The 258,487-nt window shown below is 43.2% G+C and overlaps 8 protein-coding genes across 11 annotated transcripts; 3 read left to right on the forward strand and 5 right to left on the reverse strand.

Annotated features, from left to right (window-relative positions):
- The first annotated feature begins 24,207 nt into the window (after positions 1-24,207).
- KRR1 (KRR1 small subunit processome component homolog) lies at positions 24,208-33,156 on the forward strand. Of its 3 annotated transcripts, none has more exons than XM_054989024.1 (10): positions 24,208-24,292; positions 25,745-25,920; positions 26,430-26,564; positions 27,434-27,559; positions 27,644-27,727; positions 28,663-28,719; positions 29,156-29,326; positions 30,480-30,557; positions 30,657-30,750; positions 32,493-33,156. In XM_054989024.1, exons 1-10 carry the CDS (start codon positions 24,223-24,225, stop codon positions 32,624-32,626), a joined length of 1,125 nt encoding a protein of 374 aa, XP_054844999.1. In that variant the 5' UTR covers positions 24,208-24,222; the 3' UTR covers positions 32,627-33,156. The 3 variants fall into 3 exon arrangements, with proteins under 3 accessions (XP_054844999.1, XP_054845000.1, XP_054845001.1); XM_054989025.1 differs by having other exon boundaries at positions 25,748-25,920; XM_054989026.1 differs by lacking the exon at positions 27,644-27,727.
- A 68-nt stretch (positions 33,157-33,224) lies between these two features.
- LOC129336056 (glioma pathogenesis-related protein 1-like) lies at positions 33,225-39,836 on the reverse strand. The gene is made up of 5 exons (XM_054989027.1): positions 39,577-39,836; positions 36,449-36,694; positions 34,780-34,889; positions 34,052-34,134; positions 33,225-33,690 (listed from the first exon to the last, which is right to left on the reverse strand). The coding sequence occupies exons 1-5, from the start codon at positions 39,757-39,759 to the stop codon at positions 33,554-33,556; spliced, it is 759 nt and encodes a 252-aa protein (XP_054845002.1). The 5' UTR covers positions 39,760-39,836; the 3' UTR covers positions 33,225-33,553.
- Positions 39,837-47,450: 7,614 nt separating this feature from the next.
- Positions 47,451-62,103, reverse strand: LOC129336145 (glioma pathogenesis-related protein 1-like). Its single transcript, XM_054989163.1, has 6 exons — positions 61,924-62,103; positions 60,333-60,578; positions 58,268-58,380; positions 49,335-49,417; positions 47,840-47,866; positions 47,451-47,743 (listed from the first exon to the last, which is right to left on the reverse strand). Exons 1-6 carry the CDS (start codon positions 62,101-62,103, stop codon positions 47,451-47,453), a joined length of 942 nt encoding a protein of 313 aa, XP_054845138.1.
- Positions 62,104-63,320: 1,217 nt separating this feature from the next.
- On the reverse strand, positions 63,321-94,937 carry LOC129335327 (GLIPR1-like protein 1). Its single transcript, XM_054987761.1, has 7 exons — positions 94,776-94,937; positions 81,325-81,582; positions 69,682-69,785; positions 67,604-67,689; positions 66,619-66,717; positions 66,241-66,342; positions 63,321-63,565 (listed from the first exon to the last, which is right to left on the reverse strand). The coding sequence occupies exons 1-7, from the start codon at positions 94,935-94,937 to the stop codon at positions 63,321-63,323; spliced, it is 1,056 nt and encodes a 351-aa protein (XP_054843736.1).
- Positions 94,938-104,038: 9,101 nt separating this feature from the next.
- Positions 104,039-129,557, reverse strand: LOC129335328 (glioma pathogenesis-related protein 1-like). The gene is made up of 6 exons (XM_054987762.1): positions 129,369-129,557; positions 128,622-128,867; positions 126,740-126,843; positions 119,583-119,668; positions 104,293-104,319; positions 104,039-104,201 (listed from the first exon to the last, which is right to left on the reverse strand). Exons 1-6 carry the CDS (start codon positions 129,555-129,557, stop codon positions 104,047-104,049), a joined length of 807 nt encoding a protein of 268 aa, XP_054843737.1. The 3' UTR covers positions 104,039-104,046.
- Positions 129,558-139,910: 10,353 nt separating this feature from the next.
- LOC129335330 (glioma pathogenesis-related protein 1-like) lies at positions 139,911-171,210 on the reverse strand. Its single transcript, XM_054987763.1, has 5 exons — positions 171,022-171,210; positions 163,465-163,710; positions 160,723-160,826; positions 143,119-143,225; positions 139,911-140,065 (listed from the first exon to the last, which is right to left on the reverse strand). Exons 1-5 carry the CDS (start codon positions 171,208-171,210, stop codon positions 139,911-139,913), a joined length of 801 nt encoding a protein of 266 aa, XP_054843738.1.
- A 516-nt stretch (positions 171,211-171,726) lies between these two features.
- CCDC107 (coiled-coil domain containing 107) lies at positions 171,727-186,138 on the forward strand. Its single transcript, XM_054989060.1, has 6 exons — positions 171,727-172,025; positions 178,112-178,317; positions 181,545-181,611; positions 182,965-183,055; positions 183,890-183,999; positions 184,825-186,138. Exons 1-6 carry the CDS (start codon positions 171,863-171,865, stop codon positions 185,091-185,093), a joined length of 906 nt encoding a protein of 301 aa, XP_054845035.1. The 5' UTR covers positions 171,727-171,862; the 3' UTR covers positions 185,094-186,138.
- A 4,997-nt stretch (positions 186,139-191,135) lies between these two features.
- On the forward strand, positions 191,136-224,299 carry CAPS2 (calcyphosine 2). 2 transcript variants are annotated; one of them, XM_054989058.1, is made up of 19 exons: positions 191,140-191,277; positions 192,920-193,026; positions 195,777-195,823; positions 199,020-199,065; positions 200,345-200,470; positions 201,233-201,265; positions 201,945-202,130; positions 203,587-203,709; positions 204,715-204,782; positions 205,938-206,057; positions 211,475-211,549; positions 212,595-212,690; positions 212,775-212,868; positions 215,467-215,585; positions 217,639-217,712; positions 218,378-218,532; positions 219,494-219,610; positions 222,291-222,387; positions 223,083-224,299. In XM_054989058.1, the coding sequence occupies exons 2-19, from the start codon at positions 192,946-192,948 to the stop codon at positions 223,256-223,258; spliced, it is 1,833 nt and encodes a 610-aa protein (XP_054845033.1). In that variant the 5' UTR covers positions 191,140-191,277; positions 192,920-192,945; the 3' UTR covers positions 223,259-224,299. The 2 variants fall into 2 exon arrangements, with proteins under 2 accessions (XP_054845034.1, XP_054845033.1); XM_054989059.1 differs by lacking the exon at positions 223,083-224,299 and having other exon boundaries at positions 191,136-191,277; positions 222,256-222,378.
- The last annotated feature ends 34,188 nt before the right edge of the window (positions 224,300-258,487 follow it).

Below are 258,487 nucleotides of genomic sequence, written 5' to 3' on the forward strand. Positions count from 1 at the left end.
GTGCTTCATGCTGTGAGTGTGTGTGACCCTTGCCAGGACCTGCCACCTTTCTGGTCCCACTTTTCAGGGAGGGGGAACCTGTTTCTCACAGTGGTAGCGGCAGCGGGGGAGCATTTGCAGGCACATGGAGCTGCAGCCACCGACCTGGCCCTCATTGGAAATGGGAGTTGGACAGGTGAGAGGGTGGGTGCCCTATTCACATCTTCAGAGTTATCTTTGCCCCCCGGCAGAGATGCCTGCTCTCTGATGGGGTGTGTGTGTTGGTGAGCAGCAGTGATTGTGCCCTCCTCATTGACTGTGCCGCTGCTCACCCCTCGCCCACCTGTCAGGGGAGCAGTGCGGCCATTGGCTGGTGTGGGTGGGGTTGTGAGGGGAATGGCGGGTCCTCTTGGCGGTGGCTGCATCTCACCTTGCCGAGCTCTGGTGCCAGTGGGGGTCTCCTGTAAAAGTCCATAGGGGGTGATGGAGCAATGCCGCTTTTACATTGACCCATAGGTAGGGGCGCTGGGTCAGGCCTTAGGATTGGGCGGCCCAAGTTATTTATAACCTCACTTCCTGCCTCCAGCAGCAGCCATTTTGTGGTTGCTCCTTCCATTCTGTGTCCAAATTCCAAAGATGCCTGCAGGCTGGAAAATGTTGAGGATCTCTGTTTTGTAGTTATTTGGGCTTCCAAATTCTATCTTCCATAAATACAAGAAATGTCAATTCCTTGCTCTAGCTGCAAGGGGGACTAGAGATTCTTAATCTGTTATACTGCAAAATTACTTTGGTTATCAGAATGGTTTCATGGTCAATGAAATCCAGTAGTGACAAGTGACTAGGTGCTGTTAAAGAAAACTGAAAGACAGAAATATTATACTTTAAAAGATAATTATAGATACTATTTTATTAATCTGGGATATGCTGTATCATAAATTAGACCCCAAATCTCATCTCTGGCTTCAGCTGTAATGGAGCTTGGTCCCAAAATAGTCTGCTCTAGGTTTCAGTGTAAACTATGAATGGATGCTGGCTTAGATTATCAATATGATTTAATTAATGATAATACAATGTTGTCCTATGAAGTTATAAGTCAAGTCATAATTACAGCATCCCCTCCATTTCAATATATGCAAGTGTGAGGCTTCATTGTTCAAAAATTGTATATGAGGGAGTTGGGGAATGATCAGAATGACTCTGAATCTTTTCTCTCAGTGGGTACTCTGTCCCTTTTTATGCTTTTCTGTTAGAGAAAGGCCTTAAGAAGAACTCAAGTTATATTATAAAATGGAAGAAGTCTTTGGATTACAGTATAAATTCAAGGGTTTGGTCCTTTCTTTTTTCAGGTGGTTCCTCCTTTCCTGTATAGACTATTCTTAGAGAAAACATATGTAAAATGTTACATTTAACACTTGTTAAACTTGCTAGGATTTATAAACATTGTACCGGTCAATGTTGGTTTTGTGATAAGGTAAATGCTGAGTTTTTACACATGCGGTATTTGTACAAGATCCAAATCCTTCTGGGAAGTGATCATAAATTTGTTGTCTGTTGCCTTTGCAATCAGATTAAAAGCCTCAGTTGAGCTTGCTCCCATTAATTATGTCATCTCTGTACTACCAAGACAAAATCAGTATATTGCTCTGTATTTATTAACAGCAGCTAAGTTAATTTTTGCTATGCTTTGGAAGTCTATGTTGCAACCACAGAAAGCAGTGGTCCAGTGGGAACTTGCCCAGTCACTTACAGGGCCAGTCTGTCCTGACTAGCAGACTCATAGTGCAATCCTAAACAACTGGGCTTAGAAAGGAATAACTCTGCTTAGGGTTGCACTGTAACTTCTGCAGCTGCTTCCTGTATATGTATTTAGAGACCTGAATAGTCAATATAGGTCACATTCTGCTAACAGCGGAACTGTGAATGTGACCTTTTCTTTACTATTGCAGCACCATTGGACATCAGACTATGACTAATTCATGCATTTTTTGTGCACATTGCACAGCTACTGTTAATTTTTAATATGCATTATTTGTAAATAACAAGGTCAGTTTCATATTGTCCTATATGAGTTAGTTGGTGTTGTAGCAATTTCTCACACTTTCTTTGAAGATATAAGGGTATGCCACAACTGAGGCTGAATTGACACATCATTGATGTTGTCCTATGCCAGTCATTCACAACTGGATTTTCTTGCACACATAGGACAGTAGCAGATGCTACTATAGTACAATGGCATTACAATATCCAATGATGTGCAGATGCAGAGTATATCTTTCAGGGAGCAATCCTGTGCAGGCCTATGCAGAAGTAAGTCCCATTTTAATCAATGAGGCTTACTCCCTGAAAAAGGTTCTTAGGATTGCAGCCTCCCTTAGTGCCTTCTTGCTATGGCTGTGCTGTAGCCTTGCCTCCGAAGTGAATGACTGGAGACAGTGCCCTCACTTAAATGCAAGGACTTCCAATGGGATCTCTCACTCCCCTGCTGCTCCGTATCATCAGGGCAGGAAGCTAGCCATGGCTGTATAAGCTGTACATCTTCCTTTCCCCTTCCACAGAGTTGCTTCTTGTGTCACATACTTCAAGCATCCACAGATGTCAAGTATAAAGTGGCACGAGGCATCCAAGTTTTAGAGCTGGTAAACTTTCACTTCCTGAAGAAGATATGGTCCTTATGTTGTCTTGAAGGCTGGCCATCTAAATTTATCACTGCTTAGTTATTGAAATGGGGGGGGGGCAATGAGCTGGCATGCTGCCATTCAAACCTATCAGTCAACAATCCATTTTAGGAATATCAAGTGTGTCTGTCAAAGGATAAGAATCCCAGCCAGAAATATACAGAGGTTATGAGTTCCCGGCTGGAGTAAATTCCAAAGATAAAAATAGCTACAGTTAGTTGTTTGGGCTTGGCAGGATAGTCAGGAGTGCTGAGTTCCATAGAGTTGCCGTCTTTACCTTCTGCAGGTTACTTCTGGATAGGCTGTATTCCTGTTTTTTCCCTCCGATGTCACTTGAGCATGATATTTGCAGCCACCAAATCAGTTATGGGAAGAGCACTGCTGAATCAGAGGCCCATGTAAGTATACAAGCTTTCCCCAGTAATGGCCACACAGATACTTCCAAGAAGCTTGCAAGGAGGCAAGAAATCCCTCCCTACCCATATACCTCTAAATTACTAACCACTGAGAAATGTATCATCCATTATATGAGAGAGCCAGTTTGGTGTAGTGGTTAAGAGTGCGGGACTCTAATCTGGAGAACCCAATTTGATTCCCCATTCCTCCACTTGAAGCCAGCTGGGTGACCTTGGGTCAGTCACAGCTCTCCAGAGCTCTCTCACCCCACCTACTTTACAGAGTGTTTTGTTGTGGGGATAACAATAACATACTTTGTAAACTGCTTTGAGTGGGCATTAAGTTGTCCTGAAGGGCAGTATATAAATTGAATGTTATTATTATTATTATTTTAAAGCTATCCAAGGTAGTATACATCACTACATTATGAGGCAGTGGATTCCATAAATTAGTTAAGCATTGCGTGAAGAAGTACTTCCTTCTCTCCATTCCACGGCAACTGCCCTCCCTCCCATTTCCAGTACTGTGAGAGTGGTGGGGGAAAGGCTATCACATTCCTCTTTAGTTGCCTTCTCTAAGTTAAGTGATTTCAAATACTTGAGCTTTTCCTTGTAAGGAGGGGCACTTGAACTTCCAGACCACTGCAACTGCTTTTTAATGTATATTTTTCAATTCTATCCTAGTGCTAAAGACAGGACAAGCATATTTGTTTAGGGAGCATTCACGTCTTTATGGAGTACCAGTACCTCTTGGGCATTCAGGACTTGGGCTGAGAATGGAAAACATTATGAGTACTGGCACCTTGTTTGTTTGCTTTTAAGGGGGAAAGCACTGGACAGGGCCCAGTTGTTACTAATTTCTGTAGGTCTTTTCAGCGTAGAAAATGCTATACAACACTTAAAACATTTATTCTTTCTACTATTCTATGAAAAAGTCATTTTGTTGAAAAATAGTGAGGAGACCACGGCTGTCCAGTGCTGCCCACACATTACACAGTTCCTATGTGAAAGTTAGAGATCCTGCCATGTAGATTATAATGTCTGATGCATATAAATGGCTCATGTACTTGAACTGAGAAGCGGCCAATCATGGCTTCCCAGAATGTACACTCAATTTACATTCATGCAGGGTTGCTAACAGATCTGAAGAAAATATCCTGTTCATTTAAATGAGGCTTAATGTTTGGGAATGGGCATCTGAAGTCTCTATTAAAAGAACAGGACATTTCCCCCTGCAGGCAGTTGGCAACCCTATGCTCAGATAGGATTATCCCATGTTAAAACTTGCACGTGAGAACAGAGTTATTCATGCCAGTGTTTCTTTCCATGTAGGGACTTGGTACTGTGTGACATCACTGAGTTTCAGAGCTGAGCAGCAACATGAACTTGAATGGGCTGTATTCAAAGCCATTGCAGCTTTGGCCACCACACGGCACACAGTATATGATTACAATGCAACAAGTACTATCTTGTTTCTAAGGTTGAAGCAAAGAGGAAGCCCTGCTTCCACTTAGCAGGAAAGCTGGCCAGCATCAGAAAACACCTGCATGGAATCAAACACCTTCTGCCAAGTAAATGGCTGTAGAATTACAGCTCTACAACATTTATGAGCCCGTTGAGTTATCAAAGAGAAGGTGTTAAAAGAAATGGATTATGTTTTCACCAAAATATTGTAGGAATAAAGAAATGGCTTGACTAAAACATACTGAATGTCCATTTTTCCTATTTAAAACCCATATGAAAGGAAGTTCTGTCCTATAGAAGGAACAGTAGAAATTACATGATAAGCATATTTTAATGGGATGCATTGAAACAACATCTTGGATAATTACAGCAAATGACTGAAAGTGGGGGGGTGGAATCATTCGCTTTTCAGTTCACAGAAAGCACACTCCATAAAAAATGCAATGTAATGCTTGTTGATTTTTATTAAAATGCCATGGATTCCTTCCAAATCTCTTTAGAGAATCTTAGAACATTTCCTAAGATCATCTAAAGCGAACCCTTCATAGAAAGCGAACCCTTCTTATCCAAATACTTCTAACCATTCTGCACAGAGCACAAATGGGTAATTCAGTTGGCAAAGAAAATCACATTGCATTTGTCGTAACATTTTGAAATCTGTCTCTGATCATGCGAGCAAGAAGCCTACTAATTTTTTTAAAGCAGGTGCAAAGATTCTAACTACAGGTTAACAGTGCAATCCTATGGAGAGTTACTCCAGTCTAAGCCCATTGAAGTCAATGGCCTTAGACTGGAGTAACTCTCCATAGGATTGCACTGTAAGAGTCACAAAGACAGAAGTGCTTTGGGAGGAGAGTTGCTTTTTAGTTGTAGGCTGCCTATCCTGGTTATATTCCTCCACAAGCAAAGAGATACTCCTTACAGCCTATCAGCTGAGAGTTCTATATACACTGTATCAGCCCTTATTTTCTTACACACACAAAACACGGAGGACTAGTGTTTTAAACATCTAGATAACAGGGCTCCCAGAAAACAAAAACCATCACTTTTTGAAAGGAGGCTAAGGCTGCAATCCTAAAGACACTTTCTTGTGAGTAACCATCATTGAGTAATATCTGAGTAGACCCACTTAAGATTGCTCCCTAAAGGGCTCGAATAGCAAATTATTGTACTGGAAATCTCTTTATCTGCCAAGCATGTGGTTGGAAAACCAGGAGCCTTCGTTTAAACTGGAAAAGAGGATCTGGAAAGAAGCAGTCAGTTTGCACAGCAGGCTTCCCGACAGAGAGGGTTAAAAAACCATTCTGATGAACTGCCACACAGGAAGTGCTGTCTTTATTTATATCCCATCCAAAAATATATGAGGTGTTTCCTAAACTGATTAGCATTAGTTGCTCCTACGGAGCAGGCAGGAATGCGCAGCTGTGCTCAATAGCCTGATCCTTCAAGAACCATAATGTTGAGAGAAGGGAAGCCTAAAAGTGTACCCTTCCTGGCAGACTGGCAGATAAGAGGGCCAGTTCTGGCATAACATCACCTGCTTAAGTAATGCGTTTGGAAGAGATTTCTTGTGCACATTAGTCATAGGAAAATTATGCTACAGTGAGTTGTTGGCATAGCTTTTGAAATGTTACAGCCACTGGAAAAAAATATATCCACATTACAGTGTGGTGTAGTGGTTTGTACCACAGATGATGAGGACTAGGGTTTCCAGTTTCTCAAACTCTGTCTTTCTCAACAACAATAACAACAGCAGGTCCAGCCTCTACAGATTATGGAATACTTCTCTCAACTGAACTGCACTTAAACGGAACACTGAATTCCTCAGCCATTAAGGGTTATACTGGGGTGACAATAAAGAACAGGACTTTCTCTGTGGTGGCACCCTGTCTGTACAATTCTGTCCTCCAAGAAGCCCATCAAACCTGGTCTGTCTTTGCTTTTGGAAGTCTCATGAAAGCCTTATTTTAGCTACTGGGGGCAAGGGAGAGAAACACACTGTCTAGGAACTGGACACATTGTGACCATTTTATATGCAGTTTTGCTGCTGATACGTTTATGTGATAATACTCAATTCTAAACAGTTTGGATACCTTTGTTATTAGACTTGATCGTATTCTTTTAAATTTATTGTAATATTGAATTATGTTCTTAATAGCCCTGAGGACTCTGTGGAGCCATGTTTTGCTGGAATATCAATACAAAATTAATACATAGTGTCCGTGTCTCTTATTTCAAACCAGAATGTAAGAAACTGCCTCAGATAAAGTGAGAACAATGGTCCATCTGGCTCAATAATGGGTGCACTTGTTACAACTCTCCAGGATATTAGGAAAAGCTATTCCATAGCCCTCCTACTTTAAGGATCCCTCTATGACACTAACCTGAAACCCATTCTAAACACAATTATCTCCTTTCATGAAGTATGAGAAATATTCCATTGACTTAACAGGGAGTACTCTCCAGCTTAACTACAAGCGCTCACTTTAAATACTTTGCAGGCCTTGGATTTGAGATTGTAGGGGAACTTCATGGGTCTGAAAGGCAATAGAAGTCCAACTAATTATTCAACAAGCTGTAAATACCACCTGTTGATTATTCTCCATCCTTTGCTATCTCAGGTTACAGCTATGTTCACTGACAACAGCTGTGTTGTTGCGCATGTAGCTTTATTGGGACCGGATCTCCTATTCATAAGCTTGTGAAAATTCTAGACTGCATTCTGCAGAGTGTTTTGTAAGATGCCTTCTCTGTCTGGTAACTTAGCAGGAAGATCACTTATTTTAATGTCTGCCTCTGTGGATACCACTGTTCTGATCTTTTATAAACCATTGAATAAGCTGAAGCACAGTGCTGATTGAGCTCTGTTTTTCTCTTGCCAAGTACCCCAGATCAGAACTGGAATAATTCAGAGATAGTAAATCAAAGGCTTGGCTTAATTTTTTTAAAAAAACGAAGTTTTCCATTCAACTTACAGCACAAGGGCCATTGATGTGAAGAGAACCTGTACAAGAAAAAGGCTGTATACACTATAACTGGAGACAACAGCTTTTCAGAGATATCGTGTTGATAGAAACATAATGTCCAAAAGTGACCTGAAATTTTATTTAGCTACTTATTACTTGCATCAAGGAATTGCTTGAGATACTCTAGGCCAAATGATATGTCTGGATATAAAAAGATGAGATAGGGTCAAGGGAAGGTATTGGATCAAAATTATGAGAAAGCAGGGCCAGTTTATTACATTATGTATCATCTTTAACTTGAACAGGTAGCAGCTCATGTGAGCGTACATGTGTAGTGGAGTACAGGAGAGAGAAACTCACATATTTGCTGCTTCTGCTAAACTATGTTAAAACACAAGAATATCCTCTTACTCAAAGCAGCTGCTGCAGTTCTGCACCAGTGCTGCCTCCTACTGTCTACACTAGTAAACCCCTATGAGCTCAGTGCACAAGGTATTTATTTATTTAAATCATTTTAAAGACATTTTTCTACTCAATTTGGGCCCTCACACAATAGGTGTCTCTAAATTCCCAGCTTTCATTTTTAAATAAGTAAGTCTCTAGCCCCTTCCCTTGCAGAGATATAAGAGGAAAGGCATAGATCTGCAATGAAAGGGACTAAAGATTTACTTTTTAAAAAAGTAAAAAAGACACCCGGACAAATCCCCAGGAAATTGCCCGCCACTAGCAGGCAACTGGTAAGCCTAACTTCATTCTAAGGGATGAATTGCTCTGATTGTGAATGTGTCCCAGCTGCAGAGAGACATGGTCACATGTCCTAGTAACACCCCTGATTGTTCAAGCAGGATCAGGCCAAGCTGTGGGCAGTCTGGCATAAAGCAAGAGTCTTCATTCTATTCTGTGCATGCATTGTTTGCTGTTTATTTTTTATTTATTTATTTATTTATTTATTTAATTCAATTTATATTCCGCCCGCCCCGCAATAGCAGGCTCAGGACGGATTACATACAATATAAAACATGAAAATATATATATACACTTTGAAACAGAAATAAAATCACATAAGTATTATAAATATTTAAAACAATGTGGCAGCACTTCTCAAAAAAGGGATCCACCACCCAGTCCTCTCCACAGATGTTTAACAGAGAGGCTCGGCGGTGAATACATCTGATAGGGAGGGCAGATTTTTCCTCTATTTGGCCGGTGGGGAGGCCCTAGCCAGCATCAACCATATGCCTGGTGGAACAGCTCCATCTTACAGGCCTGGCTGAAAGATAACACATCTGGCCAGGCCCTAGTCTCTTGCGACAGAGTGTTCCACCAGGCTGGAGCCAGGATAGAGAAGGCCCTGCCTCTGGTTGACGCCAGGCGGGCCTCCTTCGGGCCAGGGACCATTAACAGCTGTTTATCGCTGGGTCAGAGTGTCCTCCAGGGCTCATATAGGAAGAGGCGGTCCCGCAGATATGTTGGTCCTAGTCCGCATAGGGCTTTATAGGTCAACACCAAAACCTTGAATCTGATTCAGTACTCCACCAGTAGCCAATGAAGCTGGCGCAGTACCGGTGTTATATGTGCATAAGAAGGCACTCCGGTGATGACACGCTCCACTGCATTTTGGACTAGTTGCAATCACCGGATCAGGTTCAAGGGAAGCCCTGCGTAGAGCATGTTACAGTAGTCTAGCCTAGAAATGACCATTGCTTGGACAACTGTAGTTAGGTCACGGGTCGAAAGATAGGGAGCAAGCTGCCTGGTCTGCCAAAGATGGAAGAAAGAAGACCTGGCAACCGCTGCCTCCATTTTTAAGGAGGCATCCAGGATCACCCCCAGGCTCTTAATCCTCAGCACTGGTATAAGCACCACCCCATCAAGAGTAGGGATCCAGGGTCCCAAATCCACGCCTCTACGACCCATGTACAGGATCTCCATCTTTGAGGGGTTCCACTTCAGGCGACTCTGCCTCAACCATCCAGCCACGGCTCTGAAAGCATGCTCCAGGGCAGCCGGGGCCAATCCAGGCTGGCCATCCATCAACAGATATAGCTGGGTGTCATCAGCATACTGATGACACCCAAGCCCGAAACTCCGCACCAACTGGGCGAGGGGGCGCATATAAATGTTAAACAGCAGTGGAGAGAGTATTGCCCCGTGGCACACCACATACCAGTGGATAGTGGGATGACAATTCTTCCCCAAGCACCACCCTCTGTCCCCAGCCATGGAGAAAAGAGGCAAGCCACTGTAGTGCCGTCCCTTGTATTCCCACGTCAGTGAGGCGGTGGGTCAAAAGATTGTAATAGACTGTATTGAACGCTGTCAAGAGATCTAACAAAATCAGCAGCTCCTATCCACCTCGAGCCAGGTATCTGTGGAGATCGTCCATGAGGGTGACCAGCAGTGTCTCGGTCCCGTGTCCTGGGCGGAAGCTGGACTGGAAGGAAGCCAGAGCCGAGGTCTCCTTCAGGAAATTCTGCAGCTGTTTCTCCACTGCCCGCTCAATCACCTTACCCAGAAATGGAAGATTTGAAACTGGGTGGTAGCTGAGTGGGTTGGCAGGGTCCAGTGATGGTTTCTTTAAAAGGGGCCTCACTACAGCCTCCTTCAGTGCCCCAGGAAAAAACCCGGAGCCCAGGGACATGTTAATAATAGCTTCCAAGGAATCCTGCAGTCCACTGACACTGGCCTTCACCAACCACGATGGACAACATGTGGTAGGCCTCACCACCTGCAGAATCCTGTCCACCTCCTCCCTGAAGAGAGGGCTGAAATGATCGAATACCAGCCCCGAAGATGGCCAAGGGGCCTCTAGTTCACATACCATATCAACTGTGGCTGGCAGGTCAGGGCGGAGAGACAAGACTTTTATCAGCAAAAAAGCTCACAAAAGCCTCACAGCTAATGGCCGAATTCAAATTTTAGTGGTCTCTGTCCAATTTGAAGATCAGTGAATGTACCACATTAAACAATTTAGTTGTGTGTGGGCTAGCTGACGCAATGGAAGCTGCGCAAAATTCCTTTTTCACAGCTTTCACTGCCACCTCATAGGATTTCATAAGCAACCTATAAGATGCTTTTACCTCTTTATCACGAGATCGCTGCCACACGCAGGGTCCTCTTATAGATACTAGCTGCTTATACACCATTTTGAGCTTTTGGACTTTGGACCTTTGAAGTTTTGTTGAACATTTTGGTTTGATGGTTATTGTGGATTTTCCAGGCTGTATAGCCGTGGTCTTGGCGTTGTAGTTCCTGACGTTTCGCTCAACCCCACCCCTCCTGAGTAGATATAAATGACCTGCCAACATCTTCTCCACACTGTGACACTGAGAGATCTCTGTCTTTTGGTGCTACACCTCTGAAGATGCCAGCCCCAGCTGCTGGCGAAACGTCAGGAACTTCAATGCCAAGACCACGGCTGTACAGCCCGGAAAACCCACAACAACCATCGTTCTCCGGCCGTGAAAGCCTTCGACAATATATTTTGGTTTGACCTGACAAGGTAAAATATGTGTTAGGCAACCAAAGCCTGTACAGTATTTTAGGGTAGATATTTAGTTTAATTGCCCTGACCTGGATAGCCCAGGCAAGCTTGATTTTGTCAGATCTCAGTTGCTAAGCATGGTTGGTCTTGGTTAGTAATTGGATTGGAAACGTCCAATGAAGATCAAGGTTGCAGAAAATACACAATATAAAATCTATCTGCTAAAAGCTGGTACTATATGAACTGAGGACTGGGGATTAGGGATAAGATATATCTCCTATGATTTTCTTGATCAAAATGGCTGTCCAGGGTGTTTTTGCCTCAAGCAGAGGGGAAAATATTTACAGTGCAATCCTAAACAGAGTTACTCCAGTCTACGCCCATTGAAACCAATGGGCTTAGATTGGAGAAACTCTGTTTAGGATTCCACTGTTAGATGCCTAACACTGCAGCTAAAATGGGGGGTGGGTCAATGGAGGGAAATGATGCAGTGAGAACACGGAAGCTGTTATCCATATCAGGTCTCCCTGTAGCAAAGTTTTGAGGGGAATCCAAGCATGGATCCCCAATGTCACATGTTCATTGGCCCTACTTCAAATTGACTCCCTCCATAGGTGCTAATATGCAATGCAATTTACCTAGCACTTATTGAAGTACAAAAGATGTAAAAGATATTTCCTTATCACCACTTTTTCTCTAAGATATGTTATTTTAAAATGTTATCTTCTATAGAGGCTATGTATATCTACAGAACAGTTGATAGTGCTGATGTAGCAGCAGACAGGGGAAGTGACAGAAAAAAAGGTCTAAAAAAACAACCTGGCAAATGTAATTTAGTTCCTTAACCCTTTGAAGAAATTACCCACTGGCGACTTAGAAGAACAGAATGCAGATACTTTGAAAATTTCCTCTGCTTATTGAACAGCTGCTATTTACTTGGCTCATTTAAGTTGGGGAATGAGCTCCAGCTGCCAAATATATTCAATCAGTGGTGAAGCTGGCAGTTTGAACACTGCAAAATATATTTTAAATTACAAATTATTTCCTGCCTTTTGCATTGGTTTAATTACAAGTGCACTGTGATCATGGCTTACGGGATCCTCCTTCACCAACAGCTTCAACTCTTTGTGACAAAGCCATGAACTTTTTAGGTAGATGAATCTGGGCCTCCAATGACAGGGTGACTGTGCATTTAATAGGTGCATGACATGCAGAAATCCAACAGGTGAAGTTTTGCATCATCGCATCTAAGCAATTTGCACTTGTTGAACTTCTGCCTGTCGTGCCTTTGATTCATAGACTTTTGAAGTCTATGAATCAAAGGTAATACTGTTGAGTGAATCCTCTGATGCTAATCAAGGTGCAGAATAGTGACTAGTGAATGATAACTATTTAGAAATTGTGAACAGTTTATCATTCAAGCTATTCACTCCAAACAGTCACAAATCTATACTTTAGTTTGGACGGCACGATTTGTTGCTGAAAATTGTTAGTGTTTGCTCTTTTTGAATTAGTTACTCCACACAAGATTTTATTTATTTAAAATACTTTTATTCCACATTCTTAGTAAGATTACTCCTGCAGCAGTGTCTTACAAAACATAAGGCAATAGCATAATCATTTAATAAACCATAGCAATTAAAACTATAAAACATCAATAAGAGAAATACCAATAACCATCAGCACAAATTATCATGAGAAAACTAGTAGTAATCTCTTTCAAAACTCATATATTACTAAAGTTCTTGAAACTGCTGGGGCTAGACTTCTGCCTGGAAGCATCACTGCTTTGCACGGCACCATTATAAAGGCCATCCAATCTCAGGGATTGCAAAAAACAAGACAGAAATTTCTATGAAACACTTCAGCCTAACCGAAGGTAGGGTTGCCAGGTCCCCTTACCCTCCCAGTGGGAGTGGAGGGCCTGGGGCTTACCTTCTACATGATCCTGGAGTGTTCCTTACCCTTCACTGGCATGATGATGTCACTTCCAGGAAGTGATATCATTGCACAATGCAGGACCATGCACGCACTTTACAGCGGCCCGATTTGGACCCCAAACAGGCCTGATTCAGCCCATTTGGGCCCAAATCGGCCCACTGTGAAGTGCAGGAGTGCTCTCAGGGTAGCACAATGATGTTAATGACATCATTGCACCGGCCCTGGAAGCATGCCTGGGAGGCCCTTTCTCCACCTTCCCCCCGCCAGCCAGGTAAGTGGTGGTAGGGGGCAAATGGTGGGAGTGGGGGATCCCTCACTCCCACCAGGGGAATGGGAACCCTATTTAATGGCCCTGGGAAGTTTACTGAGCTATGACAGTTTACTGGCAAGCCATTGCTTAACTTATTGAAAAAATAAGTTATTTTAAGGATTAAATAAAATAGCATATATTATTTTGAGAAGCACAGAAGCACCGCATGAGGGTGCAGCTGCAGTGTTTTGTATCCCGCTCCTCTTCTGGTCCCCTCAATCACCATCTTCCCCTAACTAGCTGCTGGTACCATTAGTGGCCTACCCTCTATGACCAGGTTACCAAACTCAAGCTGGGGCCTAGAGTTCTCCTGGCATTACAACTGATCACCTGACCACAAAGGTCAATCTCTGTGCAGGAAATGGGAGCTTGGGGGTGAGGGCAGAATTTATTGCATCATGTTCCCACAGAGCTTCCTCCCAGGGTCTGATTACAAATGTCTCTGGCAGTAAGGCAAACAGTCTGCTCCACACACCCCTCCCTTTATCTGCAAAAGTGAGTTGAGTGGAAAGCAGGGACCTAAATTCGCTTTTGCCTCTGGGCACGCTTAGTAGCCCGTCCCCACCACAACACACACACCATTTTGAAATTTTGACATTTGGCTACATCCCAAATGTCCAGGAATTTTCTAATCTGCACCAAGTCTGGAAGAAAAGGCCAGGAGAAGAACAGGGCAAAAGGAGCAGTGATTGCAGCCTCACTTGATGCATTTAGTAATGCGCAGAGACCATTTCAGGTTTAGGAGCTGGCAATCTAAGACATTTTGTCTCCCTGGGAACTACTGCAACAGAAGAGGTTCATATTACTCCAGTCCTCAAAAAAGATATTTGAGAGGCAAAAGTTCAAATATGAGGGAGGAAGTAATAAATGCATCAGTGATTTATTATACCTACTTTTAAAAGTATTATCTTTTAGACAGTGATTGTGTACGTGATTTGATCTTTAGCCTGTGATTGAAGGCACCTATTGTCTATCATCTTGTTCACCTAATGATTTGATCTTTAGCCTGAAACTGGATTTCATTTAAATTAATATACATTTTTATTGATCAGATTCTCCAATAATTGGGAAATTTAATTACTACCAAAGGAGAACAATGAAGCCAAAGGTTTAGTAGCTCTTAAAAGAGTCCCGGATTGTACTGTAGCTGGTTACTTTATTTAACTCTATTTTTGATTAGTAAGAGCCTTGAGTAGCAATGGATTTGTCCTCCTTTAAATCTAGCCTAACCATTTTGTTCTAGAAAACATTCCAGTTACCAAAAGATGGAATTAGAACAACGAATGCTAGCCTGGTCAGCGTCAATAAATGAAATTGAGCAGTGACTGCCACCTATTGGTAGAAAAAAGTCCTCTAACACAATCTTTTAAGTCGCGAGAGGATTCCTTCTTTTCCCTCTTTATCTTCCACTTCAGGCACTACCTGGTGGGTGACAGTTGGATCAGTTCCCGTTTGTACCACTTTTATGCTGTACCTTGGCTTCCCAAGGAAGAATTATTCTAAGCTTAGTTTTTTTTTACAACACATTAAAGGTTTGCCTTTAATATCTAATGCTGCAAATCCTAACCACACTTATGTCTAAGTAGATAGTCCTATGACTAGGCTTCATACTTGCCATGTCATTTTTATGGGGAGTACTGCTGGACCCAGGCGTTCTGTTGGATAAGCAGATGGCAGTGGTTGCCAAGGGCACCTTTCACCAACTTTAGCTGTGGGTCATGCTCTGATATATGTAGAGCTGCCCTTGAAGACTATTCGGAAGCTGCGGCCGTGTGTTGATTGGAGTGGGTTGTAGGGACTATACCACTTCAGTTTTGTTCCATCTATCCTGGCTCCCAATTTTCTTCTAGGCCCAAATCAAGCTGCTGGCATTGACCTTTAAAACCCTATACAGCTTTGGACCAGCATACCTTAAAGACTGTCTTCTTCCACATGAATCTACCCATCCAGTCCAGCCATCTTTGGAGGCCTTGCTTCAGGTGCCTCTGCCATCCAAGGCTAGACTTGCAGCTACCTGAGAAAGAGACTTCTCAGTCGTGGCATTGGGACTTTGGAGCTCCCTCCCCAGGGATATTCATCCCCAGGGAGATTCATCTGTCTTCCACTATCGTTCCACTATCATAAGCTTGTGGTATATATTACAATATCTTTATAAGGCTGTCCCTCAATCATTTATATGCAAATTTTCGATAAAATGTCCATACATTTCTGTAGTAACGACACGAGACAGGGTCTGGATGCAAAGTCTGTCCCTCCAACATGGAGGCGAGAGTTTTATTCACTTGTATTCAGGAACTCCCGGATGTCCAAATATGGTTATTACAACAGTTACAAGTTACACATTCCATTCTCAGCCAACTAAGCAAAATATTGCTGTGTTCAGACTTTTGTCTTATCTAGGAAGCATGACGGAAAGAAAGGTACATCATGAGCCTCTGAGCATAGGAGAATGTTACTTAGAGTGTATGGGAATATTGTGCCCTGTGAATGGTGAGAGACTTAATGTTACACATTTAAACTACTCCCTTAGTCTTCCCGTGTGGCATGCCAACTGACCAGGAGATCAGGAATGTAGAAATGTAAAGAGCAATTAATGGAGGCTGTGTGGCATGCCTACTCCAGCCTACAGATTTCCATGTATATAAAACAACTAGCAACAGAGCCCATTTTTTAAAAAATGGGCCCTAAAAACACACACAAATGTTGGATTTCCTGCGGTAGTTGCACCCTCCAGAGGGATAGACCTGCTCGCCTGGCCGTCCCACAGTGGTGCCCTCCGGAAGGATGGGCTGACTTGCCTGGCTGTCCCACTGCCGCAGTGCCCTCTAGAGGCCAAATTGGCCACAACTCAGTTTTTATCCTGGTGCTCCTGCACAGGCACACCAGGATCAAGTGTCATCGCCAATAGGACCTGCCTTTTATATAGAAAGATATGTCTGAAGGACAGAAGCATACTGTGTTTGTAAAATATACATTTGTTTGACTGCTGTTGCTGCTTTAGAAAAAGTATTTCCTCTTATGTGATAAAGGGGAAAGTCTCTCCTAAAAAAGTCCACCACTCTTTTTCAGAAATCTACTCAGTTAATTAGAAGCAGCTTTTTTGATCAATCAAAAGGTAGTTAATTACCTTAACTGATTAATCAACTATACTATTTTGAAAAACAAGAGAATTTAGTACTTTCCCCTCAGATTGATTGTTGAACATTTGTTTGCAGCATGCCTTGCCACAAAAGATACCAACCATTTCTAAGAGATGAATGTTCTTGATATGCTTTTCAACAGAGTTCAGGAACTCTTTCTATTTGCAAATAAAAGACTGAATACCTCTTTGGTATGCATAAAAGAACTAGCCACCAAACCATCAGCAAGATCAGCAGATTTTGTACTTCAGAGACTGAACTGAATATTCATATGTGTTTTTTTCAAAGCCCTCCAGGTTAGAGTTGAATCTAATATACTGGAGTTGTAACCTTTTCTCAGTTACAAGGATATGAAAGCTTCTATATGATTCATTGGGCACTAGGAAATTGTAATGGAGAAGATCATCTGTATAGCTCACATAACCGAATCATGCAAGAAAGGAGTCTCGTGGTGCCCCAAGTAATTGAATTTTAAAGGACAATATAACCTACAAAAGCAATATGATCATCTGGTACATTAAACAGCCCATTTTTAACAAACTGACTATGTGTGAAATAATCATAATGTTCATAGCAGGAAGAGAAATGTAAATTTCTCAGGGATATATAATAATCTGAACAGCAAAGTACCACACACAAGGGAAACACACTTGTAACAAGACACTGCTTTCTTTGTACAGTCACTGACTGATTAATCTTTCTACTACTGAGTTTCAAGGAAGGAAAAAGGTTACATTGGTCAACAATTGGTCAAAACCCCAGTTTTGATCAGGCATCTGATGAAGAGAACTTGATTCTCGAAAGCTTATGCTATAATAAAATTGGTTAGTCTTAAAGGTGCTACTGGACTCTTTTTGATTTTGCTACTACAGACTAACACGGCTAACTCCTCAGGATCATTGGTCAACTCTGTGATGCTTAGCCTGTAAAGTGCACTATGTGGGGCTGCCTTTCCTAACTGTTAACTTCAACTATGATTCTCAATTTCACAGTAGAATCTGGACTATTTCCAGAATTATAACTGATTTCCAGACTACAGAGATTGGCCCCCCTTCACGAAATGGCAGCTACCAAAAGTGGACTGTATGCTTGTAAAGACACTAAAGACCAAAGGCCAGTTGGAGACTGAGAGAAAGATAGGACTGCAGTTGACTTCTTACGTATCTTGGAGCTGAATTTTTCTTTTTAATACTGAGCAAAACCTGAAGAGGATTTTGAGAGGTTTATTAGATTGAGTGGACATAACTAGGGACAAACTAGTTACACCAGCACAGGTATTTAGAATCAAAGGGTTAGTCTGTGATGATCTCTCACTTTTACAGCAATAGTAGTGAATTCTGTGGTGCCTCACTATTTAGTGGATTTTATTTTTGCTTGCTAATGTTTTCTTTTTAAATTCTTGCCATTTAAATACAAGCCTCAGAGTAAAGAAGGAAGCGGACTGAATGGGTAAATGGAGTGTAATCTGATTAGATGGTAGCTGTACCGTAGGGGGTAGAGTGAGCTGCAGTTTAGTCTGAGAGCTGAGAGAAAAAGCATTCATTCCAGTTCAGTCAGATAATCTATATGGAACCTGAGCTGTCTGTGTATTTCTGAAAGTATTTATTGCCAATGAACTCTGTGTTCCTGAGAAAGTCTGTGTGTTTCTCAGAGAAAGGATTCTGGCTAAATCAGGCAAACTGTGTGTGTGCCTGGGGCAGCCTGTGTATATCTGAGGGCCAAGCTACACATAACGAATGACACTTGAACGGCAAGTGGATTGAGTGGAGGGCAAGTGAACAGGGAGAAATACACTTGCTGTTCAAGTGTCATTCGTCATGTGTAGCTTGGCCCACAGAGAGAAATTATTCTAATTAGGTCAGGCAAACTGGGTGGAAAGGCCTGAGTAGACATGGGCACGAACAAAAAAACCCCGAACATGGTGTTTGTTGTTCGTTGCCATCCACGAACAACAAACAACGAACATTGATGAACATGACTTGTTCACGAACATGTTTGTTGTTCATGGGGGCCAGCAGGCTCTCCTCCAGCCATCAAGATCCCTACCGCACCTCTCCCAGAAACCCTACCTGAACAAGCAGCAGGAAATGTACCAATAACAAATAATAGCTTGACTCCAGAGCCTGGCAGCAGCCCTGGAACCTGAAGGAGCAGATCCCAACCGCTCCACTCCCAGAAACCTTACCCGAGCAGGCAGCAGGAAAGGTACCAGTAATAAATAATAGCTTGGCCCAGAGCCTGGCAGCATCCCTGGAACTTGAAGAGGTAGATCCCTATCCCACCACACACAAAGAAAATTCAAGCTCCAATGCACTCTCCCTGTCTCTCTCTCAAAATGCCAACAGCAACTGTCTCTCCCTCACTGTCTGCAAAACCAGAGTTGGGAGCCCCCTCTCCCCTGCTCTTTGCTTCCTTGCAACAAATGTGGAGATCCACACTTGAAAGGAAGACCTGCCTATCAAGCTAAATTGGGATTAGATTGGGGTTTCCAGGGCAACAGCAGGAGTTCACACAGAGTTCAGGCAGTCCCTGCCTCCGGTTGCCAAGGGAATTGATTGCAGGTGCCAGATTGTCTGTCTTGACCAACAGCAACCAAGGAGGCTTGCAACGACCACCTGTTCTTTTAGAATGGGGCCTCACGAACAGCTTGTTCGCAAACAGCTGATTGGGCTGTTCGTGGCTTTTAGTTCGTATTGCTGTTCGTGCCCATCTCTAGGCCTGAGTGAATCTAAGGGCCAAGCTACAAGTGACGAATGACACTTGAACGGCAAGTGTATTTCTCCCTGTTCACTTGCCCTCCACTCAATCCACTTGCCGTTCAAGTGTCATTCGTCACTTGTAGCTTGGCCCTCAGTCTGTGTAGATAAGAGAAGAGTTTGTTTTGTTTATTATTTGTTTATACGCTTATTAAAATTCTGCAGTCATCATGCTTATGTACTTACAAATAAATTCTACTTTTGATTAAGGGAAAAAAGATTTTTTTCCCCTTACAACACCCTCATAAACTGAGTGTTCTATCAAGCTACCATCTATCTAAGCCTTCCTATATTACAAGTTACACCATGAAGGTCTAAGGTAAAAGCTTCTAGTGGCAATGAAAACCCTTTGAGGGAGTCAGAGAGGTAGCAATATACAGGTCACACAAACACAAAAGGGAAGATGTTCTCCAGGTAAAAGCTTGGGCAAAGTAGAGAACACCTGATGCTCTGTATGTGGAATTAAAAAGTGTGTTGGCTGTGAACAGAACCGTCATGAGGTCCAAGTTTAAGGTAATGTAAGGAGGATCCAAATTTAAGGTCCAAAGCCAAAAGGTTTAACAAAAGGTTTAAAACAGGGCAAATCATTAAAGGAAGGTTTAAATTTAAAGTTTGAATTTGGTAAGAGGAAGTGATAGGGTTGCCAACTCTAGATTGGGAAATCCTAGAAAATTTGGGGGTGGAGATTGGGAAAGTGAAGCTTGGAGAGCGGAGGGAGCTCAGCAGGAATGTGATGCCATAGAGCCTGCGCTCCAAAGCAGCCATTTTCTTCAGGGGAACTGATCTCTATCATCTGGTGATAAGCTGTAATTCCAGGAAATCTCCAGGCCCCACCTGGAGGATAGTAACTCTAGGAGGTGAGCTCACAGGAAAGGGGAGTTGGAGGAGCTGACCTTTGACCTGGACAGAGGCAAATGGTTCTTTTGAATTTGGAGACAATAAACACATGAGCGTGGAAGGAAAGCAGATTTATTAAATCCCTCCAATAATTTACAGGAAAGAAATGAATAATTACAAACTGGAAAACAGATACATACCAGTTAATGCTTACGTCCCTATACTGCTGTCGGGAACCCCGGAGACAACAATGGGTGATAAGCTGTGGAAGAAGTTTATAAGAATACAGCAGAACCTGTATAACTTAATGTAAATGGAACAATCATGAGACTTTAATTGAAATTTTTGTTTAGAAGATCTGAAGTATTGGTTGAAGTTTGAGAGCTATAGAATTAGGATTGTGAAATAATATATTTTCTTTTTTCTTAGCTGTATATCTTTTTTTCTTTTATCTGTTTATATTATTTTTTGGTAATTTGCAATATATGCTTTTCTTGTATTTTATATTGTTCAATAATAAAATTATTGTATATAAAAAAAGAGAAGAATGGGCGGACCCCTGGTTCTGTCTGGTTGCACGGCACTGTCTGCAGTTCAGCTCAAGCTGAGATTCTGCTGTGTAGGGGTTCTCTGAGATTTATATAGAAACTAAGGGCCAAGCTACACATGACGAATGACACTTGAACGGCAAGTGGATTTAGTGGAGGGCAAGTGAACAGGGAGAAATACACTTGCTGTTCAAGTGTCATTCGTCATGTGTAGCTTGGCCCTAAATTACATACATAGTTATACCTGGCACTTGTTTTGCCCTGTCTTTAGAGAGATACACTGTATTCAGGGCTAACTGATAAACAGTACATCTGGCAAGAGTCCAAGATGAAGAGTGTTTCCTGAAACCAGGGTCGGATCTTGGGTTCCCAGCACTCAGGACAACCCAATTCTGGCTGCCCCTGTGCACGCGAGCAGCGTGCACGCGCTCCCAGCACTCCATGACGATGTCACTTTGTGACATCATCACGCATGGCAGTGTGCTGCCAGTGGGACAGGCCTCCCTGCTCTCCGTGCCATTCACCTGCCCGGCTGAGGGGGCAGCCGGCTTGCTGTGCGCTCCTTGTCCTGCAGGGCAGGTGAATGGTGTGGGTGGCCTCCCAGCCCTCCGTACCACTCACTTGCCCAGCAGGACAGGGAGCGCGCGGCCGCCCCCTCAGCGAGACAGGCGAGTGGCGCAGGCAGCCTCCCAGCTCTCTGTGCCATTCACCTGCCCAGCTGAGGGGGCGGCCAGCTTGCCGCATGCTCCCTGTCCTGCTGGGCAGGCGAATGGCATGGGCAGCCTCTCAGCCGCTGGCACTGCCGCCGGCGCGCTCCCAGCAGCTGGCAGCTGCGCCCAGCGCTCCCTCTTTGGCTGCGCCGGGGGCAGACTACCCCCCCGCCCCCCTCGATCCGGCCCTGCCTGAAACTCTTGTACCAGGTGCTTAGTCTAAATGACCTCACTCTTAAATGTAATAACATGACACTATGATTAGATAAAAATAGAGGGAAAAGCCACACTTTGTGGCTTTGAAAGAGCAATAGTGGCTTCATGTCATTTCCAGACTGAACGCAAGTTATTCCAGATTTAATTCTAGTTGTTAGTAACTTTAAAATCATGGGCATTTTCACACGCCCAAAGCCTCCGGAAGATCGTGCGAAACTCATGGCATGAAGCATCTTCCTAGAGCGATTTCCTGTCATGTTCCTGTTTAATGGCACCATTTCTGATGTCATCGCACCATTAAAGGGAATCTTCCCAAGAAATCGTGCTAGGAAGATGCTTTTGCATCTACCTGGATGTTTACAGGTACTTGTGAAAACGGCTCATATATGCTCTAAGAAAAGGGTGTTTGAAGGATTGCTTACTCCTTCCTGAACCAGTTAATCTGCAAGGGAGGTCCTTAGATGCAGGACCTTCTCAGTTGTGGCAACTTGTGGGAAAATCCCTCCCTCTGGCAGCTTACCTAGCACCAGGTAAAAACTTTTTTGTCCAGATTTCAGGGCAATTGCTTTATGTCTTTTGCCCCAATCTTGTTAATTTTTTAAATTTATTTCATTTTGATTTGCTAATTGATTATTACATTCTGGATTTTACAGAGGTTTTTGTTAAGCTTCTGTTTTGAGATCTTAAGCTGTTGTCATTATTTTATTGTACAATCATATCTTTTAAACCATTTTAAATTAGCACTTTGTGGCTATTTATAATCTTTTAAGTGAATAAGTAAAACTCTACTATACGGTCAGCTCTGTGCATATAGTTGGGCAACTGACAATGAAGCCCTGATAGAAATCGACCACTGAGTCTATTGCACCCTTTCCCCAAAAATAGCTTCTCACAATTCAGGGAAACTTCAGAAGCAGAGCTCATTGCAGCAGGATCTTACACTTTGATCATGAAATTTTCGAAGTAGAATTATGACCTCTGAACATGCAATATGCAAAAGTATTTTTTCACCCCTTGACCAGCAAACAAAAGGACAAGACTTTTGGTACAGTGTTTTATAGTGGTGGGACTATGATCTGGGAGACCCAGTTTCAAATCCACACTCTGACATAGAAGCTTGCTGGGTGGCCTTAAGTCAGTCTCAGCCTAACCTACCTTGCAGGATAAAATGGAGTACAATGATGTAAGCCACTCTCCCCGTTAGGGAGAAAAGTGGAATGCAAAACAAATAAGTAACTATTACACCAGCAGTTTATCTTTCCTGTAGTGGACTAAGTCTGGTATACTGGGTTGTCCTACTTTACTCTCACCTGAGGAGTAAGGCTTGGATAAACATTATGAGTGGAAGGTATTTGGGATATTGTTTTCACAAGATGAAAATTACTTTAGAGCATTTAATGTTCCAGTGAATTTTTCCCCTAGGCTTGGAAAGATATCACTAGATTATTTTAAATTTGCTGACAAATGTATAGCTTGATGTGAAATAGGGTTGCCAGGTCCCCTTACCTCCTGGTGGGAGGGGGGATATGGCACTCACCTTGTCCAGGGAGGCATGATGACATCACCTCAGGGAAGTGATGTCATCACACAAGGTGCAGGAGACCTCCTGGGGCTGTGCAATTAAATCACTCCTAGGAGTGATGTTGTTGCCTCACTCTGCGAGCACTCCCAGGCCTGTTCCCCCACCTTTCCTCCCTGCTGGCCAGATGAGTGGTGATGGAGGGTGGAAGCAGAGAATCCCCATGGGATCCCTAATGTGAAATATGATTTGAAAAACCAAAATCAACTAGCAGTAAAGAAATGTGTGCATATGATTTCCAAATCAATATGAATCACAGATGGCAAACCATGAAAATACATTAGATGGATCTGCAACAGGTCCATTTCCTTTTTTTCTACAGCTGGTTTTCTACCTAGGCTTTGCAATTCTTTATACATGCACTGTGTAACTGGTAATGGTCAAACTTTACAAACCCTATGGATTTAGACTGGAATAATCCAGGAGACATATGCTGATCAAGATGGGCTTTAATTAATGTTTTCTTAGATATGGTAGCAGTTTACTATTTTGAAATACGTGCTTAAAACCGCAGTCTTAGCGCTGACTTCTCAATAAATATGCAAAGGATCTGCGAGGTGTATATTTTATTGTCATCAGGCGAGATTTTTAAAAGGTAGAACAACACACGTTACTGGACTGAATTTACTGTAGAGTATACACGATTCTGAATTAGGCAAAAATCTTTTTAGTCACTACGAAAATGTAAATAAAACGCACGTTCGTGACAAAACTGTTAAGGAGGAGGACTGAATTCCACTGAGCCGGAAAGAGCCAAACATCTCCATTTATAAAATTGGCCACTAGGTCCTACTTTAAATTAAAAACACTCGCCTAAAACGACTTGGCAACTTAAGTCAAGAACGTTTCTTGCCCACATCAGACCAACATGAGGCTGCGACCACAGCACCAATACATAGAGAGCCACGTGCCAAGGAGTTTCTTTCCTATGGGGGAAATACACGAGCCAGAGAGAGACAGAAAAATCCTGATCAAGGCTTCCGATCTAATCTGACCCAGTTTTCAGAGACTAAAGACCTACAGCAGCTTTCCGTTTCAACCGGAAGTCCGTGCTTCGCGTCGAACTTCTTCCCATCTCTAGCCCGTTGACACGCACAACAAATGTTTAAAGTAAACGGAAAACCTCATTTCCCAGAGCGCTTTGCGCGCCGCAGCGTAGCACCCGCGTTTCCGGGGCATCGCTTGGAGGGGAGGCTTTACGGCGGGGGGAGGGACGAGCGGCATGGCGGCCCCTGAGGAAGCTGCGCCCGGCAAGGGACCCAAGAGCCCCCAAAACAAGAAAGCGAGGAAAGGTAACGCGTGTTTCTGGCCTGCGATCTTTCCACGGGCAGCCCCGCAATGCTTTATTAGTGTCCGCCTGCCTGTATGGCTCGTTATTCTTCCATTCCTCTTAGGAGTTCAGGGTTGCACGCGTGGTTCCGCCTTCCCATTTTTATCCTTGCTATAGTCCCAAGGGTAAGATTGCCAGCTCCGGGTTCGGAAATGCGCGGATACGTGGGGGCGAAGACTGGGGAAGGTGGAATTTGGAGAGTGGAGGGGGCTTACAAGGGTATAATGCCATACTTTATATTTATTTTGTATTCTATATTTAGGCGTCTGTCTTTTATATTTTGGGTTTGTTTTATTTTTTCAGTATTTGTGTTTGTGTGTGTTATGTGCTATCAAGTTGCCTCCGACTTGTGGTGACCCTATGAATGAAAGACCTCCAAAACATCCTATCATTAACAGACTTGCTCAGATCTTGCAAACTTGAGGATGTCCCTTCTTTTATTGAGAAGCCATCTCATTTTACATCTTCCTCTTTTTCTGCTGCCTTCCACTTTTCCTAGCATTATTGACTTTTCCAGAGAAACTTGTCTTCTCATAATGTGACCAAAGTATGATAGCCTCAGTTTTGTTATTTTAGCTTCTAGGGAGAATTCAGGCTTGATTTGATCTAGTCCCCACTTATTTGTCTTTTTGGGAGCCCTTTAAACAGTGGGTTACAAGTTTTTAGAAGTGGAGAGTTGTTGAGTGAATGTAGTGTTGGGGAGGGAGCTGGGGAAATCATTGGCCAGCTTCTTACCTTGGCTAGCAATTGGCATTCTCGTGTGATGATAACACTCTGGAAAAGATTACCTTTAAAATATGCATTCAGTTTCTTGAGCAAAAAATTAATGATGCTGTGAAGCCATCTATGTAAATCCTATGTTTGAATATGCACTTGACTTGTTTGATAACTTGCAGGTGGAGATCTTTAAATGTGAGTCCAGTAGCACCTTTAAGACTAACCAACTTTACTGCGTCATAAGCTTTGGAGAATCACAGCTCTCTTCATCAGATGCATCTGATAAAGAGAGTTGTTGTTCTCCAAAGCTTATGCTACAGTAAAGTTAGTTAGTCTTAAAGGTGCTACTGGACTCTTTACTATTTTGCTACTACAGACTAACACAGCTAACTGTGATAAAGAAAGGTGGAAGATGAAGAAGAAAGAAGGGTAGATGACAGCAGCAGTTTGGGGAGATCTGTTTATGTGAAAGGATGCTTTAACTTTATCTCTGTCAAACAAGGATGTTAAATCTGATGATGATCCAGCATGATATCTCGCACTGCACTTGTGTTGATGTGTGCAGACCATTTTCCACACTGGATCTCGATAACAGTAGTGGTGGTACTTTTCTGTCTTTCCTACTCTCCACCCCCTCCCCCCTTTAAAAGTAGAGTATACAGTTGTCATATTCTTAAAAGTTGTGTGTTCATAACAGTAGATGAATCTGAACTTCTCACTGTTCCCGATGGATGGAAAGAGCCACCCTTCACAAGAGAAGATAATCCTAGAGGTCTTCTGGAGGAAAGTAGCTTTGCCACGCTCTTCCCAAAATACAGAGAAGCTTACTTAAAAGAATGCTGGCCATTGGTGCAGAAAACGTTGAGTGAACATGTAAGAATATCTTCTGGAGGGTCACAAAGTATAAGGTTAAAATTTCTAGATTGATGAGGGAAGGATAAAATGTAGTTGGTGTACAGTTGGGAAGAAAATACATTTCAGCTTCTGAAAATGGAAACCGACAGACAGGTTTATAATAATGCATTACTTAAATATCATTGTTTTCATGTTTATAGTGTTTCCTTCACTACTGAGGTAATTTTTTGAGCTTGATCAGCCTGTGTTGTTCAGCGAAAACATGACCCTGCACATTCAAACAAATGTAATGTCCATATAAAGTTAGTGACATTGTTGCAGGCAGAACGAGTATTTGGCAAGGATCCTGTTCATGTTAAAGTTATTTCAACTTCTTAAGTCATTGTCACAAATGTTATGGCACTTTTGTTGCTTCAGTGTTCAGGGTATATTCTGGTGGTAAAAAAATGTCCAGTGCATGATGTTTTGTAGCTGTTTAGAAGCTGTTCTAGTTTCTGTGTAAACCGCTAATAGCTTTTTTGTTGCAGCATATAAATGCAGATTTAGACTTAATTGAAGGAAGCATGACTGTCAACACAACAAAGAAGACCTTTGACCCATATATCATCATCAGAGCCAGAGACTTAATAAAGCTTTTAGCAAGAAGTGTTCCATTTGAGCAGGTTTGTGTAGAGGCAACTCAGTGTTTATGCTATGCTGTACCCTGTGGGTTTTTTCATCTTGTTTGAAGTCTTATCTGTACACTTAAGGCAATCCTACTATATAAAAGGCTAAGCGTATTCAAGGTAACTCACTTCCTATCCTGGTGCACCACCAGAGGGCGTTGCTGTGGAGGCAAGCCCAGATGAGGCAGCCAGACCTCCAGAGAGCATATTGCAGCAAGAAGCCCAGGCCGGAATCAGGAGCGGAGTAGGTGGCAATGTCCACTCTCTGCCTTCACCCAGCTGGGATCAGGAGTGGAGCACATGGCAATGCCCACCCCCCACCCTCACCTAGCTGGGATCAGGCACAGAGCAGGTGGCAATGCCCGCCCCTGCCTTTACCCAGCTGGTATCAGGAGTGGAGCAGGTTGCAGTGCCCACCCCCTTCACCTGGCCGAGATCAGGAACAGAGCAGGTGGCAATGTCCACCCCCCCTTCACCCGGCCAGGTTCAGGCGAGTAGCAGATGACAATGCCTGCCCCCTTCACCCAGCTGGGATCAGGAGCAGAGCATGAGGCAGTGCCCATCCCACTTCGCCCAGCTTGGATCAGGCACAGAGCAGGAGGCAATCCCCACCCCCAACTTCACCCGGCAGGGATCAGGAGTGGAGCAGGTAGAAATGCCTACCCTACCTTTACCCGGCTGGGATCAGGAGAGGAGAAGGTGACAATGCCCACTCCCTTCACCCAGCCAGGATCAGGTACAGTGGAGGTGGCAATGCCCACCCACCCCCATTCACCTGGCCAGGATTGCTAAGAAAATGATTTCAGTAATATTCCTGCCTGTACTTCCAGCTGCTTAACTTGACTCTGTCTGGTTTTTCCACTCAGGCTATACGTATTCTTGAAGATGACATTGCATGTGACATCATTAAAATCGGTAGCCTTGTGAGAAACAGAGATCGATTTGTTAAGAGAAGACAAAGGCTTATTGGTCCCAATGGATCTACTCTCAAGGTGGGCATCTAATAACTAGTAATCCTCACGTCCGCAGTATATAAGAATTAGCTGAAATATCTACTATATCTTGTTCTGATGTAGGCTCTAGAACTCTTAACAGACTGTTACATCATGGTTCAGGGGAACACTGTATCAGCTCTTGGACCTTTTCATGGCTTAAAAGAGGTAAGATATCTTTTCCAGAAAAGACAGCCTTTTAAGAAATTCAGCCAAGTTGTAATACCAGTTTGCCCTTTTTCTGTTTATTTTTCTTAAGCATTCAAGTGTCATCTGTCAGAAAGAACTATTAACCCTTTTTTAGTGAGGGTTTTTTTTCAGTTGTCACATCCTATTAACATCAAAGAATTTCATCTTATTGTTCAGCTTCTTTGGTTTGCTGTGTAAGACAAAGTAAAAGTGCATTGTGACAAATGTGATGAATTCTGCTGCAGTGCATACTCTGGTAGTGCCGCTGTACCATCCAAGACCTGACACAAATAACCCATGGCAAGCTAGGGAACATTACATGCAGTCCTATTCACATCCACCAGTAATAACATACCCTTACCCCATTCCCTTAACTCTTGCATCCAAAACAAAATACTAGATATTGGACTATTACCTGAGCCAGTAATCCCCACTAAGATGCTCATGGTGGCCATGATGCCCACCAGTGGGTTGCATGGTGGTCATTTGTTTCTTCCTGAAAGCCAGTCCTGGTTTTCCTCTGCTTCACTGGAATATGAGGCGCGTCAGAAAAACCCAGGAGATAGCAGCATCTTTGTCTATGTAGTAAGCGCCTTTTCCAAAGCAGCTGCCTTCCTTGGAGAGAGGATGCTGGGCTTGGTACCTCCGAACACTGTGTTTGATTGGTGCCATCCCGTGGTGCCATTTAGGAAGAGAGTGCCAGTCAATTGGCTTTGGCATAGATACTTATGCATAAGCAACTTGTTATATCAACTATGGGATCAGGTCTTGCTTGTTCCAAAATAATGGTTGATTCTTGTTGATTATTTTGGAACACCATCTTGTTCAGGAGGCTTTAAAATGAGGCTTAGAAATTGCCATTCAACTGTTATCAGGAGTAAATTTGCAGCGTAATTGTCTTGTGTTAATTTTAGGTTAGGAAAGTAGTTCTGGATACAATGAAGAATATTCACCCTATATATAACATCAAGGTGAGTCCAGTTTCTTTTTATGCTATAATTTTTCTTAAGACTTTATTTGGCATCTGTTTAATTTTAACATAATTTCATCATTTGAGCCACTGTTTACTCTTTCTACCCATTTTCTTATAATGATGTATTTTGAAAGAAGATTCATTTGGAAACAGAACTCAAATAACAGAAAAAATTAGTTTTCCCCACTTTGATTCTTGACACATTGCTAGTTGTATCAAAAAGCGATCAAAGCATCGTTATGCTTAATAATTTGTTGTTAAATCACTTTACAATGTTGTGATAACATCTGATATTACCTGCTGTAATGAAGTTATTTTATAAGTATTCCCCAAAGACCTCTAATTTCCCCATGTCTTGAGTAGATGAGGCAATAGGGTGGCTCAAGGAGATGTTGTGTTCTGACCAATTGTTTGGTATTTTCACTGGGCTGAAGACCCTGATGATTAAGAGGGAGTTGCTAAAAGATCCTGAATTAAGAAAGCAGAACTGGGACCGTTTTTTGCCTAAATTCAAACACAAGAATTTGAACAAGCGGAAGGAACCAAAGAAGAAGACTGTCAAGAAGGAATATACTCCCTTCCCACCTCCACAACCAGAGAGTCAGGTGTGTTAAAATATCTTAGTATTGCACAGGCTAAAGGAGGTTTGAAATAAGTCATAGTCCAATAGGGAGGTGTGTAAAGTGAATACCTTGAAGAATCCAGATTTTTTAAAAGTCAGTATATTTATTTAAAGGAAGACTTCATCATGACCAAAAAGATTACTGTCTTCCTAATTGTATGTGAAAATTAAAATCATGGTGCCATTAGCATGTTGTGATGTTTAACTAATGTGTCCATGTTTTAATTAGAATGCCATATGAAAAATACTGGAATACTGGGAGTCTGTTGTTTCCCAGTGTATCTTGTAGATCCTGATGTTGCATATACCCCACAATTTCTAACGCTGTAACATTTTCTAAGATGTAGATTGGGTACAGCCAAAATAATAATAATAATAAAAATAATAATAGCAACAACAACAACAACAACATTCGATTTATATACTGCCCTTCAGGACCACTTAATGCCCACTCAGAGCGGTTTACAAAGTATGTCGTTATTATCCCCACAACAAAACACCCTGTGAGGTGGGTGGGGCTGAGAGAGCCCCAGAGAGCCATGACTAGCCCAAGGTCACTCAGCTGACTTCAAGTGGAGGAGTGGGGAATCAAACCCGGCTCTCCAGATTAGAGTCCCGCGCTCTTAACCACTACACCAAATCATCTCATATTCATTATTATAAAAATGAGTATAATTTGAGATATATCTGGGCTATTTATCCTCTTTCTAGTTCATTAATAGCACTACTAATGATCTCTTTCTGATATTTCTTGGCTAGCTTATACTTCTGTATCACTGGCACTTATGAACCATATTGTTCTTGAGGAAGGAAAAGCTAATTCCAGGCATGTGTAAATGACTGGACAGCTCATTCCACATATTGTTAATATTTTCGACTTTAAAAATTAGGTGTCAAGTTTTTAAAATACTTCTTCACACAATGTATACTTTTTTATATTTGTTAAAAGTGAAATTTCCCAAGCAGGAGTTGAATACAAATGGTTTATTTAATTCACTCTGTTGATTGCTTTGTGTTGAATTGGTTCTGGCCAGTAGTATTTAATAACCTTTGAAGTCTAGTGTTTGCCTTCTAGTTGTTTTTGTGAAAAATCTTACTGTTTCTCAGCACAAAATATTTAATCACATCTTTTGCAGATTGATAAAGAGCTGGCAAGTGGTGAATATTTTTTGAAAGAAAGTCAGAAGAAGCGTAAGAGAGTAGAGGAGATAAAAGTAAGTTCCCTCTGATTTCTCTCAAAGTAACTTTAAAATTTGTATCTGCTATTTTTTGTGCTTGCTATACAAAATGCTGAGTTCTTTTTTTAAACTTAGGCAAAACAAGCAGAAGCGATTAGTAGGAGACAAGAAGAAAGAAACAAAGCTTTTATTCCACCTAAGGAAAAGTCCACCGTAAATCCCAAGAAGGGTAAGATTGATTTCCATTAAGTTTTCCAACCTTTGGTAATTGGTTTCCTTGATAGTTTTTTCTTCAAGGAAAAAACTGCTAGACAGAGGTGCTAGTGGAGGGAAAGCATTTCGGCTTGCTATTGCTGGACTGAATAAACGCTTTGGGTTCTTGCCTTGAGTGTTTGTGAATATTGGTTATTGCATTTCTTATCTCATCCTTCTTTCAGGGGGCTAAAGACAACATTCAAGACTCTCCCTTCCCTTGTTTCATCCTCACAACAACTTTGTGTGACTGGGTGACCCCATGTGATAGTATGACTGGCCCAGGGTCACTTAGTGAGTTTCATAGCAGTATGGGGCTTTGAACGCAGGTCTCTCAGATACTAGTCAGACACTCCTACCACTACACTTACTGGCTTTCCAATAATTTTTGGAAAAGACAGAGCAGAGAAAAGTGAAAGGAGTGATTTATGTATCTCATAATGAGTTATTATGTCATTCAAGAAGAAGTTCAGAATGACAAAACAAATAGTTCCAGGTGAATAACCATATTGGTCTGCAGTAGAACATCAATATTAGAGTCCAGTTGCATCTTAAAGACCAACAAGATTTTCAGGGCATAAGCTTTTGAGAGTATACTGAAAATCTTGTTAGTCTTTAAGGTGCTACTGGACTTGAATCTTACAAAACAAAAACCCTGTTTTGTTCTAATCCCAAAGAAATGGATTACTCTTTTTAAAAAATCTTTGAAATACTGAGATGTTCAGTTTCCTTGATTGAAACGTTTGTAAATTACATAAGAGCTTTCTAGTAGTATATTACATGCTGTGTCTTAGATTGCGGCTTTAACTTTTGTATTGAAATTATGAAATGGTGTATTTTATCTTTTATTGTGTATTGTTGTTCTGATTTATTGTACCATTATATACTGTTGTAACCTGCCCTGAGCCTGCTTGCGGGGAGGGTGGGCAAGAAATCTGATAACTTAAAAGTAAATCCTGCCTCACACAAAAGATGCAAGAACAGGAATTCAGACAATTTCACTAAGTTGGATTTTTATCCAGCCCTCTATCCAAGCACCTCAGGGTGGCATTCCTGATATTTCTCCCCTCATTTTATCTTCACAGCAACACTGAAAAGTGAGTGAGTCTGAGAGTGTGACTGGTCCATGATTGCACAGTGAGCTTTATGCCAGAAAGGGGATTTGAGTCTGGATCTTCCCTTCCTGATCTAACATTCTAACTATCACTTTATCTGATATCCTAAAACTGATAAATACTGCAGCAGCATATTGACACTAACGGATTCTGTGCTGTGAAGTGTTACATCTCTTGGTGTAGACAGTACATATGTAAAGCAGTTTGAGTGACTCCATGTGAGGGTGTTCTTCTTCCAGCAGGTGTCCTTTGCTAGCCTACTAATAAACTCTGTTCAAGTGCATATGTATTGTAGAAGATAATAAAAGTAGACAAAATACGAAAAGGCTGTGCTGCTTAGAATTTATCAAATTGAATTTTTAATTTTGACCAGCACAGAGCTGTTTCAAATGCCATGCCAAGTATGCTTGTAACATGAGTGCATCGAGCCTGAGAGGATGGCATGATAATATTGTACACACAGGCACCAGCCATATGTTGAAAAGTAACATCAAGCTGATTACTAGTATGCCTGCCATCTTGTTTAAGCTAGTTGGCCAAGCGTAACATTTGCATCTCTTGTGTCCTAGAAATTCAACCTGTGATTTTCCCTCCCTTTATGTAGCTTCTGCCGAAACTAAAATTGATGTTGAAGCTATTAAGGAAAAGGTGAAAAAGGCAAAGAAGAAGAAGTTGGGAGCACTTCCTGTTGAAGAAGTTAAGTTAAAGATTGCAGCAGATGAAAAGAAAAAGAAATGATTTTTAAAGTGCTAGAGTGTAGCCTTTTCTAAGATGAGAAGAATCCATGGTCTAGATTTGACTGTCTTTCCTTGCCAACTTCATACTGTCCGTGAACACAGGAAAGCATCAGAGTGTCCCCTTCTCTTACTGGGAAGATCTGGCAATTGAAGGATTACAGGAAGTGACTGACAGCATCTTCTGTTGCATACTGGAGATTATGGGGAAGCAAACATTTGCAGATTCACAATATCCATGAGAATATGTTCCAAGACAAGCTTTTGGATGAAGACCTCTGCTTGCCTGATGCTGTCAATACAAGGGTTTTATTCAGTTTGTGAATATTGTCTAGATAAACTCAGTACTATTTGTGATGTTGTCATTTCGACTCTTGCAAGCAGCATTTCTGTGAAACTGCAAAAAGGATAGTTTTATCTAGGGAAATGTTAAATCTTTTTTCCTCAAAGTACAAAAATAAATTGGTATGTATATATTTTTAGGATGCTAAACTATGTAACTTCTACTATCCTAGTAAATTATTTTGATATATATCTATTGGTATCTTGATATTTTGTATTGGTCTTGATTGAAAGTCACATACAAGAGAACCAGTCTCCAAATGCTGGTTTCAATCAGCACAAAATTATCTGGTGTTAAGCACACAGGTCCTATTTATTTTAAAAGGGTGTGAAATTGCAGAGTTGACGCTCCAGCACGTGCTTGAATTAAATATGACATTTCATGTTTTTTTGGATTTAAAAGGTTCCCAAATATCTCTGTAGCTGTTGAATGGTAAGTCATATCACCTAGGTTCCTTGGGAATGTTTCCAAGTTGTTCTTTTATTAATCAGTTATAGCCAAATCTCCTAACTGGATATACCTATTCCCTTGCCTCTATATGAGATTTTTATTCCATAGTGAAGTTACTTTTTCAGCCATGGTGCCAGCTCACTCAGATATATTCATTGTGGGATAATGCCTCTGAACAATGAAGACTACTCCCAAAGTCAGTACTGCTAGAGATGGTCTCAGTACTAGAATGCTGATACAGTATTGGTCGCAAACTGCTTCTTCCTCGAGTTTACCTATAAATAAAATAAGCATATGGTTTGCAGGTTTAAAGCCAAATCACTTCAATAATATCTTCCTTATCTCAGCTATGGAAGTGAGACAAACGTGGCTATCCAGGACTTTTAAAGGAAATTTGTATCTAAACAAGTGGGGGACCCACAAAGACATGCAGGGGGCATTGCATTTACCCTTCCCCTACAATTTCCTCTGTTCCTTCCCTGAAATCCCAATCAAGCTTGTGGGGGTTATGCTAGTGTTAACTGTGTGTAAATGCAAACTGAAGTATGGCATTTTATTTTCAATTCATTGCTGTATTTGAGACTAAGACAGCAGGGTGCTTCTGGCTGTTGCAAGACCAGTCTTTTTTAAACTTACCACAGAGCTTTTCTGTACATGGTTCCCCGAGACACTTGCTGCACACTGCTCCACTCATATATGGCCTGGTTGGATAATTCCCACTGTGCAAAAATTACAGCTTTGTCAGTAGAAAAAGGGAGGGCCCAGAGGGTGAATTAGATGTTCCTGTTTAGATTTTATTCAAATGACTTTAACCATGATTCTGTGGTCTAGATGCTTCTTAATATGCAGTGAAACATTACATAGGGAAGAGTTATAAGGTACTGCAACCCTGTCAAACTTCACAACGACACCAGTGATTTGGGTTCTTATACAGAGAGAGGACTAGAACACAAACATATTCGCCACCTTTAATTCCTAACTCTCTTAACTAATTGCACTGAATGATAGCTCCAATCTCATGGCTGTTTACTCAGTTAAAAGGCCACTGAGCTTTGGTACTATACTAAAGGAAAAGATCAGTGAAGGATGAAATGTGATTGCTGTTTGTATTTAGAGGATGGGGATAGCTTGCAGTCTTAAACAGAATTACACCCTTCTAAATCCATTGAATTTAGGATTGTACTGTCAGAATAAAGCATATGTCATTGTCAGTGCATTTCTGTCAAGCATTGAATTATGTGTTTGTTCAGTGTCTGTGTTTCTGGCAAACGGGTCTTGAACATAAATTTATTTTTGCCACTTTCTCTAAAGGTAGCATGCATGATCAATTACTAAAGATAAAATTTTAAAATAAAAAATCTTACCTGGGTCCATAGTTACAAATGAAGTGTGCAGCATTGGGTAGAGAAAAGCCATGTACTTTTTGGCAAAAGTGAACAGCGCAACCAATTTTGTAGCTTGTAGCCCAAACCATCTGTAATGAAATTGGCACATTCTATAACAATACATTTGATTTCGACTAAGGCTTAGAGCTTGTGCTATATTTTAAAGGTCTAGATTAGAGATTGTAGGAATTACCTTTATATAAAGAATAAACTTGGACGTTACCCTATTGTATACAGAACTAATGTTAGTATTCATAAGAGGTTAATTAAAGATTTTCTAAGGCAGGCAGAATCAGCAACAGTGGATGCATCTATGTAGCTTTAGTCTCTCTGTGTGATTACCTATAGTTGATTGTATTCATTCTACCAGAGTTCATAGTTGCTTTCTGTTTTATCAGACATGTTGTCCTTCCACTGGCATTAATATCCTGTACTTTGAGATTGTATGTTCAAGAATGACTATGAATTGAATTATAGGTGCACACCTGCTAACTCTGATGGTTGATTGGCAACTTTGCCTCTGAGAACCAGTCGTGTGCTAGAAACTAACACCTCTGTACCATCCATTACTGTGAACCAACGTGTGCTTGTCTATTTAAAAAATAGCAAGTAGCTCTTGGGCCATTTTTCTCCAAGAATCCATCAAGCTGTGTCTGATAATGAGTTTAAAAATCTATCTAAACGACATTCTAAGGAGGATTGTTTGCTAGAGCAGGTGGAGGCTATAAAGTGGTTGGCAACTATCAAACAGCCCACAATCAATTCAAACAACAGTTCTTACTTCGTGTGAGAACAGTATGTGAAGTCTGCTGGTGAGTCATAACTACTGACCATCCCTATATAATAAGTTGGTCATAAATACTGACCACCCCTATATAATAAGTTGTTTGTGCTTTCTAGGAATCACATGGAGCCAGCAGTATGAAAAGAAGCCTTCCACCACAGCTGCTTTTTGCTAGTGAAAGCATGGCGGGTGGAAGGGAGGAAATGATGATGCTCCCGTGTCTACACACACTCAGGAGCCAGTTTGCACCCCACCAAACTATTTTAAAGGGAAGTGTTGGGTTACATGTTAAATGCAAGTTGAGTTGGGATTTCCCACAACCCATCTAGTGTTTAACGTATTATGTAATCGGACCTCTAGAAATGTGTCTACAGCTACTCTTAACATAACCATAACAACCTTATTCCTCAAACACTGATCTCTTCAACTTTCACACAAAATGAGATTGAGCTAAAGTATTTCCATATCTTATTTTAACAAGTTAATATGGATCAAAATCATGACCAGTTGGCAATGTTTATTTAAGGACAAGAAAGAGGAGGGTAAAAAAACCCTGCAGAAGGATAACTAATGAGGTTGGAACTACTACAACAAAAAGATTTAAGTATAACTAAAAATGTGGAAGAATTAAAACATTACATAATTCAACAAATAAAAGTGCATAAGTTTGATTAAAAACGATCTATAGTGTTATTCTCCTGATGTTTCGGTAGAAAAAAATGCTGAGATTCAAATGAAGAAGAACCATTTCCATTGTGCTTCAGAATACTCCAACTTCTTTGTTAAGGCAAGATTCAAACCAGGGTTTTTCTGGGTATTAGATGCATCTCAACACCAGCTGTTAAGCCAAAACCAATGGCTTACCTGAGTATAATGGCCACACACATGACTGCACTTCTGGGTGGCATAATTGTAATATCTGATTTCATTGTACCAAGATACGAGAGCTGAAGTCACATTAAAATGGCCAAGTGAACCAGTCCAAATATTTTCACCAACAGCTGTAAAGTTGGGGTGGACCTTCCGTGGAATTTTGAGCTCAGCATTGTGTTCGAATTGGCACATCTTTGCCCAGGCATTAGCTGTCTTTGCTAGAGCGTAGTCCCAACTCTATAAAAATAAGTCAGAATAATCATGAGATTTTATTTTCTAGGGTTTTTTCAAAATAAGTGACTTGATATCAGAGAGGTGCGAAGACTTATAAATTCACTCTTCAAAAAGCATGGACCTTGTAAACTTGCATGCCAGGTAAGCAGTAGAGGCTCGCTCAGTCTCACATATCGCGCTCCACTTACATATACCCACACTTGGTATTTTAAGGCAATATCAGAACAAAGAGGGTTAGTATCTTTATTATTTTCTTGATCAGTTTCTCTTCAGATCTGCCACCAAATATGAATGGGCTCCTTGGGGGATGTGGGCAACCAGTTAACTTCATTCTCTGTCTATAATGGCTGGTAAATGCTTCTCAGAGGAAGACAGATCGCCTGTGAGCATCTGTATAGGCCTCAGCTGTCTAATAGGTCCTTACATTTAAAAGGCCAATGTTGGTATAGGTTCTCTAGGCAGTTACCAGCTCATTTCCACATTTCAAGCAGTTGGGAAACTGTGCTTTGGAGTAGCTCTGCCTGTCTCTGACATGGAGAAAAGAGGAAAGTGTTAAGCATCTCAGAGTTTTATTCTGTGCCCCAGTTCAATATTCGTGGGCTCATAACCTAAGAAAAGCGTGGAGCCATGCAAAACTGCTCCCCAAAGCAAGCATTTCCCAACATCAAGCAGCTACTACTCTATGAATTAATGGGGTTTTCCCCAGCCATTCAACCCGTACACCCACGCTCCAAGGTACAATCCACTTGTGCAGCAGGCCTGTACAAGATCACAGAGAGATGAATTCAGGTTACGGAGACATCATCCTAAGCTCCATTCTAGCAAACCTGTGCACATTTTCTTGCATAAGGAATTAATTTATCCTGTGTTTGGTTCTTTAAAGGTGATGAGGAACTTTCTGATGTTCAGTTAACTGACCACATTTGATAAAAGTTGGTCTGTATATCAGTACAAATTTGGGGTGTCAACTTCCAGGTAGGACATGGAGATCTCCCAGAGTTACAATTGATCTCCAGGCTACAGAGATCAGTTTCCCTAGAGAAAATGGCTGTTTTGGTGAGTGGACTGTATGGCACTGAGGTTCCTCCCCTCCCCAAACCTCTCCTCTCTACGCTGTACCTCCAAACCTCCAGGTATTTCCCAACCCAGAGTTAGCAACCCTAGCCAGGGTTGCCAGCACCCCAATTATGGTGGGGGATCCACTAGACTTTACCATTGACCCCTTCCACTGCTCACCTGGCCAGAGGTGCGGAAGGTGTCTAGAAAGGGGAGAGGTAGGCCAGCAGACATGTGTGTGAAGGCACCTGGTGCTTACATCATTCCCAGTGTGACCCAGAAGTGGTGAATTGTGCCATGGCCAATTTTTAAAGAATCAGCCCCTTCAGTGACCCATCACTTCTCCTAGCTGGTCACAGGTGCTTGTGGACAAGTATGTACTCTGTGACTGCCACACCTGTAACCTTGGGGGACCTGGCAACCCTATTTCCACTAGGCACTCTGTATTCTAATAGCTTCATAAATCACCATGTTAAGACTATACAGATGAGCTTCCATCATGGCCTTTACTGGCAACATCTTTCCCTCTGCCCTTTGTTTTCTTGTTTGTTTTTGTTTAGTGCATTTTTATCCTGTCAGAGTGGTGTACATGATACTCCCCTCCTCAGTTTTAACATCACAACAAGCCTGTGAAATAGGTTAGGCAGAGGGAGAATTATTGGCCTAAGCTAATTTAGTAAATTTCATGGTTTGCAGATTAATACTGGAGAGTGAGATTCTGACCTTTCACTCTACACATCTCTGATTTCAAAGCAGTAGCAAGTTGTTTGGCTTCTGTTTTGTCGGCACCTTTTTGGGGACCGCAGGAAAGTGTGTTCTCAGAAAATACGCCAAAAAAATAGAAGCCAAACAGCCTGCTACTGTTTTGAAGTCAGAGACATATGGAGTGAGGGGGGAAAGCCAGCAGCGTTCGGTAAGTGGGCCGTCCCTTTAAGGACGTGTGGAAATGGCTCTGTGACTTCTAAACAATAATAAATTATTGTAAACTTAAAACAGAAGAGTTTTCTCCTCTGTGTTCCTTCTCTGTGATGTTTCTGTTTTCCTCTGCACTATTAGGACTACAGAACTCCTCTCTTCTTTCTTGGGCCTAGCAAAGGATGGTTTTTCACTATAATGACAAACAAGGATTTGAATCCAGATCTTCATGGAAGTAGTCCAACACTCTAACTTCTTTCTCTCATTTAAGATTGAGAAGAAGTTATACAAAATTCAAAAGCAAGCTGAATGTTTTGTGATTGTTAGTTGGCCCTAATATTTATTTAATTTATTTAGAAAATTTACCTCTCTAGACTACACCTGCTCAAGGCAGCTCATAAGTAAAAACAGTAAAACAAAACTATGACAACATTGCCATTAAAAACAAGCCATTAAAAAGCTAGGAACATAATAAAAGTATTATGTTCCTGTTTTTATTTCAGTTCATTTATACCAGAATTAACAAATATCCACATGGGAGTTTTTCATGCTCATAACATCACCAGGATAAAAGGTTCCAAGTTGTACAGAGTTCAGCATGGGTATGAATCAGTGTATCTAAAGTTCTCCCCCCGCCCCGCCCACTCCAAACCCTTGTTCAGGCAAGCCTTGGTATGTACAGATATGGCTACAAATGTGTCATTAAGAAACAGCACACAATGGGGCTATATACTCTTATTCCCATACCACTGTAATTTCCAGAGTTTAGGTACTGATATCCCACTAATGGCTGGAGGTTTTTGGTTTTTTAAAAAAGAAAACCATCCCTAAACAGTTATAAACCTGCATGAAACGTAAGCAAATGCAATCATACTTTTCTTGTAGCAGCAAACAGAAAGTGAAGATTCCCTTACCATCCGCTTCATGTTGCTGGCAGGTGGATCTACATTGGACCGAAAATTGTTGTGCACTCTGACACATTCCTCAATGAACTCTTTATTTCCAATATCTGGCAAAGCATTTAGGGCATAAGAGCAGCAGCCTATGGCAAGATCTAGGAATACCAGGATACCAAAGCACAGTCTGAATCCTTTCATTCTTGAGTATCTCACTTTCTCTCTTGACTGCAGAGACTTGAAAGTCAAAATATTTTTCCTGATAAAATAAAGGTGCTCTTTGCTGCACATAGAATGTCTGGGTCTTACTTTCTATTTGACTTTTCTTACATTACAATAGACAACAGGAAATGAATTGGCTGAGGAGGAGGAAGCAACCCACTGAGTCATTTTGCCCTTGAGTGGTTCCTTTTCTTACACTTTTAGTAATTCTTCATACATTGTATGAAGAGCTGCTGTAGCATAGTAGTTAAGTAATTGGGTTGCGAGTCAGCCCTCTGCTGGTTTCACTCCCACTACTGCCATGAGCTCTGAAGGTAGCCTTCCGTTAAGCCACTCTTCTCAGCTCCTCAGCTGTATTATGGGGATAGCAACACTGACTGTTCACCACTCGGACTGTGCACTTATCTGTCTAGAAGGGTGGAACATAAGCAAACTGTTGTTGTTGTATGCATCTTCCTTTACTATCTATTGGACAGTGAAGATACTGGACAGTGTAAGCATCAAAAAGTAACTCGTGAGCAAGTACTGTAATTCTTAAAATCCCCTTATTGATTTTTCAGTTCTGTAATGAGTCTTATAGCTCATTCTAAACGTTCTCTGAGGGAAGTTTCGTAAACTGGTTTAGAAGAATTGCAAGTCTAGCCAGTAAGCAGAGTCAATAGATTAAAATACACACATACACACAGCTTCCTATTTTTTTATTTGGTTTACTATAAGAAGCATGGGCCAGCCTCTGTGGTGTTGAATGCCACCACCTGGAAAGAGGCAAATACACCTAAAATGGAAAAAAAATATTTTATTAAATTTATACTCTGCACAAGCAGGCTCAGAGCAAATAACATGATAAGATACATAAGAAAAAATAAAAAACAAAGGTAGTTATTATGTTATCTTAAAATTATTAATGCAGCTCACCCAATGCACATCCCATTCTCCAACATCAGGGCCTGTGGAGTAGGTTGGCTTGGCCAACTGTCTGATGAGCAACAGGAATCGGGACACAACCCCCCCTCCCTCCACTGGCAGGAGGCTGGTTGGATGACCTGCCCTCCACAACCCTTTAAAGCCTGGTGGAACATCTCTGTCTTACAAGTCCAGTGGAACACTGACAGTTCCCTCTGGGTTTGGGTCTTCATAGACAGAGTTCCACCAGGTGGGGGGCAGGGCCAAGAAAGTCCTGGCCCTGGTCGAGGCAAAGAAGACTGAGAAAGTCCAGTCCATTTTCCTGCATATTATAGGAAAGGAGGCTTTGGAAATTCACTTTGCAGAAGGATGAAACTTGAGGAGATCATAGATACATTTGAAGAGTATTGCATGCCTAAAAAGAATGAATCTTTTGAAAGGAACAAGTTTTTTTACATGCATGCAAAAAACAGACCAAACTATGGACCAGTTTACAACATAATTAGGGAGTCTCACAGTCTCTTTGCATGAAACATCTTACGTGAGGACACTCAAGTGTAGGAAGATACAACACTAGGCAGGAAGTGTAGTTTAAAAAGACAGAGCAGATGGAGATTGCTCCTCAGAGGGTTTGTTAATTTCATCTTCTCCTCCTCAAAGGCTCTGTCAATTTCACCTTCCCTTCGGGGAGGCAAAGATAAAATTAACAAACCCTCTGAAGAGCGATCTCATTGTAAAGTGTTTATTTGCATTGCAGGCATCTCCTAACCAGGGATACGGACTGCTCTTAGAACAGTATAAGGATTTGTTTGTAGGCCTAGGCTGTTTGCCAGGTGAACACTCCATTCAGATCAACGAGGCAGTGCCTCTTGTCTACCCATGCATAAAAGTGCCATTTGCTCTTCGAGACAAACTTAAATCTGATCTACGAAGGGTGATGGACTTAGAGGCAATTGCACTAGTTCAGGAACCAATGGATTGGGTAAGCTCCTTAGTGTTTGTGGAGAAACGTAATGATCAGATGCGTATATGCTTAGACCCAAGAGACCTCAATAAAGCAATCAAAACAGAGCATTTCAAACTGCCAACTAGGAAGGAGATAATGGCTCAGTTTGCAAATGCATCATGTTTTAGCCTCTGAATGCCTTTCATTTTCCGGAATCTGTCATTAGTAGGTGGTAGTACATTATCAGCTATGGTAAATTAGTCCTTAAGCATCTTCTTTTGATGCCCAGCAGGCAGGCTGGGGCAGATGGTGCCATCAGATGGCAGTCAGGTCATTCGATGCTTGGATCCATACCCTAAGCCATGCCAATGCTCCAATGCCTGAAATCAATAAAGTTGGGGCCAGTTTTACCCCAGCTATGTTTCTGTTTCTCCTTTTTCTTCAGCGCTCCTTGCCTCGCATCACCACCTTTGGGGCGGCAAAACATAGTTAACAAGTATATGAAGTGAAATCCTAAAATTCCACATTTAGGAATACTCCCTCAAGATAGGAATGAAATCAGGGCTTTTTTTCAACCTCTTAAAATACCCACGTTACTGGTGGCCCCATCCCTCTGATTTCCAGACAGAGATCAGTTCCCCTGGAGGAAAAAGCTGGGGGGATTCCAGGACACTTTTGGATGCTGGTAAGCCTGCCGGGGGGAGCACACACTGCGAGAAAGTGGGAGAATGGCATGCTGGCCCATGACAGGTGTCTCCCCCCCCCTCTGCTCCTTCGGGGAGGCAGGGATGGCTTCACCCCAAGCTGGGCCCATCAAGGCATCTCTGCAGGCCTGAAACGGCCAGGATCGAGCCGCTGCCAGGTGGGAGAGTGCTCTACCATGCGGCAGCACCCATTCCAGTCCGATTCAGGCCCAATCCTGGTCGTTTTGGGCCCAATTTGGCCCAATTTGGGCCCAAAATGACCAGGATTGGGCTGCTGCTGCCAGTTGGGGGAGTGCTCTCCCGCATGGCAGCGGCCAGTTCCAGGCCAGTTCGAGCCCAGTTTCAGGCCTGATTCAGCCCAATTTGGGCCTGAAATGGCCAGGATCGGGCCACTGCCAGGCAGGGGAGTGCTCTCCTGCGTGGCAGCGGTGCATTCCAGGCTGATTTGTGCATGAATCGGGCCCCCATGGAGTGCGGGAGTGCTACTAGGGCATCCACGGACTGCATGATGATGTCATTTCCTGGAAGTGACATCATCACATGGTCCCAGAGCGCGCACATATGGTACCCAGTGAGTTCCACAACCTCTTTTCCCAGAAAAAAAAAGCCCTGAGTGAAACTACTGCATCCCCCCAACTCCCACTCCCAACATTTATCCCAGAAGAACACCATGAAATGCTGAAAGCCACTGTTTATAGCTTAATAATGCAGGTAGTGAATTGGTAGGGTCAGAAGGTTCAAATCCAAATTTGTACAGTTGATAAACATGAGTTTATTCTTAGAAAAGCAGAACACTTGAAATTCAAACATAAAAGAATAGATATTTTCCCTCTATTCTGTAGACGTAGAAATCTAATCTTGCATTAGTTTGTATGAGTCAAAATCCATTTTCCAAGTTCATAAACAAGGTCTAAGAAACAGTCAGCTCCATTACTCTCATTCACAAGTTGTTAGAAAACACAGAAAGACAATCTGACTCACAGCAAAGAATCTCTAAAATAATTTCTAAGGAATTGGAGTCCCACTCTTTTAAACAGAGACAGATTGGGTAATGGTAGCCACATACCAGTATTAAATATCTTGTTTGTTTAAATCATTTATTAACCATCTTTCCTCCAAAGATACTCTTACAAGTCATAGAGACTGCATCAGGTAGGGCATTTGAAAGCCAATAAAGGAAGCTTATTTTTAGTTGAGGTTTCCATCTTCTATATTAATAATTGATTCAAATTAAGCATTCTCAAGATTAAACAGTGAGTTAGTCCAAGAAATTAATATCTCCTCTATGGTAGTCTTATCACTTCCCTCCATGGTAGCCATTGTTTCTTAAGGATGATTAAGCAACAGATGGAAAAGAGGAATTGAAGATTTGTTTTATGTAAGTGACAGCCAAAGATAATATAACAATAAAGTGTGACTGTTTTCTAATTGTCTCCCAAATGGAGTTCTGCCCTTTTAAAATGAAAATCTCCAACATAAAGCTGCCCAATTTTAGCATCAGGCTCTGTTGTATTAATTCTATTTATGTTATTCAGTAAAAGTATAATTAATTTATAAATTTCACTGCCAAAAAAATGTGTTAATGGTGTCTAGTTTAGGCCTGTTTCTTACATGCAACAGAATGAGAATGGAGTGAGGTGGGAGTGTGCCGATCTCTCTTGTGAGGAGCTATTGCCAAAATAATCACATGGACATGTAAGAAGTCCCTTTGGTTGAACTTTAGCATTGTGTTGTGTGCATTCAACACTTAACAAGACACTGACTACTCACTTTAAGGGAAAATCAGAAGTTGATTTGTTTATTACAGGTACAATATGAAAACCTTATTTTCCTAGTCGATAATCACTCAGTGTTTTAGTTAATTTTATTTAATAGTAATCTAATTAAATATGAGAATGTAAGATACAGGGATATTAGAGATACACAGGTCACATTGGTATATGTTAAAACTGTTAAAAATAAATGACATTCATATTCTACCTCAATTAAATCTAATGTAACAAAGTTCTACATCTCTTATCAAAGGCATAGGCAGAAAGGTATCCTTTCTGAATCCAGATCTGAGAAGTTCATATCACATTGTGCTGGGAGCTTATATAAGGTAAGTATGGAAAAATGTTTCTGATTAATTGTCTATTTAATTTTGTATATATTTTAAAAGCATCTATAAGCATCTATAAAGAGTTTTCAGATATCTAAAAATAAGTCCATACACAATTGTCGTCTACATGCCATATGTTCAAATATTGATAAGGTTGTACGGTCCATTGAATTACAGAACAATTATCTCTCCAGTATTGTAAATATTTCAGCTACAGTAAGGGCATGGTGAATCCATTTTCATTGACCAGCGGTTAGGCTCCAAGAAATGGACAAATATTTTAAAAGAATATGCGCCGTCAAGTCACCTCCAACCTATGTCAACCCTATGAATGAAAGACTCCAAAACATCTTATCATTAACAGACTTGCTCAGATTTATTGAGTCAAACCATCTCTTTTTAGGGCTTCCTCTTTTCCTACTGCCTTCCACTTATCCCAGCATTATTGACTTTTCCAGAGAGGTTTTCTCATGATGTGACCAAAGTATGATAGCCTCAGTTTTGTCATTTTAGCTTCTAGGGAGAATTCAGGCTTACTTTGATCTAGAACCCACTTATTTCTCTTTTGGGCTGTCCATGGTATCCGCAAAACTCCTTCCAGCGCCATATTTCAAATGAAACAATTTTCTTCTTGACAGCATTTTTCATTCTCCAACTTTTACATCTATACATAGTAATGGGGAATACCATAATTTGGATTATTTTATATTTATTTATTTATAATTTCAATTTATAAACCACCCAGCCCCGAGTACACATGGTCAGGGCAGTGAACAACATAATAATAAAAACATGCAAAAATAGTAAACAATTAAAATAATCCATGAGTAAAACATCCTTAGATGGCATTAATACTTTAGATTCTAAATTTATCACTGGCTCCCAAGAAGGCAGAAAGGGGACAGGAAAAACAGGAGAAGGGGGGCAGAGGAAAAAGGAGGGAGTACCAGTAGGATGGCTGTCCTCAGTCAAAAGCCTTAAAGAACATCTCTACTTTGCAAGTCCTGTTGAACTGCATTATCAGTGCAATCCTAAGTAGAGTTACTCCAGTCAAAGCCCACTGAAATCAATGGGCTTATACTGAAGTAACTCTGTTTAGGACTGCACTGTTAGTCATTAAATCTTGGCCCCCAGAAAGACATCCTTATCTTTAAGGATCTTTTCTAATTCCCTCTAGTTGCTTTTCCAAGTTGCAGTTTTCTGATTTTTTGGTTGCAATCCCCCTTTTGGTTGATGATTGAGCTAAGGAATAGAAAATCTTGAACAATTTCAATCTTCTCATTGTCAACTTAGTTGATATGAGTAATGACTTCCTCGAATTACTAACCATGAATCAGAGTAATGGGAATGAAAATGTCTGTTATTACTGGAACTCATAAGCAGATTCAATGAGCAATAATTAATTTCAGGCTACCTTTTGCTAACTAATAAAGCAAGAGCTATAGAAACACATATATTCTACATAGCATGAATGATTTACATTAAATTCTCTGACAGTAAAAAGGACTCTACATCTTCAAATGGAAGATGAACGATTTCATTTTGGAATGTTTTCCCATATTAAAAACTCCCTGCAAGCAGGAAACTAGGAAGCAAAGAAAAGGGGAAACATCTTTATCCCTGCTGGGCCAATTTTTCATTTGGATGGAGTTTTTGGTGCCAAGGACCATTCCTTGCTAGAATCTATCACCCACAGTTTGTAGGGGTACAATCCAGTCTACCACCTCTGGGTTCTTCCACCTGATTCTCTTGCATGTGAGAACCAGGCCAAAGATGGCTTTCAAGGTAGAGGATAATTTTATTGACAACTATTAGTCATCAGAGGCAAATGAATACCTGTTGCTGGATGGCAGCAGTAGGAGAGGGCTGTTGCTTTCATCTTCTACATATGAACTTCCCAGAGGCATTTTTTTGACCAGCATGGGATAGAGGATGGTAGACTAGATGGATCCATCATCTTCTTCAGCAGGCTCTTGCATTCCTTAATTCATATTATGACTCTATTAGGATATATAGGATATGAGAGCCAATTTGGTGTAGTGGTTAAGAGCTCAGGACTCTAATATGGAGAGCCAGGTTTGATTCCCCACTCCTCCACTTGAAGCCAGCTGGGTGACTTTGGGCTAGTCACAGCTCTCTCAGCCCCACCCACCTCACAGGGTGTTTTGTTGTGGGGATAATAATGACATACTTTGTAAACCGCTCTGAGTGGGCATTAAGTTGTCCTGAAGGGCGGTATATAAATCGAATGTTATTATTATGATGTTATTATTTTATAAAGGAAATGATTTCTAGTATTGTGGGCACTATGTTCCAGTAAAGTAATACTTCTGCAAAAACATACAGCTGCATCCTATATTGTCAGCCAAAGAGGCAATAAAACTGTTATTTACACTACTGATCAATACACAGAGGAAGAGGCCATGGCACAGTGACTGATGAGAGCCAAACTACAAGTGACGTCTTACACAGGTTGGACACTAGTCGGCTTCCCTCAAGTTTTGATGGGAAATGTAGGCATCCTGGTCTTGCAGCTGTAATGGAGAGCCAAGCTGTAAAACCAGGGCACCTACATTTCCCATCAAAACTTGAGGGAAGCTGACAAGTGTCCAACCTGTGTAAGGCGTCACTTGTAGTTTGGCTCTCAGGCCCAATGCTACTGTATCATTCAAAGACAAGCAAAAAGCAGGGTATGGAGGGAGAAGCAGCACTTAGCAGTTTTGAAACCACAGAAACACACACACTCAAAGTCATAACCACTATGGCCCACACAAAGTTACAGGGTTCATTCATTTGCAGTAGGACAAGTCCTCCTGCAACTGGCAGGCCAATTGGTCAGACAGGAGTCAATTATATTCAAGGTTCCTGCTATCCACCTTCTGTTCTTTTGGAAAGTACGGCTTTCGTGTTGGTGATATTTTGTATGCAACAAACAAAGGCTAGGAACTTACATTTTTAAAACAAAGTCTGAAAAGATTTGAAATATGCATTGGAAGACACATACAGGCTAGAGTGATTATTCATATATAAACATTTGGGGATATTTCTTGCATAACATGGCCACAGCTCCAAATGTCAACAGTATAAACAATAATCTTAGTACTATCACAGTAATACAGTATGAGTCACACGCAGAGCGAGATGGAATAGGAGCATTTGTGGGGGATGGAACAGAGTATGGTCGTTTCTCTGGTGGTGTAAAGTTGTTAGGGTGTGGAGGAATTGGTTGCAGTGGAATGGGAGGAGCTTTGGGTGGAGACTTTGTCCCCTGCTCAGGTATATCCCAATCTGGTGACCAATTGGAATAACCTAAAAAAAACGCACAAAACTGTCAGTCTTAGAAAAAGAGTACAGGTAATCCAAGCAGTAATGAAGGCACCCCAAATAATCATAGAGGATACATACTCAGCAACTGATTACGCTCTGGATTCTCTACGGAGTGAAAAGAAGGCAGTGTAAATATTGAAGCAAAGGCATTGCTTTCTGCATCAGTAATTTCAATAATATACTGCTTAGTATATTAAGCACTGAAAATTATTTCTATTATTTATAGCAATTTTGTAAAGAAATTAATACATCTCAATAGCACAGACCATTGCCTACATAGCTGAATATTTGGTTTAGGGATTATATTTACTACTTCCCTATTTTGACCCTGAAAATGACACTAATTAAATAAACATCTTGTAAAAATGAAATCAGGAATCAGCCAGGCTCCACTTCAAGTTGCTACCCTGTAGCAAGAGCGGCATGAGAATGGTATGTATACAGCCAATGTTTGTGTGTATGCTTTCTAACAACCAGTTAAATTTCCAAGCACAAGAGTTCACTTGTAGTATAGAATCTACATGCAGCTTTAGATACAGTGCATTTTTCCAGCATTCGAATCAAAACATATTTTCCTTCGGGGAAATTGCTGTCTTTTCCCCAGCTACTGAGAGGGTTGCATGAGTGTGACAGGCTCCTACTGTTTAGAGCCGGTTTCATCACTGAACTCAAGGGTCATAATTGCCCATTCTTTCCCCTCATGCCAGGGCCTTTTTTTTAACGGTAATATCAGCACCACAACTAAGAACAGAGAGCCTCTGATGGAAGCTGAAATACAGTTGTCCAAGAAGAAACAGTAGATCAGCCAGACTCCCCTGTTATACTTTAGCTGGACTCACTGCTGAAACTTGCAAGATAGTTGAAGATTGCTTTGCCAGTAATCTTTAATTTTTATTTGGAAGTAAATTGTATTCCTTTCAAAGGATCTGTATGGTTGCATAGGAATCTGGTCATAAACAAAATAAGAAACAGAAAATTTTGTGCAACTTTAAAGGTTTAGCTAGATAAGGTGCAGAAGTTCCATGTCTAGGTTTTCTGACATCTTCAGATTCCCTGGAAAGCCCCATTGAGGGTCAGAGCTGGAGCACCAGAGCAGCTTAACTCTTCCCACACACAATTATCCTGGGAGAAATAAGTGTCCCTAAGCTGTTTTAAGCCCAGCAAAGAGCTCTCAGAAACTAAGCAGGGTCTGCCTTGATTAGTAATTAGATGAGAAACTTCCAAAGAAGACCAGGGTTGCAGAGGAAGGCAATTGCAAACCCTCTCTGTTATCTATTGCCTTGAAAACCCCAGCAGGGGTTGTCTTAAATCAGCTATGATCTGACAGCACTTTCCACCACCGCCAAGGAAAAGAGATAAGCAAAGTGCACTGTTTTTATCTGCTGCTGGGGCTTCAAAACGGGGTGGCAAAGGATAAAGGTTTAAGCTAATCTCTGAAATGGATCATCACCAACTGCTTTTTGAGAAACCTGAAGATGTCAGGAGACCCAGTCACTGATTGCCAGTATATCATTTAGTTAAGCCTTATTTCCGGCATCACTTGCATCCCCAGTTCTGATAGAATCCTCCTTACCACAGAGATTATCTACACACTTTTCTCCATTACATTCACTGCATGGTCTTCCAGTTTCGTAAGGTTTCACTGGGTAATTGCCACTGCAATAGTAAAAGGTAATTATAATGTTGAATAGAAGAAACACTATTATATCCATTGTGAAAAAGTTGCAGCAGGCTATATAGTACATGGGGATATTTTGAAGATATTCCTGTACCCCAGTTATATGTGATGTGTTTTTAAAGGCAGAAAAGGACACACTATGTAATTATCTGAAGTTACAAATTTAAACTTTATCTTTTAAGCAGAAACTTCAGGCTCATTCACTAAACCATTCCAATTGTAATACATGTAAACAGAAATTCTTTTAAAGAAGCATTATTTATTAAAACTACTAAATAGTTTTAGTACTACTATAAACCTTTGTTTATATTTTAACAAATCTGAAACTATGTTATTGGTTTCAGGTGGGTAGAACAGCAAAATTCAAGTCCCGTAGCACCTTAAAGACTAAGAACCTTTTCAGGGTATAATCTTCTGAGAATCAAAGCTTCCTTTGTCAGATATGTTATTTGTTTAAATCATTGTTCAGCTAGAATCACACCAAAACAGAAGCAGACCTCTGAAATAAATTAAAATATTTGGATGAAAGTAAATTCCATTGATTTCAATGGTTCTTCCAAACCTAATTACTTAGGGACTTTCTAACACCTCAATTTAAATCATAATAGGCACAATCCAAGTAAGTGATCTATTGTGTATAAGTTAAATCGATGGAATTTGCATGCTTGCTTAACCATCTACTTAAATTCCATTCGCTCCATTATTTGGTCTGTATTAAGATAGACTAAAAAAATTGATACCTCTGTTAGTCCATAGTAAAATCTAAAATGAAAATCCAAAATGAAAACAACATGATTGTGCAATCTTTTCAAGTTCTGCAGAACACTTCATCAAGTTGGATATTATTGGGGGCGTGGCATGGACCCGGAGGAGGAAGGACGCTTAATGCAAGAGCTCCATTCCTTCCCACCCCAACATCACAACAAAACAAAATCCGTAGAATATGGATCATCACAACAAAATGAAATCCGTTTAAAATCATCACAACAAAACGAAATCCGTAGAATATGGGAAAGCAGATGCCAGAGAAAAGGAAGCATCAGGTAAAAGCGGCAAAAAACTTGCAGGAGTTCTTTTCGAACCAGGAAATAGCAAAGGCGTCAGGGAAGACACTGGGAGAGAAAAACAAAATGGCGGATGCAGTTAAAATCACCGAAATAAGCTCACTCTCCCAACAAGACAATCTTACTGATTTAATAAAGCAAATGGAACAAAACTTACTTGACAATATGACAAAGCTATCGCATCAATTTATAGCACAATTTGCTGAAATGAAAACTGAAATAAATAAGGCAACTCAAAATGCTAGTAAAGCTGTGGAAATCAGTAATGCAGTTCAGACGGAAGTCAGAAAGCTTCAAAGTACAAACACTCATTTTCAGGAAAGACTATTAAAATTGGAAATGGCTTTAAGGCAGAGAAATGTTAAATTTAGAGGATTTAAAGAAAATATGGATTTAAATGAAGAGTTGTCAAAATTTCTGGCTTCTTGGCTAACAAAGCAGCTGCAGTGGAAAGAGGATGAGGCTCCAAGAATAGAGTGGGTCCGTGGAAAGACGGAAAGAAAAAGTTCCCCAGAGATATTATAGCTACATTTCAGGATGGGAACATTAGAAAAAAGATTCTTGCAGCAGCCAGATCGAGGGGAGCATTGGATTATAACAGAACCCCAATATTGATCCTCACAGACTTACCATCAGAAGTACTGAACAAAAGGAGAGAACTGAAAGTTGCAACCGAAGCATTAAGGAATGCCCAAATAAGCTATAAATGGATCAACCTTGTTAACCTAGAGGTCTCCCATCAAGGCAAAATGTTTAGAGCAACAGACCAAGAATCTGGAGAAGCACTTCTTAGAGCTGTTGGAATTGAAACCACAACAAAAGTGGAGAAAAATACAGAGAAAAGAAGAATGTCAACTGCTTTATCTCACTTTAAAAACAGTAAAATACTAGTTCGGTAGAATTAACTGATTAATCCCAACATTTAGGACATAATAGCTACGTTGTGAAAAGAAAAAAGCATTTAATCAAGACTTCATAGGGAATTAGGGTGGTGGAGGGATAGGAGGGTATTGCATTTAGCCCCCATTGTCTATTTCTGTTCTCAGAATTGGTTATTATACCAATAACCTGTGAGATAAATACCTTCAGGTCACTGAGTTCAGAATTGTCTGTATGTTGGAGAATTAAAGGGGAGATAGAAACTTACTTAAGGTCAAAAAGGGGTATATTTCATTGTATCTTATTGGATTAGTATGGAGTTATAGTATTATAGTAATAGGTATTTAAGGAATAGTATGTTATACATATATATGTGGCTTTTTTTTTAGTTAGCATACTTAGTAGTACTTATAATATACTTATATAATCTTTATATTTTTAATTAAGATAAGTAATATAGTAAGTGTAGATAGTTAAGATAAGTAAAGAGATTTGATTAGTATGTATAATATAGATATATATTATAGACTTTAAGAATTTATATGATATACTTTTTAGATTAAGTTGGGTATGGAAAACTGCTGGGAGTCACTAGAAAAGGGGGGAAGGATGGGGAAATTATTATGGGGTAGAAAATGTTAATGATTTTTGTGTATGTTTGTGAACCCATCCAATAAATTTTTTTTAAAAAAAAACAGAATTGTCTGTATGTTGTGGGGGGAATTGTGGGAAACGGGGGGAAGGGGGAAGGGAGGGGATTGGAAGGACTTTAGAATTCATGATTGTAAACTAGCTTTAGGGGAGGAAGAGGGAAGGGGGAAGGGAAGGAGGGCTTATTCTAGCATAATTGATGTGTTTTAATAATAGTTACAAATTATTGTCTTTTCTTATTATCATCTCTAAGTATACTGCTAAAGTTTGACTAACAATTTATGAAACATTATTTTAATTATTCAATAGAAAGAAATCTTGTGTGATATGATAATAATATCTCTCTATGCATACTTATTTACTAATACTTATTTACTAATATTTGGAATTGTTATCACAAATATCTTTGTACATTTTTTTATTTGTTAAGCATTATTACAATAAAAATATATTTTTTAAAAAAGTTGGATATTATTCAAACAAAAAGGGAATAGGAATGGAGGAGTGACAGCTAGCCACTAGGGGTATACACAGGAAAAAATTTTTTTGGTAAATTTGAGTTCAGTAATACCAAACTGGAAAAAAATGGGTACTACCTGAATACCTAATTCATTCTCCAATTCAGTTTGGTAATACAGAGCAAATTTGGTAAAATTCAGCCATTGTTTTCAATCTAGTAATATCCAGGGGCCTGGGGGAGGGGTCATTTTTGACCAAATTTCACCAAATTTGCAGAGGTCCTACTCCCAACGGTCCTCTAAAGACCCCTCAAGTTTCAGATCGGACTATAGAGGTCCACTTTATAGCCCCCCAAGTAGGTGCCTCCAGCCACTTCCAATTTCCATTATTCCCTAAGGGAAAACTATTTGGGGGTTTAAAGGGGGCTAAGGGTGGCATTTTGAAAGCAAAATCACCAAATTTGCAGGGGACCTACTCCTGACTGTCCTCTAAAGATCCCTCTCTAAGGATCCCCCAAATCCAGTTCTGTGGGCACCTGAGTAAGATGCCCCCAGCAGCTCTATTGTTCCTATTGTGCAGAAAAAACTCCAAGCTGACTCCCACTGCAAAAACAAATGGACCAAGGCTGCCAAATATAAGCTCCACAACAGACAGTCCAACAGAACCAAACCAAGGCCCCCAAAACACCCCCATGCCCCCTAACCAGGCTGACTAGCCACTCTCCATTGTTCTCAAGGATGAGAACTTTTACAAGATATTTCCCAGGGACTCATATGCATAGGGCAAGGATGCTACCAAGGCATACTCTCAAATGCAAGCTCATCCCTGGGGGAGCCCAACAGAACCAAACTCATGCCCACCCAAACCCTAGCGCCCGCTGAGCAAGCTGACCAGCCACTCTCCATTGTTCCCTATGAAGACTAACATCACACCAGAGAATGGAAGATTTGTTTTTACTTACTGTGAAGATTCTTTTCTCAGTGGTACAGAAGTGGGGCGGTTCTTACTTCTGGAATATAGCTCCACCTCTCCAAAGGCAGAGTCAGTCAGCTGATTTTGATCCCAGAGAGGAGGGGCTTGTCCCAGGGATCTCCAATCTGTTCCCAAGCCTTGACTCCCCATAATGATACCAAGAGAGAATACAACTCCCCTCAACATTATTTTCTTAATAGTAAGATCCCTCCACTGACACTAGCAGGACAAAAGCTACCACTCTAACTTTCCACCCAATTGTAGAAGCCGCCCCCAAGAATCTCGGGTGGGTAGGACTGCCCCACTCCTGGATCACCAAGATAGGAAGCTTCATGGTAAGTGAAAACAAGTCTTTCATTCTCTGGTGGTCATAGGAGTGGGGCACTCCTTTCTTCTGGGACATAAAAAAGCAGTGTGCCCTAGGGTGGTTTGTCTGGCTCCCAGGCCTAGAGGGTGTGTTGTAGTACCCTCCTGCCAAAAACTGCCTCTGCAGAGGCCAACTTATGTATTCTGTAGTGCCTGGTGAGTGAGTGCACTGATTACCATGTGGCTGCCTTACAAATTGTCTCTAATGACTGAAAAGATCTATGGGCAGCACTATCTCTTTGTCCTATGAAATGAGCAGTTCACCTTTGTAATGAAGTCTCATTCAGTTTGTAATATTACTCTGTCATTTTGATAGTGCCTGCAGTTTCAATGCTCGTCTAGCTGATGTGATTCCCTCCAGAAAAGGTCAAGTCCTTTAGTGGACGTGAGGACATAGGCTCAAAGAGGTCTTTAGATAATGCTTTCAGTATCCAATTAAGATTCCACATGGGAAACCGGTGAACCCATGGAGGCTTCAACAATGAAGTCCCCTTTTAAAATCTCTTGATATGAGGGTGATGTACTATGGAATTTCCCTTCCTAGGAACCTATCCTAGAAACTTTTTTTTGAGGGAAGGACTTTCTTCTTTTCTTTGTCCTCCACCAGGTATTTGTTCAGAGCTTCTCCAAACAGGTTATTGCCTTTGAAGGGAACCGCTGTGAGTTGGCTTGGGCCGAATGGTCTAAGTCCCATTTCTAAGTCCAGTGTTGCAACTGGCTACCACACTGAAAACCATGGTTCTTGCTGACAATAGCAGAACATCTAAGAGCATGTTCATTGCAAAGGCTGTTGCCAGGTCTATTTCCTTGGTTCTGTCCTTCAGCTCATTGAGGACATTGCTGATCACTGCAGTCAGGTCTGAAAACCCAAGAGAATGTATCTCTAGCAAAGAGCAAAGTTGCTGCCAATGCTCTGAGAGGAAGCTTCAGATTTCTGCACAGAGCTAGTTTGATCCTCCTGACAAAGGAATCCTTGGGCAGACTGTCCATCTCAATGGGCAGCATGGGAATAGATGCTAGGCTGGTCACTGGATCATTCACCATTGACAGTTTGATCCTCTTAGTAGCCTCTGGAACCAGTGTATAAGACTTAGAAAAAGAAATAGGATGGTTAGCTTTGGGTTTTACTGAAGCTTCCCACTTAGCCTTCTCCAAGGCATAAAAGGCTGCTGGAAGGGGAAATTCTGAAGGAGTTAATCCCAATTTGGGAGGGGGGCTCTCCAACCCCTTTGAGAAATCTAGGCTTGGTTCCTCCTTCCCCTTGGCCTTATGGGAAATCTATAGGACCCTCAGCACCTTAAGGAGTATAGTATATGGCTCCTGGGGGAAAAGCCTTATTTGTAGCGGGGTGACTATGTTGTACTAGGGAATTTCCCCTCTTCTAATAGTTCTACTTCTTCTCTGGCTGAAGAATAATAATATAGCTCTGAGTCCTCAGGTTGGAGACATAACAGAGGGCTGTGCTATTTATGGCACTTGCCTCCTCTATGATCGGGGGAGGGGGAGAGATCCTGCTCCTTTTTTCCCCCTTGGAGTCAGATCCCCCACTGGGTTGCCTGTCTTGTTCTTCTGAGGGTCCTAGACTCCTTGTCTGTGCTCTTCAGGACCTCTTTGAATTCCTTCTTAGTTCTGTCCTGAGCCATGCCAGTAGGATTATTATAACAACTGTGCTTATATGCCACTCTTCTAGGCTGACTACTGCCAATCAGAGCTGTGAACAAGGTCAATATTATCACTATAACTCCAATACTATTGTATTGCTGCTCTACTTTCCCACCTCCTTCTTTTTGCAGCCTCCGTTCCCCATTGGATTAGTCTTACTGTGGTTCAGTAAGACTGGCCCTCCACCCCCCCGGGCCCCCCACCCCCACCCCCACTTACCTTGCAGTCCGCAGCAGCGGTGGCTCCAGCCTTCCCCACCGCCCTGCAGGATCAGGAGGCAGTGTGGCGGCAGAGGAGCCGACTGGCTCCAGGCTGTTGCAGCCTCATGCTGCCACCACCACCGCTGCAGCAGCGACCTGCCGCCCAGCTGATGACCCTCCCACTCTCCCTCTGGCCAGGTAAGTGGGTGGGGGTGGAGGGGTTGCCCCAGGGGGAGTTGGGGGGTGGAGGGGTTGCCCCACCACACTTCAGTATGCTCCGAATATTTATGGAGCATACTGAAATGAGTAAAACACTATAATTCCGAAGTGGCTTGCCGCTTCGGAATTATGGTATTTCCAATTCCCCCCCACCCCCGCTTCAGGCAAACTCAAAGCGGGAAACCCAAATCTTTTCAGGCTGCACACCCCTAAGCAGAAGTCCTCCAGGTGCAGGTCTCAGCAGACAGCAGCAGAAGTCCACTCACTGCAGGATCAAGTCTCAGACTCGCAGTCCAAAGCAGCCAGAGCACAGAGAGAGAGAGAGCCAGCAGCTAGCAATAAGCCAGGAAGTATCTCTCAATCTCCAGGACAGAGCAAAATAGAGCCTGACTGAGGCAAGCCCATTAATTTAACTCCTTGCTGCAGTTTTAAAAAGGCCTCCTATTGGCAACAGAAGAAAAGCTCCTGCAAAGACTGGCTACTCACTCCTCCTTCCTGTCCCCCTTCCCCGTCTCTTCTGCCTCTGCCTCACTCCCCCTCCTTTCTCCCTCCTCCCTTCTGGTTAAAAAAGGCAGAAACACTGTTTCTTTGCTGTTCCTTAGGAAAGGAACAGCCCCGCTGTGATTTCCTAAATTTATCGAATTTTACTGAATACATTTGGTAAACTTAAATTCGGAAATACCAAATTTGATTTAGTATTTCCTTTTAAGTTTGATATTTTTAATTGAACACCAAACCCGAATTGCACACCCCTACTACCCACATCCTATGAGCTATGCATTCCAGACACTATACAGAGACCTTCATAGCATGGCCTGAAAGATGTTTTTCTGCCACCCCCTATGTTTCTTTTACAGTGCAATCCTATGCAGAGTCTGCATAGGATTGCACTGTTAATCATCCTATCTGATGAAAAGTTATGAAGAATTCAAAAGCTTGCTCAGTCATGCTTGGTTCTTCTTAACAAAGGTATTGCATGAATGTTGGTTTTAGATTCTGCTCACTGTGTTTAGAAATGGAGTTTTAAGCACCAATTATGTGGAAATATTTGCATTTAGTCTGAAGAATGGCATGGGAAGCCTGATCTAACAGTTAACTAGAGCTGCTCTAACAGGTTTGTGTCACTGCAGTAAAAGAAGTGGAAAACAGAATGAAATATGTACCATTACAAGTGTACCATAAGTACCATTACAAGTGTCAACAAACCATTCATTGGTTTGTTGGAGAAGTGGGGGATGGGAGCACCAACCTTCTGCATAGTGCTGGGAATGATGTCATTCGCAGTGCAATGCGGAAGCAATGGGTCGCGCCAGAGGCTGATTTGATAAATGATGTTATTTCTAGCACAACACTTTCCAGAGTGTGCTCTGGGTTTTTTGGCCAGTTCCTGCACCTTTCCCTTTATGGCTATGTGAGAGGTGGCAGGGAGCAGAGTCTGGGATGGGGGATCCCCCGCTCCCACAAACTGTGGGCCTAAAGTGGGCCTATGTTTTGGGCCTAAAGTGCCACCTGGTGAGGAAAGGATATTTGAAAAAGAGAATGTTAATGTTCTTTAGTGACTATGGATGTTTCTTGAATGGAAACTGATTGTTAGGAAGTGGTATCTTGACAGCTCTTAGATGAGATACCTATCAGATCTTGGAAATAGCGTTGCCAATTTAGGGTTGGGAAATTCCTGAAGATTTAGAGGTGGAAGGGGCACAAAAAAGGAGGGCGAGTATGATGCTAGTTCATTTCTGGTCATGATTTTCCACCCCATCTTTGGTTGACCTGGCCAAAGGAAGCAAATGTTTTATATTTTATAATTCTAATTATAGTTCTGGAGAATTCAAAAGCTTTACCACTATTTTGCTGGACTTAATAAAGGATATGAAATGAATTTTTATTTTTGCCTCTTTCTTTGTGCTCCACCTGTAGATGAATCAAATATTGCAATTATCACCTATTCCCCTCCTATTCAAACTGGGAATAAATTCCAGAGAGGTGGTCCAGTTAATCTTTTGCAGCAACAACCAACAGGAGTTTCATGACACCTTGAAGACAATGACTGCAAGACTAACAAAACTTACCTAGGAGTAAACATGCATAGGATTACACAGTAACAAAACCCAAGGAGTGCTGCCATGGAACATCTCACTGCTATGGAAAGTGTGGGGTGGGTAACAATTCTGATAAGAAGTATAAATTGCACTATTCTGAATCACTGAGCACTAATACAGCATACAGATTAAAGCAGATTCTGGTCAATGATATATGGGTAGGACTCCCTTTACTTGTGTCAGTGATATAAGGAAATTTTTTTCTCATCATCATTATTCATATGACCAACTTTAAAAATATTAGGAAAAGAATATACGCTGGTCCGTAGTTGCACACAAAATGTGCTCCATTGTAGAGGCGTTGAAAACCCGAAACTCTCTGGCAGAACTGGACAGCACAGCCAACTTTATAACTAGTTGCCCAAACAACCTGAGAAAGAAAAAAGTACATCTTATATTAGCAAGGTTTTATCAAGTCTACATGAACACTGCTACAGTGAAGCTACAGTACCTTTAGCCCAAGCTATCATTTCATATGCATTTTTGCAAATCCCCATGACCGTATTACCTACTCCTAATCCTTATATTTAAAAGTTGTACTATTGGGATTGGAGAGAGCAATTTCTGTTTCCTCATGATATTTTTTCAAGCCATTTACAGCTTATTTCAGATCTTATCACAGGTCTCTGAAGTTAACCAGGAAAATATACAGGCCCATTGTAATTCTTTTGTGATATGTTATGGGCAGGGCTTTTTTCCAGAGGGAATGGAATTGCAGAACCTCTTGAAAATGGTCACATGGCTGGTGGCCCCGCCCCCTGATCTCCAGACAGAGGGGAGTTTAGATTGACCTCCGCGCCACTGAGCGGCGCGGAGGTCAATCTAAACTCCCCTCTGTCTGGAGATCAGGGGGCGGGGCCACCAGCCATGCGACCATTTTCTCTGAGGGCAACCAAATGAGTTCCACCACCTCTTTTCCCAGAAAAAAAGCCCTGTTATGGAGATAAAATTGCTACATCCTCTCCAACTTAGATGCCAATGCACGTTTGGATACTAACTAGTTCTATGTGGGAGAGGCAAGGGGAAGAGCAAAGGCAGTGAAAACAGCATTTATCAAGGAATCCCAGGATCTATGAGCCAAATTGGGTTTCACACATGAGACAAAATAAACCATACTTTTAACATTATGCCAGAACCAAGCATGATGGACTTTCCCCTTGTTTTATTTCATGGATACCTTCCATATCAGTAAATTATGCTTTTATATGTACATACATGCATATGAAATTGAGAAACTGTGTGTGAAAGAGAACATACATGCTTTACATGCCTCATTTGTACAGAGCATGCACACTTAATGACAAATTTCAAGGCTAATTAAAACAGCTCTTTTGACACTAGAAAAAATATTCCCTTACAGTGTGATTCTACAATCAAATAAGGTTTTTTTAAAAAGTATTAATTTATTATGAGTACACTAGGTGGAACTAGACATGGGCACGAACAGCATTATGAACAGAATAAAAACCCACAAACAGCCCAATCTGCTGTTTGCTAACAAGCTGTTTGTGAGGCCCCATCCTAAACGAACAGGTGGTCGTTTCAAGCCTCATTCAGCCCTTAGTCAAGCCAGACAGTCTGGCACCTGCTATCAATCCCCTTGGCAACGGGAGGCAGTGACTGAACTCTGTCTGAACTCCTTCTGGCTTTCCTTCTGGCTTTAAACCTTCAAAGTACTTCCAGCAGAGAGTCCTGTTTTTGCCACTGTGAAGAGAAAATGACAGCCAACAGGGAGACCCGTGGATCATGCCTTTCCCGGGGTGCAATCACTCTGAAACTTGGTGGGGAGTCTTCAGAGGACAGAGAGGACTATGTCCCCTGCAAATTTGGTGGGTATTGGACATTGGGAAGGTCAGTTTGTAACCCCTCAGTTAGCTGCCAGCAGACACTGCTGTTTTTGCCAGGACAGGGCCCTTTAAACTATCAGCTGGCAAGTGGCAGGGGGGAATCCCCCCTGCCGCCTGCCAGCTGATAGTTTAAAGGGATCTTTAAAGGGCCAGGTAAGTGAGTTTGAGGGGAGGGGGGGCTAAGTGGGGGGGTTTGGGTGGGGGTGGTTCTGGCCCCCATGAACAACAAACAGAGTGTTTGGTTTTTTTTTTCTCATTTGTGCCCATGTCTAGGTGGAACCCACTGGATTTGCCAGTGGGTTCCACCTAGATTATTGAACAGGCTAATTCCTGCTTAGCTTCAGAAATGCTGCGGTATCAGGTGCTATCAGGTGCTCTAGATCCCTGACTTTGTGATGAAAAGTCTAACATATCTTTCATATTAGCTATATTTAGTTTGTAGTTTCTGGCAATAAAAGAAGAATGAACAGATCACCTGTGTATAATGACCACAAACTTTAGTACATGCTCTGCTCTCAAAGCTGTAGTAACTGACTTCATCATGCCAGTTTTGGATGGCTGCTTTTACAGAGAACAAATTCAGCGAACCAGTCCAGATGTTCTCTCCAACTGGAGTAAATGTTGGGTGAACCTTTCCTGGAGTTTTGAGATAGATATTATGATCAAAGTGACACTTCTTTGCCCATGCTTTGGCGGTCTTTGCCAATGCAGGGTCCCAAGTCTGCAGAATTAAAAAGACAAGTTAATATTGTTTGTTATTTATGAGTTTTTAAAAATATTCTTACTTTACTACCAGATGACTATAGATAAAATGCAATACAGACATTAGCCCCTTCTGCACCAGGAATGTAACTCCTTACTATCCTAGAACTCAAGCCAAAAGACATGGAATCAGCTTGTCTGGGCCCTTTCACACCTCTCATGTTTGGTCAGGGTGGTGCCGTTCTTTTTAGTCTGCTACGTGTCAAAATGTTTCAGGATTCATGAGTGCTGGTGCTTTCATCACATCAGTGATGTCACAGCACCAACCCTTTCCTTTCCTTTTTTTCTTTTCTTTTTGTACACATGACGCATGGATGGATAGCTGGAATGCTGGATCAATCTATTTCCTGGATTTCTCCCTCTCAACCCATTGGTACATTGATCCTAGTCTGGATTAAAAAAAAAATGAGTGGGAGATGAAAGAGGGGAGGGGGGAAGAATGGGAAGGAGGGGAAGGGAGTGGCTGAATCACAATGAAGTGGGCTGGCAGAGGGTGTGAGGAGGGCACGAGAGAGTTGGACACTAAAAGACGGACTAAAGAGAGTACACAAGAAACAGCCAACTAGAAAATAGATTTTTTAAAAAAGGTGGGGTTTAAGTATACCCAGGAAAGCTGTGAAAAACCCATATAGTAGCCAGAGTGATTACTCATAGCAGCAAATCTAGTGCACATGGTCACAAAAAAAATGCTGCTGTATGAAAACTGAATCAATGAAACTGGTCCGTGCAGAAGGGGTTACTATCATATACAGCCACTATCAAAAGATGCATCCCAAGAAAATGTGTTTTCCAAAGTCTTCTTTGCTGCCTTCCTGTGTCATTAAACAAGTAACCTTTTCAGAGCAGAAAATGTGGCAGATTTGTTCCTGGGAGATGCAAAGAATGAACATTATAGGTTTTTTGTGGTGTTGATGATGGAAGACGTATATTTAATGGTGTTTCTTGGATAGTGACTACTCCAGATTATTGAGCTGTCAAAGTCATACCTGCCAGTCAGGGAGACCAGAGTGCTATGTATAATGTATGACAAAGAGAAGAAAGGAGAAATGCCGTGTATTTGGGGACAGAGAAGAGTGAGAAAAATTTTGCAGTTAACCAGTTGTAAAGACTGGTATAGTTCATTAAGGTGTCTATCTGGTTTCCCCCTACTCATCATTTGTTTGTAAATAAATATACATTATACAAACATAATCCTCCAGTTCTTTCATGTCACAAGGAAATGGTTATCCTAAAATTTTCCTACTTTCAAGGAAGTAAGAAGGGCAAAACCAATCTTTGTACAAAGACAAGGAAAACTTCCTTACCATACGCTGCATGTTGCTGGCTGAGGGATTCACCCTGGACCGAAAATAATTGTGAGTTTTCACACACTCCTGAATAAACTGCTGATCTTCTATATCAGGCAATGAAGTTTGGTCATAGGTGTAACAGCAAACAGAAAGCTCCAATATCAGCAAAAGTTGAGATAACAATCTGCATTTCATTTTTCCTCAAAATATTCTGTTTCTCACTATATTTTCAGAGAAAAACCTTCCTTTTCAAATATAATGCTGTTTGCTTCGTACATAGTACTCTGATGATATAATATTGAAGGTGGGGCTTATAATTAAACTCAAGTCACAGTAACGAGAACAAGTTGCTTCAGCAATCAGAATTAAGTAGAAAAAGACAGGAAGTGATTTCGTTAACACTTGTGTTGCTAAACCTATCTGTTTCAGAGAAATCCAAATAGAGCATTGTTGTGAATTTGCTTTATGATTACCTAGGAATGGACTGTACCTAAAATGACAAACCTGGTGGGAGCAGGGCCCATGGCAAAGGAATGTTAATGTTCCTCAGAGGTTGCTAATTGTTTGAAAATGGTCCACAGGGAGCTCTGTCAAATACCATCTGAGTCTGGAGTAGGTGACCCCCCCCTCCCCCGGCATATTTGAAAGGAAGAGACAAGTGTATGTTTTGAATGGACAAGAGTAACAGGCAGAGGCAGCTAAGAGCTGACTGAGGGCCACAGTACACATTTCAATGTACAAGAGTCTGCCATGGGGACACACATCCATATGGCAATTGCAAGTTCTTGGTGGCCATCTCATCCGGCCAATGAGCAACTGGTGAAAAAGACAGGAGGCTGAAGGCTGCTCCAGGGTGTGAGCACAACACACCAGCTCAGAGCTTGCCAGCTGAGAGCCAAGCTACAAGTGACTTTTTTCACATGGAGAACACTTGATTGTTTTCACAAGTTTTCCTGGGAACTGAAGTCTGATTGTCCTTCCCCTCTCTGTTAGAATTGGTCCCTGAAGAGCCAGGGAAAGCCGGCAGCAGCAGCAGTTTTTGCAAATTGTTCCTCCCGTCACAAGCCTGCTGGACAAGAGGGCTCTCAACGATCTTTGGGGGCGGGCAGCTGCTACTTTCTCTCTGGGCATCCTGCTCCCCGGGGAGCTGCTCTGGAGAAAGCCACCGTGTTGGTGAAGCCCCAGCTGCAGCGACAGCGGAAGAATCTGATGCTGCTCTAACATGCCCTTCCCCTGCTCCTGAGCTCCTTTCTCTGGCTCTTCAGGCAGCGATTCTAACAGAGAGGGGAAGGACACTTGGACTTCAGTTCCCAGGAAAACCTGCTAAAACAATCAAGTGTTCTCCATGTGAAAACAATCACTTGTAGCTTGGCTCTGAGACTCCTGGCTCCCAACTGTGCTCTGAAAAAGCATTAGGAGAAAACGCTGCTGTGCAACGGGAAAAAGATGAAGAAGGTGCCCTCCGCCTGAAGGGGAGGAAGGTAGCTGGGGCTCACCTCTGCAGCCTTGCTCACAGCAAATGCCTTAAGGTGGCTATCCCCCACAGTTAGCCAACCACTCCCAGCTGTGGGGATTCCCATGCTAGCTTGTCCAGGGGTGGTGGAAGAAGGAAGAATTGCCAGGCTGCATGGCTTGCTTGGCTGTGCAGCTTGCAGTCCTGAGCAAAAAGTCAGCAGGAAGGAGTGATAAACAGCAACTCTGATCATACTGCACTCATCTGCCGAGGAAGCCAACTCCAGGCACTCTGCACCGCCTGGAGAGCTAACGAGTCCATGTGCATCCAAGCCTTCCTTGCATGGAGCCCAGATTCAAGGAGCAACGCTGTTTGAAATGAGGTTACATAGTTCTGCCTTCTTTTATCTGCCATCTGCTATGCCAGCCAGCCAGCTAGCTCTCCTCTGGGACAGTTAGTAGGCAGCTCTCCTCCACCCCCATCCAAACAAACTTTCAAAGGCATGAAGGAAACCTTGGTGAGAAAGAAAGATGAAAGGAAACTCTTTTCTGTTGTTGTCTTGATAGTTGATTGACACTTTTAAAGACATAGGTCCCAAATGCTTGCGTGATACTTTCCTATTAGGATAAACTCAAAATATCACAAATTAGCAAGTGTATAAGCTTTCAGGATCTCTAGAATGCTTCATCAGGCTGGATGATAGAAGGAAAGGGGTTGGGGAGAGAAAAGCCTCTATGTCTGCTGGTTGCTAGAGTCTGCAAATAAACCAGAGGAAAGGCTATGCAAGCTTTAGTTAGATTAAGCCATTCAAGGTGAAAAAAAGATCTGAGGTAGCTCAAAGGCTGCTGGGATGAAGACACAATGGCTGCTGTCACATAGAAAATACAAAGGCTGGGTGCAATTTGGATCCTAGTCAAACACTAATCAGAACGTGGGCAAAGTGGACAGCAGAAGTAAAGAACGTATTAAGGTAGAGATTAATTTTTTCAGGGGAGGTGCATCTTAATTAATTAGTTATAGCAACTTTAGGAAGTATAAATGACTACAAATTCCTTAGAAGTAAATTCTTTGATCGGGGACCTTGCTGGTTCTGTACAGCAAATGCAGTAGGAACTGGAAAAATCTTTAACATGATTGAAACAAGGCAAAGTGACAAGTTATGGTGTTTTAAAAATTAGCACACTTTCAATCATACTTCAGAATCTGATTAAACATTTCAGATAAAATGTATGTTCTTATCTAGGTTTTTCACTTGAATTACTGGCTTGGGAACTGAAATAAAAACCTACTGAAGCAAAAAAAAAAACCCTAATGAAACATATACTAATCTTTCAGGAATATTGTGAATGATAATATTGCAAATTGCACAAGCATACTGGCTCACAAACACATCAGTCTTCATTCTGCCACTGTGTTATCTGAATAGTTATTCAGGATACCACAGCATGCTATATAAATGTCAAGCAGGGTACGTGCCAGGTACTGATCTGCTGCCCAGGTCAGCAGCAGGCTTTTGCAAATATAAGTCTCTCAAGAAACATGGCTGCAGTGATAATTTGTGCTTTGTCTGAGAATCTTAACAGGCAACTTACAGAAAAAGCTAGGTCCTTTATGGTATTTTCAATGACAACACATGACAGCGCAGATGTTACTGATTTAGCACAGCTTGCAATTTGATGAAAAGTTGATGAAAAGTTGCACATTACAGAAATTTTTCTAGAAATAGTTCCAATGAAAGGCACAAACACAGGTGATGACAACTTCAACAATATGGTAGGAGCTCTAGATAAAATAGGTGCTAGATGGGCAAAAGCGATGAATCTGGCTACAGATGGAGCACCTGAAAAACTCAGGGAAAAATTGGTAGTTGCAAACCCATATCATCAGTTTTTCCATTTTCATTGCATTTTGCACCAGGAAACGCTGCACAGTAAAAGACTTCCCCTCCATGAAATCTTTGTCTAATGATCATATATCCACAGAAAATTACAGGAGAAAAATGTCTGAACTCAAAAATGAATTCCAAGAAAGATTTTTCTACCTTCAGAAACCTACACAGAAATTCTGGATTTTTCCATAATCCATTTCCTGTGAACATCCATGAAGTTCCAGAGGAGCTCCAAACGGAAATAACTGATTTGTAGTGTGATGCTGTGCTCATGGATAATCTTTCTGAAGCTGGCATTAGCAAATTTTTACCAATTTTGGGGTCCAAATTACCCAAGTACATCCTCAGCTTAGAGAGACATCCCTGAAAAGCATACTCAAAATTGCTACAGCACAGACTTTAACTCCAGATTTTGATGCAGTAGTTCTGAGCAAGAAGTCAATTATGAAAGACTGTTAAAAAGAGGAAATACTGTGTTAATTTTTTATTTTGAGTAAAAATAATATCATTAATTGTGTTTGCCTGTATCCTGTATAAAGTTTATATCTCTGGTACCGGGCATTAAATTTGATGGTACTGGCCCAACAAGTGACATTTATGTCAGATCCAGCCCTTATAACAATTGAGTTCGACATCCCTGTCCTAAGAGCTTACACTATCATGGAGCTCAAAATTTTAGTCAGAGATGGAATTTCCCAAACATCCCCCCACACTGTCTGTCTGTCTAATATCACATAATGTAAGACATATATCCAATACTTTATATTAATATTTATTTGCTGTTTTTAAAAATGTATACAAATCATTTGTATGTAACAAGTCAGTTGTTACAAGTTTATCATATTCCCAGTATTATATAAAATAGGGAAACTGACAAACTCTAAGACAAGAAAATAACTTTAGTATTCATGCAAACTTCTTCTATACAATTAAATAAGTTAATTTTGCAAACATAAATCCGGATGACGTCTATGTAAAAAAAAGGCAACACCAAATGCTAGAAACATTAATGATGGCCTTAAAACTGCAACAGCAACACAGGATTTATCGCATACAATCCGACCTTCCCAGGGTGGAAACCATCGTGTATAGCCTATTAAAAATGCAAAGGAATTATTCATTATGAAATTTATTTTTGAAGTAAAATTAATTCATAGTGCAAAATAATACATACGCCTAATATTGTCACGTGCAGGATTTCCTAGAGAAGGAAAGAAATATTATATCAAGTTTTAAAAAATTGTTTATATATTATACAATTTTTTTCTTAAACACAGCATAGCAAGGAACTTGACAGCATTTCAATTGAATGCATCATCCAAACTGCAATTATGAATGTATAATAATTTAATAATGTATTTGGAATTACTTGCCCAAGAGAGATAACATTCAGCAACCAAGTATGGCACCTTTATGTTTACTCCTGCAGGGCATGTGACAACTCTCTCTCTCTCTCTCTTAGGGTTTCCTACTCCAGACTGGGAAATTCCTGGAGATTTGGGAAGTGGCGCCAGGGGGTACTGAATTTTGGCAAGGAGAGGGACCTCAACAGGGTATAATACCATGAAGTCCACCACCCCTCCCCCCCCCAAAAGCAGCCATTTGCTCCAGGGGAACTGATCTCTGTAGTGTGGAGATCTGTAGCTGGGAAATGTGGAGATTTCTTAAGTCAGGAGATTTCCAGCTACCACCTGGAGGTTGGCAATCCTGTATGTGCGCATGAGTGAATGAATGACAGAGAAAAAGAGAGTTGTACAAACACCACAAAATCCTTTTCAAAGGCCCCAATTTGAAAAATAAAAAATAGCAGGAAATTTATTCATGGATCTCTTGTATATAACTTGGGCCAGTAAGAAGCACTTTAGAAAATTTGGCATGTAACATCAGAAAGACTGAAGGACAATGGGTGATGTATGTATTAATCCACAGATATGAAGTAACGATATATAGCAATTGAAGTAGCATTGCAACACAGGTTGCACAAGATGTTGCATTTATTTTGCATAGGATGCCACTGTTACAACATGAGCCGTTCTGTGCTTGAAACTAGAGTACTCATTTTTTAAAACCTTCCAGTGAAATTAAAACTCAAGAGGTGAAAACACAAATTAGTGAATGTTTGTATGTGGTTTGCCAAATTCATGCAGAAATATCAATAAATGCAATAGAATTTTAGTTTCCCACGTGTCCTGTTGTTATTCTAGAGCCTTCTTGAAGGCAAACGATTTCTATTGCTCACTGAAAGTCATTGTGCATTCGCTGCAAGGAACCCTTCTCAGCAAAAGCTGGGTCACATAGGTTCAGGAATCAGAGGTTTTGTCTTAATGTAGTGTACCAAAGTGTTTTATACTTACTACAGAGATTATTTTCACAAGTGTCTCCTTCTGGGCATGCACTACATGGCTCTCCTGTTTTATAAGGATGTCTTGGGGCATTGCCTCTAAAGAATAACATTTTCAGAATATCAGAACACAAAGCTAAGCCAAAGATTGAAATGGAAGGAAGTTATTACAAATAAAGGAAAGATTCAGTTGTGGCATATTGACCTCAAGGTAGTTTTGACAATGGAAGGAAGTAGTGGAGTCTCTCAACTAGTGGACTTCCTCACTGGAACCAGTGATAATTAATTGATTCCAAAATTATTTGGAATCAGAGGTGAACAATAAAAACCAAACTTGGAAATGACAACAAATTCAGTATAGTGAAAGCCTGAAAAGACTAGGAAAAATTAATTCTAAAAAACATCCCAGTTGGGTGAATGAGCAACAAAATGTTAAGCTATACTAATTACTGGATAACAGAAGTTCTATATTTTGCATGTCTTTAGAGTACTTAATAATGAAAATGTTAAGTCAAAAGTTTCAGATGTCCTTATAATTTTTCACTAAAAAATTTTTTAATGCAGAAAGCTATTTAAGACTAAGACTGTGGAGATTAAAGTCCAAACCACCACGCAGGCATGAAGTGCCCTTGGATCAATAGCTCTTTTAACTTAACTCGGACACGTAGTTGTGAAAATAAAATAGAGGAGAGAAGAATCATGTATGCCACCCTGAGCTCTTTGAAGAAATGGCAAGATAAAATTGTAATATATTTCCATAGCATCTTTCAGGCATTTAAAACGGTCTAACCAACCTAGAGGTGAATTCACTCCCCCTGGTTGCACTTTGTTGGCAGAATGCAGAGAAAAATAGTTCTAGAATGTTTTCTTCCCCATCAGGACATTGTCACCTGTACAATGTTCCCAAAGTACAGCTAGTTGTCACTTACAGTTGGCTTTCTTCAAACAAAAAAGCACCCATGGTGAAAAACTGCCTCACAAATGTGGTAAAAAAATACTCCAAAGTCGCTGGTTTTAGAAATGGTTTTTTAGACGTTTTCCTTTAAAATTCATGAAAGTTTGTCAGTTGTCTAACTGCTTTTCAAACAAAGTTTTTGTTGTTTCAAAGTTTTTAAAAAAAATTATAGCTTTGTAAAGGAACTGTACTGGTGTGAAGTATTCAATACGCAAAAGGAGAGAAGTATATTTATGCTAAAGAAACATTCTGCCTCATGTCAAAGTGTGTTTTCAAGTCCTTGATGTTTTAGTACTGTGAAACACAATGATTGGTGACACCACAATATTTTTTTAAAGTGGAACATTTCTACTGCTAGATACATGAGAAGTCTGGCTTGTGATTGAAATATACCCCAAAATACAATACATGTACATTTTTCAGTGGTCAAGTAAAGGAGAAGAATGAACTTGCAGAGGCAGGGAGGATGGGATTTTGATGGTGAACTCTGCTCATTGAAAACTGTGTGTGTGTACAGTTTAAATATTTAAAAGTATATAGGAATCTCTCAGTAATTAGCAATGCCAGTTTGGTGTAGTGGTTAAGAGCACGGGACTCTAATCTGGAGAGCCAGGTCTGATCCCCCACTCCTCCACTTGAAACCAGCTGGGTGACCCTGGGCTAGTCACAGTTCTCTGGAGCTCTCTCAGCCCCACCCACCTCACAGGGTGTTTTGTTGTGGGGATAATAATGGCATACTTTGTAAACCGCTCTGAGTGGGCATTAAGTTGTCCTGAAGGGCAGAATATAAATCGAATGTTGTTGTTATTATTAAACAGAGTTAAACCCTAAGTCCATTGACATCCTAGACAGATGTAACTCTGCTTAGGATATTACTGTAAGAACCCTGAAAAAGCAGGGTTATTGACTGTGTGGAGAGATCTATACTCAAAATACATATGTACTCTCAATGACTCTCTGCCTATGTTCCAGCAGACACACGTATGCTGGGGATTGAGCTTGTCACTACAATACATCCCCTCCACACATGCACATTCACTGTGCTACATTAGAAGGTCTGGAAATGATATATGTGAACATGGAACATGAGTTCAGATCAATATATTAGAAACTCACTTTAACATATTTTAAGTTACCTTGGAGCATAATTACACACGAAATTTTCAATATTTCTGTGTCGACCCAGTTTACGGCAGAAAACAATAGCACAACCAATCTTATAAGAGGTGTCCCAAACAACCTGTGAAAAAGTTTTATTGGTTTTAGTGAATAAAATAAGGAGCAAGCTGTGCTAATAATCACCATTCTAAAATTAATTTTCACCCCAGATTTCTTCCTTGCACCTTAATTAGCATATTATCCAAAGGCATTATTTCACTTTATTAGTATTCAGTAGGAATTGCTTCATGTTAGATCTGCGTATGACCATATCTGCAATATTAAAATAGGCTTATTTAAATTCAATATTTACTTTTTGAATATAAATAAATATTTTTTAAAACCAAACTATACATATATAGCGGTTAGAGAGTTTGACTAAGATCTAGGATAACCAGGTTTGAATTCCTGCTCTTCTATGGAAATTTGCTGGGCTGGTTTCACACACTCACAAGATTGTTGTGGGAATAAAATGAAGGAGAATTATATAAGCCATCTTGGGTTCCCATTGGGGAGAAAAGTGGGGTATAAATGAAGTAAATAAAAAAACTGGGGCTTGATCTTTTGTGGGTTTTTTTAGATTGAAAATGTTATATCCATTTCCTTTGCAGGCTTGCAGCAACCTACACACAAACTGTATCCTCTCCCATTGTGTGTTTTTATTTATTTACAATAATTTTACCCCGCCTTTCTGCCTTCATTGGGTCATGGGCAGTGCAATCCTAAGGGGGGCAGGAAAAGTGAATAGGAACCAAACTAAGGCTTGCGACAGCGGAACTGGTTCCTACATGAGCGTAAATGCCCTTCCGTCAGCAGCGGCACAAGGCGCAGCACCGCTGGCGGGCTGGCGCCACCGTGAGCAAGAGGCAGCCGGGCGGAGGTGGGGAAGAGGTGTAGGGCCCTGCATCGGCGTAGGAGGAGGTGAGGCGGAGGGCGGGGCCAGAGTTAGGTCGCTCCCTAAGCCCTTCCAGAAGCGGGAATGCCCACAGCGGCGCAAAAGAGCTATGCCACGAAAGAACAAGGCGTAGCCCATAGGCGCCCATTGAATGGGAAAAACTCGGCCCCGTCTCCAAGCGCCCAGCCCTGTCCCCATGGCCTGAAGGAGCATAGGATGGGAACTATCATGGGGGCCAATCCATGTGCACTTCCGGCGTGGACAAGCCCCCCCTCCTCGCACCCAATCACCTGCAGGCACACTCTACAAAACATCCGGCCGTACTGCCCACGCCCTCACGTAAGTGAGCACACGGCTGAAAGCTCTGTCTGTTTGCAGTCTGCCGCAGGCACTTTGAACACGAGGTGGGAGAGAGGGTGCCCACAGTGGCAGGCACGGAGTGCACTTTGGGGACTTTGCAAGAAAAGCGGGAGAACTTTGCACTCGCTAAAGGGAAGAAGGGCAAAGTCCAGACTGTCTGGCTAACTAACAATAGCCACTCATGTTTCTTTGCAGGTTATCTGACTCTGAAGTTCCTTCTCAGTAAGGGGCAAGGTAGCACTTACTGGTAAGAAGGAGATGGGGCGGTGCTGGCCACCCCATCACCTGAACTCGCCTGACTGCTAGCCGCGGCAGGGGAGAGGACGGTGGCGACATTCCCTGCCTGCCCCGGAGGCAGTTGCCCAGAAAACTACTCTTGACCAGGTGTTTGTAACTACCTGCTCATTTTCTCCCTTAAAAGTAAAAGTACCACAAGGCAGAGCGCATTCTTGCCAGAGGGTCTCACATCAGCTGGTCACTGCCGCTGCCGCTCTCTCAACTATGTGCATCTTCTCAGATGTTGGAGTGCGGGCTTTGCCTCGGCCATGGACCAAGGCAAAGCCCACGTGTGTCTTTCTCTTGCAGGCACGTTGTGACCCATCTGGGAGATGACCGACCAAGCATGTCTGCTACCCCCTCCCCCGTAATCCTCTGTGAGTGACATTCAGATCCAGCCCAGGAAGCAATATCTCACAGCAGTCCGCATCTCAGCCTCGCCCCTGGGAGCAAGAAGGAGGGCTGTGCGAAATGCCTTGGCTCCTTTTCCAGCTGAGAGACATTGGCACTTTTTCCAGTTTAATAAAACAAGTTGAAAAACAACAAACTTCTGTGTTTGCATGCCTAACTGACATTGTCATTAGCTTCTCCCTCAACACCGTCACACATTTCCACTCATTCATCACCACAAATGTATCCAGCAGACCCCGTTCAGCCTCCCCGCCCCCTCCTCTTCAATGTTACATCAGGCAGAGGGGTGGGAATTGAACCATGGCCCATGAATGTCTGTGGGGAGGGGGGAGGCACTGAGGACTTTCATTCTCTGATAGGCTGAGCGGCTGGCATCTGATAAGCCAGGAAGAGGATGGTTGGTGCAGGTGGAAAGCTGCTGCCAGGAGGTGGGGGTTGTGTTTGCGGAAGCAGGGATGGGCTTGGCATGGGGAGGGTCTCTCAGTTCACTCGGGGGGGGGCATCTCCCCAGTACTGGGATGTGGCTGTCAAGGTCCAGCCCCCGCTCTCGCTTTGCAGAGATGCAGTGATGTGTTCACATTGCACGGCAGCAAGTCTGAGCGTGCTTTTCATTCCCCTCATTTCCAAATGGCCTCCAGGCCTCCCACATGGTTCCCAATGTGTGTTCCTGTCACTCATTGCCGGCCATGCCTCCCCCCACCTGCTTCTCCGGAACCTGGGGACTAATTAGGGTTGCCAGTTTCCAGGTGGTAGCTGGAGATCTCCCAAAATTACAACTGCTCTCCAGGCAACAGAGATCAGCTCCCTACTGTCTGGCCCTACTTTTCAGGGGGAGGGGGAACATTTTTTTTTGGTGGTGGCAAAGGAAGCGGGTATGTTCAGGTGCATCAAGCTGCAGCCACCAGCTTGGCCCTCATCATAAATGGGGGCTGGACGGGCGAGGGGGGGTGTTCGATCTGGACCTTCACTGTCACCTCTGCCCCCCTCCCTGGCAGGGATGCCTGCCCTCTGATGGGGGCCTATTGGTGGCAGTGGCCGCGGGGATCACGGCCTCCCCATTGGCTGCGCTGCTGCTGTTCCCTCGCCTGGATGTGAGGGGAGGGGTGTGGCCATTGGCTGGTGTGAGCTGGGTTGTCAGGGGAACAGTGGGCGGGACTTCCCAGGGGCCGCTGCATTTCACCTTGCCACGCTCGGGCGCCGGCGGGACTATCCTGCAAAAGTCAATAGGGTGCCATCCAGCGCAGCCCCATTTACATCGGCGCACGAGTGACGGCGCTGCCTGGGGGGTTAGGATTGCACTGTAAGATCTGTACTCTAGACCCAGATTCAGGATAATGAACAGATGAAGCCAAGTACAAGCTCCTTCTATACCGTCTTATACACAATGAATATTTTCTTTGACATTATAGGTTCTCCTAAAGGAAATGGAAAGAGGGGGAACTGAAAGTGGCAGTGCCTTGCTCTGACACTTCAGGCAAATTCACACTAGCTTATTTTCTGGGAAATACTCCAAATCAGTCATGCCATTTGCACATATTCCAGATGGAATCCAGTAGTGGGAGTTGAACCAGCAGAGTGTTGATTCACAATCCATCCACTTAACCACTATGATACAGCAGTGAATTCCTTGTCTGCTGGTGTGATGCCCAGAGGAGCACTTATTGGTTAGTTCCCATGCTGCCCTTTCCATGGTCAAACTGCACATTACATAGAGGGCATCCAGGGACATGATTTTTCCTTTCCTTCTCCTGCTACTATTGTGTACACATCCTACAAGGCTTCCTGAGGCCCTTTTTGTGGCTACCTTGAAGATTTCTAAAGGCTGTGTGAAAACTTGGATGCCATGGTTTGTTCAGTTAAATCTTACGATGTTATCAGAACAGTCTGGTTCTGGCTGCATGGATGAATTTCAATTAGTGAGACCTTATCAAGGGGAGAAAACAGGGTTGCACTTACCTGTAATTGTTGCGCAGGCACAAACTGGGAACTGTGCCTGCGCAGACCAGCCACTTGGAACAGGATTTCTTTAGCTTACAGGCTATTAAGGGGGAGCTACCTCCTCCGTGATCTGCTCTGAGCCATTTTTCCCGATGAAACGGTCATGTGGTTGGGGAGGTCACCCCCTCCTTTCCCCAGTTCTCCTGGGCCTCCACAACTCTCTTATTTTAACTATTTATTTATTTGTATTGTCGAAGGCTTTCATGGCCGGAGAACGATGGTTGTTGTGGGTTTTCCGGGTTGTATTGTGGAAAAGATGTTGGCAGGTCATTTGTATCTACTCAGGAGGGGTGGGGTTGAGCTGAGTCATCCTGTAAGAGTTTCCCAGGGTGTGGAATGCTAATGGCGGGAGGCTTCACTGTATCCTGAGGAGGTTCTTTTGCATATGGATTGGTGCTTGATGTGCTAATCTTCTCTGCAGGGCTATTGTCGAGTATAGAGTGTTTTGTTAGCCTGGTGTTTTTCAGAACTGGAAACCATGCTCTGTTCATTCATTTTCCACACTGTGACACTGAGAGATCTCTGTCTTTTGGTGCTACACCTCTGAAGATACCAGCCACAGCTGCTGGCGAAACGTCAGGAACTACAGTGCCAAGACCATGGCAATACAACCCGGAAAACCCACAACAACCATATTTATTTATTTATTTATTTGTTTGTTTGTTTGTTTATTATTTACTTCCCCCCCTTTTTTAAAAAAGAGTTCACAGTAGGGCAGGAGGAGGAGAAATGTGTGCCTGCATGAAGACCTAGATGAACAACAGTTACAGGTAAGTGTAACCCTGTTTTCAATGGTCTTCAGTACAGTTCCACATTGGGAGACTAGCAAGCTACTCACTCGGTGGCACGGTGAACTCTCAGGCAAAGAGATACTGCAGGACTGCCTGTCCTACTGCTGCTTCCTTCCAGGAGTTAATGTCCACCGCATAGTGCTTCACGAACGTCTTCTCCGATTGACCATGTAGCTGTACAACAGATGTCTGTAACCGTGACCCCTCGAAGGATTGCTGCTGAGGCTGCTTGTGCCCTTGTTGAGTGGGTTCTGAGAACAAAGGGGCAAGGAACATTGGCTGCCCTATAGTAGAGCCTAATTGCTAACACCACCCATCTTGAGATTGTGAGGATGCAGCTTTGCCCTTATTTGGGCCTGAATGGCAAACAAAAAATGTTGAATCCTTACGAGAGGAATGAGTCCTATCCTTATACATCTTTGGACCCCACCAACCCGTCCAGTTACTGCCCAGTGTCGAACCTCCCATTCCTGGGCAAGGTGATTGAGCGGGCGGTGGCGGTACAACTGCAGGAATTCCTGAATGATGCTCTAGTCCTGGACCCATTCCAGTCTGGCTTCCGTCCTGGCCATGGGACGGAGACAGCCTTGGTTGCCCTCACAGACGACCTTCGCAGGCATCTGGATCGAGGCGGGTCAGCGCTGCTTGTGTTACTTGATCTCACAGCAGCGTTTGACATGGTTGACTATGATTTGTTGGCCAGCCGCCTTGCCGACATGGGGATTAGGGGGACAGCCTTACAGTGGCTGGTCTCCTTTCTCCAGGGTCGGGGACAGAGGGTGGCGCTCGGGGGAGATCTATCGCCCCGTCACCCTTTGGTGTGCGGGGTTCCCCAAGGGGCGATACTCTCTCCGATGTTATTTAACATCTATATGCGCCCTCTCACCCAGTTGGTGCGGAGGTTTGGGCTGGGTTGTCATCAATACGCGGACGACACCCAACTTTTTCTGTTGATGGACGGACGGCCAGACACGGCCCCAGACAATCTGGCCAGAGCTTTGGAGGCTGTGATGGCATGGTTGAAACAGAGCAGGCTGAAATTGAACCCAGTGAAGACGGAGGTCCTGCAGCTGGGACGGGGGCTGCCAGATGTTGGGATCCAGCTCCCTGCCCTGGATGGGACACCACTGGCAACTTTGCCAGTGGTAAAGAGTCTGGGTGTGCTCCTGGATGCCTCCCTATCGATGGAGGCCCAGGTCACGGCAGTTGCCAAGTCTGCATTTTTCCATCTTCGTCAGATCAGGCAACTTGCCCCCTACCTGACGCCCCAGGACCTGGCTGCAGTGATCCATGCAACGGTCACCTCCAGGCTAGATTACTGTAACTCACTCTACGCTGGGCTACCCCTGGGCCTGATCCGGAAACTACAACTGGTCCAGAATGCGGCGGCACGGGTCCTGACTGGTATACCTTACCAGTCACACATCACACCTGTCCTGCGCCAGCTGCACTGGCTTCCGGTTGAATTCCGAATCAGATTCAAAGTGTTGGTTCTTACCTTTAAAGCCCTGAGCGGGTTGGGACCGGCATATCTTCGGGACCGCCTCTCCCTGTACATTCCCCGGAGATCGCTTCGATCAGCGAATAAATATTTACTTGTGGTCCCCGGCCCTAAGGAAGCCCGCCTCGCTTCAACCAGGGCCAGGGCCTTTTCAGTCCTGGCCCCAGCCTGGTGGAACGCTCTGTCAATGGAAACCCGGGCCCAGCGGGACATATTATCGTTCCGCCGGGCCTGTAAGACAGAGCTGTTCCGCCAGGCATTCGGTGATTGAAGGGGGCGGTGCCATGTCGGCCTCCCACCTTTGGGGTGGGGGAGGGTTCTCCCCACCACTGCACTTTGTTAATATGTTTTATTATTTGTATATTGATTATAGTTCTTGTTTTTATTGATTTTAACTGTTCACCGCCCAGAGCCCTTGGGGATGGACGGTATATAAATTGAAAAAATAAATAAAATAAATAAAATAAAATGGCTCTCCTAACATCTAACGCATGTAGTGTGCGTTCCTGAGGGGTGGCTGGGTTGGGAAAGAATACAAGGGCAATTATGGTCTGAGGCACATGAAACCTAGAGATTACTTTCAGTAATAATTGCAGACTCGTGTGCATCACTACCCTGTCAGGATAGATTTGAAGGAAAGGAGGGTCTATATTAATTGCCCTAAGTTCACCCACTCTTCTGGCTGATGTCACTGCCAGTAGAAAAGCCACTTTCACAGAAAGCAGAGATAAAAGGCAAGTAGCCATTGGCTCAAATGGCTTCAGCATTAGTTTAGCTAATACTAAAGATAGAGACCACTGGGGAACTCTAGGGGCCCTTGGTGGATATAGGTTGTACAGGCCTTTTAAAAACAATTTTGATAAATGGTGAGAAAAAGCTGTCTTTCCATTACTGCTCTTGTGGAAGGCTGAGATAGCTGCCAAATGAATTTTTATGGATGAAGATGCCAATCCTGAGGCCTGTAAAGATACTAGATTTTCAAAAATATTGGATAAAGGCCATGTATCTGGGTGTATCTGTCTGGTTTCTGCCCACAGGGAGAACCTGTTCCATTTAGCTGCATAGGATTTTCTAATGGACAGTCTACAGGTATTGAGTAAAATATTTGCCACCTCTTCTGAAAACTACCCCAGAAGCCACGCTGTCAGGTGCAGCCTGTCCAACTCGTGATGCTGTGTGCGGCCATATGTTAACAAATCCGGTGCTAGCGGCAGATGAACATAACACCCCTTGGCTAGGCATTTTAGTGTATGGAACCATTGCTGATGTGACCAAAAAGGGGCTATGAGTATGCAATTGGTCTGATCCACTCGTACCTTGCAAACTACCTTGTGGATCAGGGGGATGGAACGCGTAGAATAACTCCCCTGTCCACTGCATTTGAAAGGCATCCTCTATGGAGCATTTGCCCCGCCCTCCTTGGGAGCGAAATCTGGGGGCTTTTGTATTGACCTGTGTGGCAAAAAGGTCGACCTGAGGGAAACCCCACTAACTGAACACTTGGTGTGCATATCTGTCCGTGAGGACCCATTCGTGATGTGACTTCCCCAGTCTGCTGAGACGGTCTGCTTTGGTGTTGTCGATGCCTGCAATATGTAAGGCCAAAAGTCCAATACCATGGTCAATGGCCCATTCCCACAACTGGGTGGCTTCTTCGCAGAGCCTCTTTGAAGCAGTTCCACCTTGTTTGTTTATATAAAACACTATGGTTGTGCTTCAAATAAGACCTGGACCCTTTTGTTTGAAAGTATATCTGTGAGAGAGTTAAGTGTATAAAAAGCTGCTCGTCATAATTCAAAAAAATTAATATGATTCTTCTTTTCAGATTCCAACCAAACCCCATTGACTGACACATTCTCACAGTGACACCCCCCCCCCCGGCCATCCCTCTAGGGAGACATCTGTAGTGAGGGTAATTTCATGACACTGAATACCAAAAGCTACACCCTTAGATAAATTATCACGGTCCAGCCACCATATCAAGGACCGCAATACCTTCCTAGGTATTGAAAATTTGGTATGTGGGGATTGTACCCCTGACTGAAAACGCCTAATGAACCAAAGCTGTAATGGTCATATCTTTAGTTGTGCAAATGAGTCTACCACAGTGGCAGAAGCCATCAGCCCCAGAAAAACCTGTATGGATTGTGCTGATTGGAATCTGTTGGCTTGGAAGTGTTGCACCAAGGTAGTCAATCATGTGGTAAATATGCCCTGTTTGTTGTAGAGTCTAGCAATGCCCCTATGAACTTTATGGTGTGGTTAGGTGCCAATTCTTTTTCTTATTTATTACCAGACCCAGTGATTCACATGTATTCACAATGAGGCTTATATGGTCTTCCAACTCCCCTGGAGAACTAGTGGTAATCAGCCAGTTGTCCAGATAGGGATAAATGGAGCAACCTAATGACCTCAAGTGGGTGATCACTACACCTACGCATTTTGTAAAAGCTCATGGGGCTGTGGCCAAGCCAAAGGGCAGAGCCAAGTACTGGAACACCTCGCCATTAAACAGGAACTTGAGATACTTCCTATGTTCTGTACATATTGAGATATGAAAGTAAGCATCTTGAGGTCTAAGACTGCAAACCATGCGTCACGAGAAATCATATTTAAAACCCATGGGAGCATGACCATCCTGAACTTTGAGACTTTCAAATAACTATTTAAGCCTCTCAAATCCAATATAGATCCCACCCCCCATCCTTCTTGTCTACCAAGAAGAAGCATGAGAAAAAACCACACGGTGTGTCTGAATCAGAGACCTTTTGAAGTGCCCCTTTCTCTAGTAAAGTAGTGATCTCTTCCTGTAATTCAGGTAAAGTATTATTAGGGGCTCGAAAAGGAAAATAAGTTGAAGGCAAGGTATGGAATTCCAACCTATAACCTGTTTTAATAAAAGACAAAACCCAAACATAAGAGGAAATATCCTGGAATGCATGGAGGAACTTTGACAATCTGTTCTCAAAAAGCATTGAGGTCACAGATTTTTGCATTTCTAGTCAGAACTGGCCCTTCTGGTTCTGCATATGATCCTTATTGGGTTGGTTCTGATGGGACGATTTAGGGTGTCCTGATTGTTTCCTTCTAGCCTTTGTCTGGCCTGAATAAGGTGCTCTGTATGGATACTGCTGACAATATGGTTGGAACCTGTATGATCTATAGCCACGACTTTGCTGATAATCACGTCTTCCTGATAATCACATCTTCCTGAGTCCCACAGGAATCCATCTTGTCTCACATGTTGTTTAACATCTACCTGAAACTACTGGGAAAGATCATCCAGGGTGTGAGAGTGCATTGCCACCAATATATGGACAATACCCAACTCTACATCTCCTTAGCAGCTAAGGGTGGGTCTGTGAAAGTCTTGAACAGGTGCCTGGAGAATATAACGGTATGGATGAGGGCCAATAAACTGATAGTCCAGATAACACTGTGGTACTGTTGGTCAATGACAAAGCTGCCTGAGAACTGAGAGTCAGCCTGCCCTAGATGGAGCTTGCATTCTCCCTGAAGGTGCAGGTTGTGGATGGAGGTTGCTACTGGATCCTAACATACAACTTGAGGCTCAGGTTTCCTCTATAGCTACAACCCTGCCTTTAAAAGCATGATTTGGCCACAGTGATCCATGCTCTGATCACATCCAGATTAGATACTGTAATGCTTATTACAGGGGCTGCCTTTGAAACAGGTTTGGAAACTTCAGTTGGTCCAAAATACAGCAGCCAGGTTATTGTCGGGGACTGGATAGAGGAATTGTATCTGCCCTGGTTGCCCATCTGTTTCCGCACACAGTTCAAAGTGCTAGTTCTTATATACACCTAAATGGCTTGGAACCAGAGTACTTGAAGGACTGCCTCCATCAGTATTGCACAGCCTGCCACTTAAGATCCTCTTCTGATGTCCTACTCCCTGCATCCAGCAGTGAGGCTGGCGGTGACCAGAGACAGAGCACTCCCTTTTCAAATGCCATCCCCCATAAGGCTTACCTGAAAATAATCTTTTCTTTTACACATCTGCCTAAAACATTCCTTTTTAACCAGGCTTTTAACTTATCTTTTAAACAATTTAAGGTCTGGTCTCTGGTCCAAGGATCATTTAACATACATAATTTTAGGTTGCTCAGGGTACATTTTACACTGTTACGCCCTGGCTTGTTTCGATGGCATCATCTTTATTTCTAGTGACTTATTTAATGGCTTTTAAAATGATTATGTCTAATAGTTTTATTATCTTAGTTGTAAGCCACCTCAAGTAGGTCTTTGGAGAGGCAGTGTAATGATTTCAAGTAAATGTGTGCATATATCTTTAAATGCTTGGTGTGAGATAGGTGAAGAGTGGGGGTGAAAGAGAGGGAAGAGTGAGGGATATGATTGGTTGATGACTGAGAGTGTGGGCAGAGTGAATGCAGTTTAGACTGAGAGTGGGAGAAATACTGAGTCAGAAGAAAGCAGGCTAGCTGTATGCTACCTGAGTAATGTTGAAGTATTTATGAGAGAAACATAACCTGTGTGGAACCTGAACTGAGCATATTTGTGAAAGGACACTCAGTCAGGGAAAGAGAGGCCAGCTGTGTGCTGCCTGAGCAGGTTTAATATTTCTGTGAATTAGAGTTAGAGAAAGAGAGGCTGCCTGAGGAGTTTTAAGCATTTCTGTGAGAGAAATATTGAGTCAAGAGAAAGCAGGCAAGCTGTGTGCAGCCTGAGTAACTTTAAGTACGTCTGTGAGAGAAATATTGAGTCAGAGAAAGAGGCTAACTGTGTGTGAAGCCTTAGAAGAGATCTGTGTGAATGAGAGTAACTGAAGTAACTTTAAGAACTGAGAACTACTTTTATGAAACCGACACACTTCTTGACAAAATAAATGTTTATTTTGTTTTGTTATATCCCAGAGTAGCTGTCATTGCTATATCCCATTCCTATCCTCAGGGCCACATAGAACCACGAAGGAGCCTGACGCTTAGGCATGTTACCAAAGGGAAAATTTAAATAAAATATCTTGGAATATAATATTCCTGGTGGCAGCAATCTACCCAGAGGGTGTAAGGGAAAGATTAAAGGCAAAACCTACCCAAGAGAAGTAAAGGGTCATAACAGGCAGCTTACACATTTTCTATATAAATAATAAAATAAACTATCCTTTGAGGCATATGTAGCAGCAATTCATCTAAATCTATTAGATCTGGCACTGAAGTTAGGTTTTTTTCCCTTTCAAAAATTGGCCAGTTGTTAGTAAGTAAGCCACTATTATTGTGACAGCTTATGACAAAAATAGGATCACAGACCCACTATAATAACTGCTTTATATATTTGGTAACTAGAAGGATCTCATTTCTTGATTCTTTACTGTCAGATTTGAAAACTGAGTGGAGAAGAATAAATGTTACCTGAGTATAATGACTACATTTGCCTTTACATGAATTGTTGTGGTATTGGTAGAAAGCAACTTCTGAGTACCATAACGTGATGAAACCAGTAGGATCAAATGGTTTTCTTCCAGCATTTGCAATCCAGAGATTTTCTCCAGGAGGGTTAAATTTGGGATCAGGATGACCACCTTCATTGTGGAGTCCAAAATGATTTTGTAGAAAAACACATCTCCGACCCCATGCTCTAGCTGTCCGAGCTAAAGCTAGATCCCACGTCTGTAAAATATAATGTTTTAATCATAACATTTCTATTTTTCAGCTTCTAAATAATACTTATAGAAACATAGATGCAATGTTTGTACAAAATGCTATTGCTTTGGGTGCCATTGCCTTCAATTATCCATCTAAAGTCACTTCTTCCTAAAACTCTGGTACTGTCTAGTAATTATTCTGGAAGCAACCCAGGCACTTGCACATAGTTACTTAGAGGACAATCCCTGAAATGTGTAATCCTGAAGAAAGCTCCCTCCTCCCAAGAGTATAACCTTTTCAAATATGAAAGTGCAATATTTAATAAAATATTTCTGTCTTGCCTCAAAGCTGTTTATGTAGATTGTGTGCTTTAAAACTGTCTTCCTTAACAAGGAATTGGCATTTTCTAAAACAAGTAAGAGTGAAACAAAGTGAAAAACGCTATGCTTATATATTTATCTTCTCACATTTTTAACTATATCCATATATCCTCCATATATCATATTATTAAAGAAGATATGTGTGAACAAAAGCATAATCATTTTGTAGCACCTCTTCCAATTATATTTCAGACATGTACAGCTGTATCCTATTGTCCAGCTAGGAGTAAGATCAGCTGAAATATATTACTGAAAATGTACTGAGAAACAGAGCTTAGAAAGAGAGGTGGGCACAATAAAAAAAAAATTACCGATCAAGCTGATCGGGGATTGGCGCTGGCGCCAACACCAAATCACCGATCCACACCGGTCATCTCCCATTTCCAATCTGTGGATCGGGGATCAGGGAGGCCAAAGCGGAAGGGCGCCCTGCTGTTCACTGTCCGTCTTCTGTGCAGCCCCACATGGGACTGCGCCTGCGCAGGCCTGCCGACCGGATTTTTCTTTCTAGCAAACGTCCACTAGGGGGCGCACGTCCGACCCAATGCGCATGCGCGGCCGTTTCCCGCCCGAGCGACATTGGGCGACGTCGCCCCCTTTCCCCTCAGTTTCTTCTTTGCCGCCGACCGGTAAAGATCTAGCTGTCCGCTTGTGAGGAAATTTTTTCCTGTGAGGATCCTGCGAAGATGTCTGAGAAGTCGCTGTTCAAGCGCTGCTCCAACTGCTCCACTAAGATGACGAGGACGGACGGTCACGCCGTTTGCCTCGAGTGTCTCGGCGAGGGACACATCGTCAGGAAGTGTGAGCACTGCCAACGGTTCACCCCGAAGGCCAGGGCTGAGAGGGCTAATAGGCTGAACGCCTTACTGTGGAGACGGGCGATGCGGGTTTCGGGGGCTCCCGTTACCCCGGAGGGACCGCCACCGACTGGTGGGACGGGTAACACCCCCCCTGGGAAGGGGTCCCAGAAGGCCGCGTCCGCTTCGCGTTCCCGCTCCCCGGATCGTCGCCAAGCCCGGCAGTTAACCCCGGATCCGAAGGGGACTGCGAGTTCCGCGTCGGGTCGCAAGCCCTTGGCACCAACGTCGGATCCGACTCGGAAACATCACCGTTCCAGGTCCCCATCGAGGTCGGAACCGACCTTCACGCCGGCTCCGAAGGTGCCGAGAGCATCATCGGAACCGAACATCCCTGCTGGGTCGGTTCCCAAACCATCGGATCCGCCATCGGCTCCGACTCCATCGGTTCCGAAGCCTGCTGAGTCGACGCGCACCGACCTCGCTCCGAAGACGGGCGCTCGGTTGGATCCGAAGACATCGGATTCGGTTGGCAGGGACCGAAGCTCGGATCCGGCTCTGGCTGACAAGGGCGGCAAAAAGTCCAAGAAGAAGTCGAAGCACAGTCAATCGGCTTCGGTCCAAACAGATGAGGTCCTCTGGGAGAGGCCTTTGACTCCGTCGCCGCACCTGTCGCCTCCGCTGCACCACTTGTCTGATGATGATGGTGATCTGCCCGACGCGCCACCTTTGGCCCAGCAGTGGCATGCGGGTGATTATGCGGACCGTGTGGACCGGCGTTACCACCTGCCGCGGGCTGCATTTGACAGAGAGGGTTCCCTGTATGCCAGCTCTCCATCATTTGGCAGGGAGTGTTGGGGTGACACTCGAAGTGAGTTCTCCCACTATGGTTCTCCCACACACGGTTCACCTTACTATCCTGCTGAACCCTACCAGGGCCCGAGTCCCAGCCCTCCGTCGGACCCATCTCCAGATGACGTCATCATTGGGACCGGTCGTGTGTCGCCATCTGAGGACTACCGACTCTACTCTGAGCAGATGGTCAGGATGGCCCGTTCTCTCGACATCGAGATATCGGCCGTAGATCCTAAACCAAAGGACAAAATTCTTCAGTATGTCCAGTCCGGGAACCCTCCAACTATTGCCTTCCCATTCAATGAAGGCTTGGTGGAGATCATCCACGACATTTGTGAGAAGCCGGCCTCTGTGTACGCGACGTCCCGCAAACTGGAGGCCCTGTACAAGACACGGGATGATGTTTGTGCATACCTCTTTGCACATCCGCCTCCTTCTTCCCTCATTACGGAGGAAATGCAGACCCGCCAACGCCAGGGGTCCTATGCGGTGCCCATTGACAAGGAGAGCAGGAAGTTGGATTCCTTGGGCAAGAAGCTATACTCTTCTGCTGCCCTCACACTGAAAATCTCCAACTATTCAGCCATCATGGGGGCGTATCAGATATTCCTTTGGAACCGCATGGCGGCCTTCCTGGAAAAACTCCCAGCAGACCAGAGAGTATTGGCGAAGGTGATCCTCGATGAGGCCCTGAGGCTTTCCCGGCAACAAATAAATGCGGGCCGTGACACAGTTGACACCTCTGCGAGGGCATTGGCTTCTTCCATCGTCCTGCGCCGGCACTCGTGGCTCCGCACAACTGCGTTGCCAGTGGAGACACGCAATAAGGTGGAGAACCTGCCATTTGAGGGGCAATCCCTGTTTTCTACCAAAACAGATGACTACCTGTCGCAGAAGCGCAAGGATCGTATTACAGCCCGATCCTATGGCATTCTCCCGGCCAGACCACCCACCGAGAATCGTGGCCAGTATCGCCCTGCCCAGGGTTATCGTGGACGACAGCACCGGTACCAGCCGTATCCACGCTATGGTTCCTACTGGCCATTCCAACCACCAAGCTCTTACCAGCGCCGGAAGCCTACCTACCGCCCTCGTCGCGGCCCTCATGCCACCGATACCAAAGAGTCAGCTACGCAACCAAAGCAGTTCTGACTAGGGCTCGAACAGTCTGTCGTGTTTGGAAACAGATTGGCTCAGTTTGCCTCTGCATGTGCGGAGATTACGTCCGATAGTTGGGTTCTTAAAATCGTTACAGTTGGATATAAAATTCAGTTTGATGTTTACCCAGTGTTGTCTCTTCCTGACCACTCATTACAATCCTCTTCTGATAGCTTACAGGCTGAGGTTATAGCGCTATTGGAGAAAGGGGCTGTGAAGGAGGTACTCCCTCAGGACCCCCTCTTAGGTTTTTACTCCAGGATGTTCCTGGTAGACAAAAAGGATGGAGGTGTGCGACCCATCTTAGACCTCCGGGAACTGAATAAATTCGTTCTCGTCAAGCGGTTCAGGATGCTTACCTTGAACACAGTCCTCCGGTTAATGCCCGAGGACATGTGGTTCGTGGTCCTGGATCTCAAGGACGCGTATTTCCATATTGCCATCCATCCTAACCATAGGAAATACCTTAGGTTCCTGTGTAACAATAGGGCCTACCATTACCAGGTACTTCCCTTTGGCCTCTCAACAGCCCCACGAGTTTTTTCTAAATGTATGGCTGTGGTTGTGGCTTCTTTAAGACAACGGGGTTGTACCATCTACCCCTAGCTTGACGATTGGCTCTTTGCAGCACCCTCTGCTGATGCACTCCTGGCCCAGATTCATACCGTGATGCTCACCTGCTCCAGATTGGGACTTTTGGTTAACTTACAAAAGTCTAACCTTACCCCGTCCAGACGGATACTGTTTATCGGTATGGAACTGGACGGTGACGTAAACAGGGGTTTTCTGCCCAGGGAGCGTGCTTTAAGGATTGGCAGGATGGTGAACCTTCTTTCTAAGTGCAGGTTCCAATCCGTAACGGCTATCCAAAGGCTACTGGGCCTCATGGCCTCTTCTACGGCTGTCACCCCTATGGCCCGGTTGCACATGCGACCTCTCCAGCTGTGGTTCCTATCGGTTCATGATTTTGAGCACGATTCCCAGAATAAACGGTATTCCATCCCCAGGGGGATTATCCGGGCCTTACGATGGTGGCTTGATGAGGCTAACCTCCTTGGGGGTGTTGCTTTTGGGTCCATCCAGACCGAGATCACGATCTCGACTGATGCCTCCACGGTAGGATGGGGAGCCCAGTGTGGTGCCCTGAGGGCACATGGGGTTTGGTCAGAGCAGGAAAGGGAAGATCACATTAACCTGCTAGAATTGAGAGCTGTCCGTTATGCCCTTATCGCTTTCGCAGACACACTGCAGCAGAAGGCGGTTCAGGTGCTTACAGACAATTGCACCACGATGTTCTACCTGAACAAGCAAGGGGGCACTACATCCAAGGCCCTCTGCGACGAGGCCGTTCGGATCTGGAACTGGGCCATGGACAGAGGCGTGTTCATTCAGGCGGTCCATATTCCCGGCACCACCAATGTGATCGCAGACAAACTGAGTCGGATGCGATTCGACAGCTATGAATGGACCGTAGCAGACAATTACCTGAACTCCATCTTTTTGGACTGGGGGTTTCCAGACGTAGACCTCTTTGCGTCAGAAACCAACAGGAAGGCCCCACGGTTCTGCTCCAGGGGAGGGCTAGGTCACCGCTCCCTGGGGGACGCGTTCCAGATACGCTGGACAGGGCACCTGTTTTATGCCTTCCCTCCGTTCCCACTGCTGTCTCGGGTCGTCAGCAAAATCCAGAGGGATGGGCCACATTTAATTCTGGTGGCCCCCTTCTGGCCCAGACAAGCTTGGTTCCAACATGTCATGCAGCTTTCGCAGGGGTCATATTATCGGTTCGCTCTGAACCCGGACCTTCTGTCCGACAAAGGGGTTTGGTATCACGACCTACCCAAACTCAACCTCACTGCTTGGCACATTCGGGGACGGAGGGGATGTCTGACAGGGTAGCTGAAATTTTGCTGAATGCCCGTAGGGACACCACTCGCAGGTCATACGCAGCTAAATGGAAGCGTTTTGAGGCCTGGGCTGCTTACACCGCAGTTAATGTTTGGGATTGCCAGTTGTCTTCTGTGTTTGAGTTCCTCCTGTCCCTAAAGGATGGGGGACTCTCTAATTCCTCTATTAAAGTCTATTTGGCTGCCATTTCAGCCTTCCACCCTAAAATAGATGGGAAGACAGTGTTCTCTCACAGTTTGTCGAAGTCTTTTTTGAAGGGGTTGTATAATATGTTTCCACAAGTCAAGGAAATTGTTCCCCAATGGTCACTGCAGGTAGTACTGACAGGACTTATGAAATCACCCTTCGAACCACTGGCTACTTGTGATTTAAAATGGTTGTCCTGTAAAGTGGCCTTCCTGATTGCCATTACATCTGCCCGCAGGGTTAGCGAACTTGCTGCCCTGAGGTGGGATTCTCCCTTTTTGAAGGTCCATCAAAATAAGGTGGTTCTCAAGCCGGACCTTCGTTTTAGGCCCAAGGTGTCTACTCAATTTCACACCTCGCAGGACATTGTCCTACCTATCTTTTTTCCTGACCCTTCTGGTAACTCTGAAAGGGCTTTACATTCCTTGGATGTGAGAAGGGCTATTTTATTTTACCTCCAACGTACATCACAGTTTAGGAGTGCCAAGCAACTGTTTCTGTGCTATTATGGGCCCAGGAAGGGAAAGGCTGCTACAGCCCAGTCAATTTCCCGTTGGGTCACTCAAACTGTTAGGGCCTGCTACTCGCATGCTACGTTACCTTGCCCTTTGGAAGTAACAGCTCATTCCACCAGAGCGCAAGCTGCCTCTGCGGCCTTCCTTAGGGGCGTGCCCTTGCAAGACATCTGCAGGGCTGCAACGTGGTCGTCTTCTGACACGTTCGCTAAACATTACGCACTAGATGTGTGGGAAAGGAAAGAGGCTGCTGTTGGTAATGCTGTGCTTCAGTCTCTTTTTCGGTGAGAACACATGCCCGCCTCCTGGGTAAGTGGCTTGTGAGTCTCCCATGTGGGGCTGCACAGAAGACGGACAGTGAAAACAGAGTTGCGCTTACCATAACTACTGTTCATTGACGTCTTCTGTGCAGACACACAACCCTCCCTCCTACCCCGCTGTGTTCTTCCAGATAATGTGAAGGCATTCGGCGGCAAAGGAGAAACTGAGGGGAAAGGGGGCGACGTCGCCCAATGTCGCTCGGGCGGGAAACGGCCGCGCATGCGCATTGGGTCGGACGTGCGCCCCCCCTAGTGGACGTTTGCTAGAAAGAAAAATCCGGTCGGCAGGCCTGCGCAGGCGCAGTCCCATGTGTGTCTGCACAGAAGACGTCAATGAACAGTAGTTACGGTAAGCGCAACTCTGTTTTCCCAGCTATGTGGGAAGGTGGGTGGTGGGCACGGGGAGGTGGCGACGAGCTGCCTCCCCTCAGGGAGGGGACGTTCACACACACACACACACACACACAGAACAGAGGGGGGGGGAGTTTTTAACCCGTCTCTGCCTCTCCAAATAGAGAGAGAGACACACCCCGTCAACATGTTTCAGCCAGCTTTTTAAAAAAAGCAGGGACAGAATCCTCCATTCCTCCCCACCCAATTTTAAAAGCAAGCAGCCAGTCTTCCAAAAGCATATTTTAAGCACACACACAGAGCCGTGAATGAGGTTTTCCCACAAAATAGTGTTTTAAAAGCAGATTAAAAACAGAGAGTGACAGACAGAAAAACAGCCATTCCTCCTACAAAGCCCCATTTATTTAAAAAGCAAAAAACGTTTGGAGTGCCCATGGCTACAGAACACCCCCTTCCCCCTCCCTCCCTCCCCTGGCCGTCTTCTCCCAACTGGTGAGTGCGTTGCTGCTCCGTGGTTGGAAGGAAGCCCTGCTGATCAAGGCAAGCTGGGCTTCCATTCGGGTTTCCAGAGTGACAGAAGGAGGGCAAACTCAGCTCAGGCATTCCCTTGGCTCCATTGCCAGGGGAATAGATTACTGGCGCCAGAGTGACTGGATCTCCGATCAGATACCGATCGCTCCAATCAAGCCCCGATGAAGGCCCCCCCCCCAACGCTGGATCGGTCGCCGTGGACGGCACCAATCCGCCGGGTGCTGATCATGTGAACGCCATTAGCGTGGGTATTTTTCTATCGTAATGCCGATCGTGCCCATCTCTACTTAGAAATACCTAAGCAGACTCTGAAACAACATACCTCAATGACGACCTGACTGTGTATCAGTGGACTCATGTGTAAGGATCGCCACTAGAAGCTGTGCTCCAGGAGAATCCACTTCAAAAGGGTGCCATGCAACAACCAGGAGCAAGGACTTGTCGGGGTACCTAGGTTTCGGAATACCACCCCCAGAAAAGCCCCCCACTTTTATTTCAGGATGAGAAAAGAAAAAACGAAGTTTTGCTATAACTGATGCCCTGACCTAGATAGCCCAGGTGAGCTTGATCTTGTCAAATCTCAGAAGCTAAGTAGGGTCGGCCTTCGTTAGTAATTGGATGAGAGACCTCCAATGAAGACCAGGGCTGCAGAGGCAGGCAATGGCAAACCACCTCTGTTAGTCTTTTGCCATGAAAACCCCACCAGGTGTTGCCATAAGTCAACTAGGACTTGAGGGCATTGGCTTGTAGAAGAATGGATGCCTGAGGAGAATGCTCTGACCTTCTGTGTACCTAAAACCCTTAAAACAAGAGCTATACGTCCTTTGAAGCAGCTAAAAAATGTGCAAACACAAACTGAAACAAAGGAAGACAAACATAAAAGCAGCAAAAAATCTTCAAGACTTTTTTCCATTACAACACAGACAGAACCCTTGGGGCGAAGAGGAAAGTGACATGAAGAAAATGGCAGCTGAGGGAAACACGGTAACTCAACTGAGGACTTCCCCTCCCGACCCATCAGTCAGGAGGGGATTACTGATAGACATGGACACGATCTGAATTATGATTTCAAACCCCCCCACCCCCAATTTTGGCATTTGAACCATCGTGACTCAGTTAATCGGTTCTGTCCACTGCAACCGATCCAGCGGTTGGGAGTTTGCTTGTTCGGGACTTGATCGGATGGGTCAGTTTCTGTTTGGAATTGCAGACACTCTGGCACCAGTAATTTATCCCTGGGGCAACGGAGTCAGGGCGGGGAATGAGCTGTGTTTGCCCTCCTTCTGTCGCCCTCGAAACACGAATGGAAGCCCAGCTTTCCTTGATTAGCAGGCTTCCTTCCGACCACAGAGCAGCAACCCAGGGGAGGGAGGGGGAAGGGGGTGTTCTGAAGCCATGGGCACAAAGGAAAAGCAAAAGGCAGCGCGGGAGGCTGGGAGGCCGCCTGCGCCGTTCGCCTTTACCCAGGACAAGGGGCACGCAGGCAAGCCAACCGCCCCTTGTCCTGGGGAAGGGCAAAAGGCAGCGCGGGTGGGTGGCTGGGAGGCTGACCGCGCCGTTTGTCTTTCCCCAGGACAAGGGGCGCGCGGGCAAGCCGGCTGCCCCTTGTCCTGGGGAAAGGCAAAAGGCAGCGCGGGTGGCTGGGAGGCCGCACGCGCCGTTTGCCTTTCCCCAGGACAAGAGGCGTGCGGGCAAGCCAGCCACCCCTTGTCCTGGGGAAAGGCAAAAGGCAGCGCGGGAGGCTGGGAGGCTGCCTGCGCCGTTCGCCTTTCCCCAGGACAAGGGGCGCGTGGGCAACCTGGCCGCCCCTTGTCTTGCAGGGCAGGTGAACGGTGCGGGTAGCCTCCGAGCCACTCGCGCTGCCACCAGCTCCACAGCGCACCGGGACAGCCGGCTTGCTGCGTGGGCGGGGGCGACTCAGGAGCGCACGCGCGCGCGCAAGACCCTGACTACGGTTGCCCTGGGCGCTGGCCTCCCCGATTCCCGATTCCGGACCAGAAACAAGACTTGATTGGTTAGAATCGGTGACCTGCATTCGGCGGCAGCCCAGATCCACAAACGGCTTAATCGGAAATTTTTTTTGGATCGTGCCCATGTCTAATTACTGCTATCAACAGAAAATAGCATTTTAGAAAAAATGACACTGTTAATTAAACCCCAAGCGGACCAGCTCAAGGAGATTAACATTTCAATAAACAAAGCCTCTCAAAAGGCTGATTGTGCCCTGGAGCTAGAATTAACAGTGCAAGAGGAAACCCATTAGCTTCAACGGGAAAATAGCCATTTGCAAGAGAAAATACTTAATCTGGACATTTTATCTCAGCAAGCTCATTAAAAATTCAGGGATATTGATGAGCACTCAACATCCTCAGTAGACCTCCCTTCATTCTTAGCAAATTGGTTGGCAAATGTCATGCACTTAGAGGAAGGCATTGCACCCACAACAGTTAAAGCTTATTGAACTGGGTTAGAAAACAATTTGAAAAAGGTGAAACTTTAAACATTTTGTATTCAATATGTATTTGTATTCAATTATATTCAACTTCACGATATTTGATATATTAACTTATTTGTTTAACTATTTAGCTTAGCTGTTAGTCTATTTTGATATTAATTGTACTTGCTAAATTTAATATTAAATTTAATAAATTTTATCTACACTATTGTACATATAGAGAATTCATCCAGCCATACAAAGAGAACATAATAAAAAGAATAATATTGAAGGAAAGAGAAAATTGGTAATTTCTTTGACCTAGTTATATAAATAAACAATAATTATAAATGACAGAATATATAAGCTTCAAAATAAATTTTCCCCTCCATCACCACTGTAATACTTCTGAACAGCATATTTAATAACATATTTTTAGAATTCATCACAAGGTGAAACTTTAAACATTCTGCTTTCAACATTTTATTCAGCCTGATAATATTTAGTATCTTAATTTGTTAGTTTAACTATTTTGTTTAACTATTAGCCTATTTTAATATTAATTATATGTTCCAAATTTATTAAATTGCCTATTATAAATTTTAAAAGTTTATCCAATCATACAAAACATCTCCTACAGAAATAAGAATGGTATTGAAGAAGTGAGAAAGAAAATTCCGTATAAGTCAATGATAATTGTAAATAACAATGTATAAGTTTCAGAATAAATCTCCCCCTCACGCAGGATTATCCTGTGTGACAGTTAGAGTATTTAAAGGAAGAAAAGAGGTGGGAGGGACAAACTATTACATTAAATAGAATATAGCTACACAAAGTGGGAAAGGGGAACCCAAGTTAAAATATATATTTATTTATAGAGCATTGTCTTTGTATTTTTTTATTTGACAAACGCATTGCCAATATATAGATGTCTAGTTTTATCAAACCCAACAAGAACATTTTAGCATCGCTACTTAAAAGTTGTCTATTGTTATTTATGGCTTACTATTGTTAATCTCGCACCTAATCAACACTTCTTTTGTCAAGAAGCTACTATGAGGTAAAACTTCAGAATGCATTTAAAAATGAACAATCTCTCTCAATGTTTGAGGACTTAACAACCCAATTTTTTAAAAAAGAATACTAGCTAACCTTACCAAACTGAAACCTGATACTACACTACTCCAAGAAACTCCTATCTGCTCCGCCAATAACTTTGATCTAAAAGTTAATTGGATTCAAAAGCAGTATCATGCCAAAGGCTCAGCAAAATCCTGGGGAGTCTCAATCTTGATATCCAAAAATGTAAGATTCCTATATAAGGCAACTTTCATGGACAAGGTAGATATTTATTAATGCCAAATAAAAGATCAACCCTATACAGTGGCATAGCGTGGGTTGCCAGCGCCTGGGGCAAGGCAAGTATTGCACCCCCTAACCCATAGACCGTTCCACCAGTCCAGTATTGGACTCAGATGCCCTGAGACAACACAATGTAACAAGACTGAAAGACTGAAACACATTGCCACTGAGAAGGGATCTTAGACAAAACTGAAATAGAAACAAAAATCAATCAGAAAATCACTTGTTACACCTATTTACAACTTAAACAAAGACAAACCAGATAAAATTATCAGAGATAATGTGAAAACCCAAATCTGATTTTGAAAATATAATAGACAAATCAGTACTCCCACGTAAAGGATTAATTCCCAAAATCTACAATTCTTACCAACAAACCTAAAAAACTAAGCTACCAGGAAAAATGGCAACGAGACTGCAAGATTTCCCTAACAAATGATGACTGGAACTTAATTTGGACCTCAGACTTACTAAAATTGAAAGTAATTAACACCAAACTACAAACTTATAATAATTGTGAATTGATGGTACTGCACACCTCAGAAAATGGCACTAATAACATCAGTGAAATCTCCATTATGCTGGAGGGGGTGTGGAGAATTATGCTCCTATGCCCCCTGTTGGTGGAAATATAATCTCATTCAAAAAATTCTAGAAAGACGTTCTCAGACATATAATGCAAATAGCAAGCTATATCATTTCAATGAAACCTGAAATAATCTTCTTAGATCATTGGGGTAAAATTAAAATTCCACAAATCAGATGGGACCTTATAAGAACCTTATTAGTAGCTGCCAAAACAACAATAGCAGTGAAATGGAAATCACAAAAAAACACGTTAATAAACTGGTATAATGAAGTATGGGAACATTTCATAGCTGAAAAAGTAACAGATGGCCTCACTAAACCAACCCCAAACCAACCAACTTCACAGAGAAATGAATTCATCTTTGAATTCATCACCGCCAATGAGGTACAACCAGAAACATAAATATATCGTCACTTATTTATTAGAGTATACAGTCTATCAAATAACACTACTCAAGATGACAAAAGGTTTCACCAGCCAAAGTCTCCCTAACCAAGCAAATAAAATCCAACACAGTACAGCACAGAATTCTACCTCTCAAAAAGTTCTCGAAGAAACTAAAATCAAAAATCACATAAAATTCTTACAGTAAATGTTAGACTTGATGTTGAGAAAAAGTTATATGTGTTATATTAGTTATACATGTTGTTAAGAATGAAAAATAAAGTTTAAAATAAAACTAGGACTTGAGGGCACTCTCCACCACCACTATAACTGATGTTCATTGAGTTAGTGACACTGGCCCAAAGCAAAAGCCATGTAATACCTTTTATAATTTTTCTGAAAAATTTCTATACTGCTTCTACAGAGAAACTGCTTAAGGTGGCTTACAACTAAGTAAAACACAATAAAAACATAAAATGCCATTGAAGTTGTTAACAATATTAAAAAACAGCATTAGAAACAGCTAAAGAAAAAGGCAATCCTCCAAAACTACCGCACAAGAGAGGAAAACCTGACACACACAAATAATGAAAAATAATTTCAAATCTATTTGAAAATACACAACCATAGGCCAGAATATAAATAAAGTCAATGACTACTCTCAAGAATACATGAATGAATGTTATTCTTATCTTCACTGACAAAGCTGAAATTCACCAGTTACTCTCTCTTAGGTCCATGCAATGCAAGATCAAAGTAGTTTAAAATGATTCTCAAAATAGTTCAGACTAGAAGCAGACTATTAAAATGATGGTGATAGATCAACCCCTTAAGCCAAGGTTTAAAAAACATTTTGGTCTGGTGAGTAGAGAATAGAGTAGGGAAGGTGCTGGGATGGGGAGCCTCAAAGAGAATTGCATACCTCAGGTGAGGTGCCACTACTGAAAAAGCTCTGTCTCTGGTCACTATCCACTTTACTACTGAACTGGGTTTTGCTGGGCAATGGCCAATGTGGGCAGCTGCTCCAAGCCCTGTGCTGCCCCCCCCCCACCACCCCAAGGCAGAAAGAGCAAACTCCTGCTTCCATCACTTGCACTTGCCCCATTCAGAGCTTAGGCAGCAGTGTCTTTTGCCCACATTGCATGGGGCGAGGGCTGCCCCTTGTTTGAGGTTGGGATAGCTCCGGCAAGGGATGGGGTGGGTTCAGCTGTGGGGTAGCAGAGGGTGGCAATGAATCTGAAGTTCCATCCTGGCCTTTTGCCAAAGGTCCTGAAATTGCTACATGCTGCTCCTGCTTGTAGTTGAAAATAGGGTCCATTGAACACACAAGTTGACAGGCTTGTGGGTTAGACTGGCCCACTTTCTTTCACTGCAGTTCCCTCCCACCTCAAGCAAAATGTCACCCCCTCTGCTGCCTCTTAGTTTCATCCCTATATGCAGTGCACACCATGTATCGCATGCTGGAAGCTGTTGGGTTGACTTCAGAGCGGAGATTGTTGTGGGCATCCACATACTGCTTGATAAAGGTCTGATTCGTAATTTGGGGGTAGACTACTGGCCTGAACTTGGTCTTGCCACTCACATCCTTGAGAATAACCAGCCATAACATAGTCCACAGCCAGACATATCCTGACATGAACATGCCAGACTCTCATCTGTGCAAAACAGCACTTGTGTGCACCAACTGTCATCTTCCAACAGTCTGGCAAGAACCTGCCCCACCCCCACTCTGCTCTAGAATTCAGAGTTCTTAATCTGCCTCCCATCAGCATAGGCCTGAGTGGAGATTGTTTTCACATGGAGTATGATACTGTTGGGAAGTGGTAAAGTAGCAAGTTAGCATGCTTAGAATTGAGCAATAATGCTTTAATTCCTGCTACTTCAGTTGTGCTTATTCACAAGAGCACATGCATAATATTGCAAGTTTAATCATCTGCTTAAGTCTTTAATCATTGAAATCAGTAAGATATAAGGGTACTCAACTTTGCTTGGAGTGCGACCATTCAACTCTTCAACCATAGCTTTTGGCATTGAGGTACACTGTCATTGAATATGGATATCATTGCATATGGATGTTAAGCATCCATGAGATACCAGCCCTTCCCACAATGTTTTAGCATAGATAGATACATTGACTGTGAGTTCTCACAAAGCTAAGAGCCATTGACAAACCAAGCAAGTGGCCATTGCATCCATATAGGCAACTGAGAGGCTAGTGTCCTAGGCAATGATCACACAACAGACCAACTTTGGATTAAATAGGCCACAACTTTATTGATTACAGCCATTAGAGCATTGGCAAGGCATAGGTCAGCACATCTATGGCACTGAATGGCACCCTTGCTGCCCAATGGACACTCCCCAGTGTGCCTGCTGGGCACCATGGGATGGCAGGGGATGTAGTCATGCCCAGGCAAAGCCTGGGTGGTCCCTGCCACCCAAAGTGAAGCCTGTATGGCCAGCCCTTTCAGCTTCTCCCAGATCTCTTAAGGAGACCCTGAAAAGGGGAGTCAGCACAACTCACCCCATGGGAAGCAGCCCAATGCCTCCAAAAAATGCCACAAGAGGCTGGCACACCATCTGCCAGCACTCCAATGGCTGCAGCCAAGTTGCCACCTAGGCAGCCCCTGCCTGTGATCAGGAGGAGGAAAAATCTGGGGGCTGTGGCCAATTTGACCCCATAGGGAAAAATTCTTTCCTGGCTCCCCAAAGGGTGACTGGTATGCAAAAGCCCTGGGCAACCAGGCAGTGAGCACTCAGGTCACCAACACCCATAACCATTGTCTTTGATGTTGCACACTGACATGCCAACAGGTAGCCCCAGGTGTCGATACTGCACCTGTAACTAAAACAGAGAAGCATCAGTCCTGGACTGGTCCCAAATGTTTGCTTCATATGCCTTGGAGGTCCAACACTTGATGGATTTGATGTGGGGGCAACCCATGGTTGACCATGCCATCCAACAAAAAAATGGTGGTGCTGACCACAAGGGGCTGCTGGAAAGGAGCCAGATCCTACTTGCATTTCCCCTGCACTCCTCCCAGCAACCCCCTCCACCCAGGCATGTCACTTGCCTTTTCCCTTTATCTTGCCTCCCAGCTGCAATTTCACCTGCCAGTGAGTCTGCGAGCCCCTTTGTCACATCCAGTGACATTCAGATATACAAGTTTGGATACCATCTAAATTCTGTGCACAGAAGTGCAAATTCCTTACCTGGCCCTTCCCAAAGCAATCCAAAATGTTCCTTTAAATGCTGCTCATGGGGATGGGAGATCCCAGGAGTAACATGGATGGGAAATTGCGCCACCTCTTGCTTGTGCAGATTTTTCTGATGGGATCCAACCCAGAGTGTTTTTAAATGTATGAGATGAATCTCCTTGTGTCCACTTTCCAGTGTAGACATATTGCAAATCATTAGCTGAGGCTAAAAGACAGTGAACATATGATGCCACCTCACAGCAAGTCAGACCACTGGTATATCAAGGTCAGTATCATCTACTCGACTGACAGCAGCTCTCCAACGTCTCAGGCTGAGGTGTTTCATATCACCAATTACCTGGTCCTTTTAACTGGAGATGTTAAGGACTGAACCTGAAACCTTCTGCATATGAAGCAGATGCTCTACCACCAGTCCATGGCCCCTCCCACAGTTCTCTGTTGCAAAGGAAGATTGTGTTTTACATGGTGGGTATTGCTCTTAGTTGAGACTCTAGCACATCCTTTAAGGTGGACAGCTATTTAAAAAAAAAACGAGTGGTGGGCCGTGGAAAAAATCAACTAGTAAGAGAGGACAGTGGCACCTATGGAAACCTTCTTAAAAATAAGAGTCATCCTTCAGTGGCAAAGGTGAGTGTGTAGCAAACTCTAGGATTATTGCTAATGTGGTGGCCATTTTAAAAACACTGCATTTTGAAATAAAGGTTAAAAGGTCACAAGATAAAGGGAGGAGGAAGTACAGAAGTGACTAAATACTAGCTTAAACTGCTTCTGCCTGTTTGAGGGAAATGCTTATGTTTTCTGCCTGGAAACAGCTTTCCTTCCCTCAGTCAAACTTGATACATGTTGCAAATTTTCTGCTTAAAAGAGTGTGCTCTGCTGTTTTATTATTCTTCATGTAGCAGACACTCATGGGATACCCTGCATGAAGGCCTTATAGGTATAATAAATAAACTTTCAGTTTCTTAAATCTATTTATTTCTTTACGTTATTTATAGTCCACCTTTTTCACTGCGACGCGAGGCAGATTACACATTGTAGGTCAGTATAATCAATTTCAAAGACAGGCAATAGGGTATCTACATGCAAATTTGCAAAGATTTAAAACCAGCAGAAATCCAATACAAAGTTAAAGAAACGCTAAGAGCATATTAAACAACATAGGATCTATCTCTACCCAGTAGGATCATACTTACACCAATAGTAGTATACAGTTTATCATAGCTACAGTAATAGTAGTAAAATCTAGTCACTCTCTATCTGATGCGTCTCTTTGAGACAGTTTATATTGCAACCATCGTATCTGAGTAGGAAAGTGCTCTTGAATAATTCAGTTTTGCATGGTTTGCAGAAAGCCAGGAGAGTGGGAGCTTTCCTTTTTAATTTAAAAAAAAAATTATTTATGCAAAACAAAAAGAGCCAAAAAAGAGAGAGAGAAAAGATGTAGTATCTAAAGAAGAAGAAATATCTAAAAATAAGTCCATATGCAATTGCTGTAAATTTGCAATACATTAAAAGATTGATAATTTATAAGGTCCTCAAGCCAATGAGTTACAGGAAGTATCTTTTAATGACTCCAAGGGAATAGAGGTTCTATTTCTGTTGACCATCAGTTAGGTTTCAAACATCCTCAAAAATAAATAAGTACTCTAATACAAAATTAATATGAGTAATGACTTTCTCCCAAAAGTACTGGATAATTGAGCATGTCCAAAGCATATGCTTAAGTGACCCATCTTCTAAATTACAATTGGACACAGTACTTAATCCTTTACTAAAATGGCATGGTGGTGTCCAATGTACCCTAAACATAATTTTTTGCTAAATAATTCTCAGCTTGATCCATCGCAGTAACAGATAAAAGGTTCAAAGCCATATTCCATTGTTTTGGCAGAACTGGATGATCTAGCTGACTATTCCATTCATCTCCAAGACTCTCTGCATATCATGTTTATTGACTTACATGAAAACATCATTGCCATATTAGCAGATGTGGACCCAGAGACCTCATACAAGGTTGCTCTTTTTGCCCTTGCAGCAGGGAAAATTCGAGAGAAGGTCGTGATAACTCAGGGCTGTCAATAGGCTGCAACCACAATAGTGTAATTCTTATCATGTTTTATTCAGCTTGTATTGTATATTTTATCTGTATTGTTGCTTATATTTTTGCTACTGTTTTATTGTTTGCAATGGCCTTTGGCCCAATGCAATAAATCCTGAACTGGAACTGGACTTACATGAAATATTTATAAACAAATATGATAGGTGTCCTTTTCTGTGTTGATTCAATAAGAGTTTCCAAAATCGGGAGATTGTGAAGCACTCAAAGCAGAAGGGGAATATTTGAACACCAACAAATGTTGTATTTGCAAATACTGCCATTCATCAGAAGCTGACAAATCACATCTTGGCTGGGAAAATGACAAAAACTCATTGTAAGGATTTCAAGTAAATGTGTGCGTGTCTTTAAATGCTTGGTGTGAGCTAGGTGAAGAGTGGGGGTGAGAGAGGGATGAGTGAGTGATATGATTGGTTGATGACTGAGAGTGTGGGCGGAGTGATTGCAGTTTGAGACTGACAGGGCAGAGAGAAAACTTTCAGTCAGAAGAAAGCAGGCTAGCTGTGTGCTGCCTGAGTATAATGGAGGATTTATGAGAGAAATATAACCTGTGTGGAACCTGAACTGAGCATGTTTGTGAAAGGACATTCAGTCAGGGAAAGAGAGGCCAGCTGTGTGCTGCCTGAGCAGGTTTAATATTTCTGTGAATATTGAGTTAGAGAAAGAGGCTAACTGTGTGTGAAGCCTTAGAAGAGATCTGTGTGAATGAGTTTATAGGAAGCAACTTTAAGAACCGAGAACTACGTTTATGAAACCGATATGCTTCTTGACTAAATAAAAGTTTATTTTGTTTTGTTATATCCCAGAGTAGCTGTCATTGCTTTATCCCATTCCTATCCTCAGGGCCACATAGAACCACGAAGGAGTCTGACGCTTAGGAATATAATATATATATATATATATATATATATATATATATATATATATATATATATATATAATATATATTGGAATATAATATTCCTGGTGGCAGCAAATTACCCAGAGGGTGTTAAGGGAAAGATTAAAAGAAATATCTACTCAAAGAAAGTAAAGGTCATAACACTCATCATCACAGCCCATCCATTGATTTAAAGTAAAAATTCCCTTGTCTGTCCACACTTTCCCCCCCAAAAAAATTTCCTCCTGATTTTTAAATATGGATTGGATCATAATGTTAGTTTAGCATGTGAGAATGGGTCAAATTTATCCCGTCATGATATTATGTACCATACTTCTCTAACTGCAGAAATTGCAGGAGGAACAGAATCCATTTTAACATAAATAGATTCTCATACATTCCATTTAAAATGTGGCTCAGAACAAAAAGCCTCAAAGAGACCCCAAGATAAATAATCCAATTGAAAGGAGCAATCCCAATAATCTGTAGAAGTTAACAACTATGCCTGATGATAAAAATAAAGTTCAGGAAAACCAAGTCCTCCTCTATTAATTGAAAGTTGCATCCTCTTTAAAGAAATCTGAGTCAGTGATGAACCCCACATAAATTTCTGAAAGTATTGATTTTATGAATGTAGCTACAAGGTATATGGAAAGGGACTGCATGCAAAACATATATAATAAGAGGTACATATAATTTGAGTATATTTATTTTACTCCACAATGATGGGTTTAAAGTTGCCCATCGGTACAAAGCCAATGATATATCAGCAATCAACATTAAAATTCAACATAATTAGGTACTTAATATTATTGGAATCACTATTCTAAGATAAAGTAATAACATCTGGGAAGCATCAAAATTGTCCATCAGTTATTATACTCTGTGATATTGTCTCCTAGTGGCATCAACTCTGCTTTTGTCCAATTAATTGAATAACCAGAAAAACCACCAAAATTATTAATCAAACTCTTAATACAGGAATGAAGGCTGAAGTTCTAAAATAAATAATAAAAGCTCATCTGCATATAGGATAATTTTAAATTCTAAATAGTTATGAATAAAGTCATGTATATTATTATTTTGTCTAATAGAACAAGCCAGAGGTTCCAAATATAAATCACAAATAAGAGGACAAAGAGGACAACCGTATCTAGTTCCCCTTTCAAGAGGAAAAGGAACAGAAAAGATGCCATTAGTCTGTACCCTACATTTGGGGTATCTTATAGACTAATAGCCAAGTGGCCCTGATCTGTAGATACTTAGATCTGGAGGCTGCAGCCATGGACAGACAAAAACAGATCTTCCTACACACCTGAAAAATGCCCTAGGTTTGCAGAAAAATCTGGAATCTAAAAAAAATACACTGGAGGTTTAACCCCCCACCCCAGACAATTAAAAGAGCTCCTATAGCTTTTAACTAGACACCCTCAGAGCTGTTGCTAGACAAAGAAGTAACAAGTCAATATTCCAGGCTTGGTTTCTGTCAGGAAAAGGCAGGGGGAGGGGCAAGGACCTTTCCAGGGCTGTTTTGGCCTTTGAGGGAGGACTCACTGGGGCCAGGTCCAAATTTAACCAGTAAGTGGCTTGGTAGCACATGGCATGCATGACTCACCCAGGCCTGGCTGCTTGCTACTGGTCAGCAGCAGTCCCTCTTAAAGCTAGGGTAGTGTAGCAGTTAGAGTTTCAGTATAAAATGTGGGAGACTCAGGTTTGACTCTCCATTCTGCTGTGGAAGCTTACTGGGTGACTTTAATCCTGTTACATACTCTTAACCTAACCTACCTTTCAGGGCTGTTGTCAGAATAAGATTTGTTTTCACTTACCGTGACACTTCCTTTTTTGTTGGTTCAGGAGTGGGGCAGCCCTTATTTCTGAGATATAGCTCTTCTCCGAAGGCAGGGTCAGTCAGCTGATTTTGATCCTGGAGGGGAGGAGCTTGTCTGAGGGATCACCAGTCCATTCCTTGACTCCCCGTAACAATACCGAAACAACTCCTCTCAACTTTTTTTAAAATACTAAGATCCTTCCCCTGACACCAGTGGGAGGAAAGCTATTGTCCTAACTGTCCAGCCAATCCTAGAAGCCGCCTCTAAGAAACTCAGGTGGGTGGGACTGCCCCACTTCTGAATCTTCCCTTCTCTGGTGGTCCTAGGAGTGGGGCATTCCTTACTTCTGGGATGTAAAAAAGCTGTGTGCCCAGGGGCAAGTAGTCTGGCTTCCAGGCCTAGAGGGTGTGTTGTAGTATCCTCCTGCCAAAAACTGCCTCTGCAGAGGCTAACTTATGTGTTCTGTAGTGCCTGGTGAGTGCACTGATTTTCATGTGGCTGCCTTACAGATCTAGGACTGAACGGATCTATGGGCTGCCGTGTTGCTGCCCCCCTTATTATGCCACAATTATGTACCCCCTGATCCACCTAATTAGTGTGGAAATGGACACCCTCCAAAGGAGGACCTCCTGAAAGACACAAATAGTGTCTCAGACTTACAGAAACTGTTTAGTCCTGTCCAAGTAGAAGCTCACAGCTACTAGACTGCTCTTCCTGGAGGCAGGAACAGAACTGAAGAGAGGGTGTCTCACATACCAGACAGGAAGAGGAAGAAAATGAGTTCCTACCTCCCTGATTGGATGGTGTGAATCACCCAAGATGTCCTCTGCCTCAGAGGGCAGCAGTATCCTGTCCTATGAAAGATGGCAAAATCAAGAAGAGTCCAGTAGCACCTTTAAGACTAACCAATTTTATTATAGCATAAGCTTTCGAGAATCAAGTTCTCTTCATCAGATGAAAGATGGCATTCACCTTTGTAATGAAGGCTGGTTCAGTTCGTAATATTATTCTGTCATTTTGAAAAAATGCATAGCTCCCTATCTTCTGATAGTGTCTGCAGCTTTGACGCTCATCTACCTCATGTGATTCCCACAAGAAAAGATTGTCTTAAAGGTTAATTCCTTTAGAGGACATGAGCCTATAGGCAAAAAGGGGTCTTTGGACAATGCTCTCTGTACCCAATTAAGATTCCACATGGAAAACCAGTGAACCTAAGGAGGATTCAACAATGAGGTCCCTCTTTAGAATCTCTTGATATGAGGGTAATGTACTAGAGAATTTCCCTCCCTAGAATCCCCAATTGTTGAAATGGCCACCTCCCAGAGTGTGAGGTTTAGCACTGCTGGTTGAGGATGTAGTATTGTTCCCTGCATTAATAGGTCCTCCTTCAATGGGAGGCGCCAGGGATTCATGTTCAATAGCCTCTTCAGGTCATGAAACCATGTCTTTCTTGGCCAGAAGGGTGCTACGAGAACCACTTCTGTACGTTTATGATCTTCTGAATGATTCTATCCAATATCGGGGGGTGGGGGGAGAGCACACAGGAGTCGTGAAGGCAACTCACAACTCAAGGCATCTAACTCTATGACTTGAGAGTTTCTTCTTCTTGAAATTAATCTTGGGACCTGACACTTTTGATCATTTGTGAATAGAACCACCTCTGCCTTGCCAAGTCTCTGGCAGACCAGTGGTATAATCTCTCTGGATAGTATCCATTCTGATAGGTCCTTCACTCTCTGGCTTAACTAGTTTGCCAAGGAGTTGTCCTGGCTTGCTCTGTGTATTACTTTTAGAGATTGAAGGTGATTTTTCGCCCATTTCAGCATTATGCACGCTTCTTCATGTAATGACTTGCAACTGGTGCCTCCTTGCCTGTTCATATATTCCTTGGCTGTATTACCATGTGGTGACCTGTGAGAATTAGACTCCTCCTCACCAGAGGCACATCACAGTCACCTGGGCTCTGAGAGGGAGCAGGAAAGAAAGCTGCTGGAGTGGTGAGTCCAATTCCCACTTTCTAATTTTTCAAAAATAACACTGTCACAACATTTTTAATTTTTTTTAAAAAAAATCCACACTGATGAAAACACTAGTGTCATCTTCCCCCAGAAAGATTGCAACAGAAATTGGGCATTTTTTTAGGTGCAGAAATAAAAATCAGTTCAAATCCGTCAAGTGCGGAATTACAGAAGCCCAACAGGACCTGAACTTAGTGGGTTGAATACGCAAAAAACTTGCTGTGTGAGCATGCTGAAGAGTCCTAAAAACTACAATTCACTCTGCCCCCTAGGCTACAGTTACTATCTAATAATACAGCATACTTCATTCACCTATCCAGCCTCCCTCCTTTCTTCAAAGGCCTTCATTTAAACCCACAGTAATCAATAGTCAAAACCTCCAAATTAAGCAGCAGAAATAAAGTACAAAAATTATTTGTATGTAAAATGTTACAAGTAGCATTTATTTTTCGGGTTTAAAAATATCCACATTATTGGAATTGACCTTTTGACAATTTTATAAAATTCAATGTATCATAAAACAAGGAAATAAACCAAATCTACTTTTAAAAGTCAGATGTATAAAAATAATTTTATTTATCTGTAGTATCTATATAAACATATTTAGTTACCATAGATATTAAAGGAAACATTTTGTTATATGCATATTAAATATATTATTGTTTTATACTTAAATTTGGATAGCGTTGCTGTAAATAGTATACAGCTCCAAATGCTAGAAACATTAATAATGGTCTTAAAACTGCTAAAGCAATACAGGATTCATCACATACAATCCGGTGTTCGAAAGGTGGATACCATCGTGTATAGCCTATTAAAAAAAAATACAATAGAACTTTTTACTAAATAATCATTTTGTTTTTGAAACATTTAAACTAAAAAACATGAACCGTAATACATACGTTTGACTTTGTCACGTTCATGATTTCCTGGTAAAAGTAAAAGCATAAGAAGTGAGGAAAGATTTTTACATATATAGAGGTAATTTTACTCAGGATTTTTCTTCTCAGGAAAAACATGTAAAGGAACTTCAGAGTTTTGTTTGAATCCCACTATCCAAAACAAACAATACAATCACATAACACATTTTTGAGGTAAGTAAGCTAACATCCCCTTCCCTCCCGTTTTTTAGGCAATGAATAACAGTCCCTTGGACTGATAATTCTTATGAATACATTCCTTGATTTACCTCATTACTAAAAGAGAATTATATACTTTTGGAAGCGTTCCTAGAGGAAACAGAAAATGTTTTCCATTTCTTACTGTCTTTAGTTTTGGAAATGTAAAAGCTGTGTTTAGATTGTACAATTCTTTTCTGTTGGATGTGAGGGATTTGGATAAAAGGAGAAAATTATTAAAATCTTTTGATCCATGAGATTATTAATATTATGAACATATAATCTATTCTAAAACCACCATATTACTGCTGAAAATTCACAACTGATTGATCATGGATAGTGCATTTAGTTCAGAGATTCAAGGAGAGAAGACTAACAAAAAAGGCAGCCTTGACTGTTGTTTCCTTAAACAACTTGTGACCCTCTCACAATCCCATCCACCATAAACCTGCCTTCACAGGTCTGGGACTTCACAGGCAGTTAAGGGCAGTCACAACATACCACCTGTTTAACTTCTATTTATCAGGCAGAAAGCCCTGACCTAAATCCACACAGGGTCCCCTCTCTCCTTTCCAGAGGCTCCACCAGACAGGCAGCTGATTCCTTATATTTACTTCCCCTCACCCACTCGACTACTACTCAAAACTATTGGGGAAAGTGAACTCAGTGTTTACTTTCCCTATATGCTGTCACCATTTAATTAAATTTGGCTCATTTGTCATGACCAGGGTATTTGAAGTTTGTATGTGAGTTTGTGTCATTTCCCCTCAGCCAACCAACTGCAAGCCAGTCTGGGTTAATACAGATACAAGAACAACTTTTATTTACAAAACATATAATGCAGGAATAAATGATTTCACAAAATCATATATACTGTGGCTAAAGAGGGAATGTTTCAATATATCGCAATCGTAACAGGTGTCACCAGCCTGCTATATCTCTGCTGCCTTCTCTCAGCAGCTTCCCTCAGCCTTAATGTTCCAATGGACTTTCAACTGTCACTGGTCCAGCATTCCGCCAGCTCTCATTGGTTGTTTCCCAGGAGAGGTAGAATTGGAACCAGTATTGTCTAGTATTGTCAATCTCAGAGCTAGAGACTCAATGTGTATGTGGGTGTGGCTAGGTTAGGGTCAACAGAACAGTACTAAGATCCCAGGAAATGAATCTATAACCCATAGGCACTTTTCAGACCCACCCTCTTTAAGAACCACAGATGTTCGAGGTGTGCACTAAGAAAAAACTGTTCTATTTTTGTATCTGGGGGAGGGTCCATAATTGTCGCCAGAGGCAGAGCAGAAGCACCTGGGCTGAGGCAAGAGCACATGGTGGAGAGCTGCTGCTAGAAGGTAAGGAGTTGTTGTCTTTCTGCCTTTTGCCCTTTGCCTTTCCTAGCTACTGTGTGAGAAGCTGAGGGTGAGTGGGTTCTGTGTAGCTTGCTAGAGAGTGGTTCTGGTTAAGTTCTGTGTGGGGCTGTTGGGGGCTGAGTGAATTGCTGTTGTTTGCTGCTGGTTGCTGTTGCTCTTGGTTACAGCCCCGCCCCCTAGTGTCCTGGGGCCCTGCTGGGTTAGGCAGGGAGTGACCTTTTGAAACAAAAGGCTACTCCTCGCCAGAGGCAGAGCAGAAGCACCTGGGCTGAGGCAAGAGCACATGGTGGAGAGCTGCTGCTAGAAGGTAAGGGGTTGTTGTCTTTGTTGTCGAGCCTTTGGCGCGAGCCGAAGGGCGAGAGATAAAGGGCTCTTGGCCTGTGGCTCTTCACCTGGGGATCTGCCGGGGGACCTGAAACTCTGCTGGTATACTGGTTCTGCTGGTACTCTAGGTATATATCTGGAAGGCAATCATGTCTACTGAAGCCCCCTTTGTAGTCACCTGCATGGAGTGTGCCATGTTTGTTTTCCTCCCAGAAGAGAAGACAGAGTTCACTTGCCAGAAGTGTAAGCTGGTCACAGTTTTGGAAGAAAAGGTTCAGAGCCTGGAGGACAGGATCACCACCCTTCAGGAGATCAAGGAGGGAGAGGATTTTATTGACAACAGCCTGGGGGCTCTGCACAGCCAAGAAGAGGAAAGTCAAGGAGGAGAAGAAAGAGTTGATTTCCCTTCTGAGCCTCCTCTCAGATCTACGGTACAAACCCGAAGACGTCAACGAAGAAGATGCTCTGGTCCACTTGAGCTCAAGAATCGTTTTGAAGTGCTAGAGATGGTGACGGAGATGAGAGTGGAAGGAGAACCGCAAAGTGCTGGAAGAGGGTGTGCAGAAGACATGAGGCCACATGGAAGTGGAAAAAAACGGAAGGTGGTAGTCATTGGGGACTCTTTGTTCAGGGGTATGGAATGCCATGTCTCTGGGCCAGATCCCCTATTCCGAGAGATGTGTTGCTTGCCAGGGGCCAGAATTCAGGATATTACCGACCGGCTGCCGAAACTCATCAAGCCTGCTGATAAGTACCCGTTTGTGCTGATTCATGTGGGAATGAACGACATGGGTGCGAATACTGTTGCAAGAATTAAAGAGGATTATGAAGCTCTTGGAAGACAGTTGAAGACATTGGGAGCTCAAGTGGTATTCTCTTCTATCCTTCCAGTCACAGGAAGAGGAACACGCAGGGAGTGGACCATACTTGAGGTGAATCGTTGGCTGAATTGGTGGTGCCGGCAGGAGCGCTTTGGGTTCTGGAACCATGGGATAGGTTTTTGTAGAGAAGGCCTTCTAGCACATGATGGGCTTCACCTCTCAAGGGCAGGGAAGAAAACGTTTGGAACAAACCTGGAGAACTTCATCAGGAGAGCTTTAAACTGATGCCGCAAGGGGAAGGGGACGATCGACATGGTGATTTCAATGATGAAGTGAAAACAGTGGGGACCCACCTTGGTAGGAAAGGTCAAAGGTACAAGGCTACAAGTGTCTATATACCAATACCCAAAGTATGGGTAATAAGAAAGAAGAGCTTGAGCTTTTATTGCAAACAGAGGGCTACAATATAGTAGGAATTACTGAGACTTGGTGGGATGATTCCAATGACTGGAATGTGCTAGTGGATGGGTATGAGTTGTTCAAGAAAAACCGGAAGGGTAGAAGAGGAGGTGGAGTGGCGTTGTAGTGAGGAGAGGGCTTGATTGTCATGAAGTTATGGAGAATGGGGCGGACAGCCCGGTGGAAAGCATATGGGTAGAAATAAGGGAAGGAAGGACGAAGGGTATTATTGTTGAAGTCTGCTAAAGACCACCTGACCAGCGAGAAGAAACGGATGCTGCCCTCTTTGAACAGATTGGCAGAGTATCCAGACATCAGAACCTTGTAATTATGGGTGACTTCAACTTCCCCGATGTGTGCTGGGAGACAGGCTCAGCGAAGTGTCATGAATCACGCAATTTCCTGACCTGCCTGGCCGATAACTTCCTTTTTCAAAAGGTGGAGGAAGCTACAAGGGGCTCGGCCATACTAGACTTGATATTAACCAACAGGGAAGAATTGGTAGATGAGATGAAGGTGGTGGGGACCTTAGGGGGAAGTGACCATGTCCTCTTTGAATTCCAGTTGCTGTGGGGAGCCAAGGAAGTTTGTAGCCAGACTTGTAGGTCAGATTTTCGTAGGGCCAACTTCGATGAACTCAGAGGCTTGATGAGAGTCATTCCGTGGGGGAGTGTGCTGGAAGGGAAAGGAGCGAGTGAAGGGTGGTCCCTTCTCAAACACGAGCTTTTGGGTTTTTTTTTTGAAATTTTTTTATTTTTTTATTACTTACATTAACTAACAATACAGAGGGAAAGAAGGAGGGCAGGGGAAGGAAAGAAAAAAAAACAGCAACATATAACAACACTACACTACAAATAATGCTTTCCCTTCATACTGCCATTATTAAAAAAATTAAAACTTTGTAAGATACTGATGGAATGGTTGACCTTGCAAAATACAGATTACAATCCAAATTAAGTCTCTCCCCCCCCCCCCAGGCCTCGGACGCAGTTCTCTCTGAGCAACTGCAACCGCAGTGCTCATTCCCCCCCCCCCCCTTCAGACTTCAAATCCTTTTCTTCTTGCTTGGTGTCTTGCTGAAATTCTTGGTTTTTGTCCTCAAAATCCCTTAGTTGATCTTCTGATGTTATCTTGTAAGCTTGATCTTTGTAACTAAACCAGATACCTTCCGGAAATAACCATTTATACTTTATTCCACGTTCCCTCAGAAGAGCTGCAAACCTTTTATACTTAAATCTCCTTTTCCGAACTAGGAATGGAACGTCCTTCAGTATCTTAACTTTATTACCCAGAAAGTCCAGATCCGCATTGTATGAGTTATATAGGATAGTGTCTCGGATCCTCTTAGATGAAAAATCGATGATGATCTCGCGAGGCAGCTGACGCTTCGTTGCATATTTTGAAGAAGCCTGACGGACTTCTAAAATGGCGTGTTTTACCTCTTCTTTAGTTGCCCTCGCGGGTGTCGCAAATAGTTCCAAGGCCAGATCCCTTAAATCCTCATTTTCCTCCTCTTTCACGTTCTGGAGGCACAATATTGTCTGTGTTCGTTCCACTTGTAGCCCGATCAGCTGGTTCTCCACCAGCTTTAACTCTTTGTTCGTTGCCCTCACGAGTGACGCATTTTCCCGAGCAGACTTCTCTGCCCCCCCGCTACTTCCTTAATGGTTTTCACTTCGCTCTCAATTAAGCCCACCCTTTGATCTCTTTCATTCAGCTTGTCAACAAAGGGCTTTATGGCTTCGATAACCGACCTCTTCACCAAGTCCTCGAGTGACTCTCCTTTCCCCTGCAGGGCAGCCGAAATTGACTTGCCCAAAGCGGGACTCTGCTTTTTCGCTGCCATTTTAGGGGGGGGGGACTGCCGACCAAATTCTGAAACTCAGCGAGGGGGAAGAAACCCAAGCCTTCTTAGCTTCAGATCCCACCACTCCTTCGCGTGCGCTTGTAATAACAGAAGGGATTCGCTTACTTACAGGCTTCCGCCTAGTTCTGCTCTTTGCCGTTTTCCATGGCCCGGCAGCACTCGAGGTGCCGCGCACGTCTGCCGGCCTCCATAGGAACAAATGGGCAATTTACCCCCCGCATCGATTTCAGGGGGCTCTTCCCGCCGCATTCCGGACCCTGCCTCCCTCACTGGGAGTCCTGGGGGCTAATCTTCGCAGATCAGCCGCCCGGTCAGGCTGCTCCGGCGCTTCCTCCCGGACCTGCGGAGAGGAGCGTCCGACATGGCCGAGAAAACGAAACCGAATCCTCAAACACGAGCTTTTGCAAGCTCAAGCCCTCACTATCCCAGCAAGACGGAAACATGGTAAGGGCTCCAAGAAACCGATGTGGATGTACAGAGAGCTCCAGAATAAGCTAAGAGAGAAAAAGGAAATGTTCAGGAAATGGAGAGAAGGACAGACCTCTAAAGAGGAGTATATGAGGGTTACTAGGCACTGCAGATCAGCCATCAGAGAGGCCAAAGCTCAGTACGAGCTGGGTCTGGCCAGGAGGGCTTGCTACAATAAGAAAAACTTCTACAGATATGTGAGAAGCAAACGCAAGGTAAAAGAGGCAATTGGACCGCTGTTGGGAGTAGATGGAGAAACTCTGATGCAGGACAGAGAAAAAGCAGACAGGCTTAATGACTTTTTTGCCTCTGTTTTCTCCCTGAAGAACTCAGGCACATCTAGAGATAGTAGAAAATGTGGCAGGACACCTGAGTGGCTAATTGACATTGACAGAGAGGTTGTGGAGAGGTATCTGGCTGCACTGGATGAATACAAATCCCCTGGGCCGGATGGGGTGCACCCAAGAGTGCTGAAAGAACTTTCTAGAGAACTTGCAGAACCCCTGTCCATCATCTTCAAGGCTTCCTGGAGGACTGGGGATGTGCCACAAGATTGGAGAAGAGCAAATGTTATCCCAATCTTTAAGAAAGGGAAGAAGGATGACCCGGGAAACTACAGGCCGGTCAGTCTGACTTCTGTTGCTGGGAAGATATTGGAACAGATTTTAAAGGGATCAATCTGTAAGCATCTGAAGGACTGCTCAGTGATCTGGGGAAGTCAGCATAGTTTTGTTCCTAACAGATCTTGCCAGACCAACCTGGTTTCCTTCTTTGATCGAGCGACCAGCTTACTGGATCGGGGGAACTCTGTTGACGTGATTTATCTGGATTTCAGTAAAGCTTTTGATAAGGTCCCCCATGACATTCTGATGGGCAAACTGGAAGACTGTGGACTGGACTATAGGACAGTTCTGTGGATAAGGAACTGGTTAGAGGACCACACTCAAAGAGTGGTGGTCAACGGCATTTCATCAGATTGGAGGGAGGTGTCCAGTGGGGTGCCGCAGGGCTCAGTTTTGGGCTCGGTACTTTTCAATATTTTTATCAATGATCTGGATGGAGTGGAAGGGCTGGTCATTAAATTTGCTGATGATACCAAATTGGGAGGAGTAGCAAACACCCAAGAAGATAGAATTAAAATTCAACAAGACCTGAATACTCTGGAGAAGTGAGCAGCTGTGAACAGGATGCAATTCAACAAAGACAAGTGCACAGTATTACATCTGGGCCACAAAAATGGGAAGCACAAATACTGGATGGGGGATACACTTCTGGGCAGTAGTATATGCGAAAGGGATCTTGGGGTAAGAGTGGACTGTAAACTAAATATGAGCAGTCAGTGTGATGCAGTGGCAAAAAAGGCTAATTCAATCTTGGGTTGTATCAAAGGGGCCATAGCGTCGAAATCGTAGGTCATAGCCCCTCTCTATACTGCCTTGGTCAGGTCACACCTGGACTATTGTGTGCAGTTCTGGAGGCCTCACTTCAAAAAGGATGTAGCCAAAATCGAGAGGGTGCAGAGGAGAGCGACGAGGATGATCAGGGGTCTGGAGACTAAGCCCTACGATGAAAGGCTAAGGGCCTTGGGAATGTTTAGTTTGGAGAAGAGGAGGTTGAGGGGGGACATGATTGCTCTCTTTAAATATTTGAAAGGCTGTCATTTGGAGGAGGGCAAGGAGCTGTTCCAGTTGGCAGCAGCGGGTAGGACGTGAAGCAATGGGCTTAAATTACATGCACAAAGGTACCGGCTGGATATTAGAAAAAACTTTTTCACGGTCATAGTAGTTCAAACGTGGAATCAGCTGCCTAGGGAGGTTGTGAGCTCCCCCTCACTGGCAGTTTTCAAGAAGAGGCTGGATGAATACTTGTCAGAGATGCTTTAGGCTGATCCTGCACTGGGCAGGGGGTTGGACTAGATGGTCTGTATGGCCCCTTCCAACTCTATGATTCAATGATTCTACGTTTATGTTCATGCTGGACATTGCTGTTTGGGGATTCGAATATCTTGTTTTTTGCATTGTGACCATTACTTTCAATGGGAAAAAAAATCAATGGCTGGTGCTACAGTCATCAGTAGGCATGAAACCAGAACCCTTATGCCTGTTAACCTGACAGAAGCAGTTTGGAAGCTGCATGCTTGTTGTTATTTAGCAAAAGGACACTGCTAGCAACTCAGAAATAAAAACTATAACCTTTGGAGAATTAATGAAAAATTATTTTGGCAGCAAAGTACAAAACATTTAATACCCCTCCCCCCCGGCCGCTCCAGAACTTATTAAGGATTCAAAGAGGAATACAATGACCTCCCCCACAACGAATTAACAGGAAATAATTAAGCATGGAGAATAAAGTGTGCTCACATCCATGCTATGAAACAAAAACAGGTTAGTAACAAAATTTAAAGAGCAAATTGCAGGAAAAAGTATAACCTTTGCTGAACATGATTTACTTACTTTATGTCCAAATAAGCATAATAGCAGAGACAGCTCCATGAGGCCAGTTTCCAAACACTCATCAGATTCCTTCTCACAAGACTTTAGCTACTATTTCAAGCTGTCTGTTTGCAAGGGTAACCAGAATGGTGGCCAATATCTCACAAGATCAAAGTAGTCTTGAGTGAGTTTAGGAAGCCCTACAGGTTATATGAGATCAGCAGCAGTGAAGAGTTAAGTAGGGTTATTTTCTTGGGCTCTTGGCTAATAGCAGTGGCGGCAGCAGCAAGATAAAAGCAATGGGGTGGGAGAGACAGCAGTGACAAAACATCTTGAGCCAGCCTCTCAACACTAAATCTTTTCTGTGATGCTAGACATTGCAGTATTGTGATTGGGAATACAGAGCCAATGCTGTGTGGAACCAGTATCTAAATTTCATTTGCAGTTGCAGCACCATTGCAGAAGACCGACCCCAGGAAGAACAGAGTTATCAGGTAATCCAGTTCTGGCTTTAAGAATACCAGCACTAAATACCTATAGCTGTATGTGTCCTTCTTATAAACTTCTAAAGAGTTAAAAGAATTGCTAGAGTACCAGGTGCAGATAATAGCCCCAGGCCAGCATGACCTAACAAATCATAAGGTATTGGTGGTCTTGGAAGCTGTGCCTAGTAAGCAGAGGCCCAGTATATAACATCTGGAGGAAGAGACCTAACTGGGCTCTCTGCACTGGAGTCTGTCTGCATGAGTAGCTGTTTGTACTGGAGTGTGCGTTAGAACCTGCCTATCTGCATTGGAACCTGCCTGCATGAGGACCTGCCTGTAATGGAGCTTGCACTGGAAACTGTCTGTCTGCAATGGAGCCTGCAGGTGTACTGGGTGCTTCAAGTTAAGGAATTTTTCTTTCCCTTGAATTAAGGGATTGCTGTTTTGTTTCCCCAGTGGCAAGGGAGTGCTGTATGTCTGTTCCCCACCCCCACCCCCAATTAAAAGCCTATTTGTCTTGCCAAAATATCTTGCGTCAAGTGAGTTTCCTTGACTTCCCAAATCCTTGGAAGAACCCCTGCCTCTGGAAGAACAGCAGTTATCTGTGGAAAATAAATCCTTCAGCAGAATAAGAATCACAGTGGGAAAGCAATCACAATTGAGCATGCTTGACAATTCATCAGAATGTAATTTTACCAAATTAAACAAATGATCAACAGTTCAGACTCCTTTGTTCTCTGATCTTTTTCTGCCATGTATTCCCTTTGAACCTCTGCATTGTTATACAGTGCCCTGATAAAGCCACCTAACCCTCAGTACAAGTTTATTTTCTTTGAATGCTGGATGACTTGAGGGAACAGAAATTTTGTTTTTATAAGTATTTTGTAATAGAAAAATCTTCTATCCTAGCCTAAGGTATCCAAAGTGTTGTGAATATTTAAAGTAATATCTGATACATGTGGCAAAAAATATTTATTTTTATTCACTGATACTTTAGAATACACTAACAGCACAATCCTGAGGGAATGAGACCCTGAAAGCACTCAGGATGCTGATGAACTGCAGCCATTACACAGGCATATCTCAGGGATATGCTGGTACAACCTGGAGATATGGTTGTATAGCACTATGGCACCACTGACTGGAGCTGCACACTGATGCAGAACACCCTGCCACCCCTTAAGAGCACTGTCGGCACAACCCCCTGTGTCAGCATGGGAGGGGGTGGCCCCAGGAGTCAGTTGGCTCCCTAAGTCATCACAATCTAGGAACGCCACCAGCAACGGTGGAGGTTTACACCAACAAAACCTGTGGCATAGCATATAGGCATCCATGGAGTCCAGAAAACACAATCCCCTGTACCAGCCTCCACACCCCTGGTGGCTTCAGGACCACAGGAGGCTGATAAGCACCACAAGCACCCATTGCTGCCTGGACAGGTCTCCCCCCCCCCCCCGGCTGCCTGACACAATGTTAATATCCAATGGGCAATATAAGCCCACGATTGTGAGCCACCAGGCCAGATGCTAAGTCATGTGACACGGTGCTGATTGCTGGGCACCCAAGGCTTGTCAAGTTTCCCTGGGAGGGCACAGTGTGGTGTGCAGGCATGCTTCAGCAGCTGGTGCACAGTGTGGTGGAGCCCCTGACTGCATTTTGTGCTGCTATCTCGGTTTTCTTTGACAGAGGACTGTGCTTTTAAGGGGGTAGGACCAGGGAAGTGGGTGTTAGCTGGAGCACTGTGGGCCTGCCCCTCTCCTCACATCTTTCTGGAGCCAGATCCACATGGTTACTTCCATGTGATCTGTTGATCCCCCCCCCCTACCATCTATCACAGCTGAGCTGTCATGCCCCTGTGACATTTTATGGGCATAATGTCATGATCGCTGGAGATGCCAGTGCAGTTGCAGCTTGTGTAGCCCTGCTGCAAGTGCATTTGCCTGGTCCCTGGTCAGTGTGGTTTCCCATTAAGGAATGGAACAACAGCACAGCTGTTTTGCCAGTGTCTGGCCACCTCCACCACGGAAGCCCTCAGGACTGTGCTGTAGAAGTCACATTTTTAATAAGATTATACAGCCCTTCTACCATAAGCCAACTTGGAGATCATTCTAAATAAAAAATGGGTAACAGAACTTTGAAATAAATAAAACAGGACTGCAGCTACTATATTTATTGCTAGTCAGTTCTTTTGTCTGTATCTTCACAAGAAACGTGGTTAAGTACTGGGTATAAATCATAGCACTTTAAGTTCATTTAGTCATGCCCATGATGATGATCTGAAGAAGTGAGCTGTGGCTCACAAAAGCTCATGCCCTATCACTAATTTTGTTAGTCTTATAGGTGCTACTGGTCTCTTGCTCTTTTCCACATGATGAAATCAGACAGCTTTCTGGTTTAGGCAACAATCACATTACTTGGAGAACTTCTTCAAGATTTGAACTTGCCTAGAATGTAGTGTGATTCACTATAAATTGTTGCTAGAGCTGTCATGACAATCACAGCCAACAGGTAAGCTACAGTGGGACCATTCAAAGCAATCTGTTTTTCCTACTTGAGTTTAAAGTAGTTTATAATTTCTCTCAGGAAAAGGAACAGAAAGATGAGATATCCCCATGTCACTGCTGAAGCCCTGGCCCAAGTAAGAGCCCAACTGGATGCTTTTTAAAACATCAATAGACCTAATCAAGGAGAAGAATAGGAAATAATTCATCAACCCAAATATATGGAGTAACTGATATTGAAACTGAGGCAGCATGCAGCACAGACTTGCTTCACATATCTTCCATAGGATGTTATTGTTTTTCTCCACTCTAAGTCCCATTTGTTGGTCACATCAGAGAATGACAACAGATGGAACCTACGAGCTAAATTTTATATGAAAATCAAAGCCTATTTAATTTATTCCATACAACCCACTGTGACCAACTGAGAGTCACGCCTTTGCCTAATGTGTGTAAAGAAGTGATAAGAAATTTCTCTATCCTTTCCGGGGAAGAGAAGGGCTAGGAAGAAGTCTAAAACTGCTCCAACAAATGTCATTTTTTGGTGGGGAACCAGAGATGACTTCTCCATATTGACCCTCAGGCCCAGCTGGTGAAGAACGGTAAGAACCAGAGATGTGTGCTGGGACAGGGATTCTCTGGTCTGGCTCACTAGAAGCCAATCAAGATAGGGAAAAATGGTATACCCTTTTTCTCTGAAGTGGCTCACCACTACTGCCTTCGTAAAGATACAAGGGGCAGAGGAGAGACCAAAAGGAAGAACCTTGCATTGGCATTTTTGGAGCCACATTGAAAGCGAAGGAACTTTCTGTCGTGAACAACTATTGGAACACGAAAATATGCGTCTTTTAAATCGACAGTAATGAACCAAACTTGACTTTGTTCAAAGACAACATTCAAAACCTTCTGAAAACTATACACTCGTTTAGGGGATGAAAGTCTAAGATTGGGGCAGGAGCCATCTGACTTTTTGTTCACAATAAAACAGTGGGGAAACACCCCATTGGTACAACCGGTTGGAACCAGTTCTAAGGCCTGTTTCTGCACCAATGACTGCACTTGCCCTAAAAGGAAGGCAGGAGGAGGTGGAAGGTTGGATAGAGGAGGAATGCTGCACAGAGTTGTCTTGATTTTCTCCAGGCAGTAGCCTTCATTGATTATACACAATACTAATTCCCAAAGAGTTGCTTTCAGTTGCAACGCCTTTTCATGGCATGCCTTGGGCATAAATTGTTTACAGACTACACACTGCAAGGTGTCATTGCTCTTGCCCAGACATAAGAGATATTTTTCATGCCCATGTGATTGGGCCATCTTAGTTACATTGTGTGAACACTTCTTGGAGAAGCCTTCAAAGCCATGGAATCAAAGGCTCTGACGCTCATCAACAGGTAGGAATCAAGGTGCGGAGCAAAGACACATCCTTCTTCAGTGGCGGCTAAAGAACTGAAGGAGGGAGCCACTCGCCCCAACTTTTATAGTCTCACCTGGGGAAAAGTGCGCAAAGAAGCTAGGAAAGCATCTCATGCCTTTAGAAGCTTTAGAACATCCGCAGCTGGCCTGTGCATGCACTGTTCCCATGTGTGCCTGCACAGAAGACACGAGGAACCATAGTCATATTAGAAATCATAACTGCAATATGAAAGAGATGGAGTGTAGCAATTCACTTTTACACCACAAACCCAGTGTAGTGGGCAGTGCAATCCTAAGGGGGTGTGGGGAAAGTGAATAGGAACCGAACTAAGGCTTGCGACGGCGGAACTGGCTCCTACGTGGGCATAAATGGCCTTCTGTCGGTGGTGGCACGAGGTGCGCTACCGCTGCCAGGCCAGCGCGAGCAAGAGGCGGCCGGGCGGAGGCACGGCTAGTTCGCTCCCTAAGCCCTTCCAGAAGCGGGAATGCCCAAAGCGGCGCAAAAGAGCTACGCCACAAAAAAACAAGGCGTAGCCCATAGGCGCCCTTTGAATGGCAAAAACTTGGCCCCCTCTCTGAGAGCCCCACCCCGCCCTCGTGGCCCGAAGGAGCATAGGATAGGAACTATCATGGGGGTCAATCCACATGCGCTCTCGGTGCAGACAAGCCCTCCTCCCCTCACCCAATCACCCGCAGATGCACCCTATAAAACATCTGGCCAGCGCTGCCTGCACTCTCAGGTAAGTGAGCACATGGCTGAAAGCTCTGCCCGTTTGCTGTGTGCCGTGGGCACTTTGAACACAAGGCGGGAGAGAGGGTGCCCATGGTGGCAGGCACTGAATGCACTTTGGGGATTTTGCGAGAAAAGTGGGAGAACTGTGCACTCGCTGAAGGGAAGAAGGGCGAAGTCCAAAATATCTGGCTAACTAACAACAGCCACTCGTTTCTTTGCAGGTGTCCTGACTCTGAAGTTCCAGCTCAATAAGGTGTGAGGGAGCACTGACAGGTAAGGAGGAGATGGGGCAATGACTAACCCGTCTCGCTGATTAGTGCTAACTGCACCATCACCTGAACTCACCTGACCACTAGCCTCTTCAGGTGAGGCTCGGCAGGGGAGAGGGCAATGACGGCAGCCCCTGCCTGCCCCAGAGAGAGATGCCTGGAAAACTACCCTAGACCAGGTGTTTGTAACTACCTGCCCATTTCCTCCCTTAAAGGTAAAAGCACCCCAAGGCAGAGTGCATCCTCGTCAGATGGTCTTGCATCAGCTGGTCACTGCTGCCGCCGCTGCTGCTCTCTACTATGTGCATCTTCTCAGATGTTGGAGTGCGGGCTTTGCCTCGGCCATGGACCCAAGCAAAGCCCACATGTGTGTCTTTTTCTTGCAGGCACGTCCTGAGCATGTCCGCTTCTCCCCGCCCCCGCCCGCCCGCCCGCCCCCGCAATCCTCTGCGAGTGACATTCGGATCCAGCCCAGAAAACAATATCTCACAGCAGTCCGCATCTCAGCCTCGCCCCTGGGAGCGAGGAGGGCTGTGCGAAATGCCTTGGCTCCTTTTCCAGCTGAGAGACATTGGCACTTTTTCCAGTTTAATAAAACAAGTTGAAAAACAACAAACTTCTGTGTTTGCATGCCTGACTGACATTGTCATTAGCTTCTCCCTCAACACCATCACACATTTCCACTCACACATCACCACAAATGTATCCAGCAGACCCCGTTCAGCCTCCCCGCCCCCTCCTCTCCAATGTTTTATCAGGCAGAGGGGTGGGAATTGAACCATGGCCCATGAATGTCTGTGGGGAGTGGGGAGGCACTGAGAACTTTCATTCTCTGATAGGCTGAGCAGCTGGCATCTGATAAGCCAGGAAGATGGGGTGCAGGTGGAAAGCTGCTGCCAGGAGGTGGGCGTTGTGTTTGCGGAAGCAGGGATGGGCTTGGCATGGGGAGGGTCTCTCAGTTCACTCGGGGGGGGGGGCATCTCCCCAGTACTGGGACATGGCTGTCAAAGTCCAGCCCCCGCTCTCGCTTTGCAGAGATGCAGTGATGTGCGCTTTTCATTCCCCTCGTTTCCAAATGGCCTCATGGCCTCCCACGTGATTCCCAATGGGCATTCCTGTCACTCATTGCCAGCCACGCCTCCCCCCACCTGCTTCTCCAGAATCTGGGGACTAATTAGGGTTGCTGGTTTCCAGGTAGTAGCTGGAGATCTCCCAAAATTACAAGTGCTTTCCAGGCAACAGAGATCAGCTCCCTACTGTCCGGCCCTACTTTTTAGGGGGCGACGGACCTTTTTCTTTTGGGGCTGGCAGCAACAGCTGGTATGTGCAGGCGCACTGAGCTGCAGCCACTGGCCTGGCCCTCATCGGAAATGGGGGCTGGACGGGCGAGGGGTGGTGTTCAATCTGGACCTTCACTGTCACCTCTGCCCCCCTCCCTGGCAGGGATGCCTGCCCTCTCAAGGGGGCCTATTGGTGTTGCCGCTGTTTCTCCCTCGCCTGGATGTGAGGGGAGGGGTGTGGCCATTGGCTGGTGAGAGTGGGATTGTCGGGGGAATGGTGGGCGGGACCTCCCAGGGGCTGCTGCATTTCACCTTACCACGCTCGGGCGCTGGCGGAACTATCCTGCAAAAGTCAATAGGGTGCCATCCAGCGCCGCCCCATTTACACCGGCACATGAACGATGGTGCTGCCTGGGGGGTTAGGATTGCACAGCTAGTGTCTAAAAGGATGGACTGTGATCAGGGTTACCTAGGTTAAGCCACAATGCTCTGTAGGTCTACTATTCTGTCTCAGCCAACCCTACTTAATTGTGAGAATACAAAGCAACCATGCCTTACACTCTTTGGAGGAAATGTGGAATTAAAATATAATGAGTAATATGTATGTATGTTAGATACATTTGTTTTTAATTAAGTATTTGTTCAATTTTATACTTACTGCAAAGATTATTTTCACATGAGTCTCCTTGTGGGCACCGACTACATGACTTTCCTTGCATATAAGGTCTCCTTGGAAAATTGCCCCTAAAGAACAAAATGTTCAGACTGTATTAAGATTTAAATGCAAAATTATTTAAATATATTTTATACAACATACAGGTTGTCTATTATCAACCCACAAAAAAAAGAGTTGGAACACTTCAACAGTCTTATGATGAGGACTAGATATCAAATGCAACATATACAGAATTATTCTATTTACAGGGAGATATTTAGGACTGTCAAATGTGATTTTAGATGCCATGCCCAGTTTTACAGCTCATAAGTAGGGCTGTGCATGGGTGGGGAGATTCGGTATCCCCGCTTCAGGTTTACCCAAAACGGGAAACCAATCCGGAATACCCCCAAATCCGAAGCAGCAAGCCGCTTTGGATTCGGGTTCCGGAAATCGCTTCGGTATGCTCTGTGAAGATTCGAAGCATACTGAAGTGAGGGGGGGAAACTCCCCACTACCACCCCCACCCTCCCTGGGGCAACTCCTCCACCCCCCACCCAACCCTGGGGAGACCCCTCCAACCCCCACCCACTTACCTGGCGGCGGGTTATCAGCTGGGCGGTGGGTCACCGCCATCATGACGGCAGCACAAGGCTGCATGGCCTGGAGCCAGCTGGCTCCTCTGCTGCCGCCCGAGCGTGTGGGGTGGGGAAGGCCGGATCCGACTCCTCCGGCCCTTCCTGCCCCTCAAATGGCCATGGTGCGCCGGTGCCGCAGCAGCCATTTGAGGGGCAGGAAGGGCTTTCACCACCTCCTCCGGCCCTTCCTGTCCCTCAAATGGCTGCCACAGCACCGGAGCCATTTGAGGGGCAAGAAGGGCCGGAGGCGGTGGCTCCGGCCTTCCCCCCCACCCCGCAGGCTCGGGCAGCAGCATGGCGGCAGAGGAGCTGGCCCAGAGCCACCGCAAGGTACGTGGGAGGAGGGGGGGTTGATGTTTAAAGGACCCGAAGCTTTCCGAAGCATTTACGAATGCTTTGGAAAGCTTTGCTTTGGTATTCCGAAGCGGGGCCAGCATGCTGGTCCTGCTTCGGCAATACTGAAGCTTTCCGGATTGGGTCCGCTTCGGGTATCTTTACCCAAAGCGAAACCTGAATCACACAGCCCTACTCATAAGCCTTTCATTGCATTGCTTCACTACATCTTACAGTGGTGAAGACATTACTATACTCAGCCAAGCCCGTGTGGTCAGCATATGGAAACAGGCACACATTGGGACTACGCATGTGCAGGCACTCAGAACTGGATTTTCTTTTAGGCTACAGAGGGGGCAACCCAGGTCCCTTGGACCACTTCAGAGCAGTTTTTCCTACCAAAACAATCACGTGGTATAGACTGCTTGCCCCCTTTCCCCTCAGTTCTCCTGTACTGCCGCAAACTCCTCAATAATGTACCACAGAAAGTTCACAACGGGGCAGGAGGGAAGGAATGTGTGCTTGCACAAAGACCTAGATGAACAATAGCTACAGGTAAGTGCAACCCTGTTTTCATCTGTGATCTTCAGTGCAGTCCCATATTGGGAGAATAGCAAGCTACTCACCAAGGAGGTGGGGTGATGCTCTCAGGTGAAGAGAGACTGTAGGACTGCTTAACCCACAACTGTATCTCTTCTAGAGTTAACAACCACTACGTATTGCTTGATGAAAGTATTCTCCAAAGACTTATGTAGCTGCCTGGCAGATGTCCATCAGTGGCACCACTTGAATGAACACACAGGAGGCAGCTCGTGCTCTTGTTCCATGGGCACAAAGGGTAAATGGGCAAGGAACTTGAGCAGACTTGTAAGTTATAACACATTTTAAATGGCCAGTGCTACCCATCTGAATATTGGCAGAGATGACACAGCCTTGCCTTTATTACAATAGCAAACAAAAAAATGCAGAGTCTTTCTGAAAGATTGAGTTCTGTCTATATAAAATAAAACAGTCCTCTTCACATCCAATGTGCATAACATACATTCTTGAGAAGCATTTGGGTAGGGAAAAAACACTGGGAGGGTTATGCTCTGAAACACATGGAATCTAGACACTATTTTGGGTAAAAACGGCAAATTAGTACACATCACCACTTTATCAGGATACACCTGCAGGAAAGGGGAATCTACCCTTAACGCTTGGAGCTCACTGACTCTCGTAGCCAATGTAATAGCCAGTAAATAGGCTACTTTAGAAGAAAGGAGTGGTAAAGGGCATGTTGTCAACAATTTGAATGGTTTTAACATCATTCTGGCTAAAACCAGGGAGAGGGACCATTGTAGAATCAGAGGGGCCCTCTGTGGGTGCAAATTATATAGTCCTTTCAAAAACAACTTTGACAAATAGTGTGAAGATATTGTTTTCCTGTCAATATCACTATAAATGGCTGCTAAGTGGATTTTAATAGATGAAGCCAAACTTGAGGTTTGCAGGGAAATTAAATAATCAAAGATATTAGATAAACAAAAGTGTCAGGGGCTATTCCTTTAGCATCAGCCAAAGCACAAACTTGTTCCACTTAAGGATATACGATCTTCTAGTAGAGGGTCTGCTGGCACTTAGTAAGACATTTGACACTTCCTTGGAAAAATGCAATCCTAATGTTTGAGGAACCAAGATGTCAACTGTAGCCTGCAACAACTGACCAAAATGAAGTAAGTCTGGTACCCACGGTAAGTGAATATAATTCCCCTCGGTCAGGCACTTAAGTACATGGAACCAGGGTTGCTATGGCCAGAATGGAGCCAATTACTATTAAAACTATTAACAACTAACTATATAACAGCAAACCAGCATAAAGTGGAGCAGCTAGCAGAAATGTCAGTCCTTTGCAGCAGCAAAACAAACTGAGGGAAAAGGGGACGACCTCTCTCTACTGTGTGACTGTTTTGGCGGGAAAAACTGCTCTGAACCAGTCGGAGGGAGAGAGGCTGTCATCTCCGTAGATTAAAAGCTAAGAAAATCCTGTTCCAAGTGGCTGGCCTGTGCAAGAACAGCCCCAATATGGGACTGCACTGGAAGATCATAGATGAACTTCTGAAGTTTCCTCATCACACTTTTGTTCAATTGAGACAATCACTACTAGGATGGATGATTATCACGACTGGCCCAAAGCAGCTTAATTCTCATTCTTATTTTCAAGCACTTGTGTGTAGAACCTTGTTCGAATTCTTAAAGCAAATAGTGAATTAAGACAATATTTCCAACATGCCAAAGCTGACCAGATGTAATCCTCAAGTAATAGGTGTAAAGCAGGTTTCCCTAATACAGTGCCCATGGGTGCACCTATGCTTGCCAGTGCCTTTCCTGGTGCTCAACCAGAGTTCTTAGAAAGTAGGTAGGGCCACTCTGCAGCACAGCTTTGCCATTGCCATGCAAATTTTTAGGTTTTTGAGCGGCAAATTGAGTGGCAGGCACCACACAACGAGCTGTGCTGAATATCTAGGTATGCGTACTGTCCATCTTAATCATTATCTTCTTCTCCCTTCTCCACCATGGGGGTGGGAAGAAATCTGTTTCCTTCTCTGCATGAGCCAGCTAGACTACTCCAGTCCTGAGTGCCCCCGTCTTGTCACTGCCAGGGTAGGCGAAAAAAACTCCTCCCTTATGCAGTCCAGCTGGCTTGCTCTTGCCAGCTGCTGGAAGCCACTGCTGCTGGAACAAGAGATTTTCCCTCTCCTGTGCAAACGAGTGGGGTTGTTCTCACTCTGGGCACTACTGCTGAGAATGGGGATAAAGCCTTCCCTTTGCTATGCAAGCTGGTTGGGCTGCTTCTGCTGCTGGGGATGAAGGAAGAGTCTCCTCCAGTTCAAGTTGGCCTGCTCTCTTCTTGGGCACTGCTGGGGATGAAAGAAAAGCCCTCTCATTGGGTTGCTATGTTGAACAGGAGAGTGGGGAGAGAAAAAAGTTGGAGTGGGGAGAGAAAACCAAGCCAAAAGCAGGTAGAGGTATGAGGAAAGCCAGCAGAAACCCTTCTTTCCTCTTTTTCTTCTCCACTATCATTGAGATTTCCCTTCTACCCCTTCCCCACCCCACCTTGGGCTTATATGGGTTCTTCTGTCTTTTTATCTCTCCACTACCATTTCCTCTGAGTTAGGCTTTTTTTTAAAAAAATCCATTCTTGCATGTGTGTAAGAGAAAGACCCCCCCCCAAACTTGAGTTTCATGTTTTTTAAAAAAATCTTTTTATATATACAAATACCCACAGACACACACACCACTTAGGCTTCCTGTGCATATGTTCTTCCCTACCCTGGATTCCTCTCTCTCTCTCTCTCTCTCCATGTGTGTGTGAGAGTGTGTGCGTGTGTGAGAATGAATGACCCTCTTGGGCTTGCCCCCATTATATGCCAATATAAACTACTTTTGTAGTTTTATTGTATAATGTTCATCATAGCATATCATGGTACACACCTGGTATAAGTTTGTGATGTTTGTGGTATAATGCTGATAGCAGCTTTATATTTTTTAAAAAACAGTTCACCTGTCTAAACCTAAAATGATATACTAAAAAACACAGCAGGACTTGCTTCTACCTAAACAAGATAACAGGATTGGACTGTACAGCTGAACCGTAACTGGAACTTGTATTGAAATCATTATTTTGTAAAGCAAAAATAAAATCAAGCCTACATTAAAATATACATCTAAAATTATCTACATAAACAACAACTGTATCTAGCATAGAAGCATTCTCCTCCAAACTAGATGTTACAAGGAACTCATGGATGCTCCTGAGTACAGCATCTCTGCACGGGTAATATTGAGAAAATGCAGTTTGATGTTTTCTCATGCCTCTTTCCCTACATTGACTGCAGCTTCTGGGAAGGAAGGTGTGGCAGCTCAGAGCACTCATTCTTTTTTGAGACAATATTTAATTAATAATTTTATTTTCTTTTTAGCCACATGATTTCAAAGTATGCTAACAGGAAATAATATATTAAAACAAAAAAAAATATCAAAACATTCTACCAATAATACCTACAAAACAGCAGAAAGAGATCAACATTACAGTCAACAGTCCCGGAGAATAAAAATTCATATTACTAAAGGATCAGGATACAAAACTTTGAGGAAAGAGTTCTATAACGGAGGTAGCACTACAAAAAATAGGCTGCTGTCTCTCGCAACTTTCTATCTTATCTTTGTTTGGAGGTTCTAGCAGGGGAGCGCAGCTATCGTATACCCTTGACCGAAGAACGGTACACTCCTTCTATCTGGGATGGTCGTCCTCTTCCACCGAGCGCGCAGCTTCGGGAGGGACGCACATGGAGCGGTGAGGGAGGAAGGGGACACCCGCCTAGCCAGCCAGATCAGCCGAATCAACCCTGGCAATCAATGGGGTGACAGATGTCGCAGCCAGATCGCCCTCACATCCCTTATCTTTTAAGATGAGGGAACACAGAATAGGGCTGCAATGGAGAAGCCTAATACTACCCAGGTTTACAGGAAAAAAGCAGTCTATGCTGCTCCAAAGCCATTTAGAGATTTAAAGGTGGTAACAAACACTTTGGGCCAAACCAGATATGACATTTTCCCACAAGACAGCAGCTGATATCTGACCAATTCAACTCATGGAAAAATGTTGCATGTAGTTTGGCCCATTGATTGTATCTGGAAAAAAAGAAAGCTTGTTTATGCTTACTTTGCTGAGCTACTTTGCTGCCTCATGCCAAAGCAGGTCTTTTAAGTATTTTCCTAGTAGCTACCCTGTCAGCAATCCTGCTGCAATATTTTACAACAGAAAAATTGAACAGGCTAGCCGTATTGCACTGCAATATTTGAATATGAGTGACTATGGCCAAATCCTGACTCTCAGGCATAGAGGCTGTCGATACAACAACTGAAGCTGAGGAGACACTGACTCTGACCAAAAGGGCTATGCTAAGAATCATGGGACCTGAATGCACAAAAGCCATGTGGGACAGGAGTTGTAGTATGGACAAGAACTGGGTGAAACTTGAGTAAGAATGTTGGCTGGATACAGCCCATTGTGTGTAACAGAAGAGGCTTAATTAACTGTCTTCTGCAAATATGGATCTAATAGTACCCACAATTTGTTAACTGTCAGGAGCCCATGTGGAGAGGTCGACAGGCAGGGCAGAACAACTGGAATTCAGAAAAACATAGAAAAGCATGTGCATGGGGTATGTGTATGTAAATATACGCAATACTTTCTTATGGGGACTAAAGTGATTTACATTGTTCTCCTCTCCTACATTTTATCCTCACAGCAACCCTGTGAAGTAATTACACTTAGCACATATGACTGGCCTGAGGTTTCCCAGCAAGCTTCCATGACTTCTACCCTAAACTTATTTTACTACTTTAGCAACATAAAATGCATCATTTAAAATTTATGTCATGTATATAATTATTTTATTTGCATATTAAGCATTATTTTCAAATAATAAACATTATTTTCATAATAAGTTTTCCATAAACAAAGTTATAAATATATACAATACTTGAGAAAGAGATGCAAAGTGCTACTTCCTATGCTGCTTTAGCACACGTATCTTAGAGTGCAATTCTAGGAACATTTTTCTGGGAATAAGCCCATTGGATAAACCCAAGTAGGATTCTGAGTAGTATGGGATTCGGAAGGAAGTCCCTTCCACTGGGATTACAAGAGTCTAACAAATCTGCCTGCAGAAAATAGGAGGAGCTATCCCAACAGAAAACTGGCCAACCCTAGCCTTCCAAAGAATAGGAAACACAAATTTCATAGTAAATGAGGCAAAGTATATGATTTGGACATGTACAGTCTCACACAATGACAATAGGATTAACTGTAAATATGGATATATCACTACAAATGTAAATTTCCAGAAATATTGAAGACACAAGGGAAAAAAATTCTTTTATGGGATTGTTTTGGAGGGTGGGGAATAGTAATTTTGGGGAAAATTGACATTTATACAGTACTTACTTTCCTATCAAACCCAATTTCTTTCACTGGTTGGGCAACATAAAAAGCATAATGTATAACTTACTAACACATAAAATTGTATTAGCATATTTATGGAATTTAAAAGTATAAATATCTTCACTTGCTAGAAGAAAATTGCAAGGATATCCAATTCAGATGCATATATGATGAAATCTATTGAACAAATGTTAAATTACCCTGGGCCATAATTGCACACGAAGTATTCAATATTGTTTGACTGATGCATTTTACGGCAGAAAACAATAGCACAGCCGAGTTTATAAGATGCATCCCATACAACCTGGGAAAAAAGGAAGCTTTATTTTACAAAATAAAGTGCAAGCTGTGCTAAGAAACAGCATACCAATTTCAGTTAAATTTATTCATTTATCTTATATACTGCCTCTCCACCATATTTGGTGGAGCATACGTATAAACACTATTAAAATAATATAAATACAAACATTAAAATCAATAATACAATGTTAAAATAAGAATACAAACAGTAAAAACCAATAATACAATAAAATATAAACATTAAAACATTAATACCAGATCTCTCCTTTGTATTTTTTTCACTTCATAACATTTTGAAGCCACGGGAATTGAAAAAAAAATTAAAATTTTGCAAAAAATTGAAATATATCCAGTATTTTCCTATCAAGTTCAAACTTATCTTACTACTTTAGCAACATACAATGCATTATTTGTGGTTAGTAATTAAAATTGTACTACTTGGCATATTTATGGACTTTAGATATATAAATGCTTGAGTTTTCTTTAAGCAAAACTGCAAATATACCCAAATAACTGAATGCGAGCAACAGACTACTTCACAATATGCCACATGTATCTTCATTTTTAAGCAATAGTCTTTGTTGCTTGTGGACTCTGAAAATATACCCTCCTACAAACATTCTGTTACTGAGATACCTCTCAAGATGTCTATAGCGCATTCCATGGATGCCATAGACTCCTGTCCAGTGTTGGGTAATAAGAACCACCACAGTTTTTTTAAGACAAATCTTATGAGTTTATGCAGACCGGATCACTATGAGTAAGGAATACGTGAGGCTCTTTGGTAACTTCTAGCAGGGAATCTATCATTACAAGAATATCACTAGATTGTTTACTAGACACACGAGGAAGCCTTAACTAGAGAGGACTGAAATTTTGCAAGCAATCCCCTAATTATGTCTAATGAATGAGCCACTTGCTTGAATTAGATCTGGTCTGCTTAGCAGAGATGTAAAATTACTGGAAAAAATAGGGAGGAAATTGGAAAATTGAAATATACGATAAACTTACTCTCTAAAATCTAAACTGTACTAATCTCACACTATGTAATCTGCCTTGAGTCTCAGTATGACTATAAACAAAAAACAAACAAGTCTAAACTTATACTGCTTCAACAATGTTAAATGAATCATTTATAATTTGTAAAAAAGTTCTACTATTTGATATATTTATGAAATTTTAAAGTATAAAGGTCTTAGTTTCTACAAGACTAAAGCGACAAGAACTACAAACAGCTGCATTCTACACTCTTACACATGTCTCTTAGCTATTACTATGTAAGAGGTGGAAAAAAATGAAAATACAGAATACAAATTTTGTACTAAACTAATCTGTGTGTTTTTTGTACTGAAACAATCCCGTATCATATCTGGGGACCTAGCTGAGCTTTACCACATTTACAACTCTGAATTTTTTAGTGATGTATTATCATAAACATTATCTATATATCTAATTCTCACCATAGTGCAGAGTGCTTGTCTTTTTCCCCTCTTGAAGCTAAAAGCAATCCAAGTACCCCAAACTTTGAGAAAACAGCATGGGGAAGAAGAGCAAAATCCCCTTTCCTCAATTACATGGTTCCAATCTAGGTTTTCTCCCCCAATCCTTTTTTGAGGGTTATCTACCTTGCATGTATCGGGATTCAATTGTGGATCCTAAACACCATTAGTATGGTCCTTAGTTGTAGGTGTTCAGCCAGATTTTCACAACAAATCACAGGTTCCTAATGTTTTGCTATATGTGTAGACAACAGAAAAATAGCAGAAAAATAAAAAAAATTACCTGAGTGTAATGACCACATACACCGGTACACTTATGGTAATCATACATATAGTTAGTAACTTCTGAGTTCCAGGCTGCAATGGCACCAGTTGGATCAAAATGTCTTCTCACAGCACTTGACATCCATAAATTTTCTCCAATGAGCCAAAATGAAGGATCAGGGTGGCTCTTTCTATATGGGTTATGCTTAAAAACACATCTGTTTGCCCATGCTCTAGCAGTTCGAGCTAATGCTATATCCCATGTCTATGAAATAAAAATAAGTATCATGTACAATATTGGGATATTTCACAGAAAAGTATGATATAATTGTCTTAGAAAAAAGATACTAACAGTAACACTAATTTATGGAGCACCAAAGAACTAGGCAGGCACCATATATTTTAACTGATGATCCTTGCACGTAAGATTAGTCTTAATAAACTCAGAGGAAAACAGAAGCGACATACAAAAGTGCCAGCACCGAAGCTTAAAGCGGTGTGCCAACGTAACAGCTTCTCTGCTCTCACAGCACCGCAAAAGGAGCTACGCAGCGCTCGCTTCAAGACGGCGCAACCTTACAGCCTCTATTTATTTATTAGACCGCCCTCTCCGTCAGAGGATTGTCCGTTGAGCTTATTCATATTCTATGGCAAAAAGCAGGCTACAGGTCTCCGGGGCATTGGGAATGTAGGCAAACTGTTCGCACCACAATCACCCACCCCCACCTTTCCCCGCTTCTTTCCCAATTTCGTTCCCAGTGCACACCATATACAGCATGTTGGCAGCCGAAGGCTGGACTTGGGAGCGGTGCTTGTTGTGGGCATCCAAGCACTGCTTAATGAAGGTCTCGTTGGTGATGCTGGGGTAAGCCCCCGGCAGCGGCCGAAACGCTGCCTGGTCACTCGGCTCCCTGAGGGCGAGGAAGCCCAGCACAGCCGGCAGCCAGAGCCTCATCGCGGCTCCGACGCCCGTACGCCTCTCTCCCTGGCCCGCTACCAACCGTCCTCCTCCGCTCCAACGGTCACAGCCGAGCCGACCCCGCCCCTTTCTAGGTTCCCGCGTCTCCCCGCCTGACCTGTTTTCCTCACGGAGGGTGCCGTAGGGAAGCGATTTGGTTCTGATCGGTGCTTTCCGATCACGTTCCAGTATGGTTATATTAGGGTTCTTGCCACGCCCGCCTTTCACATACCGCAGTGCGTACGTCTGCCTCGTCTGAAACAAACCAGATTAGAACCACTCCCCCGACGATCCCGCGCCGACACTCGTTCTAATAAGCCTCCTCGGGCATTGAAACGGAGCCGGGTGGGAGAGACTCTGCTGCACCAGGCGCCAGATGCCCCGTGGCTCGTAGGTTGAGCGGGGTTCCTGCTTAGGAGGGCATCCCGGCAAACCCACCTCACCATCGAGCCGCCTGCCACGATGCCAGATATTCCTGTCCCCCAACAAGCGGCTGAAGGGCCCGCAACGGAATGCGATCTAGAAGAGGGAGAAGGGTCGCTTGAGGCTATGTTTCCACTGCTCTTCTCACCCAGTCCTTTCTCCTCCACCCCTCCACGAATATCGGCAGAGGGGAGGAACCACGTTTCCAAGAAGAGCAAGATTCGAGTCCAGCAGCGCCTTAACAACACCAAATAGATTTCTAGGGCGTGAGCTTCCCATAGCCAGAGCGGCCTTCATCAGATAGGAGTGGGAAAAGGAAGGCGCCCTTATAATCCAGGCAGAGGGTGGGAGGGGTATTGTAAATTAGTGTAATTGGTGTCACTAGCTATAATACATGTTGTACATATAGGGAGCACCTCTCCATGTTGCTGAGACCAATGCAAAAGTTGACATATTACAAGAGAATCATTAAGATCTTATCCAAGTCCATCACTGAAAATCCTAAGCAAAGAGTGAAGATGGTAATGAAAATCATTTATTAAGTGCTGTTTGAAGAAGGTAATGAAGAACACTGGTCATAAAATTCTTTTGGAATGAGCCCCATCCCCTCATTCCAAAAAACAAGAAGTTGGTGAAGGAACAAAAAGCCAGTTATCAAAACTAGGAATTGGATTATTGTGAAGTAATAGAAATCAATGAGACATTTTCATTATTGCTATGAATTATTACAAAATGTAATGCACATCTAAATTTTTCTGGAACACATTTTTGCAGTATCCTCTAAAACACATTTATGATTTTTCTAGTTTTTTAAAAATAAATTACACTTAATATTCTATACAGTCTCTTGCTACACTGTTGAGATCATGTTTTCAGAACTACTAAAATGAGTAACAGCATATGTTGTTGGCATTTTGGCTTATTTCATGATAAATGTCTGAGCTTTGCTTGGGATATTTGTATACTAATGACAAAGAAAATACTGGGGTTTTGCACCTATATTTGGTATCTTTGTGTATCAAGTTTCATATTTAGGAACATGCCTTATATCATCAAACCATTGGTCCATTTAGTTGAGTTATAAAAGAGGGCTATAAAAGATGGCTAAATACTTTTTTTAAAAGCTAGGAATCCACAGAGCCTGTTACACTTATTGTTATAATAGTATATCAATATAATGGTATGAAACTGATGATTTTTTTAAAAAATTGAAAGTGGCCCAGAGGAGGGGAGGGCAGCTGCTTCTGGGAGAACTGCTGTATGGAAGCACTGTTGCTGCTGTGCTGTACTTGCAGCTGCACTGTCAACAGGGAAACACAAACCTATTTTCATTTGGAAACCCCCATTGGCTTCTATGATGCAGCAGCTCTCCAGGGTTTCAGGAAGAAAAAGGCACTTATACCACCTCCTACCCTTTGCTTGGGATTGAACCTGGAACTTTCTGCTTGCATGTAAATGCCATCCCACACACCCATTTTTTCACTTTGGTACATAGGTCCCATTTTCCATATGATTTAAAAATAATATTTCAGTGCTTTGGGAAGCACAATCCTGAGTTGCTGTGGCAGAGATGTCAGTCACTGGTGCAACAGTGGAATCACTGGTCCATTCACTATGGACATTCAACTGGGGAAAATAACATGAGCTCCTCCACAAAATACAGACAGCATAGCAAGCATGCCAGAGACCATAGTAACCCTGGAAATCCCCACCAATCAGCCAATGGAAGCTAATGATAAGCTTGTGAGTGGCACAGGGCCAATCACAGCATGCTGATCTGGCTACTGCCCACCCCCCACTGTCTCCCATGGAAAGTGAGCAGACGGAGGAAAGACTCTCCCCCTGGCAAGGGCCTGACTGGCAGCAAAAGTGCTGCATGCACACAGCCATCCCTGACCCAAGCCACATGCTCCCTTCCCCTTGGGAAAGTAAAAATAAGAAGACAAAAATAAACAGAGCCTAAGTTCAAACATGCAGTCCCCAGACCTGAGATCCAGCATCCTAACAACTGCACTAAGAGGGTAGATTCCAAGGAGGCATGCCATCAGGCATTAAGCACAACTGCAGCCCTGACATTACCACCAGCCACATAGGTCTGGGCAGAGACAACTGCAAGAAAAGCAGTGGAAATCACAGACAGGAATCATGATTTAATCTTCACTTAGGTGTTGCCAGCCCCCCCCCCCCCGCCTTGTTATGGAGCCCACTCTGAACTACACCAGTTTTCTGCCCTGCTGTTTTGAGGCTCCACCAAAGACTGTTTAAGGGCAGCATTGCCCATGCCTGTGTCCTGTTCTCTCTGCTGTAATGGACTGTGCCACCAATGCCTCCTGCCTCCTTGGACACCTATCTCACCTGGGCCCAGAGCCATGCCACTAGCAGTACAGTGCCAGCCGGAGGGGCCTCCACGAGCCTGGCCAGGCACCCCCTGGTAAGTTCCCATGGGGAGCCCCTTGCAGGACGGTCACTGGGTCTGCCCTCATCACTAGGCAGCCTGCTAGCTGGCCCCCAAGACATGCCAAGGAAGAAGCCATGTTCCCAGGCAGCAAAGAACCAACACGGACAGTTTACTCTGAGGCTGCCATCTCAAGACCCGGCTCCTGTCATGTCCACAGCGCCCAGCCTCGCCCGGCTATGCATATCACTGGAAGCCACCCCAGAATGGAAGCTACATGCCAGCTGTTCAGAACACCTAATGGACGCATTTCAATACAACCACCACATTCCAGAACCGATGCAATCAAGACAACTCCAGCTTCCTGGCAATTTCAATCAACCCGCCCGGCACTCCCCTCTCCTCCTTTGTCCCCTCTTCCTGAGGTGTCACAATCATATATTCAGACACTAAAGTGGCCCATTAGCGATAGTTGTAGACCCATTAAGCCTTTGTTTCCCCTCTTGAGAACCACATGGAAGGCACTCGCCTCAGGGTACGTTTTTGGGTACTTAAGCAGGCTTTCCCTGCCATGAGGTGCACGCCATTCCTATCTTGAACCCTGACTGTCACTCTGCGTGTCTAGTGCAGGCATTAGATATCGCCCCTCTTCATTGCTACGTCTTTGCTTCTCGCTGTGACCAGGTACGTATCGCCCCGCTTCTTCGATCTCAAGTGGGTTCCCTTCTAATGCAAATGGCTCTATTTTTCCTACTCTTTATTTCTTAGTTCTTGTATGTACTCTGCATGTATGTGCTATTGCAGGCATACGCAACATTCTTAGTAAAACATGTTTTATACTTATTAGTCCTTGCCTCTTTATTGCACGAGTAATCTGGAAGACGGACTCTGGTATAGTTGGTTAAGATCCGCACTAATTAAACCCAGACACTGTGCTGATTTCCCCATAAATAACAGTTCTTGTAACATAGGGAGGGTGAGAGGCAGGCAAAAACCTTGGAGCTGACATTTTACCCCTCTAAACTGAAAGAGGAGGAACAGTTTTGCCTAGCCAATGGGCTACCCTTATGATCCATTTTGGCAGGGGTGCCACTCCACAACCCCCCTCTGCTGTACCCGTGGCAGCAGCTCTCTTGAATCCATCTTGGGTCCCCTTAGCCAGCACTCCCAAGATGCACAGCTTATCAGATGTCAGCAGTGTTGTGGAAGAGTTGGGGACCCAGAAACCCCCATGCTAGGGCAGCCACACATCCCCACGGACCACTCATCAGCTCATCCTTGTGCAAGCTGTACACAGCAACCAGCAGAATGTGTGTATGGAAAGGGGGTGGGGACCAATATGTGAGGTGAGCCTTCAAGGGGCCACTGGACTTCTGCTGTTTTACAGCTGAACAAAAGTCTAATGGCTCTTGAAAGCCCAACCACATGGTCATCCCTGAGTCACAGCCCACCCTCCCAGATGTGTGAAGGGCCAGTCACAGATAGGGGAAGTGGGGCGGGGTGGGGGGATGGATCTAGTCTCATTTGCTCACAGACAGGGACAGAATTGTAGAACAACCCAGACGTTATTGAACAACAAATTATGAAGTGGTCTGATGAACTGGGTTGCCATCTTCTATCCAGTATGGCATCTGTGCCACTGCATACTGCTCCCAGGGCCCATGGAGAAACTAGCTAAGCTGTCCCTAGCACAGCATGCAACTGAGTGAGTTGGACCTGTTGGTTGGAAAGCTGTCCAAGGCAGAATGCTTCATGGATTGAGCTGGAAATGGTGATGGTGCAGGTACTGCACTGGTCATACTCCCAGGTCTCCCTATTGAATCACCACCTGCACAGATATGAAGCAGAAATCTGCAGCAATAGCAAACAGCACAGACAGGGCCTGCAGTTCTAGCCAAATTGGGGGGGGGGCGGGCCTCTCAAACCACATGCTGTAGCCATTCAAAAGATACCTATCCCATGAGGAAATGCTCTACAACTGCAACTGTTCCATCTGCTGCCGCATAGGTGGAGGTGGGATAAAATACTCAGGAATTAAAACTTCTAAGTTAGGTTAGCAATCTTTCTCTGTTCCGGAGAAATACAGGCTATGGCACTATGATTCAGCAGACTAATAAAATAGTCTGCTGAATCATAGTGCCGTAGCTTGTATTTTCTCTAAAATATTGCCAGTAGAATAAAGGTTGTGTTTATTTAAAAATAAGTGATTGTTTTGATATCTACCTGTGCAATTCACTGTGGCTGTCACTGAAGTAGCCCTGGTTTCATGTTCCTCCTGTCACTCCTGGCTTGACCAGAGTTTCCTACCCAAACCAGCATGTAACTTAGAGGGGGGGAGCACTTCATCTCTGTTTTCCCTTTGCTGCTAGAATGCTCCAACAAAGATCTGCCTTGAGTCTCAGTGGCAAAGGCAGAGTATAAAAAGCATAAATAAATAAATAAAATAAATAAGTATAAAGCAGAGAGCCCTCCACAGGGAAATGAGGGAGGGAATGTGTACCCTCAAAGTAGAACATTCGAAGAAAAATAGTTACAACCCTGTTTGCATCATCATGTTCTGTGCAGTCCCAGACAGGGAAGTTAGCACGTTCACATACCCAGGAGGTGAGTGTGAAGCTCTTAAATGAAGAGGCTATGCAGGACAGCCCTCCTAACTGCTGCTTTATTCCTAGAATTCACATCAATGGAGTAATACCTGATGAAGAAGGCTGACAAACATGTGGAAGCTTTGCAGATATCAGACAGAGGGATTCCTCTGAGAAGGGCAGAGGATGGTGCTTGGGTCCTAGAGGAATGTGCAGTAATGTGCAACAAGTAAGGGACACTTGCAAGATTACATATATGTTCCCATGTGAGAGCATATAGGTTTTGCTCTGTCAGGAGGGAGAAACATTCAAACTACTGAAGAGTCTAAAACAGCTATCGCAACAATGGTATGAGCAGGTTGCAAACATGACTTATCCCAATTAATCAGTAATCAGGATGAGTATGATAAGATGTGAGTGAAAGTTCATTTTACAGTGTATTCTATGGAAGCAATGGTAGCAAAGAAAGACTTTTCCACAAGCATTGTGTCTGCACAGTACAGAGCAGAGGAGGTGTTCCAGATAGTCTGAGGCCTGTTGGTATCTGGCCTGCAGGAGATGGAATGCTTGGTGGCCAGCTGTGACCTTTTTGCTCAGTGATTTTCAGATAAGCTCTCTTGTATTCATTCAGACTTGGACTCTTCAGGGTAAGATGGTGCTATGGTGCTAACCTGTTCAGTTGTTTGGGATACTTTTCACTTTAGTCAGTCTGAGGAGAAGAGCATGATCCTTAGAGGATTGAGGCCTACCTCCTGCTTGTATGACCCTGCCCTTCCTGGCTAATTAAATTTGTGGGGGTGGAGGCTGGTTGACTGGCTCTGAGAGGTAGTCAATGGCTCCTTGAGAGAAGGGGAGGTCCACCCAAGCCTTGAAATAGAGTGTGGTTCGTTGACTTCTAAAGAATCCTTCCTGGACCCAGGAGATTTCTGTATCGACTAGCATCAAATGTTCATTCTTCAGCAAGGTGATTGAATGAGTGGTGGATGGACTTCAAGCATTCCTGGATGAGGTGAATTATTTAAATCCTTTCCAATCTGGTTTTAGGTCTGCATATAGGACTGAAAGCCGGTTGCCATGATGACTTGGTCTAGGAGGTGGACAGAGGGAATGTGACTGTTGTTTCTCCTGGACCCTCAGCAGCTTTTGATACCATCAATCATTGTATCCTTCTGACTGCCTTTCCCGGCTGCGATTGGGAGGCACCATTCTGCAGTGGTTTCAATCCTACCTGGAAGGCAGGTTTCAGAAGGTGGTATTGCGAGACTGCTGCTCAGCCCATTGGCCTTTGGAGTCTTGCAAGGTTCCAGCCTGTCCCCTATGCTCCTTAACATCTCATGAAACTGTTAGGTGAGGTCATCTGGAGATTTAGGCTGGGTTGTCACCAATATGCAAATGACATTCAGCTCTATCTCAGTCTTCCAGCTGATCCCATATGGATTGTACTAATCCTGAACTGGTGCCTGAAGGTAGTTTTGGATTGGATACAAGCGAATAAACTGGAGGTTAATCCCAATAAGTCTGATTTGGAGTTTAAGGTGTGATCTGTTCTGAATGGGGCTTCACTCCTCTTGAAGGAACAGATCTGTAGTCTGTTGGTGCTTTTGGACTCAGGTTTACTGCTGGATAAGCTGGAGGCAGTTGTGGCCAGGCATGCCTGTTACCAGCTTCGACTGGTTAGCCAGCTGAGGCCTTTCCTGGGCAGAAAAGATCTGGCCATTGTGGCGCAAGGCTTGGTTACGTCTATAGATTACTACAATGTATTCTACATGGGGCTGCCCTTTAGAAGTATTCAGAAACTTCAACTGGTACAGAATACTGCAGCCAGGATATTGACCGGAGTTCATTGAAAGGACCACATCAGGCAAATCTAGGCCCATCTACACTGGCTCCCAATCTGTTTCTGGGCACAATTCAAGGTGCTAGTATTGACCTTTAAAGCCCTACATGGATTGGGACCAGCATACCTGAAGGACCACCTACTCCCTTATGAACTACCCAACCAGTACAGTCATCTTTGAAGGCCTTGCTTCAAATGCCCCTGCCTTCTGAGATTAGACAGGTAGCAACCAGGGAGCCAACCACCTTCATCATGAAACTCCCCAGAGACACATCTGTCCCATTCTCTTGCCATCTTCCACCCGTGGGTAAAGACTTAGAAAAATTGGCATTTTCTCAGTGATCCCTCCTTTCTGCTCAATGTTGTTATTGTTGTGGTTATATTTTTGTATGCATTTTGGCTCTGAATTTACTTTTTTAATGATGTGTTTTGATTGGCTTTAATGGTTTTACAGTGTGATTTAATTATGTATGTTTTAACTTAATTTGTTAGCTACCATGGTGGCACTTGTGAAGGCAGAAAGGCAGCTATAAATTTTGTAAAATATATAAATAAATTCCAAATTCTGGACTGTACGTAGAATGAGATAAATATGGCAACCCTGCAATTACACATATGCCTCCACTATGGCCATATATTTAGCAAAGACCTGAGGGCAGGCCACAGTGGAGAACAGCATACTGGAAAAATTCATCCCCACCCTGAAATCTCCAAAATTTTCTGCAAGATGAATGAATTGACACATAAAAGCAAGCACCCCGTAGGTCTAGGACAACAAACCATTTATTTCTAAAAACGTGAGAACATTAAACAAGGAAACCATTCTAAACAAGGATATTTTCAAACATTTATTGAGGTCTCTGAGCCTTTTATCCTCTACCTTCCTTATCTATAAGAACTTAATGGGAAAAAATCCTCAGCCTCCATGAGAAGAGCGAATTGGCTGCACTGTATCTTTATGGAGGAACTCTGACAACTTGTCTCTGAGCTCCGGAGAAACTGGAGGGGATTGAGTCAATGGGGGCCTAGTGTCTGGGAATGACAGACTCCAGAAAGTTTATAGACAACACCCATTAATATTTGGTAATAATCTCCGGGTTTATGGGGAAAATCAGAAGAACATCAGGTGGACTTGTTGCTATGGAGTTTGATTTATTATCCTTGATTTTATGGCCTTCAGCAACTTGAAAACTGATTTGTCTTTGCCTGCCAAAAAATCTACCGTATAGTGGCATGACAAAGTAGGATTGCCAGTCTCCAGGTAGTGGCTGGAGATCTCCCAGAATTATAACTGGTCTCCAGGCCACAGAGATCAGTTCACCTGGAGAATATGGCTACTTTTGGGGGTGGACTTTATGGAATTATGCCATGCCAGGGTCCTTTCTCTCCCCAAACCCCATTTTCTCCCGGTTTCACCCCCCAAATCTCCAGGAATTTCCCAACTTGGAGCTGGCAACCCTATGACAAAGTCTTAAAATCATGACCTGCAAAGTCTTATTTTTTCTTCTTTTTTACTTCATAACATCTGGCTTGATGAAGAGTTTTGGTGAACTCAACAGTTTGCACAGTGCTGTATGTCATTTGGTTGGTCTTAATAAGTAGTACTGACTTGACCTGGATAGTCCAGGAAAGCCCCATCTCTTCAGGTCTTGGAAGCTAAGGAAGATTGACCTTGGTTAGTAATTGGATGGGAGACCTCCAAGGAAGTCCAGGATCGCTATGCAGAGGCAGGCAATGGTAAACTACCTCTGAACATCTTTTGCCTTGAAAACTGCAGCAGGGAATACCATAAGTTGGCTATGACTTGACACCTTCCACCACCAATTAAAAGTATTACTCAGATTTTGTTCTTGGCTTTTGGGATTTTACTTCTGGACCCACATGGCTGCAAACAACTTGTCTACAGGACTAGGCCATACATAGATTCATTATTTGAATGATAATATTGACTATATTTCACATAACTGGAAATAGCTTTATATGGAATATTATGAGCCAGATGGACCACTTTGTGAAATATGATTACAACTATTATTACTTTCTTTATTTCTTAGTTTCAGGTGAGTAGCCACGTTGGTGTGCAGAAGGCAAGCAAGATTTAAGTCCAGTAGCATCTTAAAGATCAATGAGATTACCCAGTGTCTAAGCTTTCGAGAGTCAAGCTCCCTTCTTCAGATACAAGTACATATGGAGATCCTTGAGCCTTTATATCCCAGTCAGAAGGTGGGAGGAATGTTTCAAAGAAGGGAGTCAGGATGAAAAGGTACAATGCAACATGCAACATGCTTGACTGGAGCAGGGCAGGAAATGCAGAAATTAGCATCTGTAGTAAGAATCCTAGGGATTAAATGTTCTGAATTTGTGAATGAACTTAATATATATTTATATTATTTGTTACAGGGTTGGATCCAGTGATCCATTCATGCAAAGATCACAGATCTTTCTCTTATTCCCCTTCCAGCAATATCTTCTAAACCCAGGAAAAATGACTCCCAGGATCACAGGAGCCACTTGAACTAAAACCATGTTGGTCAGAGGGCTATAATGAGGAGGGGATTGGGGGTGACGTCTCCCACTAGTTCCTGTTCTGCAAATGCAATATTTTCTGATGCAAGAGGCAGAATAATGATTTCAACATCTTCATTCTCCTTACTGTGACCCCTTGGCCTCCATGGCTATTAGACCATGAGGGTCTCCCAGTCCAAGGAATAAACACTGATGGGGTGGAAGGGACTGCTGGGGAAAGAGAATACTGGGAAGAATTACAACTGTCAGCAGCTTCCACTAGTAGATCATTGCATCCACTAATACCTTGTGAATCATACCATATAAACAGCCCTTTTTAAAATATTAAAACATTTTTAAAACATTCATTCTTTGTTTTCACTTATCACTGAACACAGAAACAAAAACACACTAAGATTTGTCTTCTTTTAAAAATTTGCTGTTTTTTAACAGTTTGAAACAATTCAAAATATCATAACACAATGAAATAAATCAAATCTATTTTTCAAACATGAAGTATAGAAAAATAATTTTAGCATTTATATAAAAATGATCTGTTAGCTATTGTAGGAATGAATTCTTTTGTAATATACAAACCAAACCAATTACTGTTGCAAGCCTAAACCTGGATAACGGTGTTGTAAATAGTAAACGACTCCAAATGCTAAAAACATTAATGATGGTCTTAAAATTGCTAAGGCAATACAGGATTCGTCACATACAATCCGATATTCAAAGGATGGATACCATCGTGTATAGCCTATTAAAAAAGGCAATAGATCTCTTTACTAATTATACATTTTGATTTTGAAATATTTAAATTAAAAATAGAACTATAATACATACGTATGATTTTGTCACGATCGGGATTTCCTGTTTAAAAAAAAAACTGTTATAAGAAGTGAAGAATTAAAGATTTTTTTTAAAAAGTATTACTATTTTATCCAAGGTATTTTTTTCTTACCAAGCACACATGTCAAGAACTGGAGAGCATTTCCTTTGAATTCTATCATCCAAAATGAATAATAAATCATATAATGCAATTATTTATTTGGCAGGTACGTTTTCTTTCTCCCACTTAAAGTGTTACTAGACAATGAAATGTCCAACCTACAAAACTTCTCTTCTCACTTAAAAGCAGCTTGCTACTGAAGCAAGCCTGTAGCGGTGTAAAAACAGGTTGCTTATTTGTAACTATTGTTCTTAAAGTGGTCTTCTGTGCATTCACATGAATGGGTTTTGAATGAGAACAGAATGCTGATTTGGAACCTTTCTAGAGCTAGGGTTTAGACACAAAAACCCTCCTGCTCTCAGAGATAAAGCTCAGACTGTGTACAACTAAAGTAAAGGATTCATGCCTTCCCATTCAGTTCCTTCCAAAAATGAAAGTGTGCACCACAGCATCTGTTCCAGGGAAGGTTGGTGGGTTGTGTGAATGGTCTTTCAATGAACAAGTTAGAGGTAAGCAAACTTAGCACTTATTTGTGGCATCAGTGCATCACATTGAATGGTATAGACTAGCAAGGTTACCTACAGTTATAGGTAAGCAACCTGTTTTGACTTCTGCATCACAATGATGGGTATAGACTAGCAAGTGTTGCTGGAACCTATCCAAGTTGTGGGAGAAAGGCAAGAAACTGGCTCTCATATGATGACAAGGATCAGCTGAGAGTTGGCTACTGATTTCCCAGTCCTGGAAACTTTACTGTCTGCCAGCCTTGTTGGGGTGCAACAAAGTTGGGGTGGGGAAATTAGAAGCTGACTCCTAGCCGATTAGCAAATCAGCTAGACTTCTGATCAACCACCAATACCGCCCCCCCCCCCCCCCAAAAGCTAAGTCTCAGCTAGCTGAAACAGAGACATTACAGATCGGACGCTTCTGATATCCAGCATCATGAAGATATAGAGGTTTGTCCTGGAGGGTTAAAAGTCCAATCCCAGACTGGGCTTCAGATCCACCAGTACAGCAGAAAAAATGCTGTTTCAGCAAGGCTGGGACTTAGAAAAGTTATAGATCTGAGGCTTCTGATCTTTAACTTTGCTGTGTTCCAGCCTTGCTGAAGCTCACTGATTCTTTGAAGGGTGGTGGTGGTGAATCAGAAGTCCAGTAGTAGCTGATTCCCTAATCAGCTGAGAGTTGGTTTTTGAACAAATCCATTTGGCAGCTGTTTGCATTGTGCAATACAAACTGAACATCTCTGCGCTTGGCTCACATTTTGATTATGTTGAACATGGTTGTGATGGACAGACCAGTTCCAGCTCCACCTCTCCACAGAAACAGCCAATGAGAGCTGGTGGAATGCTGGGCCAGTGACAGTTGGAGTCAGTTGGGAGTTTCTGAGAGAGGTGTTTCGATGCTGTTGAGGAGAGGCAGTAGAGATAGATCTCTTTTAATACATATCATTCCCAGTTTAACCACAATATATCTATATATTTTGAAATTATTCATTCCAATGTTCTATCTTGTAAACAAGAGTTCTTTTTTATTTTTGTTTTCACCCTGGCTGGCTTGAAGTTGTTGGCTAAAGGAAAGTAACACACACACAAGTGAACTTCAAACAGTCTGGTCACAACAAATGGGCCAAGTTTAAAAAATGATGACAGCATATTAGGAAAAGTTAACTTTGAATTCCCTTTCCTGAATAACCCTGGGCCGTAGCTGGATGAAGGGAAGTAAGTATAGGAAACAGGATGCCTGTCTGGTGGAGCCTCTGGGAAAAGGCTCTGAGGCCTGGGAGGTGGCTAAGCCTGCCTTTACTTCCTTTCACTAGCCTGTTGAAAGGTCTGGGAGAGGCCGAGTCTAGGGAGTTTGGCAAATCTGGGTCACAAATTATGCTCTCTGAGGCCTGGGTGGTGGCTTGGCTCCCTTTTATTTGGAACAAGCTGGTTCCGAAGCTTCTATTCCTCTTTTCACCCTCCTCCTTCCTTTGTGGCCCCCGTTCCCTGCTGGATCAGTCTTACCACAGTTCAGTTGGAATTCTTGGGATTGGAGCAGCTTCTCTGCTGCTGCTGGGGCCTGTTCCTTCCAAGTCTGTGGGAGTTGTCAAGAGTGTTAAGCTCCATAACAGGCTACCATGGACTCAAAACCGCACCCTCTGGTCATGGGGGGGGGGAGGAGTTCATCCCAGTCTGAAGGTGGGGGACCTTGGTGGTAGTCTGCAGTTGCAGCCGTGGAACCTAGGACTGTTGGCTCTATTGTTCGCCATTGCTCCAAAGCGATACAGGGTGGTGGTGGTGGTAGAGCCCTTCCTTTACCATGCGAGCTAATGCTGTTCTTCATCCAGAATTGTTGTGCTCTGTAGAGCGCCACCAAAGATGTCCTGCTTGGAAGGCAGGGCCAGAAAGACTGGTGATCCCTGGGACAAGCCCCTCCCCTCTGGGATCAAAATCAGCTGACTAAACCTGCCTTTGGAAAGGAGGAGCTATATCCTAGAAGTAAGGACTGCCTCACTCCTAGGACCACTGGAGAAAGATCTGAGAACCAACAATTTTGCATAAATGAGCCCTAGGTGCTATGTCTTGATCGTATTAGATCTCATGTGATAGAGATGGTTCTTAGAAACTATTTCATATATCAAATAGTGTGGTGTGTAGCAAGCTAGATTATGAATAGAAAGACCTAAATTCACATCCCCTTAGCTGTGAAGCTTCTTGGGTTACCTGGCCCAGTTATTCTATCTCAGCCTTACCTACCTCAGAGTTTTTATAAGGGTTGGGGGAAACATTGTCTCCTGCCTTGATCTTCTTTGAGGAAATGTAGAACTAAAACATTTACACAATTAATGGTAGAGAATATAATTTTTAAATGAATACTAAATTTAGTTTTATACTTACTACAGAGCTTATTTACACAAGTGTCTCCTTTTGGGCATTCACTACATGGCCGTCCTTTTCTATAAGGCCTCCTTGGGTAATTGCCACTAAAGAAAAAAAAATCTGAATGAAATGCATGCATTTAAATGCAGACTCTTTCAAATGTAATATTTAGATGCTATACACTGAAGGGGCACATGTACCAAGGCATCAATTCATAAAACTAAGTAACACAGGGAGCACAGATTAGGGACTGTGCATGAGCAGGCCTGCCACTCGGAGATTTTTATAGCATCTTAAAAAGCTCCATTAGGGACCTCTTCTCCCAAGTCACGCAGATGCCCATTTTCCCGCCTAAATGGGCACACAAGTACTGGGAAGAGCGATCTCTTCCCTCAGTTCTCCTGAGCCACTGCAACCCAAAACTGGAAATAAATAGAGAGTTCACAACAGGGCAGGAGGGAGTGATTTGCGCCTGCCCGGAACAACTCAATGAAAAACAGGGTTTCTCACCTGTAACTGTTGATCGTCGAGTCTCTTCTGTGCAGACACACATTGGGACTGCGCAGGCGCAGGCCAGCCGCGGAAAAGATTTTTCTAGCTTTTAGAGATGTGAAGGGGACGTTCGGATCCACCGCGCATGCGCGTCGGTGTTCCCGCCAATTTTGAATGCATATATATCCGAACGTCCCCGGCATTCCCTCAGTTCACCTGAGCCGCCGGAGAAACTAAGTTAACCAAACACTCACAGCGGGGCAGGCGGGAGGGAATGTGTGTCTGCACAGAAGAGACTCGACGATCAACAGTTACAGGTGAGAAACCCTGTTTATCGTCTTCGTCCTTCTGTGCAGCCCCACATTGGGAGAGTAACTAGCATCTCACCAATGGGGGCGGGTGTGAGTGTCTACTTGAACAAGGACTGCAGGACAGCTGTGCCAACAGCCGAGTCACGTCGTGCATGCACGTCCACAGAGTAATGCCGGATGAAAGTGTCTGCAGAGGACCATGTCGCAGCTTGGCAGACGTCCTGGAGCGGCACCCCTCGCAGGAAGGCAGCAGAAGCAGCTTGCGCTCGAGTGGAATGAGCGGTAACCAACAAGGGACACTGGACTCCAGCATGCTGATAGCAAAGTTTAATCGTAGACACAATCCAGCGAGAGATGGACTGGGCAGAAGCAGGTGAGCCCTTGCGAGGGCCAGAGTAACACACAAACAGGGCAGGAGATTTCCTGAAACATTTGGTGCGGTGCAAATAAAACAATAAAGCACGCTTTACATCCAATGTGTGTAGAGCTCGTTCCCCTGGGGATGAGGGCGTTGGAAAAAAGGAAGGGAGGAACACCTTTTGCTGTAGGTGAAATCTGGAGACTACCTTGGGCAGAAACTCCATGCTAGTGTGGAGCATGACAGTACCAGGGAAAAACTGCAGGAAGGGAGGGTCACACCGCAGGGCAGACAGCTCCCCAACACGCCTAGAGGACGTGATTGCCACCAGGAAAGCCACCTTCTGAGTGAGCAAAGGCAGGGGACAAGAAGATAGAGGCTCAAAGGGCTGGAGCATCAGCTGGGAGAGAACCAGGGAGAGACTCCATTGTGGAATGGGATGGGCCCTAGGAGGGAAGGTCTTGAACAGGCCCTTCAGGAACTGCTTGGAAAGCCAGTGAGTAAAAACTGTCTTCCCATCAATCTGCTCATGGAAGGCAGAGATTGCAGCCAAGTGGACCTTAACACTGGAAAACGCAAGGCCCTGGGAGCAGAGTTCCAGGAGGTAGTCCAGGATGACAGGAAGCGGGCAATTAAAGGGAGAAACCCCCTTCGGGGCCAACCACTTGGAGAAACGTAACCACTTCCTCTGGTAGGACAACCTGGTGGACGGTTTCCGGGCATTCAAGATCACCCCAAGCACTCCAGAGGAGAGGCTCACTCCCGGTTGCCCAGAAGCCAGGCAGTCAGATTCAGTACAGCCACATCGTGATGCCACACCCCGTCCCTGGATAAGAGGTCCGGGGCGTGAGGCAGGGGGAGGCATCGCCCCTGGGACAGGGAAAGTAAAAGGGGGAACCAATCCTGGCGAGGCCATCGAGGGGCAACGAGGATACAGTGGGTTCGGAAGGCCCTGATCCTGGAAAGAACCTTGTACAGGAGCGGGAAGGGCGGGAAGGCATAAAAGAGCCCTGGGGACCAAGGTATTTGGAAGGCATCCCCTAGGGAGTGGCGGCCAATGCCGGCCCGGGAGCAGAACAGCGGGGCCTGTTTGTTGCGGGCAGTGGCGAAGAGGTCGACCAAAGGCGTGCCCCATGTGCGGAAAACCTGGTCGAGGTAAACCCTGTTTAGGGACCACTCGTGCTGAGGCAGAAACACCCTGCTCAGTGCATCCGCCGAGGTGTTGAGATCTCCGGCAATGTGCACGGCTCTGGGAAGGACGTTGTTGACCATGGCCCAATTCCATAGAGTCGTCGCCTCCTTGCAGAGCTTGAGCGAGACCGTTCCCCCCTGCTTGTTGAGGTAGTAGCAGGCCGTGGTATTGTCCGACAGGACCTGAACCCTCCTGTTCCGAATGGCATCTGCAAAAGAAGCGAGGGAGTAACGGATCGCCCTAAGCTCAAGAAGGTTGATATGCATGGATGCCTCAGATGAGGACCAGATGCCCTGAGCCGAAAGCTGTCCACAGCGCCCTCCCCATCCCAAGTTGGAGGCATCAGTATAAACTGTGACCTCAGCTAGGAAGGGGCCGAAAGGACAGCCTTCAGACAGGTTTCCAGGGACAGTCCACCAGGCCAGAGAGCGCAGCACTACCCTGGGGATGGAAAACCTCTGATGCTGACCCATGGTGAGGGGGTTGTACCTCCAGACAAACCAGTTTTGCAGAGGCCTCATACGCAGGCGCGCAAAGAAAACCACCCCTGTGGAGGAGGCCATAAGGCCCAACAGAGTCTGAATCAAAAGGGCCGTCTGATACCGACAATGCATAAAATGCCGGGCTAAAGCGGAAAGCCTGGCCAACCGGTCCGGGGGCAGGTAGGCTCTGCCCCGCAGGGAATCGAAATGGACCCCAATAAACCTAATGGTCATGCCCGGGGCCAGGATAGACTTATCCCCATTAACCACCAAGCCCAACCTAGCCAGCACGGACAAGGTGAGGGCAATATGGGCCTGGAGAGAGTCAGGCGAGGGTCCCACCAGGAGCCAGTCATCCAAGTACGGGTAGATAAAGCAACCCTGGGACCGCAGGTATGCCACTATGGTGGCCATGCACTTCGTGAATACCCTGGGTGCAGAGGCCAGCCCAAAGGGCAATACGGTATATTCATACACAGAATCCCCATACACAAACCGCAGGTATTTCCTGTGGCCCTCAAAGATAGAAATGTGGAAGTAGGCATCCTTCAAGTCTAGAATGGCTAGCCAGACGCCCACCTCCAGGAGCTCAATGACCCGTGCCAGGGTTAGCATCCGAAACTTTTCAACCTTCAAATAACCGTTGAGGCCTCTAAGGTCTAAGATGGGCCGGGAACCTCCACCCTTTTTATCCACAAGGAAGTATCTGGAGTAAAATCCCCATGGGGAAGTAGAGACATTGACCACCCGGACAGCACCTTTGTTAACCAACTCCACAACATTATTGTGTAACACAACATCACAACATGTAGAACAATGGGGAGGGAGAGAGAGAGGAGGTGCATCTGTAAACATTAACTTGTAACCATGGGCCACAATGGACAGGACCCAAGTGTCAGAAGTAACACGTTGCCAACAGGGCAAAAAAGGCCGAAGCCTGTCCAGAAACTGGGCAGCAGAGGAAGTGTCCTCGGAGGCCAACAGGGGAGCGTTCAGGCTTAGTCAGAAGACCGAGGGCTTCTGCACCGAGGTCGAAGGCTTGGGCGAAGAGGGCTGTTGCCTGCCCTTGGACCGGCCGGAGCGCCTCGAAGAGTGACGCTGCTGGGCTGAATAGGATCGGTGACCGTAGGACTGGCCCGAGAAGAAGCGCCCTTGACGCTGCTGGTAAGGCTGGTAAGGGGTCTGGTAGGATCGGAACCGACCATAGCGATACCTCGGACCCGACGACTGAGCTGAGGGAGCGACTCCGAGGGACTTGGCCGTCTGCTGATTCTTTTTCATCAGGGAGAGGGACTCATCCGTCTTCTCCGAGAAGAGCTGGGGCCCCTCGAATGGGAAATCCTCCACTTTCGCCTTCTTCTCTGGCGGCAGGGCAGTGGACCGGAGCCAGACGTGTCGACGCAGGACCACCGAAGTCGCCATCGAGCGCGCCGCGGAATCGGCAGCATCCTTGCCCGCTGTCATCTGCTGTTTTGACAGCCGTATGGCCTCCGCCTGAAGGGCCTTCACCAAGTGGCGGCGATCCTCGGGGAGATCGGAAAGGTAAGAGGACAGCCGTTTCCAGAGGAACAGATTGTAGGACCCCATTATGGCCTGGAAGTTGGCAATACGGAATCCCAAAGACGCGGACGAGTAGAGTTTCCTGCCCATGCCATCCAGCTTTCTGCCTTCTCGGTCCGCCGGGGCCGACGAGGAACCGGAATGGAACCGAGCCTGACCCTCCTCAGCCACGATGGACGAGGGTTTCGGATGACTGAAGAGGTACGGGCAATCATCCTGTTTTAAACGGTAGTACCTCTCTACCTTCTTTGCCGTCGCGGACACGGACGCCGGTGTTTGCCAGAGCGCGAGAGCGCTGTCAACAAAATCCTCCACAGGGGGAAACGCCACCGACGCGGGGGACCCGGAATACAGCGCCTCCAGCAGCTTACTCTTGGGCTTGGAGATCGTGGAGGAGACGTCTATCTCCAGCGCGGCGGCCATCCGCATCATTTGCTCGGAGAACAGCCTGTAGTCGTCATTCGGGGACGACGAACGGGGCCCACCCACGGTGTCATCCGGGGAAGGATCAGAGGCCGCGTCCGAAGAGCACTCTGACGGGGACGCCAGACCTTCCTCATCCTCGGAATCTGAAAACTCCGGCGAGGTTTGCGTGGGAACCGAAGACCGGTGAGCGGTCGGGACCGACGGACAAGCCGCAGGAACCGACGGTCGCAGAGGCAAGCCAGGAGGTGGAGGAGCGGATGCCGGGAGCCCGACTGGCTGAGCCGGAACGGAAACCATCGGAACCGAAGGATGCTGCAGGAAGGGCAGCGACTGTTGGAACCACGCCACAAAATCCTGCCAGGAGGTCATGTTCCCAACCCCTGCGACAGGCTGACAAGGGGGCAGAGGAGCAGGCACCGGGGCAGGCCAGCGAAGAGGCATCGGAACCGACAAGGTAGACGGCAATGGAACGGAGGCCTCCGAAGGCGCCGGAGCGGAAGGCAGGGAACGTTCGAATGACTGGAACGGTTCCGTGAAAGACGGAAACGGCACGAATTCCTCGGGAACCGACGGAGGAGGCGTGCAAGGAGGAGACGGGGTGTGGAGACTCACCACATCGTCAGGGATCAGGACCGGTCCAGATGGAGTACCAGGTTGCACAGTCGGAGCCGGGGATAAAGTACGGCCCTTGGTCCTCGATTTCGTCTTGGCCTTCTTGGGCTGGGGTTCCGAAGCAGCCTCTGCGGCCGAAGGCTTGGAGGAAGACTTCGGCTTGGATGCGGAACGCTTCTTGGCCTTCCGGTCGGAAGGACGATCCCCGGAACCGGAGTCAGGTCGGGCCTCCGGAACGGGTTGCCCCGTCGGTTCCGTGGGGAGCTGCTCTGGCGACTTACGAGACGGCGCCGGCGACGGAGCGGCGGAGCGGGGCCTATCTCCCGAAGAGCCCGATGGCTTGGGGGGGAGAAGGTTAGCATCCCACAAGAAGGCACGGAGCCTGGCCTTCCGATCACTCCTTGCCTTCGGAGTGAAGGACATACAGATGGAGCAGCGCTCGACAACATGCCCCTCGCCCAGGCAGATGAGGCAGAGCTCATGGCCGTCCGAGTGCGTCATTTTAGTGCCGCACTTAAGACACTTCTTAAACAAAGAAGTTTGGGACATAACGAACGGTATCTTCCACCGACAAGGGGAAAAAAATACCGACTAGAAGATCACGATCCAAAAACTCCGAAGAGACGCTGAGAGAATAAACGCTAGACAATAGAACCTTTTCGTACGGCGGCGAAAAAGGAACTGAGGGAATGCCGGGGACGTTCGGATATATATGCATTCAAAATTGGCGGGAACACCGACGCGCATGCGCGGTGGATCCGAACGTCCCCTTCACATCTCTAAAAGCTAGAAAAATCTTTTCCGCGGCTGGCCTGCGCCTGCGCAGTCCCAATGTGGGGCTGCACAGAAGGACGAAGACGATCAATAGTTACAGGTGTGTACAACCTTGTTTTTATCGTTGTTCTCGGTGCAGTCCCACAGTGGGAGATTACCAAGCTACACGCACAATGGAGGCGGGGTGAATTGCTCAAGAAAGTTTTATTAACAATAACCGTAGAGCATAAGTTAATGCAAAAACACAGTGCAGTGGGTACAAATAACTTTAGAAAAAACACAACACCAGAAAGGGCTGACGCAACCTGCTAAGTGTGTGTGTGTGCGTGTATATATATGTATGTATGTATATATACATATACTTAATATATTACACACACACACACACACACAATATGTTAAGTATCGTTCAGAAAACTGAATTGAAGGCAATATAACCGACATCATAAAGCGCTGACAACATATGTAAACCTGTTTATACAAGATTATTTGGCATCCATTTACATCCTTTCCTTTTACACAAATAGGGAGTGCAGTACAGCCTTAGTCACAGACATGTCCAAAATCAAGTTGACATCTATGGCCTAATGTTTTACAAGCGTGTCACCTGAAGACCAAGTTGCTGACTTACAGATATGAGCAACAGGGACACCTCTCAGAAAAGCTGAGGAGGATGTCTGAGACCTGGTTGAACGGGCCTTCACCTGTAAAAGGCTTCGAACACCTGTGGTGATAAACCAATCAAACAACTGACACAATCCACCTTGAGATGGTTTGAGCCGAAGCTCGTTTCCCTGTTTGGACCCCCAAAACATACAGCTAAATGTGGATCAGTACGAAACCCCCCTTTTCAGTCCAAATAAAAGGATAATGTCCTCTTGAGATCCAAGAAGTGGAGTGCTTTTCAGCCTTAGACTGCAGGTTGGGGGAAAACACAGGGAATGTGATATCTTGTGACATGTGAAAGGTGGACAGAACCTTGGGCAAAAACTTCAGGCTGGTCCTGAGAACCACTCTGTTGTCATGGAACTTGAGGAATGGCATATCTCAGCATATCTGCTCTTGAATTGTCTGAGCCCACAATGTAAATGGCATCCAAAGAAACATTGTTGAAAATTGCCCAATTCCAGACGGCCATAGCCTCCGCACAAAGGGCTAACGAAGCTGTGCCTCCCTGCTTGTTGACATAGTACAAGGTAGTGGTGTCTGTCTGGATCAGCATGTTCTTGTCCCTGAGAAGAGCTGTAAAAGACATAAGAGTGAAGCGGATGGCTCGGAGTTCCAGTACATTAATGTGTAAGGTCTGTTCCCTGATGGACCACTCAACTTGTATTGACATAGTACCACAATGTCCACCCCAAAACTGGGACGATGCATCAGTTGTAACTAATTTGGTGATGCTTCATACCGAAAGGCATGCCTTTAAACAGGTTCTCATCATCAGTTCATCACAGCAGAGATTTTAGTAAGTGTCTAGGTACTAAGAACTTGTGGCTAGGCGAATGAATCGTAACTTTGAACTTTCTAACAAATTAATTTTGGAGTCCGCATGTGAAGGCATGCAAAGGGAGTCATGGCTGTGGTGGCTGCCATATGTCCCAACTATTTCTGTACCTTCCAGACTGGTTAGAACCTGTTCTTTATGAACCTCCCCACTAAAGATTTAATGGTCCTTGCTCTCTCAGGTGGCAGAGAGGCCGTGCCTGTAACAGAGTCAAGAAAGCAGCCCATATAAGAAACAAAATGGACCGGCTCAAGTTTTGACTTTGCAAAATTAATCACCAGGCCCAATCAGCCACAGGTATTAACTGTAGGCTCTGGTACATCTTAGGAATGATTTTGAGTCTGATTAAGGAGTGAATGAAGAGAGTTTATTCAAGAACTACAACTTTATATAAAGAAGAAAAAAAGAATAGATACTACACCTTACTAAACTGGGAGAGAGGGACTTCCAGGAAGAAGCCGGAAGTAGCCTAAACATACCAATCTGGAGACATGCAAGAAGGACAGAAGAGAGGCAGAAAGAAGGGTTTTATTTTGCTATCTAAATGTCAGATTTGCTGCTCCTTGCAGGTATTGCGTTTTCTGCCTTCTTATACACAACAGATTGTATTTCCAACACCCTTTCTCAAGTCCACATGGTTTAACTTCTTGCGTAGACTTTCAAACTTGTTTTCAGGGAGTGGCTTAATGAACATATCTGTGATCATGTCTTCTGTGCAGTAATACTCCAACTCAATAAGCCTGTCCTCTTGCATATTTCTCACTAGATGTTGTTTTACATCAATATGTTTGGTTCTGGAGTTTATCTTTTCTGTTTGTACAAGTTTTATGCACACTTGGTTGTCCTCGAAGAGTTTTATCGGCTTGGGTTCTGTCCCAAAGTCATTCATTAGTTTCCGCATCCACTTCAGTTGTCTGCATGCCTCTGCTGCTGATACATATTCAGCTTCAGTCAAGGACAGAGCCAGAGTTTCTTGTTTTCTGCTGCTCCAACTCACTGCTCCGTTGCCATAAAAGAATAAATGTCCACTGGTAGACTTTCTGTCTTTGGCATCTCCTGCCCAATCTGTATCCATATATCCCGCAAATCTGGATTACTTATTGGCAACTTCAGTTTCAGATGCATAGTCCCATTCAGGTATTTGGCCAGTCTCTTGACTGCATTCCAATCTCTTTTGTTTGGTGACTCTTTCTCTTCATAACACAAAATCAGATCATCAATGTAAACCAGAATTTCAGTCCATCTATTGTCTTAGTACCTTGTTCAGCTTTTCCTTGCTTAAAACCTTCTTTGGTCAACATTTGGTGTAGTTTTTAATTCCAACATCTTGCAGCTTTTTTGAGCCCATATAAGCTCTTTTGCAGTTTACACACGAGACACCTTTCTTGGGATTGTTCGAATCCTGGTGGCTCTTCCATGTAAACTTCTTTTACTTCACAATGCAGAAAAGCTGTTTTTATGTCTAGATGCTTCACGTGCATCTTTTGTGCTGCGATACTCAGGAGTACCCTTACTGAAGTGTGCCTCACCACTGGTGTGAAGGTTTCATCATAGTCTTCACCATATTTCTGAGTGTAGTCTTTGGCAACCAATCTTGCCTTGTATCTTTGCACATTGCCTTCTGCATTTGGTCTTCAAAATCCACTTGTACCCAACTGTTCTCTTCCCTGGAGGGAGTTCTTCAAGGGTTTGTGTCTGATTTTTGATGAGAGGTTCAATCTCTTCCTCTGCAGCCCTTCTCACTTCTCTGCTTCTTTGGCAGGCATTTTTGTTATGTCTTTCCATGTGCAGATTTCAGCCACAACTTCTGTCCTTGCCTGATAGGAAAGTCTTTTTGGTGGTATGTTCTTGTTTAATCTCTCTGATCACCTGATTCTTGGCTCTTCAGCCCCTTCTGGCTTTGTGACCCCTTCTGGCTCTGCGGGTTCCGCAGCTGTATCATGTGGGTAGTTGTACTGCTCTTTGTTGCTGTTCTTCATTTTCTCCTGTTGGTGCACTTTCACCAGTGTCTGTTATCTTCCTTTCATTAACATAGACAATGTGGCAGATGTTTATAGTTTCAGTATTTGGGTTAAGGATTCGGTATCCTCTACATCCTTGTGCATACCTCACAACAATTCCTTCTTCTGCTCAGGGATCCAACTTAGATCTTTCTTCTTTAGGAACATAACTGTAGGTTTTTGATCCAAAGACTTTCAGGTGATTCGTACTGGGTTTGTGCCCATAACATAGTTCATATGGGGTACTGCTTGTACCTTTGGTTGGCAGTCTATTTTGCAGGTAGGTAGCAGTGTTAATTGCTTCTCCCCAGAATTTCTTAGGTAGCCTTGCTTCAAGGAACATGCACCTACTCATTTCAGTGAGAGAGCGATTCTTTCTCTCTGCTACTCTGTTCCGCTCTGGCATGTGTGGCACTGTGACTTGATGCTGAATCCCATGCTTGGTCATGTAATTTTTCATTTCATGTCCTACATATTCACCTCCATTGTCAGTGTGATGTGCCAATGGCCCTTTCTGGAATCTGTTACTGACCATTGCTACATAAGCCTTAAATTTTTCCAGCACTTGATTTTTCTCTCTAATCATGTAACATATACTTGGAGAATGCATCAATGAAGGTGAGAATATATTTGTTGTCACTAGGCATCGCTATTCTCATTGGACCACATAGGTCACTGTGTGTTAAATCTAATGGCTGCCTTGCCTCATTTTCCTCAGCTCCTTTCCCTCTAAAGCTGGATTTAACTGCTTTGCTTTTAATGCAGCATATACATTTTTCTTCAAAAACACTTTGTAAATTGCATGCCTTTCATCAGATTATTACTTTGAAGTTGGATGATTGAATTTACGTCTCAGTGCCCAAAACGCCTGTGCCAGATTAATGAGCAGTTCTTATGTCTACAGGTCTCCTTTGCATTTGCAAAGTCAGCTACTTGCTGGCATGTTTCCAGGGTATACAGACCATTCTGCTTCTTAGCTGCAGCTATTATTTCTCTGTCCTCCTTAATGAGACATTATTTCCCAAAGGATACTTTCATGTTTTTCTCTGCAAGTCCGCTTACAGAAATCAGGCTAGTTTTCAAAGTTGGTTGCTGGAGCTGTGTCTCAAACAGCTGGAGCTGTGTCTCAAACAGGACCAAACTAATAAGGTTAAGATCAGGACATATACAAAGAGCACTGACCGGAACTCATACTTGGAATATGGGTCGTTTCACCCACAGCATTTAAAAAGGAATATTCCCTATGGCCAATTATTGCGTATCAAACGTAATTCATCGACAATGTGTGATTTTGAAAGGGACAGTGAAAATATGTGCAGGGATTTCCTTAATAGGAATTATCCCTGGAGGGTTGTTCGGGCGGCCCTAAATCGTGCTAGGGCCACTGATAGATCACGCCTGTTTGAGACACAGCTCCAGCAACCAACACAGAGAATTAAATGGGCTCTTGACTTTACCCCTTTGACAAATCAGATTATCAAGATTGTAAATAAGCATTGGCATATTGTTGAGGGTATTGAAGGATGTGAACAGCGCCCCGTCTGTGGATTACGCAGAACAGGTAGCCTAAGGGATAGGCTTGTCCATGCTAAGCTGGGAAAACCACGAGTTGATTCCAAACTCCCGTCAGGTACCTTTAAATGTGGTCACTGTAGTGTGTGCAGACTTATTTGGGAGGGGCAGGAGATACAGATTGGAGACAGGAAACTGATACTGAAACAATTTGCTACCTGTCAAACTTACAATACGGTTTATATAATTGAATGCCCATGTAAATTATTTTATGTTGGATGTACTACTAGACCCCTTAAAGTACGTATACTGGAACACATGTCTCGAATCCGGAATAGAATATTGGAAGCGCCTCTAGTTCAGCATTTTGTGGAAAGAACTCACGATGAGAGATGTTTTAAAGTTGCGGTCCTTGAGGTAACAGATCAAACTGTTCTTTTACGGAGGGAGGCTTTTTGGATTCATGAATTACAAACAGTTAAACCTTCAGGCTTGAATAACGAACTTTCTTTGAATTGTTTTTTGTAAAGGGTTTTCTGATAAATGAATCCACAATTATTGTAACAAGGGTTTTACTTGAGAATTAGAAACGGTCCCTTTAAATGAAATGGTTGATTCTAAAGAATTTGCATAAGAGATACCGATGGACAATAGGGAGGCTGCGCGAATCCACATGCAGCCACCGGTGTCCTCCCTCTCCAAGGGAAATTCAGAAAATACAAGAAAGCAACAGGTCTGTATGGGTAAAATGATGAGGAGTTTATTTTTTATTATTTTTTAATTTGCTGTATTGATAATACAAAGGTTATGTATGAATATATGTATGTATTACAGCGGTATATAATGCCCCTGAGGAAGCAAATGAACGAAATCTGAGCTTATACAGCCGGCAGTCAGATTGGGCATTAACCATCATTTGGAATACTACCGCAGCGTAATATACTGGGAACCTTTCCGGAGAAGAGGAAAGGGAAAAATTTCGTTTGGGACACTGTTGCTTTAATTTGATACAGAAGAAACCACAAGGGAACAACACTTAATGAACTTTTTGAACTTTTTCATCCTGATTCTAATGGACTTAAATGAATGAGGTCGCTCTTTATGAGTAATATGTAGCAATTGCACTTGATTAATTGACTTATAAATTTATAAATTGTATGCTCCTGTGAGTGTATTCTCTTTTGGATTTTGTCTATTTGGTACAGGAACAGCCATTTTTGTTTAATTTCATAGTTTTCAAAGTTGGCACATAGAACACTTTGTTAGCAAGATTTCCCGGGTCAGTTCCTTTGGAAGTTTGCATCTTAATGTTCCAGACACTACGCCTGCTATTTCTACAGTTCTGCCTTCTGCTACATGCAACACCTCCCTTTTTTCTTCCTTCAGCATTTCAAAGAAAGCTTTCTTCCCTGTCATGTGAACTGAACATGCAGAATCAATATACCAAAATTGTTCTCTAGCTTCTCTTTCTGCTAGCACAAAGCATTTCCTTGCAGGTTTTGGTTTTTCATGTTGGAAATTCTTCCCCTGCTTCTCCCTTTTCTCTCCGGGAGGAATCTTTTTGTTTGGAGAGAGCACAGTTGCTTTTGAAATGCCTGCTTTTTCCACATTCATGGCAAAATACATCCGCTTTCTTGCTTTAATTTATAGCATCCATAGCACTGTCACAGTCCCTCAGTCTAAGTTCTGGAATTTCTTATGTCTATTATACTCCTCCAGCATGCTTATGGCTTGACTCAGAGTCAAATCTTTCTTAGCTTCTACTTGATTTATGGAACTTTCATACTCTGGTTGCAGCCTGATCAGCAACAGTACAATTAGATCTTCATCAAGGAAATCTTTTCCAGCTGAGCGAAGCTGCTGGACTAAAGCCAGAAAATCATGTAGGCGCTCACACAAGCTCTGATGCTCTCCCATTCTAATACTGAACAACTTCCTTTGTAAAAACATTCTACTCTTAAGCAAAGTATCTACATAAAGTCTTTGAACTTCTTACCAGATATTTTTAGCTTTATGAATATGAATCACCTGCAAAATATGCAGGTGATTCATGCCTCCTTTGTCGCTGGAGGCATGACAGTTACGATCTGTCAGAGTTGATGAGTGGGACTTTGCTGATTCACTCCAGATCTAATCAGCTCTCAGTTTCACCCTCCGAACAGATCTCCTGTGCTCAGACTTCACACTAAACTCAAGCCTTTGAGGCAGCTCAACTTCCTAAAGTTTGCCCTGTGAGATAGATCGCTCAGGTGAATTTATTTATTTATTTAATGTCATTTATAGTCCGCCGTTCTCACGCAGACTCAAGGCAGATTACACAGTATGAGATTAGTACAATTATTATCAAGGACATTTCCATACAGTGTCAAGGGCATTTGCATAAACAATGCCATAGAGCAAATAAATACAAGTTTACAAAGGCATAACAGTAGCAAGAATCCAATACAGAGTTGATGAAATGCTGAAACAGAACATATTCAATTCTAGGACTGATATTAGACAACATGAAGTACAGATAGTACATAGGAGTACATATTTAAAGCAACAGATGATATGTAAGGCAACATAGTGGCAGTCTATGGGCCTTAACTCATTGGCAAAGAATCTGAGACCCTCTCTCTACAATACAGCCCTCCTATCTGAGTAAAAGGCCTTTTTGAATAATTTGGTTTTGCATCATTTGTGGAAAGCCAGGAGAGCGGGGGCTCTCCTGACCTCCTCAGTCAGGCCAGTCCACAGGGTAGGGACCACCACAGAGAAAGCATGTGTATGGGCTGCAGTTGATTTTACCCATGTACAGACTGGCACCTGCAGGAGACCCTGTTCAGATGAACAAAGCTGCCATGGAGGAACACAGGGAAGGAAATAGTCCAAGGCTGTGAAGAGCTTTGTATGTAATAACCAATACTTTGAACTGAGCACGGTAAAAACAGGGTTTCTCACCTGTAACTGTTGATCGTCGAGTCTCTTCTGTGCAGACACACATTGGGCCTGCGCCTGCGCAGTCCCAATGTGGGGCTGCACAGAAGGACGACGACGATCTGATAGGTAGCCAATGGAGTGACTGCAGGATGTCCATGCTTCTGCTCGCTCCAGGTAACAGTCACACTGCAGCATTTTGCACTAATTGGAGTCTTCTGGTTAGCTTAGATGGGAGACCTATGTATAGTGCATTACAATAGTCTTGATGTTACCACAGCATGGATCCAGGTGGCCAGGTCAGCCATGTTGAGGTAAGAAGCCATCTTCCATACTAGAGTGAGGTTGTAGAAAGCATTTTTTGAGGCTGCCTTAACTTGGTTTTCCAGAAGTAGCACTGGATCCAGTATAACTCCAAGGCTCTTAACTGAGTCTCCAAGGGTCCCATCAAAAGCAGGGAATACAATGTCATTTAAGATCTCTGCCTGCATCACTTCAGTCTTGTCTTGGTTCAATTTCAATTTGTTATTTTTCCGCCATTTCACCACAGCTGTCAGGCAGCAATCTAAGATTTCTACTGCATCCTGTGGGGACCTGGATAGCGAGATATAGAGTTGGGTGTCATCTGCATATTGATGACACCCAACTGAGTAGCTGCAAATGAGTTCTCCTAAAGGCTTTACGTAGAGTTTGAATAACATGAGAGATAAGATTGCACCCTGTGGAACCCCTCAAGATAGTTCCCATTCTGGAGATAGCTGATCTCTGATGGCAACCAAGTGTGGAGAAGTAATCCAAGGGATGGCAGGGACCACTTCAGCTGGCTCCATGACTGGTTGGGTTTGGCTCTGACCCTCCTTCAATTTTGAATGCGAGGAGTGCTTCACCTTCATAAGCTTCTTAGCAGGAGGCTCCGAAGAATGCCTCGGCTGTAACAAAGTGTGTGGAGATCTAGGTTGATACAAGGTAGGATACAACCGCTGGGAAATCTCAATCTCAATGACACCATGGTACCAGTCCTAGACTGACAGTCAGGGGTGGCGGAAGGTTTTGCCGCCTTCAGATCTGGGTGAGAGACATACTCCTTCGTGACAGATTTGTTTGGTGCCAGATAGTCAAAGCCGGAAAGTATCCTCTCCAATAGAGAGGCTTTTAAGTGCAAGGCTTTTTCATTTATTGCCTTAGGAATAAACTGCTAGCAAAATGTGCAGGCAGTAGCATTATGGCTCTCTCTCTCAGGCATAATAAGCACAGCTCGTCCTGGTCAGAATGGGTTATATTGGTGCCTCATTTCGTGCACTTTTTAAACAGTGCCTTCTGCGACATAATCAGAGGGGTACAGCAGGTCAAGGTTAAACAGTCCAAATCCAAAAACCAGTCAAATCACAACTAGAACAGTATGGATAGCGAAAATTGAGAAAGACAGCCCAAAGTAAAAAATACCGAAGAATCAGTCCGAAGGAATTACTCACTGAGGTAAAGAACAAAGAAAGCTGAAAGCCAAGATCCTCTCATCACAGCAGCAAAGGGAGAACTAAGGAAAGGGATTGCTCCTCCTGACAGTCACCTGCCCATTAAGGTGGGGAAATGAGCATCTACGAGACTTGGGAGAAGCGGCCCATAATGGAGCTTTTAAGAAGCTATAAAAATCTTCTTTGAGTGGCAGGCCTAAACATGCACAGTCCCTAATGTGGGACTGCAGAGAAGAACAACGATGAAAGTAAGTTTTTCTGAGAACAGATCTGGTTCATCAGCATGATAGAAATTAAATGAACCTTCAAGGACAAGAAAGCTTGCTGAAGTACTGGATGCACCGAATCAGTTGACTGAAGTTATAAATGAATCAGGACTACGACTTGATTAGGAATATGAATATAAAATTCTGGGGTGTAAATGTGTACTGGGGCTGCAGGGGCCACTCAGCTCTGACCTGGCCACAACTGAGATGAGCAGCTCCTGCAGCACTGGCTTTTACTGCCCTTCAGCATCAAAATATACATCTAGAAATTAATGTCTCCGTATAAGAATTGGTTGTTAATATATTTATTACATTTTATTAGGGTGTAAACATTATTTTTAAAGAAAATGCAAGCCAAATTTTAATTTTTAACATTTCAAGTTATATTATCCTAATAACTACCTGACTGAAAATAAAAACTGATACAAATAAGTTACGAAGTCTACACTTTACACTTACAGGCACTTAAAACACGACCATCTATCAAATAGAGTAAGGCTGCTTTGCTTTCACAAAATGGGTGTGGGGGGGATATCTGACCTCGTTTATCATTTATCATTATAAATGATAAAATGTTTTAAATGTTGAGTGTTTGATAGTCACAATAGGACTTCTTTAATGTCTCAGAGCTCATTCTAAAATAGTGGGCACATGGCAGGTACCTGAAAATATTTTATACTAGCAACAGACCCTGTTGTGAAAATAAATATAATGGGCTGCCACCACTGTGGAGGCAGTAGGAAGGCTGTGCTGGGGGGCTCCCCGCACTGTGCCTCCCCGCTGGCTCCGTGGCCCCTCAGACGCATGCTGCAGGTGGCATGGAGGCTCAGCACAGACCTCCCAAGGCCCCACAGCAGCTGTGGGGGGTCTTGCCCCAGGCCTGGCCTTTGAACTGCCTCTGTGGCAGCTGTGGAGCCATGCTGTGCCTCCCCACTGGCTACACGGCCCCTCAGAGGCCTGCCGTGCCAGCTACTCACTTTTTATCCTTGTGCAGGCACACCTGCAGGGCCCTCAGTGCACCTGCGCCCCTATAATGAGTCGTCACCAATGCGGCTCGGCTTTTACGCATAGGATGCCCAACCTACCTATTTTTGGTCAGAAAAAACTCTTATTTGAAAGAAAGTCATTCAGTCCTTTTAAAATTGATAGCCCACTTGCAAATATATGTGCTTGACCTGGTGTAAAAGAAATAAAACCATGCACACATTTCTACTGTCTCCCATTCTTGATTTTTTAGTTATTTCAAAACTGTTTGTGTAGCAGGATGTTAGCTATGTTTTCTGCTGATAGAAAGCACTTCTGCCAGCAGAAAAGGCAGGAAGTGATTTTTGCCAATTCCTGCCTCCCCTTGCAGACCTCACTTCCCCATGCTGTACCAGGGGTTTGATGAAACTCAGGGACATGACTTGGAGGGAAGGGGGAGCACAGCATGCTGCAGAGTGGGGAGTCCACATACTTTGCTTTTGCCACACTACTCAGCTGAGGCTAAATAGGATCCAAACTGTGGTAAGCACTGGATAATATAATAGTTGTACATTCTGGATGCTTTGAAAAAGATTAGTAAATCAAATATAAATCATCTTACAAAATCTAATGAACACAACAATGCAGTTAAAAGCTACGTAATTTTGCATTTCAGAATAGTCTACATTTCAGAATACTTTGTATTAGAATAATAAACTGAACACAAATTTAGACATTATATGTTCTTGTTAAGTTACCCTGGTCCGTAGTTGCACACGAAGTTTTCTATATTTCTTGTTGTACCAAATCTATAGCAGAAAACAATTGCACAGCCAACCTTATAACTTACATCCCAAACAACCTGGGAAAAAAAAGAGATTTTATCTTACAAAACAAAGTGCAAGTTGTGCTAATAATTACCCTTCTTAAACTTCATTTTCTACACAAATTTGAGATTTTATTTTTTAAAACAAAGTGCAAGTTATGCTAATAAGTACCTTTCCTAAGCTTAATTTCCTACACAAATTTCTTTACCATTGGAAAAATGTATCTTTGAACTTCACATTATTTCATGTGGCTGAAGCCGTCACAAGTTCACAACTTATATTTTCAGACACTAACCATTCATCTCAGTTTAACATTCTCTATTTAACAAATTATGGCTGCAATTCTCTGCACACTTGTCTGAGTGTAATCCCCCAACTGGACATGTGTTGTTGTTCCTGGTCTGCCTCTCCTTTCTCTCCCAGTGTTGCTTCCAAGCAGGTAACAATTTGTTTGCATTGTCTCCTAGAATTGTTCTTACCCTTGCTCTGTTTTTGTGCCTTGCTCAACTTTTAACATGGACTAGAATGAGAGGGTTATCCTGCTTAACAGAAATGGTTCTAGCTGATGGGTAGGCCCAAGTGCCATCCTTCCTGGTCCAGGCCTGTTTTCTGTTGGTGTTGCCACCAAGGAAATGCCACGATTAATTCATCTGATGTGAAGCCCTCACACTTTGGTGGTCTTCTTCCATCCATTCTTTCATTATGGGTGGAGTGGGAAATAACTTGGTGAGATAGTAGGGTCAAGTTATTTGAATGCAATTGGTGTTATTTTTCCCTGGACCTGCTATATGTTGGTTCATGGTTCCTAGAGTGTCAAATAGTATTGCAGCAGTCCACAAACATAGGAGGCATGTTGGTGGAGATAGGGTGGATTTTATGGGACAAATGGGAAGCAGCATTGGTGCTTGCACTTCCTTCACTTTCTGACCCATCAAATTTGATCCCTACACTTCAGCTTTGATGTTGTGCAATGCCAGATCTGCAGAAAGACTAAACAATTCATGATTTTCTTTTAGACCTGGTATAAATGATTTAAATCTGACTGGAAGCTGATAATGGAATCTTAATTATCACCAGCTATCACTAGGTATGCAGTCCTTCATCCTTGAACTAGGAGATGGCTGTTCTGCACCATGAATCAGCCTTGTTCTTTAGATTCTCAGTACAAACATTGGTTGCTTCAAACAGTCTCATACAGGGGTTTTAACGTTTAAAACAAATATACAATCCAAGATCATCCTTGTGTTTGTTTTTCTGCATCTCAGCTGTTTAGCTCAGGTTTAATCATCATCCATGCTTCAACAAGGCCCCAGGGAAGAGAACTCAGTGCAGCTGACATTTAGGAAGTGTACAGTGCAACCCTAAGCAGAATCACACCCTTCCAAACCCATTGACTTCAATGGACTTAACTGTTTATGATTGCAGTGTTAGGGAAGTAAACACTACTGTTTAATCTTTTTGAAGGGTTTGCAGTAGGGTCTTCTGAGTGAATGTTCCCCTGTGGAATCTTCATTTTCTTTATCCTCTTTTTAACACTGGAAGAAGTCTTTCTGTTCAATTGAGGTGGTTAGTTTTTCTTACTGAACTCTGCATGTGCTCAGAGATAGCTCAGCAAAGCTCTTTGAAGCAAAGCAAGAGTTAATCTTTGCTGTGATTCTTTTATTCTCTGTATCTATCTCTGGCAACACTGGCCAGAGTACTGGGCAAAATTCAGCATCCACTCCTAAGACTGTGGTGCAGTCTGGCTTTGAGGGAAGCATTTACTTCTCCAGGGCCGTTTCCAGACGGCTTACCTGCCCCCGGAACATCGCACCACGTTGCGGGGAAAACGCGAAATATTGAGTTTTCTCGCGCAAGTTTTCCCCGCAACGTGGCGCGACGTTCCGGAGGCAGGTAAGCCGTCTGGAAACGGCCCTGGTGAATGGTAGGACAAAGTCTAACCCCGCCCATCACAAAAGAGATAACATTTTATGGTTTTAGTGTTATTGGTATGCTTGTAACATATATTTGCAACCTGTCTTAGGCCCATCTCTTGGAGAAAGGCAGTATAAGCTTATTTTAACTAATTAATTAGTGCCCATGTAAATGAAACATTATTCTCGATTCAATATCCAAGGACAAACGACTTGTAACAGTGGGGATCTGTGACTGTATCCCACAACATGTAAGGGGGGAGGAGTTAACTTTTTCCTATCATGCATTCATCAGTTAAAAGGACCCTTGTCCTTCCCTCTTGCAGCTTTGGCAAGGAGACAGGCACGGGGTATACCTGCCTTTTTCCCTATAGGCTTAAGGCAGTGTGGGGAGAGGGCGATTTCTGACTGTGTGGTGTGACAAATTCCTCCCCTTGTTCAGCACCGCAGCTATAATTTATATCCTTTCTGTAGTTAAATTATAATTGCAGATTTCCATCATAATTTGTACAAAAGATCTCCTCTGTCTTTCAAGTCACTCAGAGGAACGATACCACCTCATCGGTTGTTTTACAAAGGCAGATGTTTGCAAAGAAATATCACAATCGGAAGCCTCAGTAGATCCATGTCATATCCTAGAGCCATATGGACTTGGTTTAAACATCTATGGCCAACTGACAATACCTATTTTTAGGTTTCAGTGATTAGTTAAGATGCTTCTTTTACTAAGTTTCATAATGAATCATAGGATAAAACTTACCTGTGTATAATGACCACATACTCGTGTACATTTGTTGTTCTGGAAATTATAGGAGCGAACTTCACTATTCCATGCCTTGATGGCACCTTCAGCTTTAAATGGTCTTCTCACAGCATTTGAAATCCATAGATTTTCTCCAATGGGCCGAAATTTGGGATCAGGATGGCTCCCTGTATATGGACTATGTTCAAAAATGCATTTGTTTGCCCATGCTCTTGCCGTTCTAGCTAAAGCTATATCCCAACTCTAAAAAATATAAAAGTATCATGCATCATTTTTAATCATAAAATGTTTATTAGCCACCTTATATAAAAGAACTCATATACTTTCTGTGGAAATATAGAATATATGTATCTGTTTAGATGCTTTTTGCCTTCCATTATTTACCTAATTCTTCCTTCTAAAATTCTAGCATTATCTGGTGTGTTGCCATGACCTTTCACTCTCCATTTTATTGGCATTAATTTCTGTCCTTTGTTCTGTGACTAGACCATCTGTTCTGCTACACTCAAAAGGATCTGACAAGTTTGTTTCAGGTAGGCAGTAGAATAGCAGGATTTAATTCCAGTGGCACCTAAGAGATATCTGAAGAAGGCTTATACGCTGAAAATCTTGTGGGTCTCTAAGGTGCCACTGGACTCAATTCCTAGCAAGTTTGTGTAAGAGTTGTTTGTAATGAAAATCATGCCTCAGTTGGAGGATATCTGCAGGACAAAGGAACTGAGTAGAAGAAATAGTGAGAACAAGACAGTGTACTTGATCTAACTCCAGCTATGATAGCTAGCGTACAAACCCAGAAAAGTACAATGGAAGACGCAGAGAGAAAATGACATAATCATGTACAGTCAGCTGAGCATTCCCATCCAGTCCAGGTGCTGTGAGAAACAATGTTGTCTTGCCTTACTGAAGCCTAATAAAAGGACCTGTGAACTCAGTCTGTAATGATGAATTTTCCTTCTGAAACTGAAACCTGGTCTGTCTTTAACCCTCTTGCTTTCTTTATTTGCAAAGCCTTTTACTGTAAAAGCTCCTCTTGAGCACTCTTTCTCAAGAGTTCTCCTACACCAATGAGAAGACTTGCTTTCCCAATAAAAATAAGCTTTCATTTCTTTTATTTCCTGATTCCTGTGCTCTCAATAGTCTAACAATACTCGGTTTTGGATCTCATCTGAGTACAACACTTGCTATCTTCAGTCCAACTGCTGAAATTTAAACTTGCAGCTCCTTTAGAACAACAGTGAGAAATGGCAGAAGAGAGGCTTCGCTGAGAAAGAGAGGCCTTTCTCAGAGTGAATCTGGATTCAAGCCAGAAGTGGGTTTCATTCACACAAACACGTGTCTACCGGACATGTTTCTAGCATATACAGTAACAAGTAAATATTCTGGTAGCAAGATACTCACATGTACTTACATATTCTTTCCTTTTTAAAAATGTAATCAGGTAAAACTTTTTTTTTTAGTTCTCTACGAATGGACCTTTGAGGAAAGTACAGTATTTAATGTGAGGACTTTTAAAATTACCTTCCCTAATAGTAAGTAGTGTAATTTATTTTTTTACAGCAGAAAGAAATAATGGCAAAATGCTATTCTGTGAAAACATCTATATCCTCCTATCTGAGGGAAAAACCAAGCATGACTTCAGACTGATGACAAGATAGTTCCATTTTTTTTTTAAAAAAAAAGGTAAATAGCTGCGGAGCGAGGGGAAAGTATTGGGCCTGGGGCATGAGCATTTAGTGTTCTTCCTGATTCCTGTATCAAGAGCTGCTCTCATTAGTCTAACAATACTATATTTTGGATCTCATCTGAGTACAACACTTGCTATCTTCAGTCCAACTGCTGAAATTTTAAGTGTTCTTCCCAAGTAGTTTTCATAACTAGTCCCTTTGGATCTGGATTTGTGTCTGTTTTATGTTTCCCAAGACCCAGCTGAGAGACGGGTCTGGGCTTCTGTATAGAGAATATGAAGTGTGGGTACATCTTCATTTTGCTGTTTATTGGTTACTTTGCACACTGGTGGGAGAGATGAGCTGGGTGGGGCTGGAAAAGGGTGAGAGAGGGTGCTATTATTCATAGTATGTGGACAGGGGGAAGGTATGGTGGTAGGAGAACAGGTCAGGTAAGGGGAAGGAACAGCAGATGTTTACATGCTTTCCCCCTGTCTGGCTCTTCTTCCAGCTGAAATTATGTTGATAACCAAATCAACAACCTGCCAGGCTATAAATGCTAAATGCCAGGACAGTCATAGGAAAAACAGCAGCTATCTAGGATTTAATCTTGGATGAGAAGGATAACCAGGCATGTATCACTGAGACCTGTCTGGGGAAGGGGTTAACATCTTAATAACATAACAGTAATATTGATTTATATACCACCCTTCAGGATGACTTAACACCCACTCAGAGCTGTTTACAAAGTATGTCATTATCCTCACAACAAAACACCCTGTGAGGTGGTTGGGGCTGAGAGAGCTAGTAGCTGACTGACCCAAGGCCGTTGGCTTCAAGTGGAGGAGTGAGGAATCAAACCCGGTTCTCCAGATTAGAGTCCCGCGCTCTTAACCACTACACCAAACAGGTACTCCAACTGTGTCCCCCAGGGTACTCGATAGATCAGTATAGGTCTGGTGGACAGGAAGGTGGTGTCGCTGCAATCTATAAGGACTCTGTCCCACTAGCATGGTGCCCTATCCAGGACACTATGGTTTTGAGGCTGTTTACTTAATGTTGGGATTGAGAGACAGGACTGGAATTGTTGGTATAGCACCTTCCCCACTGCCAGTCTCCCTGCTTGAGCTGATAGAGGTAGTCCTTGTAAGAAGAGGACTAACGCTTACTCAAGTTTCAGAGAGGGAGAAACCAGAGTTAGAAAGACAGAGAGGTCAGTGACCAGTTTACCCATTTGCTCTCAACTGCACTATCCTTTGATGTGTAGAATACTATTCTCAGGGATTTCCTTTTCCCGACACCTCATCTAACTCTCTATCACTCTCCATCTTTTCTCACCATCTTGCACCAGGGAGGCAGGACCTCCCATCCTGCCATCCACTGGCATCCTTAGACTAGATAGCTAGATGGAAATCTCTCATTTTTCCTTTCATGCACGGAGTTCACACAAGAAAGAACTCTCATTTCTTTTCTAAAGTGTAATCAAGGCTGTTTGTTGATCAATCCTACGAACACTCACAAAACGATCTCCTATACCCACATTTCTCTGCTTACTATTCATGCTAACTGTCCTGTAGGTGGTCTTGAGGACCTCTGGGCTAATTGTCCTGGGAGACTTCAGCATTCATGCAGAGGCTGTCTTGACAGGAGCAGCTCAGGATTTCATGGCCTTGACAACCATGGGCCTGTCTCAAGTAAACTAGTCCTACACATTGTGCTCGTCACACTCTTGATCAGGTATTTCATTCTGAGCAGGAGGAATGTGATCTGAGGGTGGAGGAATTGATGATGGTTTCTTTGTCATGGACATCACTATTTGCTTGGGTTTAGACTTACAGAAATAACAAGATTCTGCAAATGTGGGGGATCTGCTAAACTGATTTGCCCCTAAGCCAGATGGATCTGAATGGCTTCCTGATGGCTCATGGGGATTTTCCTGTTGATATGGTGGTTGTTCCTGCTGATGTCCTGGTTGACTTCTGGAATGAGGAAATGACCTGAATGGATTAATATGATTGCTCCCAGTCACCCTTTCGCAAGTGTTAGAGTCCAGATAGCCCTTGGTTTACTTAGGGACTGCAGGCAATGAAAAGATAAGGGAGACAGCTAGAGTAACAGTGGAAAAAGACTATGGATGAACATGGTAAGACATAGTGAAGTTAATTTTAAATGGTACTCTGTGGTGGTGACGGCTGCAAAGAAACAACACTCTTCTTCTGTGCAGTGCCAGGGTACCTGTTCTGGGTGGTCAGAGGCCTGTGGGGATCTGGACTGCTGAAAGAGGTGAACTGCCTGGTGACCCACTGTGACCATTTTGCTCAGCAAATGTCTTGTATCTGTTCCAACTTGGACTTTATGTTAGCTATGATGAGGCAGATGGTGTTAGGATGATGATCAGTCCAGTTGTTTGGGATACTTTTCAGTTTAGTCTGAGGATATGGACAAGATCCTTAGAGGTCTGAGGGCCTACCACCTGGCTGGGGGAGGGGAGATGTAATGATTTTAAGTGTGTGTGTCTTTAAATGCTTGGTGCGATTCAGATGAAGAACGGGGGTGAAAGAGAGGGATGAATGAGTGAGATGACTGGTTGATGACTGAGAGTGTGGGTGAACTGTTTTTAGTTATTGAGCAGAGAGAGAACATTCAGTCTGGGCAAAGCTGGAAGTGGAAGCCTGAGGGGATTCTCATTCTAGTTTAATTAGGCAACTGTGTGGAAGCCTGAACTTTGTGTGTCTGTGAGAACTTTCATTCTATCTGAAGCAGGCAAACTGTGTGCGCAACCTGAGAAAGTTTATAAAGATCTGCGTGACTGTGCCTATGTAAAAAAACTTTAAGAACTGAGAACTATCTTTGAAACCATCAAGCTTAAGTACTAGTGTGAAACCGATACGCTTCTTGTAAAAATAAAAGTTTATTTTTTTTTGTTCATCCCGGAGTATGTTATTCCTATATCCCATTCCTTTCCTCAGGGTTACATAGTCCCATGAAGGATTCTGATGCTTGGGCTCATTATTAAAGGAGAAATTTAAATTATTTTGGAAAATAATTCCTGGTGGCAGCAATCTCTCCCGAGGGTGGCTGGACATCTTCAAGCTTTGTAGTATGTATTTTAGAATTTGGTTTGTATCAGTTTAATTTTAATTTTTTTTATCAAAAATAAATTTTAAAAAAGCTTTCTTGGATGAGGCAAATTGTTTAAACCCTTTTCAGTCTGGTTTTAGGCCTGGTGACGGGACTGAAACAGCTTTGTGAATGACCTAGCCCAGGAGCTAGAGAGAGGGAGTGCGACTGTTGTTTCTCCTGGATCTCTCAGTAGCTTTTGCTCCCAAACTGCCAACCTGCATGGCTCATCAGATACCAAAAGGGCTGTAGGGCAATATGAGTTTAAAAAGCCCCCCCCCTTCTGGTAGACTCATCTCCCCTCAGGTTACAACCAGTCTGCTTCCCATGTCTGCTACACACAGCAGCCAGCAGAGTGCACTACTGAAAAGGGGGTCAGTTTGTTTGAAACATGTCCGAAGAGGTCAGCTGAAACACATGTAAGATCCTAGGGAACTACACATCATCAGTCATTAAGATGCTACTGTACTTGTGTTGTATTTCACAACTAAACAAAACAGCTATCCAGCAGTGCCTTAAAGACTGACAACATTGATCCCAGCATGAGATTCCCTAAGTCAAACCTCACCCCCTCAAACGTGTGAAGGGGAAACCATTCTGGGGAGCACTGGGGAAATCACAGAAGAGCAGGGGCAGAGAGTAGCGTGATGTGAAGCGGGAAGAGGGGCCAAGGAACAAGTCTTATCCACTCAATGACAAACAGACATAGACAGAGTTGTAGATAAAACTCCAGTTTATCAAACAACAACAGGGAAATAGTAACAAGGTATCCAGTATGGCCTCAGTGCCTTTGGAAGCTGGTCCAGGAGGCCATTGGGAGATAGGGCAAACCTTCCCTATCGCAGCATGTCTGTGAGCAGGATGGACGCTGGATGGATGAGTCAGGATGCCAAGGGAGCTGGGCTGGAACCACTGAGATGGCAGCATCATGGCAGGAACCACACTTGTCACTGCAGTCAGCTCATACTGCACCAAGAATGTTATCCTCCCAAGTCTCCTCCCTGCTGAATCACTGCCTGCACAAATGCCAAAGAGAAACATATCTAATCATGATTAACAGCACAGTGGTCCTGGGCACTGCAGCCATGCCACTGCCCCATTTGTTGGGATATCCCACTGAGGCGTGTGCCATAGCCATCTAATGGCACTTACCCATCTGTTGTGTGGGTTGACCTCAACCGTATCCACGCCATCTGCTTCCACATAAGGCTCCAATCCTGCAAGGCAACAGGTACCATGGTTGCTTGGCAACAGTTCCACAGAACACAGTGCAGCAGTCACCAGTCAACCCCGAAACTCCAGTTGTGCACTCTGCCTATATAGGGGAATGGGCGCCCTGTCAAGGGACCAAGCCAACAACCCAATACAGGGCTGCTATCATCCCAGTCCCCTCCCCCCCCCATCACAGCCAGCACTCATAAATACATTTTCCTGAGCATATGTCCCTGTTGCATGGCATGGGACACACTGCTGGATGCAGCTGCCTCAGGCTGCCCCCATACACACATACTACTAGCCTTGGCTGTAGATACTTGCATTGTTGCACGGCACCCTTGGCGCATGTGACAGGAAAAGGCGAGGTGGTGTGTGTGCACTCCAGGGGCGAGCCTGCTGCATCCCTGCCCCTACTCATCTGTCTGTGTGCGGTTGCTCTTCAATATACATCTCCAGAGATGGGCTACCTATAAGGATTCTGAAATGAAATACATTAGTCACACAGAAAAGAGGTTTTCTCCCCCTTAAGTGTAAGTGGTAAGTGCCCCCTCTGTGGTGCTAAGGGCCCTGTCTGTGCATTTCCCACCACCAGCATGAAATGTTGAGTGCTCTAAACGTGCAAGTTAGATATCTTAGAGACAAGTGCCTCGTGCTGTTTACCACCTGAGCTATGGAGCATCCTGGTTCAGGTTTATGTAGAATGGCGAGAAGCTGTGACTGAGTGAAGAGGAGGGGGTTTGGCTGCCTTTGGCAAAGGGTGCAATTGGCTGCAGCCATAGTCAGTACCCTGTGCTATGCCAGGGCTTGGGGATGGGACTATGTTAGGGGGGAGGAAGGAGTTGTGTCTTTTTGTTGCCTGGGTGCTTAACACTATATTTTGCTGGCATAACTTAAAATTGGTTCTGTGGCCCTGCAGAGAGGGATGCACCAGCAGCGCAGCAGCAACAGGGTACTATGCCAGAGTACCTTGGAAATATGGTGGTATAGCAGCTGTTTGACTCCCTGAGTACTTTCACTCATATCCCCCCAACTGTTCTGTTACTCTACCTAGAATTCAATCTCTAGTAAGCTATTTTCAGAATCAAATTTATCTCCTTCTTGCAGCATACTAATAATTTGTAGTCATCATAAAAGCAATAAATAAAAAATTAACACTTTAAGTAAGCTGATTCTCTTTGTCCTCCATATTTTTTAAAAGTTAGAATCTAATATAGGTATCCTGCTCTGTTTAAACAATCATGGAAAGTCCTCCTAGTAGACTGCACAAATTCTAAGGTCTTCAGTCAACAGGCAAGCCATACGACAACCTCGTGAGCTACTTTTACGGGCTGTTTTCTTCCTTTTTGCCTTCCAAGGACTAATAAGAGCGCACGGAGGCCGGCTTCCAGAGGTGGCTGCGGATGCTAAGCCCCCTGCCCTCGGCGGCCCCGATCCAATTCATCCACCGCAATAAGTAAGCGCCAGCAGGTCTGGCAGAATTTGGCTCCAGGTTCACTCAGAGCAATGTCCTCCGCCCCAGCCCTTCCCCAGCTTCATCCCCGTTCCCGGTGCGCACCATGTACAGCATGTTGGAGGCTGAAGGGCGGACTTCGGAGCGGTACTTGTTGTGGGCATCCACGACCCACTTGATAAAGGTCTCGTTGGTGATGCTGGGGTAAGCCCCCGGCAGCGGCTGAAACGTTGCCTGGTCACTCGGGGCCCTGAGGGCGAGGAAGCCCAGCACTGCGGCCAACCAAAGCCTCATTGCAACACCCGCACGCCTCTCTCCCTCTGCCGCGGCCAACCGTCCTCCTCTGCTCCAACTGCCGCGCTTCAACTGTCGCAGCCGAACCGGCCCCGCCCCCTTCTAGAGTCCAGCTCCGCCTATTTCCTACAAAAGGCGCCGGTCGCGGAGGCTCGATTTCTGTTCGTTCCCAGCCTCAGTACGCTTCTGATAGGGTTCCCTCTCGTTAGCCCCCCCCCCCCATGCAGCACGTCAGGTGCCCCAGTGGCGGAATAGGTTGAACGGGAGGTACCTTTTGTGGGCTGGCGTCCCTAGAAACCAAAGGCCCGGCTCTATATTTCAAATGCCTACAAAGGCATCGCTGCGGGCTCACGCTCTTCCCAATAGATCACGTAGCTTTCCCGAGCATCTTCGATTTTAAGCCCGCTCGGCCCCAGCCATTCCTGTTCCCCAACGAATGGCTCCAGGGCCCGCAAGGGGGCGCCGTCGGGAGGAGGCAGTGAAGCGAGCGGTTGCTCTTTCCGCCGCTCTTGCCTGGCTTACCCTTCGCCGCTTCTCTTTTCCCCGCAGGAGGCTTCTGTGGGCGGCAAGCAGCGCGCTGGAAGAGCCGAGAAGCGGCATCGGTTAACGAGTTCCGGCGGTTCTTCCCGGGAGCCTTCCTCCGCTCGCCGCCATGGGGCTGTCTTTGGGGCAGCAGGCGCTGCTCTCCGTCGTGTTGGTGCTTTGCGTGTTTGTGGTGATGCCCAGGATGTTTGCGGGAGGCGGCGGCGGCGGCAAGACCCCGCGCGCTGTTAAGGGCTCCCCCGGCCGCCCCGATCCTTATCAGCAGCGCCCCGGTATGGTTTCCACGCTGCCCCTTTCCCGCCGTTCCTCTCGGGACCCCAGGGAGGCCCAGGGCAACTGGCGAGCTTTGAGGCTGCCTTTATGTTCCATAACCCCACCTTGTATTTCTTTTTCAGGGTCTTTAAAAACAGTTTATTTCAAAGCGTAGCATATATGGATAACTTGAGTTGTGGAGAGAGCAGCCCCTAGTGGCTTGTTAGTGCTTAAGAGTTTCAAGAGTTGGTCTGACGGTGGGAGGCTCCTGAGGGACAGCCGTGTTGGTCTGCTGCGGGCGGGGGCTTAGAGCATCTCAACGCACCCTTGCACTTCTGTATTTCTTTGAAAGGGCTTGTCTCTAGAATTTAGTGATAATTTACTTAGAAGTCTCATGTTGTGTGGTCTTATTGAAAGATAAGTTCCTTTTCATTACTGTGAGGTACAATTTGTAATGTGTAGTAGATCTGTTAAAAGTAGACAGAATGAGACTTGTAGCTAAATGGTTTTAAAAATTATACCAAACTTCATTACCATTGGAAAATTAAATCAGAAACACTTTTTTGTTTGTTCTATCAAACATCCCTTGGGGGGATTAAACATTAAAAATTCAACATTTCCTTTTGGAGCTGATAAATTATGACTGATTGGGTAACAGATACTAGTATAAAGCAATTGGAAGCTTCTCCAGTGTGGCTGAAAAGAGTGTTCTGGTGTGTCCTAGAGTATCTGTTAGGTCTCTTAGATCTTTCTGTATTATAGTCTGGCATCTTACAGCAGCTGTAGATATGGCAAGGAAAATAGGGTGGAAGTGCCTCATGCGTTTTATATAACATGAAGTGGATCTTCTGGTCTGGTAAGGATATATGAGCTGTCTGTGTATCAAGAACTTTGTAAAAGGAAGAGTAACAACTTTTTGGATATTACAGAGAAAAATGAAAACAGGAAACATGAGGCATTTCATACTCTTCCATTGTATCTTTAAAAACCTAGATTGCTGTTATTATTAATACTGAAATAAATTTATATATAAGATTTTTTCCCCGCTCTTACCACTCATTTTAGTCCAGATTGTTGGGTGTTCTGTTTAACATCTCATACACCTGTAATAACCCTTGCGCTGTTGCATCGTCTCTTGCATCAGTGTTAATACTGTCTGACTGTTATCCCTCTTTGTTCCCTTCTTGTGCTCTCCATGCTCTGACTTGGCGTTGCTGTCTAAGTCTGCACAGAATTGAAAACACTCATAGGCTGTGAACCTGTTCAGTGATCTATGGATTCTAGGATTATACCAATGCAATGGACTATTATTTTTAAAGTATTACAAAATGACAACTTGGTATTTACAATTAAATTCCTGTGCTGAAAGTTTCATTCATACAATGAATTATTGTATGAATAACTTTTTGTATGAATAATTATTGTATGAATAACTTACTTTTTTGAGTAAGCACAGGTGCTTCTCAACTAATCTTTGTGCTGTGAGTTTAATACCATCATGAACATAGTATAAGCAGCACCACAGCTGTTTGAAGTAGCAATGTTTATTCCAGGTTTACTGGATGTGAAACAGAGGTAAAGCCTGCATTTTTAAATCCTACATTCAAAAGCTAATGAACTTGGAGAGGTTATTCAAGATAGTGTACTTTTTAATTTTTGTCATTTATGGTCCGCCTTTCTCTCTGAGACCCAAGGTGGATTACACAGTATGAGATTAGTACAATCAGTATCAAGTACATTTTAATATAGCATCAAGGACATTTCCATAAACAATGACATAGGGTAAATAGATACAAGTTTAAAAGACATAGTTATTAGCAAGAATCCAATACCAAGTAGGAAAAATACTGAAGCAGGACATAATCAATTCTAGGACTAACATTAGACAACATGGAGCACTAGTGATACATAGGAGTACATATTTAAAGCAGCAGATAATATGTAAGTCAATATAGTGATGAAATCTGTGGTTCCTAACTTATTAGCGAAGCATCTGAGACCCCATCCCTACAATACAGCCCTCCTATTTGAGTAAAAAGCATTTTTGAATAGTTGGTTTTGCATCGTTTACGAAAAGCTACACAGAGAAGTCATGTGAAAATATCCTAGAGTTGTCATCTGCTCTGTTTTCAAGATAGAGAGTGGGTCTCAGTTCTTTTTGTGGCCATGAGAACTAGACGGAAGACAGAGATTGCTAAACTGAAATAACTGTTGTATGCATAGAACATAGATGTCACTTTTGCCCATCAGTTGGGCAAAACTTTTTTCTCAGCACTCAGACTACAAGGTATTGTTGCTGTTACAATGTGATTATTTCCCCCAGATAGCAGGGCCATGTGACTGAATAATGTTTTATTGGCATTGATTGGATATGGCCTGTAATACCCTTGCTGACGAGTAACAGAGTCGTGTGCCTGCCATAATGTGTCCCAGGCTGTACAGCTCAGCACGCACATGAGAGTTAAAACAGTAATTTTAAGGTAGACTTTGGAGAAGCTGTTTGCTAGTTTCATTCTGTCAGCCTGTCCGTAATGGCAATGAAACAGAAGGGACAATGGCTAGAACGCTGATGGCGGGAAAACTCAGAGCAAGACTGATCAAATAGCATTCATATTAGAACCTGTTCTGTGGCAGTAATGGCAAACAGGCAATATTTCTCCACCAGCATTGTGAATGCGCTTACTGGTCCAGACAAGCTGTCCCATGCAGTTCAGGAGCTCTTGTGTCATAGTCCCAGGGAACTGGACCCTGATCACACAGTGGCTCACTGTGATCAATTTGCTGTTTACTTTCCAGACAAAATTGCCCAGATCCACTCTAGATTAGATGCTGATGTGGATGCATATTCAGATGATATATCTTTGACATTTGTTGCATTTATATGGATACCTTTCAGCTTGTGTTGCCCAAGGATGTGGACAAGATCCTTACAGAGGGAGGCCTAACACCTGTGGTCTTGCCCCTTGCACCTCCTGGCTGATAAAAGTTGCTAGTAGGGGACTGGCTGACTGGGTAAGGGGATTGGCAAATGCTTCCTTGAGAGTAGGAGTTGTACTGCCTATGCAAAGATTAGACCTGTATTTAAAAAGCCTCCCTTATGCCCTACTGTGTTAGAGAACTTTCAGTCAATCTCCAATCCTCCATTTTTGGGCAAGGTAGTAGAGTGGGTGGTTGCTTCTCAGCTCCAAGGGCTCTTGGAATAGACTGAGTTTCTGGACACGTTTCAGTCTGTCTTCAGGACAGGACAGGAACAGAGACTGCTTTGGTTGCCTTGGATGATGACCTTCATTGAGAACTAGACCCTGCTAGTTCTACTAGATCTCTCAATGGTCTTTAATACTATCTCCCATAGTATCATACTGAGCCACCGCTTGACTCTGGGACTAAGGGGTACTGTGTTACGGTGGTTTAAGCCCTAGCTGAGAGGTCAGTCTCAGAAGGTGGTGCTGGGGGATTCCTGCTCTGTCTCTTGGCCTGTGGGATTCCACAAGATTTGATCTTATCCCCGTGCTACTTAATATCTGTATGAAACCACTGGGAGAGGTTGTAGTGTCACCAGTATGCTGATGATACCCAGCTCTACCTCCCCCCCCCCCACCTAATTATAAGGATGCTGTTGATGCTTGAACCAGAAGGATTTGACTCCAGTGGCACTTTAGAGACCAACAGAATTTTCAGTGTCAGCTTTTAAGAGTCAGAGCTGATTTGACTCCAGTGGCACTTTAGAGACCAACAGAATTTTTCGTGTCAGCTTTTAAGAGTCAGAGCTCCCTTCTTTAGAGCTCTAACTCACAAAAGCTTACACTGTGAAAATCTTGTTGGTCTCTAAGATGCCGCTCAACTGCAGACCAACACAGCTACTCACCTGTGTTTGAACCAGTGCTTGGAGTCAGTAATGGGTTGAATGAGAGTGAACAACCTGAAACTATTCTGATAAAACAGAGGTTTTTCAGGTAAGTAGGAAAGCAGACCAGGAACTTGAGATCTGCCCTACTTTGGATGGGGTTATACTTCCCTTGAAAAGCCAGGTTTGAAATTTGGGAATGCTGCTCAACACAGCAGTCACCTTAGAAAACCAGGTGGCTTTAGTGTTTCAGAGTGTGCCAGCTGCAACCATTCATGACTCAGTCAGATCTAGCCACAGTGACCCATGCCTTAGTTACATCTAGACTGGGCTATTGTAATGCCCTCTACTTAGGGCTACCCTTGAAGAGTGTTCAAAAGCTTTCAGCTAGTGCAGAATGCTGTCACAAGACTGCTGCTTTGGATCGGCTATTAGAAGCATGTGGCTTTGATACTACAGCAATTACACTTGCTACCAATCTGCTCTCAAGTAACATTCAAGGTGTTGGTTTTGGCCTCTAAAGCCCTACATGGCTCTGGATTGGGATATCTGCTCCCATATATTTCTGCATAGAAATTAAGATCACAGGGAGAGGCCCTCCTGACTGTGCTATCTGCTAAAGAAGCTCACCTGGTAGGTACATGAGAGAGTGCCTTTTCAGTGGCAGTCCCACTATTATGGAATGTATTCTAGGAAGGTATGCTTGGCCCCCTCATTGCTGATCTTTAGAAGCAGCTGAAGAAGTTTTCATTTAGGGCCAGGGCCGGCTCTACGGTTGCCGGCGCCCAGGGCAACCAAAGACCAGCCACTTGCGTGCGCGCTCCCAGCACTGCATGATGACGTCACTTCTGTGACGTTATCACACTGGGCAGCCCCCACAGCAAGCCGGCTGTCTCAGCATGCTGCAGAGTTGGCAGCAGCAGCGCGGGTGGGTGGGAGGCTACCCGCGCCATTCACCTGCCCTGCGGGACGGGGTGGCCAGCTTGCCGTGTGCCCCCTGTCCTGCGGGGCAGGTGAATGGCACGGGAAGCCTCACAGCTACCCGCACTGCCTTTCGCCTGTCCCGCAGGACAGGGGGTGTGCAGCAAGCGTGCCCCCTGTCCTGCCACCCACGCGCTACCGGAGCTGGCAGCTGCGCCCTGCGCCGCCTCTTTGGTGGCGCCGGGGCAGACTGCCCTCCCTGCCCCCCCGTCGATCCGGGCCTGTTTAGGGCTGCTTTTAATTAACTTTGTTTCTGTGTTCATTGGCAGTCTTAAACTGTGCTTTTAAACTTTGTTTTCATTTGTTTGATGGTTTTTATTTGTGTTGTAACCTACCTTGAGTTCCTGCATGGTAAAAAGACAACCAAGAAAAGTTTTAAATAAATAAAATAAACATTTAAACATAACTTTGAGACTACCATCTTCATTCCTCCCCCCACCCCCAGTCCCTCTTTGTAGACAGAGCACTTGCTTGTATATCAGAGTAGTTTTTCTCATTTCTTTTTTTAGAAGGGGAATATTTGTTCTTTCAGCAAATGTTCATCTTTTTTTCCTTAACAATTTGTTGTGTATTGAGCTTTGTCCTGGGATTTCAGGTGTATTCCAAAGTAGCTAAAATGCTTGTAGGAATATAGTGGTTAGACAATGAGCTGTGATCCATAAGGTTTCTAGTTCACTTCAGCCACAAACTCATTCTTAGGCAAGTGTTCTCTCTTAGCACCTTAGATGGAGTTTTTGGATAATACTGCTCTCTTTTATTATTTTTGCTATAGCTCGTTAAGTTGCTAGTGCCTCTGCAAACCCCCTTATTCTTAGGTCTTCTTAACAGTTTCTTTTGTATCTTCTGCTCAACAGATTCAGGCCACCTCAGAATCATCTAGAGCCTTTTTAGCAATGACCCTGGGGTTCAGAGTAGCTTTTTGGAGGAAGTCCAGAAAGTCCCTACCTTATTGGCCTTCACAAAACAATGTGAGACAGTCTCCTTAGGACAGCCTTAGTGGGCTGAGATAAATTGGATCAGGTTCTTCTATGTATAGTTTGTATTTGTTTCTTGTGCTAATTTTATGGCTGTTTTTATTACAACTTTTGTTATATTATGTAGACTTGTGTTTAAATGGGCTGATCATTAGTCATGCTGAATGACAGAGAAACAGTATAAATTTATAAATAAAAATAAATGCCAAGTCTATACAGCGGTAGAAGCAGGCAATCCAGATGAAAGTCTCAGTCTTTATCATTTAGACTAGACTGTCTCTAAATCCTAAAAATATTTATTTTGTAGGTGAATCAGAGAGAATTCTCCAGTCCCACATGAATTCAGGAAATTCTGAAAGTAAAACCTATCAGAGCATCCAGCAGATGAGAAATGCAATGGAAAAGGAGCTGAAGACTGAGCGGGCTAGGGGAAATGGCAAAGACTTTGCTTTAACACTCATGCCCTTGTATGCTATTGGTGTGGGTATTTTTGCCTTATACAAATTTTTAAAGGTAAATGTTAATTATATTGCTGTTAAATGAAAATGGATGGCTTACCTGTGTACAGTTGGAGTTTGTTCTGTAATATGGATGTTATAACTATGCTGCCTCAATAAATTACTTGACAGTGGTTGTATGAGGGAGAATCTTAATTTTTACTCATACTTTTAAAAAATCTTGTAGAATTTTAAGTTTCAGAAAGCATATTCTGTTTTTCTACAAAATGTAAATGTTCTGGGGCCGTACAATGTAATACAACATAGTCTCACCTGCTTTTTAGATCAAACTTGGGATGACAAATATTTAAGAATATTTCTCCTTGACTTTGCAGCCTGTTACCCAAAAAAGATGAGACATAACATGGTTACAATTGTGTACTGTTAAATGAAGAGTTAAGCTAATGGCGAATATTCACAAAGGTATTAGCAGTCAAATGAGCAAATCAGTTATAGCAGGGATCCTTTATTCTTCATAATTGAACGGGGGTGGGTTTGGGGCAGGGCGGACCCACACTGAAAGTGCTCATAGCTCCCCAAATATCAGAGGGATGAAGAAAAAAGGTTACTAGTTTAAATCTGATCTATGTTGAAGGAGAGTCACCTGGACCTTCCTCCATCAATTAACAAACAAATTGTAAAAAAATGTTTCACAAATGTCTTCTAATTTGGATAGATCCTGAGTAGCATGTTTATGAAACACTAGGTTTAAGTTTTGATAACATCTCTGCCTGTTAAGGATTTCTTACCATAGTTATTTCTGCCTCTGCATTGGTGGTTTGTTCATTATCTTGCTAGCTCTATGCACTAGAGCCTGTGTGGTGTAATGGCTAGTGCCAACTAGGATCTCAGCAACCAAAGTTCAATTCCCCACCCTGCCATGGAAGCTTGCTCCGTGACCCTGGGCCTGTAACACACTCTTACCCTAACCTACCTCACAAGTTTGACGTGAGGGGGAATATGGAGGAGAATGATGTAAGCCACTTCAGGTCAGCAATGGGGAAAAAGACAGGGTATCAATGAAGTAAAATTTTTTAAAGCTGCTGCTGTGCTTTTATCGTTCTCTCAGAAAGGAGTGAATTTCCACTGTATGGGATGGCTTCTTTTGTACCATACTGGCTGAGTGCCTGGTACAACTACTGCAAACAGGCTGAAAATGGGTAAAAAACAGCAGTGAATAGTTGCACAATGAGAACAGTATGAACAATATTCTACATGGGAGTAGCCTTGAAAACAAAGTAACAAAACTTATTCAAACAAAAAACAAATGGCTAGAAGATGTTTCCCATGTTTGTGAGAAGCATGCATTTTCCCAAGAAATAAAAAGGTGACAGAACATATAACAAAAAGATTCTGAAATCAGCCATTGCGGTAATTATTCTGCTTCTGTCACCTTTTGTTTTATAAAGGGCTATATGAGTGGCTGTGTAGTGGAACAGAGGACTCATTCTGAAGCACTTAATAAATATGCCAAAATTATTGTGGCCATATGAAAGAGTGGGGAGGGATTGTATGCCTTGCAGTTTATATTGTCAAGGACAATATAATATCCTTTAGTGCCTCTTCCCAGCTTTGTCTGGTATGTTAACTGCAGCACTTCCTTGAAAGACATGGTTTAGCCTCAGTTATCTGTGATTTAATTACCTCCTGGCTGGACTATTATAAAGTGAGTCTGTCATTGAAGACTGTTTTAGAAACTTCAAATGAATTAGAACATGGGCAGCTAGGCTGTTGGCAGGTGTAACTTATTTAGTCCATATTTTACTAGTTTTAAAAGACTTTTGCTTGCTAATTGGTTGCTTTGAAACATAATTTATAGTGCTAATTATTACGTATAAAGCCATGCATAACATGAGACCAGGTATCTAGAAGACCATGTTCTCTCACATGACCCTATCTGCTAATTGACATCAGCAGGGGCCTTGCAATGTGTGCCCCTGTAGCCTTGAAATGCATCACAGATAAGGCCTTTTCTGTTGTACTGCTAACACTTTTGGATTTCTCTCCTTACTGATGCTTGCCCAGTGTCAAATCTCTAATCTTTTAAGTGCAGGTAAAGATTGCTTAATTCTTTAAGATTTTCATACATTTTCCCTGTATCTGATTTTGTTGTTATATTCCCATTTCTCCAGAGCTGATTTTCTTTGAGCTATATGTTATACCTCTAGTTTGTATTCTGTTTATGGATCCTGTTCTAAATTTAATTATTAAAAGGAGCCTTGGGTACTAGAAAGTGGAGATTTAATTTACCAGAATACCAAATTGTGCACTTGATACACTTGCACAAGCATGACTTGATGGAAAAGATGTTCATATCCCATACTAATTAATGGTTAATTGGGGGGGGGGGCGCTCTGCTACCACAAAAAATGTATAAAGTTATTCAGTTACACATGAAAGAACACCAGATTATTTAAAAGATTAATATTCTTAGGAAATAGGATTTGTAACATTTATAGCTTTACTAGGCAGACTACTTTACAGCTTGGTTACCTTGTGAATAGCTTGGATTGGTGCTAGTTTAGTCACATTGAAGTCAGGGAGATTGAAAACTTAATCAGGTAGGGCAAGGAAGGTTTGACATGATGTCATGGATAAAATATTGTTACCTCAGGTATTAAACTCCAAAACATTAGACTATATATTTTTTTAAAAAATTAAAGCATTTATTAAAATTGATTTTAACTTCTTATAAACAAGGATAACATTAAAGAAAAACAACAATAACATTAAAGATAACAGTAAAACCAGCTGCTGCAAGGTACAATATTGAAATTCCTGTTATATGTCTGTTGAGTGAATAACTCAGGTTATCTGTGGATTCTTTCAGTGTTACACGAGATTGAAAGCTTTATTTTGTTGATTGTTCAAGAGGATAAGATATATCATGATAAACCAAACTATTGAATATGTTGTTTGCGCATGTCATTTGTTGTTGTGTGAAGTCCGACTAAGGATATATAGTCATGAGTGTTCATATGAAATTTTCATAAAATCATGGTTTGGTACACTGGATTTTTTGGTTGTATGTCATTTATGTTCAATGGAGGGGAGCCATTTTCCTGTGAAATCTGTTGTTCTGGGGTATATTTCAGCTTGAAGGAGGCCATCTGTGATTTTCTCTAATGTGGTCTCAACATTACACTATAATCAAAACAAATTATGAAAGTGAAGAAACATTCTTGTTAAGGTTTGGATACTCTTAATATTTAAAATGATAGTAATTTTGTTTTTATGTTGTAGATGAAATCTCAAGAAGAAAGTTTATTCACAAGAGAAAAAATTACAGAAGATAAAACAAAAGAAACAGGTAGTAATTAGTGCAAATACTTTCTCACCATCTGGTTTGCACATGCTTTTATAAAATGTATCATAGCTAGCAGAATATTCTAGTTTGTTAAAGTATATCAAAGAAATACTATGGTTGACTTGGGTACAAAGCAGTATTCTTTGTAAGAGCATTATGAGCATCTAACTTGGACATCTTAGAAATACTCACTAATTACCATGAAGAAATTGGATTTGTTGAGATAACCCCTTTTAAACATTTTTAAAATTTTGAAATAAATCTGTTTTGTAATAAACTGGACACATGCTGAAGTATTTGCTATTCAGGTGCTCATCTGCTTGATTTTATTGGGGATGAATTGGCTTAAATTGCTGTATGTGTCATCATAATTACATTGTAAGCTGTGCTATAAGAGTCATCTTACAAGAAAAATCTACACCATTACTGAAAGTGCACGTAAATCACATCACATCAGCTTAAAAGCATAGTTGCTTTGTTAGATTGTCTCTAGCAAAATAAATGTACGTACTATCTAGGTACAAAATGAAGAAAAACATTCTTAGGATTGTGATAATGTGAATTAATCTCTTGGTACCTATTTGGTTTCCATCCAGTCATATCTTTCTATTCCAATCCTGCATCTTTAAACAGAACAGGGGAATTGATCATTTTTCTTCTATAAAAGTATGGATGGCTTTTCAAATGTTTTTTTCCCCAACTTATAGCACAGTTCTGAACATAATTATTTAAGATAATGAGGCTTATTCCCTTGCAAGTGTGTGTAGAGGCCAAACTACACATTTGGGTTTTTAAAGGATCAGATCCAGAACCCCTGCAGATGTGAGGAATGGCTTGTAAAAAATAAAGGAGAGCCCAAATGGTCTTAGGACACTGCCACAGGGAGAAGAAGGACTCCTGCCTCCTACCTGCAAGCCATTTTCCTACAATGAAACAGCACTGGGTGATATTATAACTCCATTTTTCATGCTCCATGTGCACAGAATATTTCATGTGGAGCAGCAAAAATGAGGACATAACTCCCTCCCCTGCTCTGTTTCTGCACTGAAAAAACATTTTGGAGTGAGGCCCTTCCTCTCCCTGCAGTGGCATTCTGAGTCCGTTTGAGCTGTCCTTTATTTTTAAAAAGCCATTCACAGCAGCTGCTGTGTGGTTGTAGGGAACTCAGTCCTGACTCTTCCAAAACCTGAACATGTAGTTCAGCCCTAAGACTACAGCCCTGGAAAGTTTTAACCTTGTTGTATTACAGGTTTCTAGAAAAGAGTATGTATATGTTAAAATGTATGTGCATGCTCAAACACAATTGCCTTCTATATTTGCACTGCTGCTTTTTCAAGTATTTCTTTTCATTTGTAGAATGCCAGCTTTTAGAGCTAGAGCAACATCTGGCACAGACAGAGAAAATGTTAAATTCTTTATTGACTCAGTTAGATCCACTTTCAAGCTGGTGAGTACATCTAGGACAACTTAATACTTGACTTAAATAGTATTATCAACTGCATTAATGGTGAGAGAGTTATGATCATGCATTTGTGAATGTGGACAGAAGAGCCACGATTCACATTAGAATGTGAACTGCTTGTTCTCACTATATAAGAAGCGAGACGGTAATTGAAGTTTTACTGAAGTTTTTACATTCACTTGAAGTTTCTCAGCACTCTTCACAAATCTCCCAGGTGATACACTATCTTATAAGGCTAGACAAACCTAGATGGTGTTATTAATGCTTTCATACCTAGACTTTCAGGCACCTGGGATTTTTTTAGCCTGCTGAAAAATACATGACACCAGTTAAAACTCTGATTAATACTGACAACTAAGTAAATGGCAGAGTAAAGGTCCCACGGGCACATTTTAGTTCTTTTTGTATGGTTGTGTCTTGAAGTAGAGCAGAACATTGATGGACACGGCTGCTTTTGCCCAGCTGAGTTTGTGCCATATTTTTCTGGACAGGATTTTGTTTGATGCAATTTGGAACTTCTTAATCTGGATCCTGAACAGCTGGCAGCATGTTCCTACTTTAATGTGACTAGAAATAGCTTCTGGTGATTGGCAGCAGGTTGAAGCATAGTTCCAGAGTGTGTCTGACCGGTAAAAGTGTTCTCATAAGAATGTATCATATAGGCAATACATGAGTTTTCAGTCTATTGGCACTGAGACACTGAGTTAAAGATGGCATTCTAACTTAATTATAGCAATATATGTGATTATTCCTAGAGCCAGAAACTGTTGTTGGTGGCAACTGTTTAATTTTCAAGCTGTTTCTTATCTTTCATTCCAGTATTAATGCTTTGGCTTCTGAACAGAAAGATGAAATAATGGTACAACTTGAGTCCATTAGAAAGCTGATGAAAGAAAGTGGATTAGACAAATCAGCAGTGAAATCAAAAGGTGCATATTTGTTTGGTATTTTAAAGTATTATTCAAATTAACTCTTGCTTGGTACTTGGATTTTAAGAGTTTTATGGTTTATGTTTGTAATGATGACAACATATTGTTGTTGAAACAGTAGCATTTGGTGAGATGTAATGACACCAAACTGGTACAGCATAGATATACCAATGTGATGTAGCAGTTAGTGTTAGACTAAGACTGGGAAGACCCAGGTTCAAATCCCACTCAGCTGCGAAGGGTAACTTTGAGCCAGTAATTCTCAGCCTAACTCCCTAGGTTATTATGAGCAAAAATGGAGGAGGGAACCCTATGTAATGCCCTGAACTCTTTGGGGGAATGGCAGGAAAATAACATAACAGATAAGAAACATGTCCTTCATGTACTGGAGCTCCATTCTTTCTTAAAGAAAGTACTTACTGTGTGTGCATAAATATCTTGCCTTCATTCATTTTAAAGAGAATGACCTGCATGCTCATTAATTTGTGCTTGTGAGTTGGTTTGCTACGCTGAATTAAATGAGGATGCTGTTCTTGGTGGGTAAGCTCAAAGCAAGCAGCAGACTACCACTACTTCATCCCTTACTAACTGTACTCATTGGGTATTATCTGCACATTTTCCCGTCACTGCAAAATAAGGACTCTGACTTATGGCTATTAGAGAAGTCAAAGGACTCAAAGCATACTTCAATGCAATACACTATCATATATAGTAAAGCTGCTTGCCTATACATTTTTGACAGCAATTCTGTTTTAATTGTGGAAGTTTATAAAAACACTGAATCTGATTACAATTTAAATCTCAATTTTGTTTTTGTAAATTAAGATATCAGCCATATGTGTCAAGAGAAACTTGAAGATCTTATTCATTCATTCAGTGAACATTGTGAGGAAGAGGTGGATGAAGGTAATGATGAAAGCTTTGGACATGAAGTGCTATATGGAGAGAATGAGGAACATTGTGAGGAAGAGGAACATGAACACTGTGACCATGAGCTCTTACTTAGTCCAAAGAAGATAGAAGTTGCTGAAGTAATGAATCAAGACATATTGGAACCGGAGATGGGATTAAGGAGACGTAATAGAAATGAATGAAGCACAGAAAATTATGATGGATTGTTGTACAAACCTAGATGCACTTTTAACTTATTCTGGACTAGACTCACAATTACTGCAATGTGGTTTAAAAACAATATTGTTATGAAGTTTTCTATTATCTTAAATTATTTCTGTATATATTTCATTGGATTTCTCTGTGGTATTTCTCCATATTTTTACAATTATGAAAACTGAGGAATGGCAATAGGGTATGATGTAGTTTAACTTGTTTCATGGTAAACATCTGCAGGCAGGTGTTTGTACATTAGATGTTCCTTCAGTCATAACTTGAGCAAATACAGATTGGCATTCTGCAACTACATTGGCTGGTTGCTTTGGATACTGAATCATAATGTTTCTCCCCCGCTATTCAAGAAGTATTTTCTTTTCTCTTTGTTTGGAACAGTTGATTTATCTTGGAATTGTTTGCATGATTTACTTAATTTTTTTGAGAATCACATTTTTCATTAACCCTTTTCAAAATTTCATTCAGAAGTACTGGAAAATTACTGGATGTAGCGTAAGAGAACAAAAGATGATACATATAAACCAATTCCTACCTATGATAGATATTATATATGAGAATAAAATAGGCTACATATTTATGTTTTGGAACTTCATATAAACTCTTATTTGTCTATGTTTTAAACCCTTCTTAAAGTTTGTAGAATGTGGTAGGCACCAAAACATCAAAGGCACCTTTTGATTTGGGCACTGTAGTTTCTCTGAAGATAGAATCCAATGAAAGATGTTTCTGATTTCATAACATAATTTGTTTTGATAAGCAACAAATCCATATCAAGGGTTAAGAACAAGATTGCTACCTTCTCAACACACCTCTCTAAGCAGCTTGAAGAGCAGATATTAGCAGCTGGTAGTATATATACTCTGAATAGCAAAGTTTGCCTAGTTACACCTTATAGACCAACAAGATTTTGGGGGTATAAGCTTTTGTGACTCAAAGCTTCCTTCATGTGTCATTAGTACTCAGTAAAACACGGTTACCAACAAGCTGGAGAAAGATCCAGAGGAGGTAGCCGTGTTGGTCTGTAGTAGCAAAATAGTAAAGAGCCCGATAGCACCTTTAAGACTAACCAACTTTACTGTAGCATAAGCTTTCGAGAACCACAGTTCTCTTCGTCAGATGCATGTATCTGACGAAGAGAACTGTGGTTCTCGAAAGCTTATGCTATAGTAAAGTTGGTTAGTCTTAAAGGTGCTGCTGGACTCTTTACTATTTAACCTGGAGAAAAAAAGTCCTGTCCTTTTAAAAGAGATTTAATATGTAGAAATGAGCAGGTGAAGCTTTTAATGGGATGTAGAAAAATAACATCTGGTAAATGACATCCTGTTAAAACAGCAGGTAACATAAGCAAAACATGGGTACTGTCTTGACTTTACAATCTGAATTGCAGTGGAGAAGCAGCCCTTATACACAGTTAATAAGTGATTCTTGTTACCTTTTTCTTGAGATTGATCATTAGGGTTAAGGATTTTCCCAGGCACAGTTGCTGATATATATATCTGAATTTTGAGTGGTCGGTTGTGGGTATCTTGTCCAATGATGACAAGATGACAAATTTGGGGCTCTGTTTTCAGCTATGTATTCTGTAAATACACACTGAGATGGACATGGCTCCTAGCAATTTGGTACCTATCCCAGGGTAAAATATTCAGTCCCGGTGATATAAATAGGGAACAAATTAGAGGAGAAAAATTAATTAAGTTGAAAATCCATGTGTTGGAGTGGCTTGCTTATTTGTTAAAATTTCCAATTCACACAGCTACTTAGAACAAAAAAAACCAGATATGTTCTATAAAGTTAAGGCTTGAAGTTAGAGAATGGTAAATAGCATATTGCAAATTCAGCTGTTGAAGTACTTGTGTTTGCCATATATAGTAAACTTTATTTGTGGGGAAACTGAGGAAACAAAAAGTTTTGCTGTGAAGCTTGCTAAACAGCATACATGGAAAAAAATGTATTGTGGGACAAAAAAGAATGAAATGTAGAAATATTCAAGCCTTTGAGCTCTCAGTACAACTGTGTCTGGCTTCATAGCTCTCCCTCCCCGATAAAATTCCCCAGAGCATTGAAATACTTGAAATAAAAAGTTGGCAACTCTTCTTCTGCTCCTTTATGTAGGGATGCCAGCTCAGATTTGGTGGTGGCAAGAGGGAAGGGTGACATAGAGAGGAGTAAACTTCACAGGTTCAAAAGGTTGCCTATGGATATATTCAAAACTGCAAAAAAGTATATTTTAAGATCACTTGCTGCTTTTTATCCCTTGTTATAAGCAGGTTTGGGTAGCATGTTCTGATTAGCTACCAGCTGTAAATAAAGCTTCTTGCCTCATCTTAAGTACAGCAGACATTTTCCTTCACTGTTGTCTTTGTAGCCAGATGACCTCAAGGTGGTGCTGGGATACAAACTGAATTAAGATTCACAAGAAATCACAATTAGTACAAACTGTGGTTTACAAATCAGGTACAAACCCTAGTATGAAGTCCCAGTTTTGCACCAACCAGCAAATGTGGATTTGTGGGGTTATTTAGAATCATAGAGTTGGAAGGGGCCATACAGACCATCTAGTCCAACCCCCTGCCCAGTGCAGGATCAGCCTAAAGCATCTCTGACAAGTATTCATCCAGCCTCTTCTTGAAAACTGCCAGTGAGGGGGAGCTCACCACCTCCCTAGGCAGCTGATTCCACTTTTGAACTCCTCTGACGGTGAAAAAGTTTTTCCTAATATCCAGTCGGTACCTTTGTGCATGTAGTTTTAGCCCATTGCTTCGCGTCCTACCCTCTGCTGCCAACTGGAACAGCTCCCTGCCCTCCTCCAAATGACAGCCTTTCAAATATTTAAAGAGAGCAATCATGTCCCCCCTCAACCTCCTCTTCTCCAAACTAAACGTTCCCAAGGCCCTCAGCCTTTCCTCGTAGGGCTCAGTCTCCAGACCCCTGATCATCCTCGTCGCTCTCCTCTGCCATTCATGTGTCAACCATGGTTTGATCAAACCACATCATATAAGCCACAACTGCATGCAGTTAGAAAGTTGCTACTGGGCAACAATTACAAGTTATATGAAAACCAGTATTAAAATTAAATTGCTGAAATTAGTTCTTCATATCAGTTATGATACTAGGCTCAAGTTGTGAGAAATGCAGAAAGTGACCTAAACATCACAGGAAGGGAGTCTCCTTATGTATTCCATGGTGCTGGCTGTTAAGTATAGCTGATAATAGGAAAAATGTGCAGGTTAGTATAGTTTTAACCATTTTAGTGTGTTCGGAGCAGGCCACTATGTTTACTGAAGCACTATCACTGATACAACCTGGCCCATTACTCAACTTGTCAATGACCTCCCCCCACCTACTTTGAACTGAGTTTTTATTAACAGCACTGTTAAGTCTGAAAGAAGAATGAAAATTTCAGTTGTTTGTGAAGAGATAGTATTAGGGTTTGGGCTTTTAAAGTTGGGAAGGAGCTTAAAGTTGTGTTAATTATGATAGCTGAAACATACGAACATAAAAGAAGCCATGTTGGATCAAGCCAATGGTTCATCCAGTCCAACACACTGTGTCACAGAGGCCAAAACCCAGGTGTCCTCAGGAAGTCTGCCAGTGGGGAAGGGACACTAGAAGCCCCACCCCCAATGATTGCCCCCCCCAACACCAAGAATACAGAGCATCACTGCCCTAGACAGAGAGTGCCATCTATACCTTGTGGCTAATAGCCACTGATGGACCTCTGCTCCGTATGTTCATCCAGTCTCCTTGAAGATGTCTATGCTTGAAGCTGCCACCACCTCCTGAGGCAGTGAATGCTATGTGTTAATCACTCTTTGGGTGAAGAAGTACTTCCTTTTATCCATTCTAACCCGACTGCTCAGCAATTTCATTGAATGCCCACGAATTCTTGTATTGTGAGAAAGGGAGAAAAATACTTCTTTCTCTACCTTCTCGATCCCATGCATAATCTTGTCATCCCTCAGTCGTCGATTCTCCAAGCTAAAGAGCCCCAAGCGCTTTAACCTTTCTTCCTAGGGAAAGTGTTCCATCCCTTTAATCATTCTAGTTGCCCTTTTCTGCACTTTTTCCAGTGCTGTATCTTTTTTGAGGTGTGGTGACCAGAACTGTACACAGTATTCCAAATCAGGCCATACCATTGATTTATACAGGGGCACTATACTGATTTGTTTTCAGTTCCCTTCCTAATAATCCCCAGCATAGCGTTGGCCTTTTTTATTGCCTTGCACACTGTATTAACATTTTCAGTGAGTTATCCACCACGACTCCAAGATCTCTCTCTTGGTCAGTCTCCGCCAGTTTGGACCCCATTGTTGTGTATTTATATTTGGGATTTTTGGCCCCAATGTGCATTACTTTGCACTTGACCATGTTGAACCTCATTTGCCACATTGACGCCCACTCGCCCAGCCTCTATTGAGGCTGGGCGAGTGTTTTAAAATGCTACTGTTTGCTCTTGGACTTGAAAGTAAGTGTAAGGGGCTGAACTAGGGATATGTTTATTGAAATATTTATAAGCCTGTCTTTCTCCCCAATGTATGGCCCTAAATGGATAACAAGAAGCATTAATACCAGATAGACAATAAACTAAAGGCAGAAACTGAGTGCCTGCAATATGAACTGTATTAAAAATCATTCAAGAGAACCTGCATGCCCTTTATAAAAGTGGTTTTGCAGCCCTGCCAAAGTGTTAGAAGGAAACTTCCTTAATTTCAGGAAGACTATTCAGAACTGTTGAGCTAAAGTGCTGTTACTACTTGAGTACATAAAGGGCGTTGAACATGAAATCTGAATTGTATTCTGAATATGCACACCAACATGCATTCCAATGTCTGTCTCCAAGACATCGCATTAAATATATATTTTTTGTTTTCCCTCTTCATTTTGAATCTGAGTAAGAGGGTTAAGCATGTCTTTGAATTGCACTTCAAGTGATTATTCTGTTGTATATGTACATGCCATGTGCCATTCTGATATTTCAAATGTTAAGATGCTGCATTAAGTTGGACAGAAAAAAACTTCCTTAAAAATGAGTTCAGGGTATTGAACTGAGGTTTGTATTCGAAACGCAGAAAGTTTTTTAATACACTTACCTACTTTATTCTAGTATCTTAACCCTAAAAGAAACAATTATATTTTTATCAGTCCTCTTGGAAACTGAGAATATTTTCTTAAAACATTGTCTTAAACATTAACTTTAATTGAAAATGTCTCTTGGTCAAGATGACAAAGCATGCTGTAGTACATTAAAGACATACACTGGCATTGCATTGGTGGTCTTCACCCACTCTGAGTGAACGTGTTGCCTTTTTATTGGATCATATTCTTAAAGTAGCCTCTCTTTGTAACATCTCCCTCCATGTTTGTGCTATGAACGTGACCTAGCGATATGCGATTCTTCTAACTATAGTTCAGTGTTCAAATAAATTATCTCATTGTATACAGTCTAGACACACTCCACACACTAAAGAAAGGGGAATACTGAACTGAGATGAACACTTTTTTCCTTGGTCATTTAAAGTCCTTGACTGAATCCCTCCATGGTATTAATCGTGCGCCACTGGTCACAATCTAGGAAAGATGCCTAGGGCGGGCGTCGAGCCTTTTTCTTCTTTCGCCTCGCAACACTCGGGCCAGGGACGAGCATGAAGGGAGAGGCGAAGGGCCTGGGGAGCGCGCCTCAACTCCCTCGGGCGCGCACGCAATTGGAGCGGTGGGCTGGGCTCGGAAGCGCTGAGGAGGCCGCCGAAGGAAGGAGGAGGTGAGCAGGGGACGGGGAAGGGCTCGCCCGCGGTGGTGGGCTGCGGGTCGCTCTCTGAGGGCTTCGTTTCACTTCCACGGCGGGCGGGCGGGGAGGGGAGAGAGCCGTAGCCTTGTTTGCTGGCGGCGACCAAGGCAACCGAAGCGCGGCCGCGAGGGGAACGAGGCTTGGGCCCAAGCGCTGTTGACCGCCTTCAAACTGGACCGGAATGCTCTGTCGGTTAAAGCGAGATGGCAGGGCCTCGTCCATACGTTCTTACGAGTATGTGTCGAGCCAGCCAAGGCGTACTTTGAGCCAGAGCGCAACGCTGGGACGTGAAACAACGACAAAGACCGGGCCTTTGAATGTGTGCGGAGGGCATTTCCTTCCCATAGGATGTTCTGCTTAAACAGGTGTATGTTGGGATCGAGAAAAATGGTGCTTGTCGTAAGGGTCAATTGGGGTGGATGACGCGTGGGAAACTTACGATCGGCAACAAGTTCTCCCAAATCTGCGTGTCTGGCAGTGGCAGAGTACGCTGTTGTGTAGAGAACGTTGTATGAAGCTGCAGCGATACCATCTGCGAGTCCTCCGTGTAGGGACGGCTACAGCTGACGACCGTTGCGATCCAGGTCTCCTCTACGTAAGCAACAGACTGAGATGGTAGAATTCTGAAGCGGCAGAATGGGTTGTACCATTTCAGATTGTGGGGAAGGAGTGGGCACGCTAATCCCTCTGTAAAAACTCCCTGCAAATAAAATTTTAAAAGACCACATGGGGGAAAGATTGTAGTCTGTCCCATTTTAGAATGTTCTCCATCACTTCTGCTCAATGAAAAGCTTTGTGTGACTTTGAAATAACAGTAAATGTACTCTTTTCATTGATAGACCGTGACCCCAGAAAATATTTCTCTTCCCTAATTTGTACCTTGAAGTCTGACGCCAATGTTATCATCACTTCTGTTTATGGTATTGCTGGAGATGTAATTTGGTTACTTGGCTATGGAAACAGACAGTGTTCAAAGACAAAAGTTTCCTGGAAAACCACCTCTCAATATTGTATCTCCCTGTGGTTGGTATTAGTTACTCTAGTCAGCACTCACCACCAAGATAGCTGTGAAGGAGAACTCATAACTGCAAATGAAGACAAAGAAGAATGCATCCACGTATCTCCTTCCAATCTGCCCTATACATCCCCATCATCTTCCTTTGTCCTGCTTGGAAGTCATTGGGTTGTTTAAGACTTTCTTCCACAGTATTTACAAAAACAGTACACATAGAAACCTAAGAATGGGTGTGCATGCGTATGAAAGAGAGATTCAAACATAGCAGAACCCTAAAATATGTACAGGGATTTTTATGGAGGAGCATAAAATCCTGGAGGGATTGGAAGCATGGTTCTTTCTCATATATTCCTTTCCCCATTAGACCAAACTGATCTCCTGTTCTCTTCATTCTTGAGTCCCTTCAGTCATCTTTTAGTCATCTTTTTACTTTTCTACTGACTTTGCTTATAGTCGTTTTTATTTAACTGATTTGGTCTCTGTATTGCCTCTATTGAATTCATTTATTTGTTGCATGAATAAAGAGAGATTGAATAAAATCTTGCAGAAAAGCACTTCACAATATAATGGTTAAATTCTCTCTCTCTCTCTCTCTCTCTCTCTCTCTCTCTCTCTCTCTCTCTCTCTCTCTCTCTCTCTGTGTGTGTGTGTGTGTGTGTGTGTGAGTGAGAGAGAGAGAGAGAGAGAGAAAAGAAATCTGCTCTTTAGAAGGTACCGAGTTTAACACTCAACTTTGAAACATTATAGCTTTGTGAGTCTTTTCGTAAATAATAGAAAACAAAATAATGACAATTGATGCTATTATTTTTAAAGATTAAAGACCTGTGATAGTATAACTTGAGTGTTTTTGGACAGAACAGCATCTAAGGGGAAAGCCTGTTGTGGAGAAAGATATTTTTATTTCAGTCCACCTTAAAACATGTCGCTCTCCTTTTCCTTGTATGCTTTATTTAACACACTAATATGACTACTTTTTTGCTTTTGTTTTACAGTTATTGAGGTGATAATCAGTATTCAGATGGATTTAGAGATTAAAGGAATTGCTGCATCTCCAAGAAGACAAGCACCACTGTCTGCAAGGAAGAAAAAACTTGGTCAAGTATGTTTAAGTCAAACATTTTTTAAAAATTGATAATTTAATAGACTCTCATTATTCAGATTTATGGGAAGCTTACATATGTAGGACAAATTACTAAAAGCTACACCATCAGCATATTGAGATCTGAGATCATGAATAGAAAATGACTCACAAATAAAGGTGCTGCTGGATTCTTTACTATTTCACAAAAATGTGAATATATTACTACAGAAAACAAGGTAATATCTCGTTGTCAGCAGAATTCCCTTATTTCAGTTAGTATATGCTTGATGGCTTGGGAGGTTTCATTGCATTATGCAAAGAATGGATCACTGGTGCTCATTTTCAATAACCAGATATATAAATAAAATGAGAGGGGCAAATTATACATGATGATGTAATGTTGTAAAAATCCTTTGATTTAGCTGTAAAAAGTAGATGGCAGCTGGCAGCAGTGTGGAAATACGGATCAGAGTTGTGGCACTGGTGTTTTTAAAGTGTGCCCTGTACCATTCCCTGACTGGAGCTGTTGTCCACTTGCCCTACCTACCTGTGGGAAAAATAAAGATTTCTGTGTAATACAGTTTTTGAGTTTTTCTCTTTTGGGACTAAAATCAGCCTGCAGGGCATTTTCAGTCAGAGAAATAGTATGGGGTGAAGCTTCAGACATCCTATCCTTCCCTAGCACTATGACCTTAATTTATATTGTCCACTTGGTCTGCTTTTTAACATCTAAATCACTGTCATGGAGATTTGATCATAGTGTCCAAATGCCATATATTGTTTGGCCACGAAGTACAGTGTTCCTTCAGTCTTTCTTCAGAGCATTAATTGTCCTACTTAATATAGAACAGGAAAAGTAAAACAAAATAAAAACATGTTTCATATGTTACTCTTTAGTAAGGGATGCTTACTAATGAGCAACATACGAATCATATGCTTTAATGGTGATAATCTGAACCTCATTTTCAAGGAACCCATTTCTCTATAAACTCCTGGATATGCCCAGACTGTAACGGTTGCTGTTATTTTAGAATGTGTCTGCACCAGCTATATTTCCCTGCACTAGCAGAAGCAACTAATGTTGCCTGTACTTTAGCCCAGGTAGAACTCTAATTTGAGTCCCATTTCTGTTTGTTCCCCCCCCCCCTGAAAAAGTGAGCACTTCATTACAGATGTATTAAGTTTTCTGAAATGTTCCTATGTTCCTGTATTTCCTCTAATGTACCTGAAGAAGTCAGGAAAGCTTCTTCTCTTTTGGCTTTCGACAAACTATGCACAAGGGCTTTTTTACACAGGTAATAATGCTGTTCTGTAAGGAAATGGTTCAGAGAGATGCTGTTGGTAAAGGGATAGGGACTGCAGACTATACTACTGCGTACTGTCTGTTGCTACAAATAGGCTTCTATTGGGTAGTTTCATGTTGTTCAATATGTCATGTCAAATCGCTTATGCTTTGTTTCAGCTCTGTATTGAATTTCTGCTTGTTTTCAAATTTCTGCAATCCTTACCCTATTGTATTATTTATTGAATGTCCCAGCTGTTGATTGCATTGATTGATGCTGTGTGATCCATCTTGAATCTCAGTAAGAAAGACAGACTATAAACAATGTAAATAAAGTAAATAAATAAATAGAAATGTTCCAAGATTGTCATTTGAAACTGCAAATTGAAGTGCTATTAGTAAATTTATTTAATATGTTTCAAGTGTCAAGCTGTTGTGCCTTCTTGCAAGTGAGTTCTATACCTTCCTGCATGTAAATTGCTTGATTTGGCTGTTGTCATTTTTTGGCTTTTCTACAGTTCTTTAAACTGTCAGTTCTTCTACTATTCTAAATGCACATATGGGGGTTTGGTGCCACCCTCATGGTTGCTCTGGCATGTCCCCCGCATGGTCTGACAGGAGAGGGGTTTGAGCACACCCAGTTCTTCCTGCTCTCTCTGGCTCCCCTCCTGCACAGCATGGCATGTGTACCAGGGAAACTCCTCACTGACCTCCTCCCAAGTTCTTTTGAAGACAGCATTACAGTTCTTACATGCCTGCTGACTGATCCCTGCATCTTGTAAGGACAGTGGTCCTTTGCAGAGGGAGGGAGTGGTTTTGTCTGTTGACGCACTGTGGCCTGGGCCCCACCTGGAGGCTGATCAGCTGTAGCTCAGTTGGTGGCTTCTTAAAGGGGCAGTCCCTTATAGCAGTGTCTTTCTCTTCAGTCTGTGGTGACTCCCAATCAGGCCCAGGAATCACTTCACCATGACAAAACAGACAGTAGATACTGTAGCAAATAAGGGTGACAAATGTACCAAGTACAGCAGAGAAATTCTGATTTAAACAGGTCGGTCATAGCACCTTTAAAATGTAATATGGACTCACAGGGAAAAGGAGTAGTAGCCAATCCAAAGATTGGTATGTGAAGTTCAGAATTGCCTTCTCACTTCCTTATGATGAATGCAAAAAGGCCTGATGTCTTCAAATGCTGTGGTTATCAATCTTGAAAATTCCCTCCCTCACCAAGTTCCAAATGTATTTCAGTCTTATGTTGTTTTCTAGAAAGCAGCTTATCAAATCATATTTTACATAAAAAGGCACTCCTAACCTCCCTAAAATGTCATGGCTCTTCTACAGAGTTGCATAGATCTCTTGTTAAGACTTTCATTGTAAGATATTTTGTCCTTAATTGCTTGTCATTTAGAAGGTTTCTGATCCTTATTTAATAATTAAAATATGAGGGATATGGAGATAAAACATGGTCAGGTTCTGTGTTCTTTTCTAGGGATGGAGGCCACACACAAAATCAAGCCATGGTCCTCGACCAGCAGAGTAAGTTTATGTACTTATTTTTATAAGTAATTTTGCATTGTTAAGTATGTTTAACAATACACAAAGAACACAAGGAATATATATTCATAAATTGAGGACAACTAGAACACTTTATGATAACATTTCAAAGTGAAATTTATCATTCATTCTTGTACAGTTAATTTAGGGTTTCATGTGCTAATAAAATGAAAAATATCTGTTTTGAAATAGAACTCCACATTGTCCATTAACATTAAATTATCGAAAAGTAGAAGATCTGTAGGATCATGGCTGAGGGACTAAGAGCTTTCGAATATGTAGAGTAGGACTGCCCAACATGGCTCCTGCCATCACCTGTCCTGGAGCCTTCCAAATGTTTTTAAAAAGTGGGTGGAGCTTTTACTCAGCAGAGCTTCTGGTTGGCCATTGGAGGTCTGTCTGGCTGAGAAGAATTAAATAAAAATGGCAACAGCTGCCAGAACAATGTAAGGGAAGCTGTATTTATGCAAGAAAATATTTTTAAAATTTGTTCATTTTTGAAGACATTATGTTAAACATAGCTTCTTCCTGTGATGTTGAAGTATTAGAGGTATGTGTAACCTCACTTTCTGACATTTTGTGGTTGGCTGTGTCTCCTCAGGCAGCCATTTTTGCAGTTGCATCTGCCACCCTGTGTCAGAATTCCAAAGGTGCTCACTAGCTTCAAAAGATGGGGGACCCCAATGTATAGGGAGGACAGGAAGTAGTCAGGCACCCTAGTGTCACACTTGGAATCAAATCCAGTTAAGAATCCTCTTCCCAAGAAACATTCTGTGTTGACCATTCTCATTTGTATTAGATTTTTATTTCTGTGAGTTTCATTGGGAACTAGTATGTGCATTAAAAGCAGGTAAATGAATACAGGGTTGGGGTAGGACACCCATGTGCTGGGACTGTGAAGAGAAGACATGGGAGATATGGCAGCCTTTGCAATGATGAATGGGAAGGTTTACCGTGAATTTCTAAGTGGAGTTACGCCAGTCTAATCAATGGGCTTAGAATGGAGTAACTCTGATTAGGATTTCCGTGTTAGGAGGGCTAAGAAGCCCCTCGGCCTGCCGACAGTTCTTTTTGAAGCTTGGAAGCTATTACGTGGGGTAGGTCTTGAGCTGACTTCAAATTGTCCACAGACGTGGCCAGACATGGTCTCATGTAGGGAATCTGAAAAGCTAGCTTAAAGCCATCCTGGATCAGCCTGGCAGTCATCTGGTCAGAATAATGCTCCAAAAAGGGGCACAGTGTGGCTGGATCAACTGGTGTTCGGGCCAGAGTCCGCCAGCCCCCCCCCTCCCCCCCGGCCAACTACTTACTTGGATACAGCACCTGTTGCTTTTTGAGGGATGTAGCTTCTGCCATCACTCTTGGTAGTCCCCCCCCCCCGGCTGCCCTCCCCTTGCAAGAGGGCTGCTGTGCATCAGGCATGCGTGTACACACTGGTCTGGGGTGAGCTCCATAGCAACCCTCACACACACACACCCTCGATTTTGCAGTGTGATCTGTGGCATTTTCCTTAATTGAACTCCCAACACAGTCTCCGCACAGAGTTGTGCCAGGCACCGCACTTCCCCACCTGTGCTTGTTTGCTCTGGTTGTGACCTGGCACCCCACCAGTCACTAGCTAGACTTCGTCATCGATTTGTTTGCAATTGGACACCGCCTTTTGGAATTCTTTATCATGCTCAATAGCAGCCAGATCACTTGCCAGGGAGGGGGACTGGAGCACGTTCATCTGGTAGCTAATGAGATGCCATCCTCTCTCCAGGTAGGCTGAGGCAATCACCCCCATGTAAACCCAATACCCTGCCAACCAGTTTTCAGAAGTGCCCTCGACTACCTTCTTTTGCTGCATTTCCTTCCTTTCCCTGCACAACTGCAGTCTCCCCGAGCCCATTTGGAGCATGGCAGTGTGAAAACATCCACATAGTGCCCATCCAGGATGTACTCCCTGACCTTATGGGCTAAATCCATCACTGGCAGCATCTTACCACTCCAAGGGGGATACTTTCTGCTGTGGAGACTGGCCCTTCCCCCAGGCTGCCTTAATCCCTACTGCATCCTCCTTGCTCCTGTACCTCCCACCGGCAGGCCCAGTCAGCGAGGCCAGTCACATGGGCCTCCATGTTCCAGTAGTCCCATGCTCTGCGATCCCCTTGCCCATTTGAGGAAGACTCACCTGAAAAATCCTGCAGTGATGATGAGCTGTGGCTATAAGTCCATTGTCTCGCCCTGCAGACATCTTTTCCACACTTGGTCTTCTTAGCTCACAAGTGACTCTGCTCAGCACTGCCAGCTGAACCTCCGGATGCAGCTGGGGGCATGCTCGTTCCTGCTCTGCTGACAGTGCAGCCTGGGATGCCGCCCGGCAGGCCACATGCAGCTCCATTGTCTGACCCTCCTGGGGAGCCCAGGAGTTGTCCTCCATCCACCAAGCCACCAGAGCCACAAAGAGCTCTGCTCGGCTAGCTAGTTGTGACCCTCTGCCCGCTTGTGGGCCCTGCCTGTGGCACCTGACAGCCAAGACCAACCCTGTCAGTGACCACTGGCTTAGAGGGCATGCTATTGTTCCCAGGGTGCGAGACCTGCTTGTCTACGAGCCCCTCAAGCATGGCCAGCACCTTGCCCTCTCAGGCACTAACTGCTGTGCGAGCCTGTTCCCAGCACTGTTGGATAGGGGCAGTGACCTGCCCCAAAGCTAGGATGAGCCCCTCTCAGCACCTGCATGGTCTGCCAGCTGACTCCATGGTGACTGCCCCAGCTCGAGCTCTCCGTGTTGCCCCTCTAGGAAAAAACAAGCCACCTCAGACCTGAAGCCCTGCTGAGGCATCACTGTTAGTAAGTAGAAACACATGACCTTTAGCTGTTGCTTCTCTTGTGAAGAAGATTAACCAGGACTGGCTGAAGCATTCTGAAACCAAAACAAAAAATAATGTTTCACATACTCCTCCACTTCTTCCCTTCTTTGTCCAAGCTTCTAGTGTCCCTTACTCCTGGAGAGGAAAACAATCTCATGTTTCTGCTTCCTGAAACAAAATGGAGTTGGGAGCATACAGGGTGGGGCGGGATTTGTGTTAAAATGCACTTTCTAGAAACAGTGAATCTGAGTTAAGAAAACATCTGGGGGAGTTTGAAAATGAGTCTTGAAAGCCTGCTGCATTTACTAACTTCTAATATTCTACAGAGTACCATGCCTTGACTTGGGGAAATTGGGAGATTCTGAAGATGAGGTAAACGTTATTTATTATTCATTCAAAAGAATCTTAAATTTGCAGATGTGACCATGTATGGAATCCAGATACTGGGAGTAGTATTAGAATAGCAACTAGAGGCTCTGGTTGTTATTCACCCTTTCTCTTATTAATTCTTCCAAATTTATAAGAAAATTATCCTACTGAGTTCATCAGTAGAGCGGAATGTGATAAATGAACAACTGTTGATAGTCCTCCCTAAGCACAATACTTCAAGTTGAATGTTGATGTTGATTGTTTTCAGATTGGGGGTTTTTTTTGCAGTCCCATTTGATGTCAGTAGGAAACATAAAAAATTAAACCTTTAAAGATAATTTTCTTTTATTGTGCTGTTTTATTTTTATTATTCTGCTGCTAGAACTTCTAGTGCATTGGTATTAGGATCTGGATTTAGTATAACCACACAGTGCTCCCAAAGTGGTCCTGAAAAATCTTTAGAAGGTGATAGAAATTTGAAGAAAACTTCAATGGACCCTTGATCCCCCATTGAGAAGATATTCACAGCAAAGTATAGCCAGAATCTCCATAATGAATGTTCAGTTTTGGATACATAGGAGTTTTTTTAGTGGATCTAACTGACCTTCTACACTGTGCAATTCAGGAAGAGAAAGAAGTCCCCAAGGCAGAACAGTACTAGGAATTCTAGGGTGGCCTCCTCATCAGTAGAGTTTTGCTAGTAGGGATGCTTATTTTTACACTAGTGAGAGCAATTAATGTTTTCTTCCAAGTGTAGTTTCAGAAAAGACCTTAATAAATGTTAACATGCTTTAGTGTTCAATTTGGCATAAATTACTGGCTTCTATAGTAGACAGAAACTGTTGGTAGCAATATTGGTCCAGAGGAAAATACAATCAAAAGGTATTATAGTCCTCTAGCTTTTGATTTATTTAATGTAGGTCACTGGGTTTTTAATTTCTGAGATAGTCCAAGGCCAAAACTGATAAATCTTTTAGAAAAAATGTGACCTACATACTCTTAGGGTTCCCTTTAGGTTGTACATTGTTTCATGACACTTATTCACCTGTTGTGTAATAAAATCTTAATACTGTCAGTTAGCAAGATCATACAGAATATCAGCATTCCTGGAATGAAAGACTTGCATTGTGGGCTGTCTGTGTATAGTCTTGGAGGTCCTTTTATCTCCAATAATCTGTATATTCTGGAGCCTCAAAATTTCTTAGTTAACAAGTCATTTTCAGTAGCTTATGGAAGCAAAATATTTCAGCATTAAAAATTCAAGCGTTCTCTTTTGCTTTAGGATGGAGATTTCTACGCTCCATACACTAATAGGCACCACCATATTGGTCCTCCATATTCATCTTCAACTGTTAGCTGGGGTACTCCAGTACAAAGTCCTTATGCTCAACATCATGATATTAAACAGGTCAGCTGGTTTCTAATTGGAAATAATTTCAAGTATGCTCTCTGAAAGACAAATAATGCCTTGATTTGTTGTTGTGTTTGTTTTAGGTTATTGCTTTATTTTAGGGCTTTGCTATCAGATTTTGAACAGAACAACTATTTTCTCCTTTACAGTGTAATGCTAATCAATGTCATCATTTAATTTGAAATAATTCTGATTGAGCCTGAGTAGTTGTTTGTGTGTCTAAATAACTGAAATAATTTATAGTACATAAAATATGCTGAAATAATGTGAAGACAGTTTGACTTCTGCTTTAAATAAATCTCAACAAGATTATATTTTAGTTACTTACGATCTCGTTTACCATTACACACATTTGCATTGCCATTATAAAAAGGGAGAGAGTTCAGTGTGTTAATTACACTCCATCAGTCATAGCTAGTCGTGAAACCTGCATGCGCAAAGCTATTAACTGTTACGTGGAAGTGCCATTTGTTTCAGTGGCCATGACTGAAAGGATCCAGAATCTCATGTTAGTTTTGATTGTGCTTGTAAAATTTGGAGACTTGGAGAGTCTTTGTGGCTGTACGGCTCTGAATCATGGTACTAAAATTCAAATCTAATTTCAAAGCTTTCTTTTTGTCATCATTTTCCTCAGCCAGTCATTTCTTAAATTAATTTTAATTAAATTGCTTAATTTCAGTATGCAGGATGTTATTCAGTTTAGGCAATACCTTTTAAAAGAGATGTTTAAAGTTTGTTTTTCCTTTTTCTGTTACCCAGACAGCAAGAATACCTGCTCAGAAGAAAACTGAGGTATAATAGAGGAAAAGTAAATGAAGCAAAATGTTACATACCATTTTTGATTACAAAGATGAGTCTTTTTTTGTAATTATAAAAAACTAATTCTGCCTCAGTGCAGTAATGGAAAATAATGCACTCTTTTAGAAGCAATATGTCAGTTCACAGTTTTATATGTATTGTTCCTAATTGCATTGTAGACATGTGGGATTTTGTAGAAATCCTTATAAATTTTGTCAGTTTCATGTGTTTGCCTCCATTAATTGTTATAGCATTGTCATAAGCTATTGACAGATCTTTCAACGTCCCTTTTGCAATTGTACCTGTATCTTCCAGATGAAATAATGGTTTTAACAGCTGCTCCAAGAGACATGGGGAAAAAATGTCCTGTCTCTTTAATAGATGCTTAATGTATGGAAATGGGCAGCTGAAACTTTCCTGGACGTTGAGTGAAATAACATCGTCTGGCAAATAACATCCCATTAAGCCTCTGTTAAAGGGGCAAGACATGTTCTTCTCCAGGCAGTTGGCAACCTTATGCTAGGCAAGCATCTGATGTCTCCAATTCTTAGCCTTTTTCCTAACCAATTTTACAATAGCACATGGTTATTAAACCATATCCCATAAAAGAACAGTGTATTTTTTAGAATAGGATTTGCTGTAATTAATGTTTCAGATAATTCCTTAATTTCAGATTTCATTGGAGCAAAATACAGTTCCAGAAAATTTGCCTCCCCCAGCAGATGCATACAAACTGAAGTATCAGCAATATGAAGCAGAAATGAAAGAAGGATATAAACAATATTCTCAAAGAGCAGCAGAAGAGAAAGCAAAGAATAGTCAGTGTCATGAATTTCCAAGAAAAAACAGTGAGGAAAAGGTAATACTCTTATGTGATCTGAAAATGGAAACTGTACTAAAAACATTGGACTAAGGTTATTCTCATGAGCACAAGGTTTGAGGCACAATTTTAAAAATCTGGAAGATCATTTTTGCTACCAGCATAGAACAAATAAGCTGTTTTTGCAGCCTGTTGCATAGATCTCACTAATGCAATCATCATTGCAGAAATGTCTTCCTGCACATGGTTTAGCTATATCAGGTCACAAAAGCAAATGCCTCCAGTATGGAGGGAAGAATACCACAAATTGGTATTTCCTGCAGAAAGTTGTGTTTTTCCTTGTACTTTTCATGTGAAAGCTGCTGTGTCGGACTCAGCTCCAGATGCTGAGATTTCCAGACAGTAAGTGTATGATTGACATGTTTCTTCCTTCCCACCCCCATGTGGCTAGCCTGAAATGGCAGTTGGGGATGGAATGTTGGGGGGGGGGGCTGTCAGTTGGAGAGTAAACAAGAGAGCAAAAGAGAGTTGGAGTTTGGCTTTTGACCAGAGAGGGTCAGCCAGAGAATCCTCTGTGAGAGGAAATAATGTTTACGAAACACTTTTAGTCTTTGGACTAAAGTGGTAAAAAATCAGCACTAACTCCTGCTTAGACGTGAGAGATCTGGGAATTATAGTGGGCCAAGGAAGTGGGTAGAAAGGAGTCTCCCCTTCAGTGCCAGGAAAAGGGTTATAGCTCATAACTATAACGCCTGCTCAGAATCTAGTAAGGGTTTGGCTCAGTGGAGCACCCTTAGGTCTGGAGAGGAGGGAAAGTCGTGCTGTGTTTGTGTGTAAAAAGTGAAACATTTGTGAAGCAGTGCCAACCTCTCAAAGAAACCAGGTGAACCTTCTGTTACATTTTGAACCTCCCTAAGCCTTGTGTGCCAGTTTCTGCTAAAGGGAAGCGCAAACCCCTGATCTGTCCCCTACTAAGACTTGGCTGGGTAACCATTTTTAATATTCCATAAGGGTGGGACAAGAAAGAAAGTTGCAGTTACACGTCAACCACACTATCAGAGGCTTCCCAGCCCAGTATACAGCTTCATAGGCTTAAAGAGGAGAAGTTTTACCTCAGGGTAGGGGAAGGTCAGCCCAAGCCGATGTTGGACGTGGGTTTGTGACAGCCGCCATGCAGACTTGTCAGCATGTGAACTAGGAGAAAAATTCACAATAATGTCTTGAGATTTCTCCCCCACAAGTTAATTTTATAAGTGTTCATTGATTCAAGATGCAAATACACAAATTCTTTAAGAAAAAAATTAAACCTAAGCTTGTAATTGCTGAAGAAGGATAAAAGGTGTATGGGAAAGATTTGTTGATTAGTCCCACCACATTCTTCCTGCACACCCTGGATTGCAGACAAAATTGAAATGAAATGCAGCAAGATTACTGATCCAAATGCATCATGGTCGTTAATAATTGTATCTCAATAGTATATTGTATTCCTGCATAGGATTTACAGTCTGCAAACCAAATAGGTGATGAATTGACAGCCCTCGATGAGAAAGCCCTATTGCAGCAGTGCTATACAAGCAAACCCTACACAGTGAAGCAGAGCGTAAGGAAACTGGAAGTAGTAAGTTTTCTGGTGTATATTGCATTATTATTTAAATCAGAATGTATTGATTGTGTTCAAATTTATGATGCAGGTAGGTAAAGAAGGAAATTCTTATTGAATAGTGTTAATGCCAGTTTAGGTGCACAAAATACTGATTTTAATGGAAAGCATATGTAATTTGTTGATTTCGTAGACATGTTCTGTTCTGCTAGTTTTTAATAAGCATTTAAAACTACAAGTTATTCACAGCACAATTCTAAATTACACCCTTCGGTGGATATAGAAGGGTGTATCTCTGTTTAAGTGTTGTGAGGAACTCCATTATCTCAGCGGCATAGAATTCTAGTTTCATATAACTAACTATGGAGCATGTGTGTGTTTGATTTTTGAATTACAGATTAATTTTGTGACTCTTGTAATGGATTAGGTTAGGCCATTATTAGAGATGAGCATGAACCTGAATACAAACCAAAAAACCCTACGAACCAGCCCAAACTATCAAATGTTCCTTTCCCTGCCGCTGCTAAGCAGCCGGAAAGGGGCATTTAATCACCACGAACCATGAACTGGTTCGTGAACTTGCCTGGCTTTGTGGGGTTTGTGGTTCCTGGTTCATGAAAACGCCAGGAACCACAAACCCCATGGTTTGGTTTTTTTGTGGTTTGTGCCCATGTCTAGTCAATATTCTTTGATACTCCAAATGGAAAGAAAAGGAATGAAAATGGTTTTCCTGTGTGTTAGAATAAAGATTGTATGTATGATAGGCACTCAAAATTTTCTTTTCTCATCTAGCTGAGTGAAAATGAGTCTTATTATCCGTATACTCAGCTGTGATTACTAATCTCTGAAGTATTGTAAAGACATCTTATCTTTGTCCTAGTTTTATAACAAAAATGCGCCTTTAATAAAGAGCTCCAAATGATCCCATTTTTGAAGTTTTATTGTATTAACTTCTTTACTTGTACTGACATTTTCTTACTTGGATAGAATTTCTTTTTTTTTTCAATAATTGTGTATTTACAGGAGGATGTTGCAGCAGAGAGAAAAAAACAAACTGTAGTGGAACAAGTAATGATAGATCAGTTATCTAGGTAAAAATTTTTACAAATATGCATTCAGATTATCCATATGGTGGAGTTCTGCTGTATGTGTTGTTCTCCTGGGCAAGAAATACAGGGTTTGATCCTATGCACTTTGCTGCTAGTGGAATGGATTCATAGGAATGAATTTATTAATTTGAAAATTATTTATTTAAGGCACAATCCAGCCAAGGTTAAGCACGTTCCCATTTATATTACTAGGAACCATTAAACGCATAAAATCAATATGAATTTGGAGTGCTTATGTTTAGTTGGATTGTGCTCTTACTTATCATTGATTTATAAATGTATACCCCACTTGTCCAGTCAAACTCAAGGCAGCATACATCATAAATACAAAGATAAAAACCAAAAATAAATACAAACATAAAAATAAAACTAAGACATAAAAACCCCAACCTGAATAGGCCAATCTAAAGCATGAATACTTGAAAGTAAGTACTGATGAGTTCAGACTGCAAAGTTCTGATGTAAAGTACTCTTATTTGTAGTAAGTTCTACTGAAATAAATGGAACTGTTTCCAAGGATGGCTATGGCCACTATCCAGTCTCTCCATACATACATGTCAAGGCAAATGACTATAAAGAATTTGTAGGTATCTGGCAAACAAGGATTAGCAGAACTTGAAAGGGAGAAGGACAGTTGGCCTGTCCTCTGGGTGATGCATTCGTGATTTTGTCAATTAAGTCAAGTGAAACCTTCTTCTGGAATAAAGGAAGGCTGGGTTTTCTAGAGGAGGATCATGCTGGCTGCTGTGCAGTGGGACAGATGAGAGAGATGAAAAAGTGGGAATGAGCCAGGTTGTTCCTTCCCATTCTTCCTACTTGCTTCGCTAGCCTCCCCTTCCACGTCAGCTTTCAGTCTTTGACACACAGGTCAAATGCACCGTTTGTGGGGGCTGGATGTCTTTTGTTGAAAAGAGGTATTAAATGGGTATATTGCCCTACATGGAATATTGCAATGAGTACTTCTGACTTTATAATGAAATAACTTGTTCTTCCATCATCATGTCCAAATTGTATGCATAGGAGGAGCAAGTCTTCCAAATTTCCTTAGGGCATGTTTGAATTTAACTGCTAGAACAGGTATTACATTTTAATTCCATAAAACCACTTTTGGGGTTTTTTTTTGTATTTTTGAGCTAGAGCTGTAATAAGTGACCCAGAACAAAATGGAAATATTGAGAGCAATGAGAAGGATCCTACCCTTCCAGGATTAAAGACAACACCTCTGCGTTTTAGGAGAAGAACATTACATGAAACTAAGTAAGTTTATGTTGCTTTGTTAACTTACTTTACTTTTAATATCTTAAAATCTATTTTTATGAAGCTTTGGATGATTTCTTTGTTCTATGTAAAAAATATCAATAAACCTGCCTATTTAAATGAGATCTGTCCTGTCTCACAGAATTTTTAAAAGATATTTATTTATTTAGATATTTATACTATGCTTTTTCCCAATGGAGACCCAAAGCAGCTTACAGCATTGTTTCCCCCCCCACCTCCTTTTATCCTTACGATATCCCTGTGAAATAGGTTAAACTGAAAGCCAGTGACTGTCCCAGGGTCATTCAGCCAGCTTCCATGACAGAGTGGAGTTTTGAACATGGGTCTCTGTGACAGACAGGAGGCTGTCCACTCCTGAAAGGTAGAACAGCCACTCAGTTGTTTTGTCCCTGAGCCTATGGGAGTGCTGCTCCAGCATCCAGTCACTTTTCAGAGGGAAAATTGACTGTTGGAGGGAAATTCAGTGAGTTTGAGTCTGCCTCAGCAAGGCAGCCCACAGTTTTTGTGTATAGGTCTACCTGGTATTGTGGCAGAGTGGATGAAAACAGAGATGTGAGGACCGTCTCTGGTGATGAGTATCCCTTATACCCTTTAGTCTGACTCTTGGGAAAGGGCAGGCTGGTGTGGGTGGAATCCTGCGTGTGACCGGATCCAGCCTGGTGGCTAGGCAGTGAAATCCAGTTTGTAACCATAGGCATTAAAGGGAATGAAATCACAATCTGAAGCCATAACTAGGTTAAATTTATGTGCCTCAGCCAGGTTTCTCCTTTGAATGTTGGTAAACCTGGGCTGCTGAAATGTTATTTAAAACCAACTTGTAAATAAATAAATCTTCTTTGTTGTTTTGTTAAACTTCCTGCTTCAATTATCCCAGAGTTCTCCTTACCACAAAAAATACCTAACAGAAGAGAACCCAAAGCCTTCACACTTGCTAGCATAAGAGCATCTAGCAACTGAGGGGGGAAGGTTTACATTTCAAAATGAACCTAGTTCCCCAAAATTATAGAAGGCTTTGTGAGTTTCTTCATTTGGAATAAAAGGTCTATCACAGTCTCCCAGAGCCTAGTCTAACACTCTAACTAACTACACCACGCATGTCATCTCTAATAATAGTTTCTGCAGCACTTCAGAATTATATATAGTAACTAGCTTATCCGTGCTTTGCTACAGTATTTAACTACTTTAAATTCAGTTATAATATTTATGAGTATGTAACATTTTTTGGTTTGAGGGTTTTTTTTCCTTTGAGTTGGTTTTGTAGTATAATAGCATAATACCTGAGCTTCAGAAAGGTGTTTGAATAAAGCGAAGCGTGTTGATGCTGAAAACTGATGAATTTTGAAAATGTAACATTTATTGAAGAAATTTTAAAAGGAAAAGATTGTAGTGCAATAAATAAAGTGAAAAATACATATAACCAGTTTTTTTTCTATTGAAGCATCTCTTTGTAGACCACATTGGTGGTTTCCCCCTCAGGTGCTAGGATCACCAGGCTGCTGGGTGAGCTCACTCTGCAGCAGGCCACATAGAACTGCCCATGTGAGAAGCAGTACTCCCTCAAGTCCATTCCTGCCACCTTCAGTGTCTGCCCCTGGGACTTGTTGATCGTCATAGCAAAGCAGACCTTGAGGGGGAACTGCAGTCTCTTGAACTGGAAGAGGTTATCTGATGGTATAAATGGTATGCATGGTATGAACACCGACTCCCCCCGAACACTACCGGTGAACAATATGGCCTTGATGACGTTCCTGTGGAGGGTTTTCACTCGTGGTCTGGTGCCATTGCAGAGTTTGGGTGGGTTGAGTTTCTGGAGCAGCATCACTGGAGCCCTCACTTTGAGAAGCTTGTGGACTGGGAAGCCAGGATGGTTGAGCGTCTTGAGGAACTCCACAGGATAGTGGACTGCATCATCCATTTGCCACTGAGTCCACAGATCTATACTCCATTTCTGCCCCTTCAAGGAAGTTAAGTTGTGTTTCATTAATGATGGCAGCCTTGTTGTTCTTGGGGATCAGAATGGCACGCTTGCACAGCCAGTCCATGGACTTTTCCATGATAGTGGTGATATCAGGGTTTATCGTGACTGTTAGGTCTGCTGGGATCGTCATTACTGTGCCCAGGACTGCAGGGATGGTCACCTTTCCCTTGGACTCAGGATACTCTCCGTTCCCTATTTTTAGTAGGAGTTGAGAGAACTCCCCAGCAGACATCTCGTCTCTCAAGTGGACCCTCATATTCTTTCTTAATGAGAGTTTCCTGACGAGGGGCCACAGATACAACGCCTTGACACACATGGTAACCTCATCAGCTCGAGTTCCCCTTGGGACTACTGGCAGAGTCTGGTAGAAGTCTCCAGCTAACAGCATGGTGACTCCCCCCCATCACTCTCTCATTGCTCCTGATATCTTTGAGAGTGACCAATCAGGCTGCATATGCAAATGACCTTGAAAGGCTGGCCCAATCAGGGAAGAGTGGCCAAGCCGGCTGCCAGCCACACAGGGAAGCTATGTCCCTATAGGAAAACATTTTTTACCCCCTTAGGGGGCGAATTTTTTAAAATCCCTTCTTATTCTCCCCAAATTTCATATTTCTAGGTCCAGGGGTTTGGGCTGGGCGATGATGAGTGAGTCAGGACACTTGTCTTTATATATATATAGATAATAAGAATTTTTTGTTGACACTTTGCCTTTCATGTGTGCATGGCTCTGCCATGAAGCATTTACCATTGTGCTATATGGCTTTAATTAGTATGACAATCACATCTAGTGGTATCATTTTGTGCCTGTTCTGTAATGCGGCACGGAAGCAGATAAACAGGCTCATTATCTTTGAGGAAGCACCACTTCCTGAATTATATTTGTGCAGAGATTAGCTCATGTGTAGCTTTATATTTGTGGTAGTGGGATTTTTGAAAAATTGTATTAATATTACGCAGTACTCTATAGGTTTCCTGAACTTTTAAAATTGCATAGTACATTGCATTGATCCCAGCTCTACAGTAGCAGCTAACATCATTGTATGTTTTGAATACTGTTTTTGATGTCCTACATCTTCCCTACAGTGAAGTTGAAAGAAAAATATATCATTTTGAAGAAGATGACCAATACGGTCATCTCCTTGGGCCTTTCTTTGAATGCCTCTGTCTTCTGATGCTAGATGTGTGGCAACCCAAGAAAGAGACTTTTTCATTTGTAGTACCAAAATTATGGAATTCCCCTCCCCAGGGAGAGTCTTCTGTCCTTCTCTACCATTGTCTTCAGCCAGTATGAGAAGACTTTTCAGTTCTGTTTTGCGTTCCCTCAGTGACCCTCTTTCCTGTTTATGTGTTCTGCATGTTGTACAAGTTGTGTTTTGTTAATGTGTTAAGTTGGGTGGAAAGCCAGCATTAAAATATTTTAAATGAGTAAGTAAACATAGCAACAACACTAACATACATCCTCATGTTAGCTATGGGTAAGTGAGATGGAAAAGCTTGATGTGAAACAGTGGTTGCAAAGTCACATCACAGTGCTGTCCTGAAGATAGCTGAGGTGAGTAATAAGTAGATTATGGAGTGGGGATGAAAGAGGATCTCAAATGGCTAATGAAAAGATTTGCTTCATTTGTTTTTTCCTTAAACCTTTTAAAACCTTTGCTTTTGGATCTTCAGTTCAGCTCTTCCTTATGTTGTCGGTGGTACAGAGTGCCATCAAGTCATAGCTGACTTATAGTGACCCCTGGTGGGGTTTTCATGGCAAGAGACTAGCAGAGATGGTTTGCCATTGCCTGCCTCTGCAACCTGGTCTTCATTGGAGACCAACCAATTACTAACCAAGGCTGACCCTGCTTAGCTTTCGAGATCTGACAAGATCGGACTTGCCTGGGCTATCCAAGTCAACCTCCTTATGTTAACTTAAATTTATACCTCAGGAAAGTTTTCGTCACAACTAACACTCTTTCCCCCCAATTCACTCAGAATTTCAGCTGTTCTCTTCTTTACCCAAGTTTTTACCTTGAGAACACCTTCCCCCGCTCCCAGCCTCTGCCCCTCCTACTGCTCACCTGGCTGGCAGGGGGAAAGGCATGGGAACAGATTGAACCCCCCCCCTCCCCTGAGTGCAATCCCATGCGCTCTTTATTGCTTTTGTGTTACGCTGGGAATGACATCTTTCCCCAGAGTGATGCGGAAGTGCAGAGTCGTGCCAGGGGCCAGTTGAGTAAAATCCAACCTCCAATGCTACCCGTTGTGTCTACATTGCGCCGGGAATGATGTCATTCCTGCGTGATGTAAAGATGATCCAGAGCACTGTGAGATAAGTTCTTCTGGCACGACCCCCCCCTCCCAGTGACCCCCTCCCCATCTCCCGATTTGAGCCCTGGGGGACATGGTAACCACAGTTTTTGGTGCCACTGAACTCTTTTGCTTTAGACCTCCTCGGTTTAACTAGTAGTATAGGAAGGTTTGTTATTTTGACAGTCAATATGTGAGGGTGGTTGGGAGGTTAAAAGGATTTTTTTTTTCTTAAACAAAAGTAGAATTTATTTGTAAGTATGTAAGTGTAATGGTTGCAGAGTTTTGTTAAGTGTATTGGTTTCAGAATAGTTCTTAAGTTAGGTGGTTTCAAAGACAGTTATATATTCCCAGGTTTAGTCACACAGACTAATTTTCCACACATATCTTCTCTCCAGAATAAATTTTCATCTAATACACACACACACTCAGGCCTTCCAACACAGCATGTCTGAACTAAATAGCTTAATTTCTCATTCAAATATACACAGACTCTTTCTCAAGTTCATGGTCAGTTCGCCTGACTTAATTAGAATTCTTCACAGCTTCACACAGATAGCTCGGGCCTCCACACAGTTTGCCTGAAATAAGTAGAACAAACTCTCTAAGATATATACAAAGGGTAACTGAAAAACTTTTCCTCAGCACTGAATAAAAACTGCAGTTCACTCTATCCCCTAAGTACAGCTACTATCCAATCAGATTACTCTCCATTCACCTATCCAGCCCCCCCTCCCCCTTTCTTCAGAGGTCTGCATTTAAGCTCACATCAACAAATATCAGGAACCCCATTAGCAAGCAGGAATAAAATCCAAATTAAATACATTACATGCAATACATTAAAGCTAAGCAAAGAGAGAACAGCTGAAACAGTGATAGCTTTATTTTTTCAAATAGCGTCGATGATGGGAGTGAGTTCTGAAAGCTTGTCAGCTTTCTTGTACCATAATTCCTGTACGTTTGAAAGCTGCATAATGGGTAACAGGGTAGTCTGGTATTCACATCTTGTCTTTGCCCATCTGTTTCCTGATTCATAATGTCTTGATTGTTTTTAGTTCCAGAAGTGGTACACTTGCAAAATACATTACTTCACTACTACATAACTAATATTATTTATATATTGCAGAGTAAGGACTAGGGCAGCATTGACTGAAAATATGCTTTCTAATAAACTACGCTTTGATGGTCGATTAATATCAAGGTAAGTCTTAATTTCATTTTTAAACTTCTTTCTTCCTTGAGTGGACTTTTCATTGAGCATGTTTCATATATAAATTTTATTCCAAGTATCTTCTAATAAAGAAAAGTAGAGAACATGTAATCTGTTTACTATAGCCTCAATCTAACAAGCATCAATGGGTTGCTACAGGATATTTTTGTGTGTTAAATAGCCCCATTCTAGTGCCAAAGCATTGTGAATGCATACCCAAATTGTAGACAGAGATGCCCTTCATGTGTTCTAGGGGAAAGCAGAGTGGAGTGCTAGTTCCAGCCATCCTCCTTTTTTGACTCTCTGTTCAAGTGATTTGTACTATTATAAACATCCTTTCCAGCTTCAGATATGTCGACCATGTAGAGATAATTGGTTGTGGAGCTTTCTCCTCTGGTTGAGAGTATGGAGGCAGAAAAGCATCCAAATCCATTGGGTACTTACAAACCATAGTTCTTGTTTCAAATTCCTAATGGAAACACTTCACTTCCAAATGGTACTGCTCAATATGCCTTATAAGGTGGTGGTACTGAGGATTTTTGCTGTTTTCAGTTGATGCATGCTAGAGATACGGCGAAGTCATGATTGTACATTACTGTCTTTGAAGCTCAGATCATATTTTGGAGGGCATTTCTCCAGCAGAAAGTCTCTTTCACACTTAAAAATATCTTTATATAAGTGTTTTAATGTATGTTCTGCCTGCAGCCCAGAAACTAACAGTGGCATCCTAAGCAGAATTATACCCTTCTAAGCCCATTGACCTCTGTGGACTTAGAATGGTGTAAATCTGTTTAGGATATCACTGTTAGTGACTGGCTCACTTGCACTCATTCTTGAAAATCTGTCTATTAGTACAATTTTATGAAGAATTGATTCAATGTGAGCTTAGAATAGAGTACCTTTGCATAGGATCACACTGATAAAAATTGGAAATATTGTATCTAATATGCCAGGTATAAAAATCTCAAAAAACCCCAACAACTTTGAAATGGATTCTACTAAAATAACATCTAACAGATTTCTATTATCATTATAGAAATGGACGTGATGCTTGTCGAGAACTGATTGGATTTTTCTTTGTATATGATAAATCTCTAACTGTATATGAATATCGGCAATTTGGTAAAAATAGGTATGTAGGAAAAAGAAGAGATTCTTCAAAATGTTATTGAACAATTAATGTTTACTAAACCTCAAGAGTTTTTTTCCTCCATAGAACAAATGCTCTGCCTTTCATTCAGAAGGGAATTTATGGTCATCAGCATGGACAAAGAAAAGGAAAACAATACAGTCTTAATGACTTCTATGTTGTAAGTATTGTGACCCTCACAATAATGTTTAAGGTGTAATTCTTCTCTGTAACTATTAGGACAAAGATCTGATGTTCATATCTTTATTTTACAGTACCAGCTCTAGGGGTGGGAGTGGGAGCAGGGTGACAGAAGACACAGAGACAACTTGGTGGATTTAAAAAGGCTACAACTTTATTAGTTTACAGCTTATGGAGCCTTGGTGTAGCATGGGGCTGGGATTCAAACATCAGCCAACCTGCCTACCAGCCAATAGCCCCTTCCCCCCTCAGCCTACCTGCTAAGGAGGGGAACTGCAGGATGACATAAGTGAGATTCCATATGAGAGTAAATCTCTGCGTGGGTCCTCTGCCACCTGGGAGTGGTCATGCTCCAACAGCCCCTGAGATGGGCTTGTCTCTGCCATGCATCACCCCCAGGATCCTTTCAGGGGGTCCCCAATTATGGGGAAATTGGGCTAGCAGGCTGTGTTTCCCTCCAAAAGAATCCATGCCTAATGCCCAAACCAACACTGCTTAAAGTTGTGAGAAAGCTAATAGAAAAAAGCACAAAGAACCCCCAGAATTGCATGAAGAAACCAGATACCATTCCATGAATGAAATAGGGCAGCCACACTAAGTGTTGAAAAACAAACCCTGAGCCCAGGAAGGGATGACTGGGAAGCTGGTCAAAGCTAAGTGCTGGCAGGGCTCAGCCGGCTCAGGAATTTATCCCCTATTGGTGGACCTGACTGGAGACTGTAAGCTCCAAGTCCAGTGACAGAACATGACCCCCCCCCCCGATTAGCTGGCTGGGTAATTTGAATTTACTGTGCAGCCTTGAAGAGGCTGCAGGGAGCCACCGGCCCCGGGGAAATGGCAACCTGCCTGGGCCCACCCTTGCACCCCATGGCCTGCAAATGGGAGCCACAGGAAAATATGGGGCTGGGACTTATCCATTTCTTGCATGTTTTCAGTAAAAGATTGATTTACTGTATCTTAGATGAGTTATTTGAGCCATCTGGAAATTATGGTTAGTCTTATGCTTTGATATTCTTAGACATTTCATTTCAGTCATTCTGGATCAAAATCCAAAATAATGTTTGGGGAAAATTTGGTTCTTTAGAACAAATCCTGAAAAAAATGAAGCTTTCTGTTGTCTTTACTATATTTGTGTTTTTTATGTAAATCTTTGGTTTGCAAGTCATTCTGTTGAATAAATCAATTATAAATAATATTACCAGTGTAAGACTGTGTGTCTTGCTTTTTCCCACAAGAGGGCATTCAGTAGCAGGCAAGATAGGGTTATTGAATGTAGTTTCATTGTACATGCTTTTAGAACTATGTGACTCCTGATTTCATTGTTTCTTAGTAGTTGTTTTCATTTGTTAACACTTCAGAAAGTCTAATGCTGTGCATTATTGCCAATATGAGAGTTGAGCCAAGCAGTCTCTGGATCCCAGATATGCCTGGGGCTTGCCAGAGTAGTAGGATTCCTGTGGACATCAGAGTAGTAGCCACAGGCTTATGTGTGTATAGCAGAGATGTAAATCAAGTCCATGCAGGCAGAAACAATTTTAAGAATTAAATTTTATTTAAATAAAAATGCAGTATGCACATTTCAGCACCCAAGATTTCCCTGTAAAGAAGATTGTTGTCCATATAATGCTCTAATTCAAGTTGTGAGTTACTAGTCGCAGATATTTTCGTATGTAATGATTTGAAAGAAAAGTGCTTAAGACAGATAATACCAAAGTTTTAAAAACTGAGTTATTTTAAAAAGTCCATACGTCTTTTAATGACTGATATTTAGATAGAACATTTGTGTGGTTTAAAACAAAGAATGGAATCCAATTAGATCTGCAAGTATATATTTGGCCTGTTTGAGTCGAGACGTTGTTTCTTTTACTACAGCAAACGTGTGTTCATCCCAGCCTTAGACATTTGAAAAGACTGCTTGTCTTTTCACCTTTTGCCTTTCTTCTTCCTCAGACCTTGCCCCAAATGTTCTCCTGTTTCATGATCATGATAACTCAACAGTCCACATAGTATATTGTCAAAGGCTTTCATGGCTGGAGAATGTTAGTTGTTGTAGATTTTCTGGGCTGTGCTATACCTCTGACGATGCCAGTCACAGCTGCTGGCGAAACGCCAGGAACTACAATGCCAAGACCACGGCCATACAGCCCAGGAAATCTGCAACAACTAAAGTCCATATAGTTTTTGTCAGCCTTTCATCTGTCCTGCAGTTTGTGTGTTTGAGAAGGTTACAGGTTACTATAGTAGTGTAGTGTAGAAATAATGTTTTAACCATTATATTATCACAGAGGCTGGGGTGAAATTGACAGAATGAGTAAGGATAGTGGGGCATGAAAGAGATGAGCAAGTGGGAGGTGTTATGCCTGCCATCTCTGGAAGATATCGGAAGGGAAGGTTGAGTATGGCAACTGGATTATGTATGTTGTTGTCTCTTAGTTATAAATCTTCATGTTTTTTACTTCTCATATATGAAATAGTTTGTTTTTATGAAGATAGCAGAAGTGATGATTGAGTTGCACTTTATGGAATATAATACAAAGAGAGAAGAACTTGTAAATCACTCTTATGTTATTGCTCACAGGGAGCAGACTTGACTTTTTTGAGCCTTCATCATCCTGGCCTTCCAGAAAGTATTAAACAAAAAACAGTATTTATAATCCGTGTCACAAGTATTGATGAAACTGCTAGAGCTTTTCTAAAGTAAGTACAAGTGGTCAGATCCTATCTTGAAAATATTACAAAGATTTATGTTGCTCAATATTGTTGTAGGCTTGGGGTTTGGATTGTACTTTTCAGACAAAAGGTGTGTGTCTAATCAGAAAAAATACTATGGAATTCCAGTTAGTAAAATGCACTTTGGGGGTACACAATAATTCCACTTTTAAAAGACTCCAGACAAACATGAAAATGTGAGATTTACAGTGCCATCCTAAGCAAAGTTACATCCTTCCAAACTCATTAGAGTCAATGTACTTAGTAGGTTATCTCTGCTTATGATAACATTGGAAATCAGTTATTTTCTGGCTTTCTCTTAAAGCCAACATATACGGAATAGGTAAAAGACTAAGGACAATAGGAGCCAAGTTTCTGGTTAAATTAATGTAATCTTCCTTATAATGATCTCTGCCTCCTATGTCTGACATTTGTGCAATTGTGAAAGGAGTTGATTTAGGGAAGGGGGGAGCAAAGGAGAGAACTTGAGTTGGATGTTTGACTAGTTTTAAAAATTGGAGAATTGACCATTATTTTTTTTAAAAAATAATGTATTTACATGGGTCATCCTGGACAGTGAACCTGTGGCACTGATTACTCTAGTATTGTTGTTCAGAGATGCTTGCAGTTACACCAGGTAGCCAGTAGAAGCTTTGCTGTGTGGCTAGCGTTGCTCTTGACTGCTGCATGGTAGAGAGGTATGCAGACTACATTCCTCTCTTGGTAATAAATGATACCATAATGAAATAGGAAGGTAAGCTGCTACCTACTCAATGTCATTCTTGACTTAATGTAATACTTGATCTATGTCTAATAGCACTATTTGACCAGTCAATTGACTGGTATGCTAACCTTGGAAAGAACTCTTTGAAAGGTCACAATAGAAGGAATACAGAATTAGAGGCAAGAACTTTATGGCTGAATTGAGAATTCCATTTCTGAGAAACCTTACTGAAGTTCTCAGTGGAGTGTTGTCTGACTGGTGTTACTATTTGCCTTCAACTGCATGTTTCCTATCTGAGATTTAGCGCTATCAGCAGTTTTTGCACTGACTGAAGAGTCAATAATGGACATTGTGTAAGAGTTGCAACAAAAGCTCTAGGGTTTAGATTGGCTACCTTTCCTTTCTTACTGACCTAGAGACCTATACCTGGGACCTCTCTTAGTGTTGCTCCTCAGTTATTGGCAGTGTAGGTTTGGATTGAAACAGCAGTCCAGGTGTGGTCTATGCTCAATTAAAAACCTCGATAGCCTGTCCAAATAAGAGATTTAGCACTGCACTACATCTGTAAAGACCATTTTCAAAACATTTACTGCAGTTTGCTGGTTCTTAAGTGGTAGATTCATTGTAAACCAATGGATGTGTCTTAGAATGTAATTAAAGTTCACAATTAAAGATCCATTCATTAGTTCAAATGATTAATTTGATTTGTAACTATAAATAGATGACTTTGTGGCATAGTTTCTCAAGTAGGATATTTCAGATTTTTAGGATATTCTGAAGTTGGATATTTCAGAAGCTAAATCTCCACAGGCTGTAGGATATTTCATATTTTGCACAAGGCAAGAGGCAATACCTTGGAGATTTTGATAAACAGAAGTTCAGAGGTGTTTGTTTCTTTTTAAAAAAATGGTTTAGCTATCCTCTTTTAAGACCTTGGGGTTTAAAGGGATCTGGTTGCTGGTAGAATAAAGTTTTGTGGATGACTTAAATAGAAATGTCTTTTTAAAACCATCTACTATCTTGTGCAATATAGCCTGGATGCTGCTTACTATAAAATTTCTAATTTACCCACCTAGCTTGAAATATTGAAGCCCTGAATATATCTAGGGATTAAGCATACATTTTGGTACTACCTAGCAGAGATGACCTTTTTTGGCAATTTTTAATAAACCAATTTTAAAATTCTTGCATTATGCTCATCTGATATAAAGCATTTTGGATATTACAAACATCTGTTTTTTCAAATATCATTGTAGAAGATGATAGATAGGGTATTGTGAATGTTAAGTAATGTGACTGCTTAATGAATATTTATAGGGCTGTAGATACAGAAATTGAAGAACATTGTATCGAGGACGATTATGGCAGGAGAATTTTTCGAAACGTTCAAGGTTTGTGTATCCCATTTACTTTACATTTTGTGGGCCTTGGATTTTTAAAAAGTTTTACAACAGTTATACCAAATTTTATTCAAGTAGCTTTATTAACAATTGTAGAATTTCTCCAGAATAAATAGGCTTTCTACTATAAGTAGCAAATGTAATTAGTTACTGACAAAGGACTCTAGGTTATATATTTTTTTTCTGCATTGCTTGATTTTTTTCTGTTTTGTTCTGTTTTTGAGCACTTTTAGAGCACGTGCTTTAGGAGCACAAGACCAGTTTCTAACAGCTCCCGGTAAAAGAATCTCAGGTCTGAAAAAGGACTCTGGGTGCAACCTCGCAGAGCTACTGCCTGTTAGAGTAGACTGTAAGATTCTGTTTAGAACACATGGTTGCAAGTGGAAGGTCTTAGAGTCACTTTTCACCATCTTGTTAAAATATATGGGGTAGCAGAGCTAGAAAAGACCTTTTCCTAAAACCTGGGAGAACCACTGCTAGCCAGAGTTAAATGGACCAATTGTCTTATTCCAAGTAAGAAAATCATATAATATTCATATGGGACTTTCCATGTGCTAGCCTTGTGCTGAGTCACTGGCTACATTAAAACATTTTACATTTTTTATTTTACATATTTAATATTTTTCATATTTTATCATTTTATGTCCCCCCGCCAGATAAGCTAACAGACAAAATAAATAAAAGAGGAGTTCGTATTGTAACAGGATTAGGAAAGTACTTTAGAGAACTGGAAAAGAAACAAAATGGAGTGCTTACCAAAGCAGACTTCAAGCATGCGCTGAAAGTGTTTCATTTAGAACTTCCTGAAGAGGTATGTTGTTACAAACCTGTTGACTTGAGAGAGTCTAGCAATCCTGCTTTCACACAAGGTCTTAGAATTTCTGGATGAATGCCTGTTCTTTGGGCTGTGGCTCAGCAGTCTAGAAGTAGCTCTGTGTCAACTTTTTCAGTCCCAATTTAGAGGAGCATACTTTTCCAGAAGGTAGCTTGGGAATTTATATCATGAGGACAGGTTTGTGACATCCTCTCTCTTTAGGTAAAAGTAAGCTATCTTAAAGGGCACTATGTGCCAAAAGGTGAAAGACAAATATTTGAATATGTTCACGTCCTGTATATGTACCCAGCAGTGTACATTCTGTACACTACTAATCACACGAAACATTTTTGACCTGCATCAATGAAGAGCAGTTAAACAAAGCAAAGGTATTTTTATTAATGCAACATAGAATAGGTAGCAAAGAACAGACAGTTCAGCACAGGAAATTGTGTCTTCACAGCTATGGCTTTGTATTAATGTTGATTAGCGGAAATGATTGTAATTCTAAATAAGTTGATAGGAATCTGCATACTCAGATATCTTTGTGGAATATGATTGGCAGTCTTTACCAAAATAATGATGCCTGATATCTCCCATAGGCAAAATAATACTTCTTGGGGCAGAATTTTCTTTTGGAGTCTTACTTTAGTCAGACATAAGATATGAGTTTGTTGTAATTTTTTTGTAAATTGGATTTGTTTTCCACATGAGGATGGGCTCATATGGTTTCCTCATTGTGGCTTCAGCTGATGATACAGTACAGAAGCAATGGGGCTTCCACCTGGTAGATTTCCCTGCATTTTTCTTGCCCTAGTCCCCTGGCCGTGGTTAAACCCCATCTCTATCACCACCAATAATTTGGGCTTTGCCTTTATTTCATTATGTGACTTTTTATATTTATTTATCTTTGTGCTGAGTTACATCTCTGTTGACCAATTTTTTAAAAAAATTACAGGATTTTGAGTCTTTATGGTTAACACTGGGTGATCATAACAATGAAATTGGTTACTTTGAATTTACCCGTGGCATTCTTGGAGAAATGAATGAATATAGAAAAGCAATTGTCAGAAAAGTAAGTTTCTTTTATCTGTTTTATCAGTCTATCAGTTTATCAGATAGCTGATTGCTACGAATGCACTTAATGTGTCATTGTGAATGGTTCTGCATTTAAGGCTGTGTGTGTGGCTGTGTGTGTAGAAGAAAAGGTTGCTTGATTTTTAATTTCTTAGCTAATTTTCATATTAGTGGTTGTTGCATTTAAAACAGTTGACAGTTTTTAAAAAAGATAAGTTTTGTGGTAAATGTGAGAAAGTACAACTATTACTTAAAGAATGTACAGTTGGTCATTTTGAAAGTTAGATGATAAAAGTAGTTTTATAAAGTGAACTAGATACTTCTCACCTTTTGAAGCACTTGATATTGTTAGAATCCAACTCATTTGGGTAAAGGTTGAATTTTGGACACCTCTAATAGAGTAACAGTTGCCTGGCACTTGTTATTGGTTTGCAAACTCACATTAATTGAGCTGCTAAGATATCCTGAAAAGTTCAGAGGCACTCCAGTGGCAAAGTTTTAGTTGCTGACAAATGTTGCTTCTTCTATTAAAAAAAGGTGAAAATTCCCTTTGCCAGGAGAGAGGGAAAAAACCTCCTTTGAGACAAGGCAGGACTCAGTATTGTGGTGGGCAGAAGAGGACGCTGGACAGATGATCAAAGGCTGGGAGATAGGGCTGCAAGAAGGCCCTATATATAAGGCCTATATATAAGAACTGCCTTGCTTGATCATACCAGTAGTGGATAGACAGATACCCCTTGGAGCTGGGAGACATCCACTCTTTTTTACTTTTTCGCAAGCATCTGGTAATCAGAGAGATGTTCTCTCTCAATGTGCTGATTCTTTTCTTGATAATTGTGACTTATAGCTGTTGTCTTCAGGAAATTTGTATAGTCACTTGAGAAGCTGGTATATATTCTACTAACCATAGGATCATTTTGCAAAAAGTCATAAGTTCACACAATTTTGCATACTTGAAACAGTTCCAAAAAATAAAGAGGTACCTGCTTGATAACCACAAAGCAAGGGTAGAATACCAAAAGCAGGGTTACATAAACAAATAACAAAGTCAAGTAAAAATGTATTTGTCATATAAAGTGAAATTACTCAATTCAAAAGATTCTGTCAAACCAGTCAAAGTAACATTGTATAAAGTCTTTCAAACAAGAAACTTTCAAAGTCACGTGAGAGAGTCGCGTTTGACTGATTGAATTGAAAGTGCTATGTATGATTGACTATTAACTGTGTGGTGGAATTAGCTGACGCCCCTGAAGAGGTCATTGCACGAAACATCGGGTCTCAAGCCAGCGCTGTATATCAGGCGCTGCAGGAGTCGTTGCTTCATCCCACTCCTTTCATTTTCACCTATAGTACAACAAAGAAAAAGATTTATTAGAATCGAACCTGCACAGCTCTTATCTGTTTATATGACATTATGGAACTTACCTGTTGAATGTCTTCCCAAACTGGAATTCTACTGTACCAACCAGATTGTTCACTTACCTGTTGGTCGTCTTCCTATCTGTAAGACTTTTCCTGTTTGAAAGTTTCTTGTTTAAAAGACTTTATACAATGTTACTTTGACTGGTTTGACAGAACCTTTTCAATTGAATATTTGCACTTTATATGACGAAATGTTGTTAGCGCCCTGAGCCCGCTTGTGGGGAGGGCGAGATATAAATATGAAATAATAATAATAATAAAATTACTTTAATTATTTGTTATTTGTTTATGTTACCCTGCTTTGGGTATTCTACTCTTGCTTTATACTTGAAACAATTAGCAAGATCTTTGACTATGGATCTCTAGTATGCAATCTAGCTTTTTGTTTGCAGGCCTTTTTGTATTCTAAAATAAATAAAGATACATTTTGGAGTATTTATTTATTTACTTCGTTTATACCCTACTTTTCTCCTCCGTGGGGATCCAAAGTAGCTAACATTGTTCTCCATATAGTCTCACAATAACCTTTTGACTTAAGTTAGGCTGAAAGATGGCAACTGGCCCAAGATCACGCGGCAAGGTTCCATGGCAGAGAGAGGATTCGATCCTGGGTCTTCCAGATCCTAGTCCAGCACTCAAATCACTACACTACATTGGCTCTCACTTCTATGATCCTTGAATCTACCAGTTTTAAATATTGGGCTGTGTGAAAATGTAGCTCCTATTTCTAAGAGTATCAAACCAATATAGCTGCGGGTGGGGGGTGGGGAGGAGAGATGAGAGAGAGAGAAATTCTCTTTCTGGGTCACCTAAACAAAATTGTCAGTGAGTGAGAAAATGCATGAGTCAGTGAGAAAATATTTTACTGTTGATGCAACAGGCAAAAAAATGTGTTAATGAATTGGCAGTGTTAACCACAAAAAAAAAGCAACAAATTTCTGGGTATGAAAGACCTGTATTTTGCTGTAAGAGTCAATGAGACAGATTCGCAATCCTGAATCCAATTACAAATGCTTATCTCCACTGAAAGTAGTATAGTTAAGTGTCCCTAACATTATTCAATTTCTGTTCCACCTTTTCCCAAAGTGAATGGATCAAAGGTGGGTGCAAAATTGCAGCTAGTGTGTAATTTGTGTGTGTGGGTTAAAATATATATCTAACTTAACCCTTTCCATTGAAAAACATCAGATGTGTATGTTGTTTTCTTTTATACTCTTGCAGACATTTGCACTTTTCTGATTATTATTCTTGTTCAGGCATATATGAAACTGGATTACAGCAAGACTGGTAGTGTACCTATGGTAGATATCAAGAAATGTTATTGTGCTAGAAAACATCCTGAAGTCCTAGCAGGTATTTAACATGCAAAGGAGTAGTTGTTAGCAGTTCTTATGCTGCATACATAGTCCGTTTTTATTATTTCTAACAGGACCCAATACCTGGCATAAAGGGTAGAACGTTGTCTTTCCAGAGTCAACTGGAACATGGGGAAAGGGCAGGGGTTGATCACTTACTTCGGGGCACATTTGGTCACACTGCAAAGCATCTCCTAACTTAGCATGGAGTGTTGACCCCCTCTGCTCATCTATGTCTTCTGCATTTGCCAGAAGGATTGGGAGCAACATCAGTTAACTAAAGCTAGATAATAAATAATTTGTGGGCCCCTTAATTTGCTTATTGGGAAAAGGAATATGTATTTAGTATTAGATTGCTATGTTTTATGTACAGTTTTGGTTGATGGCTTTCAAACCATTGTACTTCACTTTCCCTCTCAAGAATCGTTGCTTAAATTCATACCCCAAACTCTAAAAAAGTTGCTTTGCTTGTCTCATTTATGTACTGCTGGGAGAGGGGTGGGATAAGAAACTAAAACCATTGTTTCCAAGATTGCATTTGGGATTCCTGCCTTAATTTGGCTCCTATGATTCTCATCCATTAAATCTCTTCAATTTGTAGTGTACTTTATAAAAGGAAACACGGGTTTGTGCTAAGTTTTCTGTTTAGCTACATTATATTTCTGTGTTAAACTATTACTTACTGTTGAACAGGTAATACTACAGAGGAAGAAATTAAATCTTCATTTCTAGAAACGCTGGAGGATGCCTGCAGCAATCCCAATGAAGTTTTATTTTGTGAGTTTGAGGATTATTATGAAGGATTAAGTATCGGAATGATAGACGATGAAGATTTTGTTAACACATTAAAAAATCACTGGGGAATTTAGAAAATATAAAATTTACAAGGTTGTGGGAGGAGGGGACAAGAGAGGCACTTGACCTCTTGAATCCGAAATTTACTCTTTTTTTATATACCCTGACATAGCATGTACAACTGATAAGCAAGAGGTTTTGAGTAATCTCTGTCACCTTCCTGCTCCCCTCATGTTTCAGCAGACACTCTTGGATATGGTAAATATCCAGGATGCTAAATGTCGAAATGTGACACACATCCAGTTTTTGAATGAAAATGTAATAATTTGGCCCGAACAGTCTGAAGACATTTTAATAAATGTCTAGAATATTGCTTATTCAATTCCTTTTGACATTTGTTAGATATGTTTTGAATTGAAAACCTAGCTTACTCACTTTTTAAAGGAATTGGAATATTGCGAAGATTGCATCCTATATAATGAAATAATTTGTTAGTTTCAGAATAGGCTTAAATATGTGAAATATGGGAGATGAGAAGATTGTTCTGTCAAGGATGTAGCATTGAAAAATTAAAAATTTAAGCATAGAGTGATACTGTGACTTTTTTCTGGCATATCAGTGTGGAGTTCATGAAAAGATTTAGAAGTACCTTTATCCCAGCATACACATGCACTGAGAAACTGGTACCATAGTAATTCTGACAATCCACACTACATAGATACATCTTTAAATGACTCTTCTGGTAAGCTTCATGTATTTTCACTTTAACAATAACCTGTAGAACAGAAAATTCTTTTTAACTGTTCGGAGTTAGGACATTTCAGCTACTGACTTTGTCAAACAAATACACCTGAAATTCAGTAGTTAGAGTAAGAGGCAAATGTTTATATTTTTATTTTATACACATCATTGTGACTTTTAAAAAATGTAACATCTGCTTATTTTGTAAAATTCACTTGAGTGTTCCCACTGATTTTTGCCTGTTTTATATCATTTGATTGCAAAAATATTTGCAGGACATAATGAATTAATCATTATACTTTTTGATGGTTGTTGTGGGTTTTCCGGGCTGTATTGCCGTGGTCTTGGCATTGTAGTTCCTGACGTTTCGCCAGCAGCTGTGGCTGGCATCTTCAGAGGTGTAGCACCAAAAGACAGAGATCTCTCAGTGTCTCTCTCAGACACTGAGAGATCTCTGTCTTTTGGTGCTACACCTCTGAAGATGCCAGCCACAGCTGCTGGCGAAACGTCAGGAACTACAATGCCAAGACCACGGCAATACAGCCCGGAAAACCCACAACAACCATCGTTCTCCGGCCGTGAAAGCCTTCGATTATACTTTTTAAAAAGTAATTAATTCTGACTTCAAAAATACTCAGATTTCCTAAGTTATCCTATAACTAATTAATAATATTCAAGTATATAGTTCACATATTTTTCATTTCTATCATCTCATTGTGTTATTTTTAATATAAGCATTTTAGTCCAAACTGAGTAGAATTTGATTAATTTATTTTTAAAAAGCTTTTGTTTCATTCAGTATAAATTGTTAATATTGTACATTTTAAAATAAAACAGATTTTCTATATTTAGTGAGTGAAAATTCTTTGTACATAGCTTATTTTCCTTACTTGATTGTTATTGTAAAATATGTAATCTCTGCTTTTATTTTGTACTATTAAACTGTAGTGCCTTACTTACTTATATGTGTTTGCCTGTTTTATGTTCAGTTCTTCTTAAAAAATAAAGAGTAGCGGGGACATGAGGAGAAGACACAGAGTTCCCTTGGGGAGAGGAAGGGACATAATCCTGACATCTCAAAATTTATCAAATATATCTAGATTTAGCATTTAAATACCCTTCTGTACAATCTGTTCAGCTTCTTTTAGAAATGAAGTCTGTTGAGGTTCACAATATAGGTTTCATATTTTTAGCAGGCACAACCTTAACAGTGCAGTCCTAAGAAGAGTTATTCCAGTCTAAGCCCATTTAAATCAATAGGCTTAGATCTGAGTAACTCTTTTTAGGATTACAGTGTAAATCATTAGGTATTTCATATGCATATATTTGTGGAGATGAGGGAAGTGCTGAGGTAAGAATTTCAAAATGTTTTTCCTACTTCCTTAACCAGAAATAGAATCTGAAAATGCATCCTGTGCTTTCTGTTTCAAGGTGTTTTGCCACTGTTGCCCTCCTATTGATGGCTGCAAAGATGGATGGGAAAACCTGTCGTCACCTCCTGCATCAGCAGCTGAAAAGCTACAGCCAGGAGGCTTTGAAACAGAAAACCTAACAGACTTTCTGCTTCAAACTTCCTCTGTCCATCTGGTGTGGCAAAAAAAAGAGATGCTCCTGAGGTAAAATCAGATAGGGTGAAGTGTAAGGAGTTGTCAGTAATATGCCACCTAAGAAAATAAAGCTAACTGCAGAGAAAGAGGAAGGTACTGGAGGCATGAGGAGTGACAAGTGAAGTAGAGAGGAAATGAGGCACTCTGGAAATGTGGAGAATTAAGGAATAATAATAATGACAATAATAACATTCAATTTATATGCCACCATTCAGGACAACTTAATGCCCACTCAGAGCAGTTTACAAAGTATGCCATTTTTATCCCCACAACAAAATACCCTGGGAGGTGGGTTGGGGTGAGAGAGCTCCTAGAAGCTATGACTGACCCAAGGTCACCCAGCTGGCTTCAAGTGGAGGAGTGAGGAATCAAACCCGTTTCTCCAGATTAGAGTCCCATGCTCTTAACTACTATGCCAAACTTGCTACTTCAAGACAAAAGGAAAGAGAACTTGAATTAGCCAAAATGACAGCTCAAAGGAAAATGGAGGAACAAGGCAAGAAGAAATGGAGGAACACAAAATGCAACAAGATAAAGAATTGGGAAGATCAGATTAGACAAAGAGGTAACAAGGCAAATGAAGAGCCTCAAATTGAAAGAAATGGAACTGGAGAAGAGATAATCCAGCCCCTAAGGTGCAAGAACACAACTACCTGAGGGTAGATATGGAAAGAATTCACAGATTTCAAAAGGAGATAATTTAGAGGCTTATTTGATAAGCTTTTAGAAAGCTAGCAACGATTTTAACGTCCTGTTGATCAGAGAATCTCTAATATATAAAAGGCTAACCATGTTGCCTACGACTCACTTTTTATCCCTGCACATGTGCAGTATGCGGTTCATGCGCATTACATGGGGATAAGAAGCAAGTGGGGGCAAAATGGCTTGCCTCCTTGCCGCCTCCTTGGAACCTCCGCAGGCCCGGAAAGGCCCAGCGCGGCAGGAAAACCCAATGCCGTGGCACCAAGCCTTCCTACTGCCGAGGGGCCCATCACTGAGGAGCCTGCCACCAAGGAGCCTTCTGTGGCGGGCCTGTGCAGCCCGGCAGCCTGTTGTGGTGCGGGGCTGCCAGGCCCAGCAGCCTGCTGCAGCATGGGGCTGCCAGCCTGCTGTGGTGCAGGGCTGCCGGGCCCGGTGGCCCACTGCAGCCCAGCCCAGCAGCCTGCTGCAGTGCAGGGCAGCCTAGCCTGGCAGCTTGCTGAGGCGTGAGGCTGCCTGGCCCAGTAACCTATTGCAGCCTGGCCCAGCCCAGCGGCATGCTGCAACCCGAGGCTGCCTGGCCCGTTGTGGCGCCAGGTGGCCCAGCCCAGCCCGTTGCAGTGCAACCCAGCCCAGCAGCCTGCTGCAATGTGGGACTGCCTGGCCCATTGCGGCGCCACCCGTCTCAACTGGCCCATTGCAGCTCTGCAACACGGGCTACTGTGTATTACTAACCCCTGATAAAGGCATGGATCCTGATTACAGTGAACCTGTAAGGGATGGATCCCAAATGTTGGTGTGGAGGGATTCAGCATCAGAAGTGTATGTTATTAAACCCCACTTGGTGAAGTTAGAAAGCTTAGTGGAGGGGGAAACCATGATAAAGCAGAGGAAGTCCTGCTTTTCCAGTGCCTGTTTCCAAAGTGAACATTCAATATGAAGAGTGGGAGGAATTTAGGAAGGAGTGCTTGGTGGGATCACCGCTCTCATGTTACTCAGGAATGATCTCGCAAAGCATGTAGCCAGGATGAATGTGGCCATTTGCTCACAAAAAAAATTCCAACAAGGTGCAACTCTCCAAGAACTAGTGGTGGGCACTTAGAAAGTCTCACACGATAATTAAAGCTCTGAGGAGCGAGTTAAATGTCAGGATTGATTGGAAGGAACCAGTGTGATTCCAGGGGAACACAGGGATCCACTGAATTTATAGCAGAACAACAGGCTGATACATTAAAATCTAAAAGATCTAGCTAACACCGAACCTCCTGACCTGTTGTCAGGAGGGTTGGTTCATATATAAACAGGGTAGATTATATAGGGAGTCTTTGAAGAAAGGGGGACATGCTGCATTCAAACCACATCAGCAATGAGTGGTGTAGAGAAAATATAGAATGGACTTACTAAGGGTGGTTCATGCCAGTTCATTCACAGGCCACCTGGGCATGAACGGAACAAACCACAGGCTGACTCAAAATTTCTAATGGCCAAACATTGGCCAGAATGTAGCAGAATATTGTAAGACCTATGATATCTGCCAGAAGATTGGAAAGGGGAGGGTTAAAACCTGAGACTTTATATCCAGTGCCCCTCATAAAGGAGCTATTTAGATGGATAGGAATTGACCTGATGGGTCCAATGCCCACATCAACAAAAAGGAAGAACAAATACATCATCACTATAATGGATTATGTCATGAAATATCCAGAACCAGTAGCACTATCCAGTATAGACACTACTATGGTAGATGATGCTTTAGTGAACATGTTCTGTAGGCTTCCCAAATGAAATAATCTCTGATATGGAAACCTTGTTTATGTTAGCCATGAGGAGATTGTGGGAAGTTTGTGGGGTGAAGCATATAACCTCAACACCGTATCACCCAGAAATTAAAAGCCTCCATAGCGTACAGGCAGACCCACTCCTCCCCACTGTGAGGTAGATTTTCCTCCCAAACCGATGAGGTTGTTTGCCCGGGCCGGGAAGCCTTTGGTAGCATGTATTTGTGTATAACTTAGAATTCCTGTTTCCCACACTTCAAAAACATATTTATTTAGTTTATTACCCAGGCCAAGATTTAAGTAGGGGAAAGCAGAAGCCCATGTCTCCTTTAAAATGAAATGGCACTAGAGGCTAAGAAAAGTTTTAAAAGTTAACAGATTTATTCAACAGGCATATGTAGATAAGTAGGGAAAGCTAAGGTAAATTCTGTGTGTTGAACAGAATACTTCATAAGCATGAGGCACAAAAATCTTGAAGCTTCAAATATTTACAGTTCTTAGAAGTGAGAGGTTGGTACTTTCAGACTAAGTTACTTGAAACAAAGCTCCTTTGTTGATTTCACTTCCCAACTTAGGTTGTTCAGAGTTAAACGCAGCACTCTTCTCATTTTACTCCAGATCTAGAATACTCTACAGAGCTCAAATCCCTTTCCAGACACTGGGCAGGAATTATTCTACTAAAGACATAACCCTGTTATTTTGGCTGAAGGGGAGTCTTCTTACTACCCACTTCCTCTGCCAACCAGTTCCTAGTTCTATCTTGTCTGAGTAAAATTAGTGCTGGCTTTCCCACTTTAGTTCAACAACTAAAAGCTTTTCAACAACCTTACGTTGTCACAGGGTGATTTTTTTCCTCCTTTCCCTCACACAATCTCAGTCTGACCCTCCCTGGTCAGATTCCAAGCTTCATCTCTTCCCTGACAATCCTGTCAGCTCCAATTTGTTACCTTTTCATTGATCAATCACAGAAAGGGGGGAGCAGCATGCCAATCATCCTCTCTTCAGGCAGTTGTTTTAACCCTTTGCCTTCCTCTCTCTGGATGCAGCTTATTCCATCACAGCCTCGTCAAACATTTTATTGGCACATTGGGGAAAATGCTTAAAGCATGTGTAGAGAATCACCCCAATGATTGGGATGCGAAATTGCAACATCTGTTATTTGCATATTGAGAAGGCCCTCAAGTATGTACCGGCTTTAGTCTCTTCTAATTGTTGTATGGGAGAAGAGGCCCTTTGGACATGGGCTGTAACTCTACTTAGGAAGGAACTGTGAGATGCAGCAGGAGTAGAAGCCAGATCTTCTCCAATTCTTTTCCTGATCCTGATAGTCACTCTTCCTATTTGCAGTAATGAGTAGGGCAGCATGTGGGAGATGGCTTGTAGGAGATGATGGAGGACAGCAGGAGGGAGATAATGATAGCTCTGCAGAAGGAATAGCTACAAAAAACGCCCACAGCTTCCTTCTTCCTCCCTCCACCTCAGGAAATTTACAACTGTAATATGTTCTACAGGTTGTAGATTGGCAAATCTATTCTACAAAGACATTTCTTCTCCCAAGAGATTTAGATCTTGAAAAATGCTACCATTCTATGCTACCAATTGTATCAGTAGTATCAGGAGTATACTAGCCCTAGAAATAACTGATGGCAGCTAAGCTGGGTTCCAGCTATAAATACTAGCTTTTAGAGAACACATTCAATCAAAGGTAAATGTCCAATGTCTTCAAACATAATATCAGTTTTCACTTATGTGTATGATTCATGGTCTTATACCCCAGTACAAAACACTGGGGGATATGGATCTGTATTTCTTTTAGCTGAGTGTTGTGTGCATTACATCCCCCATTTCATGCACACACACTGACGCAGTCCTGACAATACAATCCTAGACAGTTACCAGAAAGGAGAGTCCTGAGAGGATCCTGAAAGTATAATCCAGTATATAGAAACGTTACTGAACAATCGGAAGATTGCAATACAAATAGCTAGAGAGAACGTGCAGAAAGCGTATGACAAGCATAAGTGACATTGAGTGTTCCAGGAAAGAAACAAGGTCTTTTGTGTTGAGCCAGTGAAAGAGAATAAGTTCCAATTTACGTGGGAAGGACCAACTAAGATAAAAAACTAAATGATGTGAACTATTTAGTCTAAACCAACATGGATTAAAAAAATCCAAAGTAATACATGCAAATATATTAAAGACCTATTATAACAGAGTGGTTGATCCTATATGCATGAATAGAAAAGAGGAGGAGGAACAGTTAATCCCCATGTGGAATATAACAAAGTCACGGAAGAGAACTTATCAGATACCATAATCACGGTTCAAATGGAACAGTTGAAAGGGGTGCTGGAGAAACACATGAAAGTATTCTCAAATATGCCAGGGTGAATATAGCTCACCAGCCACCCAATAAATATTGAGCAGGTCAAACCAGTTTCTACTCCTCCCTATCAAATAACAGGAAGGTATGCCAATGATGTGGCCAGGGGGGTAGAGAAAATGTTGTCTATGAGAGTGGTTATTCCATCTGACAATCCCTGTGCCTCTCCAGGGGTATTGGTCCAGAAACGACAACATCTTTCACTTCTGCGTGGATTACCGTCAGTTAAACCAAGTGACCTGGGCAGATGTATACCCCATGTCATGGGTAGATAAGGTCATTGAGAGGCTGGGGAGGGCTCAATATATCAGCACTTTAGACATGACCAAAGGATATGGAAAGTGCTCAAGGCCCCAGAAGACCAATCCAAAACAGCATTTGTTACATCCCGAGGGCTGTTTGAATTTACTGTCCTCCCCTTTGGCTTACGAAAAGACCCAGGAATAGTTCAAAGATTAGTAGATAATCTACTGATAGGTATGACAGAATATGCTATGACATACATGGATGATATTGCCATATTTAGTAATACCTGGGAGAACCATATAACCTAGACCATGTGCTGGAGAGGATAGAGGGGGTAGGCTTAACTGTAAAAGCCTCAAAATGTCAAGTGGCTTTCCAGGAGGTAAAATACTTGGACCACTTAGTAGATGGGGGTACCATTAACCTGAGTACAGCAAGGAGGCAGTTGTACAGAACTGGCCTGTTTCTACCACTAAGAAACAAATGAGGGGATTCTTAGGGATGGCTGGTTTCTACAGGAGATTCATACCACAATTTCAGAGGAGTTAGCCATGTTAATCTGTAGTTGCAAAATAGTAAAAAGTCCAGTCGCACCTTTAAGAGTAACCAACTTTATTGAGGCATAAGCTTTCGAGAACCACAGCTCTTTTCATCAGATGCATGTGATGAAGAGGGCTGTGGTTCTCGAAAGCTTATATCTCAATAAAGTTGATTAGTCTTAAATATGCTACTGGACTTTTTACTATTATACCACAACTAGCTTGATATCTGTGCTTTGCTACGATGTTTAACTACTTTAAATCCAGTTATAATACTTATGAGTATGTAACATTTTTTATTTGTGTGTGTGTGTGTGTGTTTTGAGTTGGCAACCCTAGTGAACTTTTAGGGGAAGACTGGGAGGTGCATTTTACCTCAGGACACAATCAATGACTCCCAATAGCAACTGCATACTGTTTAGAATGGGGGGTGGGGGTGGGGGGTTGAGGACCAATCAGGCTGCATACGCAAATGACCTCTGTGGTCAAATTGTCTCGGGGTGGGGGGAATGAGGTGTGGAATGTTGTGAGCCCCAATCATCCCGCATATACAAATGACCTTGAAAGGCTGGCCCAATCAGGGAAGAGTGGTCAAGCCAACAGAGGGCAGAGGTGCAAGCTGGCAGCAGCCTCCCAGCCATACAGGGAAGCTGTATCCCTTTGGGAAAACACATTTTACCCATTTTTACCCCCTTAGGAAGATAATTTCTTAAAATCCCTTCTTAGTGAGTGTTTACATCATGAAAGAAATGTTCTCCTCAAATTTCATGTTGCTAGGTCAAGGGGTTCGGGCTGGGTGTTGATGAGTCAGTCAGGACACTTGTCTTTATATATATAGACTAGCTTGATGCCCGTGCTTTGCTTAACTACTTTAAATCCAGTTATAATACTTATGGGTATATACATTTTTTTGGTTTGTGGGTTTTTTAAAAAAAAGTTCGTTTTGTAGTATAATAGCACAGTACCTGAGCTTCATAAAGGTGTTTGAATAAAGCGAAGTGTGTTGATGCCAAAAAGCAATTAAGTGAATTTTGAAATGAAACATTTATTGAAGAGATTTTAAAAGGAAAAGATTGTAGTGCAATAAATAAAGTGAAAAATACGTACAACCTTTTTTTCTTCTACTGAAGGACCTCTTTATAGACCTCATTGGTGGTTTTCCCCTCAGGTGCTAGGATCACCAGGATGCTGCGTGAGCTCACTCTGGAGCAGACTATGTAGAACTGCCCGTGTGAGAAGCAGTCCTCCCTCAAGTCAATTCCTGACATCTTCAGTATGATGTGCATATTTCAATGCGAACCTCTCACATGAGCCTGCTGAAGTGCCCACCACACCACCCCTCCCTCAGTCCAACTCCACCTCACACCTCTCGCAGCCATCATCTCTTACCACCCTCAAGAAGCCTCCTGGCAGACGTTGTTCAAGGTATACCGATGCTAAAAGGACGAAACAACTTAGAGATGCGGCAAAGAAATATGCACATCATACTGAAGATGATGGCTGCAAGAAGTGTGAGGTGGAGTTGGACTGAGGGAGGGGTGGTGTGGTGGGCACTTCAGCAGGTTCATGTGAGAAGTTCGCATTGAAATGGCCCCTAGAAAGGTCGTGCAATATCTCCCCATGAACATTTAAAAACTCAGTTGGCATACCAACTTTTATATAAAATCCCTTTTCAGGAGTCTTGTACTGTCTTTTTTCAACTGTCTGCAGTTTCCTTTACCTGATTTTTACCTAAGAACACAAGAGTTCTGCAGCTGACCCATCAGCCTGCCTGCCACTCAGGCCCCACAGGGAGATTAGCAACCCTAGAAGGGAAGACTGGGAGGTGTATTTTTACCTCAGGACACATTCATGTGAGAGACATCAAAATGGCCCCTAGAAAGGTTGTGCACCATTTCCCCATGAACATTTAAAAACTCTACAAGGAACTACAATGCCAAGACCACGGCTATATAGCCCGGAAAATCCACAACAACCATTTAAAAACTCAGTTGCCATATTGATTTTTATATGAAGTCTCTATTCAGGAGTCTTGTACCGTCTTTCTTCAACTGTCTGCAAGTTTCCTTGACCTGATTTTTACCTCAGAACACAGAGTTCCACAGCTAACCAGTCGGGGGGGGGGGGTGCAAGCAGGCAGGCCCCACACCACAGGGAGATTGGCAACCCTGGTGAACTTTTAGAGGAAGACTGGGAAATGCATTTTACCTCAGGACACATTCAATGACTCCCTTAGCAACTGTTAAGAATGTTGGGCTGAGCCCCAATCAGGCCACATATACAAATGGCCTTGAAAGGCCAGCCCAATCAGGGAAGAGTGGCCGAGTTGGCAGTGGGGCGTGGGGAGGAAGCAGGCTGCAGCCTGCCATCCACACAGGGAAGCTGTATCTCTATGGGAAAACTCATCTTACCCCTTTTGACCCCCTTAGGGGGCGAATTTCTTAAAATCCCTTCTTAGTGAGCCTCTACATCACCACAGGAACATTCTCCCCAAATTTCTTTCTAGATCCAGGGGTTTGGGCTGGGCATTGATGAGTCATATTAATGGCCCCAGATTTTCAAAAACTATTTGTAGACACCACTATTGCTTCAAATGTGGGACTGTGGGCTGTGCAGAGCTTGTGGAGAGGAAGATAACCACCTGCACTCCTTAATATATTTAAGCAGAAAACTGCCTAGTCCTGGTATGGGCCTTAAATAAACTGAAGCCATACATATGGGGGAGAAAATTCACTCTTTGCACTGACCACTCCCCGTTGTGCTGATTATACCACAGCAAAGGCTACAACAACAAATTGCTGTACTGGAGCCTTTTGCTCCAGGATTTTTTTATTTCAATCTAATACATAAAAAGGGACATGAAAATGTGGTGGGAGATGCTTTATCTAGGAAGGGAGAAGACGAATGAAGGTCTGTAAATATGGGAAAGGGTATAAGTATGTTATAAACTTTAATGTGTTTAATTTGTTTCTTCTACAAAAGAAGTTGTAGTATTTGTAGATATAACTATAAGATAGTGAAAATGTTTATATAATAGGTTTTTTTATCTGTGTTGTGTTTTCTTTCTGTATGCGTGTATGTGGCAGTAACAGCCCTCATTGTCATTAGTAGAGACCTAAAAATAGGACTCTGCCTTGACAATGTCTAGGAGGATGTCTACGTGATGGACAGGGCTAGTTCCAGCTCCAATTCTCCCAGGGAGGAAGCCAATAAGAGCTGGTGGAATTCTGGGCAAATGATAGTTAAAAGTCTGTTGGAAGGCAGTTAGAGAAGGTTTAGAAGATAGAAGGTTTAGCAGATAGAAAGTTTTGGAAGCAGATAAGGGATGCAGCAGAAATATATCTGGTTGCTGACACCTGTTTTGATATGTTGTAATATTCCTTGTTTAATCACAATTTATCTATGAGTTTTAAATCATTCACTCCAGTTTCTATCTTGTCAATAAAAGGGTTTTTTGTTGTTGTTCTGGTTTGAAGTTGTTGGCTGATGGAAAATAAGACACACAAATCTCAAGCATTCTGGTCATGACCAATTGGCCAAGTTTAATTAAATGGTGGCAGTGTATATGGGAAGTAAACACTAAATTCCCTTTCCCCAATAGCCCCAAGCAGTAGCTGGGTTAGGAAATTAAATTAAACATTAAGGAAATTAAACATAAGGAATGGGCTGCCTGTCTGGTGGAGCCTCTGGGAAGAGGAGAGAGGGTACCAGGCGTGGATTTGGGTCAGGATTCTATAACTGATAAATAGAGGTTAGACTGGTGGTGTGTTGTGATGACTCTTAACTGCCTGGGAAGCCCCAAAAGTGTGAAGGGGGGTTTCTGGTGGGCGGCAGTGGGTAAGGGGGGGGGGTCACAATCCCCCTTCTCTGTACATGTCCCCATTATATGGCTTTTTTGATCTGCATTCTAGGACAATATTGTGAACCTTTACAAAGTGGTGAGTTCTAGAAACAATTTACCCCTAACTTCATCTTCTTACACCTCTGATTCTTATGGGCCAGAATGGGAGGCTGGCTATATCTTGCCTCTAATTAACCCCCTTTCCTCTTTAAAAAGCTTCTCCTTTTTAAAAACACACACACATATCTCCATGTGGCAATGCCATGTGCTTCGATACTTGGGGAAGATTAACTCAATTGTAATAAAGTGTTAAAACAGGAAATAACCATACTGAGTGGTAGTGATATTCTGTTCTATTATAAAGTGCTAATTAAGAGAATACTTAATAATCTTTATAATCAGTTCTAATCCAGATATTCTTATATTTTCCTTGTTACAAATTAAATCTTCCAGTGAAGCCGATAAATACTGCCACCCCAGCCAGGGGCTATAGCCCCTTAGGCTGGTGGCAGCCATTTGCCTCCCTAGCCGGAGGGAGGCAGAGAAGACTAGCCCTGCTTATGGGGCTTTACTGAGGGGGGCGGAGCTTATAGGCAGTAGGCTGCCACTCCGCCCTCCTGCAGACTAGTCTCGCCTCGTGCTCGGCTGGAGAGGACGTTGCTTTGCTCCGCCGGCACGAGGCCTCATAGGACACTTTTTCTCCCTGTGGGGAGACAGGATTGGTTTGTCGGGAGGGCCCTTCGTGGTTGCGGGGCCCAGTTCCTTTGCCCACCGGGCAGTCTTTCTGCCGCTCCCGGGTGGGCGAGACTCGGCGGCGGTTTCCGCGGCTGCCTGTGTGCGCCGCCCCCCCTCATTTCTTCTTCATCTCGGGGGGGAGGCACCCGTGCCCGCATGTTGCGCGCCGCTGCCCGCAGCTAGGCGGCTGCGCCGCCGCTCGCCCGTTTACGGGCCGTTTCTCCCGCCCGCCCGTTGGTGAGGCGGCCGCGCCGCGCTCGCCCGCTTAAGGGCCGTTTCTCCCGCCCGCCCGTGTGGGAGGCGGCCGCGCCGGCGCTCGCCCGTTTTCGGGCCCCTTTTTTCCCGCCCGTGGGTGAGGCGGCTGCGCCGGCGCACGCTCATTGGCGCACCGTGCCTCCCGCCCGCGGCGAGGCGGCCACGCCGCCGCTCGCCCGTTTGCGCGCCGTTTTTCCCGCCCACTGGCGGGGCAGCCGCACCAGCGCTCGCCCGTTTTGCGCGCAGTTTCCCGCCCGAGGGTGTTTGGGTGCTGTGGCGGCTCACTCAGTCTCAGCCAGGAACAGAGCGTTTTTGGCCACTTATTCTGTGGCCTGTTCTTATGGCGAGTTTTAAATTGGCGGCAGCCATTTAGAGAGGACAGGGGCATTGACGGCAGCCATTTTGAGGGCCTGAGGAGGGCAGCCATTTTGTGGGGGTAGTTTTTAAATTTGTTCTGGACCCCTCGGCCTGCACCTGCTCACTGGGTGCCTGCCATCTTGGGTGGTGACTTGCCTGGCCTTGATAGGTGCAGTGGCTGCCGATTTTGCTGGCCTGAATCATTTATATTAAAGGTATACATTGGTGCTCAATTAGTTGCTAGGCACCTGGCAGTACCTTTCTTGCGGGTGCTAATAGGTCTCTCCCGAGGGCTGGGATGGGGCCTAAGAAAGGGGTCGGTAGTTCCAAGGGCAAGCAGCCCGCCCCCCGCCCCCCGAAGCATGCTGCAGTTACCTTGTCGTCCGACGAGGAGGAGGAAGGGTCTTTAGGTCGAGCCATCATGGCTCGACTTACGGCTCTGGAGCAAGCTAGGGCTCCTCACACAGGAGGGGGGGGCAGTAAACGGCCGGCGCGGTCGGCGCAGTCTGTATCCATGACTGACGTTCTTTCTCGTTTGTCCGCTCTTGAGGGAACGTCTGAAGGGCCGGCAATCCCCTTGGCGGCGGTGGATACACACGCTATTGAGAAGGATGTTGTCGGGACAGCAGCTGGGGAAATTGTGGCGAACTGGCCTACAGAAGCGGGCCAGCTAGCGTTGGTGGTCCAGCCTCCTGAAGCGGAGGGTAAGTACGATTATCCCCAACAGGTCACGGCTTGGCCCTGGCCGTCGGGGTCTCAGACATCACAACATAATGTTTCTATGCAGGGACCTCCCACGGGTGGGGCAGGCGGGGGCCTTCGGCCCTCTGATTGCGCCCACTGGGGCCCCCTGTCCTTCCCTCACCAAACGCCCTGGGCCACGGGCTGGCTTTCCAGCCCTTCAAATGCTCCGGGTGATACAGGTGGGGCCAGGGCATGGGGTTGTTGTTCAGGAGGGCCGTGGAGCAATTATGGGACAGTGCCCTACCGGGCTCTCCCTGTGGGTGACACGGCCATGCCGCTAGGCGATCACCTTACCCCTGCCACGCGAGAGAAGATTTTGCGTGGGGAGTATGTGGACATCTTCACCCTTCTCTTCAGGGATCTGGAGAAAAGGGACAAGGAGGACCTGGAGGATAGAGATAAAGAACGAATTAAGCGCCGCAGGATTGATAGAACCTGGGCCAATTGGCTCCCAGGTTTCTTTATATATGCAGGTGTGATAGCAAGGGTTCAGCCTTGGAGGGCCGCCCCGCTCATTCAGTATATGGACATCATATACAGGGCGCACACGGACTTCGGTGGTGCAGCTTGGCTGCAATACGATGAGGAATTTAGAATGCGGGCGGCCCTTAACCCTTCGTTACCATGGGACCAGGTGCACCACCATCTGTGGATCCAGCTCATGACACCTACTAAATTCGGTCCGGGTGAGAGGTCAGATAGTGGCCATATCGTCCAGAGATCCGGTTTTGGACCAGCTGGCGCTACTGCTCCTAGTTCAGGCTCCCGCGCGTTCGCGGGGCAGTCGGTTCAGCCCCGGCTGCTCTGTTTTGAGTTCACCTCGCGGGGGTCCTGCAGCAGGAAGAACTGCCGGTACGGCCATGAATGCCCCATCTGCCAGGGTCCTCACGCCATTAATGCTTGCAAAAGGCAGAAACCCTTCAGTAAAAAGGGGGGTGGATTTGGGGGGCAACAGGGCCCTGGAAAAGGGCCCCAGCCCAATAAGGGTGAGGGTACTTGAAGCCATGTTGGTGGATTACCCTAGAAGGGCAGATGCCCAGTTTTTGTTAGACGGGTTTTTAGTTGGTTTCCGTATTCCCTTTCAGGGTCCCCGCTCTCCCTTCATGTCTGCCAACTTACGTTCTGTGGCAGGCATGGAGGATGTAGTTAGGGACAAAATTGCGCGGGAATGTAGGGAGGGACGGGTTTTAGGCCCTTTTCCCACCCCTCCTGTACCCAATTTGAGGGTTTCCCCCCTAGGTGTGGTGCCTAAAAAGGCTCCAGGTGAATTTCGTTTAATTCATCACCTGTCTTACCCCAGGGGGGGGTCTGTGAACGACGCGATACCTGAGCACTTGTGCTCGGTGCGTTACACATCGTTTGACCAAGCCGTTAAGGTGGTCAGGCGTTGTGGCCGGGGAGCTGAGATGGCGAAATGCGACATCAAGTCTGCATTCCGGCTTCTCCCTGTGCATCCTGAGGACTTTGAGCTCCTCGGCTTTGCCTTTGAAGGTCAATACTATATGGATAGGGCCCTCCCCATGGGGTGCTCTATCTCTTGCGCAGTGTTTGAGCGATTTAGCACCTTCCTGGAGTGGGCATTGCATCACAGGCAGCGCTGCCGTGACTCCGCCCACTATTTGGATGACTTTATCCTGGTTGGGCCCCCGGGGACGGGTCAGTGTGCGCGCCTTTTGGCTGACTTCGTCAGCCTAACTGAGGAGCTAGGCGTTCCACTGGCACATGAGAAAACAGAGGGCCCAGCGACTGTCCTGACCTTCTTGGGCATCGAGCTGGACACGGTCCAGCAGACTTCAAGGCTTCCAGTGGAGAAGCTCTTGGATTTGAAGGCGCGATTGCACACCATGCTGGGGAAGCGTAAAGTTTCCTTGTTAGAGCTCCAGCAAGTCGTGGGCCACCTTAACTTTGCCTGTAAGGCGGTGGCCCCCGGTAGAGCCTTTTTGCGGCGCCTTTGTGACGCCATGGGGACCCTCCGGCTCCCTCATCACAAGATACGCCTGTCTGAGGGCATGAAGGAGGACCTAGGTGTCTGGGTGCAGTTTTTGCAGGGTTTCAATGGGGTGTCCTTTTGGAGGCAGGAGCTCCTCCTTGAAGGGGAACTGCAAGTGTCTTCAGATGCTTCAGGGGCCATAGGGCTGGGGATTTATTTTAGGCGGCACTGGTGTGCTGCCACCTGGCCCGAGGAGTGGGTTGCAGACGGACGGTGTAGGGATTTAACTTATTTGGAATTCTTCCCAATCTTAGTGGCAGTTTATCTTTGGGGAGAGGAGTTTGCCAACCACTCCGTGCACTTTTGGTGCGATAATATGGCTGTGGTTCAAGTAGTGAACTCCCTTTCATCCAAATCGCCCCGGGTCATGAACTTGGTCCGCGCCTTTACTTTGAGGTGCTTGCACCTTAACATATTGTTTTCAGCCAGGCATATACCTGGTGTCAACAATGAGGTGGCAGACGCCTTGTCTCGTCTGCAGATGGACCGGTTTCGACAGCTTGCCCCCGAGGCCGATTTGGTGCCAGCTCTGGTGCCGCTGGAGCTGTGGACGATTGGCAAGTGGAAGCCTCCAGGGCCATCCGGTTAGCCATTGCCCCTAGCACCGGGAGGGCATACGACAGGGCGGTAAGGAACTTTGATGCCTTTAGGCAGGCTGTAGGCCTCCGCCGGATCTGGCCCCTCCCAGTCGAGCATCTGGCGCATTTTTGCGTAGCTCAGAGAGGTAAGGGGCACAAGGTGAAATACATCCGGAGCCAGATTGCGGCTCTAGCCTTTGCTGCAAAGGCTCGTGGGTTTACAGATACCACGGGAGACTTCCGCATTCGGAAAATGCTGGAGGGGTGGGCAAGGGAGTCTGCTGCGCCCAGGGATGATAGGCAACCCATCTCTCCGGGCATCCTTCAAGGATTGCAGGCCGTGTGGTCACAGGTTTGCAGCTCTCAGTTTGAGGAGCTGCTGTTTCATGCAGCGTCATTGATAGCCTTCTTCGGGGCTCTTAGAGTTAGTGAGCTGGTTCAACAGTCCCTTAAGGACAACTCTGGACGTGCCCTCTCTGCGGAGGACGTTAAATTCAGGGGCGAGCAGCTGGTTCTTAGAATTAGAAGGTCCAAAACTGACCAGCATCAAAAAGGGGTGGACCTGACCCTTGGCAGGTGTTCTATCGCTGAGTTATGCCCCATAGCAGCCTTGAGGGGCTATTTGAAGGTGCGGGGTGATCATTCAGGGGTCCTTTTTTGCCACAGTGATGGCGCCCCGTTGACCAAGTACCAATTTTGGACGGTCACGGGCAGGGCCCTTCGCGTGTTGGGTCTGGAAGGGGTCAAATTTGGGACCCATTCTTTCCGCATTGGGGCGGCATCCACTGCCGCTGCCATGGGTTTCTCGGGGCCTGACATCCAGAAGGTAGGCCGTTGGCGTTCAGGAGCTTATGCGTCATACGTCAGGCCGCTTAGACGCGGTAAATCATGCTGACTTGTGTTTTTTGCAGGTGCTGTGGGTCGTCAGGAGAGGGTACGGATCCTCATCTGTGGCCACAGCATGATCTTCTGGGCGGCGCACCAAGCGAGAAGATCCTGGATCGGGTCCCAGCTTGGACTCAGCCGGTGGGCTACCATCGAGTGGCAGGGCAGAAGAGGCCTACGTTGGGCGGGGCTGCTGCCACTCTTGTTTGAGGGGAGGTCCGCCCCTCCTCCTCATATTCTGGTAGTTCATCTTGGTGGGAACGATCTGGGGCTCATGAAAGGGGTAGCCCTCTCTTGGCAGGCGCGGGACGACTTCTTGGAAATCAGGAAGCGATGGCCCGGTGTCCTGATTTTTTGGTCCGCTATGCTTCCGCGCCGTGTGTGGCGGGAGGCATTGGACCACAGAGCAATTGAAAGGGCTAGGCGAATGGCCAACAGAGCCCTGTTTAGGATAATGACGGGTGGGTTGGGGATTTATTTGCCCCATCCGCAGATTCGGGCCGAGTCTGTTTCCTTCTACAGAGGGGATGGTGTGCACCTCTCTTACAGGGGCAACAGCATCTTCTTAGATGACCTACGGCAGGGGCTCAGGTTGGCTTTATGCCATTTGTGGGGCGCTGAGGCCTAAGCAGAGGCTTGGCCTCTGCGGTGGCAGGATTTAGCTAGGGATATATTTGTGGCGGGCCGGTGAGCACCCTTGGCACCTCCCCATTGGTGGGGAACTGGGGTCTTTCAGGAGCAGCAGGCTGCCGTACGGCCCAGCTGCGAGATCAGACGCCCTGGGTGGGGAACCCCTGGATAAGCCGGTCTCACTCCGCTGCCGTTCGGCCGGTTGGGGGAGCTTTTCAGGGGTGAACCACTCCGCCTGGCCAAGCTGGGTCGCAGCCATTTGACGGATGGATCGCACCCGGGGCAGCGGGTGCTCGCCCAGACAGGTCGGCGGGGTCCCAGTGAATGACCCCAGGGCCTGACCTGTACCGCTAGTTAGGCTCCTTGCCGTAATTGAAGTTTGCTGTTTCATTTAATAAAGCGGCCCATTTTACCCAAACCTTTGTGTCTGACTCTCATTCCGACTAGGGGGGCAATACTGCCACCCCAGCCAGGGGCTATAGCCCCTTAGGCTGGTGGCAGCCATTTGTCTCCCTGGCCGGAGGGAGGCAGAGAAGACTAGCCCTGCTTATGGGGCTTTACTGAGGGGGGCGGAGCTTATAGGCAGTAGGCTGCCGCTCCGCCCTCCTGCAGACTAGTCTCGCCTCGTGCTCGGCCCACCCTCCTCACCCTACTTCAGTGCGGGACTAGCCGGTCGCTAGTTTATGGGACCAGGTAGGAATTTTTTGTCTCCCTGCCCTGATTGGCCTTGGGTTGTGAGTTTTTTCGCCTACCTCGCACTGGGTAAGGGGTGTAGTTTGGTAATGTAGGGGTGGACCTTATTTGCTGCCATGGGTGCAGGATTTAGCTAGGGATATATTTGTGGCGGGCCGGTGAGCACCCTTGGCACCTCCCCATTGGTGGGGAACTGGGGTCTTTCAGGAGCAGCAGGCTGCCGTACGGCCCAGCTGCGAGGTCAGACGCCCTGGGTGGGGAACCCCTGGATAAGCCGGTCTCACTCCGCTGCCGTTCGGCCCGGTTGGGGGAGCTTTTCAGGGGTGAACCACTCCGCCTGGCCAAGCCGGGTCGCAGCCATTTGACGGATGGATCGCACCCGGGGCAGCGGGTGCTCGCCCAGACAGGTCAGGGCGGGGTCCCAGTGAATGACCCCAGGGCCTGACCTGTACCGCTAGTTAGGCTCCTTGACGTAATTGAAGTTTGCTGTTTCATTTAATAAAGCGGCCCATTTTACCCAAACCTTTGTGTCTGACTCTCATTCCGACTAGGGGGGCAAAAAGGTTTTAGCATGTAAAACTCCCTAAAATATTTTTTTCTTTTATAGCAGTGCATACATGGTAGCACATGTGAATCCAATAAATGTTTCTGCCTTCAATAACACTTTTGGTTTCTTTTACCTCTTACTATATGGGCTGTATCCCAACAGATTTTCTTTTGGCCAAAGTGGGAGAATGAGGCCCCTTTCGATTACTGAAAAGGCTAAGCCAGTGATTGTGGGACCCATATACACAAAAGCCATGTGCGTTGGAAGCTGCAGTGGCAAGGGTAATTGAGTGAAATCTAGTGGGAAAGCTGGTAGGATACAATCCAGTGTTTCTGAAGCCATAGCAAAAGTAGCTGAGATTTGTAAATTTCTGAACTGAAACTGCTTTCATCTAGTGTTTTCAGAATAAGAGGATTTAAGGTACTTGAATGTCAAACCGGTGCTCCAATTTCACTCTTTTTAAAGCAGCATTTTGGAATGGCTGATAAAGCAAGACTGTTTCTACAAATTATTTTATCATTCTTTGCTTTCATGGTTTAATAGATTTAAACTAGATGGGACTATTCTAAATATTATTGTTGCCTAGTTTCAAAGTGACCTTAAGGGAATAGAACATATTGAAGTTTATACGTTGAATAAAAAACAATAAGCTTTAGTAGCAGTTTTTTCTGCTCTGAAAATTGGATTTTTACCAAGTTAGGGCCTATCATCCCCAGCTGCTTTCTTTATGCAGAGCTATTTCTGTAACCACTTCTTTTTTTCATTACTACTACTTCCCCATCCCCACATACCTTTCTTTGCCTCTGTAAACAGTTCAAAGCACAATTATTAAAATTCCAGGTTGAAATACATTATTGTAAACTTCTTCCTCTTTCTTATAATGTAATGGAGTCCAATTTACATAAATTGCATTGTAAAAAACTAATTGCTAAGACTGAGAGTGGAGAAATGTATATGATTTAAGGGGGCAAAAAAGAGTTGGATGTCATGAGGACATTAATGCTGAAGGTAGCCATGCAGTCACTGGAGTATGGACCCCACCCTCGCCCCATGCTTCTTGTGAAATGGTTTTGTTTCACTTTCTCAAATGATAATTCCAGTGGGGTAGCCATGTTAGTCTGTTGCAGCATAAATAAAAAAGAGCTCTATGACACCTTGTAGCATAAGCTTTTTTGAACTAGAATCCACTTCATCAGATTCATGAAGTGAGCAGATACAGATGCATACATAAAGAAAAAAAATTGTGACCAGTAAGATGAAATACATCTCTAACATTTCTTTCTAAATTGATTATAATAGCTTCCCAGTATAGTAAGCAATTTAGCATTTCTAGTGGCTCAGAAAAGCATTCTCTGTATAAGCCCTGATGTAACTTTTTGTTTAGTTTGATACCACCCTGAAATGATTTGCTGCTTTCACCTTAAGCCTCCTAATATTGTTATAGATGGTAGTTTGACAGAACAGTCAGCACATGAGGCTGGTTGTGAGGTGAAAAAAAGATCTTTTTTCTCCTTAAATGTAGAATTTATTTATAGTACATAAGTATGATGGTTGCAAAGTTTTGAAAAGTGTATTGATTTCCAAATATATGGTAGTTTCACCATTAATGATCTCTTCTTAAAAGTATATTCACAGACTCAATCCCACATTTTCCACACAGGTCTTCAGTAACAGATTAAACTCTCTCCACAACCACACAGGCCTTTCCACATAGCTTGCCTGACCTAGATAGATTAATCTCTCACTCAGACATACACAGACTGACCCAGGTGTACACACAGTTTGCCTGAGTTAGGTAGAATTTCGCAGAACACCAAACAGATTCACTGAACTTGGCAGAATGAGACCCCTTTCAGGCCTCCAAACTTTAACTAGAATAAGTATTTTCTCTCAGAAAAACAGACACTCTCACACTGCATACAGCTTGCCTGTTTTGACCAGAATGAACACTTTTCTCTCACCTCTCTGACTAAAACTGCAGTTCACTCCGCTCCTTAGGATACCCTCCAATAAGATTACTCCACTTACCCATGCAGTCCCCTTCCTCCTTTCCTCAGAGGCTTGCATTTAAACTCATAGCAACAATGTTAAAAAAAACCCACATTAGCAAGCAGAAACACAATACTCAAACAGTATTGTATGCAGTAGAAAGGTGCAAGAGTCCACTAACGCCTATAAGACTAACAAAATTTGTGGTAGAGTATGAGCTTTCATGAGTCAGATACTGAAGAAGTGAGCTGTGACTCATGAAAGCTCATACCCTTCCACAAATGTTGTTAGTTTTATAGGTGCTACTGGACTCTTGCTCTTTTCTATTGCTACCTGTCTTAATTATATGCAAAACATTATACCTGGTTAATACAACTATAACTTGATAAATTCTAATTTATCAAGTTTATGTTAATATCTTTTTGAAGCTTCTTTATTGAACTATGACTCCAGATCAGCACCAGAGTATCTTGAGGATTAAACTATTCTCCCATATGTTTTAGATTATCGTTTTTATGTTAAATTTTGTAACCATTTAATCTTTTGTGTACAAAGTGGTCTGTATTCTGCTGTGTAGACAGCAGAAGGATATTGTTGACATGATTGCATATATCACAGTAAGGGATGAACAAGTGTGACCTTGACAGTATTATTGATGTTACTAGATCTTGTAATAGTGTTGTCTGAGTAGATATGAGGATAGAATTGGCATCTGGGTTTGTGGCAGCGTCTGATCCTTGGTTAATAGCTCAACGAGGTGGCCATTGTAACTGGCAAGTCGTAGATTAGTGGCTGTGTAAACAAAAAGCTACCACCCAAAGCCTCTAAGAAAGAAGTATGATTATCCAAGGTGAGCTGCAGCCTGTTGGTGATAAAATTAGGATATAATCTTTCACTAAAATCAGTTTGCATTTAAGAAAGTATACTCTTAATATATTCTAGTTCAGGTACATCTTGAACCTTTCAAGCAATTATTTAAAAGTAGCATTCCAAGTCTGAATATCAAAAGTCAATGTTAAACACATTCGCTCAGACTGAGCAAGGATTGCCTTCTTCAATGGGCAGTAAGTGCTGAAAGAGCTGAAAATGTCCATCTGTTCAGCAAGTGAACATATGGAGATCCTCAACAGCACTTGTAGATCTATGGAACGTGGTCATTAAGTGAAAACAAATGGTTGGTGCCAACAAAATGACAGGGTAATCTGATTAGGCTGGGGTTTTTTTGTTGTAAATGGGACTACCCAATGAAATGGTCAGTGAAAGTGATCCAGCTGGAAATTTATCAGAAGCTAATGCAGATCTAGTTAGATGCTTCCTGAAATAAAGCTCTAATTAATTTGTGAACATTATGTTTTGCATATACTTGGGTTTTGTGCACTCAGAGACAACCTGTTTAAAGAGACAATGAAAGTAGTGGCCTAGTTTACAGTGGAACCAAATATAATACTAATGTTTAGGATATAAATTTACCCCTCCCACCACACGCACAAAATAGGATTAAAGGACAGCATTAAAGGATTACCAAACCAGATGGATTGTGTGTTAAATATATTTGGTTAATCACGGTTTACAAAAGTATCTTGGATTTAAATGATTTAAAATAGCTACAGAGACAAACTGGCCAGCAGGCCTCTTTTTAATTAGTTGATGAAATAATAAATATCCATTCTTCCATATCTTAAGAAATATAGCATAGTCACTACTTGTTAGTTCTAGTTTGCTAGAATACTGGATCCTCGTATTTAGTGTGGCTTGATAATACTTCTTTTATTTATAGTTTTACTTATCTTTATAAGCTCATAAAAAATAAGCCACTGACAATGGAAGTGAGATTGGAACTCTTGGTCTTCTGTGTTCCACAACAATGGGAGGGGGGAATTTTAATTTCAATCATATTTGTATGTGTAGTTTTGACTTAGAAGAAGAGAGTTTAGAGTAGATGCAGCATTTGGAGTCTGCCAACAATGATGTATGACAAGCTCAAGCTAGCCTTTGGAAGAACAACTCCGGCCATGTCCCCTCTTAGACAACTTAATTGATCCAGGAAACAAATTCTGACTAGAGAGATGGCTGGTGTAATGTTTGCTATGAACCACTTTGGGCAATTATGAAATGAGATGCAACATTTCAAAAATGTCCAAAGAATGTATGAATAGAATGAAGTATTTTCCATTTTATCAACAACTGACAATAAGCAGCCATGGAAGATTCAAATGAGACTTGGGTAATTTGTTCCTATATATTTGGTGCTAGTGGTAAACACAATGACCTAATTGCAGTATTTCAGTTTTATGGAGGATCTTCTAAAACAAAAGACATCAGATGGCAGTCTGTTGTACAACAGTAGCATGGCCTCAAAACATTAAGCACATACAGGCAGAAAATACTTGAGCAGCAATTTGCCAACTGGCAGGATTGTTTCTCCACATCAGCCCTCATTATTTGGAGAAATATCCAATTCACAGGTATGGCAGGAAGCCACTGAAACTCCTCATAGACTTCAGTGAAAATATTCGTTGAAAATAGGTAGAGAAATTTCAGCATTGGTCCTCAGTAGAACATTGTTCTGTTTCCATGGCAGTAGACAGCTCAGTCCAAACATAGGCAATTTTCTCTACCAAAAAAAAAAAAAAAGGAAAAATCCAAAAAAAATAATAATAGCTGGCTCTTGATATGCGAGCAAGTAGATCAGTTCTGAAGTGGTATTTTGTAGATATACAAAGGGGAAGAAAATCCCTGTAACCTCCCAGCCTGCACACAGGTGTCTGTATACCTTCAAAAATGGCATGCTTCTGGGCTAATATATCAGTCTTTAAAGGAATGCATGTGATCAAGTGCTCCTCTGCTTGTTTTAGATCTAGAAGAAGGGATAGAATCCCTTTAATCAACAAACCCTACAGGTACAAGCAGCTGGAGGGACTAGAAGAACATTTTTGACCCTCAACTTACTCCATGGACATGAGTGAATTGTTACTTCTCACCATCTGTGGTGGTGGCACCAACAGCACCTATTTATCAGTCTGTCAGTGTTCTCTATATTGTTGCTAAGGATAGCAGGAACTGTTCTTCAAGCCTCTCCTTGCCTTTTAGTAAACACTTGACATGAGCTAGTGTCAGTTCCTGTCTTTACAAATGTGGGGCAAAAGAAGTGGTAAGCCAGTCTTGCAGATCACTTTGAGAGTTAAACTACAAGAGATGAATTATATGAGGACGTTCATGTGAAGGGAGTTGCAATTTTAGCAGGAAAACCAAGTTTGAAAGACAGATTGGAAGATGTATTGTCGAAGGCTTTCACGGCCGGAGAACGATGGTTGTTATGGGTTTTCCGGGCTGTATTGCCGTGGTCTTGGCATTGTAGTTCCTGACGTTTCGCCAGCAGCTGTGGCTGGCATCTTCAGAGGTGTAGCACCAAAAGACAGAGATCTCTCAGTGTCTCTCAGGAAGGCTTTGTCAATTTCCCCTCTCTACAGAGCCAGCAATGATTGCTCCTCAGATTGTTTGTTTATTTCCTTTTCACCTCCTGAAGGCTCTGTCATTTTCACCTACCCTTCTAGGAGGTTCCTTCAGTAGCTAAGCAACCATAACAGTTCAGCCAGTTTTCCATGCTTGGTTTTGGTCAGTAAAAGGCAGAAGATGGGGGCACAGCCCTTTCCAGCCCTGTTTTGTCCTTTGAGGGATGATCACTGGGGCCAGGCCCAGAAGCAACCACCAAGTGACTTGATACCATATTACTTGCACAACTCACCCAGGCCTAGCTGCTTGCTACTGTTCAACAGCAGCTCCCCCGCCTCACCAGTGTTGTATAATGGTTAGAGTTTCAGAGTAAAATGTGGGAGACCCAGGTTTGAATCACCACTCTGCTCACAGGGTTGTGCGGATAGAGGTGAACTATGTAAGTTGCTTTAGGTACCCATTGTGGAGAGATACAGGGAATACATCAACTAAATAAATAATAAATATGGCAGAAGATGAGAGCAAAATAAAAGGTAGATTTGTGGGTGTCTGGGAAGGAAGCAGGGGAAATTAAGGATATGAAGATTGCCATTAATGAGGACAACTCCTAAAGTCAGCTCTCAGGCCTACTGACTTGAAACAAGTTGCAGCCATATTCCTTTTCTGTGGTGTTAGTAAGAGATAATGCCTGAGAACAGAAAAGAACTAGAATGTGAACATAAGGGGTGCTTATTAATAGTCCCAGATCACAACTCCTGCAAGAGTTATAGCCCTGGAATCTTAGCACAGCAAGTCTGTAAAAAATCCAGAGATTCAAGGAAGAGGGTCTTGATTTCCTCATCAGTAACTGTCAGAAGTAGCACTAGACACAGTAGGTAGCCAGAATACTCCTCAGCGACAAAGGCAAACTCTGCCCCCAGGTGATGCAGGTGAATCCAATGGGAGAAAGAGCCAAAGTGCATGAAGATGCGGTATACGAGAGAAGGCACCCCTTTGTTCCATGTTGCCCTCTTATCCAGGGACACCTGCCTTGAGCTGATAGAGCACTTCCCCTTCAGTGCAACATCTGGACTAGCCCTAGGTAACTATTGTACATGAGTAGGTTCCTGAGTAAAATCTAGGCTTTTCCTCTTATCTCACTTCCCTCTTTATCTTTTGTAGCTTACTGCAGCGAGTGTGATAGTGTGATTTGGGGGGGGAGGGGGTTGCCAACCATCCTGCTGCCTCTTTATGTTCATTGTTAGTTATGTAGCTGAATTTGCACCACATCAAAAGTCCTGTTTGAATCTTGAGCTGAACCTCAAAGGTAACTACCTTTCCAAGGTGCACTTTTCTTTCAATAATTCAAAAGCGTTAGTGGTATTTTATCCTTTTAGATAGAACATAGGCAACAGCAGTCTTATGCATGACATCCCCAAAGTAAAATTATTGCCTTCCTGCAATATCATTGCCTTCCTGCAAGTAAAGGGAATGGGCCAGGATAAAAATTTATCCCAGAAAAAAAAGTTCCCAATTTAGTAACTTTATTGACCTCACCCTTCAATGCCTTTATGAGACTTAGCAGTTTATAGACTTATATCATTTATGCAAGGAATACACCCACCCAAGGATCAAGCACTTTGGTTTCTAAAAAAAGTTTTATTCCACTAATTTAAGCAGAAAGTACAGATACTTTTTAGCAAAGAAAAAACCATAGCAGGATTGGTTAGAGAAACAAAATAATGCTAGGTCATTAACAGTCTCTGGATCATCCCATTCCCTGGATATAGGGAGGGAACAGTTTTTACCCCTCTTGGAATAAGCTTGCTGAGTCCCCCCCCCCATAAGGTTCCAAGACTGGACAAAGGCACAGACTAGACACAGGAATGTGTGGCTGGGCACGGACACCCCTATTTCTCAGACCCACTTCCTTCTTTGGACCAATGATAACAGATGCTTGCTCTCCATTTCCCACCACAACCCAATTCATCAATAATATTCCTAGATATTGCTGACCATGGCCTTCAGTTTGATGATGAGGCAAATTGGCTCCTTGGTGTCTTACAGGCAAACCCCAGGTCATACATGAGCATAGGGAAACAGCATGCTTCACTACCTGCTCTAGGTGACACTCTGAGCTTATCCATTCCAGCAAATAAATTGGTATTATTTTATAACTATTTATCATAGCTAGAATTTATCACAATGAATAGACATCACCTTTAAGCAAAACCTTATGAGATGTTACCCCTTACAAGCTCCTGCTGAGATAATATTACACTACTGTTCTACAAAAGGTGGGGTAGATGCCCCGTACCATTTGGCATACTTGTATACCATAAATAGATGGCCAGTTGCAGTATTTTCAAGCCATGGTATATATTGGTGCCATTGCCTCTTTCATAATTTGATTTTTCCACAATTCAGGTTGAATGAAAAAAGTGTGGGAAAACTGAAGGCCTTGCTTGTCATATCACATGATGACAGATAGACAGAAATTGGGAAAATGCTGGATCATCTTTTCTCTTGCATGCGCATGTACGCACACGCACACCCTTTCCATCAGATCAGTCATGTTCATCGCTAGCTACAAGTTGACATCTCCGCCATGCTGCTGTGCAATAATTATGTTTAGGTTCTGAAAACTAGGATGGGCCTGAAAATCTGTTGCATTTTTCTGAAATATTTTGGGATCTTTACCCAGGAGGACAAAAAGTAGTTTTCTGCTGCTCTAGGGGGCTTGATTTCATCTAATGGTCAAGTTACAAGAGGGTAGATTTCAGGTGAGCATTAGGAAGAACTTCCTAAAAGTACGAGTGGTTTGACAATGAAACCAGTTACTTAATGTGGATGCCCTCATAGCAGATCTTTAAAGCCCCGTCCAACTGCATGCAGGGCCGGTGCCAGAGGTTCTGGCACCCGAGGCAGCGTGTGCACGCTCTGCGCGCGCGCACACACCACGGACTGCATGATGACATCATCGCAGATGTCATCACACTCCGCAGGGGGGCTGGGCAGCTTGCGGAGGCCCGAGCACAGAAGCTTCAAGCTGCTGCTGGGGCGGCGCGTGGATGCTGCTCTGTGCGCCGCCCCAGCAACAGCTCACGGCTTCTGCGCCCGGCTGGGGCAGAGGAGCGCGCAGCGGAGCTGGCATGGCTGGCTGGCTGCAGCTGGCTGGCTGCAGCCAGCCAGCCCCGTGCTGCCGCCGCCACATGCCCCAGCAGAGCGCAGAAGCTGCGAGCCACTGCTGGGGCGGCGTGCAGAGGCTGCTCCGTGCGCCACCCCAGCAACAGCTCATGGCTTCTGCGACCGGCTGGGGTGGAGGAGCACGCAGCGAAGCCAGCTCCATGCTGCCACCGCCATGCACCCCAGCTGGGCGCGCAAGCCATGAGCCACTGCTGGGGCTGTGCTCGGAGGATGCGCCCGGCTGGGGTGTGTGGCGGTGGCGGCGGCAGCGGCAGCATGGAGCTGGCTGGCTGGCTGCAGCAGTAGCTGCAGCCCAGTCATGCCAGCTTCACTGCGCGTGCCTCCGCCCCCGACACCCCCTCCGGCGCCCCTCCAATGCCCGCGCGCCCGAGGCCACCGCCTACCTGGCCTCCATGGGCGCGCCGGCCCTGACTGCATGTTTAGAAATGCTTGGGAGTGGCTATAAAACTTCAAAATCATTAAAAACTTGGCTAAAATGTTTGTCCCATTCAAACAGAACTTTTACAAGTTTTTTTAAAAAGACACCTATCATTGATTACTGAATGTGTATATGTGCTACAAACATACACCACAAGACAATCCATTTTGTGTGTGCATGTGCAGGACACGAGGTGTTATATGGTAGTATATGGTGGTACTGGCTTCTATGGTCAAATACAATTAAATTCCGTTGATGTTGATTTGTAAACACCACAGAGGTGATATAGGTTAGTGCTGCAGCTACGTAATTTTATGCTCTAAGACTTAATGGTCTTATGGAGGGCCCCGTTAGATAATGCATACTTCCTATGCAAGCTATATGCAGCTTTGGGGGAGCCCTGCTGAACTTGGGCCATGGACTTCTGCCACAGTGTCTGGCCCTGATGCACCCCCTTTGTCTGTACCAATATTTTAAGAAGTTGGGGATTTTGGAAAGCTTGCAATAAGTTTTGCTTCGTTTCCCAGAAGGCAGTTTCTTCAATACTGTTCAAAGGCTTTTGATACTCTTTCCTTTTTGATAAGCTAAGATGCATCATAGTTTTAAACTTCTTTCCAAAGGGGTTTTTAAAAGAATGTAGTTGAAATCATCGTCCTGCAAGCTTTCATAAATCTTCAGCTGTAAATCAGTTTTTACTGAACAGTTTGTGTGAAATACACTTGCCGTTGGTTCAAAGAGTAATATTCTTTTATATGTTCCTGTTCACAGTCCTCCATCCCATTATACAGAAGCCAATTTTGGCAAAGACAATTTTCAGAGTTTTTGAAAAAGAAGAAGTTTGTCTAAAAGTTGTAGCATTTTGCTATGTATCTTTTTTGTGTGTGTGGTAAATAGCATTGTGGCAGAACAGCCCCACTGACCCATAAGCACTGCCCCTTCTTTCCCCTGAGGTATCTGGAATTTAACCAGTGGCTGTTCAAATCTCCGCCTGGCAAGTACAACCCACTTGGTGATCTTACAGGGGTTTTTGTTCCTCGTCTCTTGCACCTGCTGCCACCACTTGGCCTTCATGGGAATTACCCACCAGGAGGGCCAAGGCTAACCACTCTCCTGTGAAGGCTTGTCACTCTGAGGCCCTGCCTTCTGCCCCATCTCTTGTTACCCAGCTTCTGGTTACTGCAAGGACTGCTTGCTGCACTTGTCCACTACGGGAGGGATCAGCAAATTGCCAACAGACCACTCCCTTCCATTGGCACCTGTTTTAAATAGTGTAGTTGAGCAGCAGGAGCTTATGTGGTACAGAGAACAGCTGGTGTCATGAGTCAGCCTCAGCTTTGACTGGCCACCTTACCTCTTGCCCCAGAGTCCTCCTCAGAAGACAAGCAGGAAGAGCCAGCAGAGGCTACTCCAGAGCCAGAGCCAGAGCCAGAGCCAGAGCCAGAGCCAGAGCCAGAGCCAGAGCCAGAGCCAGAGCCAGAGCCAGAGCCATCCATGGAAGAGCCAGCAGGGTCTACTCTGGAGCCAGAGCCAGCTGCTGTTCCAGAGGAAACTCAGCAGGAGCAGCCAGAAACCTCTGTGCAGGCTGGTGGAAACAAAGACTCCCTCAGAGCAAAAGAGAAACTTGAGCTCCCTGGGCCAGCAGAGAAGAGGAAGAATAAAGCAAAGGCAGCTCTGTGGGAGCGGAGAAGGACTGCTCGTTTGCAGGCTCAACACCGGCTGGAGCTATCAGGCAAAGAGACAACACCTCTCCTTGTTAGGACAGTATAAGAGAGAGAAGCTGAAGAAGCCAAGTGTGGAAGCAAGTTCGCTCACCACTCCCTGCAACCAGAGCCCTGTGCCTGGAAGCTCCTTGTGCCTTGCCCTGCTGAATGACTTACCAGACTCTGACCTTGGCCTGCCTCCTAGCCTCTCCCTGCCACCTGCTCCTCTATCTGACAGACTCCTTGACTTTGACCCCTGGCTTGTTTGTTGGACTCCCGCCTGTCTGCCCCTCTGCTGGACTGACACCTTGGCTCTGGCCCCTGGCTTGTCTGTGACTACTTGCCTGCCTGTTCCTCAGTTGGACTGCTGCCTCTGGCTAGGTTGCGACAGCTACTAGCATTTAAGAATCTTAAAAGAATTTATTTTAAAAAGGAAGAAAATGTTCACACACATACTTTTAAGCACAGCAACAGATTGGAGCAAGGGATTCCAAAAGAAATGTGTAAAAATACAATTCCTCTGTACATGACCTAGGCAAATCTCCTGCTAAAGCAGGCTCTCTAATTTAAAAGGCTCCAGATTACTGAGAAATTCCCCTACCTCATGGTTCAGGCCTCCAACCTCCTTCATTGCCTCCATGTGGCCAATGGTTGCCTCCTACAAGGAGCCACATCTGAGCTTCTTCAGCTTCCAGATGAAATAAAACAAAGAGAGCCTCCTCCTTGTGCCAAGAGATTTTATTATCTCCCTTTGCCTAGCCACTGGGAAAACCAGAGAGGCTTTTCCTGAAGCCTAAAGGAAGAATTTCTGCCTTTTAGTCCTCCAAATCTGTGTTCCTACCACCACCATCTGGAAGAGTCAGTTTTTTGCACTCAGAGACATTGTATGACGAAAGCCCCAGGCTGGGTGTGGCTGGGAAAGTATCTGGCTTTCCCTTCCCTGCTCTTATTAGTTCTCAGTTAAGAGATCCTTTTTAAACTGGGTTTAAATAAAAACGATTTCTCCACAAGCACAAATGTTCCCTTTTACTGAATAATTAAAATCTCCTTCTAGGAAAAAAAAAATTAGAAATGTCCATCTGCCAACCAACATATGGAAACATGGACCACAGAAGGAATTATTTAAGAAGGCAACTCTGGGATTTTCTCCACTTATGGTAGTAGTGTTTGGTTTCCCCTCATCGAGAAATAAATTATTTATGTGCAGATTTGTACAGTGCCTTGGTCAAACGCATAGGTGATCCCTCCTGAACTGTTTGAGATGTTCTGGATGAGAATGGCTTCTGTGACTGTACTTACTCTTAGAAATGTATATTCTGAAATTCCCAAGCCGAAAATATACGTGAAAATTGTTCTTGGGGATCATTAACATGATCATCTGAAATGGTAATAGAAACTCATGATTCTCACATACTCCAAATCCATTTTGTTTTTTGTGTTCAGGTGCTTACTGTCAGCAGCAATAGGCATCTTGTTTTTCTTTGATTCTCCTGATTTTACAGGCAGTGGAATTTCTCCCTTCTAATCAGATTCCACTAAGGAATCAGGAGGTAAGTGGTCCCAGCCAAACACCTCTGGAGACAAGTCCCAGAGAAGGAATTTCTGTGGAGGAGCCTGTGTTGAGTTGTGAGTAGGGTGTGTGATTTGATATTTATATACTAGATGTCAAATTGGCATAATCTGGCTATCTTACGATATAATTGAGTGAGCGTATTTCAGACAACTCACTTTATGCCCTGGTGGACCACCAGAAGGCGTTGCCATGGATGGAAGCCTAGGCAAGGCACCATGTCCCTCCAGAAAACATGCCATGGTGGGAAGCTCAGGCCAGGAGCAGGATGGGAGCGGGTGGCAATGCCCACTCCTGCCTTCACCCAGCTGGTATTAGGAGTGGAGCAGGTGGCAATGCCCACCCCCTGCCTTCACCCAGCTGGTATTAGGAGTGGAGCAGGTGACAGTGCCCACCCCCATCTTAACACAGCTGATATTAGGAGCAGAGCAAGCGGCAGTGCCCTCCCCCTGCCATAACCCAGTTGGTATTAGGAGCAGAGCAGGTGGCAATGCCCACCCCCACCTTAACCCAGTTGGTATTAGTGGTGGAGCACGTGGCAATGCCCCCCCACCTTAACCCAGCTGGTATTAGGAGCGGAGTAGGCAGCAATGCCCACCCTCACATTAACCCAGTTCGTATTAGGAGCGGAGCATGTGCCAATGTTCTCTCCCTGCCTTAATGCAGCTGGTATTAGGAGCAGAGAAGGTAGCAATGCCCACCCCTCACCTTAACCCAGCTGGTATTAGGAGCGGAACAGATGGCAATGCCCACCCCCTGCCTTAACCCAGCTGGTATTAGGAGCAGAGCAGGTGGTAATACCCATCACCTGCCTTAACCCAGCTGGAATTAGGAGCAGAGCAGGTGGAATTTCCCCTCCCACCTTAACGCAGCTGTTATTAGGAGCAGAGCAGGTGGCAATGCCACCCACAACCTTAACCCAGCTGCTATTAGGAGCGGAGCACTTGGCAATGCCCACCCCCCTTCACCCAGCTGGGATCAGAAGCAGAGCAGGTGGCTTTGCCCACCCACTGCCTTAACCCAGCATATATTAGGAGCAGAACAGGTGGCAATGCCCACCCCCACCTTAATCCAGCTGGGATCAGGAGCAGAGCAGGTGACAATACACACACCCCCTTCACCCAGCTGGGATCAGGAGCAGAGCAGGTGGCAATACCCACCCTCTTCAACCTACCGGATTAAGCTACTGAGCAGGCAGCAATGCCCACCTTGTCTTCACCCTGCCGGAGTCAGGAGCCAAGCATGCAGCAATGCCTGTCCCCCTTTCAACCTGCCAGAATCAGGAGCAGAGCAGGTGGCAATGCCTGCACTCCGTTCACCCAGCTGGGATAAGGAGCAGAGCAGGTAGTAAAGCCCGCCGCCCACCTTCAGGTGCAGGGCAGAAGGCAATGCCTGTTCCTTCCTTCACCCAGCCATAGTCAGGCGCAGAACAGGAGGCAATGCCCCCCCCTTTACCCGACATGTATCAGGCATGGAGCAGGTAGCAAAGCCCACCACCCCTTCACATGGCCAAGTTCAGGCAGAGTAGTTGTGGAGCAGATGACAATGCCCATCCTCCTCCTTCACCAGTTGGAATCAGTGACGGAGGAGGAGCGAATGCCTGCCTGCCTACCCTCCCCTTTCTAGAGCCTGTTTAATTTCCCCCCCACAATGGGCTTTGTTGCTAGTATAATAATAAAAGTATGTGAGGCAGAAATAAGGACTTCTTGTATGACAGTAATTGGGAGGTAGTAGAGTTTACCCTGTGCCATTTGATCCACTTAGTACCCCTTTATGTATTTTTTCTCATACAAAGAAAATTTCCAAATAAAAAAAATACGTACACGTAAAATTTAAGGTGTGGCGTGTGGCTTTTCTTTTTGCAAAAGTGTAGATAAGAAGGGGATCTACCCCTAACAGTAGCCACACTCCAAATGTTGTGGTGAACATGCATTTTCTATTTGGAGATTATTTTAGTTTATGAAAAATGTAATGCATTGTTTTCTTTCTATATTTAATAAAAGTTTATAAAAGTTAAAAAAATGTAATGCATATGGAAACAAAAGCCGGAAAAGAAAAGGAAGATCAGTGATAGTTTCAGGCAACTAAGTTTGCACTCAAACATACTCTGTAATGAAAACGGCTAAGAACTGTTTCAAATGGTATTCCTGCTTCAGTTTCCTTGCTATAAAACTAAGTGGTCAGAAATAACAAGAGTTAAATATTGTGACTTTTGCTGTGGGTGGGATCTCTCCTGAGTTTGAGTGTTATTCATTCTTTAGTGATGGTTCAAATGGCAGTTGATGGGGACTGTGATTTTATTACATTTTGCTGAGTGCACATTTGTGCAGATTCCCTTGCCATGAGGGGAAAAATCCACATAGGAGGAGATCAAACCTTTCTGTTCCACTAACAGTGGAAGTCTTCCTCTGATTCAAGGAGCATTCTGCTAATGCAAATAGCCCTGTGCTGGTGAGGCGCATTACTTCTGCCACTGGAACACTCTAGAACCCTTAGAACTAAGCATTTTGGAGTAGCCTAGGTTTGATACTATCTTCTCTTGGAAGTGGCTCTTACCCGTGGCAACAGATTCACTAACAGAAGGGATACAGCATGGTATATTTGTGAGTGCATGTATGTGCTGTCCCATCACCCTGGAATTCATTCCCTTTTCTGAATGTCTGAAATAGTGCAGTTCAGAAGTTAAGTCTCATGGCTATCTAAAAGGGATGTAGCCACCAGATGCATTTTAAGGATTGTTCTTTAGCTTATGCGGTGAATACTCTATATTGTATTTTTAACTGGTTATGTTGAACTCCTAACATTCTGATGAGTATGGTCTGGGGCTAGGGTGTCTAGTGCCATGGACAGCAAACAAGTAAGTTAGAGCACAACAGGATTTTGTGTGTGTGCGTGCGCGCGCGCACGCCTGATGAGATAGGGAAGTACAGCCCATGCAAAGAATCACTGGCAAGAATTATTTTCAGCCATATTTATTTGTGGTTGCATCTACCTTTGGACTTCTCAGATCCAGAATTCCTGAGTCCAGGAGACCAGCTCCCCTGTGTCACCTGTAGCTCAGTACTGCTTAGCCCTTTCTGCCAGATAAACAGCTGTTAGGTGATGCTTTTGTTTCCCCCAAAGTGAAAATAGTATGTAAGAGGAGAGGAAGGGGGGAAGACAGAGTGCCTTCTTAAGAGATAAATTTTACATTTTCTGTGTACTGATTGCAGTGATTACCTCAGTCACGCAGCCTTGGAAAGGAAGACTAAGAGGTCGCTTGACACACAATCGGTGGAAAGTGGTGCTGAAGGGACAGCTCCAAAGCCACCTTCCTTAACAAACTCAAAAGACCGAAGAAGTCAGGAGCTGCGTTTCTTTTCACCTTGGGTAGAGGCGAATTGAGGCTTGCATCAAACAGCGCCAAGTCCTTTAGATCACTAGAGCCCATCCTGTTGACACTCCTCCCCCTCCCCCATGGTTTTGTGATGGTTTTTCTCCGTCGCGGTGCTAAAGCATCTCCTCTATCTTGCCAAATGACAGAAGAGAGGTTTCCTAGCAGCAGGTGGGGATGGCTTTTATGGCTTTCGGAGCTGGCAGTCAAGGGCGCTGGAATGGCCACCTGAAGATGGGGGGGGGGGGAGTTCACAACAAGTAGTTCTTAGCCTCATACAGACGCACACGGATCGGTTGGCTAGGAGTCTGGCAGAAGCCGCAAAGGAATCAGCGTTTGCTATGTGAAGAGCCTCCTAAGGTACTG

Source organism: Eublepharis macularius, chromosome 9 (assembly GCF_028583425.1).
Source record: "Eublepharis macularius isolate TG4126 chromosome 9, MPM_Emac_v1.0, whole genome shotgun sequence".
Taxonomy (NCBI): Eukaryota; Metazoa; Chordata; class Lepidosauria; order Squamata; family Eublepharidae; genus Eublepharis; species Eublepharis macularius.

What these genes read in the sequence shown, in the direction of transcription:
- KRR1 (XM_054989024.1), top strand. Translation starts at nt 24,223, where the DNA reads ATGGCGGCCCCTGAGGAAGCTGCGCCCGGCAAGGGACCCAAGAGCCCC. An exon ending in GAAGTGTTCCATTTGAGCAG is followed by an intron (nt 26,565 to 27,433) that starts GTTTGTGTAGAG and finishes TTTTCCACTCAG; the next exon opens with GCTATACGTATTCTTGAAGA. An exon ending in CTCCACAACCAGAGAGTCAG is followed by an intron (nt 29,327 to 30,479) that starts GTGTGTTAAAAT and finishes CATCTTTTGCAG; the next exon opens with ATTGATAAAGAGCTGGCAAG.
- LOC129336056 (XM_054989027.1), bottom strand. Translation starts at nt 39,759, where the DNA reads ATGAAAGGATTCAGACTGTGCTTTGGTATCCTGGTATTCCTAGATCTT. An exon ending in TGTGTGGCCATTATACTCAG is followed by an intron (nt 34,890 to 36,448) that starts GTAAGCCATTGG and finishes ATTTCATTACAG; the next exon opens with ATGGTTTGGGCTACAAGCTA. An exon ending in ATGTACAGAAAAGCTCTGTG is followed by an intron (nt 33,691 to 34,051) that starts GTAAGTTTAAAA and finishes TTTTATTTATAG; the next exon opens with GTAAACTCGAGGAAGAAGCA.
- LOC129336145 (XM_054989163.1), bottom strand. Translation starts at nt 62,103, where the DNA reads ATGAAATGCAGATTGTTATCTCAACTTTTGCTGATATTGGAGCTTTCT. An exon ending in TTTGTGGTCATTATACACAG is followed by an intron (nt 58,381 to 60,332) that starts GTGATCTGTTCA and finishes TTTCTTTCTCAG; the next exon opens with GTTGTTTGGGCAACTAGTTA. An exon ending in GTGTGTAGATAATCTCTGTG is followed by an intron (nt 47,867 to 49,334) that starts GTAAGGAGGATT and finishes TTCACTCCGTAG; the next exon opens with AGAATCCAGAGCGTAATCAG.
- LOC129335327 (XM_054987761.1), bottom strand. Translation starts at nt 94,937, where the DNA reads ATGTTATGGCTGGTTATTCTCAAGGATGTGAGTGGCAAGACCAAGTTC. An exon ending in AATGTAGTCATTATACTCAG is followed by an intron (nt 69,786 to 81,324) that starts GTAACATTTATT and finishes ACTTTTTCACAG; the next exon opens with GTTGTTTGGGACACCTCTTA. An exon ending in ATGTTATCTCTCTTGGGCAA is followed by an intron (nt 66,343 to 66,618) that starts GTAATTCCAAAT and finishes CATTTTTAATAG; the next exon opens with GCTATACACGATGGTTTCCA.
- LOC129335328 (XM_054987762.1), bottom strand. Translation starts at nt 129,557, where the DNA reads ATGAGGCTCTGGCTGCCGGCTGTGCTGGGCTTCCTCGCCCTCAGGGAG. An exon ending in CTGCCAACATGCTGTATATG is followed by an intron (nt 128,868 to 129,368) that starts GTGTGCACTGGG and finishes TTTATTTCATAG; the next exon opens with ACATGGGATATAGCATTAGC. An exon ending in ATGTGAAAATAATCTTTGCA is followed by an intron (nt 104,320 to 119,582) that starts GTAAGTATAAAA and finishes TACTTTTACCAG; the next exon opens with GAAATCATGAACGTGACAAA.
- LOC129335330 (XM_054987763.1), bottom strand. Translation starts at nt 171,210, where the DNA reads ATGAGGCTTTGGTTGGCCGCAGTGCTGGGCTTCCTCGCCCTCAGGGCC. An exon ending in CCTCCAACATGCTGTACATG is followed by an intron (nt 163,711 to 171,021) that starts GTGCGCACCGGG and finishes TATATTTTTTAG; the next exon opens with AGTTGGGATATAGCTTTAGC. An exon ending in TATGTGGTCATTATACACAG is followed by an intron (nt 160,827 to 163,464) that starts GTAAGTTTTATC and finishes TTTTTTTCCCAG; the next exon opens with GTTGTTTGGGATGTAAGTTA.
- CCDC107 (XM_054989060.1), top strand. Translation starts at nt 171,863, where the DNA reads ATGGGGCTGTCTTTGGGGCAGCAGGCGCTGCTCTCCGTCGTGTTGGTG. An exon ending in TCCTTATCAGCAGCGCCCCG is followed by an intron (nt 172,026 to 178,111) that starts GTATGGTTTCCA and finishes TTTATTTTGTAG; the next exon opens with GTGAATCAGAGAGAATTCTC. An exon ending in ATCAGCAGTGAAATCAAAAG is followed by an intron (nt 184,000 to 184,824) that starts GTGCATATTTGT and finishes TTGTAAATTAAG; the next exon opens with ATATCAGCCATATGTGTCAA.
- CAPS2 (XM_054989058.1), top strand. Translation starts at nt 192,946, where the DNA reads ATGGATTTAGAGATTAAAGGAATTGCTGCATCTCCAAGAAGACAAGCA. An exon ending in GAAAAAACAGTGAGGAAAAG is followed by an intron (nt 202,131 to 203,586) that starts GTAATACTCTTA and finishes ATTCCTGCATAG; the next exon opens with GATTTACAGTCTGCAAACCA. An exon ending in CGGCAATTTGGTAAAAATAG is followed by an intron (nt 212,691 to 212,774) that starts GTATGTAGGAAA and finishes TTTCCTCCATAG; the next exon opens with AACAAATGCTCTGCCTTTCA.